The following is a 252,747-nucleotide window of genomic DNA, read 5'->3' on the forward strand; positions in this document are numbered from 1 at the left end:
TCCTGATGATTAAAACCACAACCCTCGGGTGATTTATAAACTTGTTCCTGATTGATTCAGGATCTCATCAATGAATCACTAATACAATAGCAAAATACTGCAGATGCTGGAAATCTGAAATAACAACAGAAAATGCTGGAAACACTCAGCAGGCCAGGCAGCATCCGTGGAGAGAGAAACAGAGTTAACGTTTCAGGTCTGGGACCCTTCATCAGAACTGGAAAAAGCTGGAGATGTAACAGATATTAAGCAGGTGCAGAGATAGGGAGGTGGGGGTGGGAGGGGAGGAAGGAATTGAAGGGACATACTGTGCTGAGATAAGAGGCAGGAAAGATAAAATGTTGCAAAGGGGGTGGCAAAATCATACAGCATGAAAAATGGGGTTATAGTCTGAAATTGTTGAACTTAATGTTGAGTCCAGAAGGCTGTAAAGTGCTGTTCCTCGAGCTTAAGTTGAGCTTCATTGCATTGTTCCAATGAAGCTCAACGTAAGCTCAAGGAACAGCACCTCATCTTTCGATTAGGCACTTCACAGCCTTCTGGACTGAACATTGAGTTCAACAATTTCAAACTATAACCCCTGCTCCGATTTTTCATGCTGTATGATTTTGCCACCCCCTTTGCAATATTTTATCTTTCCTGCCTCTTACCTCAGCACAGTATGTTCCTTCAATTCCTTCCTCCCCTCCCGCAACACCCCTCCCTGTCTCTGCACCTGCTTAATATCTGTTACATCTCCAGCTTTTTCCAGTTCTGATGAAGGGTCATAGACCTGAAACGTTAACTCTGTTTCTCTCTCCACGGATGCTGCCTGGCCTGCTGAGTGCTTCCAGCATTTTCTGTTGTTATTTCTCATCAATGAATCTTTTCCAAATTTTAAGTCCACAATCTGAAAATGGTATGCCCAAGTCTTTTAGTTATTAATCCAGGGACCTAGCATTCCAACTTATTCCTGTAATCAGGAACTAAAATTGGATTCCAATTTTCAGAGAATGGTCATTTAATTTGGAAGTGTGGCCTGCTTTTGAACAGCCCCCTAAGGTTAGCCGCATTATATCCATCCAGATAGACAGTTGTCTACCCAATAATAGTTCAACAGGCATGCATTTGTTAGTACTGTGTGCCGTGTTTGAAAAGATATAACGGAGAACATCTTTAGAGTAATTGTGTCTGACTCTGATTGTCTCATTTGAAAGATCTAACAAAGTTTTCTGTCTCCCCCCCCCCCCCCCATTCCAACTGGAATGGTAAGATGTGCTGCATCCCATTACGCCAAACAAATTCGGCATATTTTTGGGGTGTAAACCAAAGACCATTGTTAAAATGAGTTCTCCTGGTAAACAATGAGATGAAAAAACAATTCTCAGCGCATTCATAGTAGCACTGATAGTTTTGGATGGTGTACTTGTGTTCCACGGATCAACCTAAACACCACAACCAAATCCCAGGCTACTTAAATCAGTGCTACTGGAGATTTGGTGGTAATACAATTCCAATTCATGAATGGAATAACAATCAATATTAACCCATTTATATGGTCTTGAAAGCAAAACCAGCGACTAGCACAGTTTGATTGTCTTGTCAAAATGGACAATCACATAGCATTTGGTCACAGTCAGAATCCAAACATGCATCTTGGTGAGGGCTTTCATGTGTACAATACCAATATGGTTTTCATTAGAATCATGCAATACTTGATCTTGACACTTAACTGCTAATTAACTGCAATACTTCATAACAAATAGCCTTCTTCCAGAGTTAATTTAATTATTTTTCCTGTAATAGTTCCATCCCTACTGTCAGATCATTCTCACCTGTCGAGCTTTGTAGTGTGAAATGCAAGCTTTGTGATAAATGTATTTCTTTCTTTTAGATGTAGATTCACAGATTTGTACTTGGTGTTACTGGAAGGATTTATAACTGGGTAATATTTTAACACTGCCTTTGCATGTCAAAAGGACAGTAAAGCCTTGTGATACTGCTCTCAAATTTTGTACCCTTCAGGTATAAACCATCAGCATTTTGCTTGCTAGACTTACACTTGATATCACAATAATAAGCTGACAACAGCCCACTTTGCAGTCTCGAAGCAGCTAGACTGGAATCCCTCATTTTGGCTCCAGTACAGGTATATACATATGTGGCCTATAGTTACTTGCTTTCTGCTGTACAGATATTGGTAAAATTTATTTAGATCAATTATTATAGCTGGTGCTGCCTTTTCTATTTCCGCGCAGAGGTCAATGACCAACATACATATATGCCAGTAGTCTTTTGGCAGCCCCTTTAAAAATGTGCAAAATGATAGTATATCCATAAGATGAGACCATCTACCACCAGAATGATCATTTTGGTAGAATCATAATTAACATAAGAAATAGGAACATGAGTAGGCCATACAGCTCCTCGAGCCTGCTCCACCATTCAATCAGATAATGGCTGATCTTCCATCTCAAGTCCACTTTTCCACCCTATCTGCCTATCCCCTGATTCCCCTAGAGTCCAAAAATCTATCTATCTTTGCCTTGAATATACCCAACGACTGAGCATCCACAGCCCTCTGGGGCGGAGAATTCCAAAGATTCACAACCCTCTGGAAAAAATTCCTCCTCATCTCAGTCTTAAATGGCCTACCCCTTATCCTGAGACTATGCCCCTAGTTCTAGACTCTCCAGCCAGGGGAAACAATCTCTTAGTATCTATCTTGTCAATACCCCTCAGAATCTTATACGTTTCAATGAGATCACCTCTCATTCTTCTAAACTCCAGACAGTATAGGTCCAATCTACTCAAATTGCTCCTCATAGGACAACCCTCTCATCCCAGGAATCAATCTAGTGAACCTTTGTTGCACCGCCTCTATGGCAAGTATATCGTTCCTTAGATAAGGAGACCAAAAGTGTGCACAGTACTCCAGGTGTGGTCTCACCAAAGCCCTGTACAATTGTAGCAAGACTTCCTTAGTCTTCCAACCCCCTTGCAATAAAGGCCACTGTACCTTCCTAATTGCTTTCTGTACCTACATGCTAACTCTCTGTGTTTCCTGTACAAGGACATCTAAATCTCTCGGAACACCAACATTTAATAGTTTCTTACCATTTAAAAAAGTCTGTTTTCCTACTCTTCCTACAAAAATGAATAACCTCACATTTCCCCTCATACTCCCATATTCCACCTCACTGCCCACTCACTTAACCTGTCTATATCCCTTTGCAGGCTCTTCATGTCCTTCTCACAACTTACTTTCCCACCTAACTTTGTATCATCAGCAAACTTGGAAAAAATACACTCGGTCCCTTCATCTAAGTTATTAATACAGATTATAAATAGCTGAGGCCCAAGCACTGATCCTTGCGGCATCCCACTAGTTACAGCCTGCCAACCTGAAAATGACCTATCCCTACTCTTTGTTTTCTGTCCGTTAACCAATTCTCTATCCATGCTAATATATTACCCCAAACCCCATGAGCCCTCATCTTGCACAACAACCTTTGTTGAGACACCTTATCAAAAGCCTTTTTGGAAATCCAAATATACTACATCCCTTTATCTACCCTGCTAGTTACATCCTCAAAAACTAATAAATTTGTCAAACACGATTTCCCGTTCATAAAACCATGTTGACTCTGCCTAATAGTATGATTTTCTAAGTGCTCTGTTACCACTTCCTTAATAATGGATTCCAGCATTTTCCCATTTTCTCGAATAGCGGGGTTACGTTTGCTACCTGCCAATCCGTTGGGACCTTCCAGAATCTAGGGAATTTTGGAAGATCATAACCAATGCATCCACCATCTCTGCAGCGACCTATTTTAGAACCATAGGATGTAGGCCATCAGGTCCAGGGGATTTGTCAGCTTTTAGTCCCATTAGTTTCTCAAGTACTTTCTCTCTACTGATAATAATTACTTTAAGTTCCTCACTCTCATTTGCCCCTTGGATCCCCACTATTTTTGGTATGCTTTTTGTGTCTTCTACTGTGAAGACAGATACAAAATATTTGTTTAAAGTTGCTACCATTTCCTTGTTCCCCAATATAATTTCTCCTGTCTCAGCCTCTAAGGGACTAATGCTTACTTTTGCTCCTCTCTTCCTTTTTACATACTTGTAGACGCTCTTACAATCTGTTTTTATATTTCTTGCTAGTTTGCCCTCATATTTTATCCCTTCTTTTGGTCGTGAATCAAAACATTAGCTGTTATAACTACGGAAACACTGCCTTACACTCAGCAGTTTAATTCCATAGCATTTATTTCCAAAGAAAGTTGTTTAAAAGACGAGTTATACTTAATAAGTTCAAAATGAACTTTCACCTCTAAATTTAATAGCCCAAGGAAAGCCTGATCATATTTTCATGTGGAGATGCTTCCAAGATAGCACTGACTTTATAGAAACATAGAAGATAGGAGCAGGAGTAGGCCATTCGGCCCCTCGAGCCTGCTCCGCCATTCAATGCAATCATGGCTGATCATCCGAATTCAGTACCCTGCTTTCTCCCCATACCCCTTGATCCCTTTAGCCTTAAGAAATATATCCAACTCCTTCTTGAATATATTTAATGAATTGGCCTCTACTGCCTTCTGTGGTAGAGAATTCCACAGGTTCACCACTCTCTGGGTGAAGAAATTCCTCCTCATTTCTGTCCTAAATGGCCTACCCCTTATCCTTAGACTGTGACCCCTGGTTCTGGACTCCCCGACCATCGGGAACATCCTTCCTGCATCTAGTCTGTCCAGTCCTGTCAGAATTTTATAAGTTTCAATGAGATCCCCTCTCATTCTTCTAAACTCCAGCAAATACAAGCCCAATCGACCCAATCTCTCCTCATACATCATTTCTGCCATCCCAGGTATCAGTCTGGTGAATCTTCGCTGAACTCCTTCCATGGCAAGAACATCCTTCCTCAGATAAGGTGACCAAAACTGCACACAATACTCAAGATGTGGTCTCACCAAGGCCCTGTATAACTGCAGCAAGACATCCTTGTTCCTGTACTCAAACCCTCTTGCTACGAAGGTCAACATGCCATTTGCCTTCTTAACCGCCTGCTGCACCTGCATGCTTACCTTCAGCGACTGGTGCACAAGGACACCCAGGTCTCGTTGCACTTCCCCAATCTATTGCCATTCAGATAATAATCTGCCTTCCTGTTTTTGCCACCAAAGTGGATAACCTCACATTTATCCACGTTATATTGCATCTGCCATGCTTTTGCCCAATCACCCAACCTGTCCAAATCATCCTGGAGTTTCTCGGCATCCTCCTCACAGCACACACGCCCACCCAGCTTTGTGTCGTCTGCAAATTTGGAGATATTACATCTAGTTCCCTTGTCTAGATCATTAATATATATTGTGAATAGCTGGGGTCCAAGGACCGATCCCTGCGGTACCCCACTAGTCACTGCCTGCCACTCGGAAAAAGACCCGTTTATTCCAACTCTTTGCTTTCTGTCTGCCAACCAGTTCTCTATCCAAATCAATACCTTGCCCCCAATCCCATGTGCCTTAACTTTACACGCTAATCTCTTATGCGGGACCTTATGGAAAGCCTTTTGAAAGTCCAAATACACCACATCCACTGGTTCTCCCTTATCTATTTTACCAGTTACATCCTCAAAAAATTCCAGTAGATTAGTCAAGCACGATTTACCTTTTGTAAATCCATGTTGACTTTGTCCGATCCTGTCACTGTTTTCCAAGTGCTCTGCTATTACATCTTTTATAATGGACTCTAGCATTTTCCCCACTACCGATGTCAGGCTTACCGGTCTGTAATTCCCCGTTTTCTCTCCACCACCTTTTTTGAATAGTGGGGTAACATTAGCTACCCTCCAATCCATGGGTACTGTTCCAGATTCCATCGAATGCTGGAAGATGATCAGCAATGCAGCTACTATTTCTAGGGCCACTTCCTTAAGTACCCTAGGATGTAGATTATCAGGCCCTGGGGATTTATCGGCCTTCAATCCCATCAATTTCCCTAACACCATTTCCCTACAAATACTGATTTCTTTCAGTTCCTCCCTTTCATCAGACCTTATGTTCCCCGGCATCTCTGGGAGATTATTTGTGTCCTCCTTTGTGAAGACAGAACCAAAATATGTATCTAATTGGTCTGCCATTTCTTTGTTCCCCATTATAAATTCCCCTGATTCTGACTGCAATGGACCTACGCTTGACTTCACCAATCTTTTTCTCTTCACATATCTATAAAAGCTTTTACGGTCAGTTTTTATGTTCCCTGAAAGCTTACTCTCATATTCTATTTTCCCTTTCTTAATTAATCCCTTTGTCCTCCTTTGTTGAATCCTAAACTGCTCCCAATCCTCAGGTTTACTGTTTTTTCTGGCCAATTTATATGTCCTCTCCTTGGATCTTATGCTATCCCTAATTTCCCTTGTTAGCCACGGTTGAGTCACCTTTTTTGTTTTATTTTTATGCCAAACTGGGATGAACAAATTCTGTAGTTCATCCATGCGGTCTTTGAATGTTTGCCATTGCCTATCCACTGTCAACCCTTTGAGTGACATTCCCCAATCAATCCTACCCAACTCGCGCCTCAGACCATCGTAGTTTCCTTTATTTAAATTTAGGACCCTAGTCTCTGAGTCGACTACTTCATTCTCCATCTTAATGAAGAATTCGATCATATTATGCAACATGATTGAGATCTTCAGAATCAGCAGTAAATCTCAAGACACAGAAGAAAGGGTTGCATGAAATAAAACTTTGGCCTATTATATGCCATAGTATAATAGCTGAATAACAATTTTAAGTTCTGTAGATGTTCTGAATCATCTGTCATAATCCAATCATCCAGATAACATCCTTGTACGTAGTAATCATTGTAAATTATCTATAGTCTTTTGGAATATAGGAGGAGCCGATAAGAATACCAAAAGACCTTTTTTTTTACAATCTACTCAATTTAAAATTGCTTAATTTGAATTACCAGATCTATTTTTTAATTAGCTGATAATTTCTTTTGATTGTACCAAACTTCTACTCCAACTTTATTGATATGCTTTCAAATGATAATCATTTTTTAATGCAAAACAAACTTCAAATTATCAGGAGTAAACTACTGGTGCCAACCTTGCTGATGAGCCTTAAGAAGGCATAACTTATAAGATACAATAGCAAAATACTGCGGATGCTGGAAATCTGAAATAACAACAGAAAGTGCCTGACCTGCTGAGTGTTTCCGTAACTTATAAGATGTCTGTCTTCCATGGCTCTTCAGGTTTGGGCATTAGATATTGAAGGACATCTAAATCATGACATGATTACTGTATAGTCATATACTTCCAGCTGGTTTTAGCCCTTAAACAATGGGCTCAGCCCATTCTGAGTATGCTACCTTTTTGATTATTCTATTTGTTTTCTCAGTTCATCAAAAAAAAAATTTTAAGCATATATGAAACAGATTTTGAGTTAAAGAATTTTAGTGTTTGGTAGTGTATTATCAAACAAATTATACTTACATAATAGCTCTGTGATCCTAGTGTCCAATTTCAGACCATTAGGAGTAGAAATTTAATTGCATTTCACCTAGTTTTCAGGCACTAAATTGGCGTTCCATGTATAAAATTTGTGGTGGGATGTCCCGTGCCAGAAGTGTGCATGGAATGCGGTTGTCACCATGTTCATTTTATTCGTTCTTGGAATGTGGGCATTACTGGCAAGGCCAGCATTTATTGCCCATCCCTAGTTGCCCTGAACTGACCACTTCAAAGGTCAGTTAAGAGTCAACTACATTAGTGTGGGACTGGAGTCACAAAATGGCCAGACCAGGTAAGGACAGCAGGTTTCCTTTCCTAAAGGACAATAGTGAACCAATTTTTTTTTTCATGACAATCCAACAGTATCATGGTCACTTTTATTGATAGAAGCTTTTAATTTCCAGATTTTTTAAACTGAATTCAAATTTTCAAACTGCCATGGTGAGAGATTTGAACTCACGTTCTATGGATTATTTATGAACTACACTACACTACTGTACCCCTCCATATTGGTTAAGGCGCTCCTTAGGCATCCCTGGTGACTATCTGCAAGAACGCTGGGCTCATTAAACTAATTAAATAGGAGTTCTGTGCTTGTATTAGGACCCTTTTCAGAAATTGGTGCAGGGAAGCATTTGATTCAATCATTCTTAAGGCCACCAAGAAAAACGTGGCGCAGACACTCAGGAAGCAGACTAAAGAAGAGATCCCTATCTCCATTAAGGTAAGTCTCTGGATAGTCGTTATTGGCTGCTGGGGGTTTTAACGCTATGCTTTGGCTGAGTTATAAAAGTCTTTAATAATGAATAGCTTTGGAGAGCAGACTTTTGGCTGCAGCTATAATCTGTCACTTCACTGGCTTCAGGAGTACTGGGATAGATGAGAATGTTGCTGGGATTGCCACTGAGGCTGCCACACCAGAGGGAACAACAGCACGAGCAAGTGCGGCAGCACAATCCTGCAGAGGCTTAAAGAAGAGGGTGAAGGACACATCTCACATGAATTCTTACATAGCTATCACCCTGCTCTGGCTAACTTGCATTAGTTCCCTGTCCTTCAGATATCCTCACTCGCATTTTCAAATTTCATCATAGTTTCACCTCTGCCCTACCTTCCTTTCTTCTAACCCTGGTCTACTGTATGTTAGCCCCCATTCCACCATCAGCAGCAGAACCTTCAGGCACCTGCACTCTGGAACACTCCGCCTTTCTACCTCTCTATCCTCCTTGAAAAGCCTCCTCAAACCTTACCTCTTCAACTGTCCTTTTGGTCACCTTGCCTAACTACCGTCATAATTTTGCTTAGTGTTCATAGCTCCTATATATGAAAATGACAGGCAGGAAAAGACCAGCTGGTCCATCAAGCCTGCCCCACACATGATGGCTGAAGCATCATGACTAAGCACTTTCTTCCCGCCCACACACACACCTCACAGTATACTATATGAATGTAAGTTGTAGTTAATACGATTCTGAATTTCAGCAAAGCAATCACTGTCCATGATCTTCCTTCCCCCAACCAGTTTTAATTTTAGCAAAAATATACTCTACAGAAGAGGTGGTAGACCGGTCAAGTAATCATTTTCAGGGGTTTGCTGAAATTTTATAAAACATTGGTTAGGCCCCAGCTGCAGTATTGTGTCCAATACTGGGGACCACACTTTAGGAAGGATGTCAAGGCCTTAGTGAGGGGACAGAGGAGATTTACTAGAATGATACCAGGGATGAAAGATTTCAGTTACATGAAGAGACTAGAGAAACTGGGGTTGTTCTCCTTAGAGCAGAGAAGGTTAAGAGAAGATTTTTATAGAGCGGTTCAAAATCATGAATGGTTTTGATAGAGTAAATAAGGAGAAATATGGCAGAAGGGTCAGTAACCAGAGACACAGATTTAAGGTAATTGGCAAAGGAACCAGAGGTGACATTAGGGAAAATATTTTAGGTAGTGAGTTGTTATGATTCCTACATTACAACAGCGACTACAATTCAAAAAGTATTTCATTGGTTGTAAAGCGCTTTGGGACATCCGGTGGTCATGAAAGTCGCTATAAACATGCAAGTCTTTTTTAAAATCTGGAATGCACTGCCTGAAAGGGTGGTGGAAGCAGATTCAATATTAACTTTCAAAAGTGAATTGGATATACACTTAAAGTGGAAAAAAATTGCAGGGCTATGGGGAAAGAGCAGGGGAGTGGGACTATTTAGATAGTGTGATGAAATAATTGTGTTCTGATATTTGTACTTGCACTTGTAATGTCTGGAATGTTCCACTAGGGGGAACCACTAATGCTCCTCCCTGGCCCCGCCCCTCTTCTGGTATGTTCTACCAAGGGCTCGGTCGATGATGGACTCTGTTAACTCTGCCATGATTCTTATTTAATAAAAGGCTTCAGTCTTAAGCTTTAACTTCGGATTCGGGCAGTTATTTGGCACATCAATTTTATTAAATAAGAATCATGGCAGAGTTAACAGAGTCCATCATCGACTGAGCCCTTGGTAGAACATACCAGAAGAGGGGCGGGGCCAGGGAGGAGCATTAGTGGTTCCCCCTAGTGGAACATTCCAGACATTACAAGTGCAAGTACAAATATCAGAACACAGTTATTTCATCACATTCACCCCCTGCTATAGATTCAGTCTGTCAGGTGGTCTACAATTAGGAGCAAGGTTCGCAAACAAAGAAGGCGGGCTTACGTTTAAAGTAGAAAGGCCGCAGACTGTGAGCGGAGGCTGGGATCCACCATACTTAAGGGTAACGCTCTCATGCTGACACTGGAAGTCCAAGCCTAATATTAAGTTCACACACAACTGAGGTAATATGAGGAGTTTAAAATCCTTATACTCCGTATCCTTAATGGTCAATGTGACTTTACAATATCCAGTTACCTCCGAAGTAAGGGATTTGGACGCCATCACAATTTCACTTCGAGTAGGATACACCTTCAATGAACAGGAGTTAACAAGGTTGGGGTGTATAAAACTTTCAGTACTGCCACAGTCTATCAAACACCCAGTAGGACGAACATTAATCTTAATGTCCATCATAGATTTTGACAAGGAACACGGTATGGTCTGGTCAACCGTAGCCGAGGCTAGAGTAAAACGATAGGCGGCAGCAGAGAAGACATCGGGTACAGGATTACCCTTACACACTTGATGCGCTATCAATTACTCAAAAGACTGAGGTTAAGCGAGTAACTAACAGGCTTTTATTAACAAGAGAATGAAGGTGTGCCTCGAGTGGTCGACCAGTCCAGAATACAGAGGGACTGTGGAGCAGTCACCTTTATACCTGGACTCGTGGGAGGAGTCAGCCGAGGCATGTACAGACATGTACCCAGTGGAATACAAACACCCACACAGGCAGGTATAACAGTGGTTTACCACATTCACCCCTTGTTTAAAAGTGAGTCCGGCAGGGTGAAGTGTATTAAAAGTTTGTGTATTGGAGTCTCTCCGGAGGTCTTGTCTGCCGCTGTGATCGACGTGGCGACGGCAGGGGTAGTGAAGCTTCCGGCGTCAAGTCCCGCGTAGGCTGGGGCACTGGTGTGTAGTCCTCGTGGGTGTCTAGCGGGTCGCGGGGCCCAGGCGTGCCGTCTGCTGGGGTTGGATATTGGATCGTGGGGGGGGGGGTAGTGGGTAGTGGGTTACTGGGGCCCCCGAGGGTGCGAGGTCTCGTATGGAGACTGTGTCCTTCCGCCCGTCCGGATACGCAATGTAAGCATACTGGGGGTTGGCGTGGAGGAGTTCGACCCTCTCGACCAGGGGGTCCGTTTTATGGGACCTCACGTGTCTTCTCAATAGGACCGGCCCTGGGGACGTCAGCCATGGCGGTAGCGATGTCCCCGATGTGGACTTCCTTGGGAAGACAAACATTTTCTCATGAGGGGTGGCATTAGTGGCAGTGCAGAGCAGTGACCGAATAGAGTGGAGCGCATCGGGGAGCACATCCTGCCAGCGGGAGGTCGGAAGGCCCCTAGACTTTAAGGCTAGCAGGGCGGCCTTCCAAACTGTCGCATTCTCTCTTTCCACCTGTCCGTTCCCCCGGGGGTTGTAACTGGTGGTCCTGCTTGTGGCAATACCCCTAGCGAGCAGGTACTGGCGGAGTTCGTCGCTCATAAACGATGAGCCCCGGTCGCTATGGATATAGCTGGGGAAACCGAACAGGGTGAAGAGGTCGTTCAGACATTTAATGACCGTGGCACTGGTCATGTCCGGGCAGGGGATGGCGAACGGGAAACGGGAGTACTCATCAATAATGTTGAGGAAGTACACATTGCGGTCGGAGGAGGGGCGAGGCCCTTTAAAATCAACGCTCAGGCGCTTGAAGGGGCGAGTGGCTTTTATCAGGTGAGCCCTGTCTGGTCTATAAAAGTGCGGTTTGCACTCAGCACAGACTTGGCAGTTCCTGGTCATGGTCCTGACCTCCTCAATGGAGTAAGGCAGGTTGCGGGCCTTGATGAAGTGGAAGAACCTGGTGACCCCCGGGTGGCAGAGGTCATTGTGGAGGGCCCGCAGTCTATCGATCTGCGCGCTGGCGCAGGTGCCACGCGATAGAGCATCCGGGGGTTCATTGAGCTTCCCGGGCCGGTACAAGATCTCGTAATTGTAGGTGGAAAGTTCGATTCTCCACCTCAAGATCTTGTCGTTTTTGATTTTGCCCCTCTGCTTGTTGTTAAACATAAAAGCAACTGAACGCTGGTCAGTGAGCAGGGTAAATCGTTTTCCGGCCAGGTAGTGCCTCCAATGACGCACAGCCTCCACAATAGCCTGGGCCTCCTTCTCAACAGCGGAGTGCCTGGTCTCCGGGCCTTGGAGGGTTCGTGAAAAGAAGGCCACGGGTCTCCCCGCCTGATTAAGGGTAGCAGCCAGGGCAAAGTCGGACACGTCGCTTTCCACCTGGAAGGGGATGGATTCGTCCACTGCGTGCATGGTGGCTTTGGCAATGTCTTCCTTGATACGGTGGAAGGCTAAGCGGGCCTCTGCCATCAAGGGAAAAGAGGTGGACTTGATCAGCGGACGGGCCTTGTCCGCATAGTAGGGGACCCACTGGGCGTAATAGGAGAAAAACCCTAGGCACCTCTTCAGGGCCTTGAGGCAGTGGGGCAGTGGGAGTTCCATAAGGGGACGCATCCGGTCGGGGTCGGGACCGATGACTCCGTGTTCCACAACACAACCAAGGATGGCGAGGCGGGTTGTGCGGAATATGCACTTCTCAGAGTCATAGAGTTTTACAGCACAGAAAGAGGCCCTTCGGCCCATCGTGTCTGCGCCGCCCATCCATCCCTGTCCAGTCTAATCCCATTTTCCAGCATTTGGTCCATAGCCTTGTATGCAATGGCATTTCAAGTGCTCATCCAAATGCTTCTTGAATGTTGTGAGGGTTCCTGCCTCCACCACCCTTTCAGGCATTGAGTTCCACATTCCAACCACCCTCTGGGTGAAAAAGTTCCTCCTCAAATCCCCTCTAAATCTCCTGCCCCTTGCCCTGAATCTATGCCCCCTTGTTATTGACCCCCCCACTAAGGGGAAAAGTTCCTCTTTATCTACCCTATCTATGCCCCTCATTATTTTGTACACCTCAATCAGGTCCCCCCTCAGCCTTCTCTGCTCCAAGGAAAACAACTCCAGCCTGTCCAGCCTCTCTTCATAGCTGAGGCGCTCCATCCCAGGTAACATCCTGGTGAATCTTCTCTGCACCCTCTCCAAAGCAATCACATCCTTCCTATAGTGAGGCGACCAGAACTGCACACAGTACTCCAGCTGTGGCCTCACCAGCGTTTTGTACAGCTCCATCATAACCTCCCTGCTCTTATATTCTATGCCTCGGCTAATGAAGGCAAGTATCCCATATGCCTTTTTAACCACCTTATCTACCTGCTCCGCTGCCTTCAGGGATCTATGTACATGTACACCAAGGTCCCTCTGACCCTCTGTACTTCCTAGGGTCCTACCACTCATTGTGTATTCCCTTGCCTTATTTGTCCGTCCAAAATGCATCACCTCGCACTTTTCAGGGTTAAATTCCATTTGCCACTTTTCCGCCCATCTGACCAACCCGTTTATATCGTCCTGTAGCCGGAGGCTTTCCTCCTCGCAATTTACCACCCCACCAATTTTCGTGTCATCTGCGAACTTACTGATCATACCTTTTACATTTTCATCCAAATCATTTATGTAGATCACAAACAATAAGGGACCCAGCACCGATCCCTGAGGTACCCCACTGGACACAGGCTTCCAGTCACAAAAGCAACCTTCGACCATCACCCTCTGCCTCCTGCCACTCAGCCAGTTTAGGATCCAACGCGCCAAGGCACCCTGGATCCCATGGGCTCTTACCTTCTTGACCAGTCTCCTATGCGGGGCTTTGTCAAAAGCTTTACTGAAGTCCATGTACACCACATCCACAGCATTTCCCTCATCCACCCCACTAGTCACCCCCTCGAAAAATTCGATCAGATTTGTTAGACATGATTTACCCTTGACAAAGCCATGCTGACTATCCCCGATTAATCCTTGCCTCTCCAAGTGGAGATTAATTTTGTCCCTCAGAATTTTTTCCAATAATTTCCCCACCACAGATGTTAGACTCACTGGCCTGTAATTCCCTGGTTTATCCCTGCTACCCTTCTTGAATAATGGTACTACGTTAGCTGTTCTCCAGTCCTCTGGTACATCCCCTGTGGCCAGAGAGGTTCTGAAAATTAGTGTCAGAGCCCCTGCAATCTCCTCCCTTGCCTCCCACAGCAGCCTGGGATACATCTCGTCCGGGCCTGGGGATTTATCCACTTTTTGGCCCGCTAAAACCGCTAGCACCTCCTCCCTCTCGATGCTAATATGTTCAAGTATGTCACAGTCCCCTTGCCCGATTTCTATGTCTGCATCGTCTTTCTCCATAGTGAACACAGATGCAAAAAATTCATTTAAAACCCCGCCTACATCCTCTGGCTCTACACACAGATTGCCACTTTGGTCCCTAATGGGCCCTACCCTTTCCCTGGTTATCCTCTTGCCCTTAATATACTTATAAAACATCTTAGGATTTTCCTTTATTTTGCTCGCCAGTGTTATTTCATGGCCCCTCCTCGCCCTCCTAATTTCTTTTTTAAGTATGCCCCTGCACTTTTTATACTCCTCTAGGGCTTCTTCTGTCTTTATACTTATACTTCTCCTTGTTATACGTCAGGTTCAGGAGTTGGGCGGTGCAGAGGAATTTTTCGAGGTTTGCGTCATGGTCCTGCAAGTCATGGCCGCAGATGGTCACATTGTCCAGATATGGGAAAGTGGCCTGCAACGCATTTTGATCGACCATCCGGTCCATCTCCCATTGGAAGACGGAGACCCCGTTGGTGACGCCAAAGGGAACCCTAAGGAAGTGATAGAGGCGGCCGTTTGCCTCAAAGGCAGTATACTGGCGGTCCTCAGGGCCGATAGGGAGCTGGTGGTACGCTGATTTCAGGTCAATGGTCGAGAAGACGCGGTACTGCGCGATCTGGTTGACCATATCAGCTATGCGGGGGAGTGGGTAAGCGTCCAGCAGGGTGTAGCGATTTATTGTCTGGCTGTAGTCGATGACCAGGCGCTGCTTCTCGCCGGTCTTAACGACCACAACCTGGGCTCGCCAGGGGCTGGTGCTGCCCTCAATAATCCCCTCCTTCAGGAGCCGCTCCACTTCGGTTTTAATGAAAACCCTGTCCCCGGCACTGTATCGCCTGCTCTTTGTGGCGATGGGCTTACAGTCGGGGGTGAGGTTAGCAAACAGTGGGGGGGGGGGGTGACTCTGAGTGTGAAGAGGTTGCACCTGGTGCGCGGCGGGCAATTTGGAAGCTGCTGGCTGCGGACTGTGAGTGGGGGATGGGGGTCCACCGTACGCCATCGTAACACTTTTAAGGTGGCACTGAAAATCTAACCCCAGTAGAACGGCAGCGCAGAGGTGGGGCAGGACCAGAAGTTTAAAATTATCGTACACAGTCCCGTCTACTAAGAGTGTCACCACGCAGTAGCCGCCAATGTCCACCGACTGGGACTCGGAGGCCATAGAAATCCGCTGGTGCACAGGCAGGACTGGGAGAGAGCAACGCCGCACCATGTCGGGGTGGATGAAGCTCTCCGTGCTCCCAGAGTCAAAAAGGCAGGTTGTTTCGTGACCATTTACCTTAATGTCCATTGTGGACCGGGCCAGTTGGTGCGGTCTCGCTTGGTCCAGCGTAATGGAGGCCAGCGTAGGGGTCGGTGTGTCGCTGCGGGTATCAGATGAGGCGGTATTGGGGGCCTGCTGCGTCCCGGCTGGCGTCCAAGATGGCGGCGTCCATGATCCCCATGTGGCTGGAGGCGTCCAAAAATGGCTGCTGTTCCGGTGGTTCGCACATGGCTGGGGAGGCCCAAGATGGCGGCCCGCACGGCCCACACGCGCCGCTGCTGGGGTTCGGGGTGGCTTTGGCCCTGCAGACGCTGGCGTAGTGTCCCTACTTCCCGCAGCCCGAGCAGATCGCATTTTTCGCCGGGCAGCACGCTCTGGGGTGTTTGGCCTGGCCACAGAAGTAGCATTTCTGGCCTTGGGACACTGCTGCGGTAGTTGGGCCGTTGCTGGGATGTGGCTGGGGTGGCACGGCGCTATGAGACGGTCCTACCGTGTCCCAGGCTGTCATTCCCCGCGGCGTCCACGGTGCAGAGGAGTAGGCATCCATGCCCCGGTAGGCTGCGTCCAATGATAGTGCGAGTTCAGAGGCCTTGTTGAGGTCGAGGTCACTCTGCTCCAACAGTCGCTGTCGGGTGTAATTGGACCTGTGGCCCGCTACAAAAGCGTCCCGGATAAGTTCCTCTGTGTACACGGCGGCCTTTACATCCATACAACCACAGGCCCGGCCGAGCACAGACAGTGCCTGAAGGTATTCCTCAGTCGATTCCCCAGGTTGTTGTTTACGACTCCCCAGGAGGTGCCTGGCGTACACCTCGTTCACTGGGCGCGTGTACTGGTCCTTGAGGAGCTTGAGAGCAGCCGTGTACGAGGTCGCGTCCTGGATGACCGAGTACGCTCGGTGGTTCACTTTGGAGGTCAGGACATCCAGTTTGTCCTCATCCGATTTGACCATTGCAGCGGAGGCGATCAGGAATCTTTCAAAGCACCTAAGCCAGTGAGCAAACTTGGTGGATGCGTCCGCCTCCCGATGGTCTAAGTCCAGGCATGCTGGTGTGAGGATCTTCTCCATTATAAAAAAATCTTGTTAATAAAATTGATGCGCTATCAATTACTCAAAAGACTGAGGTTAAGCGAGTAACTAACAGGCTTTTATTAACAAGAGAATGAAGGTGTGCCTCGAGTGGTCGACCAGTCCAGAATACAGAGGGACTGTGGAGCAGTCACCTTTATACCTGGACTCGTGGGAGGAGTCAGCCGAGGCATGTACAGACATGTACCCAGTGGAATACAAACACCCACACAGGCAGGTATAACAGTGGTTTATCACAACACTTTACTAAAATGTCCCCGTTTCTTACATTTAAAACAGATAGCCTCTCTGGCTGGGCAACTTTGCCTGGGGTGTTTAGATTGGCCAGAAAAATAACACTTAGACCCATGGGGCACAGCCGCAACAATAGGATTAAGTGGGGGCTCCATTGGTGTTATGGATGCCTCCATACTCGGAACACACGAGGCTGAGAGAGATGCATGGGCTGATGCATACACTTCTGAATTCTGGGCTACATCTAACGATCGAGCAGCAGCAACAACCGTTTTTAAAACTAACGAGTCGTTCTCGAGGAGTCTCTGTCTAATATAATTAGATCGGAGGCCAGATATGAAAGAATTGCAGATGGCTTCTTCCTGATACACTATGGCAGAGACAGCCTTGTAGTTGCAACCCTTAGCCAAAGCCTTAAGGTCCTGCAGGAAATCGTCCAGAGATTCCTCGGGTAATTGCCTGCGAGTAGACAGGAGATACCTGGTGTATACTTCGTTAACCGACTTAAGGTACTGGGCTTTAATAGCTGCGAGGGCCTCTTCATATGTAGTAATATCTTCAATTATAGAGTAAGTTTGATGACTTACCAAGTTGGTTAGAAGACCCAACTTGTTAACCGTCGGATCGGTCGATGATGCGATGAAGTGTTCAAAACATCGGAGCCAATGCGTAAATTTCTTCGACGCATCTGCCGAATGGGGATCGATATCCAGACGCTCTGGTTTCAAAAATCGATCCATCTTCCAAAAGTTGTTATTTAATAAAATTATAGTTCTGAAGATAAAACATTTATAAAAGAGGAAGTGGAAAGGCTTCAACGGGAGGGAATTATCGAACACAGTGGTAGCCCGTGGCGTGCCCAGGTGGTGGTGGTTAAAACTAATGAGAAGAAAAGACTTGTGGTCGATTATAGCCAGACTATAAACTTGTATACCCAATTAGACGCCTATCCTTTGCCTCGTATTTCTGAGATGGTGAACCAGATAGCTCAGTACCGCGTGTTCTCCACCATTGATTTAAAGTCTGCCTACCATCAACTCCCCATCAAAATAGAAGACCAACCTTATACGGCCTTCGAAGCTAATGGGCGCCTGTTCCAATTCCTTCGGGTGCCCTTTGGAGTGACGAATGGGGTATCCGTCTTCCAACGGGAGATGGATCGTATGGTGGATGAATACGCGTTGGAAGCAACATTCCCGTACCTGGACAATGTTACCATCTGTGGGCGTGACCAACGGGAGCATGATCAAAATCTCGCGAAGTTCCTAGAGACTGCAAAGAGGTTAAACCTGACCTACAACGAAAACAAGTGTACCTTCAATACTACACGTTTGTGTATTCTTGGTTGCGTTGTGGAGAATGGGGTAATCGGGCCAGACCCTGAAAGATTACGCCCACTTAAGGAATTACCTTTACCTCACACTGTAAAAGCCTTAAGAAGGTGTCTGGGATTCTTCTCGTACTATGCCCAGTGGGTGGCTAGCTACTCAGATAAAGTCCGACCTCTTATTAAGTCGGCGTCTTTTCCGCTATCGGCGGAAGCTCAGGAGGCTTTCCTTAATATCAAACGGGACATTGAGAAGGCAGTGGTATGTGCCGTGGATGAGAAGGTCCCATTTCAAGTGGAAAGTGATGCATCTGATTTTGCGTTGGCAGCAACTCTTAACCAAGCTGGTAGACCAGTAGCCTTCTTCTCTCGTACATTGCAAGGACCAGAAGTTCGACATTCTTCAGTGGAAAAGGAGGCACAGGCAATTATCGAAGCAGTCAGGTATTGGAGACATTATCTCGCTGGCCAACGTTTTACGCTCATTACTGACCAGCGATCTGTGGCCTTTATGTTCAACACTAAGCAGAGAGGCAAGATCAAAAATGATAAGATTTTAAGATGGCGAATAGAACTGTCAACATATGACTATGATATTCAGTACAGGCCTGGAGTATTTAATGAGCCATCGGATGCTTTGTCACGAGGAGTATGTGCTAGTCTAGGTACAGATAAGCTTCAAAGTCTCCACGACGCACTCTGCCACCCTGGGGTTACCAGAATGAACCACTTCATTAAGTCCCACAACCTACCCTACTCTATTGAGGAGGTCCGGACAATGACCAGAACCTGTCATGTTTGTGCTGAATGCAAACCTCGCTTCTATAAGCCGTCCGAGCCAGCTCATCTTATTAAAGCAACTCGACCATTTGAGCGTTTGAGTCTCGATTTTAAAGGTCCCCTTCCATCGAGCGACCGTAATGTCTATTTTCTTAATATTATAGACGAGTACTCTCGGTTCCCTTTTGTTACCCCTGTCCGGATGTGACTAGTGCTGTTGTAATTAAATGCCTCTGCCAACTGTTTTCCTTGTTCGGCATGCCTAACTATATACATAGTGATAGGGGTTCTTCCTTTATGAGCGAAGAATTACGACAGTTTTTGCTATCGAAGGGGATTGCAACGAGTAGAACTACCAGCTATAACCCTCGTGGTAATGGGCAGGTCGAGAAAGAAAATGCAACAGTGTGGAAGGCTATCGTACTGTCTCTGAAGTCACGAGGCCTGCCGACCTCTCGCTGGCAGGATGTCCTGCCAGATGTGCTGCATTCCATAAGGTCTCTTTTGTGTACAGCGACGAATGCCACCCCTCATGAAAGGATGTTTAGTTTTCCAAGAAAAGCTACTAATGGAGTATCGTTACCCACATGGTTGACGACCACGGGCCCTGTGTTGTTGCGCAGACATGTGAGAGGCCACAAGACTGATCCACTGGTGGAGGAAGTACAACTCCTCCATGCTAATCCCCAGTATGCGTATATTCAATATTCGGATGGGCGAGAGGATACGGTCTCTATTAAAGATCTTGCACCTGCTGGAGCTCGAAAAGAGTTCGACTCTGAGAGTAGAGTTTTCAATCGTGGTATTGGACCTTCAGAGACACAAACCCTCAGCGTGGAAAATACTGATGATTCTGGGAATACGAATGAACCGGAGTTAGTACTCCGGGAGGAGCCTCAGCAAGAGTTACGTCGTTCCCAGAGGATTATCAGACCACCTGACAGACTGAATCTATAGCAGGGGGTGAATGTGATGAAATAACTGTGTTCTGATATTTGTACTTGCACTTGTAATGTCTGGAATGTTCCACTAGGGGGAACCACTAATGCTCCTCCCTGGCCCCGCCCCTCTTCTGGTATGTTCTACCAAGGGCTCAGTCGATGATGGACTCTGTTAACTCTGCCATGATTCTTATTTAATAAAAGGCTTCAGTCTTAAGCTTTAACTTCGGATTTGGGCAGTTATTTGGCACATCAGATAGCTCTTTCAAAGAACTGGCACAGGCACAATGGGCCGAATGGCCTCCTTTTGTGCTATATTATTCTATGATTCTGTATTGAAATTATAGCATCACTGTATTGTAAATAAAACACTGAAATGAGCACACCTGTCGTAAATGCGTTCGTTTTCATGACCTGTGGACACCGCAGGGTATGGAATTTGTTCTGGACATTCATTGATATTATAATTTAATTGTTATTTGTATTCTGTTGCTCCATTTGGGCATGTCTATTATTTTGAACTAACTGTTTGGTTATTGTACTAGTGGTGCCCAAGGGCACTTGTTAGAATAATTTTAGTTTGGTGGCACTGGGGCAACTTAGTGTCACCCCTACAGGGCAAATTAAAAAAAAGGCTTATCAAATGTCACAGTTGCTCAGATGAGGAGCCACATGACAGCCCAGGATCTGCAGAGCAGCATCTATCTCCCAAGGAACCACGCTGCCACCCAATCAGAATGACCGATACAAGAAGGCACGAACCCGCAATCGGACCAATAATTGGCTCGTTATTAAGCGACCGGTGAGAAAAGGTTCAAGATGGCGCTGGTGAGCGAGAGCGAGAACAGAGAGAAGTTAATGGAAGAAATCCCGGAATATGACCGGCGGAAAGAGAAAATGGTGGAGATCCTGCAGCGCCGGGACCAGGAGAGGCAACAAGGGGTGGAGAGGAGGAAACTGGCGAAAGATGTGATCAGCGTGAAGGAGGAAAAGTCCAACTTCTTCACCTCGGCCTTTTCAGACGAGAAGGCGGAGATCGAGGCGCTGCTGGAAGGCTGCGAGGGCACCGACAGGAGTGCCCTCGCCGCCCGCTTCGAGGAGATCTCCCTCAAGATGCAGCGGCTGCAGAAGTTCGTGAACGACAGCATGCTATTCTTGTCGGCCTACGACCTGCGCCAGGCCCAGTTCGCCGTGCAGAAGCTGCAAGGGGCGGTGGTGGAGAGGAGGGAGGAGTGCCTGCCCAAGAAGAAATTCGCTTTCAAGTCCCGCAAGAAAGAAGGCGCCGGTCCCAAAGAAACCAAATCCGCCGATTCCCCTTCCGATAAGAAAGCCAGCGACCCCATCGTGAACGAGGAAAACCTCTGCGGCTTTTCGGACACCGACTCTCAGGTGCTAATCCGGCGGGCGGACGAGATCAGCGGGAAGGACGTGCTATTGACCAGGTTGTCCAACTGCGTGGTGAAGCTGCTGGGCTCGCCCAACACACTCCACGTCAAGAATGTCACCAATTCCAAGGTGCTGTGTGGACCTGTCTCGACCTCGGTGTTTATTGACCAGTCCGTCGGTTGCACTTTCGCTTTCGCTTGTCAGCAACTGCGAACCCATAATACGAAGGATGCAAATATATATTTGCATGTGACCAGCAGAGCCATCGTAGAAGATTGCACCGGAGTTTCCTTTGCTCCGTTTAACTGGAAGTACGAAGGCATTGAGAAGGACTTTGAACTGGCAGGTTTGGACAAGGCGAAGAACAATTGGAACATTATTGACGATTTCAACTGGCTCGCGTCTGATCATTCCCCTAACTGGAGTATTCTGGCTGAAGAGTCTCGAATAACTGATTGGGACGAAATCTTATCGCCATAAATGTGTCCCATGTGCCTAACGTCTTGCGACTTGATTGCAACTCGTCGTATACTTGAATATAAGCAAAATAAGCCTATATTGGACAGAAAGGAAGTCAACTTATTTAATTTTTGGTCATGCTTATTTGTAGGGCAGTAATTGGTATGTGTTGAGGCTCAACTTACAGTTTGCATGTTCTATTGTAAGGTACCTTCTGTATGAAATAACGTTACATGCAATGTATCCTTGTCGAAATTTTGTTCAGTGTTTGAATTTATATTGGAAAATGTTCATTATCATACTGTTGGAATATAGTTCCTAAAGAAGAGTTGAAACTAATTTTAGAATGCAGAAGAGTAATGGATGAAATAAAGAAATTCTTCCTGCCTTTGGTGTTTTTGACCATCTTTAACCGGCTTGCTTTTGATTCTATATAAGGGCAATATTTACTTAAATCTGAAACCATCCCTTGCAGACTCAAATCCTATAGGGACCGACCCCGACCGCAATACCCCCCGCAGCACCCCCCCTGGGACCTACCTCGGCGTCAGCGTCCCGGACCCGATCGGGACCGCCACCCCCGGTACCGGCTGCGACATCGGACCCCCGCGATCAGGCCGCCGGCTGCTTCTTCTGCGGCCAGGCGAAACACCCGAGGGCGCGCTGCCCAGCCAGAAACGCGACCTGCTCGAGCTGCCTGAACAAAGGCCACTTTGCAAAGGCCTGCAGAGGGAGATCAACAGAGGCCAGCAGTGCCTCATGCGAGCTGTGGGGGCGGCCATCTTCCATCAAGGCCACAGAGGCCAGCATCCCCACATGTGAGTCATGGGGCGGCCATCTTTGATCCAGGCAACCGACACCAGCAGTGCCTCATGTGAGTTGTGGGGGCAGACATCTTCTCCGCCATTTTGTCCAACCTCGTGGGCGCTGCCATTTTACCCACCACGCTCGACCGCCACCGTGCCTCCAGACCCGACCACCGCCTCACCCGCAGACGACAGCAACTCGCTCAGCTATACACTAGCCTCCGTCACACTGGACCAAGCCCGCCCGCACCACCTGTCCAAGTCCATGATGGACATCAAAGTAAACGGCCACGCCACGACCTGCCTGTTCGACAGCGGAAGCACGGAGAGTTTCATCCACCCAGACACGGTGAGCCACTACTCCCTCACGGTCCGGCCAACGCGCAACCGGATCTCGATGGCATCGAGGTCCCACGCCACAGACATCAGCGGCTACTGTGTTGTGACCCTGTCGGTTAAGGGCACGGAGTATAAAAATGTTAAACTCCTCGTCCTGCCCCAGCTATGCGCTGCCGTCCTACTAGGTCTAGACTTCCAATCCCACCTCCAAAGCGTCACGCTAGCATACGGCGGACCCCTCCCCCCCACTCACAGTCGACAACCAACAGATTTTAAACCGCCCACCGCGTAACACCTGCGGCCTATCCACCCTCAAGGTCCCGCCACCTTCCCTGTTCGCCAACCTCACCCCCGACTGCAAACCCGTCGCTACCAAGAGCAGGCGGTACAGCGCCGGGGACAGAGCTTTCATTAGCTCCGAGGTGCAGCGTCTCCTGAAGGAGGGCATCATCGAGGGGAGCACCAGCCCCTGGCGTGCCCAGGTCGTGGTCGTTAAGACCGGCAATAAAAACCGCCTGGTCATCGACTACAGCCAGACCATAAACAGGTACACCCAGCTGGACGCATACCCCCTTCCCCGCATATCTGATACGGTCAATCAGATCGCACAATACCGAGTATTCTCGACCATCGACCTTAAGTCGGCCTACCACCAACTCCCTATCCGCCCTGAGGACCGCCAGTATACCGCCTTCGAGGCGAATGGCCGCCTCTACCACTTCCTTAGGGTCCCCTTCGGCGTCACCAACGGGGTTTCGGTCTTCCAAAGGGAGATGGACCGGATGGTTGACCAGAACGGGCTGCACGCCACGTTCCCCTACCTAGATAACGTCACCATCTGCGGCCGCGACCGGCAGGACCATGATGTTAATCTGGAGAGATTCCTCCGTACGGCCCAACGGCTGAACCTCACCTACAATAAGGAGAAATGTGTGTTTAACACCTCGCCTTGCCATCCTCGGCTGTGTTGTAGAGAACGGAGTCATCGGCCCCGACCCCGAAAGAATGCGCCCCCTCATGGAGCTACCCCTCCCCCACTGTCCAAAGGCACTAAAGAGAACCCTGGGGCTCTTCGCCTACTATGCCCAATGGGTGCCCAATTATGCGGACAAAGCCAGACCCCTCATGAAGTCCACATCCTTCCCCCTTACGGAGGAAGCGTGCGCAGCCTTCTCCCTCATTAAGGGAGACATTGCCAAGGCCACAATGCACGCAGTGGATGAGTCCATCCCCTTCCAAGTGGAGAGCGATGCATCCGACTTCGCCCTAGCCGCTACCCTTAACCAGGAGGGGAGACCGGTGGCCTTCTTCTCAAGGACCCTCCAGGGCCCTGAGATCCGACACTCGTCGGTCGAGAAGGAGGCCCAGGCGATTGTGGAGGCGGTACGACGCTGGAGGCATTACCTGGCAGGCAAACGATTTACCCTCCTCACCGACCAGCGTTCGGTCGCTTTTATGTTTAATAACAAGCTGAGGGGCAAAATCAAGAATGACAAGATCTTGAGGTGGAGAATCGAGCTCTCCACCTATGATTATGATATCTTGTACCGGCCAGGTAAGCTGAACGAACCCCCTGATGCTCTTTCACGAATTACATGCGCCAGCGCGCAAATTGATAGACTTCAGACCCTCCACAACAACCTCTGCCACCCCGGAGTCACCAGACTTTACCACTTCATTAAGGCCCGCAACCTGCCCTACTCCATCGAGGAGGTCAGGACCATGACCAGGAACTGCCAGACCTGTGCCGAGTGCAAACCGCACTTCTTTAGGCTGGACAGAGCAAGCCTGATCAAGGCCACCCGCCCCTTCGAGCGCCTGAGCATCGACTTTGCGGTCAGAGGACGGGAGGGGCCCCTTAATGTGTACTTCCTCAACATTGTTGATGAGTACTCCCGTTTCCCCTTTGCCTTCCCCTGCCCAGACATGACCAGTACCACGGTCATTAAATGCCTGAACGACCTCTTCGCCTTGTTCGGGTTCCCAAACTATATACATAGTGACCGGGGCTCCTCCTTCATGAGCGAGGAACTCCGTCAGTTCCTACTAGCGAGAGGTATTGCTGCAAGCAGGACCACCAGCTACAACCCCCGAGGGAACGGGCAGGTGGAAAGAGAGAACGCGACGGTATGGAAGGCCGTCCTCTTAGCCTTAAAGTCTAAGGGCCTCCCAACTTCCCGCTGGCAGGAAGTCCTCCCGGCAGCGCTGCATTCCATCCGGTCACTACTGTGCACTGCCATTAACGCCACCCCCCCCATGAACGAATGTTTGTTTTCCCCAGGAAGTCGACTACAGGAACCACGCTACCAACCTGGCTGACCTCTCCGGGGCCCGTCCTGCTGCGAAAGCACGTGAGGGCCCATAAAACGGACTCCCTGGTCGAGAGGGTGAACCTCCTGCACACCAACCCCCAGTACGCCTATGTGGCATACCCAGACGGGCGGGAGGACACAGTCTCCTTACGAGACCTCGCACCCTCGGGCACTCCTGAGACACCACCGTTACCCCCCCCCCCCACTGCCACCCGAGGTAGACGGCATGCCGGAACCCCACGAGCCTTCGCCGACCACGCAGACACCAGCATTAACACCGGATAATGCAACACCGCCGCTGCGACGATCAGGAAGGCTTACGAGGCCTCCGGACAGACTGACATACCAGAACTGGTAGTACACTTCACCCCGCCGGACTCAAATCTAAACAAGGGGTGAATGTGGTAAACCACTTTTATCGTTCACTATCGTTACACTATAGTTATCACTGTTATATCGTTACTCTATGGTTATCACTGTTCACACTGTTGTATCACTATACGAGGTCGCCTCTCGTCACGCTGTTATACCTGGGCTGACCACTGCTGACTCCGCCCACGGCTCCACCTACCTGCCCAGGTATAAAGGTGGTCGACTGGCTGGTATTCCTCCTTGTTGGATCCGATCACCCACGAGGGTGGGCTCTGTTATTTAGCCAATAAAAACCTATAGTTACTTTCTTAACTCGTCGCTTTTCATTGGATAAATTGATAGGTATATCATACTGTGAAGGAGGAATTCCTAGAGGTGTATACGGGATGGTTTCCTGGACCAATATGTCGAGGAACCAACTAGAGATCAGGCCATCTTAGACTGGGTATTATGTAATGAGAATGGATTAATTAGCAATCTTGTGTGAGGCCCCTTGGGGAGAAGCGATCATAATATGATAGAATTCTTCATTAAGATGGAGAGTGAAGTAGTTGACTCAGAGATTAGGGTCCAGAATTTAAATAAAGGGAACTACGATGGTGAGGCACGAGTTGGTTAGGATAGATTGGGGAACATTACTTAAAGGGTTGACGGTGGATAGGCAATGGCAAACATTTAAAGATCGCATGGATGAACTACAGAATTTGTTCATCCCTGTCTGGCATAAAAATAAAACAAAAAAGGTGGCGCAACCGTGGCTAACAAGGGAAATTAGGGATAGCATAAGATCCAAGGAGAGGACATAAAAATTGGCCAGAAAAAGCAGCAAACCTGGGGAGCAGTTTAGGATTCAGCAAAGGAGGACAAAAGGATTAATTAAGAGGGGGATAATAGAATATGAGAGTAAGCTTTCAGGGAACATAAAAACTGACTGTAAAAGCTTCTATAGATATGTGAAGTAAAAAGATTGGTGAAGTCAAGTGTAGGTCCCTTGCAGTCAGAATCAGGGGAATTTATAATGGGGAACAAAGAAATACATACTTTGGTTCTGTCTTCACAAAGGAGGACACAAATAACCTCCCAGAGATGTCAGGGATTATAAGGTCTAATGAGAGGGAGGAACTGAATGAAATCAGTATTTGTCGGGAAATGGTGTTAGGGAAATTGATGGGATTGAAGGCCGATAAATCCCCAGGGCCTGATAATCTACACCCTAGGGTACTTAAGGAAGTGGCCCTAGAAATAGTAGATGCATTGCTGGTCATCTTCCAAAATTCTGTAGACTCTGGCACAGTTTCCATGGATTGGAGGGTAGCTAATGTAACCCCACTATTTAAAAAAGGTGGTAGAGACAAAACGGGGAATTATAGCCTGACATCGGTAGTGGGGAAAATGCTAGAGTCCATTATAAAAGATGTAATAGCAGAGCACTTGGAAAACAGTGACAGGATCAGACAAAGTCAACATGGATTTACAAAAGTGCTTGACTAATCTGGAATTTTTTGATGTAACTGGTAGAATAGATAAGGGAGAACCAGTGGATGTGGTGTATTTGGACTTTCAGAAGGCTTTCGATAAGGTCCCGCATAAGAGATTAGCGTGTAAAGTTAAAGCACATGGGATTGGGGATAAGGTACTGACTTGGATAGAGAACTGGTTGGCAGACAGGAAGCAAAGAGTTGGAATAAACGGGTCCTTTTCCGAATGGCAGGCAGTGACTAGTGGGGTACCGCAGGGATCGGTGCTAGGACCCCAGCTATTCACAATATATATTAATGATCTAGACGAGGGAACTAGATGTAATATCTCCAAGTTTGCAGACGACACAAAGCTGGGTGGACGTGTGCGGTGAGGAGGATGCCGAGAAACTTCAGTATGATTTGGACAGGTTGGGTGATATGGCAGATGCAGTATAATGATGATAAATGCGAGGTTATCCACTTTGGTGGCAAAAACAGGAAGGCAGATTATTATCTGAACGTCAATAGATTGGGAGAAGGGGAAGTGCAATGAGACCTGGGTGTCCTTGTGCACCAGTCGCTGAAGGTAAGCATGCAGGTGCAGCAGGCGGTTAGGAAGGCAAATGGTATGTTGGCCTTCATAGCGAGAGGATTCGAGTGCAGGAGCAAGGATGTCTTGCTGCAGATGTACAGGACCTTGGTGAGACCACACCTTGAGTATTGTGTGCAGTTTTGGTCGCCTTATCTGCGGAAGGATGTTCTTACCATGGAGGGGGTGCAGCGAAGATTCACCAGACTGCTACCTGGGATGGCAGGAATGACGTATGAGGAGAGATTGGATCGATTGGGCTTATATTCGCTGGAGTTTAGAAGAATGAGAGGGGATCTCATTGAAACTTATAAAATTCTAACAGGACTAGACAGACTAGATGCAGGAAGGATGTTCCTGATGGCGGGGGTGTCCAAAACCAGGGGTCACAGTCTAAAGATAAAGGATAAGCCATGTAGGACAGAGATGAGGAGGAATTTCTTCACCCAGAGAGTGGTGAATCTGTGGAATTCTCTACCACAAAAGGCAATTGAGGCCAATTCATTAAATATATTCAAGAAGGAGTTAGATATATTTCTTAAGGCTAAAGGGATCAAAGGATATGGGGAGAAAGGAGGGACAGGGTACTGAATTTGGATGATCAGCCATGATCTCATTAAATGGCAGAGCAGGCTTGAGGGGCCGAATGGCCTACTCCTGCTCCTATCTTCTATGTTTCTATGTTACTATTGAAATATCTTGAGCAAGATGTTCCCACTTATGGGTGTTGTATCCGTGTGTTAATAGAGACACGGAAGGCAGGAGTAGGTTTCACAGGTGTTTACTGAACAAAGTCTGGAGGTGAACTAACTGATACAACACAATATACAGGCTTATATAGCCCGAGTGGCCATTACCGGCATTACAGTACACAGGGGCTCTTAAAGGCACATACACTACAATTCCTCCCCTTTTAGCCAACCAGTACATAATATTTTAAGTAATCATTAATTACATGTTACAAGAACAATAATCTACACATTGCTGCAGTTAATCAATTATAAGTCAGTCTCTCTGGAGGCTTCCTGACTCGGTCCGGATAACACCTCGGTGGTGTAGTAGTTTCTGGTGGTGTAGTAGGTTCTTTTGGCAAGGCTGATTCGGCTTGAATGCCAGTGTCGGGTTCATCTGGTTCCAGTATCACCGGATCGGAGGTAGATACTATGGGTATCTCTACTTCATCATTAGGCGTATAGAGTTGTGGTGTAGGTTGTCCCTTTTCGGATGACTCTATGATCTGGTCAGCATGGCGCCTTATTATGCTTTCTCCAATGTCCACGGTATACATCAGCGGTCCTAGTCGTGTGTGTAATGATATCAGCAAATAGTGATGATATTTATCTGTGTTTGATTACTTATGCCTTACAGCATATTTGTCTGTGTTTTTGATTACTTGTGCCTGACCAGCAGAGGTCATGTGAGAGACAAGCAGTCCAGAGGAGTTTTACTTTCAGTTTCATTCTAGATGCATCACAGCATAGTGTGTTCTGTAAAAAGCTGTAGAAAGTCTTGAACAAGACTTTAGATTAAACAACATTCTCTTTCAGAAATGAGTCTTTATTGAACCCAAAAAGAAAACAAAACATGGTGTCAGAAGTGGCTGAAAGAGAAAAAATCTGAAGTTAGCAACTTGATGGGACAGTGAAAGCAGTTGTGGCAAGTAAGCGAAATCAGCTCTCCACATATTAGCAAGCCAGAAGAGAACATCGTTGCTTACCATTAGAGAATAGCTAACGAAGTGAAAAAATGGAAGGTTTACTCCCACCGGCGACGCTTCAATTGACAGGTAATGTGGCTGAAAATTGGAGAAGGTTCAAACAACGTTTAGAGTTGTATTTAGCGGCAATCGGAGCTGACGAGAAAAGTGATAAACAAAAATCGTCCGTGTTCTTACATGGCGTGGGTGATGCAGCGCTGGAGGTATATAATAATTTCATATTTGCTGTTGATGGAGACAAAATGAAGCTAGATAAAATAATGGAACAGTTTGAGGCCTACTGCATACCTAAACGCAACGTGACCTTTGAGAGGCACAAATTTTTCACGTGTACAGAAAATCGGCGAGACTATTGATCAGTATGTGACTGAACTGAGAAACCGGAGCAAATCGTGTGAATTTGGGGGACTCACAGACTCGCTGATAAAAGACAGACTGGTGTGTGGTATTCCAGATAATGGTCTAAGGGAAAGGCTGCTAAGAGAGCAAGATCTAGACCTGGGAAAAGCCATAGCATTGTGTAGGGCTACAGAGACTGTGAAGTTGCAGGCAAAGGAGCTGTTCAGTGACAGTAGCTGCAACGTGGATGCAGTGAGAAAGAACGGATACAAACCGTTTAACAAAGAGAGCGCCAATGTGAAAAAAGAGACGTGGCCAGCAAACGAAAATGAAAGAGACAATCGGAAGTTATGTAGTCGATGCGGTACACAGCATCCACCAAGAAAGTGTCCAGCATATGGTAAAACATGCAATAGATGCAACAAAAACAACCATTATGCCCGTTGCTGTAAGAACCAAGCGCAACAAAACAAGGTCCATACAGTAGATGAAAGCGAGATAGAGGAATTCAATGTAGATGTTGTGTCTGAAAACAAAAAAGAGACTGGATGTTGACACTAAAAATGAATGACATACACATTCCATTTAAATTGGATACTGGAGCACAAGTTAATGTGATATCAGCGACCGATTTTAAGAGAATTAGACCCAGACCAAAGTTACATGGAATACAAGTGAAAGTGACCGGATACTCAGGTACTGATATACCAGTGAAAGGAAAATGCATTGTCAAAGTAACACACAAGGACAGAGAGCACACGCTAGCATTAATCGTGGTGCCAAAGGATGTGCAAGCCATACTAGGGTTAAAAGCCTGTGAGAGACTGAACCTGGTAAAGAGAGTCCTCGTTGTGGAAAGCGAAGGAGAGACAGTCTATGATGAACTCATGAAAGAGTACAAAGACCTATTTAAGGGTCGAGGCTGCATTCCAGGAGAACACACGATCAGAGTAGATAAAAGTATGACACCGGTCATACATCCATGCAGAAAAGTTCCGTTTGCTCTTCAAAAGCAACTGAAGGCAGAGTTGGACAGGATGGAAAGCCTGAACGTGATTCAGAAGATAGATGAGCCAACTGAGTGGGTGAGTTCCCTCGTCGTAGTGGACAAAAAGAATGGAAAGCTCAGAATTTGCCTGGATCCAAGAGATCTAAACAGAGCAATAAAGAGAGAGCACTTCAAGCTTCCTACACGTGAGGAAATCATGGCACAGTTTGCAAATGCAAAATATTTCAGCAAGTTAGATGTGTCCTCAGGATTTTGGCAGATGAAGCTGGACGAAGCAAGTTCAAGACTGTGCACGTTCAACACTCCATTTGGCAGATACAGATTCCAAAGGTTACCATTTGGCATTGCCTCAGCTCCTGAAGTGTATCACAAGACTATCCATATGATCTATGAGCACCTGGAGGGAGTTGATACATCAATGGATGACATCATAGTATGGGGAACCACGAGAACTGAGCATGACGAGAGACTGAAAAAAGTGCTGGAAGCAACAAGGAAAACAAACCTGAAGCTGAATAGAGAGAAATGCCAGCTCGGGGTGACAGAACTGACATTCGTGGGAGATATCCTTAGCAGTGAGGGCATCAGACCAGATCCCAGAAAGGTGTCCGCCATTGAGAATATGCCAAGGCCACAATGCAAAAAGGACGTGCAGAGGTTTAATGGAATGATCAACTACATGGGTAAATTCATATCCAACCTCTCAGAAAAAATAGCGCCACTGAGACGACTAACTGAAAAGAACATAGAATGGGAATGGAATCATGAGCATGAGAAGTCATGGAGCGATCTAAAGAAACTGCTCACAGAGGAACCAGTTCTGAGGTTTTATGACCCAGCGAGACCCATCAAGATATCATCAGATGCATCAGAGTGGGCTCGGTGCCGTTCTTCTGCAACAATATGACTACTGGCAACCTATTGCATATGCATCGCGCTCAATGACAGACGCGGAGACGCGATATGCTCAAATAGAAAAGGAGCTGCTCAGCATCACATACGCCTGTGAAAGATTTCACCAGTTTGTGGCAGGACAAGCAATCAGTGTAGAGACTGACCATAAGCCCTTGATTGCATTGTTCCAAAAGCCACTGAATAGCTGTCCGCTTAGAATACAAAGAATGATGATCAGGCTGCAACGCTATACACTGAATGTTGCGTACACACCGGGTAAGCTGATGTATACAGCAGACATGTTGTCCAGAGCTGTTGACCCAAGTGAGCCCGCAAACACCACAATGGATGAAAAAGTGAACGCCTACGTGGACATGATCACAAGTGCACTGCCCATAGCAGATGCAAAAATGGAGCTCATAAAGACTGAGACAAACAAAGATGAAACAATGAGACGACTGAGAAAAAGCATCTTGGATGGATGGCCCAACATGAAGCAAGACTGCTCACCTGATATAGCAGAGTACTGGAACTGCAGGGCGGAACTATCAGTGGTCGAAGACATCATCTACAAAGGAAGTAAAATAGTTATCCCAAAGAGTCTGAGAAGAGAGATGCTAAAAAAGATCCATGGAGGACATCTGGGAATCGAAAAGTGTAAGAAAAGAGCATGAGAGGTGATGTACTGGCCATGAATCAACCAAGATGTGACAAATGAGGTGTCAAACTGCACAATATGCCTGAAATATCGAGCAAGCAATCCGGTAGAACCACTAAAGCCACACCCAGCACCAGACAGACCTTACCAGAAGGTAGGCGCTGACCTATTCGTATGTCAAGGGAAGGACTATCTTGTCGTCACAGACTATTACTCCCTGTATCCAGAGGTTTGTAGACTGTACACCACCACTGCAGAAGCTGTGATAAGAAGTATGAAAGCCATATTCTCCAGACATGGCGTGGCAAGCGAGGTCTTCACAGACAACGGACCCCAGTTTAACAATGCAAATTTCCGACACTTTGCCAAAGAGTGGGACTTTGTCCACACAACGTCAAGTCCTCACTATCCACAGTCCAATGGACTAGTGGAAAAATCGGTCCAGACAGTGAAAAGACTGATGTACAAGGCAAAAGACAGTGGAACTGACTTCTACCAAAGCATGCTTGTATACCGCACAACGCCGCTCGAGTGTGGTATGTCACCAGCCCAACTCCTGATGGGACGTCGGCTAAGGTCAAACCTACCCATCCCGGAGAACCTCCTGAAAACAAAAGAGGGGGAGAAAGTGAGGAAGTTCAAAGAGCAACAGAAAGAAAAGCAAAAGTACTACTATGACAGAGGAACACAAAACCTACCTGAACTCCACACTGGTGACCAAGTAAGGTTGAAAGACAAAACAAACACATGGACTCAGAAGGGAACTGTCCTGAGTGAAGTTCAACCAAGATCATACACCATTCAGACAGATGAGGGTGCTGTTCTGAGAAGAAATCGTCGAGATCTTCTCATGGGACCAGCCACAGCAGGTCAAGAGACTGATACTGGTGAACAACCTGATCACACAGCTGAGAACCAATCATCTGAGGCAACAACTCAGATTCAAGGACAATCAATCCTCAAGACACGTGAAGCCTCCTGAGAGACTCATTGAGCAAATTTAAGGACTATTGTTAAAGAAGGAAGTAATGTTATCTTATTCTTTCTTCAAGTTCTAGTGTATTGACATATTTCATGTGAACACACAAAGCAAGGGTAAAAAACCTTGATCATGATAATGATAATGTAAGTTCATTAAATGTTGTTAGTTAAAAGTAAAATACTTTTGTTTTAAGAAAGGGAGATGTAATGATATCAGCAAATAGTGATGATATTTGTCTGTGTTTGATTACTTATGCCTTACAGCGTATTTGTCTGTGTTTTTGATTACTTGTGCCTGACCAGCAGAGGTCATGTGAGAGACAAGCAGTCCAGAAGGAGTTTTACTTTCAGTTTCATTCTAGATGCATCACAGCATAGTGTGTTCTGTAAAAAGCTGTAGAAAGTCTTGAACAAGACTTTAGATTAAACAGCATTCTCTTTCAGAAATGAGTCTTTATTGAACCCAAAAAGAAAACAAAACAGTGTGCAAATAGTTCCAGGCTGCCATTTCTCGGTACGGTGGTCCCGGGCCAAAACTTGTTGACCTATCTGGAAGGTTCTAGTTGGCCTTTCATTCATGCCTTGAAATTGCCGGTTCTCCATGTCCCTTCTGATGTTTGGCTTGATCAAATCCAGCTGGCATCTTAGGCTTCTATTGAAGAACATCATGGCGGGAGTTTGGTTTGTAACCATATGTGTTGCATTCCTGTATGCAAACAAGAAGTTATCTACCTTATGCTGAAGTTTTATGTCTTCATTACCCATGGCCTTTATGGCCTTCTTGAAGATCTGGACAAACCTTTCAGCCAATCCATTGGTGGCGGGATGGTATGGGGCGGACGTGTAGTGCTTAACCCCATTGTTTTTTTAAGAACTTCCTGAATTCTTCGGACACAAATTGCGGTCCATTATCAGAACAGATCTGTTCAGGCAGCCCATTCCTGGCGAATATGGTCCTTAATACTGTGATGGTTTTTTCCGTGGTGGTGAAGGACATCTTTATTACCTCCGGCCACTTGGAGTGTGCATCAACCGCGATTAAGAACATGGAGTCCATAAATGGACCAGCAAAGTCGATGTGTACCCTTTGCCATGGAGATGAGGGCCACTCCCATGGATGTAGAGGGGCTTGTGGTGGAGCGTTTTGGACCTTCTGGCATCCTAGACAGCCCTTGGTCATTTCTTCGATGTCTCCATCGATACCTGGCCACCATACAATCGCCCTGGCTACGTTCTTCATTTTCACTCCACCCAGATGCCCCTCGTGAAGCTCCTTTAGCACTTTATCCTGGAGTTTGGGTGGAATCACCACTCTGGATCCACACATCAAGGTTCCTCGGCACACTGACAGCTGTTCTCTTCTTTGCGAGAATGCTGGCAACAGTGGTTCGCCATGTGCTGGCCATCCATTCACTGTTAAATCGTAGACTCGTGAGAGAGTCGGGTCATTTCTCGTTTCCCTTTCAATGGCAGAATTTGTTACTGGTAGACATTCCACTATGGTTGAGTGGAACATCTCCACTGGGTCTATTGTAGGTGCCTCTTCTACCGTTGGCAACGGTAGGCGCGATAAACCGTCAGCATTCCCATGCTGTTTTGATCCTTTGTATTCTATGTCATATTGGTGTGCCCCTAGGAAAAGGGACCACCTCTGTAGCCTTTGCGCTGTCATAATGGGAACACCCTTTTTAGGGTTGAATATGGAGACGAGGGGTTGATGGTCAGTCAACAAGGTAAATTTTAGTCTGTGTAGGTAATGGTTGAATTTCTTCACTCCCCATACCAGGCTGAGTGCTTCCCTGTCGATCTGGGCATAGTTACGCTCAGCTGAGTTCAATGAGCGTGACGCAAAAGCTATCGGCCGTTCTGAGCCATCAGGGAATCTATGTGATAATACCGCTCCTACGCCGTAAGGGGATGCATCGCACGCCAGTCTGATTGGCAGTGATGGGTTGTAATGAGCCAAAACTTCCTTGGACATGATCAAGCCTTTACATTTGTGGAAGGCACGTTTACAGTCCTCGCTCCATTCCCAAATTACTCCCGTTTGTAGCAGTTCGTTAAGAGGGTGCAGAACAGTTGACAAGTTCAGTAAAAATTTATGGTAGTAATTTATCAATCCCAGGAACGACCTTAATTGTGAGACATTTTCAGGTGCTGGTGCTTTTATGACTGCTTCAATTTTCTCAGGGGACTTATGCAACCCTTCTTCATTAATTATGTGGCCACAATATGATATTTGTTTCTGGAAAAATTCGCACTTGAGGCGGTTTGCTCGTAGGCCCCGTTCTCTCAGCCTAGTGAGTACCTTCTCCAAATTGGCAAGGTGTTCGTTGTCGTTTTCTCCTGTTACAAGGATGTCGTCTAGGTAGCATGGAGTCCCAGGAATCCCTTGCAGGACTTGTTCCATAGCTCTTTGCCAGATAGCTGGAGCTGATGCTATTCTGAAAACCAGTCAATTGTACTGGTACAGGCCTTTGTGTGTGTTTATTGTGAGATACTTTTTAGAGGCCTCCTCAACCTCCATCTGTAGATATGCCTGTGCCAAGTCAATTTTGGTGAAACGTTTCCCTCCGGATAGTGAGGCGAAAATATCTTCTATCCTCGGAAGAGGATGCTGTACCGTGTGAAGGACTGGGTTTACAGTCACCTTGAAGTCCCCACAGATGCGAATTTTTCTCTGTTCTTCAGATTTATCATTATTCAACGTTTTCTTCATGACTGGGACGATGGGTGTTGCCCACTCGCTCCAATCTATCTTGGATAACACGCCTGTCTTTTCCAAATTCTCCAGCTCTGCCTTGACTGCTGGACGAATTGCGTATGGCACCGGCCTTGCCTTAAAAAACTTGGGAATTGCCGCATCTTCCACCTTTATTGAGGTGGTGACGCCTTTCAAGGTTCCTAGTTCCTGTTGGAACACTTCTTTGGCGTTGGCCAAGATGTCTTTTAATCGTTCAGGTATGATGTCATCATCATTTTTTTTCTTACTGGTCACCGTCAGTGCCTGAATGGAGTGCCAGTCCAAATGTATCTTTCTGATCCATTCATGTCCCAACAGCGGTGGACCACCATCTTGCAGAACGTATAAATACAACTTCTGTATTTCCTTGCCATTGTATACAACAGGCACCTTTATTTTCCCTTTGGGGTATACTTTCTGCCCCGTATATGTTTTCAAGATAATGGATGTGTCTTTCAAAGGTATATGCGGAAATAGCCGCTCGTAATCCCGTCTACTTATGACGGTCAGAGCTGATCCTGTATCTAGCTCCATTTTAACTGGGGACCCCGCTATCGTGAGGGTAACCCAAATGGTCTGGTAATCTTCTTTGGCAATTACATTATGTAATTTGAGAGAGCTTAGTCTCTTTTTTCCGGAGTCGCTATCGCTCTTCTGGTCTTCGGAGCTACTGTCCGTCATCATTTGTACCTTTCTGTACTTTTCTTTATTGATTTTTTTTCTGTCAGTGGATTTTTTGTTTCCAGATCGGCATACACGTGTAATGTGTCCCATCTTTCCGCATTGCCTGCATGCTTTGTCCTTGAACCAGCAGCCCCTCTCGTCATGGGTGGATCTGCCGCAGCGATAACATCTCTCTCAACCCCGTGTCATTTCATGGGTGCCGAAGTCCTGTGGCTTTTGCTGTATCTTTGCAGCTCCTCTTGCTGCTGCTTCGTATGATACAGCCACACTGAAAGCCTTGTCCAGTGTCAAATCTTTCTCAGAAAGTAGCTTTTTTTGTGTTCCTTCACTTAGGAGACCGCAGACGAATTTGTCTCGTAGAGAATCTGCCAGTCCTGTCCCGAATTGGCAGTGTAGGGTATCAACAATCTCCTTAAAATTCTTGTCCATCGGTTTGGCTGGAGTGATTAAGTTTCGTAACAGCCCGTATGTCCTTGCGCCCATTAGATTTAGAAGTACCGATGCCTTTTTATCATCTTTTATTTCATTCGCTGTGCAATATTTCTCCACTCTTTCCACATATGTGGTCCAATTCTCTATATTGTTATCGAAAGCATTAATATTGCCAGCCTTAGGCATCTTGGGGGGGAAAATGGCGCCTCCCGCGCTTTCCCGCCGCTGCTGCTGCTGACAACGCTGTTTTCCGCGGTTTTTATTTACAGGTGGAGACTCGTTCCCGCCGGACTCTCTGGGACTTTTCCCTCCGGACTCTCTGGGACTTTTCCCTCCCTCTGCTTGTCCGAACGCCGACCTGCTTTGCAGCGCCGGCCGTTTCCCGAGTGCTCCCCCCCTCTGTCTGTGTTTGCCTTCGCTGCTCGGCCCCGCTGCAGAGCCAGCCGATGGAGCCCCAGCCCGCCGCCCAGGAAGGATTATTGCAGTACCTGCCACCAGCTCGGCTAGCTGGTGAAACCACAGTTTTTTTTTTGTTTTTTTTCTTGCTTTTCTTTGACTTTCGTCTGAGGAATCGATCTTCTTGAGATGCTGCCGAATTGCAGCGAAGTCCGTTTCCACTTCGTCGCCACTGTTGTATCCGTGTGTTAATAGAGACACGGAAGGCAGGAGTAGGTTTCACAGGTGTTTACTGAACAAAGTCTGGAGGGGAACTAACTGATACAACACAATATACAGGCTTATATAGCCCGAGTGGCCATTACCGGCATTACAGTACACAGGGGCTCTTAAAGGCACATACAGTACAATTGGCATCTATTTGGCATTGTTTCAGAGTAGCTTTTAAGCAGTCCTTCAATCTCCTCTGCTGATCACTGTGAAAATAGACATTCATAATGGGAACAACTTGTTCAAGATAAAGCATAGTGAAAAACCATCCATGAAGACAGTTCCTACTATGAGGCCTGTCGCATTACTGATGGTGAATGTAAACACCAGCTGAAGAAGTCTGATTTGAAAAACCAAGATTCCCAACATGGTGTCACTCATTCCAAGCAAAAATAGGTTTCATCGATCATCAAAGAACTCACTGCAAAAAAATGAGATGATAATTCTGGCTGTCTTCTTCGATGTCGAAGGATGAACGATGATTGAAATAGGGCAATTTTAACAATAGTACAAAACGATTAAGTGCTTTAATTCTCAGTTCATTGTACTTTTTTACATCACTGATTTTGCTATCAAACCTGTGGAGATTTTAACTGTTCCAGATTGCATTTGGGAGCCATATTATCATCATCATCTTAGGCGGTTCCTTGGAGCCGAGGATGACTTGCTTCCCCATTAAAAATGAGTTCTCAGGTGACTGATGAGTCCAATGCGCACCTACAGTCTCTGTCACAGGTGGGACAGATGGTGGTTGAAGGGGCAGGTGGGTGGGGTGCTTGGGTTGACGTGCGCTGCTTGCACTTGGCTTCCGCTTGCTCCCGGCGAAGAGACTCGAGGTGTTCGGCGCCTTCCCGGATGCTTCTCCTCCACTTTGTGCGGTCGTGGGCCAGGGATTCCCAGGTGTTGGTGGGGATGTTACACTTTTTCACGGAGGCTTTGAGGGTGTCCATGAAGTGTTTCCTCTGCTCACCTGGGGTTCTCTTGCCGTGTCGGAGCTCCGAGTAGAGCGCTTGTTTTGGGAGTCTCGTATCGGGCATGCGGACGATGTGACCAGTCCATCGGAGCTGATCGAGCGTGGCCAAAGCTTCGATGCTGGGGATGTTGGTCTGAGCGAGAACACTGATGTTGGTGCGCTTATCCTGCCAATGGATTTGCAGGATCTTGCGGAGGCAGCGTTGGTGGTACCTCTCCAGTGCTTTGAGGTGCCTGCTGTACATGGTCCATGTCTCTGAGGCATACAGGAGGGCAGGTATCACTACTGCTCTGTAGACCATGAGCTTGGTGCCAGGTTTGAGGTCCTGGTTTTCAAACACTCTCTTCCTCAGGTGACCGAAGGCTGCACTGGCACACTGAAGGCGGTGTTGGACTTCGTCATCAACGTCTGCCCTTGTTGACAGTAGGCTCCCGAGGTATGGAAAGTGGTCCACGTTATCCAAGGCCTTGTTGTGGATTTTGATAACGGGGAGGGCAGGTTGGTAGAGGACCTTTGTCTTACGGATGTTTAGTGTAAGGCCCATGCTCTCGTACGCTTCGGTGAAGGTGTTGACAATGGTTTGGAGTTCGACCGAGTGTGCGCAGACGCAAGCGTCGTCTGCATAGTGTAATTTGTCAACAGAGGATGGGAAAACCTTGGATCTGGACTGGAGGCGATGGAGGTTGAACAGTTTCCTGTTAGTTCTGTAAATTAGCTCCACTCCAGCGGGGAGCTTACTGAGGGTGAGATGGAGCATTGCAGCAAGGAAGATCGAGAAGAGCGTTGGTACGATGACACAGCCTTGCTTGATCCCGGTCCGTATGTGAATCGGATCTGTGGTGAAACCGTTGCTCAGGATCACGGTTTGCATGTCATCGTGAAGCAGGCAGAGGATGGTAACAAACTTTTGAGGGCAGTCGAATTTGAGGAGGACACTCCATAATCCCTCACGGTTGACAGTGTCAAAGGCCTTTGTGAGGTCAAAGGCGGCGGTTGGTGCTGTTCCCTGCATTTCTCTTGTAATTGACGCGCAGTGAAGATCATGTCCATTGTGCCCCTTCGTGGGCGGAATCCGCATTGTGACTCTGGGAGGAGCTCTTCAGCCACTGGAAGGCGGCGATTGAGGAGGGTTCTTGCGATGATGACAAAATATTCAAATACATTTGTGTAAATCAAACTTAAAGATTAAATTGTTTGGAGAGAAATGATCTGTGCATATTCAGTTAATCAGGCATTGTGCACATAGGAAATAATGGAAAAACAATTGCAATTTCAAATTCTTATGGAAATAAGTAGGAGTTACCATACTTTAGATTACCATTGATCCACATCTAAATGTTATACTCCTACCTCTGATGATTCACCTCCTCCATGAAAACTGAGACAAAATCATTATTTAGTCTTTTTGCCATACTCTCACTCTCCACTACAAGTTTGCCTCCGTCAACTCTCAGTAGCCCTATCTCAACTATCCTCATTACTAAAGCAAGCTTTTTTATTGGATTTAATTTACATTTGTCCTGGCTTTTTTGCTACCTTTTAAGTTCTAAATACTTTTTTAATCGTTATTTCAAATCTGATCTCATCTCCCTATTCATTTATTGGACCTCATGGTTCGACACACCCTTTTTCCTTACTAGAATATACTTGATTTGTAACCTTTTCATCTTCTGTTTAAATATTTCCCATTAATGATCAAAGTTTCTATCTGACAACTTTCCCTTCCATATAATCTGGATGAGGTGCCTTTTTTATTCTCACTATAATTCCTGCCCCCAATAAACTACACTTGTCCTCAACATTTTTGTAATCTCTTCTGTTCATACTCTGAACATAATTATACTGTGATCACTGACTCCCCAACAACCCCCTACATTTAGTTTGTCTACTTGCTCACCCTCATTATCCAGAACCAGATGAAGTAGTGGTTCCTATCTTTGTGGGAGTAGCAACATATTGACTGAAAAAATAGTCCTGAACACTTCAAAAAACATCCTTTGCTCACCACCATCATTTTCCACATCCCAGTCTACTTTTGGATAATTAAAATCTGCTACAGTTATAACTACTGTTAATACATAACTCTCAAATTTCTTCCTCAATTTCCTTTCCACTATTTGACAGTCTATAATATACTCCGGGTAAGATGACCAACAGCTTGCTACTCACTAGCTCACTCCCAAGGGATTCTGTTTGGACACTTTCAAATTTAAATCCTTACATCTAATGATTTGATATTGTCTTGAATTAATACCATTCCTCCCCTTCTTCCTTCCATATCCCTTTTGATGTTTTATATCCATGAATATTTAATTGTCAATCTTGATGCAGTTGCAACTATGTTCCAGCTACTTTAATTATGTTATGGTTTTCTATTTTAATAAATGATTCTAGTTCCCCAATGTTGTTTCTTATACGCTGTGCCTTGATATACATACATTTTAGTTTGAAATCCCATAGTTTGGGAATTTTTTCCTATCCCGCATCCTATTTTTTTTCTCATTGTATTGTCTGGTCTGTTTAAACTCTTTGAACCTTTCTACATTATTAACTATATACCTGGAGCTTCCTTTCTATTCCATCCTGCCTACTCCCTTACTTTTCCGCTCCCCCACAGCTCTGCAAGAGCAATACTAGTCCCCGCTCTGTTTGGATGTATGCTGCTCCATTGGTACACCTCACTCCTGCCCAGAACTGGTCCCAATGTCCAGCAATTTGAACCCTTCAATCAGACTCCAAATCTGTAGCCATGCATTTACCTTCCCTAATCTGGTCATTCTGTACAGTACATTCGGCACTGGTAAAATTTGATTTCACTCCTTTGAGGTTCTTCTTAATCTACTTCCTAACTCATGGAACTCATTTAGCAAGACCTGAATCCTATTCTTTAAATTGTTGGTTCTGACATGAACCACAATTTCTTGCTGAAGCCTCTCTTTCTCCAAGAGCTTCTGCACCAACTCTATTATGTTCCTTACCCTGGCACCAGGGAGCCAATTCACCATTTGGGCAAGATAGTAAAAGGCTGCTAGCTGGGGCATTACCTCACCTGTCAAAGGTATGGGCAAGTTATATCTGTCCTTCACTCCCAGAGACCTGGCTCGGCACTACATGGAACGCCCGAGACCTGCAGCCTCGGCTCCAATCTCAGCCCAAGGCCAGGGGCAGATTAATGCACGGGCCTATGGGACCCGTGCCTAGGGGTTTCAGCTAAATCTGGGGCCCCACCAAGGGGAAGATTTACTTAAGTATATTATTACTTATGCAGTGTGTAAACATTCTATCGGCCTATTTCTACACCTTTGTGTGTTAATGGATGGGGGAGGGGAGGGGAGGCGTGCAGTGGGTGCGGAGGGGCCCCACATGTTTTTGGTGCCCGTAACCTCAAGAATTCTTGAACTGACTGCCCAAGACTTGTTCTTTGGAAATAGGGGCTTTGTTGAGGGCTTGGGTAGAGGCAAAATGAATCCTGAGACAGGTAATGTGTCATGTACATTACAGTATTATATCTGCTTCTTAGGCAGTCCCTCGGAACCGAGGATGACTTGCTTCCACATTAAAAATGAGTTCTCAGGTGACTGATGAGTCCAATGCAGGACCTACAGTCTCTGTCACAGGTGGGACAGACGGTGGTTGAAGGGGCGGGTGGGTGGGGTGCTTGGGTTGACGTGCGCTCCTTGCGCTTGGCTTCCACTTGCTCCCGCCGAAGAGACTCGAGCTGCTCGGCGCCTTCCCGGATGCTTCTCCTCCACTTTGTGCAGTCTTGGGCCAGGGATTCCCAGGTGTCAGTGGGGATGTTGCACTTTTTCAAGGAGGCTTTCTTTGAGGGTGTCCTTGAAGCGTTTCCTCTGCCCACCTGGGGCTCTCTTGCTGCGTCGGAGCTCCGAGTAGAGCGCTTGTTTTGGGAGCCAAAACAAGTATTATATACTGTATTGAGCGAAAGAGAGACAAGACCATATAAAAATTGAGTGCTCCCCTGTCAACCCTGCAGAATTATATCCCACTGTACCTAGGGATGTTTTACTATGTTAGAGGTGTTATAAATGTAAGTTGTTGTGCATCAGTCTTTGAGAGAGGAGCGGAAACTGAAAATAAAAATCTGAGGTACAAGGTCTGAGAAATGAACATCTGCTGAATGTTTAGCCCAATATAAAACTCCTCTAAATATAACGTTTCGTGGAGAACACAGCTTTAAAAGCACGCCACTGGTGTAGATCTATTTATGTTTGATCCCAATGTTCATTTGCAGGTGATTGGCCTATATTTAAGCTTACTTAGCTTATTAAGTTGAACCTTTTTTTGCGGTCATTATATTTTACACGAGTAAACATGATGCACATAAAGAGTGTACGACATAGCACGATATTATTTCAATATAAATTTAGTAATAATTCGAAAACAAATTTGAAATGCACCCTGACCCGACTTTTCAAATGCAATGAAACTTTCTCGGTGAAGGTACAATCGCTGACAACTCGAGGGCAAAGCAATTACATGGTTAAAAAAAGGCGGATTAATTTCAATCGCTCATCTGGCGCAGAGCTTTCTCTAAATGATTAGAGATAAAACCTATTACTGGTATTAAGGTGACGTCTTGCAGTCTCGGATTTTCTCCAGTGGATTCTGAAAGAGCCAGCTCCCTTGCTGGGGAAAGGACCGCCAACGTTAGCTTTAAACACGGACTATTTTTTCTAATTTTTCCCTCTGGCTTGGCAGATTGGAGAGCACAGAGTTTCCATAGGGTCCCTGTGTCAGTTGTAGATTTGCCTTTAGGGTGGTCAGTATGGAGGGACACAAGGTTGAGTTAATCTCAGGCGGACTGTCTCCTGCCCTTTCTGCGCCCATGCACAAATCTTTCTGATTTAACCAAAACCAATCTTCAAATTCGACGGATTCGACTTTAGAGTCACAGAAAATGACCATTCTGAAAGTCAAATTCAACCTACAGAAACGGGTCAAGTTAGCGCAGGGGCTATGGCTCCTTAACTGGTTCTGTGTATTGGCAGGAATCATTATCTTTGGAATGGGTTTGTTCCTTAAGATCGAGCTCAGGAAACGAAGCGAGGTGATGGACAATGAAGAGAGCCACCTGGTGCCCAATTCCCTGATCCTGGTGGGTATCCTAGCCTGCGCCATCAACTGCTTTGGAGGCAAGTTTTGCTATGACTCCCTCGATCCGGCTAAATACGCCCGATGGAAATCTTTCCTCAAGTTGTACCTGGCCGCCTGTTTGTTTTTCACTTTCCTGACCTTCATCACCGTGGTGTTGTGTTTTCTGATGAAGTTTTATCTGGACGACACTCTGGCCAAAGGGCTGAAGAACGGCATGAAATACTACCGAGACACCGACACTCCAGGCAGGTGCTTCATGAAGAAAACCATCGACCAGCTTCAGATCGACTTTCACTGCTGTGGAAACAACAACTTCCGCGACTGGTTTGAAATCCAGTGGATCAGCAACAGATACCTGGACTTCAGCTCCAAGGAGGTGAAAGAGTAAGTAGAGCAGGAAAACCACGGGGGGAATTAAGATGAGTGTTATTGAACGGTGCGGGTAGGAGATGTCTTACTCTCAGCCTTAACTCGTGAATTTTTTGGGGGGAGTTTTATCACTAAGAAATGGGGATATAAAACGCATTGGCCACTGTCTTTCCGCGCTAGTTGAATTTTGAGCCCGAAACACTCAGCGGCCTACCTTCTCTTCCCTACAGCCGCGTTAAGAGCAATGTTGATGGCAAGTACCTGGTGGACGGGGTCCCATTCAGTTGCTGCAATCCGGGTTCCCCTCGACCCTGCATCCAGCAGCAGATCACCAACAATTCAGCTCATTACAGCTACGAATTCCAGACCGAAGAGCTGAACCTGTGGACAGGGGGTTGCAAGCAAGCACTACTCAACTATTACGCGAACATGATGCAGTCTATGGGAGCCCTGGTCTTATTCGATTGGGTACTAGAGGTAAGAGGGCCAATAATTAACACAAGCTAAAAAAAATACTAGAAACGGGTTGTAAACCTTACAAGAAAGAATGTTCTTGTCAAATGACTCTTGTATTAAACGGTAAAAGTTTTTACTTAGCTGCTAAGGTGTCTACCAGGCAACAAATAGGGCATAGTTATTGTATATCTTTGATTAGAAGGGCATAGTTATTGTATATCTTTGATTAATAATGTTAACACCCGATGATATATCCGGGAAATTCTTGTACTTTTTGAGGCTGCCCTCGATGTAATGCACAGGCTTTGTTGGAGAGTGTTTGCAAGGGCACTGGAGGCAGGATTGTGTGTACTTTAACAGCAGGCAGAAGTGCAATCTTCTGTGAGGAGGAGCCTTTCTAAAAGGTAGAAAAATCAAGATGAGTGAATGGATCTTGATATTTTGGATTCTGCCTTTCCATTCTGCAGAGTAACCAATGACTTCAGCTCCTCCTCTGTATATGGCTCTCTGATCAGAACATCGAAAAAAAAATCAGAGTTCCTCAGATTCAGCACAGATTTTAAACACATATTTCCAGTTTAAGAACAAAAACAAGCTTCTTGTTCTGCTGAGTATGTAGGCAGTCTCCAAGTTTGATCAGTTTAGAACTTACAACGTTTTACATGTTGATTTAATAGTTTAAACAAGAATTACTTACTTGTTACATTCATTGTATACAATCGCACTGTATCCACAGGATTATATTTACTGTAATGCAGACGACAGCACTAAGAGTTGTGCATTACCTATGCAGCAACAAGTCCAGAGTCACACTTTGAAGCTTAGTTGGTGTTGTTTCTCTGTGGCTATGTTAATGAATTGTTGATAGTTTTGTTTTAGTTCTCTATTTTTGCACTAAAGTGAGTTTGCACCGTAAAGGGCAAACATGTTTGAAGTTAAACATGTGTTTGCTGAAACAGTGGTGTCAAGTGGAGTTATCTGTGGAGTATATGCAGTATTTATGCTCAGCTGTCTCCGTACTGTGACAGTGTAGTGGATTGCTGACGCAATGTAATTTTGGGACAGAGTGAATTCCAGATCCGAAAGTCCCTAAACATCCTATATATTAATCAGTATTTTAACAAACTACTTCATTAATGTAATCAGGTAAATTATTAGATTTTCTGTGTAGTTGTGCTTGGGGGGAGTGATTTTATTATTTAGATTACAAAAAAGGAGTTATATATACATATCTTCTACCATTTGAAAACAACAGGTATAGGAATATGTTTATAAAAATAATCTAAAACAGAACAAGTTGGGTTTATCCTGCCTTGTCACTACAAGCAAGCGCTGAGATGTAGTATTAAAATAAGTCTTGACCCAGTATTCTTCAGACAATTTGTCTTTAATTGTCATTATAGGTTCAAGCTTTTGTAACCTTTAAGGGGGGGGTTAGCCTTGGCTCAGCAGCAGCTCTTGCCTCGGAGTCAAAAGATCATGGGTTCAATTTCCACTCCGGAGACTTGAGCACCTAATCTAGCCGGATACTTCAGTGCAGCACCGAGGAAGTGCGGCACTGTCAAAGGTGCCATCTTTCAGATGAGACGTTAAACCAAGGTCTGCATCCAAAGGTGGACATAAAAGATCCTGTGCCAATGCCAATGCTGATAGAAGAGCAGAGGAGCTTTCCTGACCAATCCCTCAACCAACATTAAAACAGATTATCTGGTAATTTCTCATTTAGTGTTTGTGGGACCTTGCTGTGTGCAAATTAGCCGCCATGTTTCCCTACATTACTACAAACAGTGACTACAATTCAAATTTAAAAATTCCTTTATTGGCTGTAAAGTGCTTTTGGGACATTCACTGGTCAGGAAAAGGTGCTATATAAATGCAAATCTTTCTTTTCCATTACATTGGCTGTAAAGTGGATATCTGAGGTTGTAAAAAGTGCAATATAAATGCATAGAAACATAGAAGATAGGAGCAGGAGTAGGCCATTCGGCCCCTCGAGCCTGCTCCACCATTTAATGAGATCATGGCTGATCATCCAAATTCAGTACCCTGTCCCTGCTTTCTCCCCATATCCCTTGATTCCTTTAGCCTTAAAAAATATATCTAACTCCTTCTTGAATATATTTAATGAATTGGCCTCAACTGCCTTCTGTGATAGAGAATTCCACAGGTTCACCACTCTCTGGGTGAAGAAATTCCTCCTCATTTCTGTCCTAAATGGCTTACCCCTTATCCTTAGACTGTGACCCCTGGTTCTGTTCACCCCCACCATCGGGAACATCCTTCCTGCATCTAGTCTGTCTAGTCTTGTTAGAATTTTATAAGTTTCAATGAGACCCCCTCATTCTTCTAAACTCCAGCGAGTATGAGCCTAATCGACCCAATCTCTCTTCATACATCATTCCTGCCATCCCAGGTATCAGTCTGGTGAATCTTCACTGCATTCCCTTCATGGCAAGAACATCTTTCCTCAGATAAGGCAAACAAAACTGCACACAATACTCAAGGTGTGGTCCCACCAAGGCCCTGTACAACTGCAGCAAGACATCCTTGCTCCTGTACTTGAATCTTCTCGCTATGAAGGCCAACATACCATTTGCCTTCTTAACCACCTGCTGCACTTGCATGCTTACCTTCAGCGACTGGTGCACAAGGACACCCAGGACTCGTTGCACTTCCCCTTTTCCCAATCTATTGCCGTTCAGATAATAATCTGTCTTCCTGTTTTTGCCACCGAAGTGGATAACCTCGCATTTCTCCACATTATACTGCATCTGCCCAATCACCCAACCTGTCCAAATCATCGAGTTTCTCTGCATCCTCCTCACAGCACACACGCCCACCCAGCTTTGTGTCATCTGCAAACCTGGAGATATTACATCTAGTTCCCTCATCTAGATCATTTATATATATTGTGAATAGCTGGGGTCCTAGCACCCATCCCTGCGGTACCCAACTAGTCACTGCCTACCACTCGGAAAAAGACCCGTTTATTCCAACTCTTTGCTTCCTGTCTGCCAACCACTTCTCTATCCAAGTCAGTACCTTACCCCCAGTCCCATGTGCTTTAACTTTACACGCTAATCTCTTATGCGGGACCTTATCGAAAGACTTCTGAAAGCCCAAATACACCACATCCACTGGTTCTCCCTTATCTATTCTACCAGTTACATCCTCAAAAAATTCCAGTAGATTAGTCAAGCACGATTTACCTTTTGTAAATCCATGTTGACTTTGTCCGATCCCGTCACTGTTTTCCAAGTGCTCCATTACATCTTTTATAATGGACTCTAGCATTTTCCCCACTACCGGTCAGGCTTACCGGTCTATAATTCCGTGTTTTCTCTCTACCACCTTTTTAAAATAGTGAGGTTACATTAGCTACCCTCCAATCCATGGGAACTGTTCCAGAGTCTATAGAATTTTGGAAGATGACCAGCAATGCATCTACTATTTCTAGGGCCACTTCCTTAAGTACCCTAGGATGTAGATTATCAGACCCTGGGGATTTATCAGCCTTCAATCCCATCAATTTCCCTAACACCATTTCCCTACAAATACTGATTTCATTCAGTTCCTACCTCTTATCTCTGTTCCCCGACATCTCGGGGAGGTTATTTGCGTTCTTTGTGAAGACAGAACCAAAGTATGTATTTAAGTGGTCTGCCATTTCTTTGTTCCCCATTATAAATGCAAGTCTTTCTTTTATTATATCCTGTGTTTATTCTCCCTTGAAGGATTCAGCATGTGTTCAGTGAGAATCCACATCTACAAACTCAGTTCCCAATGTGTGTGTGTGGGGAGAGAGGAGGGAGAATCATGTTTAAATGAGACTCGAGAGGCCTCACTGTTGAACATCTAGTTTATAAAATTGATTTTGTAGATACTGGGACCAGCTCTCCATAAAGACCTTGCACTAAATGAACTAACTCTAACTAATAGGTAGAGTTCCGTTCAGTAGATCAACCTGGCGAAATGGCAAGGAGGAGGAAACACAGACAGAATAATCATACATGAACTCTGGATGGAACTGGTTTGATGGGCCAAATGGTCTTTTCTCGCTTGAGACTTATGAATATCAGACAATTTAAACAAAACAAACTGTTTTCACAATTACAAGCAGTGAGATATATTTACATTGTGTGCGTACATTTTTGGCTTGTTTTCTCATTCCACACACTATAGCATTGCCCTGAGATCCAGCTCATCCTCAATTTAAAAAATCCAGTCTAGAGATAACTTTCTTACCTTACCTTCTCACCCCAGATCAGATGATACCATGACTGCCAGTGTTCACACTCCAGGAGAATCCCAAAATCAAATCCAAGTCAAAATTCTCCAACCAAAAAGGTCAACCAGTTTTTTAAATTCATTCAGCAGATATGGGCATCATTAGCAAGGCCATCATTGATTGCCCATCCCTAATTGCTCTCGAGAAGGTGGTGGTGAGCTACCTTCTTGAACCACTGCAGTCATTGTGGTGAAGGTACTCCCATGGTGCTGTTAAGAAGGGAGTTCCAGGAGTTTGACCCAGCGACGATGAAGGAACGGCAATATATTCCATGTCAGGATGGTGTGTGACTTGGAGGGGATGGTGTTCCCATGCGCCTGCTGCCATTGTCCTTCTAGGTGGTAAAAGTCACGCATTTGAAAGGATCTTGGTGAGTTGCAGCAGTGCATCTTGTAAATGGTACATACTGCAGTTAAGCAATATATTCTCGTGAGTTGCCCTATAATCCTAAATGTTATACAAGAGATACTTATCATGGTCACTTAGTCTTTGTTACATGTGTCAGCCGTGGTAACACTCTCATCTGAGTCAGAATGTTGTGGGGTCAAGTGCCACTCCACAGACTTAAGCATAAATGTTGGCCGACACTCCCGTGCACTACTGAGAAAGTGCTGCACTTTCGGAGGTGCCAACTTTCAGATAAGCTGTTAAACTGAAGCTCCATCTGCCTCCTCAGGTGGACATAAAAGATCCCATAGTACTATATCGAAGAAGAGCATGGTAGTTCTCCCTGATGCCCTGGACAACATCTAGCCCTTAACTAGAACCACTAAAACAGATTTTCTGGTCTTTATCTCATTGTTGTTTATGGGACCTCACGGTGTGCAAAGTGTCTGTCGCGTTTCCTACATTACAACAGTGACTACACTTCTAAAAGTACTTAATTAGCTGTAAAGCACTTTGGGACATCCTGAGGTCATAAAAGACACTATATAAATGCAAGTCTTTCTCTGCTTTGTGCTTCAGAACTGCTAATTAGGAACAGCCTCGGATTAAGTATTTTGTACATAATTTTTGCCTTACATAACATCATGAATAGGAACAATGGTAACCTGAGAGTGTCATGATGTCTTAATGGAACTTGAAGGGTTGGGGTGGGGGGGGGGGGGGGGGGGGGGGGGGTAGAAAACGGTGGTGTGTAGTAGGAGGAAGGAAAAATTCTTAACCAAAACGTCAGTGCCAAGACTGACTCTAACCAATCATTCAATCCAGTTATAATGGATAAATTAAGTACATTAGTAAGTGTACAAATATTAACTCTTATAATATTAAACGATTATGGAACAATTTACTAGAATACACTTATCCTTCAAAAGGCCTGGACATGAATTCTACGCTTCAGTCGTACAAAGTTTCTTTAACTGAATGTCCAGGTGGTGAAATGATGGGTTGCACATACAGTATATTCTTTACCTATTTCAGAGCTTGAATATTTCTCCTTGGGGAGACCATGGTGGGTCAGGAGTTTAATCTAGAATTTGAAAAACTCTGGAGTTACAGCTGCGTTGAGATGCATTATAAATGGGGTTCAGATAATGTCATAAACTAAGACAGAAACAGAAACTACTGGGTTCAGGGAGGTTGGCACCAAAGCAACCTAAATTCATGTAGTTATACTGTTGCCTTGTTCCAGTGTCCGTGTTGGCCTTTTGGAGGCTGGTTCGGGGGCAGACCTGCAAAATCACATTGAGACATAAATGTATGTGGTGGAGGGGTCAGGAAATTTTACGCTTATCCAGTTGAATCCATTAGTGCGATTGTTCCAAAACAACGACACTGGCACTCTGAACAGCCTCTATGTGTTTTGCCAACCAGTGGAAGAGATAATTGTTCCAACAGGTCGGGTAACCCATTAAAAAAAAAAGGCTCAAGACCCACGTGCCAGCAATCAGTGGTGCAAGACAAAAAGATGAAACTTCAATTGGTTAATAAAATTGGGCCTGTTTTTTGGTCAGCTGGGATTCCAACAAGCATGGAAACCCATCACCATGCTTAGGCATCTGCAACCAAGTTACTGACCAACTCACAATGGCAGAGTTTTTTTTGCACAATATGGAATGCACACTCACCAGACCGCCTTCAGCTAAATCCAGAGAACGTAGGAAAAGATTAGTAAGAGTCAAAAACTTAAGGACCCCCAAATGTGCTCAGGGGTACTGCTAGTGTTGATCTCTCTTAAAACATTCAGCATGCCAAAGAGTATTTGGAAGTTTCCTGCTGCATGCCCAGCCAGGACTACCCCGTTAGAGCATTGACTTGCAGGATTACCCAGAGCCAGGTGAGAATTCCAACGCTCTGACAGGTCTTCCCCACCAGGCTGCCCCGTCAATCATCAACAGTGCCCAGAATTACTAGGGACTTGCTTGGCTCAGGTATCAGAATACAGAATTCCACTCTGCCACCAGCAGGCATGTCAGCTTGGAACTAACAAAACCGCAGAGCAGAGCTTACCCAAGGAGGATAGTCACTCGTTGGCCATTAGACAAATGACAATGAGGTGACGATGCGAGTTAATTAATTTCAAAAGCGAAACCGGTTTTCAATTTGCAACAATTATAATTTGCAATGTGCATTGGCAGAGTACTTTCTATTAATAAACTGATTTGTATACTTGAATAATGTCTTTCCTGTGTGTGGATACTAGTCGTTTGAGTTTATTTACCGGTAAACTGGCTCTATATTCTTCACCTATACTTCAGGTGGCTGTGATGGCTGGGATACAATATTTGCACACGGCCCTGGAAAGCATTGCAAACCCTGAGGATCCCGAGTGCGAGAGCGAGGGTTGGTTAATGGAGAAAGGCCTGAAGGAAACATTTAAATCTATGCTGGAAAGCATTAAAGAGCTGGGTAAGTTCAATCAGGTAGCTACAGCTGAAGAGGGGAAAAAGGAAGAGGGCACGACTGTCGCCACAGTCAGCTGAAGAGATTGAGAAACAACTCGGGACGGGGAAAAAACAATTTGGACTCAGAAGGAAATGAAAATTGAATAAATGTACAATACAAAGCCAGATAAATAATTCCCTTCCTTGTATAATATATAAAGCACGTACGCTAACAAGGACTTTATTCTCCTGTATTTTGTATTCAAATGTAACACCTGGATTGTCAACTTAAAATTATGTTAAACTCATTCTGACAATTTATGCACTATGCGGTCAACAGCAGTCTTCTTCCATGCTTTGTACTATATAAAAAGTGGTAAATATAACCATTGTATTGCGTTTGAATCTGGAAATGAGGATTTGTGACAAAGGTACTTATTTAAAATACTCCTGCCATCATTAATGTAGCTCAAATGCTATGTGAAGTTATATAGTATATATGCTGTTACAAAATAGGGCTCAATATTAAAAGCATCTTCGAAGAAAAAAGGACATTTTTCCATTAAATGAAGATTGTCCATTAATATTTTATGTACTTCATCAACTTTACCGTAGAAATCCAAAACAAAATCAAGTAAATGTGAAAAATCAACTTAGAACTAGAATGTTCTCTATTCAAAGCAGGGCTGCCATTAAAACAAAACAACATGGATGGGAAATCTATGAAGGTTGGCTCAGATTTCAGAAAACATACAACTTAAGCAGAGTCAATACTTTTCTGAAATCTGCTCCCACATGAATATGAGGAAATCCCTGCCTGACCTGTAGGCAAGTTTATCAACATTTTTTTTTTCAGCTGTTCAGTTGATAGGAGATGCCGTTAATATATAACAAATTGACTACATCACAAATACTCACGTGTACAAGCAAAGTAATTTTTCATGATTTTGTACGGCAAATATCTGTATTCACATCCAATGGAAACTAAACCGTGGTACGGTTTGTTAATTAAATGTGATTTTTTTTTATAAATAGCTTTGCTGTTGCTGCCAACATTTGAGTTGTATTTAGGATAGACTCTAAATGTATTTAAATTGCCTACAAGATAGTAGCTGAAAAATTTCTGTGTAGTATTTCGATTCAGGCAGTCTGAAATCTTTTTGAAGATGTAATGGAATTTCGAACGGTTTCAAAGGAAGTCTCATAAACCAAAGTCTTTCACAATTACTTGAAATGTTTCTCTGTTAGCAGTTTGAGATGCAACGGACCACAGCAGCTTCAAGGATAAAAGTCCTAAGTATGTTTAATACCAGTTTATAGGATTAACTTTTGTAATTCTTTTCAAAGGAAAAACAAACTAATTCATCATGACATCTAAATTGACACAAAAATGTGATAAACATAAAAAGAGAGGATAAACATTGTCCCATATGCTGTCACATACAATTCTCTCAAATAAAATATTCTGTAGAAAGTGGACATAGATAGGAGTATTAAAACCTATTCTTCCCTTTACCATTTCCCACAACTCCATCCTATACTAGCTACAACTACTTGCACTTGAAGTATCTTGAAGATAATAAAACATCTCAAGACACTTCACAATGAAACAAATGGAACAGTGATGGAAGAATCAATCAGCAGTGAAAAGGATACATTCTGAGCAGACTTTCAAAGGCAAAGAGCGAAACAGTAAAGCAAAGAGGTTTAGTGAGGAAGTTCCAGTTGGGCACCTAGATGTCTGAAAGCTCTGCCAACAAGTGAGGGCTGTTAGGAGGGGGGTGGGGATACACAGCAGGCCAGAGGACTGCAGAGCACAGGCTGTAAGAAGTTGTAGTAGTAGTGTGGGGCAAGGCCACGGAGGGATTGGTAAAAGCGCACTAGGATTTTGAATTCAGTGAAACAGGAAGCCATTGGAAGTGGACAGGACAGCAGTGATAGTCGAGCAGAACTTATTGTGGGCAGCAGAATTCTGTACAGGTTGGAGTTTGTGTAGCAATGAGCTTTGGATGCTGGGAAAGAAGGTTGAGTCTTGAGGTAACAAAAGTGTGGATAAGGGTTTCAGTAGGGGAAAGTCTTAAAGATGGATGGATATATCCTCAATTAGAAGGTTGGGACAGTCCAGGCCACGAATATCTTTATAATTACAATTGATGTTGCCCCTCAATCAACTCAGCAACAGGCATGGATTGACCACTGTGAATGCTCCTCCTCGCATCTTCAGATGTTCCTTCCAATAGCAGAGAACTCATCCTTATGGTGAGGCCCCAGTGCAAAGGTCAACTGATACCAGCTACAAAGATTTATCTTGATTTCCAGGACATGAGTCAAGCATTTTAGTATTGCTTCTACACTTTTCCCAATTTCTGTTTCATGATGTTGAATGCTTGACTGGATATTCACAATAATGAACAGGGAGTTGTATTTTATTGAAATAGTAATTCGCAGTGACATATTTTAAGAGGGTTTGAAAAGCTAAGTGTTAAAACACAATCCTTCTTCAATAAAAAACATACACCAAATTATTACAATAGCTCTTGATTTGGGAACTTACTTCCCTAACATTTATTGATGTCTGCACATGACTATAAATTCACTTCTAGTGAAAGTCTTGCACTCAAGATCCATAAACAGGGGCTGTTCTAATAAGTCAGATGAAATTAAGCTTTCAGAGAGGCTTGTTCCTAACCCTTCAGCACTTTTCTTTTAAAGTAAATGGCTAATTCTCATTACATTTGTGTTGCAGAAGTGTTTTCTCATGACATTACATGAGAGGTCAGTATGCGCTACTAATTTTACAGCACAGAAAAGGTAGACATCATTGAATAAGTGAGTGTGAATGGAGGACAAGACAGCTACAAACTTGTATTTGAACACTGGCTCCTAATTTGAAGATAAAGAAAGACATCTATTAATGTAGCATTTGATCACGTTGTCAAAACATCTCAATTTTAAATGCAGTGATGGTTAGTGCATGGGCAAACTTGGCCTACATACCAAGAGTGTAGTAAATAAACTTTAGATTAAATAGCTAGAGTGGGTTAAATGTTGAGAGGGCCTGACCATGAATATTAAATAGGCAGCTAGCTCCAGCAGAGATTTAAGAGGTAATGATATTTCATGGGCTCTCTCTGTTTGGCCCAGACTGAAGATCAACTCCCACCGAGAACTGTGGCATAATTCCTGCTCTAAAATGGAGACAAAACTAAAAGAACAATATACCAAGAACAAAGAACAAATTAATTTATTCTAACTCTAGATTTTGCATATGTAATTCACAACAAATCATTTAAAAAATGCAACTGAAAGTAATGCATATATTTTGCAAGCTGCAAACACTCACAGTATTTGAACAATCATTTCTTTCCATTGGTGAGAATAATCTGCACTTAACAGCTGTTATAGTTCATTGTGAAATCAACTTTTCTAAATAGCATTGTGTCATCAGAAAATAGATGCTTTTTGTGGTGTTAACAGCTCTTTAAAAAAAATTTTTTAACATTTATCCTGGCCCCAAATTCATAATAAAATATTTCTATATTACTTGTAGAGCAGTGACGTATCATTAAACACCAACAAAAAAAAGGGTTGGGGGGGGGGGGGGGGGGGAGAAACACCAGAGAATACTGTAAACAGAAGACTGTTTTTTACTTCTATCTGGAAATCCAGTAATAACTCATGAAGAGTTTATGTGGCTGGGCGTATTCATGGCAATACAAAGGCAACACACTCTCAACAGGTTTCCATTAATTGTTGGGGGGGGGAAATGAACTTAGCCTGTCGTGCTTTCAATGGGAGAACAAAGCATCAATGTGATCTGCCTCTGCAACTTTCACCCAATAAATTGAGAGTTCCATGATCTATTTTTTCTTGTAAGATAAAGGAACAATTCTAACATTTACTGAAATAACATTTTTCATCATTGTGTATACCATAGCCTGAGACAGAGTTGTGCAGGCTTTGCAAGATTACAAAGGACCTCTCCAGTTGGTCCTTTTGTCCAGGATCAATCCTCTTAATCAATAACTGGTTAATAGAACACTGATATCCATTCAGTATCTTTCATGTATCTGCTTAACTCAACAAAAAGCCACTAATCTTTAAACAACAGCTTTCTTTTCCACTTTTCTGTATTTCTGTTGTGAAAATACTAGCCAGAGAATGCTGTATAGAAGTACTGTACTATGAGTGAATAGAAGATATATGAATTTAACAAAAACTACTGTGGTTATTTCATCTCACCAAAGGAACACACATGAAAACAAAAAGACTGAACAGGGAAGCTATGCAAGTCCCTAAAGCTTTTCTCCTCTAAATAGCTTTAAAAAAAAAAATGCCGTTTCAAATTTCCCTCAAGAGAGTTCATGCTCAGGAACTCCATGGGAGTGATGGCCCTGCTATACTTTGTCTGAATGGCCTTTTTTTTTTGTCTGAACCTGATCCTGAGTGTTACAGTAGATTATTCAATCATTGGCACAATCACAGCCAAACCTTACCCTATCCCCATGGGCATCCACATGTACCTCTGCCGAGGTTAATAGATGAAGATCATGTGAGAACACCCTGATCCGTTTTCCCTTCTGTAGCCCAAGAAATTGAGGTCAATTGCAGCTCTTGTCCTGCTCCAGTTGAGATTAGCTAACTCAGCACAGCCCAGGAATCAAAACTCAAACCGTTTTAGCATGAATGACTCAGTGCCACACACCGTGTATTTTACACATTGGAAGGATTGTTCAAAATCACATTTGATCAGATAAATCAAACTGTATTTGCACTAAACGCCAAAGTGGCTAAATTTTTAGTGCCTCTTACCTGTCAATAGTGCAAGTTTATGTATCCAATTGAGAAAAATATTTGGAAAGGGCAAGGTCAATACCTCCAAATACTCAAAACATGGATCTTATAATGTAGATCATTAAATATCAGTGAAAGTTAATACAAAGGATGGATGAAGTGGTGAATTGATTTTTTTTTAAACTAGCTGATAACATTTCTTTCTACACAAGATGTTTTATTAATGACAAAATACAAACTATGCTTATTACAAACTGTAATTAGAAAAATACATGTCGGGTATTTTATTAATGCCACAGAATTTTCATTTACTTTCTGTACCCTTTCTGTAATGTCCTCAAATGTTACTCCAAGGTGGAGTAAATAGGATTAAAGGCTAATAAGATAATCATCTTAAATTTCAGGACATCATTAAAAACTGCAGCTGCAAGCTATGCGGGAATTATAGAAATACAATAGCTCACTGTTTGACAGATCTGGGCCACTAAGTATGAAGGACTTCATTTATGTGGCGCAACTTGAGAAGCTGAGGTTCTTCTCTTAAGAGCCAGGAAGGTTAAGGGGAGATCTAATAGAGGTGTTCAAAATTATGTGAGGTTTTGATAGAGTAAATAAGGAGAAACTGTTTCTACTGGCAGGAGGGATGGTAGCTGGAGGACACAGATTTAAGATAATTAGCAAAAGACCCAAAGAGATGGAGTTTTTTTTTAAATAAACGCAGCGAGTTATGATCTGGAATACACTGCCCAAGAGGGTGGTGGAAGCAGATTCAACAGTAACTTTCAAAAGGGAATTGGATATATACTTCAAAAGGAAAAACTTGCAGCGCAACGGGTAAAGAACGGGGCAGTGGGACTAATTGGATAGCGCAAAGATGTCACAGGTATGATGGGCCAAATGGCCTCTTTCTGTGCTGTGAATAAAGCTTGAAATAATGTAAATATTTTTGCAAGGTCATAGAAATGTCTTGGCACCACTATAGCTCTTTTAAAAAAAAGTTAATTATAATTTGCTCTAAAATTAATTTAAAAATTGTTGCTCTGATTAATAGCTACTTTAAAAAGTATTAAAAACAATTTTGGGGAGCTGCTTTGGAGGATAAATCCAAGGTTCTCTGTGGCCACCGTGTGGTATTGAGCCAAGCCCATCAGAAAAGTCCTCAAGTTTGGTCCCTGTTCTGTGCTGAATTACCTTTGCAAATGTACATACTCCCTCTATTTGGCTTCAGTGACCCTGTGATGGAAAGAGGGAAATGGGAGCCAATGTTCCAGCTCTTCGTAGCTATCCAGTGTGGCTGTCATCGGAGGACATGCTCGGACTCCGTTCCTATGCCTCCCAAAGTCAACACTGACGCGCAATCAATGGAAATGTGCCTCAGTATGAGTTACCACCTTCAGATGAATACAGAGGAATATAAAATAATGGGTGGGGTGGGGGGAAATTTTTAAAAAGTAGTTACAGGTTTCGTTTCAATGAACTGTAGATCACGTATACATTTTTGTCGACTGAGATGAAGTGATATGTGAAACTTATTTAAAAGTTCCTTTAAATTGAACACTTCAAACCATTTAGGAAGTTGAGTAAACTACCCATTCTCATGAAAAATACTGAGTGGTATCACAATTTAGAGATTCTAATCACAAAATATATTTGAAGCGATAGTTACTCAAGAGCATACATAGAATACGTTGCAGAAGATTTGCCATTTTGGTGGCAATTTTAGGCTCTCCTTCATTTCAATGAATCCAACAGTTTACTTTAACAGTAGGTTTTACAATAAAATTACTTGGGGATTCATTTTAGTGTTAATGGGTCAATCATTTCAAAAGAGCTAAACTATTTCCCTCGAGCAACTCTGGGCTATTGACTACATCCATTCAGTTCCCTCAGGTGTTGAGCTCTAGAATCTCCAATCAAGTTTCTAATGTTGCCTCGCCATTAAACAAATGTACTTAAATTCTTTTCCTCCTTATGGAAAAACAAATACCATTAATTATAACTCACTCCCCCAGCTCTACTTTTGATGGTTAACCACAGTAAAATCTTTACGTTCTTCCATCCTGGTTGTTCCCCAGTATGTCCCATATTGTTGCTCCCCCAAGCCCAAGGGCATATACTAGAGCCTACGTGATGCACAACTGATTTAGCCATCCATCACCAGATCTGGCAGATTACATCAAGCACTATCAGGCCCCACTCCACTCTGCGAAAACTGTCCACTTCTCCAGGATTATCCTGGAAAGCAAAGATAATTCACAACTACTTTTCTCCACTACCGTCTCCTTAACCCCTCTCCTCTGCTCCTTCCACCCTCACCTCCAACAAGTGTGATGAGCTCATGGATTTCTTAATCACCAAGATTAAGACAACTGCTGTGTCTGCTGCTTCCCCCCTTGCTCACCAAACAAAATCTGTCCCCAGACTAATCCTACCTTAGACGTGATCCCGCATCCTTCCCTTGCTTTCCTCTCATCTCCCCTCATGGCTTCTCTAAATTAATTGTCCTAGAGACCCAGCGCCTGCAACGTTGCCACATTCCCACTAAATTGCTGACAACCCAACTTCCTTTCTTGACCTTATGCTAGCTGACATTGTAAATGACTCCCAATCCTTAGGAACTATCCCATCCCATCCCTTCCCAAACCACCATCAGCAGCCACCTCCTCAAAAAACACACCTTTGGCTCATGGTCCTCGCAAACTATCCCCACCCTCCAACTCCTCTCCAAAGTTCTTGAACGTGTCATTGTTTCCCAAAACGATACCCATCTTTCCTGCAACTCCATGTTTAAATCTCTCCAATCAGGTTTGCGCCCCTGCCACAGCACTGAAATGACCCTAATCAAAGACAAACAACATTTTCCCTCAACTTCTCTGCAGCCTTTGACACATTTGACCACACCACCCTCCTTCAATGCTTCTGCTGTTGTCCAGCTCAGTGGGATTGTCTTTCCTTGGTTCCACTCTGACATCAAGGCAGCATTTGACCGAGTGTGGCATCAAGGAGCCCTAAAGCTGAAGTCAACGGGAATTGGGGGGGAAACTCTCCACTGGCTAGAGTCATACCTAGCACAAAGGAAGATGGTTGTGGTGGTTGATGGTTAATCATCACAGCCCTAGGACATCGCTGCAGGAGTTCCTCAGGGCAGTGTCCTAGGCCCAACCATCTTCAGCTGCTTCATCAATGACCTTTCCTCCAATATAAGGTCAGAAATGGGGATGTTCGCTGATGACTACAGTGGTCAGCACTATTCACAACTCCTCAGATAATAAAGCAGTCCATGCCCACATGCAACAAGACCTGGATGACGTTCAGGCTTGGGTTTATAAGTGGCAGGTAACATTCACGCCACAGAAGTGCCAGGCAATGACCATCTCCAACAAGCGAGAGTCTAACCATCGCCCCTTGACATTCAATGGCATTACCATCACCGAATCCCTCACCATCAACATCCTGGGGGGTCACCACTGACCAGAAACTTCACTAGATCAGCCACATACTGTGGCAATAAGAGCACGTCATAGGCTAGGTATTCTGCTGCGAGTGTCTCACCTCCCAACTCCCCAAAGCCTTTCCACGATCTACAAGGCACAAGGAGTGTGATGGAATACTCTCCACTTGCCTGGATGAGTGCAGCTCCAACAACACAAGAAGCTCAACACCATCCAGGACAAAGCAGCCCACTTGATTGGCATCCCATCCACCACTTTAAACATTCACTCCCTCCACCACTGGCGTAGCGTGGCTGCAGTGTGTACCATGCACAAGATGCACTGCGCAACTCGCCAAGGCTTCTTCGGCAGCACCTCCCAAACCCACGAACTCTTCCACCTAGAAGGACAAAGGCAGCAGGTGCATGGGAACACCACCACCTCCAAGTTCCCCTCCAAGTCACACACCATCCTGACTTGGAAGTATATCATCGATCCTTCATCGTCGCTGGGTCAAAATCCTGGAATTCCCTCCCTAACAGCACTGTGGGAGTACCTTCACCACACGGACTGCAGCGGTTCAAGAAGGCAGCTCACCACTACCTTCTCAAGGGCAATTAAGGATGGGCAATAAATGCTGGCTTTGCCAGCGATGCCCACATTCCATAAACAAATTAAAAAAAAAGGTAATGTTGAATTGTAACAGCACATTTCCAGAAATGGCTACTCATCCCACCCCTGCAACATTACCTCTCAAGCGTGAGGATCTATCCTTGGCCTTCCTCATCTACATGCTGCCCCTTAGTGACATCCAAAGGGATGGGGTGAGCTTCCACATGTATGTTGGCAACATCCAGCTCTACCTTTCCACCACCACTGTTGACCCCCTCCACTGTATCAGTGTTGTCACATTGCTTGCCCAGTCTTGGATGAGCCACAATTTCCTCCAGTGAAATATTGGGAAGACCAAAGCCATTCCTCTGATTTTATCATCCTCCTCAGCCAGAGTCACAGGTTGAAGCAGACGGTTCAGAACCTCGGCATACTATTCGACCCCAAGCTGAGCTTCCAACTCCATATGCTCATCATAAAGAATGCCTACTTTCTCAACATGACTCGCATGTTGCTGAAACTGTCTCCCATGCCTTTATTATCTCGACTCAACTATTCTAATGCTTTCCTTGCCAGCGCCCCAGCCTCCACACTTTGTAAACTTCACCTCATCCAAAACTCTGCTGCCCATATCATATCCCACTGACCAATCACTCCTGCCCTTGCTGACCTACATTGGCTGAGGTTGCCAATCTTCTATGATTGTCCAGGAATCTCCTGGAATTGAGGATTGATCTCCCAGGCACTGCTGAGCAAATTTGTAGGCTCGCCTGGTGACCCCTGCTGGTGTATCTAAAATGGCAGTTTGTTCTTTCCTGACTCTAGCTGCTGCCACATCCAGCCCCCTGGGGTGCGTCTGTGCAAGTGCGGCCACTCTGCTCAGACAATGGAGCGATTCCAGCGGTGCAGGGCATCAAGCAGCACCACTGCAGCCTGGCTGTTCTAGTGACAGGGAGAGAACTTGGTTGGATGTGGGAAGAACCACTATCTACAGTTAAAACACGATCGAACGTCTCTGCCTGAAAACCAGGGAGTGACATTACCTCCAACACCTTCCTTGCCCAACGACCAACTCAATGTTCCAAAATACAAACTACTACTCTCACATCAATCATGAAGCTGCCCCCCACCCACCTTAACTCAGTATCTGTTCATACCAAACAATTCTTAACACCCCCCCCAACACTAACAATGCCAACACCTCTGACACACACCTAGATTGGCTCCAACTAAAAGGTCTTAGTCTCACCTCTGCCCTCCCATTCTCCACTACATCCTCTCCTGTCTTCCAATTACATCAATACTGTTATGGTCATGTCAACTTTCTTATGCCTTCTGGTTCTCATTCTCGAGTGGCACTTCTGGAGTACTGCATTCAGCTTTGGGTACCAAACTTCTGGAAAGATATGTTGGCCTTGGAGAGGACACAGCAGATTCATCAGATACCAGGGCTAAAAGGATTAAATTATGAGGTCATGTTGCATAAACCTGGCTTGCAGTCCCTTGAGTTTAGAAAGTTGAGGGTGAACTCATCGAAGAGTTAAAATGATTAAAGGATTTGATAGGGTAGAGAGAAACTATTTCCTTTGATGAGGGAATCCGGAACATGGAGGCATAATCTTAAAATTAGAGCTCGGCCATTTAGGAGTGAAATTAGGAAGCATTTTTTTCCTCCACAGAAATGCTCATGGAAATCTGGAATTCACTCCACCAAAAAAGGCTGTGGATGCTGGGTTAACTGAAATGTTTAAGATGGAGATCAATAGATTTTTGTTGGGTAAGAGTATCAAGGGATATGGAACGAAGGCAGGTAAATGGAGTTGAGATCCAGATCCAGCCATGATCTAATTGAACGATAGCAAAATACTGCAGTAGCTGGAAATCCAAAATAACAACAGAAAATGCTGGAAAAACTCAGCAGGCCAGGAAACATCCATGGAGAGAAAATAGAGTCAACATTTCAGGTCAAAACCCTTTGTCAGGATCTAATTGAACGTTGGAACAGGCTCAAGGTACTGAATGGCCTCCTCCTGGTCCTACAACAGCTGGTACAAAACCACAAGCACACAACTACAGGAGACACAAGTTTTACAATAACATTTGCAAACTGTGGGCAAGTGTCACATGGTCAGACAGCACATTAAATGTCACGATTAAATCTCCAGGAATATGTACAAGAGTTGGCAACCCTATTGTCAGGTGAGAGGAAAAAACCTGGATGACCTGCCTTCTGGTTTTCTAAATGTCCGTGGCAAACTGTCACTCCTCAGCAATTCCCCTGAAAAAATTGCCAAGATAGAAACAGCAGGTATTAACCAGCACCCTAACACAAAAGCAATTCCTTCAGTCCCTGGTTTCAATTGCCATGGCCAACTACTTGACCATGGAGTGTCATAATCAAGACTAATTCTCACCCAATTTCCACACATGCATACTTCAAACAGGATTCATTGGGTAATGATCAGGAGTGGGATCCCTGGCCTGATGTTTTTCACCACCTAGCCTAAAAAAAACATGAACCTTACCTGAATAATCTTCAAAAAGTCTCTACTGTATAGGTTTAAATGATCTCTGGAAAGATCAAAAATGTTTTGGCATGACGTGCCTTATGAAGGAGGAACAAAGACATTTCAACACCTAAAGCATTTATTTTGAATCTTGAGCTTTTTACATATAGTACATAGTACCAATTATACATGAATTCAACATATATTAACAGCCCATTTATTACAGGTATTCTCCCAAATACCAAAAGTATTCCTGTTTTTATAAACATTTCTACAGTGAATGTAAATACATGCTAAATGTTTTCATGAGAGGAAATTGCACAATACAAGAGAATGTGGTCAATTTAAGATATTATCAGGACAAGTAAAAGGAAAAGAAGTGGGTGTGCTTTCTGTTTCAGCAATATGTATATTAGTTTAAAACTAAAGATTATGAATTCACTCAGCTGTGTGAGGCTTTTCATCTATATCCACAACAGGGTCAGCCAACAATGGGAAAACAGAACAGCCTCATTTTCACAATAAACTGAAAACAAAATTATCTGGAAGACCAAGCGTATCCTAATGTTATATCCAAATTGCAGCACCTGTGAATTTTCATGTTTATTCAGGCATTAAAAAAAAAATCTTCCTTCCTTGACACTGTTCAAAATAGAAAAACACCTTCAAAAATGAATCTTCCATTTTGAAAAAGTGCAATATTGCACATGGAATTGCATCTACTACTTTGTACCAACACTCAAATGCAGTTTGTATACGTCATCTACCAGTGACATGGGTTCTGTTAAACACAATTAGTTTGTAGCCTGCTATTGTTTACATGGAAATAATATTAAGCTTTTTTGCTAATCTCAATACATTAGCAAAGCAAAGATGGGGTACAAACAGCATGAAAAAAAACTTTTTCAACAAGAGAATATATTGTAAGTAAGTAATTAATAAGATTTAGGTGTGGGTGAAACAGTAATGTTGCTAAAGAATGAAAAGGCAAAATTATCCTCTAAAAACTTCAACCTAATTAAGTAAAACTTCAAAGGTGTGCTAAATGGTACTACTTTTCAAGCTAAGAGTTTAACATTTTAATACACTGCTTGATGTCAAGCATTGTAAAATACTCCAATTTAGTCAACGTATGCATAAAAATTGACTGATAAAGTAATGCGCATTTTAACTAGTTATTATGCATAATAGCAGGAGAAAAATGGTTACTTTCTAAAATTGTTGTAGAACAAGCCAAGAAGTTGCAGTGTTACTTGCAATTTAAAAAAAATTACTGGAAGATCCAGGGTTGATTCTCATTCTCACCAGCATAAAGGCTATTAAAGTGAGCGAGAGATTCCCTGTACTCATTGCTAGCCATCCAGAGATTTCAAGCCTGGAGGCAATGCAGAGAAAAAAGCCACTAGAATGCTCTTTAGTATCAGCAGACTGAGTTATGAGCAAAGATTAGAGAAACTTGAGCTTTTCAAGCTCGGAAAAAGTTAATTTAGAGGGGAAATTAGATAATTGGTATAGAAAAGATAAATCCAGAACTCTATTTCAAACTAAACCACTTAGGGGCACATGCTCAAACTAATGAGAAGCAAATTTGATGTCAGGAAGTCCACACAACTGACATAATTGAATGTATTTCTGGTTAGGGTAGAGGATACAAAAATACTAAACTCATTTGAGACACAATTGGATGCTGTAATGTTAGATCAGTAGGATCTTTCTGGATGGATGAGGTGAATGTCTTTCCTCATCTATAGCTAGCTTCTGAAATGAACATCAGGATTGGAAAGAAGAACTGGGTCCAGTATTGTATCTACAAAATCAAGGTATCAGCACTGAATTTAACCAACAATATTAAATAAATAAAAATTTCCCCGACGGCCATGTTGGAAAACTCTTTCTAAATTTTGGCAAATTTATTACATTATGCTCAGTATTTCAAGTCCAGAATTGTCTTTCCTCTCCCCCCTTCCTTATTTTGATTTTGGATGGTTCTAAATAGTACAGTTGAAAATCATTCACAATTAGCTACATGTTTTGTGCTGAAAAATTTCATCACACCATGAAGATCAGCAGTTCCCTTTTAAATGCAGTATTACTTTTTCCTTTTTAAAACATTTTTATTTATTTATTTATTTATTTATTATTATTTTTTTTAAGTTCACTGCATCTCAGATTTTTACGCTGAAGTGAAAATCCTAAGAAAAAATATTGTAGCACAAGTCAAGCAATCCCACATAATGGTGTTCTGTATTCATCCTGGGCCAGAAGAATGTTTGTCAGAATCCTCACCTCCCCCACACAATCCAAAGTAGTGATACACATGAAGGTCCTCCTATTTCTGATCATTTTGCTTACCTTTTAAGCATCAAACGTTACAAATAAAAACTTTGTTGAAAGTGGTACATAGCGTATTTGTATGTTAAAACTCTTTACCGCAACTGCTAACAGGACAAAAAGATCCCACTGAAGTTCAGCAAGGGTAGCCACAAAATGTGTTGCTGCTGTTCGTACACAAAATTAATTTTAATCAGGCGAGTCTGTCCACTGAAATTAATCTACCTTAGTACTACGTAGGCATTCACAACATACAGGCATGAAGAAGGAAAAACTCAGCAGGCCAGGCAACATCCGTGGAGAGAAATTAGAGCTGACGTTTCGGGTTGAAACCCTTTTTCAAAACAGGCATGAAGATCTGAATCAAACCCACATTCGGCCACATTCTGTGAAGACTAAATATAATTGTTAAAGGTATTAACACACTGAATTAGCTTATTATACCAAACCCGCAACAGAAAAAAAATACCTTGTATTATTGATGGCGATGGGGCAAAATGCTCAAGGGTATTCTGCAGACTATTTTCCGTAAAACAATATGAATTCAATTATACTACCCATTTTCATATTGTTTGAGATTTTTCTTTACTAGCTTCTACAAAACAGTGTCTGAAATAATCCATGATCAACTCCAGCCAAAGAACAGTAGAATCATTGAGTTTTGCATGGTAGATGTTAGCAAGCAGTTTATACAATTGGCTCTGACTAGCAAGCCAGTTCAGACTCAATCAATCCCTCAAGTGAATACTTGATAACGGAATGTTTCAGATAAGCGAAGATAAAAAAAAAAAAACTAGAATTAATTCCTCTTCGCCTACCGTCATTCCTATTAACGTATATTTCAAGAAACTTCTTGTCAATTCATACCGCTAAAAAAAAATCACCAAGTTAACTGCCCTGATTACAGCCACCTTTTGCATCATGTGGCTGCTTTTTTAAAATAACTTTAATAAATTGCAAGTTATAAAATAGCTTTATATATCCTTTAAATGCATTTTACAATATATTTTCTTATAAAGCACAAATACTAAGAGTTTTAACACAAATAAAACAGTGACAAATTGCTTTTTCAGTTGAGGGAATTTTTTTTTGTACGAGTGACCACTGTACTCAAATTTCAGATTAGTTGACTGAAACCAGATGCACACCTTAAGAATGCACATTCACAAATCAGTGCAAACTGAGTTAACCTACTAAAGGAAGCAAGACAGAAAGAGAAAGAAAGCAAGAATTAAAAAAAAAGTTTCCAACTGAAGTCCAGCAATCTTTTTCTCATTTGACCCAAAATTGTTCATTAGACATCACTAACTATAGAGCACAGAAACACACTTTGGATGTCCATATTGTATTAGTCCAAAACCTGATAAATAATTCAGATTCAAAAAAAAATCAACTACTTCGAAGATGTGGGCTTTATTACCCCAAAATATTCCATCTCTGTGGAGAAGATTTCAAGTGCAAATAAAGCGATTGACATCTCTTTAAAATATGCACTTCACATGCATTCCACATTTTCTTAATGACAGGTGAACAGTTATGTAACATTTTTTTTTTTTAAGTTACTGTAATTCAAGAGCAAGTGTTCCAAAAATGGGTAGCCTGAGGTGTATTTCATTTAACCTGATCCTCGGACTTCCCTCAAGAGGGTTTTTTTTGCTTCAGGATGTGCCGAATGTCTACAGTTCTACTGAAAACTAATCACAAGTGCTGCCAGTCGATGCCAACTAGCGTCTGATTTGCTTCTTGTGCGTGGCCAATCTCCTCTGTGATGCTATGTTGCTGCCACAGTTTCTGCAGCTTCCGGTATCGTTCTTTGCAGAGATGAAGGGGGTTCCCTCGTCTGAAAAATGCAATTCAAATAAGATCATCATTGTCAAGTATTTATCTTTATACATCAACCCTCTCTCCCACAAGAAGAACAAATATACAACACAGTGTCCAAGGGATGAGCAGCTGTAATCAACAGCAACCGGGGTTCCGGGAAAATATTAGCAAATTCATTCACGTTGGAGCTGGTGTGGAAAAAATCCATAAATTAATAAACTGTTCTACAAAATGGTATTCCAGCACTGTTAAATATTACTGAAACTAACTTCTCAGAATGGGCAAGAACTTCCACTAACCAACACAGGTACATCTGATGACTTGCAAGATCACAGCAATTGATACAAACAAGATGGAAAATAATTTTTCTGGCATGATGATCAGAAAAACAGGTAGCCAAAACAAAATAAATCACTGAATTAACATTTATACAAGCAAAGCAAAAGAGTCACAACAGAAATGTCTGCAGGGAACCTATGTCACTGACAGATTTAATTTTAAAAATCTCAACTTGTGTAAGCTCTTTCATTGAAATGCATTGTCCATATTTATAATACAAAATTTTATAACTTTTTACCTCAGTCCCTGATCTGTCTCTCCATAATCATCAAGGTAGGGTGGTGGATAAAAGCATCCTTTTGTCTTTCCAGCCAGGAACAGCACCTGACTTTCTCGAACTCTGAAAATACACAAGAACTATAGCAGTGTTCTGGATAAACTGTACTAATTTACATTCCCTTATTTTACAAAGCACTGAATTAAGGGATCGCTCTCCTCTCCCGTTTGAGAAAATCAAATCATTAAATGAGGATGGACATATGAGGAGAGGTTGAGTAGATTGGGACTCTACTCATTGGAGTTCAGAAGAATGAGAGGCGATCTTATTGAAACATATAAGATTGTGAAGGGGTTGGATTGGGTGGATGCGGGGAGGATGTTCCAGATGATGGGTGAAACTAGAACTAGGGGGCATAGTCTTAGAATAAGGGGCTGCTCTTTCAAAACTGAGATGAGGAGGAACTACTTCACTCAGAGGGTGGTAGGTCCATGGAATATGCTGCCCCAAAAAGCTGTAGAAGCTACATCATTACATAAATTTAAAACAGATATAGACAGTTTCCTAGAAGTAAAGGGAATTAAGGGTTACGGGGAGCAGGCAGGAATTTGGACATGAGTCTAGGTTCGGATCGGTCATGGCCCTGTGGGTAGCGGAGCGGGCCCAGGGGCCGTGTAGCCTGATCCTGCTCCTATTTCGTGTGTCTAATTCTGTTAGATTCAGGAGATGGTTCAGTGATAGTAGATTGGCAGTTAGGATCAGATCAGCCATGATCTTATTGAATGGCGGAGCAGGCTCGAGGGGCCGATTGGCCTACTCCTGCTCCTATTTCTTATGTTATGTTCTTAAATGACCGTTATAATTTAGCTCAATAGCAAAATACTGCGGATGCTGGAAATCTGAAACAACAACAGATAACGCTGGAAAAACTCAGCAGGCCAGGCAGCATCCGTGGAGAGAGAAACAGTGTTAACGTTTCAGGTCTGGGACCCTTCATCAGGGTTAGTGTTCGGGTCTTAACATATCTTAACATAATGGTCATTTGCAGACCTAGCTTAGATGGAAGTGGCTCTAAAGGGTTACAGCAATAACATTTCAAGGTTTTAACTCACCGCAGGAAAATTCCAACTCCACACCCGCAAGTATAGGTATGAGCAGTGCAAGCCCCAACATCATCTCCTTCCAGCTCTGTTTGACAGCAGTAGCTCTGAGAACACAGCATACCCCCACACACCAAGCAGAGAGTTGGTGCTCGACTTTTATCCCCACCCGATTTTGGACATCTATTTTATATTATAACAGAAAAAGAATGGTGAACTTTGCACCTCAAGTTAATCACAAGCATAAACAAATGAAATTCACAAAACATTGCAAATTTTACCAGGAGAGTAAAATGTTATTTGCCCCTTGTGAAGGGAATTGTCTGCAGTTTGTGTCATTTTACGATTCCTTGATATGGTGTCAAACTTTTTTTTTTTAATGTATTCATTTATGGGATGTGGGTGTCACTGGCAAGGCCAGCATTTATTGCCCATCACCAATTGCCCTCGAGAAATTGGTGGTGAGCCGCCTTCTTGAACCGCTGCAGTCCATATGGTGAAGATACTCCCACAGTGCTGTTAGGGAGAGAGTTCCAGTATTTTGACCCAGTGACGATGAAGGAACGACGATATACGAGGTGCTGCCGAAGAAGCCTTGGCGAGTTGCTGAAGTGCATCTTGTAGATGGTAAACACTGCAGCCATGGTACGCCAGTGGTGGAGGGAGTGAATGTTTAAGGTGGTGGATGGGGTGCCAATCAAGCGGGCTGCTTTGTCCTGGATGGTGTTGAGCTTCGAGTGTTGTTGGAGCTGCACTCATCCAGGCAAGTGGAGAATATTCCATCTCAGTCCTAACTTGTGCCTTGTAGATGGTGGAAAGGCTTTGGGGAGTCAGGAGGTGAGACACTTGCCGCAGAATACCCAGCCTCTGACCTGCTCTTGTTGCCACAGTATGTGTGTGGCTGGCCCAGTTAAGTTTCTGGTCAATGGTGACCCCCCAGGATGTTGATGGTGGGGGATTTGGCGATGGTAATGCCGTTGAATGTCAAGGGGTGGTGGTTAGACACTCGCTAGTTAGAGATAGTCATTGCCTGGCACTTGTGTGGCGCAAATGTTATCTGCCACTCCTCAGCCCAAGCCTGAACGTCATCCAGGTCTTGTTGCATGCGAGCATGGACTGCTTCATTATTGGAGTTGCGAATAGAAACATAGAAGCAGGAGTAGGCCATTCGGCCCTTCGAGCCTGCTCCACCATTCAATATCATGGCTGATCCTCTATCTCAAAACCATATTCCCGCTCTCTCCCCATACCCCTTGATACCTTGTGTCTAGAAATCTATCTTTATCTTAAATATATTTAGTGACTTGGCCTCCACAGCCTTCTGTGGTAGAGAATTCCACAGGTTCACCACCTCTCATCTCATCTCAGTCCTAAATGTCTACTCTGTATCCTGAGACTGTGACCCCTCATTCTCGACCTCCCAGCCAGGGGAAACATCCTCCCTACATCCAGTCTATCTAGCCCTGTCAGAATGGCACTGAACACTGCAGTCATCAGCGAACATCCCCATTTCTGACCTTATGTCGGAGGGAAGGAAATTGATGAAGCACCTGAAGATGGTTTGGCCTAGGACGCTGCCCTGAGGAACTCCTGCAGCGATGTCCTGGGGCTGTGATGATTAACCTCCAACCACCACAACCATCTTTGTGCTAGGTGTGACTCCAGCCAGTGCAGAGTTTTCCCCGCCACCCCGATTTCATAGACTTCAGTTTTACTAGGGCTCCTTGATGCCACACTTGGTCAAATGCTGCCTTGATGTCAAGGGCAGTCACTCTCACCTCACCTCTGGAATTCAGCTGCTTTGTCCATGTTTGGACCAAGGCTGTAATGAGGTCGGGAGCCGAATGGTCTTGGCGGAACCCAAACTGGGCATCAGTGAGCAGGTTATTGGTGAGTAAGTGCCACTTGATAGCACTGTCGACGACGACATCTTCCATCACTTTGCTGATGATTGAGAGTAGACTGATGGGGTAGTTCTTGGCTAGTTCTGGAGCACAAGTCTTCAGCACGACAGCCAGGATGTTGTCTGGGCCCCACAGCCTTTGCTGTATGCAGTGCGTTCAGCTGTTTCTTGATATCACGTGGAGTGAATCGAATTGGCTGAAGACTGGCTTCTGTGGTGGTGGGTCCTCAGGAGGATCACAGAAATCACAGAATCACAGAAACCCCACAGTGTAGATAGAGGCCATTTCGGCCCATCGAGCCTGCACCGACACATATCCCACCCGATCCCCGTAACCCCTACACCAACACATATCCCACCCTATCCCCGTAACCCCACGTATTTAATCCCCCTAACACTAAGGGTCAATTTATCATAGCCAATCAACCTAACCCGCACATCTTTGGACTGTGGGAGGAAACCGGAGCACCCGGAGGAAACCCACGCAAACACGGGGAGAATGTGCAAACTCCACACAGTCACCCGAGGGCGGATTCGAACCCGGGTCCCTGGCGCGGAGGCAACAGTGCTAACCACTATGCCACCGTGCTGCCGTTATGGATCATCCACTCGGCACTTCTGGCTGAAGATGGTTGCAAACGCTTCAGCCTTGTTTTTTGCACTCACGTGCTGGGCTCCACCATCATTGAGGATGGGGATATTCATGGAGCGTCCTTCTCCAGTTAGTTGTTTAATGGTCCACCACCATTCACAACTGGATGGGGCCAGACTGCAGAGCTTTGATCTGATCTGTTGATTGTGGGATCGCTTAGCCCTGTCTATAGCATGCTGCTTCTGCTTTATACATGTATGTAGACCTGTGTTTCAGCTTCCCCAGGTTGGCACCACATTTTTAGGTATGCCTGGTGCTGCTCCTGGCATGCTCTTCTGCACTCCTTATTGTCCCCTGGCTTGGTGGTAATGGTAGAGTGAGGGAGATGCCGAGCCATGAGGTTGCAAATTGTGGTAGAATACAGTTCTGCTGCTGCTGATGGCCCACAGCGCCTCATGGATGCCCAGTTTTGAGCTGCTAGATCAGTTCTGAATCTATCCCATTTAGCACAGTGGTAGTGCCACACATGATGGAGGGTGTCCTCAGTGTGAAGACGGGATTTCGTCTCCACAATGACTGCGCGGTGGTGTAAGAAAAAAAAAAATGTATGTTTTGTCAAAATGATGATGTGTGATGGACACGAGAGTATTAATAAGATGTATGTAATAATGATGAATTTAATTTGTATGCATCTCCCCTGGGTGGGCAGAGCTCAAGGCAACAGTGCAAAACTTAAAAGAAACCTGCATAAAAAGGTAACCCCCCCAGAGACAACATGACTTTCAGGGTAACCAAACCCATCGAAAATCAGTCATTTTGTTAATACTTTTTAATGGCTAAGAAATGGCACCAGCCTTTGCAGACAGATACATGAGTAAGGAAAGCCAATCAAGAACTGCCAAGAAACTAAGACCCAATCCTGGGGTTTTAGTAATTTATTCTAGACAATGGACTTTAAAAGATATAAATGGAACCCAAGAGCTTGACGAGCTCGCTCGCTCTCCCTCCCTCTCTCTTGATGACCACGCCGCAAAGCAGGAAGCCCCCCTCTACAGACCAGACCAAGAAGCAACAAAGATGACCGTACGTTGCCTGACTCAGAGGGAAGTATAAGTCGGTTTAAATCTGTAACCCATTACCTTACCTGTTGTAATGAAGTAGAGTCCATAGGAAACCAGTAGACTGTTGTTTTGTCCAATAGGCTATGTGCATGTGTTTAATAAACTTATTCCAAATTGTTTCAAAAGAATTGGTCTTGCTGTCAATTTAATGCCAGTTGAAATAAAAATCTTAGCGGTCACTGCTACCAATACCGCCATGGACATATGCATCTGCGACAGGTAGATTGGTGAGGACGAGGTCAAGTAGGTTTTCCCCTCGTGTTGGTTCTCACTACCTGTCGAAGGCCCAGACTGGCAGTTACAGGAAACTCTTGATTTACCGGCACCTAATAACCGGAAATCTCTGTTAACTGGCAAAATTCAGGAGTAGGTTCAGGTAAGTTTTACTTCATATTAGTGGCCGTTCCTGGATCTGTGGCTGTGTAACCGGGGTTCCTGCACCTGTTGCTAAGCAACAGGGGGGACACCTGGATCTTGTGGCCGGGATTCCTGCACCTGTTGCTAAGCAACAGGGAAGCCTGGATTTGTTGCTGTGTATGGAGCTCTCGTACCTTTTACTATACCGCTCTGTAATCCGGACTTTTTGATAAACCGGCACCACGCCGGTCCTGGATAAAAAAAGTTTCCTGTATGTCCTTCAGAACTCGGCTATGATCATTGCATATTCTTGGCATATTATATATTTCAGGGGCATTTCTATATCCACTTCATAGTTTAGAGATTAAAGCTAATCTAAAATAGAACAAAATCTGTACAGCATCTAATATCGAATACATGTACAGCTTGTAACCAAGTCACTACCAGCTAGATGTGAACTTCAGTTTACAAAAAAAACCACAACACTGTCTGATGATATAAGCCGAAGCAAAAAGCAACTTTTTTCAGATGTATCCCATCAGTCCAGGAGAAATCGGTTGAACAGATCTATTATTTGGGAAACCCCAATTTCAGTGACAAAAAGGTTGCTTATCACACCTGTACAGACTGCACCTGTAATTCGTGGTTTCACAACCTGACAATTTTTTTCTTTTCTATCTCTTGCTGGAAACAAAATACCCAAACAACATCACTTCAAAATCTCACATCACTGGTATTACACACGATTCAGATCCATAACAAGAAATTGAGAGATGGTTAGTACCATCAAAGAGATGAACAAATTAAGGCTCAAAATAGGCTTGAGATGGTGTCTGCAGTTAAAAGCAAGCGTCCCTGAGTTTGGTGTACATTCCCCTGATTTTGTGGCTCAGAAGTTGAAATGTATACATTAGTGTCCTTTAACTTTGTTCACAAGCATCCTTAAAATAAAGCTGCATGATTTTAAGTTTAATAAAATTAAGTTCAGCAATTCATGATTCAGTTTATAACAGATCACTGTTAGATGTAAATAGATGAAATTTGAAAGATGTTTTGTACTCACGTAAAACAAGATGCCCTGTTTATGAGGCAACTGTAATCATCAGGAAGATCTATCAATTTGTTTGACTCCCTAGGATAGCTAGAACAGGGGGGTGGGGAGGTGAAGGGAAGAGAAACTTAAATCTTCAGCAAACTGGAACTTACCAGAAGATCAGATATAATCAACATGGCAAATAAATCACTAAATCACAAGGTATAAGCTTACCTAATAGCTGTTCTTTCCCCCTTCACAAAGCTCTGCACTTCTGTAACTCCACACCATCTACAATTTCAAGTTTTTGTTCAGGTTTGTTAGCTTGCAACATCACAGTATTAATATATATGCACAGAATCACTGTGACTGCATAACAGCAGATTACTTTTACAGCTAAATGTCATCATTTTTTGATGCTTAAAAATCACTTCAAAATAAAAAAGCAGATAATCTTTTTGAACGAAGAATTTTTCAGGGTGTTACTTAGAAATAGCATATTTAAGTAAGTTTGCAAATAAATTAAAGTTTCAGAATGGTGAATGGCCTTTCCTTAACTAAAACACAATCATGCAACATTTCTTCAGCACCAAGAACCATTTTGTTTATGCACTGTACATCTGCACAAGAAAGAAAACACAGCATTCTGAATTTTACCTTTGTATTAATGGCTCAATTGTATCACTGTTAGTTTGGAAAAGACTCATTAGGTTTGTTGGTAGGGAAAGATAGCGGCACAACAGTTCAAAGTGCTGTGGCCCATTCTCTGAAAATGAATAGAAACAGCATCACTGTTTAAGTCCTCTCAGCATACATATCTCTCAACATTGTACAAATATTTCAGAATATATGCTCCACTGGCATCAGGGTATCATAAAAGTTTCACTTACTCTACAAAAAGCTACACAGTTTTAGTCAAGTGTTTGGAATAGAACAGATCATGCAACATACAGACACGGTTCCCAACTTTGCACAAATAAACAATCTGTATAAATTACAACCAAGGATTGAAGTTCTTCTGTCTGTGATTCAGCAGTATGCCCACCTTTCGCAGCACAAAACCAAAAGCTTTGAGAAAATGGTTGTAGTGCATATTTTGGGTTTTATTTGTAAAATACATTTGCAGTGTTTATCTTAGAAAAGCTAGAAAACATGTTCTAATGTGGATGAAAAGCTAGGTGTCAAAGTTCAAAAGTTGAAGCATCAAACTACCAAGATTCAATTTTGTATTAAAAAATAAATTACCTTGCAGTTCAATCGGTACTGGGACACTATTAAGATAGTGAAAGAACAAAGCAGAACATCGTAGATAGGGCATTATTCCAATCTTGATATATTGCCACAGGTGCCAACCTGAGGACATTAAATTCAAGGCACTACAGGATAAAATATAGAAGCATTAATTCTTTATGAACGACAAGAAATGCACTTCGATCAATGAGTAATTTAGTAATATGCAGCACTTCATAACGAGCCAACATCGCACATTGTACTCTAATCTTAATTCAGGGTTAGTCTGACAACCATTTCTGTTGCAACGCCCCAATCTCGTTTCAATTCAACAGAGTGGCTTTTCTTTGGCTAAATTATATTGAAATCTGTTTAAGAACACCTGCCTCCCCTAATGTTATAAAAATCAACTCTGGCTCAAACGAGCAATAGCAGATTACTGTTTGTAAACCATTTGATGCGAATTCAAATGGCTGACATAACCAAGATTTCTCCATTAATTGGCAGGGCTCCACTATAATGTTTTCTTCCATTTCTTTCATGTTCCACAGGCAATGTAGCTCCTCCAATAGCTCGTCCAAATGATCATTCATCAAAACACAAATGCTCTATCTGGGTAGTGAGTGATGGCAGAATATTGTGACGGTGCCCGAGGAGGGTAGGCCATCACGATGGGACCACACATATGCACTTCCACAAGGGGTCACTTGACAATGACCAGATGCAAGAACCCAGGGTGATTTCCCTCTCCTGAGCCCAGGAAAACCAAGGCCAACTGCAGCACTTCCATCATCATCTTGGCTAAGTTCAGTTAACTCAGCACTCATACCATTGAGCTATCATGAGCATTCCCTTAAATTATTTTATTCGTCATTAAATAAGTAAAGGGTGAACGTTGACCGGCCATCAGCCATGCTAAATTATAGGACAAATGCACATGGTGAACTATACGACAATAAATCTCCACCAAATCATACCCTGTTAAGTTGAAACACAAGAAATGTTATAGTTTTATGTTCTTCAAATACATTATTTTAAAACACCACATTTCAAATTTTGCAGACCTAAAGTAGAAGGTCTGCCTCCCAACCAGGAGTCAGTGCCAGGGATTGCCTTCACTCATGCCGCCCAGTAAAGTGAATTTTACTTGGTTTCTTTTCTAAGCCACTAGATGGAGCACTTCACTGGGCCAGAAAGTTCCACACCTGTGTCAACAAGCCATAAGCAACCATACCTCCTGATTCAAAGGGCTGAATCTTAATTCCCAAAAATGGGTGGGTGGGGTCATGTCAGGAGTTAAAATGCAAAAAATCTATAACAGGAACCAAAGCTGCCCACTTCCAGTTTTAACAGAGGCGGGTCGAGGGGTGGGCGACCAATCGGCTTGCAGGAAGTGGATTGGTCATTTAAATGAGGCCGCCTGACTTCATTTTAACAGCTTTTCTATTTTTAACCACAGGCGGTCAGGTTTCCCAGGCCTCGGGAAACTCAGTAGCTGAAAGGCGGCGAGAAGTGCTGAATCCATGAGGCAAATGCCTTTACAGCACTGCTCGTCAGCTGTGGCTCAGTGGGTAGCACTCTTGCCTGAGTCAGAAGGATGTGGGTTCAAGTCCCACCCCAAAGACTTCAGCACAAAAATCTAGACTGACACTCCAGTGCACTACTGAGGGAGTGCTGCACTGTCGGAGGTGCCATCTTTCGGATGAGACATTAAACCGAGGCCCCGTCTGCTCTCGCAGGTGGACATAAAAGATCCGATGGCACTATTTTGAAGAGCATGGGAGTTAGCCCCGGTGTCCTGGCCAATAGTTAACCCTTAATCAACATCACAAACAGATTATCTGGTCATCACCACATTGCTCTTTGAGAGAGCTGGCTGTGCACAAATTGGCTGCCGCGTTTCCTATATTACAACAGTGACTACACTTCAAAAAGTACTTCATTGGCTGTAAAGCACTTTGGGACGTCCAGTGGTCGTAAAAGGCGCTATATAAATGCAAGTCTTTTCTTTTTGTGGGCCAGGAGGAGGAGTGCTTCCTCCAGGCCCAGCAAGGTATCCAGTAACCCCCATCCCTCCCCGCGATCGGTCTGCTCCTCCCGACCACCATCGGATCCCCTCCCACCCCACTATTTCTCTCACTCCCCCAATACACCTAACTGCTCACGTAGGTGTGGCCTTGTGATGCAGGCTGCCCACCCGAAAGGCCTCCAGCCTGTCAAATCAGATTGCCTGTGGGCAGGAACCCCACAAAAAAAATTAAAATGAGCCCTCCAGTTAAATTCTGCATGACATTCAGGAAACCCGTTCTTTCGGGCTTCCCAATCCCCCACATAACTCACCTCCAGGCTAAATTTTGTTTAATAATGTCAGTTCTACCACATGGAAGAGTGCACATACCAAAAAACTGCTTGTATAAAATGAGGGAAAGAGGAAGTGAGATGAAAAAGTGCAATTAGGAACTCTCTAGAAAATTTTAAAAACTAGACTTTGGGCTCATTAATTGCTGTAAATTTGCTTTTACATAATGTAGTGCAGTTGGTTTGAAAAACATAAATTAGAGTTCTGCTACTGGTCAAAGAAAGCAAAGTAGTTACATGCTCTATAGTATAGATGCATTTAAGAGGCAGTTAGATAAGCATGTGAGTGAGAAGGGAATAGAGGGTTACGCTGATATAATTATATGAGAAAAGACAGGAGGAGGCTCAAGTGGAGCATAAACCCCGGCATGGACTGGTTGGGCCGAATGCTGCAGAACAGCCCCATTTCTGAGCTTGTGATGTAGGGAAGGTCATTGATAATGCAGCTAAAAAGATAGTTGGGCCTTAGACGCTGTCCTGAGGAACTCCTGCAGCGATGTCCTGGGGCAGAGATGATTAGCCTCCAACGACCACAACCATCTTCCTTTGTGTTAGGTATAATTCCAGCCACTGGAGAGGTTCCCCCCTAATCACCATTGACTAGCTTCACTAGGACTCCTTGGTGCCACTCTCGGTCAAATGCTGCCTTGATATTAAGCTTGTTAAACTTGAGGTCATCCAAAATTCTGCTGCCCGTGTCCAAGTCCCGTTCGCCCATCACCTCTGTGTTCGCTGACCTACATTGGCTCCCAGTTAAGCAACGCCTTGATATTAAAATTCTCATCCCGGTTTTCAAATCCGTGACCTCGCCCCTCCCTATCTCTGTAATCTCCTCCAGCCTTACAGCCCTCTGAGGTATCTGCGCTCCTCAAACTCTGCCCTCTTAAACATCCCCGATTTTAAGCACTCCACCATTGGCAGCCGTGCCTTCAGTTGCCAAGGCCCTAAGCTCTGGAATTCACTCCCTTGACCTCCGCCTGTCTGCCTCTTTCCTCCTTCAAGACGCTCCTTAAAACCTACCTCTCTGACCAAGCTTTTGATGATCTGCCCTAATATCTCTCTATCTGGCTCGGGGGTCAAATTTTGTTTAATAACGCTCCTGTGAAACGCCTTGGGATGTTTTACTATATTGAAGGCACAATATAAATACAAGTTGTTGTTGTTGTAGTAAAGGCAGACACACTCGCCTCACCTCTAGAATTCAGCTAGTGTCCATTTTTGGACCAGGGTTGTAATGAGGTCTGGAGCCAAGTGGTTCTGGCGGAACCCAAAACTGAGCATCGATGAGCAGGTTATTGGTGAGTAAGTGCCGCTTGATAGCACTGTTGACAACACTTTCCATGACTGCTGATGATTGGGAGTAGACAGATAGGGCAGTAATTGGCCGGGTTAGATTTGTTCTGCTGTGGATAGAACATACTTGGGCAAATTTTCCAGATGCCAGTGTTGCAGCTGTACTGGAACAGCTTAACTAAAGGCACAGCTAGTTTTGGAGCACAGATCTTCACCACTACAGCCAAGTTATTGGCGGGACCCGTAGCCTTTGCTGTGTCCAATGCACTCGGCCGTTTCTTGATGTCACATGGAGTGAAGCGAATTGGCTGAAGACTGGTATCTGCGATGGTAGGGTTCTCAGGAGGAGGCTGACAAGGGTCATCTACTCGGCACTTCTGGCTGAAGATGGTTGTGAACATTTCAGCCTCCACTTTTACTCTCATATGCTGGGCTCCACCATCAGTAAGGATGGGGATGTTCATGGAGTCTCCTCCACCAATTAGGTGCTTAATTGTCCATCACCATTCATGACTCGATGTGGCATGACTCGAGGTTTGACCTGATCCGTTGGGTTGTGGAGTCGCTGAGCTCTGACTGTATCATGCTGCTTTCGCTGTTTAGCATGCACGTAGTCCTGTGTTGTAGCTTTACCAAGTTGCCACCTCATTTTTAAGTATGTTTGGTGCTGCTCCTGGCATGCTCTTCTACACTCTTCATTGAACCAGGGTTGGTCATTGGCTGGTTGGTGATGGAGGAGCGAGGGATATGCTGGGCCATGAGGTTTCAGATTGTAGTGGTATACAATTCTTCCACATCGTCCGCATGCCCGATACGAGACTCCCAAAACAAGCGCTCCACTCGGAGCTCCGACATGGCAAGAGAGCCCCAGGTGGGCAGAGGAAACGCTTCAAGAACACCCTCAAAGCCTCCTTGAAAAAGTGCAACATCCCCACTGACACCTGGGAATCCCTGGCCCAAGACCGCACAAAGTGGAGGAGAAGCATCCGGGAAGGCTCCGAACACAGAGTCTCTTCGCCGGGAGCAAGCAGAAGCCAAGCGCAAATAGCGGAAGGAGCACACATCAACCCAAGCACCCACCCACCCGCCCCACCTGTGACAGAGACTGTAGGTCCCACATTGGACTCATTAGTCACCCGAGAACTCATTTTTAATGTGGAAGCAAGTCATCCTCGGTCCCGAGGGACTACCTAACAGAGAGTGAGAGTGAGAGAATTCAGTCCAGTTTTGTTCCTTTCTAGCAGTTTGATAGAATGGAGTGGCTTGCTAGGCAGTTAAAAGTCAACCATGTTGGTATGGGACTGGTGTCAAATATAGGCCAGACCTGGTAAGGATGGCAGCTTTCCTTCCTTAAAAGGACATTAATAAACCAATTGGACTCTTGCAACAGTCCAACAGCTTCACGATCACTTTTACTGCTACCAGCCTTTTATTTTTGTGTTTTTAAAATTGAATTCAAATCCTCAAATTGCCATGGTGGGATTTGAACTCCTATTCTCTGGATTATCAGCTACCCAAGAAACTTTTATCAGTGACAGCAAAGTTCCAGAAACAAAAATGAATATACATAGGGTTATTCCGTAAGACAAAGATCCTTGGTGAAGGTCCTGCCCAAAACATTTGTTCTCTTTCCGGTCTAATCTGCAGTGCATTTCCAGGTTCTTTGCCCCATTTCAAATTTCAGAATTCCTGTTTTTCTCTAAACCTGTAAAATCCACTGATGACTTGAATTGCATCTTACCTTCCCGAGTATTGCCTGAGCTTGTCGTACACTGCTAAGGCAGCAGCCTCTTCATCGCCATCAGCACTTTCCTGGTCCATAGTATTTTCCTCTAGAAGCAGTAAACCACTCGAGTCAAAACACTAATTTTAAACATACAAAAGTGATGTTTCTCTAGTGTATCTAATATAATTTCAACGCTAATCATTTTATTAAAATAGATTTATCTTGCTCCCCCAAAAAAATACTACAGATATGGCAATCTCTAGATAGTATCGGTCACATGGTTAGATTTAGCCATCGTACAGATTTTCCCAATGCTATTTGGTTTTTTAAAACCCCAAATCAGGTTTTGCTCTTTTTAAAGTTAGAATGTTTCATAAATTACCTGTTGAAGATGTAAGCAGAATCTGTACAATGTGCGCCATGGTAACCAGATGAAAGAGGTGAAGGTGACCAACAGCTAAGCTGACTCCTGTGAAGTCGTGACAATGCAGAGCTGGGAAAGAAAGCACCAGGCTCACCTGGAGGGAGAATAACAGGCCTATCACACTGCACTGGCCAGTTACAAAAACTACGATGGAAATACTTTATTTGATATGCAAAGATGGAAAAGTGAGGAGATAGAATTTTAAACAATAAAGTTTAACATTAATATTGTACACAAATATCTGGAGGCAGTTGTCTGAACAATGGAAAGTCACCAAAGAATAAACAGGACTCCAACACCTGGCTCTAACATACCAGTAAGAATCCAATGGCTCGAGCAGCAGATCATAAAAAATGAATCAATACCAGCCAATTCAAGCACTTCAATAGAAACCTTTAAGTCAATTACTTAAGTGCACAATTCTCTCACGTTTATTGCCAAAATTATGTTGTTCTCTCACTTTAAAAAGGTACTTGTGGATAACATGGGCCAAATAGACAATACAAGCAGCATGACCAATTCAACTCAAGATCTGTCAGTAGAATAAGGTTGTGAGGAAAAAGGGGGAAAAGCAACACGACTGTAAACCTTTGAGATTATAAATTTTGTTAAGGGAACTGTACTTGTCGGAATATAAAAGGTCTGCCTCTAATAATTTAGGATACAATTTTACTTGAACTTGTATTCTAACACTATGGTGATATTCTATGAAACCCTTAATATTCTCCTGACTTCACATTATAGAAAAACCTTGTTTTCTTTTCTGAGATGGATGTTACGAACTAAAAAGATTGAAGTTTTGATACTAAAAGTCCCTTGAAATTTGATAGTCACTTTCAATTTACAGTTCATTAACTTTTAAAGAAATAATAAACTCCCTTTGAGAACACGAAAGAGAGTATAAAGTGCCACTTGTGCACGCTTTTACAGCACATCCGAGAAGCTAACCCAAAATTGTTCACTTATCACGCCTTCTCTTACTGAACAAGCTGAAACAGTCATCACAAAAATGAGAGAACGTTGGAAGAGCAAGATAGATTGATCACTTACCAATAAATGGAACATGTCAACATCAAGAATGGATGGAGGAATTGGAGACTCCTCATCAGGTACCAGAACTGAGAAAGGAAAAAAAATAAATTGTAAAATGTGACACAGGTATTATGTCATATGAATTTTTGTTAGAGGAAGGCGAGGAGATGGGAGGGGGTCCTACTGATAAAATTCTCTGATGGGTCATCAACATACTGACTTTATAGGTGCCAGTATCTTTCATCATGAGACAGTCAGGTTCTGGGGGACAGTGTCAAAAGTGCAATCTCTTACAATAAATGAAGTTGCTCCAGTGCACAAGCAGTTCTGAAGGGGGCTCAAAATGCACAGGAAATTTGATGATTATTGGATGATTTTTTTGACATTGTAGACACAAGCATAGACATCGAGGGAGTACTTGGAATGTAAAGTATTGCTTCTAGACCTTCATTTCCCTTTGTTTTTTTTTGAAAGCACAGAATAATTTATATTCAATTGTGTTCCATTCTATAAGGCCAAATACTGCTCAACAATTTATTAAAACCACCATTTTTGGCTATGTTCATTTAATATCAAACCTGGCAAACTGACTTTTAAAAGAGACCTTTACAGTTATAATTATAGTTGTATGAAATTATAATCAAGTACTCAAACTACACAATGCACAAACCTGCTAATAATCGAGTATAATGCTTCTGAACCACAGAGAGAGAACTCACAGTCCAGTGTGATGCAGCAAATCGGGTTAATGCCTTCAGACAGTCATCCTACAAGACACAATTATAGCTAGTAAAACAACTGAAAGAATAAAGGCACTATGTAAATTCAAATCCGTTCATTCTTTCTTTATAAGAAAGAAAGGATTTGAATTTACATAGTGCCTTTCATGGCCTCAGGACATCCTAAAACACTTCACAGCCAATAAATGACAGCAGTGGCAGCAATATTAGAATTATAGCAGTAACATGCATAATTCCTGGAACATATCAACTTGTATTAGTTAAATTTTGCAACGATTAAATGTCTTAATTCTTTACACCAACCAGAATGACAAATAGCAATTGAAAAAAAAAAACAAGTAATTTAGTGGCCGAGACTAAGCTGCATACACATTCTGTACAATAAGGGGTTGGGGGTAATATAGTAGAATGGATTGAGGATTTGTTAACGGACAAAAAAGAGAGTTGGGATAAATGGATCTTTTTCAGGTTGGCAGGCTGTAACTATTAGGGTGCCGCAAGGATCAGTGTTGGGGCCTCAGCTGTTTACAATCTATATTAATGACCTAGATGAAGGGACTGAGTGCAATGTATCCAAGTTTGCTGATGACACAAAGCTAGGTGGGACAGTAAGCTGCGAGGAGAACAGAGTTTTCAAAGGGATATAGATAGACTAAGTGAGTGGGCAGTAAGGTGGCAGATGGAGTATAATGTAGGGAAATGTGAGGTTATTCACTTTGGTAGGAAGAATAGAAAAACAGAATATTTTTTAAATGGTGAGAAACTTTCAAATGTTGGTGTTCAGAGAGATTTAGATGTCCTCGTGCAAGAAACACAGAAAGTTAACATGCAGGTACAGCAATCAATAAGGAAGGCAAATGGCATGTTGGCCTTTATTGCAAGGGGGTTGGCGTATAAGAGTAAGGAAGTCTTGCTACAATTGTACAGAGCCTTGGTGAGACCACACCTGGAGTACTGTGCACAGTTTTGGTCTCCTTATCTAAGGAAGGATATACTTGCCTTGGAGGCGGTGCAACAAAGGTTAACTAGATTCCTGGGATGAGAGGGCTGTCCTATGATGAGAGATTGTGTAGAATGGGCCTATACTCTCCGGAGTTTAGAAGAATGAGAGGTGATCTCATTGAAACATACAAGATTCTGAAGGGGATTGACAGGGTAGATGCTGAGAGGTTGTTTCCTCTGGCTGGAGTGTCTAGAGCTAGGGGGCATAGTCTCAGGATAAGGGGTAGGCCATTTAAGACTAAGATAAGGAGGAATTTCTTCACTCAGGGTTCTGAATCTTTGGAATTCTCCACCCCAGAGGGCGGTGAATGCTGAGTCTTTGAGTATATTCAAGGCTGAGATAGATAGATTTTTTGGGTCATGGGGATTCAAGGGATATGGAGATCAGGCAGGAAAGTGGAGTTGAGGTCGATGATCAGCCATGATCTTATTGAATGGTGGAGCAGACTCGAGGGGCCGTATGACCTACTCCTGCTCTTATTTCTTATGTTCTTATGTAATAAGTTTCTCCAGTAGAGTAGTCGACAAATTAGTCTTCACTGCTTTTTAAGATCATTCTTCCAGAACATATTTCAATAGCTGTAGAAATTTGCCATTGTAATCCCATTATTCCATTTTCAGATCTTGATTTTGCAACAGTCTTTTATAATAATATGCAGAGTTTGTACATTTTAATAATTCCTACCTGCCTGCATGGCAGATGACCAAACAGCGGCTTTTCTTCATCTGCCAGGAAACGCTCTGGAAAAGTAAATATAAAACAGTTCCAAAAGTCTTGCTCAACATAGATAAATTTCAAATGTTTATATAAAATGGTGCACCATTTGGTCACACCACAATGCAAAACTCTGAATTTCTGTTAATTTTGCAGAATTAATTCAACTAGGTTTTTAAGACTACCACTCAGACAATGGTTCAGTTAGCAAACAAATCTGCTTTTCAAAAATCATATTACTTAGTTTTGTTTATATGTCATTTAAGTAAATATCCTGAAAGTATATTCAGCACTGCATGCACCGTGACTCACCTATTGCTTGTATAGTGTATGCACAGCTCCCCCAGCACATTATAGGCACCCGTGGGTCCTGCTCATTAGGATGAACCTTGAGCCCCACTTTGTATGATGCTGTAGCCAAGGTTGTAAGCATCTCCTTGATGCTCTCGGAGTAAGGAGTCCTGACAAAAGAAATAAAGCATCACTGCAACAAACATCGAAGCAACAAATACCTGTCTCAACCAACCAACAGCACAAATAACAGACAATATAAAGAAAGGAAATGGTTCTTCGGAACAATTGGCAAGGATACAAATCTGGCCAAGTGAACTTTAACCAGCACGGAGCTTAATAATTAGCGTGGCACCAAATGGGAGAATTAAACAGAGCTACTGTATCCATCATAGAATGAATATGTTTACTCAGCAAGCAACTGTCCAGTGTCGTCTTCATTATGTCAGAGATACCCCAAGAAGTATCTGTTGCTGGAAAGGATACCAATAGGTGGGATTTCTGAAAGAATAGCTCACCGATGGCCTTAGAGCTGACATCAGCTGAAAATGATCTTAAAGAAACACCTTCCCACATAACAATTAAAGGGACAAGTCAAACTTTGTGCACTGCAAACACGATCCAATAGCGTTTGCCAAAGACAAAAGGACCATTCCCAAGGAATGCTGTGCAATAATTTTTAATTCACATTTTCTTTCTCCAAAACAGAATACGGTTGTTAGAATGATAAATGGAGCTTTTTTAAAAAGGCTATTTTACAACAAATGGCAAAGGCAAAGAAAAATAAAACTACAGGACACTTTGGTTTATCCGGAGGTTGTATGTCCGGAAACCTCGATCTAACGACAGAAATCAGCAGCCGTTTTGTTAGGTTTTTTTCTTCTCCTAGCAATTTTTTTTTTTGTATAAAAACAGTCAGTCTCTGGAAAGCCTCTCTGAAGCTGTTGCTAAGCTACAGAGACACTTCCAAGGTACGGGCCGACTGTTTACAAGCTGTTGCTAAGCAAGAGTGTTTGTTGTCAGATACGGAGATGAAAACTTCCGTATCCTTCAACATTAGCGCTGGTCTGTCCGGAAGTTTTCATAGATCGGCATCACGCCGGTCCCGGATATCGCGAAGTTTCCTGTACATTGAAACATTTTAGAATTGTTTACTGATCTCTCCTATTTCTCATCTATATGCTGCCCCTTGGCGACATCATCCGAAAACACAGCATCAGTTTTCACATGTATGCTGATGACACCCAGCTCTACCTCACCACCACTTCTCTCGATCCCACCACGGTCTCTAAATTGACACTGCTTGTCCGACATCCAGCACTGGATGAGCAGAAATTTTCTCCAATTAAATATTGGGGAAGACCAAAGCCATCGTCTTCAGGCCCCGCCACATACTCTGTTCCCTAGCCACTGACTCCATCCCTCTCCCTAGCATCTGTGAGGCTGAACCACACTGTTCGCATCCTTGGTGTCATATTTGACCCTGAAATGAGCTTCTGACCACATATCCGTGGCAGAACTAAGACCGCCTAGTTCCACCTCCATAACATTGCCTATCTCCACCCCTGCCTCAGCTCATCTGCTGCTGAAACCCTTATCCATGCCTTTGTTACCTCTAGACTTAGCTGGCGTCCTGCATACCCGATGTAAACTTGGTCGTCCAAAACTCGGCTGCCCGTGTCCTAACTCGCACCAAGTCCCATTCACCCATCACCCCTGCGCTTACTGACCTGCATTGGCTCCCGGTTAAGCAGCAGCTTGATTTCAAAATCCCTCCATGGCCTCGCCCCCTCCCCATCTATGTAATCTCCTTCAGCCCCACAACCCCCGCCCCCACCCAGAGATAACTGCATTGCTCAAATTCTGCCCTCTTGAGCATCCTTGATTATCACTCAACCATTGGTGGCCGTGCCTTCAGCTGCCTCGGCCCCAAGCTCTGGAACTCCCGCCCTAAACCTCTCTGCCTTTCTAGCTCTCTTTCCTCCTTTAAGACACCACTTAAAACCAACTCAGTGTCAATATTTTTGTCTTATAACACTCCTGTGATGCACCTTAGGATATTTTACTACATTAAAGGCTATATAAATACAAGTTGTTGTTGATGATCAGAACACATACTTTGGTTTTGTATCCAGTCGAAATCCCTCAGGGACTTCCATTCCTTCTGGATTAGAATTAGAGAGGCTATCTGCAAAACCAGAATATGGATATACTGTGACTAATGCTGATCTTTAAAATGTTTAAAAAGGCCTTATTTTAAACATAAAAGTAGCCATGAATGAAAGCATGTATAGAAAATCACCAGCATTGTATATATAAAATGCCACTTGAATAGAAATTTGGAGTACAATTGGGAGTAAGAATGAAGAAAATCACTTTTACAATGACTCTTCACTTGTTTTTACAGAATGCCTATCTTAAAATTAATGTCTTCACATTTATTTCTCAAGTGAAACAGGATTTGTTAAGCACTTGTACTGATGGGACACATTAGCTTCAGCATTTAGGCATTGCCAATCATCCAAAGATTTGAGAATTGGAGTCCAACATTTACCATTAAAGCCACCAATGTTTCATATCGAGGAGCACAGGATTTTAACAATAGACACACTGTTCAACTTAAAACAGTTCAATGTATGGGTGAGAGTTAAACTAGTTGCTAGCTTAGCTGATTTAACTCGCTTGACTGTATTTTTTTTCTCCCAATAAAAAAAGGTGTAGTTTAGCTTGAAATGGCACCCTATCAAAGAGATCAGGAGCATTTGGTGAGCATCCCATACTATGGCGTATAACCCAGCATTAAAAGGATAAATTGTTAGCCCTAAGGTAGGCTATATTGCATTCACACACAAGATTAAGTTGTGGTTCGTAAGAAGCGTAAGCCTGCTTATAAAAGCTGTCTTTTGTGATGAGCATGAGGAAAGAATTCGGAGACATCCTGAAGTTTCCTTTACTTATACTCTACTTCGCCAATAAGAATTTCATATTGAAAGGGCTATAGAAATAGTAGTATGTATGGATTGGTGACCATTTTCTCAATAAATATTCAACAACCTTGACTCTGCTCAATACAGTATCACAGAGTTATAAATCATTCACTATGAAAGATTTTTCTAATAATCATAGCAATGCAGCATTCTGAACCAAGGCATTTTTCATTTCTATTGCCATTACAGGAAACTCTCTTAACCGGCAAAATTCAGGAGTAGGTTCAGGTAAGTTTTACTATATATTCGTGGCCGTGTAACCGGGGTTCCTGCACCTGTGGCCGTGTAAGCAGGGTTCCTACACAAGTGCCGTGTAACCGGGGCTCCTGCACCTGTGGCCGTGTACGGGGCTCTCGTACCTTGGTAAGTATACCCCTCTGTAATCCGGACTTTTTGATCAACCGGCACCACGCCAGTCCCGTCAGTGCCAGATTTAAAAAAAGTTTCTTGTATATTGTACGCATAACAAAGGTCTGCTAACAAAAATAATCGAAGTATAAAACCAAATTTCTTTTTTCTAGTACTTACCAGGTAGTGTCTGTTTTTCGTGGATTTTCTTCAGGACATTCAACTGTTGTAATGTACATTTTAGCCACTGGGATAAAATAGGAATGCCTGAAAAGTTTCTTGAATTGTCACTAAAAATAAAAACACAGGTCAACATGTTTAATGAAAATGGTACAGAACCCTTCCTTGCATTTCCTCTTCAAAAATACTACTGATGTTCTTAGAATTATAGAATGGTGATAGCACAGGCGGCCATTCGGCCCGTCGAGCCCATGCCGGTTCTCTGCAAGAGCACTTCAGCTAGTCCCACTTCCCCATAGCGCTCAAAACATTTTCCTTCAGGTACTTATCCAATTCCCTTTTGAAGGCCACGATTAAATCTGCCTCCATCACCCTCTCAGGCAGTACATTCCAGATCCTAACCACTCACTCCATTATAGGCAGCTAGAGTGATAGACAAATAGAACAGTGCAAAACAGGATATTGCCTGCAAAGCTTTGGGCCAGTTAGAGTTTATGGATAGCAGAATGAGCCATTAAACTGATGCGCTCTAGATGTATCAATTTTATTGAATTAAATTAGAAAAAGACAAAAAGATAGATGGTAGACATCTCACTTGGAGAAGGTTAAACAAAATCTCTAACTTGCAGATGATGACAAAGGAGGAGGAAAAGCAAATAATGAGGAACAATGCAGCAAAATTCAGAAGGAATGTGGTTTATTTAATTGGTCGAATCATTAGAGAATAGATATAATTTAATATGGATGTGTAAAGTAATTAGTTTATGACCAAAGCACCACAGTATGTGAATGAAGCAGTGGTACAATGTGCTAATCTAGGGATTCTGGTGGATAAATATACCAAACCAGCAGCCAGGTCTCGGCTGCAGTTAAAAAAAAATCAAAAACTTCGGGACTGCATTTACAGATAGATAAGAGTAAAAAAAAAAATGAGGTTATCCTGTATGAAGAGTTGGTTAAATCCCTTTTGGTCCAATGTACAGCTCACCATCTAATCAGATTACCATCCTTAAATGGATGAGAAATTAAGGTAATTCCAAGTATCAGAAAGGATCAAGGACATTGGGCTTATTTTCTTTGGAAAAGATGACTTTGGGCGACTTTAATTAAGATATCAATATTATAAAGGGAATTTGACAACGTTGATCCAAACTGATCCGGATAAACCAAAGTTTCCTGTAAGTTGTATGTCCGGAAACCTCGATCTAACGGCAGAAATCAGCAGCCGTTTTGTTAGGTTTTTCTTCTTTTTTTTTCTTCTCCTAGCATTTTTTTTTTAGTCAGTCAGTCTCTGGAAAGCCTCTCTGAAGCTGTTGCTAGGCTACAGAGACGCTTCCAAGGTACGGGCCGACTGTTTACAAGCTGTTGCTAAGCAAGAGTGTTTGTTGTCAGATACGGAGATGAAAACCTCCGTATCCTTCAACATTAGCGCTGGTCTGTCCGGAAGTTTTCATAGATCGGCATCACGCCGGTCCCGTCGGTGCCGGATATCGCGAAGTTTCCTGTAATTATGAAGAATTAAAATATAAATGGGTGCAAAAGGCAATTAAATGCATTTCCAGAGAGAAGTAAGTTTTTGATCCAGAAATGTTACGTAGGCTTAATTATGACCCTTAAGAATATTGGCTCAGATATTCCGATCCCTACGGGTGGGTACGCACTGTGTACCCACCCGTAAGGACGTCGGAAATGTCGGTTTCAGGCATGCACAGCGCATGCGCTGAAAACCAGCATTTCCGATCGGTCAAGAATGGTCTTGACAGATCCTCCAACTGCCCTGGAGAAGGGCCTCTGCGGGCAGAGTGTTCCGCTTTTTGGGAGACCCCCCCCCACCCCGCCCGCAGAAAACCCTTACAATTCTTATGCCTGATAAAAGCAGGTGTAAGGCCCGCTTTTACCAGGATGAGTGTGCAAAAAGGTAAAAAAAAATTTTTTTTTAATTTTCACTGATTCATCATTTAAAAATACTTTAAAAAGGTAAGTTTATTTTTAGCCCCGTAAAAAACTCTTTCAAAAAATAAATTGTTTAGAATACTTAATTTATTGTAATTTCAAGTTATTTTAAAAATGTGATAAAAAAAAAAATATTTAAAGTTTTACTATATTTTTGGGGCGATCTCCATTCATATATTTGACAGGTCTTCCTGTCAAGTGTATGAAGGGAGATTCCCTTCTGTGATTGGCTCCCCATGGCCCATGTGATCCCACGGACGCTGCGAACTACATGCGCCTCTGGGATACGTGGGTCTGGCACACTTGAAGTTTGGAGAGGCCCAGGAGCAGAAGCGTGCGCGTCCCGGGAGCCCTCAGGTAAGGGTGTAGATTTTTCCAGATTGCAGGACTCCGCCCGCGGGAGGCCTGCGATCGGAAAATATGGGTCATTGAAGAAAATCCAACAAAAATTAAAAAATGGTTTTGAAGTTAAAAAATGTGGTCAGTGTGAAACAATATTCTAATATATGCCGTGTCACCATGTGCCAATATTCTGAAAATACTGTGGAGCTCCTTTTTGCAGATGAGTGTGCTGCTGGAAGATTCACCTCAGGATCTTCTGCACTCTACTCACCATCTTGAACAATGGGCTAACTAGTGGGATATGGTGATTGATGCCCACAAGTGCGATATTAAATGGTCTTGCACAGCTCGAGGGTATCTGGAAAGCCTTGGATACACAAATGTATTCTTTCATACTCAACCTCCAGATAACTTCTAATGGCTGTCGTCCCAAGTCTACGTTTTCTCATTAGCTATATTATCAACGTATGCCTTCAGTATGGTGGAAAGAGCTACTCGGACCAGCTTGTGTGTCATGCTGGACACTTTCGTTCGCTTGACTCGTCCATCCTATGCAACTACCACCCATCTCTAACCTTGCTTACTCTCCAAGATCATTGAACGTGTCACCACCTACCAGCTCTGTTCGCACCTCTCCCGTAAGTCCTTGTACAAATCCCTTCAATATAGTTTCGGCCCTGTTTACATCAGTGTGGCTGCCTTGGTTGGAGTTTCCAACTGTTTCCTCCATGACTGCTACCACAGTGCATTACCTTTACTTGTTCTCCTTGCTCACTCAGCACCCACCAACACAGTTGACATTACCATTATCCTGCTCCATGGTTCCACTGTCCCAACACAGCCAGCACCATTCCAGCAATGATTTCTCCTCCCACCCAACATGGTCACCTTGGGTATCCCCAACAATCCTCCTTGATCTTTTCTCTATGTATATTGTTAAGACCCAGCTCTATCTACCGCCTCCCTCTGCTCCAAGACTACCTGTCTAGCATTAAGCCATTAATAAGAGAAAAGTTTCTCTAATTGAACATTCAGTCTGAGTCAAGGAAATCAGAGAATGACATCTGTGACTGGTTAGAGCTGTTTCGATGCTTTGGAAGCGGCAGAATCCTAAATGGAGGGATTTAAATGGAATTGCAGGAGAGATGGGCACAGATTTGGGAGGCAGCACATTAGGACGACTTTGGAAAGTAAAGGGAAATTGGAGATGGGATGAGAGTTGGAAAACGGTGCGCAAAATTGGGTAATTGTTTTGAGGAGAGGGATGATGGCAATTTTGAAAGGCAGGGGGAATAGTGCCTGAGGAGAGGAAATCATTTATGACATCAGCTAGTATGGGGGCCAGGAATGGAATTTGGGTGGTCAGGAGGCTAAAGGGAATAGGTTCGTGGGCAGTGGGGGTAGGTTTCTGAGAGGAGCATGAGGGAGTGATGGAAGAGAAACTAGAGTAACAGTTGGGGTTCAGTGCAAGAACAGTGGGAAAGATTTGGTGGACAAGGGGAATAAGGGAAAGCAGCATAAATATCTGAATGGATGGTCTCTATCTTGGTGCCAAAGAAATGCATGAGTTTCTTACACAGAGGTGAGGGGTAGAGAGAGCTGAGGAGAGGAGTTTAAGACAACGGTTGGTAATGGAGAAAAGGAACTTGGGAGTTTTTTTGCCCTCCAGGATAATCCCAGTGTAGTGGGTAGTTTAATGTGGGACAAAATGGATGCAGCAGAATTAGCCAAATTAACTGGAGTCTGAATTAGTAGAGAGAATTGAGAGAAAAAATTTGGTCAAGCACTAACATGGCCTGTATTGTCTTAGATAATACAGTAATCTAACCTGTTCAGTGGGCTTCTAGGTGAAGGAAGTAAAGGAATAACAGTATTGCTCAAACATTCGCACAGAGGACAAAGAAATTCTCCATTCTCCACATCATAGCTTGTGTGAACTCTTAATCTCTGCTGTCTCCGCTGCTCTTTTGCTTGAACTGCATCAAAGTAGCTGCAAGAGAAGAACAACGTTTAATTTGACAATTCTTCATATAACATTCTTCATGTAACATGCTCTACATACAATAGAGGTTTGAAAAATTAGGCTGTCTCTTGAATTTGAGCTCTGAACATGAACATTTTGCTTACTGCTTGCGCGAAAAATAAACTTTCAGGAGTATAAGGAATAAACTGAATGAACTGCAGCCGCAAATTCAATTTGGAGGGTATGACATGGTAGCCAATACTGAGACATGGCTGCAAGACAGTCAGGACTGGGAACTAAATATACCAGGTTATAAGGTCTACAGGAAAGAGTGAAAATGGTAGAGGGGGAGGAGTAGCCTTAGTGATTAAGGATGAAATGAATTCAATGCTAAGAGATGATATAACGTGAGGTAGGCAGGCAGTGGCGATTTTATGGGTAAAATTAAGAAATAGGAAAGGATTTAAGACTGTAGTGGGAGTTGTGTATAGGCCCCCTGGTAGCAGCTGTTAAGTGCTAGATTGTATAAATGCAGAGATTTGACAAGCGTGTAGCAAAGACAAGAGTGGTTTTAATGGGGGATTTTAACTTTCATATTAATTGGGATAAGCAGACTAGCACCGGCCAGAAAAAGATAGTGAATTTCTTGTGCGTGCCCAGGATAGTTTTCTACAACAATATGTCCGAGAACCAACAAGGGGGCATGCCATATTTGATTCAGTAATGAGCCAGATTTAGTTAACAGCCTAACTGTGCATGAACGTTTATCTAATTGCGATCATAACATGATCGAGTTCAATATAGTACTTGAAAGGGCAAAACACGAAACAGCTACTATGATTCTAGATTTAGGTAAGGCTGGCTTCAACAGGATGAGACAGAGACTGTCCACAGTAAACTGGGCAAATGTGGGTAAATCAGTGGGAGGTGTTCAAAAAAAGAATTTAAGGTGATACAGAACCAGTTTATACCAGAGGGGCAAGAGCGCTACTTGCCAAAATAAAAGCAGTGGACGACTAAAGAGGTAAAAAGAAAAGAAAAGGCATACAAAAATGCAAAAAATAGCACAGATCCTAGTGAATGGGAAAGATACAAAGAACAGCAAAGGGTGACAAAACAGAGTAAGATCTACAAAAAGGGAGTATGAAAAGAAACTTGCAAGTAATATCAAAATCAACGAAGAATTTTTACAATGATTAGGAAAAAGAGGGTAGTCAGGAGCAACGTTGGCCCCTTGAAAACTGAAAGCAGTGATACTGTCAATGATAATAAGGAAATGGCAGACATGGTGAATAATTAATTTGCATCAGCGTTTACAGTAGAGAGGATAGCATGCCGGAAATCCCAAGGAAACAAATATTGAATCGGGGACAGGGACTCAATAAAATGAAAGTAAGCAAAATGGCAGTAATGAAGAAAATAATGCGACTACAGAGTGACAAACCCCCAGGACCGGATCGTTTCCATCCCAGGGTTTTAAAGGAAGTAAGTGAGCACATTGCAGATACCTTAACTATAATCTTCTAAAATTCTATCGATTCAGGAACCGTCCCTTTAGATTGGAAAATTGCACATGTCACTCCGCTATTTAAGAGAGGGGAAAACCAGGGAATTATAGACCAGTTAGCCCAACATCTGTTGTCGGGAAATTTCTCGAGTCTATAATTAAGGATTGGGTGACTGAACACCTTGAAAAGTTTCAGCTGATCAGAGAGAGCCAGCATGAATGTGAAAGGTAGGTCATGCCTGACAAACCTGATTGAATTTTTGAAGAGGTGACTAAAGTAGTGGACAGGGGAATGTCTATGGGTGTTATTTATATGGACTTCCAGAAGGCATTTGATAAAGTCCCACGTAAGAGACTGTTAACTAAGGTAGAAGCCCATGGAATTGAAGGCAAACTAGTGACCTGGTTAGAAAATTGGCTGAGCGGCAGGAGACAGAGTAGGGATAATGGACAGGTAGCGACTAGTGGTGTCCCGCAGGGATGTGTGTTGGGGCTGCAACTATTCACAGTATTTATTAACGACTTAGATGATGGCATAGAGAGCCACATATCCATATGTGCCGATGACACAAAGATAGGCAGCAGATGAAAGCATAAAATTACAACGGGATATTGTTAGATTAAGTGAATGGGCAAAACTGTGGCAAATGGAGTTCAATGTAGGCGAATGCAAGGTGATCCACTTTGGACTTAAAAAGGATAGAGCATTTCTAAATGGTGAAAAGCTAAAAACAGTGGAAGTCCAGGTACACAGATCATTAAAATGTCATGAACAGGTACAGAAAATAATCAAAAAGGCTAATGGAATGCTGGCCTTTATATCTGAGGAGGATTACAATACAAGAGGGTAGAAGTTATGCTGCAGCTATACAAAGCCCTGGTTAGGTCACACTTGGAGTACAGTGAGCAGTTCTGGGCACCACACCGTAGGAAGGATATATTGGTCTTGGAGGGAGTGCAGTGTCGGTTTACCAGAATAATACCTGGACTCCAAGGGTTAAATTACAAGCAGAGATTACACAAATTAGAGTTGTATTCCCTAGAATTTAGAAGGTTAAGGGGTGAATTGGTCAAAGTTTTCAAGATATTAAGAGGAACAGATAGGGTAGATAGAAACTATTTTTGCTGGTTGGGGAGTCTAGGACTAGGGGGCATCATCTAAAAATTAGAGCCAGACCTTTCAGGAGTAAAATTAGGAAACACTTCTACACACAAAGGGTGGTAGAAGTTTGGAACACTCTTCTGCAAACAGCAATTGATGCTAGATCAGTTGTTAACTTTAAATCCGAGATTGACAGATTTTGTTTACCAATGCTATTAAGGAATATGCGCCAAAGGCGGGTATGTGGAGTTAGGTCACAGATCAGCCATGATCTCATTGAATGGCGGAACAGGCTCGAGGGGCTGAATGGCCGACTCCTGTTCCTATATTCTTATGTTCCTATGTTCAGTGCTTAAAGTGCCACATGTCCACAATCCCGAGAATATCAGTATAATGTCAGACAGAGCTGTGGAAAATTAGCAAACTGTACTTGCTTTTGCATCTGAAAGCCGACATGGCACAAGCAAGGGCAGAAACCTGGCACTGCAGCAGGATGCTACTAAATATAACCATACATTCTGCCTTGTGCTCTGAATATTTAAACTGAATAAGAGCAACAGTTGAATAGGTGTTCCCAACTGGTAATATGGTTTATAATTGCTCAAGAACTCAGACTAAGCCAGAGTTAGAGGACAAGGCATAACATTTTTTATTGTGCGGTGTTGCACAGCCAATTACATGGCATCAGCAGGTTATGTGTAGTATGTTTAAACAATAGCTTAATAGATTAATTACCTTGCTGCCCAGGAATAATAATCCTTATAAAGCAGCAACAATAAATAGTCAATTAAAGATTCCAGTGTGGTGGCCGACTGCTCAAATCTTGTAATTTGCTCCCACATCATTTACAGAAATATAACTGTAGAACAGACAATATATTAGCAGCTTATGTATTAGTAAAGCAAACTATATTTATTAAGATTTGGTACTCACCTCTGCCAACAGTGGGCATGCATGATGTGTCCACAGCTACCTATATGGGTGCCACAGGCCAAATCTGGCTGCATGAACAATGGGTCATAGTTTTCTGATGAGAAGTAAAAACCACACTGAATATAAAAAACTAAACAATTTAAGCATTTATTCAATTCCGAAAGTTGATCAAGCATATTTTCCAGTATATATGATTTCTAAACATTACTGCCCAGCCCCACCTAAAAAGAGAACGCCTGTTTGTAAGCCCTTTAGGCAACAGGCTGTACTATGCCAGTACTGAAATATACATTCACAGAGCAAGACGAATGGCAGTTTGGTATAAAATATTTTTTGAGCCAAGACTGTCCCAACAATGCTAAAATCTGCCAATTTTTCCAGCCTTCTGCAGTGAGGAAAAATATAACAAAATCATTGAGATCCCATTACATAGCAATTGTAAAATGTGATTTAATGAATTTACAGTACTTAAGAATATTTATTTTCTACAATGAAAACTACCAGTATCAGACACACCAATGTGAAAATTCACCTGGATCTTGAATGGTTCTTGTTCTGTTTTTGGACAAGACTGTTGACCTCTGAACAAAGGATGCCAAGACCATTGCTTTGTTGTTCATTTTAATCTCTTGTTCCTCCTGGCACAAAATGCATGTAACAACTTGCTTCTTCTCAAAAATTCTTGTTTGCCTGGGACCTAAAGCAGTCAATGCTGCATCAGGAACTATAGGGCTAGAGATAAAACAAGACAAGACAAAATTAACACATTAAAAAACATGTTGTAGAATACAGAGCGGTGAGTCGTAGTCATCTTGGAAAAATACCATAGGTGAAGCAATTGAATATAACTTAAAAATTAGACACATCTGTCTGAAACATAACAAATCTTTATCCCTTGTTCTAGCATGACATACTTTCAATCTGTGAACATTTAATTACCAAGGAACCCTAGCTTTGAGAACAATCACGATGGAATATACCAAAGAGCTTGATCTTCAATTTAGTACCTTCAGCTGGTCAAGGAAGCCATTCTCTGTCTGGAATCAGGCTCCTAAAAATTCAGATCCTCACAAAGCTGCAACTGAGACCTGCAAGGTCACTGGAGGATTTAACTCTAAAGTACCACATCAGACCCCAAAATCATCTCTCAAGTCAACTTGAAGCAGAGTTGCTCCAGTGATCACAGCTTGGGTTACACATAAAAGCACCTGATATGCAGATAACCAGCGAATGGCACTTGAAAAAACAATCAAAACTCCGAAAACCAAACCATCAAGTAATGAGAGAAAGGAAATCATGCATATCTTCCGCTTATTTTTTCAAGGACTCATCAAAGTCACAAATGACATCCTTTGTGATTGTGACAAAGGTAAACTATCCCTCCTTGATTTGTCTGCAGCCTTTGACACGGTTGACTACTCCACCCTTCTCCCAACGCCTCTCCACCGTTGTTCAGCTGGGTGAGACTGCACTCGCCTGGTTCCATTCTTATCTATCTAATCGTAGCCAGAGAATCACCTGCAATGGCTTCTCTTCCCACTCCCGCATCGTTACCTCTGGTGTCCCCCAAGGATCTATCCTTGGCCCCCTCCTATTTCTCATCTACATGTTGGCCCTTGGCGACATCATCCGAAAACACGACGTCAGTTTCCACATGAACGCTGACGACACCCAACTCTACCGCTCTACCATTCCTCTCGACCCCTCCACGGTATCTAAATTGTCACAATGCTTGTCCGACATACAGTTCTGGATGAGCAGAAATTTTCTCCAATTAAATATTGGGAAGACCGAAGCCATTGTGTTCGGTCCCCGCCACAAACTCCGTTCCCTAGCCAGTGACTCCATCCCTCTCCCTAACATCTGTCTGAGGCTGAACTGTTCGCAACCTTGGTGCCATATTTGACCCTGAAATGAGCTTCCAACCACATATCCGCAGCATAACTCAGAACGCCTATTTCCACCACCGTAACATCGCCCTTCTCCGCCCTTGCCTCAGCTCAACAGCTGCTGAAACCCTCATCCATGCCTTTGTTACCTCTAGACTTGACTATTCCAACGCATTCCTGGCTGGCCTCCCACATTCTATCCTCCGTAAACTTGGTCATCCAAAACTCGGCTGCCCGTGTCCAAACTCGCACCAAGTCCCGTTCATCCATTACCCGTGCTCACTGACCTACATTAGCTCGTGGTTAAGCAACGCCCTCGATTTCAAAATTCTTATCCTTGTTTTCAAATCCCTCCATGGCCTCACCCCTCCCCATCTTTGCAATCTCCTTCAGCCCCACAAACCCCCGCCCCACTCCACGATATCTGCACTCCTCAAATTCTGCCCTCGAGTATCCCCGATTATAATCGCTCAACCATTGGTAGCCGTGCCTTCTGCTGCCTAGGCCCAAAGCTCTGGAATTCCCTGCCTAAACCTCTGTCTCTCTTTCCTCCTTTAAGTCGCTCCTTAAAACCTACCTCTTTGACCAAGCTTTTGGTCACCTGCCTTAATTTCTCCTTATGTGGCTAGGTGTCAAATTTTGTGTCTTATAATACTCCCGTGAAGCACCTTGGGACGTTTTACGACATTAAAGGCGCTATATAAATACAAGTAGTTGTTGTTGTTGTCGCTCAACACAAGTAATTCATGAAATGCACTGCCATTACACTTCATCCTGCCATGTGGCAGTCTCAGCCGTCTTGTGCTGCTTTAGCAGTTTGCAGCTTGATCGCAGGGGAATTGTTTTTCATTGCTCTCCAGTGTTGTCACATCCACTGACTTGACTAGTCAGTCTCAAGAGTCACACCTTGATCATCAACTGGTCATCAGATGTTACAAATACCTCAAAATCCACTTCAGCAGGTACATTAAGCAACCCACTAAAGCACAAAGAGGTGTTCAAGATTGGTAACACCAGCAGCCGATTCCTCTGGCTCCATATTGATGTTCAACTCATGGTTATCTTTGCTGATGGTCACATTGCATCAGCAGCTGGTTGTGGTCTGTGGAATGACCTCAGGTTAAGCAGCAAACAGATCAATAGCATCCCGAAGTCCAACTGCAACTCTCAAGTTGCACCGTAAACTATCATGTAGCACTTGAGATAGACGAGATACTTAAACTGAAACTTATTGAACTTGTCCAGATCATATAGCTGCAGTTTTGACATAGGGTTGGGTGGCAAAAAAGGTAGATGCCTGCTGCCTGGATCAAAAATTTCATCAAGATGAGCAGTCCAATTATCAAACAGGAGAAGAATTCAATGCTCTTCTGCATTCATTATTCCCACATGCATCATCCAGGCCACAGTGATCTTCTTGTTCCCATCATAACACATAGGAAACTGTTTCACAGAATGGAAACACTGACTACCCAATCATAAAAGGGCGTCAACCTTTCATTGCCATCCACATTCACACACAGAGCAAATCATTCTTTCCATCATATCGTGTCATTTGTATATGCCGCTCTAGAAAAGTACAAGATCATCGGGCGGCATATGCCAGCAGTAAGTGTCCTACAGCTCATATTGGCCCAGAAATTCGGGTCGGGGGGCTTCCCGCGGGTGCAAGCCCCCGGCCTGCACTTACCTAGCGCGCCTGCCGTTGAGCTGTAGGGCCCCGTGGAATTCCGATCCGATCCGGGGCCTGGTCCAGCTGCTGGCGCGCAGTGCTTGCGTATCCCAGGGGCGCAGTTAGTTCGATGCATCCCCTGGGATCACGTGGGCCATGGGGAGCCAATCGGAGCAGGGAATGCTCCATTCATAAGATTGACAGGAAGAGCTGTCAAGACTTATAAATACTACGGCCCCAAAACAACACTAAATCTTCAAATACATTTTTAAAAAATCACATTTTAAAAATAAACTATAAATTACATTTTAAGGTGCACCAAACACCACAAATAAAACTGTTCTACAAATAAATAGTCTTGCTTTATTGGATTTGATTAAATGAGTTAAAGTACCACAGAAATGTTACATTATCTACCACAGGCATGGTCTACCTTATTCTTTCAACCTTTATATAAAAATGGATAGATCATAATTAACAAAGGAGCGGGAGAGAACAAGAGAACTCATTCGCCATTTACCATGTGCTAGCCTCATTCTGGTAGTGTACAACAGTTCTTATGGAAGTAACCAGAGCAGACATGATACAAGGAAGTTAAGCAACAGGAAGTATATAGCAGAGTTGTACTTCTGGTTTCTTGCAGATAGCTGTTCACGCCTCAGCAAGAAATGGGTCTTGTAAAATGAGGGCTGCTGCGGCAAGAGGTTACACACAGCACTGAACGAGTGAAATTCCAAATCCCATCAAGTTGACATCAAATCTCTGTAGAATTAGCTCACTCTCCCTCAATGGTCTATTGCTCTCATCATCCCTTGCCCCATTAATGGCTGCTTATTCAGTCACTGCATTGCCCTCTAACTCCCTCCACCTTGCTAGTTTTCTTGAAAATTACATTCTGCAACTCTGTTCATTTGCAATTAGGGTCATTGGTTGCACTGACTGAACAAATCAAATTCTATTTTTAACTGGTATTTTGGGGATCCAGTTCTGCAGTTCCAGCTATTTTCCCTATGGACAATTTGCTATATGTTGTTTCCACACAATCTTCTGAAAGAGGCACCCAAAATGAGGCTCAATTTAATTTTGTCCCCAATGTCGAATGGATACGAAACCAACCTACCCTATTCAATTATGAAGACTTGCATTCTACAGATGGCACATCGATGATCCCAGCAGCACATGAAACATTGTTTTTCAAATACTATTTGGTCATCGAGTGTATCCTTACCTTCTTCATCCCAGTCAATTCCACATTTAGCTAGATATCTATTCCACTAATATTGCTCGATAAACAAACTGTTAACTGTCTTTGCTAATCTATTCCACCAATCTACAAATATAGTCAAAAACAGTCTCACTTGAACCTCATTAATGTTATACTTATACTAACTCTGGGGTGGAAGTATAAAATTGCACAACTTTTTCTAAGACCTGTCCTAGGTCGTCTTCAATTAATCTTACTTTCCCACCCAAAGAAAAGTTCAGTTCTACACACCTCTTCACAACACTGAGACCCAAGTACCAGAATCATCGTCTTTACACTGGACTTAAGTCTATGCAGCTTCATCAGTGATGGCAAAGACAAGCCAATAGTCTAAACAAGGGCAGACATGAAAGTTCTGAAAACTGAATATTCTGGATGCTGTGATGAGGCCCACTAAGAGAAATTTGCATCAATATTCAATCCTTCTGCATTAAACTTCAGATACGTTCCACAGAACTGCATCTCCATGCAGAAATGCACAGATCTATTCCACTAGTTATTTTGGATGAAGCAGCTAATTCAGTTCCATTAACCTTACATCTTCCCTTTGGAATTAAAGGAGATCAAGGAATCAGTAGAACCCACCTATTCTCTTCGGGTTCTATACTTGCTATGCTGTCGTCTCAGAGATGGTCTAGCCTTTGGTCTGGAAAAGGAAAAGCCACTGCATCTCCAAAGTCAAGATTTCTTTGGGGCTTCTAGCTGCTCCACAAGTCACTCTTGAAGCATGGGGAGTATTCCTGTATACTGCAGAGTAATACTCAACTGGCCATACCAACAAATTTGAGACAGGCTATGAATTTCAGGAAATTGTGGGACATCAGAAGACAATGCCAAAAACGAGTCTTGTGGTTAGACATGACAAAGGATCTACGAGAAGATCTTCCTGAAACCGGGCATCAGGAACTGAAGACAAAAATTAGTCAGAGTAGCCAATAAACAAAATAGCACGTGTCTCCAACTTCTAATTTAGAATAAAAACACTTAACATGGACTGGGGACTGATAAATTAACACTGATGACTTTGCAAAGCTGCAAAATCCACCAAGTCTTCAACTTGCAAGCTAATCTTAAACAAGACTTAATGCCAACATAGAAACAACAATAAGCATTTATATAGCACCTTTAACATAGTAAAACAGCCCAAAGCACTTCACAAGAGCATTATCAAAATAAAATTGACACTGAGCCAAATATTGAGAAAAGGTTATACTAGGACAGGTGACCAAAAGCTTGGTCAAAGAGGTAAGTTTTAAGGAGCCACTTAAAAGAGGAGGTAGACAGGCGGAGCGGCTAAGAGAGCGAATTCCAGAGCTTAGGGCCCAGGAAGCTGAAGGCATGGCCACCAATGGTGGCGTGATTAAAATCAGGAATGAGCAAGAGGCCAGATTTGGAGGAGCGCAAAATCGCAGAGGGTTTTAGGGCTGAAGGAGGTTACAGAGATAGAGAGGGGGGAGGCCATGGAGGGATTTGAAAATATGAAAATTTTAAATTAGAGACGTTGCCGGACCAGAAGCCAATGTAGGTCAGTGAACACAGGGGTGATGGGTGAACGGGACTTGGTGCGAGTTAGGATACAGGCAGCAGAGATTTCGATGAGTTCAAGATTATGGAGGGTGGAAAATGAGAGGCTGGACAGGCGAGCATCAGAATAGTCAAGTCTAGAGGTAAGAAAGGCATGGATGAGGATTTCTGCAGCATATAAACAACTAGGGTTAAAATTAAGACTATGCGATAAGTTACAGTAAAGACCTAAAGCATATAACTAAATTAAATAAATTAAACAAGGTTATCTAGATTAAAAACTATTATTAGACAACTGAGTATTTCAAAACTTGAAAATCTAATTAGTTAAATAAAATATAAGAGATATGGCAAGGCAGGTGATGTGTTGCAGCTGCAGCACCCCAGTGTGATCCACAGTAACCACACCTGCACTAAGTGTGCGCAGCTCGAGGAACTTCGGACACTGCGATACATCAGGGAGTGAGAAAGTTACCTAAACACTTTGTTCCAGGAGGCAGTCACACCCCTTGGTCAGGGACAGGAGGGTGTGACTACGAGTAAGGCAGGTATGGGGAATCCAGAAGGTAGGATTAGAGAAGTCTCAGCCCTTGCACTTGTCCAACAGGTATGAGGTTCTTGCAGCCTGTGTGGATGAGAGCAGGGACTGCAGGGAGGATGAGCAAACTGACCACAGCACCGTGTTAGAGGGGGCCATTCAAGTTAGGGAACTAAAAAGGAATGCAGTGAATCACAGGAGGCCGCCATTCGGCCCATCTTGTCCGTGCCGGTCGACAAAGAGCTATCCGGCCTAATCCCACTTTCCAGCACTTGGTCCGTATCCTTGTAGGTTACGGCACCTCAAGTGCATATCCAAGTACTTTTTAAATGTGATGAGAGTTTCTGCCTCTACCATCCTTTCAGGCAGTGAGTTCCAGAACCCCCACCGCCCTCGGTGAAAACAATTTCTCCTCAAATCCCCTCTAAACCTCCTACCAATTACTTTAAGTCTATGCTCCCTGGTTATTGACCCCCCTGCTAAGGGAAACAGGTCCTTCCTATCCACTCTATCTAGGCCCCTCACAATTTTATACACCTCAAATAGGTCTCCCCTAAGCCTCCTCTGTTCCAAAGAAAACAACCCCAGCTTATCCAATCTTTCCTCAGCTAAAATTCCCCAGCCCAGGTAACATCCTCGTAAATCTCCTCTGCACCCTCTCCAGTGCAATCACATCCTTCCTGTCATGTGGTGACCAGAACTGCACGCAGTATTCTAGCTGCGGCCTAACTAGTGTTTTATACAGTTCAAGCATAACCTCCCCGCTCTTATATTCTATGCCTCAGCGAATAAAGGCAAGTACCCAGTATGCTTTCTTAACCACCTTATCTACCTGTCCTGCTACCTTCAGGGATCTGTGGACATGCACTCCAAGGTCCCTCTGATCCTCTGCACTTCAGTGTCCTACCATTTATTGTGTATTCCCTTGCCTTGTTAGCCCTCCCCAAATGTATTATCTCACACTTCTCCAGATTGAATTCCATTTGCCACTGTTGTGTCCACCTGACCAGTCCATTACTGGTTAAAGAAGGGATTAACACAATTGTAATGAAGGATATTAGCTCTGATGATGTGGAATCTGTATGGGTAGAATTGAGAAATACTAAGGGGAAGAAAACGTTAGTGGGAGTGGTATATAGACCTCCAAACAGTAAGGCGGAGGTTGGGGATGGCATTAAAAAGGAAATTTAAAAAGCGTGCAATAAGGGCACAGCAGTCATCCTGGGTGACTTTAATCGACATATAGATTGGGCTAACCAAATTAGTAATAATACGGTGGAGGAGGAATTCCTGGAGTGTTTAGGGGATGGTTTCCTGGACCAATATGTCGAGGAACCAACCAGAGATCAGGCCATCTTAGACTGGGTATTATGTAACGAGAAAGGATTAATTAGCAATCTTGTTGTACGAGGCCCCTTGGGTCAGAGCAATCATAATATGATCGAATTCTTCATTAAGATGGAGAATGAAGTAGTTGACTCAGAGACAAGGGTCCTCAATTTAAATAAAGGAAACTACGATGGTCTGAGGAGCGAGTTGGGTAGGATTGATTGGGGAATGGCACTCAAAGGGTTGACGGTGGATAGGCAATGGCAAACATTCAAAGACCGAATGGATGAGCTACAGAATTTGTTCATCCCAGTTTGGCATAAAAATAAAACAAAAAAGGTGACTCAACCGTGGCTAACAAGGGAAATTAGGGATAGCATAAGATCCAAGGAGGACGACATATAAATTGGCCACAAAAAGCAATAATCCTGAGGATTGGGAGCAGTTTAGGATTCAAAGGAGGACAAAGGGATTAATTAAGAAAGGGAAAATAGATTATGAGAGTAAGCTTTCAGGGAACATAAAAACTGACTGTAAAAGCTTTTATAGATATGTGAAGAGAAAAAGATTGGTGAAGTTAAGCGTAGGTCCCTTGCAGTCAGAATCAGGGGAACTTATAATGGGGAACAAAAATGGCAGACCAACTAAATACATATTTTGGTTCTGTCTTCACAAAGGAGAACACAAATAACCTCCCAGAGATGCTGGGGAACATAGGGTCTGATGAAAGGGTGGAACTGAAAGAAATCAGTATTTGTAGGGAAATGGTGTTAGAAAAATTGATGGGACTAAAGGCCGATAAATCCCCAGGGCCTGATAATCTACATCCTAGGGTACATAAGGAAGTGGCCCTAGAGATAGTAGATGCATTGCTGGTCATCTTCCAGAACTCGATAGACTCTGGAACAGTACCCATGGATTGGAGGGTAGCTAATGTTACCCCACTATTCAAAAAAGGTGGTCGAGAAAAAGCAGGAAATTATAGACCGGTAAGCCTGACATCGGTAGTGGGGAAAATGCTAGAGTCCATTATAAAAGATGTAATAGCAGAGCACTTGGAAAGCAGTGACAGGATCGGACAAAGTCAACATGGATTTACAAAAGGTAAATCATGCTCGACTAATCTACTGGAATTTTTTGATGATGTAACTGGTAAAATAGATAAGGGAGAACCAGTGGATGTGGTGTATTTGGACTTTCAGAAGGCTTTCGATAAGGTCCTGCATAGAGATTAGCATGCAAAATTAAGGCACATGGGATTGGGGGCAAGGTGTTGACTTGGATGGAGAACTGGTTGGCAGACAAAAAGCAAAGAGTTGGAATAAACGGGTCGTTTTCCGAGTGGCAGGCAGTGACTAGTGGGGTACCGCAAGGATCGGTCCTAGGACCCCAGCTGTTCACAATATATATTAATGATCTGGACGAGGGAATTGGATGTAATATCTCCAAATTTGCAGACGACACAAAGCTGGGTGGGAGAGTAAGCTGTGAGGAGGATGTTGTGAAACTCCAGTACGATTTGGACAGGTTGGGTGATTGGGCAGAAACATGGCAAATGCACTATAATGTGGATAAATGTGAGGTTATCCACTTTGGTGGCAAAAACAGGAAGGCAGGTTATTTTTTGAATGGCAATAGATTGGGAGAAGGGGAAGTGCAGAGAGACCTGGGTGTTCTTATGCAGCAGTCGCTGAAGGTAAGCATGCAGGTGCAGCAGGCGGTTAAGAAGGCAAATGGTATGTTGGCCTTCATAGCGAGAGGGTTCGAGTACAGGAACAAGTATGTCTTGCTGCAGTTGTACAGGGCCTTGGTGAGACCACATCTTGAGTATTGTGTGCAGTTTTGGTCGCCTTATCTGAGGAAGGATGTTCTTGCCATGGAAGGAGTTCAGCGAAGATTCACCAGGCTGATTCCTGGGATGGCAGGAATGACGTATGAGGAGAGATTGGGTCGATTGGGCTTGTACTCGCTGGAGTTTAGACGAATGAGAGGGGATCTCATCAAAACTTATAAAATTATAACAGGAGCAGACAGACTAGATGCTGGAAGGATGTTCCCGATGGTCGGGGATTCCAGAACCAGGGGTCACAGTCTAAGGATAAGGGGTAGGCCATTTAGGACAGAAATGAGGAGGAATTTCTTCACCCAGAGAGTGATGAACCTGTGGAATTCTCTACCACAGAAGGCAGCAGAGGCCAATTCATTAAATATATTCAAGGAGTTGGATATATTTCTTAAGGCTAAAGGGATCAAGGGATATGGGGAGAAGGCAGGGACAGGGTACTGAATTTGGATGATCAGCCATGATCTCATTGAATGGCAGAGCAAGCTCGAAGGGCCGAATGGCCTACTCCTGCTCCTATCTTCTATGTTTCTAGATCTTCCTGCAGTCTACAGCTTTCTTCTTCATTATCAACCACACGGCCAATTTTTATATCATCTGCAAACTTCTTAATCATACTTCCTACATTCAAGTCCAAATCATTGATATATACCACAAAAAGCAAAGGGCCCAGAACTGTGCCCTGCAGAACCCCACTGGAAACAGCCTTCCAGTCACAAAAGCACTTAGTGGTAGAAGACAGTATAGTTAGGGGGATAGATACAGTTCTCTGCAGCCAAGAGTGCGAGTCCCAAAGGCTGTGTTGCTTGCCCGGTGCCAGAGTTAAGGACATCTCCTTGGGGCTGGAGTGGAACTTGGAGTGAAAGGGGAAGGATCCATGTAGGTACCAACGACATAGGTAGGACTAAGAAAGAGGTTCTGCTGAAGGAGTATGAGCAGCTAGGGGCTAAATTAAAAAGCAGAACCACAAAGGTAATAATCTCTGGATTGCTACCTGAGCCACAAACAAATTGGCATAGGGTCAATAAGATTCGAGAGTTGAATGCGTGGCTCAAGGATTGGTGTGGGAGAAATGGGTTTCGATTCATGGGGCACTGGCACCAGTACTGGGGAAAGAGGAAGCTGTTCCGTTGGGACGGGCTTCACTTGAACCATCCTGGGACCACTGTTCTGGTGAATCGAATAACTAGGGCTATAGATAGGGCTTTAAACTAAATATTTGGGGGGGGGGGGGGGGCAGGGGGTTCAGGTAAGGAGGATCTTAGAAAGTTAAAGAGAAAGGACAAAGCAATAATGCAGGGTAGCAATATGGGTAATGATAACCAGAGTGTGTGACAGGAAGGGACAGAGCATACAAGTGTAAGAGTGTACCAGCAAATAGGGCCAGAGTAGGGAAATATGGTAGAGACACAAAATTAAAGGCTCTTTATCTGAATGCACGCAGCATTCGTAACAAGATAGATGAATTGATGGCACAATAGAAATAATTGGGTATGATCCGATAGCCATTAGAGAGACGTGGTTGCAAGGTGACCAGGGCTGGGAACTGAATATTCCAAGGTATTTGACAATTCGGAAGGATAGACAGAAAGGAAAGGGAGGTGGGGTGGCTTTGTTGGTAAAGGATGGGATCAGTGTTGTGGTGAGAACGGATATTGGCTCAGAAGATCAAGATGTAGAATCGGTTTGGGTGGAGATAAAAAATTGGCAAAAAATATTAAAACAGAAAAAAAGAACTTCTACAGGTATATAAAAAGGAAGTGAGTAGCTAAAGTAAGCGTTGGTCCCTTTGAGGATGAGAATGCAGAATTAATAATGGGGAATGGGTAAATGGCAGAGACTCTTAACAAAAATTTTGTATCTGCCTTCACAGTAGAAGACAATAACATCCCAATAATGGATTATCAAGGGGCCACAGGGAGACGGGGAACAAAAGACAATCACTATCACTAAGGAAAAAGTACTTGGTAAAATAATGGGACTAATAGATGACAAGTCCCCTGGACAGATGGCCTGCATCCCAGGGTCTTAAAAGAAGTGGCTGCAGAGATAGTGGATGCATTCGTTGCAATATACCAAAAATCCCTGGACTCTGGAGAGGTCCCAGCAGATTGGAAAACCGCAAATGTAACACCCCTATTTAAGAAAGGAGCGAGACAGAAAGCAGGAAACTATAGACCAGTTAGCCTAACATCTGTCGTTGGGAAAATGCTGGAGTCCTTCATTAAGGAAGCAGTAGCAGGGCATTTGGAAAATCAATGCAGTCAAGCAGTCAGCATGGTTTTGTGACAGGGAAATCATGTTTAACAAATTTGCTGGAGTTCTTTGAGGATGTAACGAGCAGGGTGGATAAGGATGAGCCAGTGGCTGTGGTATATTTGGATTTCCAGAAAACATTCGATAAGGTGCCACATAAAAGGTTACTGCATAAGATAAAAGCTCACGGAATTGAGGGTAATATATTAACATGGATAGAGAATTGGCTAACTAACAGAAAGTCGGGATAAATGGGTCATTTTCCAGTTGGCAAACGGTAACTAGTGGGGTGCCACAGGGATCGGTGCTGGGGCCTCAATTATTTACAATCTACAGTACATTAATGACTTGGATGAAGGGACCAAGTGTAATGTAGCCAAGTTTGCGGATGATACAAAGATGAGTGGGAAAGCAATTTGTGCAGAGGACTCAAAGAACCTGCAAAGGGATATAGACAGGTTAAGTGAGTGGGCAAACATTTGGCAGATGGAGTATAATGTGGGAAAGTGCGAGGTTATCCACTTTGGCAGGAAAAATAAAAAAGCAAATTATTATTTAAATGGAGAGAGATTACAAAATGCTACAGTTCAGAGGGACCCGAGGGTCCTCGTGCATGAAACACAAAGTTAGCATGCAGGTGCAGCAAGTAATCAAAAAGGTAAATGGAATGCTGGCCTTTATTGCAAGGGGGTTGGAGTATAAAAGTAGGGAAGTCCTACCACAACTGTACAGGGTATTGGTGAGACCACACCTGGAGTACTGCGTACAGTTTGGTCTCCTTATTTAAGGAAGGATATACTTGCATTGGAGGCAGTTCAGAGACGATTCACACAGTTGATTCCCGAGATGAGGGGGTTGACTTATGAAGAAAGGTTGAGCAGGTTGGGCCTATATTCATTGGAATTTAGAAGAATGAGAGGTGATCTTATTGAAACATATGATACTGAGGGGTCTCGACAAGGTAGATGCAGAGAGAATGCTTCGCCTCGTGTGGGAATCCAGAACTAGGGGGCATGGTTTCAGAATAAGGGGTCGCCCATTTAAAACGGAGATGAGGAGAAATTTCTTCTGAGGGTTGTGAATCTTTGGAATTCTCTGCCCCAGAGAGCTGTGGAGGCTGAGTCATTGAATATATTTAAGGTTGAGATGGACAGATTTTTGAACTACAGGCGAGTCAAGGGTTATGGGGAACAGGCAGCTAAGTGGAGTTGAGGCCAAGATCAGATATGATCTTATTGAATGGCAGAGCAGGCTCAAGGGGCTGAATGGCCTACTCCTGCTCCTATTTATGTTCTTATGAATGGAGGTGGGGCAGAGATAGGCAATGTGATGCAGGTGGAAATAGACAGACTTGGCAATGGAGCGGATGTGGGTGGGAGCTCCTATTAAGGTCAAATAGGACGTCAAGGTTGCAAATAGTCTGGTTCAGCCTCAGACAATGATCAGGGAGAGAGATGGAGTCAGTGGCTAGGGAACTAAGTTTGTGATCAGCTATGATCTCATTGAATGGTGAAACAGGCTCAAGGAGCTGAATGGCCTACTCCTGTTCCTATGTAGCAGGGGTCGAAGACAATGGCTTCAGTCGTCCCAATATTTAGTTGGAGGAAATTACTGCTCATCTAGGAATGGATGTTGGATAAACAGCATGACAAATCAGAGACAGTGGAGTGGCGAGGTAAAGCTGGGTGTGGTCAGCGTACATGTGGAACCCGACGTGTTTTCGGATCATGTCGCCGAGAGGCAGCATGTAGATAAGAAAGGACCAAGAATTGATCTGTGGCGGACTCAAGGTAACTGTGCAGGAATGGGAAAAGAAGCCATTGCAATTCTATGGCTACAACTCGATAGACAAAATGGAACCAGGCAAGGGCAGTCCCAACCAGTTGGACAACGGAGGAGAGGCGTTGGGAGGAGGATGGTGTGGTCAACTGTGTCAAAGACTGCAGACAGGTCGAGAAGGATGAGGAGAGATAGTTTATCACGGTCAGACTCACATAGGATGTAATTTGTAACTTTGAGGAGGGTCGTTTTAGTGCTGTGTCAGGGGCGGAATCCGATTGCAGGGGTTCAAATATGGAGCTGCGGCAAAGATGGGCACAGATTTGGGAGGCAACAACAGGTTCAAGGAGTTTGGAGAGAAAGGGAGGTTGGAGATAGGGCGGTAATTTGCAAAGACAGGGGTCAAGAGTGCGGGTTTTTTTTTTTTTTTTTTTTTTGGAGAGGGGGATGATGAAGGCAGATTTGAAGGGGACAGTACCGGAGGAGAGGGAACCATTAACAATATCAGCTAACATAGGGGCCAGGAAAGGAAGTTGGGTGGGAATAGGCTCGAGGGAGCAGGAGGTGGGTCTCAAAATGAGCTCGGAGCAGGCATGAGACAAGATAGGAGAGAAACTTGAGAAAAATGGGCTAGGGCAGGGAGAACCTTTAGGTGAAGTTTGGCTTGGTGGGCTAGGGGACGAGAGGGAGGCAGCAGATGCAGCTGACCAGATGGTCTCAATCTTAGGTGACAAAGAAGTCCATGAGCTCCTGACACTTGTTTGAGCGGAGGGTGAAGGAGCCGGGGAGAGGGGCTAAAAAAGATGGTTTGTAGTGAAGAGAAGCTGGGGTTATCTTTGCATTCCAGTATGATCCAGAATAGTGAGCAGTTTTGGCAGAGGAGAGCAGGATCCAATAGTGCTTTATGTGGTCCAGCCAGATCTGGTGATGAAAGGCTAAACCAGTTTTCCTCCATAAACATTCAAGTCTGTGTCTCTTGGGCTTAAAGGAGCAGAGAGGAGGACCGTACCGGGGGAACGGACAGGATCAATGTTCCCTCTAAATTTTTTCTTTTGTGCGCGGTATCTTTATCGGGAACAGCTTGTGAGCAGCCTTCCAGATTGCTGCATGAGGGAACATTGAACAGGGTGACCAAGAGTAATGGTTTTAGTGGGGACAAGGGCATCAAAAGGTGGAGGTGAAGGAGTGATTGAGCTGCAGAAATGTCATTGTGAATTAAAAAGAGTAAAATGTTGTTTAGTGTGCTGACATCAGAAGAAAAGCAACTATGTTACACTGTACGAATAATGTTTACATTGGGGAAAACTAATATAGCTCATGTACGGCAATGTCTATTTCCCCGTGTTATTTGCCTCAGTATAATAGCACGTTTCAGTTGCATGTCAAGGTTAGACAAATTAAAAATGGCTATATTTCAGACGTTTATTCACTTTTTTTCTCCAAGTAGTCTTCGTTTTAATTTATGATACACCGCTTCCCGGTAGAGGATAGCAGGCAACTAACTCACAGGTCTCGGTCAATGGCACTCTGAAAATGCCACTTGGAGATGCACAAGAGTGCCCCAAAGTGACAGTATCTTATTTTCCTTACCTCTTTTCCCGGTCTCATAATTTGTCTGATGAAACTTGAGAGATTTGGAACTCTTTTAGGTTGCCTTCACAAAATCATTAAAAATAATTCAACAGAATATAGGCAAAAATACAATTTTCCTTTTAAAGTTAACACTTATGTAGTAATAGGTACATGTCTGACATATAACAACAGTACATGCTAAAGACCCTCTCCCTTTACCTGTTGTCAGGTGCTGTGGAAGATGAAGCTTCTAGTTCTTCTAATGTCTGTTGAAACAATTCCCTATTTTCATCTATAAAATGCCTCTGCATTTCTGACATCTGGGCCATTATCTTCTCTCTACGCAGCCGGGCAATTTCAGCTTTCCGCTTCCGATCTGCTTTGTCTTTATCTCGTAAACACTACAAAAAGGACAGTAAACAGTCGGACTTAACACAAAACCCGCACCATATTTTATAATTTAATTATTTAAATCTCCAAGGAAAATGGGGGGAGCGAGAAGAGAAAGGCTCACACAGCAAGCATGTGAAACATTCTTACATATTTTTTTAATGGTTTGGTTAGATAGTAAAACAGTTAGTATTATAACTTTATTTCCAAGCCAATTATTTCAATGCCTTTTCACTGTTAGCATATTTAATATTTTTTTTTTTTTTAATAAAGTACACAAATTACAATTTAAACCAATTTAAAAGCAATTGTATGGAACACATTTAAAAATGTTCATCAATAATACAAATTCCAATAAACTTGCATTGAAGCAATATTAACTAATACTTCATCACACTCCATCAATGGTTCAGTCAGCTTATCTCGGAAATGAGTCAGCTATGAATAGCAGGAATGTCCCTAAATCATTCAGGGCTTTTGCTCAAGTAGCTGATGTCAGTAGTAGGATGTTACTACTGGCTTCACAGCCTTGGGTTACAGAGGAGAAAATATCAGGGGTCCTGCTCCTGACTGCTGTCCAGTGAATGCTGCCATGGGCACTTGAGTGGATGTCAGGTGAGGCTGTGATAACTCCTGCAAATTAACATCTTGCTGCCGCAGCTCATGATCAAAGCTTACACACAAATAAATGGATACTTAGGTGAACTGGTGCCGGGGGTTGGGGGGGCGCGATGTCAGTGGTAGTGCAACTGCACCACAACAAGGAGCCAATGCCTTCAGCAGAGTAGAAGAGGGGAGCAGAAGGAAGAGAAAAATCAGAAAAACTTAAAGCACTTAAAACAAAAATGAAAAACCCAAATGTAATATTTGACAGGAAAGCACAACTTAAAAGGGAAAACTAAAACCAGATATTATTATTCACAAAAATATACTACAAATTTCCAAAATTTTGTATCGGGCTACCTTAAATCTCAACTATTTTTAACCCAATACTTTTAAAAGCACTGCAATATCCTTGTACTATGCACAATTGGAAAATATCCTTCTGCACTCTTAAAATTTAAATATACGGCTGTATGAAGCCATGCTTTCTTTACCAGGAACAGCAAATGTTTTAAATGGTCTGACATTCATTCTATTATCTTACCTCCTCCACACGGTGCCCTTCTGACTCTACAATAGGAGCCGAATTACTCCGTTCTCTCATCTTTTTAATAACTCCAAAAAGCTTTAAAACAAAAATCAGTCTTTGAAGAACTGAATATAAATTAACAATCCATTTTTATTATTTTGTTACATTAACACATCAATTATTTCCTTATAGGTTTCATAAAATTATGCAAATTACAGATAATGAATATTGGTGTTCATGGTTAGGAGGCACTCAGTTGAACAGGTCACTTATTTGTTCAGTTAAAAACAAATTGAAATTAGTTTTCCAAAATACATTCGACCCCTTTCAGAATTAAATCTCACCTTTTCACACCAATGTCATGAGTAGGCCAGTGAAAGTGGTACATAAAAGTACATTCAAGTGTGAGACAGCTATTAAAAAGAGCAGCTAAAGAAAAAAACTGTCTGCTACTAAAGGATGCTTAGGCGGGTACAATTGTTAATTAGTTTTAATTCTCCCTCATGAGTTTTTGTACTCACTGAAATAAGGGTCTCTCGAGAAGAGAACAATTCTTGCCTTACTTTTGTCATCCACCATCAGCACCAAGTGATTCCAGCTAAACCAAAGTTCTGTACCCTAAAATACCTTCGACAATGCCCAAGAGCATCCCTACTGTCAATTTTTTTTATTAACAGCCTCTGCAAAGCATTCCAATTTACTAACAATTTTTACTGTTGCCCCACGCATTCATTTAGAGTGCGTGGCCCTTACAGAAGAGCAGGGATGGTTTTCACAATCAGTATGAGTGTTGCTATTTAAACCCCTGCACCACAAATTAAAATAGTGTTCCAATCCACTACACCGCTCAATATACACACTTTGATCCTCTTGCAAAGATTACACAGCATCAGTAAAGAGCAGTGTGTGGGACACACTTGATAGCCATTTTCTGGATTATTTGTTAAAATTAATTAAGATTTTCACTTCCAATGTTTAATAAACCTATATTTTTTTTATATAATGAGTTATTCCATTTTTATACAGGAATTGAAAGACTGGGATTAATCTCAGTGCAAAATGGAACATCTTTCCCCAAAAGTTTGCAAGTGGTCTTTGAATACATTAAATGGGAAACATACTTAAATTTGCCAGTGTTTCCTTCATTAAACACACAGATTTCTTAGTTTATACAACACCCACAAAAGTCACTACTATTCAGTAGCTTCAGGTTTTTGTGCAAATTGCCATCATCAATAAAAAGAATCAGCTAGCAGTTTTTACTTTTAATATATTTCTTAGCTCTGAACTCTGCATTACTTTTCCTACATGGTGAGGATAGTCAGGCTCTGGCCCTAAAGTTAGCAAGTGTTCTTCATGGCTAGATTTATACCATACAACCAGTCTGAGCCCAATTTTGTAGAGCATGAAGCACAGCCACCAAAACCAGTTATTTTGTGGACTGAAAATTACAATGTGCCTGGCAAATGTCTACTTATCCACTTGTTGACAGTCTTTTTTTTTTTCTTTTTAGAAAAATTTTGCACTCAAAAGGTGGCAGAGGTTAGTGCCGGAGAATGGAATTCTTCCCAGTAAAGGCACCCAGTTTTCTTCTAGTTTCTCAACTGTCCTGAGAAGGTGGTGGTGGGCTTGCTCCTTGAACCTCTGCAGTCCTTGTGCTAATGGTGATCATCCCATAATGATGTTAATGGTGATCATCCCATAATGATGTTAATGGTGATCATCCCATAATGATGATAGGTAGCAACAATGAGGAAACAGCAGTATATGTCCATCAGGATGGTTTGTGACTTAGAGGGGAACTTGCAGGTGATAATGTTCCCTTAACATTGCTGCTGTTAGCAGTGTCAGCATCAAGCAATCCAGGTAAGGTGTACAGCCAGACAGATTAAAGCTCCCTCAACTTTGCCCCAACAATGCATCTCAGCCTAAAGCAGAGTAACATTTTTTCTATTCCCCACACAGGCCATCTAGTTTGTTCTAGGGGACCACCCAGACGAGGAACTGGGCTGAACTCAGACCCCAAAGGTGAATGACCACTGTCTAATCCACTGGCAGTTATATTTGAAATACCACATCACATTGGGCTGGTGTTATATCAAACATGGTACCAAGCCCAAGCAATGAAAGATTGCACCAGGAAATGAGCTCACATTGCTTGACTTAACAGCATTCCAATCAGAGTGGGACCCAATCTGGATGTTAAGTTGCCAATTTTGCATCAGTGTGCACCTAAAAAAAACTCTCTTCGGTGTAGAAGAGGCTGTATAACTACAGTCAATGACTGCACAATAGAAGGTGCAATTTCTCTCGCACACACAGATAGAGGAGACAAGAGCAGAAAGAGAGAAAAGAAAGGACTGCATATTGGGAAATAGGAATCTTTATTTAAAGGTCTATGCTTCCTTCTCCAAGATATACCTACTTCTGTGAAAATCTGTATTCTAATAACTTCGAACAAGACCAACTGAAACGAAGAAATTTAACTGATTCGCACCACTAGAACAAACCTTAAGTATCCATTTGATCATGTCCTTATAAACCTCTAAATGGGGAGCATTTTGCAAGGTTTCCAGCATTGCCAAAATACTAGCTGAGTTTTCTGGAGCCTCGCCAGGACCTGCGAAATAGTTCCAAAGTAAGTATTATGACAATATGCATCTAACAAACATTTGCATAACTAACTGCTACAGTACATCTTAATAAAACTATTTAAATTATTCTGATAATAAAGCTTGCAGACCATTTCTTTTGGGCTCACAAGAAAAAGACTGCCTGCCACGTGAGAAACATTCCGCAAATCTTGGTTAGATAAACACTTCTCTAGCTTCTGCAGACCACACAGACCAATTCTTAAAAAGTAACATAAAAGGAGTGGAAAGCAAAGGGGGAGGGAGAAATCAGCATTTTAAGGTCTCGCAATTCAAGGCTGAAATGGAGGCTAAAGGAGGCAAATGTATTTTCATTACAGGTTGGAAAGAATATGATCCAAGCTTCTAAAATAATAAATTGATACAAGCAGATGCAGAGAAGTACCATGTGCAAAACCAAAACAGAAGAAACACATGATCAATTGACGATGTCACAATGTAAACTTAGCATAACTAAAGAATAACACTTTCATCCTTCGACTAATCAGCTTACAAAAATGAATACTGATTCAGCAGCAGGATTGAATAAAAATTTGTATTCATTTTCATCAGCAGGGAGTGGAGGGATCTGAATCTGGGGTAGGAAAGAGAAAAGAACCTGAACGACAGGACAAGTTGAATGAACGGCACCTTTCCCACTTCTACATAAATCTTTACTTGCCAATCTACAGAATTTCTCACAGAACTGATACGTACGTGAAACTTTTGATGTGAAATTAAAAGTAAAATCACCGTCTTCGCTCGAATTTTCTAATTGTTGTTTCTCTTCAAGTAAAGCCATTCCAATCAAGTGCAAAACCTACATGAACAGGATTATGATATAATAAAAAACATCTATATAAAAGACAACCAAAATAAAATAAATTGGGCTTGAACATTTATGAAGGAAACAGTTGTTCGGTGGCATAGCGTAATGTACCCATGTGCCAGTGTGGTCTCATGCAAATGATTCTCCACAGATTTCGCAATCTCAGTGGTGCCATCATAAAAGGTACCAAGCAAAGACCAAGCACTTTTCTACAAGGACAAAAGAAGAAAGCAATGCACTTCAGGCTACCTTCAAACAGCTCTTAGCTGATGGCGTTGACAGAACTTCATATGAAGTTGTATGACCTGCGAATTTATGTAACTAAGTGAACGATAAAACTGGCTTCCGACTGTAATTATATCAAACAAGTTTTTTTTTTTAAAATATAAAAAACTAGTGAACTTGACACCAGTGTACATTCCATGAAGGTTATTCCCAACAAAAGATTCACCGGCTTAAGTCTAATGTGATTTTCTTAAAGCGGGATTTTCACACTGAATTTAAATTAGAACTAATGTGTATATGGCACAGAAGTATTGGTAGAAACAAAGAAACCAGAAGCAGGCTATTCAGTCCCCCTCAAACTTGTTCTGTCATTCCATTCAATCATGGCTCAACTCCATTTACCTGCCTTTTCTATTGATCTCAGTCTTGAAAATTTCAATTAACTCAGCATCCACCGTGTTTTGTGGGAAAGCATTGCAGATTTACACTACCCTTGGTGAAAAATGCTTAATTTCATTCTTAACTGGTCTAGCTCAAATTCTAAGACTGTGCCCCCACTCCAATTTGGCTGGTCCATTTCCAGCGAAATCAAGCTTGTGACCGGACTCGGACATAGTGTTCAGCTGATTTGGTCCCTCTGACACCAATGCATGTCATAACATGACCATACAACATCAATCTATGTACTTAACAGCCTAACTCCACTTCCACTCACAATTTAAGCATGCGTGGGCAAAAATGGGACACATACACCATACATTTTCTCCAAAAACTGGGACTCCACTAAATAGGTTTTGGAGGAAACAGGAGCACCAAGTACAACATGCTTCCCACCCCCCCGTTAATGTTTTTTAAGGTAGCGTTTTTCCCAAGATTTACAGCAAATTTAATTATAACTGTGGAAGAAATAACTGAACCAGGCCAGTGAATTTCAGTACCAGTGCAACAATGTCAAGCTATTAACAGCATAACACTGCTGGTTTTCCAACCGTCACCACCATGGAGTGGTGGAATATGCATTTAAACCCCACATCACTGAATTCCCCTTCTCAGCTAAATACAAGCACAGTCATGCAAATAGAAACATAAACCTCGAAGTATCAACACACTCCTCCTCCCACAAGCACCATGCAATTAAAGTGTACAATGATTTTATGAAATATGTGAAGCTAATAAAAAAGTTTAATAAAAGAAATTATTAAGGCAAGCACCAAAAACCAGTAGCTTACTCACCAAAGAAAATTAATAGGATAGTTGTGTGCGTGTTGCTCATGTGTGCCAATTAGTGACCAGCTTCGAGCAGGGGAGTTATCCCCGGTGTCGTGGCCAATATTTATCCCTCAATCAACATTAAAAAATGGATTATCCGGTCATGATCATATTGCTGTTTGTGGGAGCTTGCTGTGTGCAAATTGGCTGCCGCATTTCCCACATTACAACAGTGGCTCCACTTGAAAAAGTACTTCATTGGCTGTAAAGCGCTTCGAGACGTCCGGTGGTCGTGAAAGGCGATATATAAAAGAAAGTCTTTCTTTTCACTGCCTTCATGGCCAGATTGTGAAAAGAAACTAATGTGCAGGCGGGGGGGGGGGGGGGGGGGGGGGGGGAACGCGGAGAAATAAAGGATCTGAAATCGTCAAGAAAATATTTATAGCTGTCAAGGTAAAGCAGTTCAACTATTTGTTGAAGTGTCATGAGCTCCATAAGTGCATAATTAATTAAAATGTATAAATTTAAATGATTAGTTAGTGGAGACAAGAGAGGTCCTGTTCTACAAAAATTAAATTAAGGCAGGTAGGGGTCCAACAAACACAGATTCTCTTTTGGGTGCTTGTAATTGCTTCAACAAGGACCACAGATACATCAATTGCCTGAATCCTGAAGTGTTCACTTTTTCTTCTTATGAAATGAAAGCATCTTGTAAGCCAGGTTTGACACTATACTGGATTTACACACCTTATGTTGTCAAACCAAAACAGTGAGAGATTATCCTCTCCAAATAGTTTCATGCCAACTCGCTCTGGAGTCAAATTGAGCCTCGACTCCACCTTTACAGTCAATTTTCTGTTGGGGCAAACTGGAAATGACTTTGCACCAATATTGAACTGGCAGTGCAAATGCACCCTGGAAAAGTTGAGACGGTGGCAAGAAAAACAGATATTTATCTTCTTATAGCTCTTATGCTTAATGATAACGATAGTAAACATCAGGGATGCCAGATTAATAACAACTTCCATTTTGGATGTCAGGGCAACAAATTCCAACAGATGAGAAGGAAGTGCTAAAGTCAGAGTTACTAACATGAAAAACTTTCTAAAGCTGATTTTTCATGGTGACTGTTTTTAAAAAAAATCCTAACTCTTCCCTCCATTCTGATCATGTTGTTCAGCTCTTTCAGCTGTGTATTTGTGCCTGCTCCAACATCATTTCTGATGTGTTAATGAAGACTAAACATTTAAGCAGGGAGCAGTAATCAAGGTCAAATGGTTAACGTCCATTTTCTAACCTCAAAATAGAAAGTCCAACTAAATAAGAGCTTATTTTTAGCTGCGTTGAACACATATGACTTCAGAACTTAGAGATTGGCAAAGCTTACCCTCTGTAACATGCTCTCAGTCCAAGCATGTCCATTTGGCTCCACAACCCACAGCAACACTGTTCTCAGGATATACAAGTAAACATCTGACTGAAGGATGTTTACCAGACTGGCAAACAGGGGGCAAAAATGAGGAAGGGCAGGAGGTGGAAGAGCTAAAATAAAGAATAATTTCATGAATGTCATAATTTCATCAAGAATCAACTGTGTGGTGTGTACTGGTTACATTTAACATATAAAAGTCATCAAACTTAATTATCCATTTTTGGACACGATTCACAACCTCAGCATCCATGTTGCAAAGGTTGTCAGCTCAAACTGGAGGCTATCAGGAGGGCTGTGTGTTTCTCAGTTTGCACAGGAGGAACACATCCTGAATACAGCATCCCAAGAATTTACAACATAAATACTTGTTCAGGAAGCTCTACTTCTTTTGTCAAATATGATTGTAAATGGAGTATTTCTCTGTGTCCTGCCCCGAAACAAACATCACCAGCTAACCTAGCCTCCGCAATCAAAAAAGCTCCCCCAACACTGTACAGAGCCAAGGGAACGTGAATGTCTGGAGGCACAATTCAGCAAACCTGTGCTGCATAGAGTATCCCAATTCATACAACTGTGGTATAACAAGCTGTTTTTCCTACATCTTTCCTCCCAACTGACCATATCGTAGCCAGAAAGCACTTATTAAAGTTACTTCAATGTTTTGACTGAAGTGAGTAACAATACTGGTGCAAATAAGTGTCTGTACACAACTGAAAATTGTTACACTCTGCAGGCTATACCTGTAACTCAAATTGCTATTGCATAACTAGCAAAATGATAAATTAAATCCAAGTATGCCAGTCTACATCTCTCTTAATCCTAATCTGATCTATTGTCAAGAATGTGGAATATTCAATTTGGCAGTACATCCAATGATCCTACATATTGACAAGTGTTCACAATTCCTAATTGCCCAACATGATAAATAGTAAAAGGAGGTTAGGCACAACCAAAGAAAAACAAAAATAAGGGACTCATGGAGCCAGATTAACTTCAGCACCAACAATGACATGAGAACAAACCATCTCCAAATTGGAAATAAAATAAAATGAGTTTCAAAATAGGACAAATAAAAACCTCAATCTGAAGGAGAAGTGAAGAACTTCTAACATACCAGTGTCTTCTCCTTTCTGCTTCCTTAACTTTCTTTGAGCTTCTTCAGCCTAAAGAAAGTTAAAACACATTATCAAACAGAGGAATCGGTTTTTAGTTATCAATCTGTTTGTTAAGAAACATAATAGTTCAAAAAGCTTTCTTTGAAGCCTCATGGAATATATCCTTATAACTTTAAAGAAAAGACGAAACCTTGAAAAAAGGAATGCAGTAAATGTACTGTGTATTGATTTCCTGAAGTTGTTTGGTAAGGTATCGCAGAAGTAGCTTTGAGACACAAATTCAGCAATATTAGTCAAACTGCCATGGCACTGCACATAAGGAGTCAACAAGTTCATTATTCAGGTCATTTGGTCTCCTTATCTGAGAAAGGTCATACATGCCTTAGAGGCGATGCAACAAAGGTTCACTAGATTGATCCATGGGATGAGAGGGTTGTCCTAGAAAGGGAGATTGAATAGATTGGGTCTATACTCTCTGGAGTTTAGAAGAATGAGAGAAGATCTCATTGAAACATACAAGATTCTGAGGGAAATTGACAGGGTAGATCCTGAGAGGTTGTTTCCCCTGGCTGGAGAGTCTAAAACTAGGGGGCGTAGTCTCAGGATAAGGGGTCAGCCATTTAGAACTGAGATGAGGAGCAATTTCTTCACGCAGAGGGTTGTCAATCTTTGGAATGCTCTACCCCAAAGGGTTTTGTATGCGGAGTCATTGAGGATATTCAAGGCCGAGAGATAGATTTTTGGACTCTAGGGGAATCAAGGGATATGGGGATCGGGCGGGAAAGTGGAGCCGCGGTCAAAGATCAGCCATGATCTTACTGAATGGCGGAGCAGGCTCGAAGGGCCGAATAGCCTACTCCTGCTCCTAATTCTTATGTTCTTATGGATTTACAAAAGGTAAATCGCGCTCGACTAATCTACTGGAATTTTTTGAGGATGTAACTAGTAAAATAGATAAGGGAGAACCAGTGGATGTGGTGTATTTGGACTTTCAGAAGGCTTTCGATAAGGTCCCGCATAAGAGATTAGCGTGTAAAGTTAAGGCACATGGGATTGGGGGCAAGGTATTGACTTGGATAGAGAACTGGTTGGCAGACAGAAAGCAAAGAGTTGGAATAAACGGGTCTTTTTCCAAATGGCAGGTAGTGACTAGTGGGGTACCGCAGGGATCGGTCCTTCGACCCCAGCTATTCACAATATATATCAATGATCTAGACAAGGGAACTAGATATAATACCTCCAAATTTGCAGACGACACAAAGCTGAGTGGGCGTGTGTGCTGTGAGGAGGATGCAGAGAAACTACAGGATGATTTGGACAGGTTGGGTGATTGGGCAGAAGCATGATAGATGCAATATAACGTGGATAAATGTGAGGTTATTCACTTTGGTGGCAAAAACAGGAAGGCAGATTATTATTTGAATGGCAATAGATTGGGAGAAGGGGAAGTGCAATGAGACCTGGGTGTCCTTGTGCACCAGTCGCTGAAGGTAAGCATGCAGGTGCAGCAGGCGGTTAAGAAGGCAAATGGCTTGTTGGCCTTCATAGCGAGAGGATTCGAGTACAGGAACAAGTATGTCTTGCTGCAGTTGTACAGGGCCTTGGTGAGACCACACCTTGAGTATTGTGTGCAGTTTTGGTCGCCTTATCTGAGGAAGGATGTTCTTGCCATGGAAGGAGTTCAGCGAAGATTCACCAGGTTGATACCTGGGATGACAGGAATGACGTATGAGGAGAGATTGGGACGATTGGGCTTGTACTCACTGGAGTTTAGAAGATTGAGAGGGGATCTCATTGAAACTTATAAAATTCTGACAGGACTGGACAGACTAGATGCAGGAAGGATGTTCCCGATGGTCGGGGAGTCCAGAACCAGGGGTCACAGTCTAAGGATAAGGGCAAATGTAAGAAGTCACACAACACCAGGTTATAGTCCAACAGCTTTATTTGAAATCACAAGCTTTCGGAGCGCTGCTCCTTCTTCAGGTGAAGTGGAGAAATGCATAAAGACACAGCTTATATAGTCAGAGAATCATGTCAGATGTTTACAGGTAACCTTTCCAACTGCCATTTATCACACCGGGCCACAGCGAAAAATCGCATAGACCTCCTCAGAAGACAAACACGGGACACAACCAACAGAGTACCCTTCGTCGTCCAGTACTTCCCCGGAGCGGAGAAACTACGCCATGTTCTTCGCAGCCTTCAACATGTCATCGATGATGACGAACACCTCGCTAAGGCCATCCCCACGCCTCCACTACTCGCTTTCAAACAGCCGCCTAACCTCAAACAGACCATCGTTCGCAGCAAATTACCCAGCTTTCAGGAGAACAGCGACCACGACACCACACAACCCTGCCACAGCAACCTCTGCAAGACATGCCAGATCATCAACACAGATACCATCATCACACGTGAGGACACCACCCACCAGGTACATGGTACATACTCATGTGACTCGGCCAACGTTGTCTACCTCATATGTTGCAGGAAAGGATGCCCCGGAGCATGGTACATCGGCGAGACCATGCAGACACTGCGACAACGGATGAACGGACACCGCGCAACAATCACCAGGCAGGAGTGTTCCCTCCCAGTCGGGGAACACTTCAGCAGTCAAGGACATTCAGCCTCCGATCTTCGGGTAAGCATTCTCCAAGGCGGCCTTCGAGACACACGACAACGCAAAATCGTCGAGCAGAAACTGATAGCCAAGTTCCGCACTCATGAGGACGGCCTCAACCGAGATCTTGGGTTCATGTCACGCTACATGTAACCCCACCTGATGCAGGGTCATCCAGACTCGAGTCGACATTGGCTTGTTCTCTCTACACAGATGCGGCCGGACCTGCTGTGATTTCCAGCCAAAAAAAATGTTTCTTGTCTGTTTTTTTGTTTTTCATACAGACCCTAGCATCTGCAATATTTGACCCCTTGTGACCCCATCTCATTGTTCTTTGATGTAATGTTTCCCTGACTGACCTGTTTGGACACCATTCACACCTTTGACTGCTGTGATTATCTCTCTGCCGAGGTGTGATAAATGGCAGTTGGAAAGGTTACCTGTAAACATCTGACATGATTCTCTGACTATATAAGCTGTGTCTTTATGCATTTCTCCACTTCACCTGAAGGAGCAGCGCTCCGAAAGCTTGTGATTTCAAATAAAGCTGTTGGACTATAACCTGGTGTTGTGTGACTTCTTGCATTTGTCCACCCCAGTCCAACTCCGGCATCTCCACACTAAGGATAAGGGGGTAAGCCATTTAGGACAGAGACGAGGAGGAATTTCTTCACCGAGAGTGGTGAACCTGTGGAATTCTCTACCACAGAAGGCAGTAGAGGCCAATTCATTAAATATATTCAAGGAGTTGGATATATTTCTTAAGGCTAAAGGGATCAAGGGGTATGGGGAGAAAGCAGGGACCAGGTACTGAATTTGGATGATCAGCCATGATCGCATTGAATGGCGGAGCAGGCTCAAGGGGCCGAATGGCCTACTCCTGCTCCTATCTTCTATGTTTCTATGTCATGCAGGTTAGAAAGCGGTGGGATAACTGGACACAGGGAAGGAGTGGGAAAGAGTGGAGCAAACGGAGAAAGAAAGGGCAGCGAAGAGAGAAGTTACATGGGATGAAACAGGAAAAGAAGCTTTTCATGTTAAGCACCTTCTGCCAATTTTTCTTGACACTATGGGGGAAAAGTTTGGTTGCTTTGCACCTCCCGTTGGCGCCTTAAGAGGGCGCAAAGCAACTAGCGCCAGGGTGAAATTAACCAGACATTTTGCAGCGGCGCTAAACATTACCGCTACGATCTCCTGCGCCCACAGATCGTGACGTCAATCGAGCATGCAACGCCCCGGACCGGATATTGAGTGGCACCTCCTGCCTTACCGCTAGCGACGAAAGGTTGAGGGGAGCGTTTTGCAGTCAGGAAGGGACTGGGGGAGCGCTATTTAAAGGTGACCACTTCCTGCCTTTTTTTGTCAGTGACATTTTTGCACCATGCATTGAGAGAGAGAGAGAGAGAGAGAGAGAGAGAGAGGAGAGAGAGAGACACACTTCTGGAGAGATTCAACGCTGTGTGAAGGAGATTTAATAGAGACTACGGGGTCTGCACTCTGAGCTCTTTCCCTGGGCCTCTCCATTGTTCTTTCCAGCAGATTTGATGTACAGGTCTCTCCAGGCTGACATTCAAGGCTGCAATGAGCAGGGTGTGGATGGAGAGCACGATCGACCATCCCCTTTAAGAGCTGGCCGGCGCCAGTGTGTCTGTGTCCCATTGCTGAATGACATTACATGAGCTTTGCCAGCTTTCTGAGGTTGCACCTCGCTCCTCGGCATTAGCGCCTTGAGAGGTGTGCAGCATCTGATTTAGCGCTCCAATCACCTCCAGAGACAATACAAGCCAAGTTTGCGCCCGGCCAATAATTGCGCCCCAAACAGGGCGATACCCAATTTCTCCCCCTACAGATTTTTAAATTTATGGCTATTTTTTCTTAGTCCCCAACGGTCTCCATACAACTAGTCAGCTGAAGTATGCTACAGCAAATGCCAGCGAACAGTTCCAAATTTATATCCTTTTGCTTCCCGAGACATTTGAGACAAAGAACTTCAGGTCGCAGCTGCTTCAAGACCAGAAAAGATGCTCGTTTGTAATTGACCAGCTGTGGCTCGCCATTGATGGGACCAAAATGGGTTTTCAGAGGAAGAATCACCTTAACAGAAGTTACAAAAGCTTAAAAATTCCCAAAAAAACTTTTTTTTTAAAAATTTTGGGAGGAGCGGAGGATGGGGTGCAGAAGTAGAAGAGGGGAATACCTCATATTGAGAACAATAGTTTTTGATGTTTCATGTATTTTCCCCTCTACCAATCCAAAGCAGGAATGCAACCAAAGCAGGAATGCAACATTTAAGACATTGTTTACCCTACACAACTTAATACTGTCAATTGATGTATAATAGTTGAAATTTAGATACAGGAAACTTTGGTTTATCCGGAGCCACCGGCAAAAATCAGAAGCCGTTTCGTTAGGGTTTTTTTTCTTTTCGTTGCTTTTTTTTCCCCCCACCAGTCAGGCTCTGCAAGGTCTCGCTGAAGCTGTTGCTAAGCTATAGAGGCGCTTGCAAGGTACGGCCAACTGTTTAGAAGCAGGGTTTGTTGCCAGATACGGAGCTCAAAATCTCCGTATGTTTCAACATTAGCGCTGGTTTGTCCGGCAGTTTTGATGGGACGGCAACAGCTCGGTCCCGTCGGTGCCGGATAGCACAAAGTTTCCTGTACAAGTATGCTCTATCTACAATCTTAATTTTTGGTTAAAATATGGTTTACCTTAGATTGATCAGCCCTAGAATAATGGTAGAAGAAAAGATTAAATTCCTTGGTGCATTCACGTTTTAGTTCATAAAGCCCTCTTCCTGTTAAACCCGGCTTCCTATAATGAAAAAAAAAGAATGAACATGCTAGCAGACTTGCAAGATCTATCCAACTAATTCAATATTTCAAATTGAGTTCTGTACTTACTTGAAAGAAGCTACAGATTCAATAACCCTTTCCATTCCCGTTTCTTTGTTCTCCTAAGAGGAAAAAGAAACAACAGAATATGTACCATTTGTAAAATTGATCATGCCATTAGGAAATAAACAAAAACAGGAGGAATAGGTAAATATGTTTTAAATGTTGAATCTGCATAGCTTCATTTTTAGTACCATAAAAACGACTAAGTTCATGCCTCAAATGCTCTTACCTTGGGTTGCCAATATATATTTTTAAAGATTTCTATAATAGTATGCTAAGTGCACAGCCCATAGAACAAATGGTGTGCATGATGATAGTGAAATCTACAAAGGCTCAGTGCTCAATCCAAAACTAGTCAATTTCAGCCAGAGTAGTGGTGGGATGAAACACCTGGCATCAGTGTCTTCTGGCTCGGAACAGGAGCAATAGACCTGGGCTCCCATCCCTGAATGGTATAAAGACCCTGCTGAATGCGTCTATGTGCAGAATATCAGCTAACAACAGGATCTGGCTGAGTTGCTGCAGCCTTTACAGTTGAGTATGCAGAATTTTACCCTAGAACAGTTGACAACTTCAGGAAAGGCAGCAAAAGGGGAGAATTGAGAAGGTAGAAAAAAGCAAATCAAAAAACAAAGACAGGAGATCTTCATGGGATTTCACTAGTGGCATTGCTGGGCATCAAGATAATGGAATGTTTTTTCACTCTTCTCAATGTCACTCCAGAACCACCACCACCAACAACTTGTATTTATATAGTGCCGTAACGTAGTAAAACATCGCAAGGCGCTGCACAGGAGTATTTTAAGACAAAAAAAATGACACCGATCCACATAAGGATAAATTAGGGCAGGTGACCAAAAGTTTGGCCAAAGAGGTAGGTTTTAAGGAGCGTCTTAAAGGAGGAAAGAGAGGTAGCTACGCAGACAGGTTTAGGCATGGAATTCCAGAGCTTCGGGCCTAGGCAACAGAAGGCACAGCCACCAAAGGTTGAGCGATTATAATCAGGGATGCTCAAGAGGGCAGAATTAGAGGAGCGCAGATATCTCGGGGGGTTGTCGGGCTGAAGGAGATTACAGAGATAGGAAGGGGCGAGGCCATGGAGGGATTTGAAAACAAGGATGGGAATTTTGAAATCGAGGTGCTGCTTAACTGGGAGCCAATGTAGGTCAGCGAGCACAGGGGTGATGGGCGAACAGGACTTGGTGCGAGTTAGGACACGGGCAGCCGAGTTTTGAATGACCTCAAGTTTACGTAGGGTGGAATGTGGGAGGCTAGCCAGGCAAGAATGTTTGGTAGAGAAACATGTATATGGACATCAACTACTGTACAAATAATATACTCACATCTTCAGGCAATGCTTTGACCAGCTCACTGTGTGCCATTGGTCTTATACATAGTTGATGAACAATTTCACGTTTGATTTCATCTTCTGCAGACACCTGTCCCACTCCAGCAGTATATCGCTCTCCTGAGGCCCAACCATAAAACAATGCAAGTTAAAAAGGCCAATAGTGCGATGAGAAAAACACACTTCAATTCCATGTTTTTAACTAATTCTCTTTCACCACCCCAACCCTCTTTACCCATTTCACACCAAATACTATTCCATAATAGAGATGGCATGTAGGCATTCTGCATCCGGGAAGGCACCGAACACCTCGAGTCTCTTCACCGGGAGCAAGCGGAAGCCAAGCGCACGTCAACCCAAGCACCCCACCCACCCGCCCCTTCAACCACCGTCTGCCCCACCTGAGAGAGAGACTGTAGGTCCCGCATAGGTCACCTGAGAACTCATTGTTAGTGTGGAAGCAAGTCATCCTCGGTTCCAAGGGACTGCCTGAGAGAGAGATTGAGATTCTGCTCTACCTCTAACAGAAGATGTGCAGGTGCAGCCTGTGGTCATCTCAGATTACCCCTCATTGATAATGTACAATTGATTAATTGTTGACAAGTGATACCAAATTTGAGAAACTACCTAGAGCAGTAAACCAAAAATATGTGACAGTGCCTTACCAACTACCATCATGATCAGGTGAAGCATTTCCTCTATTAGAGTGTTGTTTTGTTGTAGAACATCCTGGAAATGTAAAGTTTATAGTGAATACAGAACAATTAATAGCCTAATTTATAAACTTCCATTATAACATTGTAAAATCCTTGTGGGAAACAGTCTCATTTCTACTTTTACACTTTGAACAATTTAAAAAGACAAAAGAGAAAAGGTCATTACACTGATTACACCATTCTTGGAAACCAAGCATTTCCTACTTCACCTTGTTGGTGTGTTCAGAACTAAACCTCTTGCCATAGTCGGGACTGTTAAATATCTGGTAGAGCTCAAATCGACAAAGCATAATCATGAGAAAATGGTTTGGATCCATCATAGATGCTCCTGCCTGAAAAACACAATATGCATCATAGCATTTTTAGCAGTTTTATAAAAAACATTAATTTTGTTCTCAAACCTCAATTATTCATCTACAGTGAAAATCAAATGTATTAATATGCAACAGTACCACAGAATAAATGGGAACTTATGCGGCATTTAGACTGTTGATTTGCTATCAAACGCAGCTCGTGTTGGCAATAAAGCATAACCATTTGAAACCTCATTCCCTGGTCATCTTTGTACAATGAATATAGAAAGTTCAGCTGACATGAAGACTCTTACCTGGAGCATTACTAAGTCTTTATCATACATTTCAACTCTGCATTTCACATTGTGATAATAGTAGATCTGGAGAAGAGTAAAAAAAAGTCAAAATATTTTGCAGTTCTCGGCCAACATCAGTATTTTTATATCTATACCAAAATTAAAAACATTTGGTTCTTTATTTAGGAAATGAACTATTTCTCTCACTCATATCTACAAAATATTGGCAATCTTTCATCTACACACACTAAACTTTTTCCATTATATATATCCATGTCCATATTTATAATGGAAACTGCCTAGTAAACTTGTCAGTGTAATTACACCATCCTGCCAGGGGTGATGCTGCAGCTCTGAATATATACACATTCGCACCTCCTACTTGAAAAGGAAAAAAAAAATCAGACGAAGAAAAGCGAGAGGTCAAAGGAAGAAGCAAAAAAGAGCCAAGGAAAGAGAAGCAGAAAAGAAAGAAACAGAGGTAATGAGAGAAACAGGACAAAGGCGAGACATTCTCCTGACTATATATAATCCAGGCTTTTGGGAGAGGCAGAGGCCTTAAAGTGAAACTTCAATTAAGGCATAAAAAGACAAGACAATTCAATGCATAAATTTAACCATGTTATTCTGAAATATAGAATTGATTTCTTTTAATGATTAAACCCTCACTTTAACACGAGAAATGTGTTGGAAGAAAAAATGACCTCTTAAACAGAAAGCATCGAGAATTGTGGGCAGAATAGGTTATCTGGGGCTAGATTGCAGAGCATCAAGTTTCTATAAGTGAGGTGCATTATAAATATGGACATTGGAAGCTATAGAAGAAAGTTGATAGTGTGACAAAATTTGACAACAGAAAGTCAAGTGGCACAGACAGGAAGTGCATGTGATATCCCATGAAGTTGCACACAGGTTGTCAAATCCAAATGCAGTCTTCCACTGAAGCAAGGTTAATTCTTTCAGAGCATGCAAATGCAAATCATCACCCACTTTAGACTCACATTCTGTCCTTATTTGTATATATCCATTTTAAATTCCAATGTCTACATTTACAATAACAGCTACTTATATAAAATTGTGAAGCTGTAATTAAACCCTCGACCAATGTTGGTGCTGCAGTGTCGTCACTGGTTGGGGGGTGGGGAGAGGATGTAATTACAGTGACACAACTTTCCATTACAAATATGGACACAGAATTTGTTAATGGAAAAAGTTGCCATGGTAAGAACTATGCTTCGACCCATATATTATACATAAATGAGAGAGCAACACAAGTGAGCACATATATAGACAGATATTTATCTTGAGCATAATCACCATCAGAGATTACAAAGGGTTTTAAGATGTCTTTCTGTACATGAGGAACACCATATAAATGAAAGTAGTTATAAATATCAGCCTTTTCATTAATGCCATTTGTAAGTTCTCAGAACTCAAAAGAACAGTGGATTAGCTTGCCTCAATCCTTGAGAATTGCTGTATTGGAATTCCTACAAATCTAATTAAATGATCTAACAGTACTACTGTCTCATGCTGTAGTGTAGTAATTGTTCACTTAGTACTACAATTAGTTCAAATGACTGGATACAGAGAGTCTAAGTTTATAAAGAACATCTCCAAAAAAGCAGCTTCAGATCATGATCTCTGGTGCCCAAATCAATAAACAAAGTACCATTTTGATTGAGCCCACAATTTTGTGTACAACCATGAGCAATAAGGGCTGGTCAGTTTATTTGTGTTATAATTTCACATTATTAACATGAAATTTGAATTTATTCACTTCAATCCATTGCAAAAAAATATAGGTTCAGATAGAAAGAGATGGCCAATATGAGAACCTCTTGAATACTCCATATTTTTAGAATCCCCCTCAAGAAGTAAGTAGTGAGCTACCAAATTATGAAATACTAGCTGGGGGGGCCCGGTGTTGCCAGGGCTTTTTTGGGCCGCGCCGTTTACAGCTGGGCGCTGGTGCTCCCGCGCTGTCACTCTTTCCCTCCCTGACCCTCTCTCTGTCCCTCCCCCTCTCTCTCCCTGCCCCTGTATGTCCCCTCTCTCTCGCTCTACCTCTCCCCCTCTCATCTCCCTCCCTCCCTCCCCCTCTTTTGGCACCCGGGGAAGGGCGTTGAAAATTGAGGCCGGCCGCTGTGGCCGTGCGGGGCCTAGCGGTTCAGGCCCAGCCGGGCTGTCAGGCCGAGACGGACCCCAACGGAGCTCCCGGTGCAGCAGGGCGCCGCGCCGTAGGTGGCACGGTTTACAGCCGGCCGCTGATGCTCCCCCGCCCGTTCTGTGTCTCGGGCCGAGCGGTTGAGAGGCCCGGCCCGAGTGATTCCAACTCACCTCCCACTCCCGGAGCCGCAATGTGGGGGTTTGTTTGGCTGGTGCTGTCGCTGTGGGGATGAAAAAAAATGGCGACGAAGTTTCGGGAGACTGCAGGATTAGGTCCCGCCTGTGACATACCGATTGGTGAACCATCAGGTCACTGAACTGTAGGATTGGTCCACCATCACGTCACTCAACGCTAATGAGCGGTAGGATTGGTCAACCGCTAATGAGCGGATTTTTGAACGTTTTTTGTCTACTGTCGGAACAATTTTTGTCTGACCAAAAAGTAAATACGCCTATTAGACTCCCCTGATCATAACCTTTCTTTTGATATAACATACGTGTAGGTACGCTCTATAACTTTTGAGTGTATAGCGGACAGACAGACAAACCAACCGATATATATATATTATTATATAGTTTTGGGCCAGGCGGTTTAAATCGAGTGCCAGGCTTTGGGGCCTCTCTGTGTCCCTCTGTGAATCTGGTGCCAGGCAACATTTTAAATCGAGTCCCAGGCTTTTGGGCCCTGTGTCCCTTTGTGAATCTGCTGCCGGGCAACATTTCTACCTTTTAATACCTTGAAAGATGAAAGTGAAAGTACTTATAAAACGTTTTTGGTAAATCTTGTTATTTTTAAAAGAGATACTAACTTTTTCAAAGCTGGATGATCAAAGTAGTTTGAGCTGGAAGCTGAAGTAATGGCAGTGAAACAATGGCTGCCACACCCCTGAGATGAAAACGATTAGTCCCGCCCACACACACCGATTGGCCAACCATCAGGGGACTGTACTGTAGGATTGGTCAATCGTGACGGCACAGGATTGGTCGAACCTTGACGTCAGTCAATCAATGCTAAGTAGCAGATAATGAGTTTAATTTTGAAGGTTTTTTGCATAAGGCGCGAACAATTTTCGTCCGACCAAAAAGTAAATACGCTTACGACCGTCCCAGAAGCGTAAGCTTTCTTTGGAGGTAACACGCGCGTAGGTACGCTCTATAACTTGCGGGCAGGCAGGCAGACGTATCAGTTTATTTATTTATTTATTTATTTATTTATATATATATATATATATATATATATATATATATATATATATATAAAAGAATAGATAGAAGATGGATGAAACAGAATGCAATTGTGGTGGAAATCGATCACCATTAAACATGTCATATTATAATACAATTGTTGTTTCAATGCCATAGGAGAAAGGTTATCACAGGAATTCTACTACCTACAAGCAAACTTAGCTCCTTAGAAATAAATTACCTGTAGATTCATTTATAGACAACACAATATATAACACATGCAAGGCAGCAAATATCTTGGCTTACAAAAACCTTACAAAAAGTTGCCCACTTTCTATTCCATAATGTAATGGCGTTACAAGCCAACTATCATTGCTATACCCTTGGCTTGTAGCTTGCAATAAAATAAAACCTGATAACACAAGTTCAAATCAGTGTTTCATTTTCCGCAGTCAGACACAGCAAGAGTTCCAAAAATATTTGCATGTGAGATTTTATCAAAAATAATGACCCCAAATAGTGAAGAAACATAAAACTCTACAGCTATAAATATTCTAAACAACCATGTTATTTGAACCCTCAAAACATTACTGCTGTGCAACACACTCCAAACTATTAGCCTTCATAGGCGCTGGGTCGAAGTCGTGAAACTCCCTATCTAATAGCATTGTGGAAGCACCTTCACCACATGGACTGCAACAGTTCAAGAAGGTCTGCCACCACCTTCTCAAGGGCAACTAGGGTGAGGCAACAAAATGCCAGCGTTGCCAGCGACCCCATATCCCGCGATTTAAAAAACACCTGATCATTCCATGGGCAGGGAAGACTTATTAAATTATCTGTGACAAAGTGACAAGCCAGTTTTGAACAGTCTCACTCAAATTAACTTGCAAATTATTATTTCTACAAAATATACAAATTTAGATGCACTTGTGCTACATCTCATAAGTTTGTGGCAATAATGCATCAATGCAGGCTGCCGAGGTGCTTTCAGTTTTGAAATTTACAGGGAGAACAAATTCAGGATCGATATTATATAATCGTGTACTATGATGCAGGATATGCTGCCAAATGTGGTGTTAAAAAAAGATTAGGTAACATATAACCACTATTATTATATTTTATAAAAAAGTCTCATTTCTCAAGTAAGAGCATCCCTTCGTTCAGAAATCTAAGGAAAATGTGTTACTGTATCAATCCTGGAAATCATCCAAGACTTAAAAAAAGTTATCATGCATAGTGTCATACAGCAAGTGTATTTGTGGCCATAGTACAACTGTATTTATCAAATCAGCTTGTGCAACTGAAATACAAGTACTCGTTACAGTCTGACTGCAAAATATTCTATATATTTTATTACCAAATACAACCTAAATGTTTTATGATCGAGACTTACCTGATTAACTAGGGAAAATCCATTTCTCCTCCACATTCCAGCATGTACTTGAGCACACAGCACCATGCAGTGAAGGGGATGCTCGATTAACAATGGTGGACTCAGCTCACTCTGTCGACAATTGGTTTAAAAAAAAGTCAGATACTGAAGTACGAACAACTGATCAAGTATTAACTGACAGCTGAAGAATAAGACTACGCAGATTTCTGCTGACTGAAGTGAAGTAAAACAAAAAGATTAGGAGAGAAGTCAAAAAAGCAATTAGGGAGGCAAAGCAAAACTAAAATTAAATCATCAAGGAACATAAAACAAAATAGCAAAATATTTTATAGGCACATCAATAAAAAAGGTTGGGATGGGAATATGGCCATTAGGGGATAGTCAGGATAATACCACAGGTAACAATACAGAAATATTAAATAATTATTTTGCTTCAGTATACCAGGGAGATAGTACAGATGGACATGACAATGGATGTTGAGATTAGCAATGAGATAAGTGCATTTAAATTTTTTAAAAAGGGGATATTTTTAATAAATTAATCAAACTCAGGATAAAACCCCTGCCTGGATGGATTGCATCCAAGCATTTTAAAAGAATCTAGGGAAGAGATAGCAGAGGCATTACTACACATATTTAATAATTCATTAGAAAAGGGTATAGTGCCAGAGGACTGGCAGACAGCCAACGTAATACCAATATTTAAGAAGGGGGATAGGACATGTCCAGGGAATTATAGACCAGTCAGCTTAACATCGGTGGTAGGAAAAATAATGGAATCCCTATTAAAGGAGAAAATAGAAGAACATCTAGAAACCAAAAAATATAATGAATATTCAACATGGATTTCAAAAGGGAAAGTCTTGCTTGACCAACCTTATTGAATTTTTTGAAGCGGTAACAGAGAGAGTAGACAAGGGTAATGCAGTAGATGTAATTTATCTGGATTTTCAAAAGGCCTTCGATAAGGTACCCCCATAATAGACTGATGAAAAAAGTCAGAATGCGGAGTCAGGGGACAAGTAGCAGAATGGATTGCTGGCTGGCTTCAGGACAGAAAGCAGAGAGCAGGAGTAAAGGGCAGCTATTCAGTGGCAGAAGGTAGGTAGTGGTGTTCCACAAGGATCAGTGCTGGGACCACTGCCATTCACAATTACGATTTAGACTTTGGAATGAAAAACACAATTTCTAAATTTGCAGATGACACCAAATTGGGGTGGGGGGAGAGAGTCAATACTGAGAAGGACTGCAACAGGTTACAAGAGGACATTAATAAACTTGCAGAATGGGCATATAATTGGCAAATGAAGTTCAACACAGATAAATGTGAGGTATTACATTTTGGTAGGAAGAATAGGGAGGTCACTTATCACTTGGAAGGTGCGAGTCTAGGTGCAGTAGAGGAACAAAGGGATCTCGGAGTACAAATACACAAATCACTAAGATTTACAAGGATGATACCAGAAATGCAAGGGTATATATATCAGGAAAGGATGAACAGGCTGGGTCTCTTTCCTCTTGAAAAAAGGCTGAGGGGTGACCGAATTGAGGTCTTTAAAATTATGAAAGGGTTTGATAGAGCGGAGAGAGAGAGAGAGAGAAAATGTTTCCACTTGTGGGGAAGAGCATAACTAGAGGCCATTTATATAAGATAGTCACCAAGAAATCCAATAGGGAATTCAGAAGAAACTTCTTTACCCAAAGAGTGGTGAGGATGTGGAACTTGCTACCACGGAGTGGTTGAAGCGAATAGTATAGATACATTTAAGGGGAGGCTAGATAAGCATGAGGGAGAAAGGAATACAGGGTTATGCTGATAGATTTAGATGAGGAAAGACGGGAGGACGCTCGTGTGGAGCATAAACGCCGACATGGACTGGTTGGGCCGAATGGCCTCTTTCTGTGCCATATATTGTATGTAAAATGCATTGCACTAGGCATTATCAGTTAGAGGGGTAGAGGATCCCAGGGTGCAGTGCTACAGGAGCCTCGGCCTTTGCCAATTTCCAACAGGTGCGAGGTTCTTGCTGGAGAAGAACACGGAGTGGGAGGGGGAGGATACAGTTGTCTTGGTCCACGTCAGAACCAACGACATAGGTAGAACTAAGAATGAGGTTCTGCTGGGATAGTTTGAGGAGCTAGGTTCCAAATTAAAACAAGGAACCTGACAGGTAATAATCTCTCGATTGTTACCGGAGCACGTGCAAATTGGCATAGGGACATACAGGTTAGAAGGTTAAATGCGTGGTTGAAGGAGTGGTGTGGGAGGTATGGGTTTTGATTCAACAGGGGCACTGGCACCTGTTATGTGGAAAAGAGGGAGCTGTTCCATTGGGACAGGCTCCACTTAAACCAGGCTGGGACCAGTGACTTGGCGAATCGAATAACTAAGGCGGTAGATAGGGCTTTAAACTAATGAAGGGGGAGTGGGAAGATTCAGGAAAGGGTATATTCTGAAGCACTAAGAGAAAAGTCAAGGCTGTAGAGCACAGTAGTGATTTGGGTAAAAATAAGCAGAGTGGGCCAGGAAGGGACAGAGAGTTTAACAAAGGTAATAGGGCATTAGTAACTAAGGTGACATCGGGGAAAATTAGAAAAGGTTAAAGCTAAAGGCACTACTGCATATCTAAAAGCACAAAGCATTTGCAATAAAATAGATGAATTAATAGCAGATAGAAATAAATGGGTTTCATCCAATAGCCATTACTGAGACATGGTTGTAGAGTGACCAAGACTGGGAATGAAATATTCCAAGATTCTTGTCTTTTAGAAGAGATAGGCAAAATGGAAAAAAAGGCAGGGGTAGCCCTGATAATAAAGGATGGGATAAAAACAGTAGAGGGAAAGGATTTTGGCTTGAAAAAAATCAAGATGTAAAATTAGTTTGGATAGAGCTAAAAAAACAAGGGGCAGAAAACACTGGTGGGAGTGGTTTACAGCCCCCCTAACAGTAGTTGCAGTCTTGGGCAGAGTATAAATTAGGAAATTAGAGGTGCATGTAACAAAGGCAATACAATAATCATGGGGGACTTCAAACATCATAGACTGGACAAACAAAATTTGCAGTAATTGTGTGGAGGACAAGTTCATGGAAGGTATTCAAGATAGTTTTCTAGATCAGTATGTCGAGGAACCAACTAGGGAACAGGCTACTTTAGATCTAGTACTGTGCAATGAGACAGGGTTAATTAATAACCTTGTAGTAAAGGAGCCTCTGGGGAAGAGTGATCATAGTATTATAGAATTTTATATTGAGTTAGAGTGATATCTTTAAGTCTAAAACTAGTGTCTTAAATCTGAACAAAGCAAACTACATAGGTATGAAGGGCGAGTTGGGGAAGGTAGATTAGGGAACTAGATTAAAAGATGACAGTAGATAAGCAATGGCAAACATTTAAAGAAATAATTCATAATTCACAACAAATATTCATTCCCTTAAGGAATAAAAACCCCATGGGAAAAGCGGTCAAACCGTGGCTAACGAGAAATTAAAGCTAGTATTAAGAGGCTTATAATGTTGCCAAAAAGAGTAGCAAGACTGAGAATTGAGGATTTTAGAATTCAGCAAAAGATGACCAAGAAATTGATAGAGAAAATAGAATGAGGGTAAACTACCAAGAGACAAAAATAGATTGTAAAAGCTTCTTTTGATATGTAAAAAGGAAGAGGTTAGCAAAAGTAAATGTGTGTCCCTTCGAGAAATTATAATGGGAATAAGGAAATGACAGAGACATTAAACAAATACTTGGTATTTGTCTTCATGGTAGAAGACACAAAAAACATTTTGGAAATAGTGGGGATTCTAAGGGAAATCTAAGGGATGTGGGGTTAGTGTAGGAAGGTGGATCTATGGTAGATCAGCCATGATTTTCAAACTTCGATGTTGAACCTGTCCTGGGGCAAAACTTAAAGCATCACAAAAACTAAACTCTTCCTGCATTATTCAAGATCCCTTTCTAGCCTCAAGTGTAATTCTTTACTTCACCTGTACTGAGACCTGTAACACAGAGTGAATTCAACTCATGTTTATAGAGAAAATTTGTACACAAAATCCAAGGATATTTCTAAGAACTACAGGTAAAAATCTTCCACATTTTAGTGTTAAGTCTCATTAAAAGACACAAAAAGGAAAAGGTCATAATTCTTCATCCGTTTGTACAGAGACGCATTTTGTTTGTTAGGTTTCTTCATAGCTGCTTCTCACCATCACACTCGCACCATTTTCTGGGAAAGTGGGATGATTTGACAAGAGGGCTCATGACTGGCTACCTTCAATAGTGTTGCTAAGATGGCGAACAGGACAAGGATACCTGCAGGACAGTATAGCTCACAGATTTCCCCCCCACCCCCACGGTAGAATACATTTTACCAAGCAGCTTATAGCCCATTACGGACAGCAAAGCTCAAATATTAGTTGGAGTCCCGTACGTACTGCAGTAGCTGTCATACTGTTGGATGCTTAGACACTTCAGTCTAAAATCAATAGACAGTTACTAAACAGTCAAAATGCATTGCAAACTAGAATTACAACCGTGAAAGTTTGCCATTGCCATTTTTGTGCAGCTGACTCGACACAAAATTCTGTCATTGTATATATGAAAATAATAGCTAAAACAATCTAGACAACTCCCCCACAACTTAAGTGGTTGCATCCACGAGTAGCTAATGAATACAGGCCAAGAAGGTTCATGATTCAATACCCAGTTTGTACTAAAATAGCTCATCTCAGCTGCAACAGCAGCATGACATTACAATTGGCCTTAGCACCCTTGTGTTTGAGGTGGAGGCAGAGGGGGAAAGGAAAATAAGTTATGACAAGGGCTCCTGCTCCTGATTGCTCGCCAATGACTCCCCCAGTGAGTACCCAAGTGTAGGGCTCATCAGCAAAGCATGGACTGAACATCCATCATTCCTTCATTTTTAAACACTATCACTCTCTAGAAACAATTACTTCAATATATAAAATTAAAAGATCCAGATAGGCAACATAGTTGTTTATGAATTGAAATCTAAATGATCAAAAGTGCACACTTATTTTTAAAGCTAAAGAATCTTGAAATACTACAGTAAGTATTTATTTTAATTTAACTCCCAGAAAATTTTTAAACAAATGTGGGATCCTGCTACTTGAAGCAATCAGTTTAAAAAGATTAAAAAGATCAAGTTGCAAATGCTGGAAACAGACAGCAGGTACAAATACATCTGAAATGATTGATTAATGCTTCGGGTGCAGACTGGATTTTAATGGAGTCTATACCCAGCTACTTTAAAAATGATCATATTTACTCTAACAAATATCAAAATAAATACACATCATACTCACAAGGGGCAGTAACTCTGGAAATCTGTAAGCCACTTCAGTTTTGCTTAAAAGCACATGTAGACCTGAATAGGAAAAAGATGAAACAATCCTGGATTACTGTTCTTCAGGAACATGTATCTCTCTGAATGTTTAGCTTTACTTGGAATGAAACCAAGTGATTCAAGATTCATTAAATGTTTAGTATACCAAAATTGTTTTGCAATAGAAATTCCTTCTCGCAGATATTCTAACTCCAGAACTGCCACAGTATGATCGGGTCACAAAAAATCTCCAATTTGCTGCACTGCAGGGTTTGTATCAGAAATAAATTAAAATAGAACAAAAGAGGTGCTCCTACATGTGACAAATAACCAAAAACAATCAAATTAGTAAGTGACTAAACCTGTTGACAAGGGTGACGCTGTTGTTTGGCAAACCAACCTCTGCCTTGCAAAGACTGAACGCAACTCCTCCTACCTCACCTTGGACCATGATCCAAACACCGATCATCAAGCCATTGTTTCCCAAACTGTCGCTGACCTCATCTCCTCTGGCGATTTTCCTTCCACACCCTCAACCCGCTTCTACCTCCTTGCCAAGATCCACAAACAGGACTGCCCAAGCTAGACCCAGCATTTCAGCTTGTTCTTGACCCACGCAACTTATTTCATCCTATAATTTACTAGCCTTGTCCAGTCTCTTCCCACCTACATCCACAACTCTTGCGATGTCCTCCACGACCAACAGTTTCCTGGCCCTAATCGTCTCCTTTTCACCATGAACGTCCAGTCCCTCTACATCTCCATCTCCCACCAGGATAGGCTAAGGGCCCTATGCTTCTTCCTTGAACCGAGGCCCAGCCAGTCCCAATCCACAACTACCCTCCTCCGCCTGGCTAAATTTGTTGTTACATTGAAAACTTCTCCATTGACTCCACTCACTTTCTTCAAATAAAAGGTGTTACTATAGGAACCCATATGGGTTCTAGCTATGCCAGCCTTTTCATGGGATATGTGGAACATTCTTTGTTCCAATCCTGCTCAGGTCCCCTCCCTCATCTTTTTCCCGGAACATTTCCCACACTTCTGCTCTGATCCGTTCCCCTCCCTCCCAGAACTATTATAGGGTTCCCCTTATCCTCACCTTCCACCCCCACCAGCCTCCACATTCAATGGATCATCCTCCCAACATTTCCCCCACCTCCAGCGTGATGCCACCACCAAAGAAATCTTCCTGTCCCCTCCCGTCCCCTTTCAGCATCCCAAAGGGACCAGACGCTCCGTAACACCCTGGTCCACTCTTCAATCACCCCCAACACCCCCTTACGCATCCCACAGCATCTTCCCGTACAAGCGCAGGAGATGCAACACCTGCCCTTTTAGCTCCTCCCTTTCCTCCGTCCAGTGCCCCAAACACTCCTTCCAGGTGAAACAGCGATTTACTTGTACTTTTCAATTTAGTATACTGTACTCATTACTCACGATGCGGTCTCCTCTACATTGGGGAGATCAAACGCAGATTGAGTGATTGCTTTGCGAAACACCTCCCTTCAGTCCGCAAGCATGACCCTGAGCTTCCAGTCACTTGTCATTTTAATTCTCCGCCCCACTCCCACCTCTGCCTCCTACACTGTTCTAATGAAGCTCAACGGAAGCTCGAGGAACAGCACCTCATCTTTCGATTGGGCACTTTACAGCCTTCCACACTCAAGTGAGTTAAACAATTTCAGATCATAACCACTGCTCCCAATTTTCCAGACAGCAGTTGCTGGTAATAATTCGGTGTGTCATTTTCAGCTCCTCTAGAACCATCTTTTGGTTCTTTTATTGTCCCATTAGCACCCATGGTGTTGGGGGTAATATTAGATTGGAGAGGGGATTGGCTAACTAACAGAAAACAGAGTTGGGATAAATGGGTCATTTTCAGGATAGCAATCTATAACTAGTGGGGTGCCACAAGGATCAGTGCTGGGGCCTCAACTATTTTCAATCTATATTAATGACTTGGATGAAGGAAGCGAGTGTATTGTAGCCAAATTTGCAGACGATACAAAGATAGGTGGGAAAGCAAGTTGTGAGAAGGACATAGAGTCTGCAATGGGATATAGATAGGTTGAGTGCATGGGAAAGAATTTGGCAGATGGCGTATAATGTGGGAAAGTGAAGTTATCCACTTTGGTAGGAAGAATAGAAAAGACAAATATTTAAATGGAGAATGACTACAGAATGCGGCAGTAGAGGAATTTGGGTGTCCTCATACATGAAACACAAAGTTAACATGCAGGTGCAGCAAGTAATTAGGAAAGCAAATGGAATGTTGGTCTTTATTTCAAGGGGGTAGAGTATAAAAGTTGGGAAGTCTTGCTACAACTGTACACCACACCTAGAGTACGGTATACAGTTTTGGTCTCTATTTAAGGAGGGATATATTTACATTGGAGGCAGTTCAGAGAAGGTGCACTCGGTTTATTCCTGGGATGGAAGGGTTGTCTTATGAGGAAAGGTTGGGCCTGGAGTTTAGAAGAATGAGAGGGGATCTTATTGAAACATACAAGATTCTGAGGGGGTTGGACAGGGTAGATACTGAGAGGATGTTTTCCCCTCGTGGGGAATCTAGAACGAGGGGGCATAGTCTCAGAATAAGGGGGTCACCCATTTAAGACGGAGATGAGGAGGAATTTCTTCTCTCAGAGGGTCGTGAATCTTTGGAATTCTTTACCCAAAGAGCTGTGGAAGCTGAGTCATTGAATATATTCAAGGCTGAGACACAGATTTTTGAGCAACAGGGGAGTCAAGGGTTGTGGGGAATGGGCAGGAAAGTGGAGTTGAGGCCAAAATCGGATCAGCCATGATCTCATTAAATGGCGGAGCAGGCTTGAGGGGCCAAATGGCCTGCTCCTATTTCTTATGTTCACCCCTTTTGCCTTGCACCATCATCCCTTTTGCCATTTAATCACTCCCACCTTCCACCCTTTCGCAGACCTTCCCTCCCGCCTTTTCCTGTCTGCTTGCTTAAAACTTGTTACAGTTCTAACTTTTTCCAGCTCTGATGAAAGATCATCGACCTAAAACGTTAACTCTGTTTCTCTCTCCACAGATGCTGCCTGTCCTGCTGAGTATTTCATGTTTATTTTAGTAAGTGACTAAAATGGACAACAATTTGTTGGAGATGATGATCACTGAAACAAATCATGGATTCTTTTGTGGGTTACTGCACGATTCATAAAGGAAGTGAAACAGTGTCTTAAGTGTTTGGAACCGTTTCAAGTGAAATGCCCTTAGCCTCCCCATTATTTTTTTTAATTGTTGGATTTGCACATTAATTGTCTATTAAACTTGTTGCAGAAAGTTAGGGCTCAACAGCACAAGTACCTTTTTCACAACATGTTTGTTAATGCAATGCCAATCAATCTCTCTGGCCCAGAAAGGGAACAAGTTAAACTGTTCAATCTCATTCCTGTATAGGAACAGGAGTAAGCCATTAAGCCCCTCGAGCCTATTCTGCCATTCAATGAGATTATGGCTGAGTTGTGATCTAACTCCATATACCCGCCTTCGCCTCATATCCCTTAATATCTTCAGTTAACAAAAAATCTGTCAATCTCAGATTTAAAATTAATTGACCTAGCACCAACTGCTGTTTGCAAAAGAGAGTTCCAAACTTCTACCACCCTTTGCGTGTAGAAGTTTTTCCTAATTTCACTCCTGAAAGGTCTGGCTCCAAGTTTTAGGCTATGTCCCTTGTCCTAGACGCCCCAACCAGCGGAAATAGTTTCTCCCGATCTATCCCATCAGTTCCCCTTAATATCTTGAAAACTGCGATCAAACCATCCCTCAACTTTCTAAATTTCAGGGAATACAACCCCAATTTGTGTAATCTCTACTGGTAATTTTTTTTTTATTTTTTTTTTTTTTAAATTCGTTCATGGGATGTTGGCATCACTGGCAATGCCAGCATTTATTGCCCATCCCTAGTTGCCCTTGAGAAGGCGGTGGTGAGCCGCCTTCTTGAACCGCTGCAGTCCGTGTGGTGAAGGTACTCCCACAGTGCTGTTAGAGAGGGAGTTCCAGGATTTTGACCCAGCGACGATGCAGGAACGGAAATATACTTCCAAGTCAGGATGGTGTGTGACTTGGAAGTGGTGGTGTTCCCATGCACCTGCTGCCCTTGTCCTTCTAGGTGGTAGAGGTCACGGGTTTGGAAGGTGCTGCCGAAGGAGCCTTGGCGAGTTCCTGCAGCGCATCTTGCAGATGGTGCACACTGCAGCCACGGTACATCGGTGGTGGAGAGAGTGAATGTTTAAAATGGTGGGGTGTGGAGAGTATTCCATCACACTCCTGACTTGTGCCGAGAGAATTTAACCCTTGGAGTCCATGTATCATTCTGGTAAATCTATGTTGCACTCGCTTCTAGGGCAATATATCCTTCCTACGATGTGGTGCCCAGAACTGAACACAGTTCTCCAGGTGTGGTCTAACCAGGGCTTTGTAGAGCTGTAGCATAACATCTACCTCCTTGTATTCTACTCTTCAAGATAAAAAGGCTAGCGTTCCATTCGCCTTTTTGATTATTTTCTGTACCTGTCCATGACATTTTAACGATCTATGTACATGGACCCCTAAGACTCTTCGGACCTCCACTGTTTCGAGCTTTTCAACATTTAGAAAGTAATCTGATCTATCCTTTTTAGGTCCAAAGTGGATGACCTCACACTTGCATATAGTGAAATACATTTGCCACAGTTTTGCCCATTCTCTAGAATAGTAAGATTCACCTAATTCTGCAAATACATTGCCCCCTCTCTCTTGGGAGAACATTAAAACCCGGAATGTTTAGTTCCGAGTTATGCCGTGGATGAAGCCAAGTTTCAGTTAAAACAACAATGTAATTTTTCTACTGCAATTATTGCTTCCAGTTTCCCAATTCTATCCTTCTGCGTCTTGAATTCATCTATCTACATTCGAATATAATAGCAAAATACTGCGGATGCTGGAAATCTGAAACAGAAAATGCTGGAAATACTCAGCAGGCCAGGCAGCATCTGTGGAGAGAGAAACAGAGTTAACATTTCAGGTCTGGGACCCTCCACGGATGCTGCCTGGCCTGCTGAATATTTCCAGCATTTTCTGTTACCTACATTCCAAGTTCTTTTTCCTTGTTGCTATTAATCTTTACTCCTTCACTAAGTGAACCCCAAGAAATAACCATGAAACAAGTAAAATGGCCTTCAACCTGAGCTCTCGAAGTTTACCCACTAAGTGGTATAAGGGAGAATTAACTCCATTAGCCATTGCACAATATGCTGCTTTGCCACCAAGTTGCCCAAGACCTTCTTTTGTAACACCACAAATATTTGCTGGGATTTCCTTGATCCGGAGTTCAACAAACATAAAATAAAACACTCTGCGCACATCCACACAATAATCCAATCGATGAGGATTAAAAATACATGAAGCATCAATCCCCTGACTAAAACACAACAGCAAGACCACCTTCGGGGAAAACAGTAAGTTCAAGAACAACATAATCCTCATCTCAAATAAATCGAGATGACCTACAACCAAAATCTGTAAATCATTGGCACTGCAACTCAAATCCTACAGGCCGAAACTGACACTACTAATAGTGTCCCCTGCCAGCTAAAAAATTTCAAATGGCATAATTCATAAGGTTTTAACAATGTGTGGTAAACCACTTATATCGTTCACTATCGTTACACTATGGTTATCACTGTTTACACTGTTGTATCACTACACGAGGTCGCCTCTTGTCACGCTGTTATACCTGGGCTGACCACTGCTGACTCCGCCCATGGCTCCACCTACTTGCCCAGGTATAAAGGTGGTCGACTGGCTGGTATTCCTCCTTGTTGGATCCGATCACCCACGAGGGTGGGCTCTGTTATTTAGCCAATAAAAACCTATAGTTATTGTCTTAACTCGTCGCTTTTCATTGGATGAATTGATAGGTATATCAATTTTATTGGCTAAATTTTGAAATGTCTTTAACGGAGCAGCCAAACGACCAGTCAGACGCCCAGCTACAACAGCCGGCCTGGCTGCGAGCCCTCCGACCGCCGTACCTGGATCTAAACCCACAGGCAGCAAACTCAGCCCTCGACTTCAAACACTGGCTGAGCTGTTTCGAATCCTACCTGGGAGAATCCGGCGTGCCTCAGAGATCCAAACTAAGAGTTCTGACCGCCCAAGTGAGCCCTAAAGTATTTGCACTCATCCAGGACCTTACTACATACGAGGCCGCCCTCAACCTGCTGAAAGAGCAGTACCGGAGCCCGGTAAATTCTATGTATGCCAGACATCTCCTAAGATCCCGCCCGCAACAGCCAGGAGAGTCTGTAGATTAATTTTTACGGGCGCTACAAACACTCGGCAGGGACTGTGACTTTAAAGCTGTAACGGCTGCAGAAAATACTGAAGAGAATATCCGCGATGCCTTTGTGAAAGGCCTTCGGTCCGACTACTCACGGCAAAGACTGCTCGAATCAAAGGACCTCGACCTGAACACAGCTGCAGCCCTCGCTCGCTCTCTGGAAGTAGCCCATCGGGACCTCGAGGCGTATTCCAGGTACTGTGCTGCGCGACCCTGGGACTCGGGCCCGACCCCGACCGCAATACCCCTCGCACCGCCGCCTCTGGGACCTACCTCGGCGTCCCGGACCCGATCGGGACCGCCACCCCCGGTACCGGCTGCGACATCGGAGCCCCGCGATCGGGCCGCCGGCTGCTTTTTCTGTGGCCAGGCGAAACACCCGAGGGCGCGCTGCCCTGCAAGAAACGCGACCTGCTCCGACTGCCACAAGAAAGGCCACTTCGCGAAGGCCTGCAGGGGGAAAGCCACAGACGCCAGCAGTGCCTCATGCGAGTCGTGGGGGCGGCCATCTTTCATCAAGGCCACCGACACCGGCAGTGCCTCATGTGAGTTGTGGGGGCGGCCATCTTCTCCGCCATTTTATGCAACGTCGTGGGCACCGCCATTTTGTTCACCACACTCGACCGCCACCTTGTCTCCAGACCCGACCACAGCCTCACCCACAGACTACAGCAGCTCGCTCAGCCATACACTAGCCTCCGTCACACTGGACCAAGCTTGCCCGCATCACCTGTCCAAGTCCACGATGGACATCAAAGTAAACGGCCACGCCACGACCTGCCTGTTCGACAGCGGAAGCACGGAGAGTTTCATCCATCCAGACACGGTGAGCCACTACTCCCTCACTGTCCAGCCAACGCGCAACCGGATCTCGATGGCGTCGAGGTCCCATTCAACAGACATCAGCGGATACTGTGTTGTGACCCTGTCGGTTAGGGGCACGGAGTATAAAAATTTTAAACTTCTCGTCCTGCCCCAACTCTGCGCTGCCGTCCTACTAGGGCTGGATTTCCAATCCCACCTTCAAAGTGTCACTTTGGCATACGGTGGACCCCTCCCCCCACTCACAGTCGACAACCAACAGCCTTTAAACTGCCCACTGCGTACCACCTGCGGCCTATCCACCCTCAGGGTTCCGCCCCCTCCCTGTTCGCCAACCTCACCCGCGACTGTAAACCCGTCGCTACCAAGAGCAGGCGGTACAGCGCCGGGGACAGAGCTTTTATTAGCTCGGAGGTGCAGCGTCTCCTGAAAGAGGGCATCATCGAGAGGAGCAACAGCCCCTGGCGTGCCCAGGTCGTAGTCGTTAAGACCGGCGATAAAAACCGCCTCGTCATCGACTACAGCCAAACCATAAACCGGTACACCCAGCTGGACGCATACCCTCTTCCCCGCATATCTGATATGGTCAATCAGATTGCACAGTACCGAGTCTTCTCTACCATCGACCTTAAGTCGGCCTACCACCAACTCCCTATCCGCCCTGAGGACCGCCAGTATACCGCCTTCGAGGCGAATGGCCGCCTCTACCACTTCCTTAGGGTTCCCTTCGGCGTCACCAACGGGGTTTCGGTCTTCCAAAGGGAGATGGACCGGATGGTTGACTAGAACGGGCTGCAAGCCACGTTCCCCTATCTAGATAACGTCACCATCTGCGGCCGCGACCGGCAGGACCATGATGTTAATCTGGAGAGATTCCTCCGTACGGCCCAACGGCTGAACCTCACCTACAATAAGGAGAAATGTGTGTTTAACACCTCGCGCCTTGCCATCCTCGGCTGTGTAGTAGAGAACGGAGTCATCGGCCCCGACCCCGAAAGAATGCGCCCCCTCATGGAGCTTCCCCTCCCCCACTGTCCAAAGGCGCTGAAGAGGACCCTGGGGCTCTTCGCCTACTATGCCCAATGGGTGCCGAATTATGCGGACAAAGCCAGACCCCTCATGAAGTCCGCCTCCTTCCCCCTGACGGCAGAAGCGTGCGCAGCCTTCTCCCTCATTAAGGGAGACATTGCTAAGGCCACAATGCACGCGGTGGATGAGTCTATCCCTTTCCAAGTGGAGAGCGATGCATCCGACTTCGCCCTAGCCGCAACCCTTAACCAGGAGGGGAGACCGGTGGCCTTCTTCTCAAGGACCCTGAGATCCGACACTCCTCGGTCGAGAAGGAGGCCCAGGCGATCGTGGAGGCTGTACGACGCTGGAGGCATTACCTGGCAGGCAAACGATTTACCCTCCTCACCGACCAGCGTTCGGTCGCTTTTATGTTTAATAACAAGCTGAGGGGCAAAATCAAGAACGACAAGATCTTGAGGTGGAGAATCGAGCTCTCCACCTATGATTATGAGATCTTGTACCGGCCTGGTAAACTGAACGAACCCCCAGATGCTCTATCACGAAGTACATGCGCCAACGCGCAAATTGATAGACTGCAGACCCTCCACAACGACCTCTGCCACCCCGGAGTCACCGGACTTTACCACTTCATTAAGGCCCGCAACCTGCCCTACTCCATCGAGGAGGTCAGGACCATGACCAGGAACTGCCAAACCTGTGCCGAATGCAAACCGCATTTCTTTAGGCCGGACAGAGCAAGCCTGATCAAGGCCACCCGCCCCTTCGAGCGCTTGAGCATCGATTTTAAGGGGCCCCTCCCGTCCTCTGACCGTAATGTGTACTTCCTCAACATCATTGACGAGTACTCCAGTTTCCCCTTTGCCTTCCCCTGCCCAGACATGACCAGTACCACGGTCATCAAATGCCTGAACGACCTCTTCGCCGTGTTCGGGTTCCCGAACTATATACATAGCGACCGGGGCTCCTCCTTCATGAGCGAGGAACTTCGCCAGTTCCTACTAGCGAGAGGTATTGCTGCAAGCAGGACCACCAGCTACAACCCCCGAGGGAACGGCCAGGTGGAAAGATAGAATGCGACTGTCTGGAAGGCCGTTCTCTTAGCCTTAAAATCTAAGGGCCTCCCAACCTCTCGCTGGCAGGAAGTCCTCCCGGCAGCGCTGCATTCCATCCGGTCACTGCTTTGCACTGCCATTAACGCCACCCCCCATGAACGAATGTTTGTTTTCCCCAGGAAGTCGACTACAGGAACCACGCTACCAACTTGGCTGACCTCTCTGGGGCCCGTCTTGCTGCGAAAGCACGCGAGGGCCCATAAAACGGACCCCCTGGTCGAGAGGGTGGACCGCCTGCACGCCAACCCCCAGTACGCCTATGTGGCATACCCAGACGGGCGGGAGGACACAGTCTCCTTACGAGACCTCGCACCCTCGGGCATCCCTGAGACACCACCGTTACCCCCCCCCACCACCCCCCCAAATCCAGCCCAGGTAGACGGCATGTCGGAACCCCACGAGCCTTCGCCGACCACGCAGACACCAGCATTAACATCGGATACTGCATCACCGCCGCCGCGACGATCGGAAAGGCTTACGAGGCCTCCGGACAGACCGACATACCCGAACTGGTAGTACACTTCACCCCGCCGGACTCAAATCTAAACAAGGGGTGAATGTGGTAAACCACTTTTATCGTTCACTATCGTTACACTATGGTTATCACTGTTATATCGTTACAACAGTGTAAACAGTGATAACCATAGTGTATCACTACACGAGGTCGCCTCTTGTCACGCTGTTATACCTGGGCTGACCACTGCTGACTCCGCCCATGGCTCCACCTACTTGCCCAGGTATAAAAGGTGGTCGACTGGCTGGTATTCCTCCTTGTTGGAGCCGATCACCCACGAGGGTGGGCTCTGTTATTTAGCCAATAAAAACCTATAGCTATTGTCTTAACTCGTCGCTTTTCATTGGATGAATTGATAGGTGTATCACAATGTATCCATAACTTGAAGGACTACACCGCACAGTTCTTGTGAAGAGACAGTCTCATCTTCCGTGTGGATATCCGCCATCAGATAGTCTTGCACTACCACCATGCTAACTGACACAGATGAAGGACTGGGAATTAGTGAGGCACTGCGGACCATCAGTAGTAGAATTTTGTACCACCACAATCTGTAACCTGGTGCAGCCCTCCATCTACGATCATCAGGTCAGGAGATCAACTCTAATTCAAAGCAGCGTTTCGAAGGGTATGCCAGGAGCAGCACCACGCATACCATAGAATGATATACCAATCTAGTGAAGCACATAAACAGGGCTACCTACACGCTAAACATCAAAAGCAGCACACTATAGACAGAACCAAGCGGTCCCACAACCAATGGATCACAGCAAAGCTCTATAGCCACATCACATCAATTGAGAATGGTGGTGGAGAACCAGGCAACTAACAGGAGAAGGAAGTTCCATCAATATCTCCATCCTCAATCATGGGCACTGCAAATAGTTCAAGAGATGGTTGAAGTGTTTGCAGGTGTCTTCAGCCACAAGTGCTGAGTGAATGATTCTACTCAGCCTTCGAGGTCCCAACCATCATAGATACTGGTGTCCAGTCAACTCATTTCATTCCACATGACATTGAAGAGCGGTTGAATTCACTGGACACAGCAAAAGCAATAGGCCCTGACATGTGCCAAGTGCAATAATTAGTGAAGACCTGTGCAGCAAAACTAGCCGCTTCCCCACTAAGCTGTTCCAGCACAGCTATGACACTGGCATTCAACCAATAACGTGGAAGATTGCCAAGCTAGGTCCTATCCACAAAAAACAAGTTCAACTTAAGTCAGTCAACTACCAGCCTGTCAGCCTCCTCCCAATCATCAGTAAACTGATGGAAGGAGTCATCAATAGTGCCATCAAGCAACGCCGACATACCAATAAGCTACTCAGTGATGCTCAGTTCGGGTTCCACCAGAACCAATTGGCTACAGATATTACAACCTTGATGCAGACATGGACGCAAGAGCTGAATGCCAGAGGAGAAGCAACAGTCATTGCCTTTGGTATCAAGGCAGCATTTGACACCAAAGAGCCTGAGCAAAAGTGAAGTCATCAGGAGTCAAAGGGAAAATGCTCCAATGCTGAAGTCATACCTGACACCAAAAAAGATGGTTATGATCGTCAGAGGCCAGTCCTTACAGCCGCAAGCCATCAATGCAAGAGCACCTCAAGGAAGAAGCCTCGACCCAATCACATTCAGCTGCTTTGGCAATAACATATGGTAGGTAACATTCGCGCCATATTAACTCATGCCACATAATGACCATCTTGATCAAGAGAAAGCTCAGCCACCTTCCCTTTACCTTCATTGACAGCAGCATTGCCAAATGCACCACCACCAACATCCTGGAGGTTACAACTGACACAGTCAGATCAACATTGTGACTACAAGAGCAGGATGGAAGCTGGGTACTCTGCGACGAGTGCCTCAGCTTCTGACCACTTAAAGCCTATCCATTATCTACAAGGCTGTGCCAAGTGTAATAGAGTCAATAGAATATTCCGCAGGGAGAACAAACTCCTGCCACGACAAAAGAAATGGATAAGGATCCACTGTGCTGAGGATGTCCCAGTATGGCCCTGGACTACTGAGAAACTCTGCATGAACAAGTTAGGCTACGTTAAAGGGGCTGAGCTAACTTGTTGTATGCAATCCATAGGGACCCATGCTTACAGGGGAGCATTTTGTTTATATATTCCCTAACTAAGAGGATAAAAAGGGCCAACAGCAGAAAGGCCATCTATTGGCTGAACTACAAATAATTCTGGCGGCTGTACAGATGACCCATTCTTTAAGACCACTACCCCTACTAATACCAGAGACTGAAAACCGATGTCCTCCATGTTCAGGTGCTTCCAATGAGAATTAGCCAAATTGAGCAAATAAGGCCTGGAATAATCTGGATACTGAATGATACGAGATACAGGGTACTGGTGAACAACAGGTCTTGAGCTCAATGTCCTAGTCTGCAGTTCCCGAGATTAATCAGAAAAACAATCCAAAAGCCTCTTGATGCAAGGGATTTACACGCACCTGCCAAGATCTCAGCTGCTCCCCTGGCGGGGGGGGGGGGAAGGTTGGCTGGCTCTCTACGCCAAATAGCTCAAGTAGATTTTTAAAAACATTTCTTGGAACTTCGACTGCCTTGGGTCCACCATTTTGTTAATGCTAAGCTATTAATCTGACCAAATACAAACTTGGCAATTAGAGATGCAATTTGGACATTCTCCTGCCCATGCTAAAAACTGATAATCTATCCATTCCCTGTTTAACACCATTCTAATCACCGCTTCCTGACTTACATCATGAATAAGCATTCCTGTAAAGGAACAGACCAAAAATCTTCAGTTCATCTGTTTCTAAATATTGATTAATTCCTAGTCCGATCAGTCTCTGCCATTTATTTATTTAATTTCATCAACCATCTAGTAACTGGAACTTTGCTGAATGAAATACATTATACACCCTCCTGAAACTGGCAGACTAGAAACAGGCTATAAAATTCGTTAACTGCCGGGTCTGGACAATGAAAGAAGGCCTCACACCGAGGCCCTACCTTGTTCAACTGTTAGGCAGAATGAAAGGACGTCGCCCTGAAATGTTAACTTTGTTTCTCTCTCCACAGATGCTGCTTGACCTACTGAATATTTCCAGCATTTTCTGCTTTTATTTCAGTTTGATCATCTTTTTTTTTTTTTTATAAAAAGTGCATGCATAATTACCTGAAAACAAACGTGAAACTGGCAAATGGATGCTGACTTGATGCTGTGATACACGATACTGTATACTATCCAATGAATGTCCACACATACTCAAAGTGATCGGCTGTTCACCATCACAAGGTCCACTCTGACACTGTAATAAAACAATCAAACACTTCCTGTAGGCTTCAATAAGAACCCTTTCCTGGAATAGAAAGGAAATGAAAAAGATTAGTTGTACTGGAATATTAAACATAGATCGCAATATATCGATGAACTGAACTGTGAAGACTTCAGTTTCATTTAAACAGTATCTAAGTCTCAGAAGCAGGGTTTGTAAGAGGAGTTTGGCAAGGATTACAAAAGTGCTCAAAAATTAATTTCAGCAGTGATTAGAAAAGTTATCAGAGAATTGGCTGATGAATAGTCTTGAACCTGCAACCAAGAAACACCAAGAAGTTGTCCTATACATCAGTGTTGAGAAAATGCTAGCAATATTTTATATGTTGCGACTTCTGCAGTTATTCCCACATTCTATATTTAACCTTATGGGGATTAAGTGTATTTGCTAATGCTAACAATTGTTTTCTCCAGCACTTCCTTTCTGCAAAACAAAATCATTATAATTTTTGGAGTATATGTTTCAGTGGAAACATCCTATTGTAATCATTGTGAAGGTTGACACCCAACTGGCCAACAGCAATTGACCTACATAAAAATGAAAAATTAAATGATTCAAGATACAATCTTGAGACCCTGTGCGTTAGGTCTCAAAAATGTATATCCTCAATATAAATTGCACAAATCCATACGTATTTATTCCAAACTTCTCAATAGAATTACAACTCCATTATATCCAAGCTTGAAGTACTCAACACTGAAAATGGTTAGTGAGAACAGAAAGAAATGTTCTATTTGTCAAGGCCATGGCAACTGGATGAGCACAACCAAAAACAATAATTGGAAGAATACAGAAAAGAAAAGGACCTTGCACAGAAGAATTCAGATACATTTGCTACAACTTGGGAGGGTTAAGGTATTGGACACATTTCACAGTACTGTCATATAGGCAGACCTAGTTTTGTGCATAAATATAAATTAAATTTGCTTTGTATAAATACAAGGCTAAAGCAGGAAGTGCAGCAAGAGGGTTATAAGAATATCACATCCAGTACTGAAGGCTGTGTTTCTAGTGATTGAGGGGTCTAGAATGAGGAGGCATAGGTACAAGATTAAATGCAAGAGATTTAGGACAGAGAGCGGCAAAAATGTTTACACAGAGGGTTGTGGCGCTATGGAATGCACTAATGATTGAAGCAAAGACCATGTCAACATTCAAGAATAGGTTAGATATGTGAATGAAGGAAAAAGGGATACGGAAACAGGACAGGCACAAGGGATTCAGATGACAGCTCGTGTGGAGGATAGACACCAACACAGACTTGTTGGGCCAAATGGCCTGTTTCCAGGCTGTAATTTCTAAGCAATTTAGCAGCATTAAGCATCCGTTAGTGTACTTCAAACCACGTAGTATGCTTCGGTCTTCAATCAAGTAATCCATATATATATTTAAAAAATCTCAATGTTGCTATAGCTAAAACAATACTGTGTAACTTGAAGGGTTAGACATTCAGGACAAAATTCAAGTAACATTTCACTTCTGTTCATTTTGCAAAATTTGCACAGTACAGATTAAGGCTAAAATTTGACATGGAAATCTAAACTGATGAGATTAAATTGTGTATTTGAGCAAGCTAGCTACCCTTCAGAAATACACAAAGCAGAAGTTTGATTTCAAAGAGTCTATCCAATGTAGCCTGTTGCATAAACAATGCTTCAAACCTATTTTTTTTTTTTAATTTTTTAATAAAAGATATAGAACTGCCTGAATGTAGGGTTCCAGCTTGATTTGTCCCAACAATGTGCTACCAGCCATGTTGGCAGCAACTAATCAGATCATAGAATTACATCCCTAAACACAGCAGCCAGCTATCGTAACACTGCACCAACTGAAAGTTTAACCAAGTTGAAATAATTATTTAAAAGTTGTAATTGAAAGTTCAACTAAGTTATTGTAAACACTCAAAGAATTAACTGAATTTTTTCACTAAGTTGAATGCCTGGGTCAGATAATGCCCTGGGCTCCTGAATTAGCAAGGAACTCAAATTTATCACTAATAGACATCAGCCACTGAGACCTACTGAAGCCAAGATTTTTTTTTTTTTTTTTTTTTTTTTATAAATAAAAGTTGTCCATGAGCAAAACTACAGAAGATGAAATATGATTTGGAATTGAGACTTACATCTGAGGCACACCATTCCTGCATCATAGAAATTATGTGTGTGAGCTTCATCTGTAAGGTAAATGCTGCCTCCCACTCTGGTTCCATTTCTATGTGTTGACCTACTTGTCTTGTTACCGGATCCATTCCCTGCAAAGAACAACATGAGGAAATTTATACAGGCAACACGTTAATGTGAACAGGTCTGGTTAAAAATTAGAACAAAATGATTCAGTGTAAAAAGGCAGCTAGTGATTTGAAGAAATAGTTATGCGAAATGGATCACAAATTAGACACATCAGATAGGGCAACAATTTAAAGAGTTCAGATACCATTTTGAAGTAAACGGAGGCTTTTCCTAGAATCTTAAATATAAAACAAATCAGCTTTTCATTTTTTTTTACTGCTGTGAATACAAAATCATAATTAGACGCATCGGGGTTAGATACATTCGGGGGTACGGTAGCATACTGGTTATGTTACTCAACCAGTAATCCAGAGGTCTGGACTAATAATCTAGAGAAGTCAGTTCAAATCCCACCACTGGGGGAATTAAATAAATCTGGAATTAAAAAGCTAATATCAGTAATGATGACCATCAAACTACCGGATTGTTGTAAAACCCAACTGGCTCACAGGTTTCTGTCCCTAAAGGACATTAGCCATCCTTACCATGTCAGGCCGATGTGTGACTCCAGACCCACAGCAATGTGGTTGACTCTCAACTGCCCGAAAACCACTCCAAAAAAGTCACAAGAACTGCAGCGGCTCACCACCACCTTCTCAAGGGCAAATAGGGATGGGCAATAAATGCCAGTCTTGCCAGCGACGCCCACATGCAGTGAACAAATAAAATCGAGCACCCAGAAACAGCCAAGAAATATAGTTCAGCTACGTGACTTAACTGACATAAGGACTCAGGCTTTTACCGGGGAAATGTAACTACTTCTGGCCGGAGAGGCATACAACAAAAGCCACACAATGCTAAAGTTAAAAAATTATATTTTGTCAGATCAGTCTACATTGTGTTGTAATATTTCATAAGCTTTGGCTTGAAATAAAGTACTGCAAGTATTCACAGCACTCCTTCACCTCTCTCTACGGGACAGTTCAAAAAAACAATTTAAAGGAATAGCTGCTAGGAGCACGTCACCTCGCCAACTATTTATCAGCAATAGAATGTTTTTTGTAGTGTCAAAAAAACGATCTTAAGTTTGAAAATATACTACTCTGCTGAAACAAGCCAGTAAGGTCTTCTTCATTCTTCCAACAGAAACATCCTCTACACAGCACTAGAATAGACCAATGCAACCAACAAGAAAGTCACAACAGAAACATCCCTTTAAGAAGTGTTTTTTTGACATCAGTGGAAAACGGGAGCCTCTCCCGGGCATCAACCATTATATGCAGAAACATAATAATTGCTCACAAAACTATTGTTTCAAAAGGGATAGAATGCAGCCAGTTAGACAGATGCATGTTATGTAAAGGATGTTTCTATTCAAAAACATGAACCTAACAAAGTAGGTAATTCTAGCTGCCTTCTTCATTGCAACATAATCGATAAACGATGAGGATTTTTATGCAGTAATACCCCCCCCCCCTCCCAAGAGTGTGGTTGTCCTTTTCAATGAGGAGACAATCACATTCAGAAACTGACCAAAAACCAAGCAAATCCTAATGAGAAACATCAAACGTGTTTTTTGTCGTCATTACCTGATGCCAAGTTCTCAAAGTGCAAATTTGTTCCATTTATATCGTAGAGACCTTTGTGTAGAACATGCACTACTTAAACTGTAATACTTTATCATAAAAACCTGTCTCGTTCAATAGCCAGGCATTCAGATGATAACTGACTGCAGCAAGGTGGTAAAATTGTCATTCCAACCAAGAAAAGCAGGTCCAGTGTGGATCTGAATTTGACTCAGTGGCATACATCTACTTAATCTGCTATTTGATAGCATTCTTGCCTTGGAGACAGAAGGTTGTGGGTTCAAGCCCCACTCCAGACACTTGAGCACAAAATCTAGACTGACACTCCAGTGCAGTGTACTGAGGGAGTGTCAGAGTGCCGTCTTTCGGATGATACGCTAAAACGAGGACCCATCTGCTCGCTCAGGTGGACGTAAACGATTCTATGGCACTATTTCGAAGAAGAGCAGGAGAGTTCTCCTTGGTGTCCTGGCTAATATTTATCCTTTAACCAACATCAGTAAAACAGATTACCTGGGTTATCACATTGCTGTCTGTGGGGGCCTTGCTGTGTACAATTAGCTGTTGCGTTTCCTGCATTACGACAGCGACTACACTTCAAAAAGTGCTTAAATGGTTGTGAAGTGCTTTTGGACCTCTCGAGGCCATGAAAGACGCTACCGTATATAAATGCAGGTCCTTCTTTCATTATATAATCTCACAGAATAATGAGTTTCTTGCCCACTGATCATCTGTGCTCCCGCTAATCATAATTTCTACAGAATTCTGGATACAGGAACTATTGTCGAAGAGATTGATGATGCAGACAACTGCTGTGCTGCCCAACCATTAGCTAACGTGTCAGTTCCAATCTAGTTCCAGAAGAGCCAAGAAAGCCACCCTCAATTCCAGATGGTTGATCTTAGGAAATACCTCGAAAGTTCACTTGCCATGAAAGTGAGCTCGTCATCTCGAACAAAATGTGTTCCTATTGGGATTTAACATGGGCACTTCAACCTAAGTAAGAACAATTATTTCTTAGAAAGTGTGACTCTGCCAAATAACTGGGAGATAATTGGGAAAGGAGATTCAGTTGGGAGACTCAAAGCATCGTCCAACAAGGACCTTCAAACTCAGCTGATTTAATGACCTTATACAGAGCACCTGAAAGCTCACCCTCCTTCCCACCCAAGTCATCTCAGCAGGACGTGCTAAGCTCCATTCTGTACAACTCCAAGATGGATTGAAAAAAGCCATTTATATTATATGTAGTTAGCTCATATTCAGAATGTCCCAGTTCTGAATACTCCAAACACCAAGGAGGATGAGGAAAGCTGACTGAAAAATCCCTTTTTTCAGAAGTTGTCTCATAAACTGAGCAATGCAGCTCACGGTATAAAAACATTCTCTTCAACACATTTCTCGAGGACTTTTTGGCAGCATTTTTAAAATTGGATTTTAAACCAACATACAAGTTGTACATATTTGAAGAGGGAAATATTTATCAACATCATAAATGTATCTTAAAGCTACAGGATGTACAGTCCTATGTTTATATTCCTTCCTATTAAACAGAAATTTAATTGAAAACCAAATTCAAATACAAATAAATCTCAACTCAACAGATAATTGAATTAGCGATCAACTATACTTTCTTAGAGGTTCCCACTCTTAAACCTGTTAAAAGTACCTCACACACCTGTAGGACAGACATTCCAAATTATTGTCCTTATTGCACATGCCTTCCAAATTAGGACCTTCAATTTTAATGCCAGCCAGCCACACCCGCACCCCCCACCCCACCCCCTTTAGACCCTTGGATAGTATCTGCTTTTTTTTTTAATGTATACAATTTGGCATTTTCGTCTGAGCTTGGCAATTAAAACATACTGGTTTGACGTTTACTGTGGTCAACTTCCGAAAGGAACTCAACCAAAGCCCAAAGATCAAGATAGACCTGAAAAGTTATTTTGTGGTCTTGTTCAGCTGCATTTACTTAAGCTATGCAAGCCAAGGAAAAACACAAAAATATTTTCATGCTGATGTCTTTGCATTGTTCTGAAAAATTAAGTAAACGTGACAAGGAAATGTAATGCTAATAGCAAACTTCACCTATTTATCTCAAATGAAATTGTTTCCATTTGGAACTAATCACCTGTTTGTTAATGTCCTGACATTTTATTGTTGGAAGTAAACATTCTGAACCAACCTGCATGCGTTTTAATAGCTGCAAGAAGACCTCAAAACCTTCCAGAAATTTCTCCCTTAGTTTGTCTGTCCACTCTGTGGGTTTGCTAACCAATACGTACCTGTGAAGAAAAGAGCACTACATGTTAGAAACAATTTGTACATTCGGACTTCTGAGAACTTTTTTGAAAATTATATAAAAGAACATGTACCATAAGCGAGGATACCACTCAGGCTAAATATAATAAAGATGAGGTAAACTGACATGGAGATTAATTGATGCAAAGCTTGGGTTTTAATAGCACTAAAATTGTGTAATTGCACAAGTCAGGTAAATTGACAAAACTTGTGAACCAGAAAGAAAGCAGAGGCAACTAAAAGCAGTACCTTTCTGTGAGAAATAGTTGTCATGAATGCTCCAAACATCAACATATTGACTTCACTGTAGACTTCGTATTATGAATAGTACCAGTTATATAATTGGCACGTCTTAACATAACTATATTACTAAAATGCGGATTAAAGGAAGTTATAACTAGTCAGATTACTACCAAAAATGTTTCATTTAATTATGAGTCACCAGATTTGTACCAAGTAACTCAAAAAGATCAAACAGCTCTCTCATTAAACGTACATTTCATCATGTCATTGCAACAATTCACCACCAGACACCTTTGTTGAGCTATCGAGAGCTACCAGTCCTACAATACCTTAAAAATTGATTTACAGTAATTTTACTGCCAAACTGAACAATCAAAATGAATATATTATTTTTCATTATACTAGTTGCTTTCTTGGGAATTTTTTTTTTTTTTTTTTTACATTCACTGCAAATTCAGTGATCAACAGATAGATGGAGGCATTCACCAGATGCTCTTGCAGACATCTTTACAAAAGAACTTTAAAAAATGTTTAAAAGGCTACATTTTCACTTACTTTAGATCGCCAATGAGACTTTGCACCCTCCTAAATTTGAAAGCCTGTATGGCCGTATACCGCTCAAACTGAAACCTGCCATGAGAATCACGCTGTCTCAGCAGATGATCCATGAAGGTTTGAATTATAGTTGTCATGAGGTTTTCTTCAGTTATCAGCATGCGAGCCTGTAATGCATCAGTCCCATTAATTGAAACACTGCAGTGATGTTTCCTTATGTAGTTATGAGTTGAGGAAGCAACACTAACCCTCACCCCCTCCCCCAAAACAAAATAAACTCGACATAATAGCAATGTAAAATGAGGGAAACTATAAGCCAAAACGAGATGAGAAACTGAACATGGATATAGCAATGTTGTGCTGAACAACATTGTTAACTTTTGCTTCCTTCAATGCAACATTTGTGGCACAAAGATATAAACATCACACCCCTCAATAAAAGATGTAAATGCAGGGGGAAAATACAATATCTACGGCCCGATGAGGTAGTACATTTGTAATGCACCATTACAGATTGTTGGGATTTGGCAGATACTCCCAATTACACAAACACGTTTTTCAAACTCATGGAGGAAGCAACATCGAGCGGCAAGACCCCACACATATAGGTGGAAAATCCAAGGGCAGGCCATCCTTCACTGCTTTTGCATATTTCTTAGTTGCCAGCTCAACACTCACTTATGCCACAACAGTGGAGCAGATTCCGAATTGTTCATTCAGTTGGGAGGCTAGACCTGACATAATACACAACTTTATTAAGAAAATACACATGAGTAAAACATGCTTTGGTAGCATAGAAGAAGCCACTGTTTTTCGTTACCATATGGTGATGAAAATGCAAACATAGAAATGTTGTAATAAATAGAAAATCAAGCTTTACTTGTTTGCCCAGTGCAGCTATTTTATAGAAATCAATTGGATAAAAAAAGTCACGTCACACATATGCAAAAATAAAAAGCTTCCAATTAATAAATCAGCAGACAGTTCTCATTTTCATTCGATAGACCAAAGGATTTTACCACACCCACTTTCTATAAAGCACCGCAAGAAGAAATTGCTTATTAAATTTTGGTGAAAACTCAGCATTTCAACCCCTTTCAATGCTACAAATGTACTCTGAACACCTTTAAATCATATTTATTTGTATTTCATTAGTACCTGACACAATAACAAAGGAACAGTTTGAGCATGCCCATTCCCAGATAGCTATTACTCAAATCAGAAAGGCAGTTACTATTTGATGAAACCAAAAACATTTTTGAGAATACAATTAGCTTCAATTTCAAACGCAAGATATGATTTGTTTTATTAGCAGAAATGGGAATGTGCACAAAAGTATTGGTGCCAAGAAATGTGCAGGGTGATGGGCAGAGAGCAGGGAAAAGGGATTTATTTTTCAAAGAACTGACACGGTTAGAAGGCTGATGCAATGACCTGGCCTATTTATAATTTTGTGTATATGGTTGGAAACAGGAGAAAGAAAAATAAGATAATTGTTCACTAAAATAGCATTGAGGGGGGCCGGGGGGGGGAGAAATTCTTATTTAATCCAGCTCAGTGACGCAAAGTCTCCTGGCCGATTAGTAGCACAATAGGCATCGTCCAGTATGGAATTGTACATATAGAATTTACAGCATAGGAACAGGCCATTCGGCCCAACAGGTCCATACTGGTGTTTATGCTCTGCACAAGCCTCTTCCAACTTAACTTCACCCCATCGTGTACATGGGGATAGAAAATGATTTATTTTGTATTGGAAACATTGGCGGACTTTTAATTTGCACTCCAGATGAGTACAATAACGTGAATAACTTAGCATAATATTTTTTAGATTCTTTTCTGCAAGCTTCCATTTGAACTGCAATTAACTAATTTTACCAAGTACTATACAAAGCATTTAAATTCCATAGACTGATTATCTTCAAAAAGTTCAATTGAGGTCCATTTATTTTGCTTCCAATACTGTTAGCTATCAATTTTTCAAGTTAATTTGCCAAACAGCCAGAGTGATGTGATATACAATACCACTAAAATTCTGGACTATGCACAAGTTATATACAGTACAATATATCCATTACAGTCCCCCACAGGACCTGCTGACTGGCTGCAATAACCAGGTGGCCACTCTATCCAGGAGCATCTCGCCAGATTCAACCCTGCTCTAGTGTTCTTCAGGTGATTCGGATCATTATATACACAAGGGAATAACACAAGCACTACATACAGTCCTGCCACATCCAGTCATGAATGGTGGTGGACCATTAAACAACTACCGAGAGGAGGAGGCTCCATGAATATCCCCATCCTCAATGATAGTGGAGCCCAGCATGTGAGTGCAAAAGACAAGGCTGAAGCGTTTGCAACCATCTTCAGCCAGAAGTGCCACGTGGATGATCCATATCGACCTCCTCCAGAGGTCCCCACCACCACAGAAGCAAGTCTTCAGCCAATTCGATTCACTCCATGTGATATCAAGAAAAACAGCTGAGCGTACTGGATACAGCAAAGCCCATGGGCCCCGACAACATCCCAGCTGTCATGCTGAAGACTGGTGCTCCAGAACTAGCCGCACCTCTAGCCAAGCTGTAGCTAAAACACTGGCATCTATCCGACAATGTGGAATACTGCCCAGGTATGTCCTGTCCACAAAAAGCAGGATAAATCCAATCCGGCCAATGACCGCCCCATCAGTCTACTCTCAATCATCAAAGTGATGGAAGGTGTCGTTGACAGTGCTTTCAAGCGGCACTTACTCAGCAATAACCTGCTCACTGATGCCCAGTTTGGGTTCCGCCAGGACCACTCGGTTCCAGACCTCATTACAGCCTTGGCCCAAACCTGGACAAAAGAGCTGAATTCCAGAGGTGAGGCGAGAGTAACTGCCTTTGACATCAAGGCAGCATTTGACCGAGTGTGGCATCAAGGAGCCCTAGTAAAACTGAAGTCAATGGGAATTGGGGGGGAGAACTCTCCACTGGCTGGAGTCATACCGAACACAAAAGAAGATGGTTGTGGTGGTTGGAGGTCACTCATCACAGCCCCAGGACATCGCTGCAGGGGTTCCTCAAGGCAATGTCCTAGGCCCAACCATCTTCAGCAGCTTCATCAATGACCATCCCTCCATCATAAGGTCAGAAGTGGGAATGTTCACTGGTGATTGCACAGTATTCAGTGCCATTCGCAACTCCTCAGATAATGAAGCAGTCCATGCCCGCATTCAGCAAGACCTGGACAACATTCAGATTTGGGCTGATAAGTGGCAGGTAACATTCGTGCCACACAAGTGCCATCTCCAACAAGCGAGCGTGTAACCACAGCCCTTTGACATTCAACGGCATTACCATCGCCGAATACCCCACCATCAATATCCTGGGGGGGTCACCATTGACCAGAAACTTAACTGGACCAGCCACATAAATACTGTGGCAAAGAGCAGGTCAGAGGCTGGGTATTCTGTGGCGAGTGTCTCACCTCCTGACTCCCCAAACTCTTTCCACCATCTACAAGGCACAAGTCTAGAGTGTTATGGAACTCTCCACTGGCCTGGACGAGTGCAGCTCCAACATGAATACTCAAGCTCAACACCATCCAAGACAAAGCAGCCTACTTGATGGGCACCCCATCCACCACCTTAAACATTCACTCCCTCCGCCACCAGTGTACCGTGGCTGCAGTGTGCATCATTTACAAGATGCACTGCAGCAACTCGCCAAGGCTTCTTCGGCAGCACCTCCCAAACCCGCCACCTCTACCACCTAGGACAAAGGCAACAGGCGCATGGGAACACCACCACCTCCAAGTCACACACTATACTGGCTTGGAAGTATATTGCCATTCCTTCATCATCGCTGTGTCAAAATCCTGTCACTCCCTCCCTAACAGCACTGTGGGAGTACCTTCACCACACGGACTGCAGCGGTTCAAGGCAGTGGCTCACCACCACCTTCTCAAGGGCAACGAGGGATGGGCAATAAATGCTGGCCTTGCCAGCGACACCCACATCCCATGAACGAATAAAAAAAAATATTGGCCGAATTAAGTGGCTGTAATATAAAATATACTTTTTTTTTAACATATATAATGGCCCAGAAATTCAGGTCCCCACGCACAAGTACGCACTGGGTACTCACGCATAGGCCCAACGAAAGTGCCGGTTTTGTGCATGCACTGCGCATGCGCAGGAAACCGGAACTTCCGTTCCCTTGAAAGAAGGGGTTGACAGATGGAACGTGTGCGAAGCAGCGCATGCGCATCGAACTTACGTTTTTTTTTGCAGGTTTCTCCGGGAGGGCAAGTCTCCAGCAGTTACACTTTTAAAAAGCAGGCGCAGGGCCTGCTTTTAACAAGGTAAGTTGTGAATTGATTAAAATTAAAACATTTTTTCCACAGGTTTATTATTTTTAAATACTTTAAAAGGTAAGTTTATTTTTAGCCCCATTAGAAAATGTAATTAATTTTTTCAAAATGTTAAATTGTTTAAAATAGCTATTTCATGTAATTTATAGTTATTTTAAAAATGTGATTTTTTAAAAATTTATTTGTAGTTTTAGTTATGTTTTGGGGCTTATAGTATTTATCGGTTTGACAGCTCTTCCTGTCAAATTCATGAATGAAGCATTCCCTGCTACCATTGGCTCTCCATGGCCCATGTGATCCCAGGGGACGCTTCGAACCAACTCCGCCCCTGGGATACGCAAGCACTGTGCGCCGGCAGTTGGAGGAGGCCCAGGATCGGAATACCACGCGGGCCCACAGCTCAACGGCCGGCGCGGTAGTTAAGTGCAGGTCGGAGGCTTGCACCCGCGGGAAGCTTCCGACCCGAATTTCTGGGCCATAATTTTCCATTTAATTCCACAAGAAGTTATTCGGGACTGTTAAAAGTGGCTGCAACAGATGACTGCCCTATAAAGGCAACAGGGTTATACAATATACGGAACCAGGTGCAAATACTAGCAATGGGGAATGGCACATTTTTATACCCAGTTTTGTAATCAGATATTCACAGGTGAAGTTTAGCACAAACAAATCTACCATGTTCCTGCAATATGCCGTAATTCCAATCTCAAGAGCATCCTCGATCACATCATTGTGCATTCTTCCATTTCCCACACCAGGTATCCCTATGCAAGTATGATCAGTAATTAGTCCCAAAAATGTGCAATTTTGTGCGGTGGGCTGATGTCCATTTAAAGATTGTCAAACTTATATTCACAAAGCACTCACAAGCAATAGAAAGAGATTGTCATCCCGTTGATTTGCCTGGTTTCAAACCTATATTCCAGTGTACGAAGGACAAGTAACCCACCACCACAACTTCCAGTGGAGAAAGGCCAAGTAATCCACCTGGTGCACCATTCAGACTTCCTACATCATCTTCAACAATTTTGCATCAGTGAGGCTCACAATTTTCAAAGCTTCTGTGGATCTACAAAAAAAATGCATTTTCTCCTCCCGCCACACGCAAAATAATGATGTACATTCTGCATTATTTATCCAAGAGTTGCACAATCATCTTTGATGAATGTGACGAGAAGAAACTTAACACAAACATCCTCAAGGAAGCAGAAGGGTTGAGAAGCATAGTCTGTTGAAGAGCTTCTGTGCACCAATGGACCTTTCTCATTCTGTGCTTTCTTATGGTTACTTTTGTAATTGAGCTGGACATTACAGTGGACCAACAGTTAAGAGGAGACATTCTAAAGCATAGGAATTTAGGAACAGGGCTAGTCCATTCAGCCCCCTCGAGTCTGTTCCAAATTAATACCAACGTGCTATTCATTAAGCTAAGGGATGCAGGACTTGATTTGTTTTACCATTCCGGAGACAGATCAATCAAAACACCACATGCTGGGATAGTTTTACAGTCCTTAGAGGACTGACGCATTGCACCAAGTTCACAAACAGCAGCAAATACAGCAATAAATTGCATTGATACAAGAACATAAGTTGCAAGAGCAGGAGTAGGCTATACAGCTCCTCGGGCCTGCTCCACCATTCAATATGATCATGGCCGATCATCGACCTCAACTCCACTTTCCTGCCCGATCTCCATATCCCTTGATTCCCCTGGAGTCCAAAAATCTCGCTCTCAGCCTTGAATATACTCAAAGACTCAGCATTCACAGCCCTGTGGGGGCCGAGAATTCCAAAGATTCACAACCTCGGTGAAGAAATTCCTCCACTTCTCAGTCTTAAATGTCCTACCCCTTATCCTGAGACTATGCCCCCTAGTTCTAGACACTCCAGCCAGGGGAAACAACCTCTCAGCATCTACCCTGTCAATCCCCTTCAGAATGTTGTATGTTTCAATGATATCACCTCTCATTCTTCTAAACTCCAGAGAGTATAGGCCCATTCTACACAATCTATCATAGGACAGCCCTCTCAGCCCAGGAATCAATCTAGTGAACTTTCATTGCACGCTCCTCCAAGGCAAGTACATCCTTCCTTAGATGAGACGACCAGAACGGTGCATGGTACTCCAGGTGTGGTCTCACCAAGGCCCTGTACAATTGCAGCATGACTTCCTTACTCTTATACTCCAACCCCCTTACAATAAAGGCCAACGTGCCATTTGCCTTCCTTATTGCTTGCTGTACCTGCATGCTAGCTTTCTGTGTTTCTTACACGAGGACACCCAAATCTCTCTGAAAACCAACATTTGGAAGTTTCTCACCATTTAAAAAAATATTGTTTTTCTATTCTTCCTACCAAAGTGAATAACTTCACATTTCCCTACATTATACTCCATCTACCACCTTAATGCCCACTCACTTAGTCTATCTATATCCCTTTGCAGACTCTGTGTTCTCCTCACAGCTTACTGTCCCACCTAGCTTTGTATCATCAGCAAACTTGGATACATTACACTCGGTCCCTTCATCTAGGTCATGAATATAGATTGTAAATAGCTGAGGCCCCAACACTGATCCTTGTGGCACCCCACTAGTTACAGCCTGCCAACCTGAAAAAGATCTGTTTATCCCTGCTCTGTTTTCTGTCCATTAACCAATCCTCTATCCAGGCTACTAATTTACCCCCAACCCCATGAGCCCTAATCTTGCGTAATAATCTTTTATGTGGCACCTTTTGTAATGCCTTTTGGAAATCCAAATATACTACATCCACTGGTTCCCCTTTATCTACCCTGCTAGTTACATCCTCAAAAAACTAAAATTTGTCAAACATGATTTCCCTTTCATAAAACCATGTTGACTCTGCCTAATCAGGTTATGATTTTCTAAGTGACTTGATACCACTTCCTTAACAATGGATTCCAGCATTTACCCAACAACTGATGTCAGGCTAACTGGCCTGTAGTTCCCTGTTTTTTCTCGCCCTCCTTTCTTGAATAGCGGTTACATTTGTGTCCTTCCAATTCACTGGGACCTCTCCAGAATCTGGGGAATTTTGGAAGATCAAAACCAATGCATCCACTGTCTCTTCAGCCACCTCTTTCAGAACCCTAGGATGTAGGCAGTCAGGTCCAGGGGATGTCGTCAGCTTTTAGTCCCATAAGTTTCTCTAGTAATTTTTCTCTACTTATATTAATTATGTTAAGTTCCTCACTCTCATTAGATCCTTGGTTCCCCACCATTTTCGCTATGCTTTAGGTCTTCTCCTATGAAGACACATACAAAATATTGTTTAACGTTTCTGCCATTTCCTTATTCCCCATAATAATTTCTCCTGTCTCAGCCTCTAAGGGACCAACGTTTACTTTTGCTACTCTTTTCCTTTCTACATACTTGTCGAAACTCTTACAACAATCTGTTTTTAGATTTTTTGCTAGTTTTCTCTCATTCTATTTTTTCCCCTTTTGATTAATTTTTTGGTCAACCTTTGCTGGTTTCTGAAACTCTATCCTCAGGCTTACGATTATTCTTTGCAACATAATAAGCCTCTTCTTTCAATCTAATGCTATCCTTAACTTCTTTAGTTAGCCACAGTTGGATCACTTTTCCCGTGAACTTTTGTTTCTCAATGGAATGTATTTTTGTTGAGAATTATGTAATATTTCTTTAAATGCTAGCCACTGCTCATCTACCACACCTTTTAATCTATTTTTCCAATCTACCTTAGCCAACTCGCCCCTCATACCCATGTAATTGGTTTTATTTAAGTTTAAGACTTATAGTGCGATCAATGAAGAAAAACTGTCCCAATGTGCTTCAGAGAGAAAGAAAAGATTAGGTACCAAGCCTTCCCAGGAGGTTTAGGAGAGATAACTAACAGTTGGTTAAACAGATGTATTTTAAAAAGGTTTTTAAAAAGAGGTCAGGAGGAAATGCTTACCAATGGAACATAGGTGACTAGATTCGGTTTATAATCAGAGCGCCAACTTGTTTTTCTCCCTCTTCTCTAGGTTTTAAATTATTACAGTACACTTCCATGAGCACACAGCACCCTCCCGTACCTTGTCGAAGTGGGTATTCTTCAGCTGTGAGCCCAATGACCATTGACAGACTGGGGATACGAGAAATGACACTGATTCTATCCTTACCCAATGTCTCCACACACAGGGGGCCATTAAGTAACAATCAGGACTGGGAATCCTAGCCACCTTTCCCCCCCCTAATTACTGAGTCCGGAGTCTAATCTGCCACCCCAGCTGAGAGCTGCTCCAACAGTACTGACTGACTACAAACCTGGAGCCTTCTGGATCTCTGTGGCTCAGAACTCTCCCTAACCTACTGATCCACAGCTATACCACAGAAAACCAATTTTCACATAGTAATGCCACCAACACATCTTGCTGTGCTCGGTCAAATTGGAATTACTACTCACCAAGGAAGGTACCGTGAAAATTTGCACTGAAAGATCGGTAACCGAGAACTCTCTGTCGTGGTCATCATTCACATAGTCAGTCTGCAACCTCTCATAGTTCTAATGAAAAGGCAGAGAAGAGGCAAGGAGGGGGACAAATGAGTTGAATGAAAACACATTGTACTCACCAAAGTCGGGACAGTGAAGAGCTGGACAGATAGAGCGGTCACTGACACTACCCGCTCGTGATCATCCTCCATAAAATCTCTCTGCAACTGCTGGTAATTCTAAACAACAAGATAAATTCACCTCCAGGTCATGTCTAGACGGTCCTCAGAATTAAATGCCGAGTTTAATTCTAACTATTAAGCTTCACATGCCAAAAAGGGTGGAGGACAAACATACTTTTGTACAGATTTCGTAAGAAGTGAGCAAACGCTCATCCACGCTCACTTAAAAACAGATTTACTGAGTCAAACCTCATGATATTTAAGGAAATGCATCACTTGCTTTATTTCCACATAGTGCTTCATTCCATTTCCCACCACTTTCCATAGGTCTCAATTTCAAACTTAGTAAGACTTACTAATTTAACAAATATGTATCCCTCCAGAGTACATGTTTTTTGGATGGGTATGGTTGCCTTTTGCACATGCAAGGTTTATCTGGGAATTTCACTGGTGGGAAACTATACATTTCATTAACTGTTGTCACCCAGAGTCAGCATCAAGCAGTCACAAGTCAGGTTATGCAAGCCTAGGTGCAGCATAAAACAGAACAGCACCTTTAAGATTCTTTCCTCCTGACCCCACTGTATTTCCCCACACCAATCATTCTTGCGACCTCAGTGAGACTGCCAATCTGGTCTAGAATAGTCAGGAGCTTTGTGCTGTACCCATGAAGAACTGGATTGATCAGACTCATCCCCTACAGGACTGCAACAACCAGCAGAGAGAGGGTTCTTTCATTCCATCAATCTGGCTGGATTCAAACTCAGGTCCCAGAGATGAAAGGACAGGGCATTGAAACAGTGCCACACCTAGTCTCCCTACACACTTAAATTTCAGAGTAGCTATTTTTAACTGGAAGAGAAATTTCAGTCCTTCGTGAATAAGGCCATAAATTTTCAAACCGAAATCTATTAAAGAAGAATATAATAAATGGGACAATGCTACCACAATTAATAAACTGCAAGCACAAAACATAATTAACTGTAACCTGATTGGGCCAGTTGATGTACAAGTACATTAGTCATAGATAAATCAAGTGGTAAACACATCAGTTTGTGTGTGTTTTTATCCTGAAACTACAAAATTATAGCTTAGATGCATCTGAAAAAGTTACCATATACAGGAAGGCAACAGGAAGCAAAAAATCTATTTATTACCACCAAAAAAGATATAGCTTATTTTTCTTGCTACATTTTCTTGAAGTGAATGTTATTTCAGAAGCAAAAAAACCTCATGTTACATCAAAATTGTTAATTCCAGAAATTAACAGAACAAAATATTGCACAAAACCAGATACACAATAAGACGACAAATAATTAAATAGGTTTCTCAGTGAATGGATTAAAGCTGTCTTTATACAAATCATTAATATACAACGTAATTCAATACTTCACTTACTTTTGCAAATCGAACTGCAAATAGCTTTTTGTTTTTCAGATCCATCAGGAGGCTGCTCATAAACAACTGATGATAGATATTTCGTGCTCCTATTGAATAAAGATATATAATCATTCTTCAGGGAGCAGGAAGGGAGAAAAACAAGAAACATAATGTTACTGTCATAATGGGAAATCTATTTATCCAGATTACCAGACACATGGCAAACTCTTGTGTTACAAGTGATTTTGACCATACCAACTCTAATTATTTTAACTAGACACATTTATCCTCTGCCAGCCTAGTCCATCTGCTGTAGAATGCAGGAATCCAATAAGTTGGCAAGTCAGGAGTCAAACCTTTGCTGGGACACGATTCCAAGGGCATCAGTGACCCACTGTACTTCACCCAAATGGCTATCATTCACATATGAAATTTGTCATGGAGTGCTTGCAGATGCCTTAACTGCAGAGGAATCAGAGCGGAGCCTGATCTTGTCTTCATTTTGCCTGCACACACTTCCAGTTGGGCTCATAGATAACAGTTCACCGTATGATGATCAGGACTATAAATACTGCCCGACTTTCCTCCAAGGAACTTATAGGCAGTGAAGCCAATTTTGCTCCCCTATCTTTGCCAGAGTTGAGATCGGTCAAATCAGCACAGATTGCGAATCAAATCCAGAACCTGTCTGATCCGAATGGCTCAAGTTACCCAATAGATATCACTGAATATAGCAGAACTTTAAAAAAAAAAAGGCTACAATTTCTGGAAAGTTTCAGCTTAAGGGCAGCATTGTGCTGGTTGTTTCCAAGAAAATGTGCACGTAACTCAATCATGCCTGTTTTACGCTGAAACATTACTAAAGGAAGTTGGAAAGGGAGAAGCAGTTGTTGTGATAAGTCAGAATCAATGACGCCACGAAGACCAGGGAGGAAATCCTAAGGAAGCATCAGGAGCTAGGTGCTAAATTAAAAAGCAGATGGTAAACTCCAGATGACTATATGAGCCACGTGCGAATTAGCATAGAAATAAACATGTCAGGAAAAGTAAATGCGTAGCTGAAAGACTGGTATGGCAAAGAGGGGTTCCACTTCATGGGACACTGGCACCAGCACAGGAAGGAGCTGTACCGCTAGACGGGCTGCACCTGAACTGAACTGGAACCAAGGTCGTAACAGAAAGGATAAAGAGGACTGTAGAAAGGATTTTAAACCATTAAAGCAAGAGGAGGTGGAAATAATAGCAACCTAAAGATAAAGCAAAGAGGGGTAAGAGCAAAAGTCAGAGTACATAAAATGATAAATACAAATACTCCAGGAACAGAAAAGGTTATAGGAATATATAATAAAATACCTGTAATAAATAAATGAGTGCTGAAAAATAAGATGTTAAATTGCCTGTATAGCAATGAACAGATTATCAGCAAAAAAAAAAATCTTAAGTCAAGTCAAAAAGTGAGATAAAAACACCATCAGGGCATATAGGCAAGGTTACCCAAATAAGAATTCTGTACACAAAAGCATGTAGTATAAGAAATAAAAGGTGAGTTAGAAGCACTAATGGAGCTTAAAGGGCATAATGTAGTAGTCATCACAGAGACCTGGCTATAAACTGAGCATGACTGGGAGCTAAATATTCCAAGCTATAGGATCTTTAGAAAGGGCAGGGAAATTGGGAAAGGAGAAGTAGAAATATTGGTAGCAGACACAATTCCAGCAGCAGAACTAAGGATTTCAGGAAGGGTGATCAGGCAGTCGAAACACAATAGGCTGAACTAAGGAACAGCAAAGAATGCAAGACTCTGGTGGGAGTTGCCTACAGACCTCCTAACGGTAGTGATGCAGTGGTGAAATGTATAAATATTGAGATCAGGGAAGCATGCAGCAGAAACAACAGTTATAATGGGAGATTTCAATTTCACATTCACGGAGAAGCAGAACAGCTCAAGTTGTAAAGGCAATGAATTTCTAGAAAGTATTCAGAAATTTTCTGAAACAATGGGGGAAAAATTCGGTTGATTAGCGCCTCCCCTTAGCACCCTAAGAGGGCACAAATCAACTAGCGCCTGAGCGCGGCGATGTTTGCGCCGCTCGCCAAATTGACCAGTTTGCAGCGGCGTTAAACACTACCACCACGATCTCCTGCACCCGCAGATCGTGACATCAGTCGAGCGTGCAACGCCCCAGACCGGATAATGAGTCGCGCCCCCTGCCTTTCCGCCTGCCGCTAGCGACGACAGGTAGAGGGGAACGTTTTGCAGTCGGGAAACGGCTGGGGGAGCCCTATTTAAAGGCAGCCGCTTCCTCCCTTGTCGGCAAAATTTTTGGTACACGCAGGTTGAGAGGGAGAGACACGTCTGGAAAGATTTAACACTGTCCTAAGGAGTTTTGGCCCTCAGCACCACTTTTCAGGTTCTTAAGCACCGAGCTCTTTCCCTGGGCCGATCCATTAGTGCATCCAACACAATTGCTTTAGAGGTCTCTCCAGGCAGAGGTTCAAGGCTGTAATGAGCAGGGTGTGGTTGGCCAGAAAGATGGCCCCTCCCCTTTAAGAACTGGAAGGTGCCAGTCTGTCTGTGTTCCATTACTAACTGACATCACCTGAGCTTCGCCAGCGCTGAGGTAGCGCCTCGCTCCTCATCGTTAGCGCCTTAAGACAGTTGTGTAGTGCCTGATTTAGCACTCAAATCACCTCCAGGGGCGATAGAGGCCAAGTTTGCCATCGGAGGCGATAATGAGCGCCGGGCACTAAAAACTGCGCCCGGCCGATAATAGTGCCCCAAACAGGGATACACCAAATTTCTCCCCCAATGTTTTAGAACCAACAAGAGAACAGGCCCCCCATATTAGATTTATTGATGAGTAACCAACACAAATTAGTTAACAATCTGACAGTAAGGGAACATCTAGTAAATTGTGACCATATTATGAATGAATTTGATATTAGGTTTGAGAAGGGAGTCACAAATCAAGGTTTTAAATTTAAGTAAGACAAACTTCAAAGGGATAAGAAATAATGTATGAAATATTGCGCATCCAGTAGGTTTCAAACTAACAATTTATACATTACTAACGTTTACAAAATAAAATATTACCTTTCCATAGTTTTGAGTCGCAGAGCATCAATTTATCAACGAGAGAAGAATTGTCTTCATCTGGTCTTTGTTGTAATCCTACTTGACACAATATTCGCCTCAATCCACCTTTGTTAAGCAAAAAAAAAAAAAATTCTAGCTGTTTATCTGAACACAAGATGAACAGGTCACGGTGCTGTCTGATGTGGTGGTGCCCAATACACAGCCCACCAGTCACATTGTACCAGCTGCCTTGAAAGTACTTCCCCAGGGAGAATTTTTCCCTTTCAAGTACAAGGTACAAGTTTTAATATAATGAGTTTAAATTCAAGACGGTCACATATTTTCTAAACTAATTTTATATTTCACTAACACCATAAAAAGTGCTGCTTTCAAGTAAAGCCTAAATGAAAATTGGTAAATACATGTCAGTAGAATGATTGTTTGAGAACTGTACTGAACCAAAAATATTTTTCAAGCAGAAAACAACTTAAATTGGGTTTTTCATACATATGCCAACAATTTAACTTGGTCGCAGTAGGCATACCCACTTATCAAATGGTTTAGATCTGCATATCCAGTCCAGCAGAATTTTAAATCCTACTTATCTCATTAAATGCTTGGAACCTCCAAGGATTTTTTTTTTTTTTTAAATTCTTGAGATGAGGACATCACTGGCAAAGCCAGCATTGATTGCCCATTCTTAGTTACCCTAATGAAAGGTGGTGGTGAGCCACCTTCTTGAACCACTACAATCCGTGTGGTAAAGGTGCTCCCACAATGCTGTTAGGTTGTGGGAATATTTTGACACAGCAACCATGATTTTTTTTTTATATACTCAAGTTAAGCTGATGCAGTAATTCTCTCCTTAACTATTAATATACAGTAAACTCTTCCGTATCCGGCACCTACGGGACTGGGATGGTGCCGGTTAATTAAAAATTTTGGATAACGGAGAGGTATACCTACCAAGGCAATTTATATATCGGCCAACCTCAGACCAGAAGAAGGGACATGGAGTGACCATGGCCAAAGGTAAGAGAGCCCCGTTACACAGCCACTTGTGCTGGAGCCCTGGTTACACAGCCACAGGTCCAGCAGTCCCTGTTACACAGCCACAGGTACAGGAGCCACGGTTACACGGCCACTTGTGCAGGAGCCTTGGTTACACAGCCACAAGTACAGGAGCCACGGTTACACGGCCACTTGTGCAGGAGCCTTGGTTACACGGCCACAGGTACAGGAGCCACGGTTACACGGCCACATGTGCAGGAGCCCCCGGTTACACGGCCACTTGTGCAGGAGCCTTGGTTACACAGCCACAGAGCCAGGAGTCCCTGTTACACAGCCACAGGTACAGGAGCCCCAGTTACACGGCCACAGATCCAGCAGCCCCAGTTACACGGCCGCTTGTGCAGGAGCCTTGGTTACACAGCCACAGGTACAGGAGCCCCAGTTACACGGCCACAGATCCAGCAGCCCCGGTTACATGGCCACTTGTGCAGGAGCCTTGGTTATACGGCCACATGTGCAGGAGCCCCGGTTACACGGCAAAAGGTACGAGAACCCCAGTTACACAGCCACAAATATACAGTAAAACTTACTTTTGGGTTCCTGAACCTACTCCTGAATTTTACCAGTTATTAGAGAATTCCGGATAATTAGGTGCTATTTAAATGAGAGTTTACTGTAGCTTGCAAGTACACAAGAAAGACAGCACCAAAAAGAAAAGTGCCATTATATTCAGTTGAAGCTATCCAGCATTCACTGATAGGAGGTCACTTTCAAGTGCTTCAATGAACCTATTTTCTTCCCTTGGTCAATTTATTTCCCTTTCTCTCCTGGAGGTGTGGACTCATGCCCGAATACAGTTTCACAAGTACCAACATCTCTCCGATTGCTCACCAGAGTGGCCAGATCTTGAATGAGCCAAGACACTGAGCATCGGCAGGCTATTTCACTGTGGAGATCAACACAGCCAACCCCAATCTCATCTTCCTCCAAAGTCTAACCATGTGTATTTTCCATCAGGTGATGGCTTCATATTACACTATGCAGTATATGTTGTATCCGTGTGTTAAGAGAGACATGGAAGGCAGGAATAGGTTTCACAGGTGTTTACTGGACAAAGACTGGAGGTGAACTAACAGATACAAGACAATATACAGGCTTATATAGCCCGAGTGGCCATTACAGTACACAGGGGCTCTTAAAGGCACATACACTACAATTCCTCCCCTTTTAGCCAACCAGTACATAATATTTTAAGTAATCATTAATTACATGTTACAAGAACAATAATCTACACATTGCTTCAGTTAATCAATGATAAGTCAGTCTTTCTGGAGGCTTCCTGACTCGGTCCGGATAACGCCTCGGTGGTGTAGCAGTTTCTGGTGGTGTAGTAGGTTCTTTTGGCAAGGCTGATTCGGCTTGAATGCCAGTGTCGGGTTCATCTGGTTCCAGTATCACCGGATCGGAGGTAGATACTATGGGTATCTCTGCTTCATCATTAGGCGTATAGAGTTGTGGTGTAGGTTGTCCCTTTTCGGATGACTATGATCTGGTCAACATGGCGCCTTATGCTTTCTCCAATGTCCACGGTATACATCAGCGGTCCTAGTCGTGTGCAAATAGTTCCAGGCTGCCATTTCTCGGTACGGTAGTCCCGGGCCAAAACTTGTTGACCTATCTGGAAGGTTCTAGTTGGCCTTTCATTCATGCCTTGAAATTGCCGGTTCTCCACGTCCCTTCTGATGTTTGGCTTGATCAAATCCAGCCGGCATCTTAGGCTTCTATTGAAGAACATCATGGCGGGAGTTTGGTTTGTAACCATGTGTGTTGCATTCCTGTATGCAAACAAGAAGTTATCTACCTTATGCTGACGTTTTATGTCTTCATTACCCATGGCCTTTATGGCCTTCTTGAAGGTCTGGACAAACCTTTCAGCCAATCCATTGGTGGCGGGATGGTATGGGGCGGACGTGTAGTGCTTAACCCCATTGTTTTTTTAAGAACTTCCTGAATTCTTCGGACACAAATTGCGGTCCATTATCAGAACAGATCTGTTCAGGCAGCCCATTCCTGGCAAATATGGTCCTTAATGCTGTGATGGTTTTTTCCGTGGTGGTGGAGGACATCTTTATTACCTCCGGCCACTTGGAGTGTGCATCAACCGTGATTAAGAACATCGAGTCCATAAATGGACCAGCAAAGTCGATGTGTACCCTTTGCCAGGGAGATGAGGGCCACTCCCATGGATGTAGAGGGGCTTGTGGTGGAGCGTTTTGGACCTTCTGGCATCCTAGGCAGCTCTTGGTCATTTCTTCGATGTCTCCATCGATACCTGGCCACCATACAAACGCCCTGGCTAGGTTCTTCATTTTCACTCCACCCAGATGCCCCTCGTGAAGCTCCTTTAGCACTTTATCCTGGAGTTTGGGTGGAATCACCACTCTGGATCCACACATCAAGGTTCCGCGGCACACTGACAGCTGTTCTCTTCTTTGCGAGAATGCTGGCAACAGTGGTTCGCCATGTGCTGGCCATCCCTTCACCGTTAAATCGTAGACTCGAGAGAGAGTCGGGTCATTTCTAGTTTCCTTTTCAATGGCAGAATTTGTTACTGGTAGACATTCCACTATGGTTGAGTGGAACATCTCCACTGGGTCTACTGTAGGTGCCTCTTCTACCGTTGGCAACGGTAGGCGCGATAAACCGTCAGCATTCCCATGCTGTTTTGATCCTTTGTATTCTATGTCATATTGGTGTGCCCCTAGGAAAAGGGACCACCTCTGTAGCCTTTGCGCTGTCATAATGGGAACGCCCTTTTTAGGGTTGAATATGGAGACGAGGGGTTGATGGTCAGTCAACAAGGTAAATTTTAGTCTGTGTAGGTAATGGTTGAATTTCTTCACTCCCCATACCAGGCTGAGTGCTTCCCTGTCGATCTGGGCATAGTTACGCTCAGCTGAGTTCAATGAGCGTGACGCAAAAGCTATCGGCCGCTCCGAGCCATCAGGGAATCTGTGATAATACCGCTCCTACGCCGTAAGGGGATGCATCGCACGCCAGTCTGATTGGCAGTGATGGGTTGTAATGAGCCAAAACTTTCTTGGACGTGATCAAGCCTTTACATTTATGGAAGGCACGTTTACAGTCCTCGCTCCATTCCCAAATTACTCCCGTTTGTAGCAGTTCGTTAAGAGGGTGCAGAACAGTTGACAAGTTCGGTAAAAATTTATGTTAGTAATTTATCAATCCCAGGAACGACCTTAATTGAGAGACATTTTCAGGTGCTGGTGCTTTTATGACCGCTTCAATTTTCTCAGGGGACTTATGCAACCCTTCTTCATTCATTATGTGGCCACAATATGATATTTGTTTCTGGAAAAATTCGCACTTGGGGCGGTTTGCTCGTAGGCCCTGTTCGCTCAGCCTAGTGAGTACGTTCTCCAAATTGGCATGGTGTTCGTTGTCGTTTTCTCCCGTTACAAAGGATGTCGTCCACGTAGCATTGAGTCCCAGGAATTCCTTGCAGGACTTGTTCCATAGCTCTTTGCCAGATAGCTGGAGCTGATGCTATTCCGAAAACCAGTCAATTGTACTGGTACAGGCCTTTGTGTGTGTTTATTGTGAGATACTTTTTAGAGGCCTCCTCAACCTCCATCTGTAGATATGCCTGTGCTAAGTCAATTTTGGTGAAACGTTTCCCTCCGGATAGTGAGGCAAAAATATCTTCTATCCTCGGAAGAGGATGCTGTACCGTGTGAAGGACTGGGTTTACAGTCACCTTGAAGTCCCCACAGATGCGAATTTTTCTCTGTTCTTCAGATTTATCATTATTCAACGTTTTCTTCATGACTGGGATGATGGGTGTTGCCCACTCGCTCCAATCTATCTTGGATAACACGCCTGTCTTTTCCAAATTCTCCAGCTCTGCCTCGACTGCTGGACGAATTGCGTATGGCACCGGTCTTGCCTTAAAAAACTTGGGAATTGCCGCATCTTCCACCTTTATTGAGGCGGTGACGCCTTTCAAGGTTCCTAGTTCCTGTTGGAACACTTGTTTGGCGTTGGCCAAGATGTCTTTTAATCGTTCAGGTATGATGTCATCATCGTTTTTTTTCTTACTGGTCACCGTCAGTGCCTGAATGGAGTGCCAGTCCAAACGTATCTTCCTGATCCATTCACGTCCAAACAGCGGTGGACCACCATCTTGCAGAACGTATAAATACAACTTCTGTATTTCCTTGCCGTTGTATACAACAGGCACCTTCATTTTTCCTTTGGGGTATACTTTCTGCCCCGTATATGTTTTCAAGATAATGGATGTGTCTTTCAAAAGGTATATGCGGAAATAGCCGCTCGTAATCCCATCTACTTATGACGGTCAGAGCTGATCCTGTATCTAGCTCCATTTTGACTAGTGACCCCGCTATCGTGAGGGTAACCCAAATGGTCTGGTAATCTTCTTTGGCAATTACATTATGTAATTTGAGACAGTTTAGTCTCTTGTTTCCGGAGTCGCTATCGCTCTTCTGGTCTTCGGAGCTACTGTCCGTCATCATTTGTACCTTTCTGTACTTTCCTTTATTGATTCTTTTTCTGTCAGTGGATTTTTTGTTTCCAGATCGGCATACACGTGTAATGTGTCCCATCTTTCCGCATTGCCTGCATGCTTTGTCCTTGAACCAGCAGTCCCGCTGGTCATGGGTGGATCTGCCGCAGCGATAACATCTCTCGAAACCCCGTGTCATTTCATGGGTGCCGAAGTCCTGTGGCTTTTGCTGTATCTTTGCAGCTCCTCTTGCTGCTGCTTCGTGTGATACAGCCACACTGAAAGCCTTGTCCAGTGTCAAATCTTTCTCAGAAAGTAGTTTTTTTGTGTTCCTTCACTCAGGAGACCGCAGACGAATTTGTCTCGTAGAGAATCTGCCAGTCCTGTCCATAATTGGCAGTGTAGGGTATCAACAATCTCCTTAAAATTCTTGTCCATCGGTTTGGCTGGAGCGATTAAGTTTCGTAACAGCCCGTATGTCCTTGCGCCCATTAGATTTAGAAGTACCGATGCCTTTTTATCATCTTTTATTTCATTCGCTGTGCAATATTTCTCCACTCTTTCCACATATGTGGTCCAATTCTCTATATTGTTATCGAAAGCATTAATATTGCCAGCCTTAGGCATCTTGGGGGGAAAAAAATGGCACCTCCCGCGCTTGCCCGCCGCTGCTGCTGCTGCCAATGCTGTTTTCCGCGGTTTTTATTTACAGGTGGAGACTCGTTCCCGCCGGACTCTCTGGGACTTTTCCCTCCCTCTGCTTGTCCGAACGCCGACCTGCTTTGCAGTGCCGGCCGTCTCCCGAGTGCTCCCCCCCTCTGTCTGTGTTTGCCTCCGCCTTCGCTGCTCGGCCCCGCTGCAGAGCCAGCCGATGGAGCCCCAGCCCGCCGCCCAGGAAGGATTATTGCAGTACCTGCCACCAGCTCGGCTAGCTGGTGAAACCAGAGTTTTTTTTTTGGTTTTTTTTCTTGCTTTTCTTTGACTTTCGTCTGAGGAATCGATCTTCTTCAGGTGCTGCCGAATTGCAGGTAAGTCCGTTTCCACTTCGTCGCCACGGTTGTATCCGTGTGTTAATAGAGACACGGAAGGCAGGAGTAGGTTTCACAGGTGTTTACTGAACAAAGTCTGGAGGTGAACTAACAGATACAAGACAATATACAGGCTTATATAGCCCGAGTGGCCATTACAATACACAGGGGGCTCTTAAAGGCACATACACCACAGTGTATTTACCCAATAAGCCATCTGGGGAATTCTGCTTTACTCAAGCTACCAGAAATTAGTAAATCAGTGGCTGTGGGCGACTCACAATACGCACAATTTTTAGTTGATTTTTTTTCCAAAGGATGAGAATAAGTCCTTGTGGGTTTTGGTTATACATGGAAAACTACTACCAGCGCTCCAATTATCGACACCTTTGAATGCCTGCCAAAACTTTTGAGAGTTTGCTTCACTACATACAGTAGTTTGTTAACACCAAGCTCCTATGGGCATACTGGAAATAATCAGCAGGCCAGGCAGCATCCGTGGAGAAACAGAGTTAACGTTTCAGGTCTGGGATCCTGTTCTGATGAAACGTTAACTCTGTTTCTCTCTCCACGGATGCTGCCTGGCCTGCTGAGTATTTCCAGCATTTTCTGTTATTTCAGATCTGCAGTATTTTGCTTTTGTCCTATGGGCATAGATCAACTTCATGCCCCCAAAAATATTACAATATAAATAACATGAATTGAATAGACTTTTCTTCATTCCTGTGACTGCAGTATTAGTGCACCATACTTTCAGCACCCAAATTTGGCTATTCTTTGATTATCTTGCCATTTCCATTATCTACCTGGGATGAGGGATAAAATGAGGAACCCTCCATTACAGCAGATAATGGAGGTCCCACCTTTAAGAAATTTAGCATGAAGAATCAAGATTTCCCATATGACAACTAACAGACAAGGTCTTGCCAGTCCCAAAGTTAAACAAAACAAGCTTGCATCATAATCCAGTTTGTGCACTGGATTTTTTTTTCCCAATTGCCCACGAATACACCAAGTTGTTCTCTCTCTCCCTCCTCAGTGAAAGAATTAAGAAGCTAGGTTTAGAAAAGTGACAAAGTTTGAAGGAGAAAGTCACTGTCCATCTATTTCCATGTTCTACTTTAAAAAGATATATCTTTTACTTCCGGATACCTAGTTACAGTATGACTGTGTGTAATTCAGAAGATTAGCATTTAATCTGTGAAAAGGGAAGCAAATGCATTCCAGTGCCAAACAGGGGAACAGCCACGACACCGATATCCAGACCAATGCTTGGATCCTTCAGACAAGGTCAATGAAGCATATCTGCTTCACTTCTTCAGCAAAGAGATAGCACAGCCTGTGGTGAGGAGCGCATCAGTAACCAATTGCTCAAAAAAGGAATCTCTCTCTCGAACATAGGATTCACATTCCATTATTTAAAAAAACTATCCATAACACAAACCTACCTTCAATTTTCAAGACAAAACAGTATCATTAATGGTCATTTTCAAGATAGGAAATGGAGAATTAAAAAAAAAAATCAAGCCATCATTTTTTTTTGAACTAAACCAATTGCATTGCTTTTTAAGTATGCCCAATGCTATACATCACAAGGTTAACTGGGATTTATTTTCTGACAACGCTTACCTGAGTAGCCAATCACCTGGCTCAGCCAAATTAAGAGTTTTAGGGCAAAACCCTGATGTGCAACAACAGATGAATGCATTACTTGCACCTTTAGCGGCTTTGTTTGTCGACTGGTATTCCTCTAGAGCAAATCAAACATTGAAAAAAAAAATCAGTTGTCAAGCTGTTGAAGGTCAGAAGAATATATACACACACACACACCAACCTCTAATTGTTTTTATGAACACAGGTACATTTTGTTTAATGTTCAGAGGAAAATTCTTACCACTATTACTGTTTTTGCCTGCTCACAAAACTGGAAGTCGCCATATCGAACTGATCTACGGCCCTGAAAATATCAGAAAAATAAAAATATTTTACAAATGAAACCTTTTACAACCTGAACTCCAACAAAAACTCTTAAGTCAAGAGAAGTCATCAGTATAATAAACCAAGATGTATACAAGATACACCGAAAAGAATTCTAAGTCGTCAAATATTCCACAAGAGACAGAAGTGGAGTCTCTTGAAAGAGATTTTTTAGATCCTGTAGCATTGCATATGAAGGTGTGGTGGTGCACTGCTTTTTAATGTTTGGATACAGGTTTGCACCTGTAACTCTCCATATGGTGAGTTGCTAACTTCAGCTGTGCGACTCGAAGATGCTGCTGGAGGGTGGGGGGGGGGGGGCGGGGAGAGATAGAATCACACCTTGGGCTCTTTCAAGTACTTTATGGTGGATTGCTATTTTCAGAAACTGGCAACAGCCAGTGAGTAGGTTGACTTGCTGAGCAGGGAGAAAAGGTGACAGAAAGAAAAAGAAAGTAGAGAAAATACGTTTAAGTGGAGTTCATCACCCCCTCTAAATATAGGTCCTTCCATTCGTGAATCGAGATTATCAGCTAAATTAATTAAGAATGAAAAGTAGAGATTTTTTTTGTACTTATGCTGTCAAACTGTGGAAACATTGCGAGTTATGCCTCCAATAGATACATCATGGGCAATATAAACATACACATAGTACAAGGCAGAACTTGCATGCATAAATTCTGTACACAATATGGAAATTAGAAGCCACAGGATTATCCAGTTATGACAGTTTTTCTCACTTCTATGTAACTGAATTACATTTGCAGAATTGAAGTTCAGCAATTTTACCACTTTACTGTAAAAATAAAAAAATCTTTCCAAGCTGCAACTGCTTTTGGTGAACTTAGTGTACTTATTACAAGTGGAAAATATTCCAAAAATAAAAACTCACATCTCTATCCACAGTGGTTGCAAAGCTGACAGCTTCCTTCTGTGTACAGTTCACAGCCTTCTGCAAGGTGTAAATCACTTGCTCATAAGTATGGACTTCGTCATTAAATAACATACAAAAGTAAGTATCTTCCTTTTCCCTAAAGAAAAAGTAATCACATAAGCATTTAACATTTCCCTCATGGCCTTTGTTAATCAAAAAACAAGTATTCCAAAGTGAAAGCCGCATCTCCAGGTTTAGAAGGATAACCAAAATACCGAAGTGGTTTCAATAACAACAGAACACGAAACTGGTCTTCTATACCTACACCACAGAGCAAAACACTCACTCAAAAGTAATTTTTGATCAAGAAAACAGTTACTAGCTGCGATATATGAATTTCATACTATCCATGATGGTGGAGCAGGGTTTTGGTGTTCCAATACATTTTCTATGGGGCCTCTGATTCTGTATCGTAATTTCCAATCTCAACTGGGTCACACTAGGGAGAGGAACAGAGCAGAGGCCAAAAAGAAAAATGGGGATCCTTCTTGGGTGTTTAATTATAAAAACTCAATCAGGGTTTCACTTCCTGACTGCCATCCAGAAAACCTCTGCTGGAATTCAGTCACCTGTGGAGAGATTCAGGCTCAGCTGCCATGAGCCCGACAGTAGAAGAGCCCGTAAACATTTACTGATCAGGCACAGAAGTAAAGACAGACTACTCTGAGGAGTTACCAGATAGCTGCTGATGATGCCCTTGGGGCCATACCGCCAGATGATTCAATAGCTTGAGGAAGCAGTTGCAATGAAATCAGAGGAAGGAAAAGTACTACACATTGGTCTAGGCTGGGGTGGGGGGTGGTGGTTTGCAGGCAGAGGCAAAACTCTGCTGATGTTCCCAATTCCCACTGTTATTCAGTGATCCTTGCTGAAAAAATCCTACGGGTAACTATTAAGTGTGGAAATAATTAGGCTAGCCTGCGATACTGTCCACAGTGGAACAGCACACCAAAGCTAGATCAGCTGACATATGGAGGGGTATTTGGGGGAGGTGCTGGTTGCAATAAGAGAACCACACCTTGGAATTGTCATCATCAGTGTCTTTATTAAAAGTGGGTTAAAGAAAAAACCGAAAAGAAGGAGGTGCAATGCATTCTGTATTTATTCCGCTAGCGTACAGGACTCCCAAAATTAGACCCTGCACCTCAAACTAACGAAAATGTCAATTATTTTAAACTGCAACATTGGAAGCCCCGTGCAAGTTGAAATTCAATTTTAAACAGCCGTTCACAGAGACACAAAATATAATTCGTCTCAGCCTGGTTGTCTTGCAGGAAAAGAACAAGTGGAGCAGGGTGGGGGGCAGCAGCAATGTCCTCTTCTAGCATTGTTCAAGGATGTTTCAACCAGCAGTGAGAGGGGAAATAGCAGAGGCTCTGACCATCATTTTCCAATCCTCTCTAGCTACAGGTATGGTGGCAGAGGACTGCTAACATGGTACCGTTGTTTAAAAAGGGAGAAAAGGATAGACCGAGTAATTACAGGCCAGTCAGCCTAACCTCAGTGGTGGGAAAATTAGTGGAAAAAATTCTGAGGGACAGATTAAATCTTCACTTTGAGGAGGGTAGTGCATTTGATGTAGTCTATATGGATTTTAGCAAGGCTTTTGAGAAGGTCCCACATGGCAGACTGGTCACGAAAGTAAAAGCCCATGGGGCCCAAGGCAAAGTGGCAAGTTGGATCCGAAATTGGCTCAGAGGCAAGAAACAATGGTCAAAGGGCGTTTGCGTGACTGGAAGGCTGTTTCCAGTGGGGTTCCGCAGGGCTCAGTACTAGGACCTTTGCTTTTTTGTGGTATATATCAATGATTTGGACTTGAATGTAGGAAGTATGATTAAGAAGTTTACAGATGACACAAAAATTGGCCGTGTGGTTGATAATGAAGAAGAAAGCTGTAGACTGCAGGAAGATATCAATGGACTGGTCTGGTGGGCAGAACAGTGGCAAATGGAATTCAATCCAGAGAAGTGTGAGGTAATGCATTAGGGGAGGGCTAACAGGCAAGGGAATACACCATAAACGGTAGGACACTGAGAAGAGAAGATCAGAGGGACCTTGCAGTGCATGTCCACAGATCCCTGAAGGTAGCAAGACAGGTAAATAAGGTGGTTAAGGAAGCATACGGGATACTTGCCTTTATTAGCTGTGGCATAGAATATAAGAACAGGGAGGTTATGCTTGAACTGTATAAAACACTAGTTAGGCCACAGCTAGAATGCTGCTTGCAGTTCTGGTCACATTACAGGAAGGATGTGATTGCACTAGAGGGGGTGCAGAGGAGGTTTACGAGGATGTTCCCTGGGCTGGGGAAGTTTAGCTATGAGGAAAGATTGGATATGCTGGGGCTGGTTTTTTTTGGAACAGAGGAGGCTGAGGGGAGACCTAATTGAAGTGTATAAAATTATGAGGGGCCTAGATAGAGTGGATAGGAAGGGCCTATTTCCCTTAGCAGAGGGGTCGATAACCAGGGGGCATAGATTTAAAGTAATTGGCAAGAGGTTTACAGGGATTCGACGGTGGTGGGGGTCTGGAACTCACTGCCTGATAAGGGTTTCTGACTCTACTACCCTATCACATTTAAAAAGTACTTGGATATGCACTTGAGGTGCCGTAGCCTACAAGGATACGGACCAAATGCTGGAATGTGGGATTAGGCCGGATAGCTCTTTGTCGGCCGGCACGGACACGATGGGCCGAATGGTCTCCTTCTGTGCTGTAAATTTCTATGATTCTATGGTGGGACCAGGGGAGGAAAAGAGCAGAAGGAGGGACACAAAAAAATAAACGTGCAAAAATTTTCAACTGAGTTTTTTTGGGAAATCTGCATCAAACAACAGGCATTTGCATACATAATTATAAAAACATGGTAAGGTCGACACCGAGAGCTCGTTTCCCCTGGCTGGAGAGTCTAGGACTAGGGGGCAGTGTCTTAGGATAAGGAGTCGGCCATTTAAGACCGAGACTCAGTAGGTTGTGAATCTTTGGAATTCTCTACCCCAAAGGGCTGTGGATGCGGTGTCATTGAGTACATTCAAGGCGGAGAGAGATAGATTTTTGAACTACAGGGGAAATCAAGGGATATGGAGATCGGGCAGGAAAGTGGAGTGGAGGTCAAAGATCAGCCATGAGCTTATTGAATGGTGGAGCAGGCTCGAGGGGCCGTACGGCCTATCCCTGCTCTTAATTCTTATTTTCTTATGTTCAATGTCAACATTCATACTTACGGAGGCTCTAAACCAGAAGGTAGTCGATCTTCCTCCACCCACGTCAGCATATCTACAGCATATTTGAATGCAATTGCAAAAATATTGTAGGCACGTCCAATCATGTCCTCAGATAAATGTGCCAGTGGATCCTATGAAAATAAGTGTGAATTATAGCTCAACTCAATCAGAATGCAACAGCAAAAAGCCCAATGACTAGCAATCCAAACAAAAATTAATCATGATAACATGGAGAATTCTAATGCAGCGGTAAAAACAATTTATTCGCAACTGATGTGTCGCCGAAGTGGCCACTTCAATCTATCACATACATGACAAAGGTGGTCAATTTCAAACCAGGCCATAAGGTGGAATTCCTCCCAACAGCAGAGCAGTCCAATAACCTCCTCGCAGGGTAGAGGAAAAACTACCTCAGCTGCTTCATAAATGACCTTCCCTACATCATAAAGTCAGGAGTGATGCTACTCGCTAATTACTCTACAATTTCATATTCATAGAAACATAGAAGATCGGAGCAGGAGCAGGCCATTCGGCCCCTCGAGCCTGTTCCGCCATTTAATGAGATCATGGCTGATCATCCAAATTCAGTACCGTCCCTGCTTTCTCCCCATATCCCTTTAGCCTTAAGAAATATATCGAACTCCTTCTTAAATATATTTAATAAGTTGGCCTCAACTGCCTTGTGTGGTAGAGAATTCCACAGGTTCACCACTCTCTGGGTGAAGAAATTCCTCCTCATCTCTGTCCTAAATGGCTTACCCCTTATCCTTAGACTGTGACCCCTGGTTCTGGACTCCCCGACCATCGGGAACATCGATCCTGTCTAGTCCTGTTAGAATTTTATAAGTTTCAATGAGATCCCATCTCATTCTTCTAAACTCAAGTGAATATAAGCCTAATCAACCCAATCTCTCTTCATCCGTCATTCCTGCCATCCCAGGTATCAGTCTGCCGAATCTTCGCTGCACTCTCTCCATGGCAAGAACATCCTTCCTCAGATAAGGCGACCAAAACTGCACACAATACTCAAGATGTGGTCTCACCAAGGCCCTGTACAACTGCAGCAAGACATCCTTGCTCCTGTACTCGAATCCTCTCGCTATGAAGGCCAACATACCATTTGCCTTCTTAACCGCCTGCTGCACCTAGGGTTGCAAAGGGGTGGAAAGTTTCCGGTAAATTTCTGGAAATTTTCCACGGGAAGTTTAGCTTGGGAATTTAGCCCAAAAAAGCACATGCTAGCATAATATTGTTTTTTTTGTATTTCTTTCTTTTTCCCCCCCCCCACCCCCCCCCAAACAGGTCCTCTCTTAAAATTAACAGAGATGGAATCTTAATTATTAAGGAATTTCTTAATCAATATATGTTTATCTTCTTACTTGGCTTGTTTTAATAATTACAAGTTTTGTGTGTGACTGTGAACAAATGTGTCCTGATTGGTTGGATGAGCGATTAGCTCCCTCTCTAATATTTGCATATCGAATTGTGATTGGCCTGCAGGCATCTGTAAGACTGCTATAGTTTTTTTTAAGATCCAGGTTAGGGGTCCTGACGGAAGTCATTTTGTTTTCTGCTGATGTTGTGATGATGCAGTAAGTAAATCAGACTTTATGCCAAATAAACCAGTTATTTTTTGAACTCTGTTGTCCTTCAATTTAAAATAAACAAAATAATACACTGTTGGTGATGTAGCGTCGTGTGTGTACAGGTCATGCTTCCATCACATGGAGCATCAGCAAAAATGTACTCACCCTGTTGCAATCGTGCTGATCGACCGCAGTTCGACACAGAGATGAATGCCCTTTATTTCTCTGCATGGAACAATGCCACGTTTACCATCGGATGTGTGGAAGCATTTTACCCCAGGCATTAAAGATGGAAAGACTGTGTACATGTGCAAACACTGTAGAAAGCCATATGTAAAGAATGCCACAAAGATGCAGCAGCATTTATCCAAATGCAACAACTTCACTCAAAGCTCACAGCAGTCAGCCCAGAGTTCCTCTGCTTCCATTCAAGATGATGATGGTTCTCATTCAGCATCAGGCTCCTCATCATCAGCAACTCCTGGCCCACTTGGAAGGTTCTTTGATACAATGGATAACCATAGCCAGAAGAATGCAGATGAGTGCCTTGCTCGAGCTGTATATGCAACAGGCTCACCCCTCATGCTCACAGCCAATGTGTACTGGAAGAGATTTTTCAATGTTATTCGCCCTGCATACTGTCCTCCCACCAGACATCCTTTGTCTACTTATTTGCTGGAGGCTGAGTATAACAGAGTCCAAGGAAAGCTCAAAGAAACGATAGCGATGGCAGACTGTGGTGCAGTTATCTCAGATGGGTGGTCAAATGTACGAGGGGAGGGCATCATAAACTACATCGTCTCCACTCCTCTCCCAGTGTTCTTCAAGAGCACAGACACGAAGGACAACAGACACACAGGCACATACATTGCTGATGAGCTGAAAGCGGTCATCAACGATCTTGGATCACAAAATGTCTTTGCAGTAGTTACTGACAATGCTGCGAATATGCAGGCTGCTTGGGCTCAAGTGGAGGAGGCCTACCCTCATATTACGTCTATTGGGTGCGCAGCTCATGGGCTTAACCTGCTCCTCAAGGACATCATGGGTTTGAGAACCATGGAAGCACTGTACAAGAGAGCCAAGCAAGTTGTTAAGTATGTCAGGGGAAAACAGGTATTTGCAGCAACCTACAACTCCAAGCAAATGACAAAGAACAAGAACACCACACTGAAGCTGCCCAACAACACTAGATGGGGTGGTGTTGTCATAATGTACAACAGCCTTCTGGAGGGTAAGGAGTCGCTGCAAGAAATGGCAATATCCCAGTCTGGGGATATGGAAACCACCATCAAGAAAATACTGCTGGATGATGTGTTTTGGGACAGAGTGGTTAGCAGCCTTAAACTACTCTCACCAGTAGCACCTGCAATTGCTCAGATTGAAGGAGATGACGCTGTCTTGTCGGATGTTCTCAGGCTTTTTACTGATTTAAAAGAACAAATCAGCATTGCCCCATCCACATCCCTGCTGCTCAAAGCAGAGAAGGCAATTGTTCAATTCATACAGACGCGTCAAGAATTTTGTGTCAAGCCGATTCATGCTGCAGCATACATGCTGGACCCAAAGCATGTTGGGAGACCAATATTTTCTGGAGAACAGATCAACAGCGCTTAGTGTGATTTCTACCCTCTCACACCATCTCAATCTGGATGTGGGCAAAGTTCTGGGAAGTCTGGCAAAGTTCTCTACCAAGCAAGGCCTTTGGAATGGGGATGGGAATCATGCAAGCATATCAGTGCACATAGCTGGTGGAAGGGACTTTGTGCATCTGAGGCCCTGTCACCTATTGCATCGGTGATACTCCAAATCCCACCTTCATCAGCAGCCTCTGAACGAAACTGGTCACTTTTTGGGAATACGCATACAAAGGTGCGCAACAGGCTGACTAACAAGAGTGTGGAGAAACTGGTGGCTATCCGGGCGAACCTACAACTTATTGAGCCAGATACAGAAGTGTCCACCACACAGCTAGACACTGACACAGAGGAGGAAATGGACACGTCAGAGCCAGAGTCAGAGAATCAGGAGGAGCAATGAGGAGTAGAAGACTCAAAGGGACAAAATAAGGACAAATTACAGGCTAAATAAGCTGACGCTCTTTTTATTTTATTTTAGATGGGTCTTTTTTGTGGGGGTTCAATAAAGTTCAAAATTATAACCTAAATAAAGTTTTGAAAGCCTGTTTTTATTTGTATGGAACAGTATGTCTATTTTGACGACAAAGATAATATAAGGGTCAGAGACAAAAACTATCAGTGCGCAAAAAAACTCAAAATTCCCATAAATTCTCAAATTCCCAAAAATTCCCATGGAAAGTTTCCTCTTTTAAAAATTCCCAGAATTTTGCAACCCTAGCTGCACCTGCATGCTTACTTCAGCGGCTGGTGCACAAGGACACCCAGGTCTCTCTGTACTTCCCCTTTTCCCCAATCTATTGCCGTTCAGATAATCATCTGTCTTCCTGTTTTTGCCACCGAAGTGGATAGCCTCACATTTATCCACATTATACTGCATTTGCCATGCTTCTGCCCAGTCACCCAACTTGTCCAAATCATACTGGAGTTTCTCTGCATCCTCCTCACAGCACACACGCCCACCCAGCTTTCTGTCATCTGCAACTTGGAGATATTACATCTAGTTCCCTCGTCTAGATCATTTATATATACTGTGAATAGCTGGGGTCCTAGCACCGATCCCTGCGGTACCCCACTAGGCACTGCCTGCCACTCGGAAAAAACCCAGTTTATTCCAACTCTTAGCTTCCTGTCTGCCAACCAGTTCTCTATCCAAGACAGTACCTTACCACCAATCCCATGTGCTTTAACTTTGCATGCTAATCTCTTACGCGGGACCTTATCAAAAGCCTTCTGAAAGTCCAAATACACCACATCCACTGGTTCTCCATTATCTATTCTACCAGTTACATCCTCAAAAAATTCCAGTAGATTAATCAAGCACGATTTACCTTTTGTAAATCCATGTTGACTTTGTCCGATCCCGTCACTGTTTTCCAAGTGCTCTGCTATTACATCTTCTATAATGGACTCTAGCATTTTCCCCACTACCAATGTCAGGCTTACCAGTCTATAATTCCCCGTTTTCTCTCTACTACTTTTTTTTTTTTTTTTTTATAAAAACAGTGGGGTAACATTAGCTACCCTCCGATCCATGGGAACTGTTCCAGAGTCTATAGAATTTTGGAAGATGACCAGCAATGCATCTACTATTTCTAGGGCCAGTTCCTTAAGTACCCTAGGATGTAGATTATCAGACCATGGGGATTTATCGGCCTTCAATCCCGTCAATTTCCCTAACACCATTTCCCTACAAATACTGATTTCATTCAATTCCTCCCTCTCATTAGACCCTATGTTCCCCGCCATCTCTGGGAGGTTATTTGTGTCCTCCTTTGTGAAGGCAGAACCAAAGTATGTATTTAATTGGTTTGCCATTTCTTTGTTCCCAATTATAAATTCCCCTGATTCTGACTGCAAGGGACCTACGCTTCACTTCACCAATCTTTTTCTCTTCACATACCTATAGAAGCTTTTACAGTCAGTTTTTATGTTCCCTGCAAGCTTACTCTCATACTCTATTTTCCCCCTCTTAATTAATCCCTTTGTCCTCCTTTGCTGAATCCTAAGCTGCTCCCAATCCTCAGGTTTGCTGCTTTTTCTGGCCAAATTATATGCCCTCTCCTTGGATCTTATGCTATCCCTAATTTCCCTCGTTAACGATGGTTGAGTCACCTTTTTTGTTTTATTTTTATGCCAAACAGGGATGAACAAATTCTGTAGTTCATCCATGCGGTCTTTAAATGTTTGCCGTTGCCTATCCACCATCAACCCTTTAAGTAATGTTCCCCAATCCATCCTAGCCAACTCATGCCTCATACCATCGTAGTTTCCTTTATTTAAATTCAGGACCCTAGTTTCTGAGTCGACTACTTCATTCTCCATCTTAATGAAGAATTCTATCATATTATGATCGCTCCTCCCCAAGGGGCCTCGCACAACAAGATTGCTAATTAATCCTTTCCCATTACATAATACCCAGTCTAAGATGGCCTGATCTCTGGTTGGTTCCTTGACATATTGCTCCAGGAAACCATCCCGTATACACTCTCGGAATTCCTCCTCCACAGTATTGTTACTAATTTGGTTAGCCCAATCTATATGTAGATTAAAGTCACCCATGATAATTACTGTGCCTTTATTGCACGCATCTCTAATTTCACGTTTAATGCCATCCCCAACCTCAGCATTACTGTTTGGGGGTCTGTATACAACTCCCATTAACGTTTTCTGCCCCTTGGTATTTCTCAGCTCTGCCCATACAGATTCCACATCAGAGCTAATATCCTTCCTTACTATTGGGTTAATCTCCTCTTTAACCAGCAATGCTACTCCACCTCCTTTTCCTTTTTTGAATACCCCTGGATGTTGAATTCCCAGTCTTGGTCACCCTGGAGCCATGTCTCCGCAATCCCAATTATATCATATCCGTTTACATCTATTTGCGCAGCTAATTCATCCACCTTATTACGAATGCTCCTCGCATTACGACACAAAGCCTTCAGGCTTGATTTTTTTTTTTTTTTTTAATAAACACTGTCCTTTTAGAATTATTCTTTACTGTTTGATTTAAACCCTTGATTTCTCTGCCTTCCACTTTTGCTTTTCTCCTTCCTGTCTTTTGTTTCTATCCTTGCTTCCCTTTCCTCTGTCTCCCCGTACAGGTTCCCAACCCCCTGCCATTTTAGTTTAAACCCTCCCCAACAGCACTAGCAAACACGCCCCCTAGGACATCAGTTCCGGACCCGCCCAGGTGCAAACCGTCCAGTTTGAACTGGTCCCTCTTCCCCCAGAACTGGTTGCAACGTCCCAGGAATTTGAATCCCTCCTCCTTGCACCATTCCTCTAGCCACATATTCATCTGAAATATCCTTCTATTTCAACTCTGACTAGCATTCATAAGTACTTCAATAAAGAATCCATGCCACCTGTAGCAAGACAAGTGTTGGGTTGACAAGAAGCTGATAACATTTACACCAAAGTACTGGCCAATAACAATCTCCAACATGAAAAGTCTTTCCCCTGAACTTCAATGGCAATGAATTTCCAAGTATCTCACCGTCAACACTGTTTAGAAATTGAACAGAACCATAAGAACATAAGAAATAGGAGCAGGCCAATCGGCCCCTCGAGCCTGCTCCGCCATTCAATAAGATCATGGCTGATCTGATCCTAACCGCCAATCTACTATCACAGAACCATCTCCTGAATCTAACAGAATTAGACACACAAAATAGGAGCAGGATCAGGCTACACGGCCCCTGGGCCCGCTCCGCTACCCACAGGGCCATGTCCGATCCGAACCTAGACTCATGTCCAAATTCCTGCCCGCTCCCCGTAACCCTTAATTCCCTTTACTTCTAGGAAACTGTCTATTTCTGTTTTAAATTTATGTAATGATGTAGCTTCTACAGCTTTTTGGGACAGCATATTCCATGAACCTACCACCCTCTGAGTGAAGTAGATAACATAACTCAAGGGGAGAGCAGAAGCTAGATCTGCTGTGACAAGTGGCTCACTTCACAAACCCTCAGAGCTTCTCAGCCATCTACAAAGTTTAAATTAATTACAACAATGTGATGGAATACTCTCCACTTGCCTACCTAAACCATCATGGGAACACCTGCTGCACAAGAACCACAACAGTTCCAGGAGCAAGGACTAAAGGTTGTGGGGGGGGGTGCGGGCGGTGCGGGGCAGGGGGAGATGGGGGAGAAATCACCAGGCCCAGAAGTTACAAAACACTGAACAAGTATAGGAAACAGATAGTCAAGTCAATAACCACATCAGTTTGGAAATTGTGTCACACAGTGGCAAACTTTATACCCCTGTTCAAGCACTGGAAGGTGGTATACCAGGAAATTTTAGGCCAATTAGTCTCACCGCAGTTGTGAGTAGATTTCGAGAGTCTGTAATAAGAGATGAAATTCACGAAGAATCGGAAAGGCATGGGCTAATCGGGCGCAGTCAGCAAGGATTAGTAACGGGAAGGTCATGTTTGACTAATTGATTTTTTTGATAAAAATCACAGCATCTAAATAAAGGGAAATCATTGGATGCTGGAAACATTTGATAAGGTGCCAAACAAGATTCTGGTTACAAATATTAAGGTATATGGTATGAGAATGAAACTATATGGTTAAAGAGATGGCTAGGGGAAAGCGAACCGAGAGTCGTGATAAATGGATCTTGAGCGCAGAGAAGGGATGTGGGTTATTCAGTGCCCCAAGGATCAGAGTTGGAACCTCTCTTTCTATTTACATAAATAATTTAGATGTCAGCACAAGAAATACCAACATTTGTTCACGATACCAAAATAGGCCAATCTGCAAGAAGATAGCAAAAGACTGCAGAAGGACATAAATAGGTTAATGAGTGGGCAGGTAGGTGCCAGATGCAGTTCAATGCAGAGAAATGTGAAGTGGTACTTTTTTTTGGAAAATCAGTGAAAGGAAGTAAAGTCTAATTCTGAAGAGTGCAGGAACAGATACATAGATCTTTCAAGGTGAGTGTGCAGGTAGTAAAAGACAAATAGAATTCTGGGTGTTATACAAAAAAGCAACAAAACTCTGTTGAATTTGTGCAAGACATTGGTTCGGCCACAATTTGGAGTAGTGTGTGCAGTTCTGGTGACCCCGTTGTAGGAACGATATTAGCGACATGGAAAACAAACAGCCAACATTCAAGAATAATACCAGGAATGAAAGGATTGAAAAATTGGTGCTTTTTCACTAGAACCGAGAAAATTAAGGAGGTTGTCAAAATTATTGAAGATTTTGAGAGAGCAAGCAGTACAATATTGTTTCCACTGATGCTTGAATCAATAACATGGAGATACAGACTCAGAATTACTAAAAGGGGAAGACAGAAGAAATGTTTTCACAGGGGGTGATTAGAACACAAGTGGCTATTGAGACAGAGTGTAACATAATTTAAAAGGGAATTGGATAAATATTTGAAATAAAAGGATATGGGGACACTCCAAAGAACTAAGATTAGGTAGCTATAAGTGAAGAACTAACACCTGTGCAAGTCCATGGGGCTGATTACTAAACTGCATAATCTTCCAAATAATAAATGGATTACACATTTGTCTATGATATACTGTATTTTCATCTTAAGGATGTAAAAGCAAGATCTTTTTTGAAAATGTGTTTTTTTCTTATTTCCAATAGTTATATTGCTTTACCTGATCAAAGCATATTGCAACACTAGAGATTACAGTAACAAACTGTGGGCAGTGAAACATCAAAGTACATTTCACAGGCAAAATCATGTGGCATAATTTAATTCCAAAGGACATTCTGGAACACACGAGGAAATACTATGATACTAGCAGTTACGGTAGTGTGGTGATTATGTAATTGAACTAGTAATCCAGAGGACTGAACTCATAGTCCAGTACAAATGTCAAGTCAAATCTCACTGGCAGTTTGAAAATTTGAATTCAGTTTAAAAATCTGAAAATAAGAAGCTGCCATTAATAAAAGTGACCATGAAGCTGTTGGATTGTCATAAAAACCCAACTGGTTCATTAATGCCCTTTAAGAAAGGAAACCTGCTGTCCTTACCCGTGCTGGCCTATGTGACTTCACTCTCACACCAACATGGTTGACTCTAAGCTGCCCTCTGAAATGGCCCAGCAAGCCACTGGTTTAAAGGCAATAAATACCAGCCTTGTCAGCGACACCCACATCCCAAGAAAGAATACAAAAAAAAGACAATAGATAAAATAAGCAATATCACTTGAAATAACTGATCAAAAAACTATGATATTATACCTCCTCCATAGCTCCTGAGGCAGTAGGTTCATGTTTCAGACAATATGGGCCTTGTTTCCAGGCTTCAGTGTCTCCACAGTCACAGAAACCCCCTCCACCTGACGTAGTCATCTAGATCAAAAAACAAGCATGGTCATATATTAAAGTTCATATCCTCATTATTCCTTTGAATTGTTTTCCTAATCTGGAAGAGAAAAAAGTTGTACCTGAAGAATGGAAGAAAAGGGACAGTGAATACGAAATTGGCTAAGTGACAGGAAACAGAGTTGTTTTTCGGACTGGAGGAAGGTATACAGTGGTGTTCCCCAAGGGTTGGTACTAGGACCACTGCTTTTCTTGATATGTATTAATGACTTAAACTTGGGTGTGCAGGGCACAATTTCAAAATTTGCAGATGATGCAAAACTTGGAAGTATAGTGAAGAGTAAGGAGGATAGTGACAGACTTCAAGACGACAGACAGGCTGGTGAAATGGGCGGACACGTGACAGATGAAATTTAACAGAGAAAAGTGCAAAGTGATTGAAATAAAGAGTAGATTGCCTTTCAAAAGCTAGGCTTTATTAACCTTAAAAAACCAGCAAGTACACGTTGAGCACCCAGTCTCAACCAAACTGTAGAAAACTGAATTTAAGATGGCCACCACAGGTCACATGGAATCAACTAACCAATAAGTTTACAGCATATATCTCAAGGCAGGAAAACAGGCAACCAATTACAATGCCTCTTATAAAACAAGAATAATCACCACAGTGATACATTTTGGTAGGAAAAACGAGGGAGGCAATATAAACAGAAGGGTACAATCCTAAAGTAGGTGCATGAACAGAGAGACCTGGGGGGTATATGTGCACAAATTGTTGAAGGTGGCAGGGTAGGTTGAGAAAACGGTTAAAAAAGCATACGGGATCCTGGGCTTCATAAATAGTGGTATAGAGTACAAAAGCAAGGAAGGTATGATAAACCTTTACAAAACACTGGTTCAGCCTCAACTGGAGTACTGCGTCTAATTCTGGGCACCACACTTTAGGAAGGATGTGAAGGCCTTAGAGAGGGTGGCAGAAGGGTCGAGAACCAGACGTCAAAGATTTAAAGGTGATTGGCAAAAGAACCAAAGCCAACAGGAGGAAAAGCTTTTTTACACAGTGAGTGGTTAGGATCTGGAATGCACTGCCTGAAAGGGTGGTGGAGGCAGATGCAATCGTGGCTTTCAAAAGGGAATTGGATAAGTACCTGAAGGAAAAACATTTGCAGGGCTACAGGGAAAAGGCGGGGGAGTGGGACTAGCTGAAGCGCTCTTGCAGAGATCCGGCACAGGCTCGATGGGTCAAATGACCTCCTTCTATGATTCTATAATGCCATTATACAATTACAGGAAAAGTTCTGATATCCGGCACCGACTGGACTGGCGTGATGCCGATCTATCAAAAGTTCGAGTGGTGAGCGGATTATCTACCCAGGCTGTTTTTAACTAAGAAAAATTTAAAAAACAAGAAATGTGCAATATACAGTAATTGGGTACTCACCTACAGAATGTTGTGTTAAATGGATGGTGAAAGATGCTTGATTAAGTACAGTACTGCCAGTTGATGGTAATCCATAACTCTTTAATTACTTAACAGTAAAACAAAACTTGTAAATGACATAACAGTACTGTAAAACAAAACTTAAACGACTGTACAGTACAGTATAAAGTACTGTACGGTGGTTGACTGTACACTTATTCCAAGCCAACTGGTTCATCAGGATCATGCACTTCAACAGATTCTTCAGGCACTTCCACTGCTCCAACTCTTTTGGAAGCTTTCTTAAACATGTCCCGGATGTCTGCTTGCTTCGTGGACTCTTGCCTTCTTTGCAGAAAGGTAGACTGCAGAATATGGAGCTGCATAACTTCTTGGGCAGAATAGCAAGAACGGCTTTCAGCAAATTTGATGAATGAAGCAAGATCTGCTGCAGCTTTAGCCCAAGAAATCTTGTTCACTTCAGAAATCTCATCGTCTTCATTTTCCATCGCACTTTCCTTTTCTTTCCTTGGATTCAAAACATTCTCCATTATTTCATCATCACTTAGCAAATGCACAACAGCAACTTCTCTATCAGCATCAACCCACTGCTCAATGTCACTTTCACCGAGGTGATGTAGAGGGTTTGCTGGGCCTACATCTTTCACCATGTCAGCCATTTCCATTACTGCAGTCTTCATTGACAAACATTGAACCCACGAAATTCCTCCTCTGAAGAAGAACCTTCAGCAAACATTACACAAGGCCACAATTTGCACCAGGCTTGTCTCAAAGTTTGACCTTTCACCAATTTCCAGGAACATGCAACTTTAAAGATGGCATCTTTAAGATTGTATTCCTTCTGAAATGCCTGAATACCTGTCTTGTCATCTTGGCTTATCAGTCTACGTAGGAAGTCTTTCTTGTAACGACACTTGAGATTTTGGATAACGCCCTGGTCCATGGGTTGTATGAGAGAAGTTACATTTGGTGGCAAATAAATGGTGAAAATATTTCCAGAAACCAACTCGGATTCATGTGGATGGGCTCTACAATTATCCAGCAATAAAATGCATTTGCCATCTTCAGGTTTCCTTATTCTACGGAAATGTTCCCTCACAGATGGAGCAAAAGTATGATGGAACCAATTTGAAAAGATTTCCTTATCCATCCAAGCATTTGCTTGAGCTTTGTACTCAACAGGTAAGTGCCTCACATTTTTAAATGCATGGAGATTTTTATACTTCCCAATGACGAGAAGTTTAACCCGGTGTGATCCAGCAGCGTTCGCACGTTAGCACGGTTACACGATCTTTATTTTTCTTGTAACCTGAAGCATTAGCCTCACTAGCCCCAGCAAGTGTTGATTCTGGCAAACACCTCCAAAATAAGCCCGTTTCATCGGCATTGTATAGCTGTGCTGGCGACAAATCATGTTGCTGCACAATTCGATTGAAATAATCGCAGTATTCTTCTGCGGCGTCGTGATCAGCTGATTTCTTCTCCCCGCAAACATTGAGTCGTCGTATCCCATGCCGTGCCTTGAAGCACGATAACCATCCATCAGAGAAAACACACTTGTCAGTGAGCTCCATCTTTGCATAAAAATCCTTCGCTTTTGATATTAGCATGGGTCCGGAAATCGGAACACCCTCTGAACGCTTCAGAGCAAACCACTCAAAGCACGGTATCCAGCTCTTCAAGCTTAGGCTTACGAAGCGTGCGCCGTTTCTCTGCACTCAGATGTCTCCGAGCTTGCATAAAACTTGAGCAGCGTGGGAGGGTGAGACTCCTGATGCAGGGTTTCTGAGGTGTTCCGAGTTCCGCTGGCGCCAAGAGGCCAAGTAGTGGCAGTTTGTAGAACTACCCCCACTGACGAACTCGGCAGCCGTTGGAGACTCTGAACCGGCAACATTGCCGATGACTCAGGCGCTGTTTTCGGGGGGTGAATTCTGCCGGTAGAGCGAGGTTTCCGGACATACAACCTCCGGTTAAACCAAAGTTTCCTGTACAAACATGCTGAAGTTCCGACAGTCATTCCCACCAAGAACTTGAAGAATCATGATCACATAATTTGTACTTAGTTATTAATAACATTCAAAAATTTGGATCATTTCACATTTTAAAACGCGATTAGTTTTGTTCACTTATCAAATAAGCATGCCTGTCCTGCCAATTGTAAAAAAGTCTGATTTTACATGGAGTACTATTACAACAAATATTTATATAGCAAACTAAAATTTCTCAAATCACTTCACAGTTGAGAGTCATACTCCCCATTAGGAGTTGGAGGGGATTAGAGGAAGTGGCACAAGGTGCTATTGAAGAATTAGGTTTGAAGGAGGCTTTTGAAGGTGGAGAAAAAAGTAGCAAGGCTTTCGGGGGACAGCAAGAGAGGGGAAAGATGGCTGAAAGTTCTACCACTGGTGGTAGAGCCGGGTGAAGGAAAGTCCAAGTAAACCAGAGCTAGAAGAGCAAAGGAAGCAAGCCGAGATGTAGAGCAGCAAGGCCATGGAAGAATCTGCAGATGAGAATAAAGATTTTGAAATTGATGTGCTGAGGGATGGGCAGCCAAGAGAGGTTGGCAAGAGCAGAGGCAATACATGAGTAGAACTTTGTGGGGATAGGAGGCGGATTGCAGAGTTCTGTATTTGCTGGAAATTGAGAGTGCAGCTTGTGAGGTAAGCAAAAAGTGCACTGAAAAAGTCGAGACCAGAGGTAAGAAAGGGTTTCAGCAGCAGTGGAGGTGATGTACAGATGGGTATGCAGAGACAGTAAGTGGCAAGACACCACACTTTGTAATCTATCAAGAAAACACGATTATATTTCATTTTTACATGTTACATTTCACTTATTTTCATCTATCAGGCAATAGTAATATAGCAAAAGGAGTAGTATTTTAAAAGCATTTGGCCAGGTAATCGTGATCATTTTTTTCCTTTCTTTCTTGTTTGAAAGCAGATTAATGCTGAAGGACATCGGCACCCTTCCAGTACTTAGTGCCAAAAGGCCATTCTTGGCGCGTCTCCAAGTTACTCAACTGTACAATCCATGGTTAGCAATGAAGAGCAGAAAGCCTGGCGTCTTCCTCCCTCCTCCAGTCCAAGAATATACAAGCCAATTATAGTGTCCATATCACCAGAGCTAAGATTAGGCAGTTCAGTACAAATTAGCAAATGTGCAGTACTGATGGCTTTGTAATCATCCATATGATGCATTAAGTTAATACGCCACCAAGGAACTTACATTTCTATTTATACAGTAAACTCTTTCTTATCCGGCACCTATGGGACCAGGATGGTGCCGGTTGATGCAAAATTCTGGATAACAGAGGTATATACCTACCAAGGCAATTTTTAACAAACAAAAATAAAAAAATCAAGAAATGTACTGTATAAATGTATGGTAGAAGATGCCAGTTATTAAAGTAGTCCGGATGATAAAGTGCCGTTTAAACAAGAGCTTACTGTAATAGTAATGAATGATTTTCAGATACAATAAAGGGTTTCTGCTCAATGTCTATTTGTTGTCAAGTGGCTGCTTGAAGTATGCAGCTGAAATTTCACTGCATTGCTTCAGATAGGATGCAAACATTACCCAAAACAAATAAAAGTGTGACATTGAAAGAGTGGGAGCAGTTAAACAACCTACCCTGTATCGATGTTCTCTGTGCACGCTGGCCAAGAAGCATTCCATGCATAGCACACAGGTTGGATCGACTGCACAATCTCTAATAAAAGGAACAAAAAGTTCATGTTAGGCTTGGGTATCATGTGCTTTTTATATAAAAAGAGCTTTTTTTCCCCCCAGAACGAGTCTCAGCTGAGCAATCCAGGACAGTAAGAGAATTGTTAACACGTCACATTATTTAAACATAACTTCTGGAAATTCATTCACAGACTACACAGGAATGAGCGTTCCAGTCTCGCAGCTAAGGAGGAAGTGGAAGGCAGCAATAATTGGGGAATTTCGTTTTCCTTAAAAAGTAAAGTAAGGTGCCATTATGCAACAAGATGAAGAATGCTTTTTCTGCACTACTACCAGATAGACATTCCAAGTATCATTTTCTGCTAATATTTTCTACTCTTCCTCTGGAAAGCACCAACTCCTTCCTGGAGTACAGTTCCATGGACACTGGTCACCGCGTGGTACTTTGCCCAAGTGATTACTGTTTACATAATGAGGCTCGACTGTGTCCATTTCACTCATTTATATTTATATACTAGCTGGGGGGCCCCGTGTTGCCAGGGCTGTTTTGGGCCGGGCGGTTTAAATCGAGTCCCAGGCTTTCGGGCCTGTCTCTGTGTCCCTCTGTGAATCTGCTGCCGGGCAACATTTCTACCTTTTAATACCCTGAAAGATGAAAGTGAAAGTACTTTTAAAAATAACATAAGATTTACCAAAAACGTTTTATAAGAGATACTAACTTTTTCGAAGCTGTATTAGCAGATTTTGAGCTGGAAGTAGTTAAAGCAATGGCTGCCCGATGCCGGAGATGAAAACGATTAGTCCCGCCCACACACACACCGATTGGCCAACCATCAGGTGACTGAACTGTAGGATTGGTCAGTCATGACGGCACAGGATTGGTCAACCTTGTCAGTCAATCAATGCTAATTAGCAGATAATGAGTTTAATTTTGAAGGTTTTTTGCATAACGCGCGAACAATTTTTGTCCGACCGAAAAGCAAATACGCTTACGACCGTCCTGGAATGGTCAGCTTTCTTTGGACGTAACGCACGCGTAGGTACGCTCTATAACTTTCAAGTGTATAGCCAGACCGACAGACTGACAAATCATTTTATATATAGATTTAATACTAATCCACATTAAATTTAATTTACCATTCTTCTGCTCGCGTACATATTTTGTCCCACTCATTTCGTTATTTCTGAGCTGCATCCTCTGATCCCACTGTTCTCCGAGTTTGATAGATTCCAACTAGGGGGCCAATTTGATTATGCTTCTGAATCTAAGTTGCTGATTTAAATTCAAAACAGTAGTGGTCCCAAGAGTGATCCCTGGGGCACCTCACTCAATCTCCCCATTCCTCCAACCAGGTTATTTTTGTTCAAACATTGCTCAGGTTTCCTCCTGATAATTATTCCATTTTTTTTTTTTTTTTTTTAAAACACAGAATTGGTTAGACAAATAGCTCTGCAATTGTTGGTGTCTTTTTTATTAGCCTTTTTGAATATAGGCATATTAGACTTATTCCAAATTACCAGTACCTTTCCAATGTTGAATGACTCCATCAATAATCTTCAGTTCCTAACAAATCTCCATTATCTCATTCAGCACTCTTGTTTAAGTTAATAATAACTGGCTTAGCAAGTTTATTCAGTGTATAGCTAAGCTGTACAGACCAAGAGGGTTCCAAATTGTATCACCAGTTTGTGTTGAGTTAGATGATGTAGCAGGGGCGCCACGTGGGAGCGTCAATTGACAAACATCTGTGCATTAGAGGGGAAAATTCAGCTGGTTTCCACTACAGATAGCTATCCAGCAGTCACTGCAGGAAGTGTGGGTGCATGGGAGCATTTGATGAAAACAAGATCATATTGGCTTTGGTGCCCTTGGGGTCCAATAGTCCACCATCATTCATCATCAATGCTCATACAGGAAACTTTCGTTTAACCGGACGTTAAAAGTCCAGAAAGCTCTATCTACCGGCAATATTCAGGAGCTGTTTTCTATAAGTTTTTTTACTTCTCGTTGCTTTTTTTCTCCCCCCCCAGTCAGGCTCTGCAAGGTCTGTAGCTAAGCAACAGCTTCAGCTAGAGACGCTTGCAGCTGCAGCCGACTGTTTTGAAGCTGTTGCTAAGCAACAGGGTTTGTTGATTCTCACGGAGCTGAAAAGCTCTGTGTTTTAACATTAGCACTGGTTTATACGGCAGTTTTGATCTAACGGCACCAGCTCGGTCCCGTCAGTGCTGGATACCAGAAAGTTTCCTGTATACAGAATCATAGAAATGACATTACAGAAAACTATTCAGCCCAGAGCACCTGTAGCAGTTCTAAACTGGACCTACTCTTTTCCTATTTCTTTGCCCCTTCACCATATCCTTTTGCACTCTAACTTTTCAAATACCTCACCAATTTCTTTTTAAATCATGTTTATAGTCTCTGCCTCAATAGCTACTTGTGGGAAAGCATTCCATTTTCTAATATCCCTCTGAAGAAATTGCCTCTGACCTCCTCCTTCCCATGATAATCCCAAGTCTATGCCCCCTTGTTACCAATTCACCAATTGAGGAATCAATCATTCACTGCTTATCCTATCAAAACCTTTATAAACTTGAAAGCCAGAGTAAGAGCTCCTGTAACTTTGTTAGTGAATAAAGTCCCACTTTTTAATCTTTCTTCCGTTATAATCTTTAATTTCCTGGTATAATTCTGGTAAATATTTGCTGTACTCCTTCTGTGGTTCTAATACCCTTGCTACAGTGGGGGCCCAGAACTCCACACAATACTCCAACTGTGACCTAACCAATGTTGTACAAATTCAACATCCTTCCTTGCTTTTACATTGTGCTCTTGCATATCAAATGCAGAATTCCATTTGCCTTCTTATGCCTTTTTCTACCTGCATTCCCACCTTTAAAGATCTGTGTATTTGTACCTAGGGATCTCCCACTACTCTTAAGAATTTTAATGTTTAGGGTGTACTTCCTTTTCCCAAAATCTATTATTTCATATTTCTCTGCCATGAACTGCACATGCCACCTATCCGTCTATTAACCTATACACCCCTGCAGTTTTCCTCCCAGCTCATCATAACCATAATCTCTCTTGGGAACCATGTCCAAATCATTTAAAATGAGTGGAAAAAAAAGTCCCACACCCTGCCTAACCAAAAAACACCCATTTACGCTACTCTTTCTTTACTGTCCTCGGCCATTCTTGTAGCCAATAGATTATGCTCCCTTTATAATACTATGTGCATCAAACCTGATCTGTGGCACCTTATCAAATGGCTTTTGAAAATTCATATGCACACCATTCACTGCATTCTCCTTATCTAGTGATTTTTTAATTATTTGTTTTTGGGATGTGAGCAACACTGGCAACGCCATATTTATTGACAATCCCTAGATGCCCCAAGTAGGTCTTCTAAGGAGAAGGTGGCCATGGGCCAACTGGTTTGTAGCGATTGCTTGTACGATTAAGTGGCTTGCTAGGCCACTTCAGACGGCATTAAGAGTCAACCATGTATTGTGGATCTGCAGTCACATATTGGTTGCACTAGGTTTAGACAACGGGCTCCCTTACTGAAGAACATTAGTCAACCAGCTGAGTTTTTATTTTAAAACAATCCAGCAGCTTTTGGTTATTTTCCATGCTGCAGATCCATTACCAAATGTGTTGAATTCAATTTCACCTGGTAGGATTTGAACACTCAATCTCTGGGCTGCTAGTTCAGTACTATTACCACCACACTAGAATACTCTTGTGTATTATACAGCATGGATTAGCCCACACCTTTCCAAGTGTTCACTAGCCTCATTATGTAAAGATGCTGGAAGTTTACCCATAACTGAAAGACAACTAATTGGACTATAATTTCTGCCTTATCCCTTTCCAATTTCTTTAACAAGGATGGAACATTTTACACTTTCCAGTCCTTTGGGCTAAGAATGATGCCCAATTGAGCAAAGCAGAGGAGGGCAACAAGCACCTGTTTAAGCATATTCCTGCAAGGATCTTTGAGAACAAAAGAGGACAAAAAACCAGCAACATTAATATAAAATAACCTTAGCACTACCTACATTCTCCATCTTCAGGTTTGTTCCCCCACAAAGCTACTGAGTCATGCTATTCTATGGTTCCATAGCTGCCAGCAGCCAGCACTTCACATAAATGGCCATTCTTTACATACAAATCTAGACAGGGGCAGCGGGTCATCACAATTAAGCCCAAACATTTTCCCATCCTATATCCCCACATGCAGTACTTCCAAAAAGGAGCTACCGGACAGCAAGTAGAGAGAATCCTGGCTTACATTCTCTCCTCTCCAACTGTGCTGCCAAGATAGACTGGTAATCAAACCTGGGACCTTTAGGTCCATATGGCTCAGTTCTACACTCGTTAATGTCATTGTGCTACAGAAGGAGCCCTGCACACTGAAAAACAGAGCAGACAGGACAACAGCCACATTGCAGGAGCTAAATATTCATCTTATGATCATCATCCACACAAATGAAAGAACGTTCAGAAGGCATCAAAAATGCATTCTATTTATTTCTCACAGTAGGTTAGCTTTTAAACACATTTGCAAAAATGTTCCACAGTGGGAAGTGTTAAGTGATAATTAAATGCAGTTAACTATCAATCAGGAATGTGAAAATAGTTGCACACACACCTATATTATCATTTCATGTCAAAGTCTCACACACAAACATTGCATTTTAACAATTAAACACAAACAATATCTTGTCCCTAAGTTGTGTTATGATAACCTCATCTACTGCTTCATAATTTCTTTTCATTTGTCTTTTTAGGTTTCTTGCAGCACACAATTCCCCAAACCACGTGAGCAACAATCTGTTCTTGGGCTTCTGAGAACATGATGAGTTGCACAGGTTAACCTGCCTGCCAAATTTCCCTTCCTGCCTCCAAGCAAAAAAGAGACTTGCAATTATGTAACACTTCATCACATCTTTCTAGAAATGTTTCAAAGCACCTCATCTACAATAAATATTTTTGAAGTGCAGTGCCGGTTACATAGGGAAGCATAGTGAGATTCTGACAAACAGAAATGAGACAAATGTGGTTATTCTGTTTTGGGTGGTGTTTTGAGAGGAAGGAATGTTACCCAGGATACCAGGAGAACTCCCTGTTTTTCACATAGTGCAATGGAATCTGTAACATCTACTTAAATTGCTGGAACAAGCCCTACGTTTCACATCTCATCAGGTGGACAACTCCTCTTCGAATGCAGTATTCACACAGAACCGAACTAGAGCGAGTCATCCGAAACTCCTGGTGTGGGACTCAAACCCAGAACCTCTGATCCAAAGGTGGAAGTGCTGCCAACTGTGGCAAGATGACACTTAAGTTTTACTTTCAATGTTACTGGAATCATCTGTGAAGTGGGGACTATAAGACTAGCTACTAAACATAGACACTTCAGCCTCAACAACAACTTGTATTTATATAGCGCCTTTAATGTAGTAAAACGTCCCAAGGCACTTCACAGGAGTATTAAAAGACAAAAAATTTGACACCAAGCCACATAAGGAGAAATTAGGGCAGGTGACCAAAAGCTTGGTCAAAGAGGTAGGTTTTAAGGAGGGTCTTAAAGGAGGAAAGAGAGGTAGCGAGGCGGAGAGGTTTAGGCAGGGAATTCCAGAGCTTAGGGCCTAGGCAACAGAAGGCACGGCCGCCGATGGTCGAGAGATTATAATCAGGGATACTCCAGAGGGCAGAATTAGAGGAGCACAAATATCTCTTGGGGGGGGGGGGGGGGGGGGGGGGGTTGTGGGGCTGAAGGAGATTAGAGATAGGGAGGGGCGAGGCCACAGAGGGATTTGAAAACAAGGATGAGAATTTTGAACTTGAGGCATTGCTTAACCGGGAGCCAATGTAGGTCAGCGAGCACAGGGGCGATGGGTAAACGGGACTTGGTGCGAGTTTTGGATTACCTCAAGTTTACATAGGGTAGAACGTGGGAGGCCAACCAGGAGTGCGTTGGAAATGAAAGACATAGCGCCTCTCTCGACCAGCGGACGTCTCATAGCACTTTACAGCCAATGAAGTACAGGAAACTTTCATTTATCCGGAGGTTAAATGCCCGGAAAGCTCTATCCACCAGCAAAATTCAGGAGTCGGTTCAGATAAGTTTTTTTTCTTTTCGTTGCTTTTTTTCTGCAGTCGTGGCTCTGCAAGGTCTAGCTGAAGCTGTTGCTTAGCTACAGAGACGCTTGCAAGCTACGCCGACTGTTTTGAAGCTGTTAAGCAACAGGGTTTGTTGCTTCACACGGAGCTCAGAAGCTCCGTATGTTTTAACATTAGCGCTGGTTTCTACGGCAGTTTTGATGGGACAGCACCAGCTCGGTCCAGTCAGTGCCGGATACCAGAAAGTTTCCTGTACTTTTGGAGTGCAGTCACTGTTGCAATGTGGGAAATGCGGCAGCCAATTTGCGCACAGCAAGCTCCCACAAATAGCAATGTGATAATGACCAGATAATCTGTTTTTGTTATGTTGGTTGAGGGATAAATATTGGCCAGGACACCAGGGATAACTTCCCCTGCTCTTATTCAAAATAGTGCCATGGGATCTTTTATGTCCACCTGAGAAAGAAGACAGGGCCTCGGTTTAACGTCTCATCCTAAAGACGGCACCTCAGACAGTGCAGCACTCCCTCAACACTACACTAGTGTCAGCCTAGCTTTAGTGCTCATGTCCCTGGAGTGGGACTTGAACCCACAACCCACAATAGTCAAGTCTAGAGGTAAGAAAGACATGGATGAGGGTTTCAGCAGCAGATGAGCGGAGGCAAGAGCACAGACAGGCAATGCTATGGAGGTGGAAATAGGCGGTCTTAGTTATGCTGTGGTCAGAAGCTCATTTCAGGGTCAAATATGACACCAAAGTTGCGAACAGTGTGGTTCAGCCTCAGACAGATGTTAGGGAGAGGGATGGAGTCAGTGGCTAGGAATCGGAGTTTGTGGCGGGAACAAAAAACAATGGCTTCGGTCTTCTCAATATTTAATTGGAGAAAATTTCTGCTCATCCAGAACTGGATGTCGGACAAGCAGTCTGACAATTTAGAGACCATGGAAGGGTCGAGAGAGGGTAGAGCTGGGTGTCGTCAGTGTACATGTGGAAACGGATGCTGTGTTTTCAGATGATGTCACCGAGGGGCAACATGTAGATGAGAAATAGGAGGGGGCCAAGGGACCAGAGGAAACGATGCGGGAGCATGAAGAGAAGCCGTTGCAGGTGATTCTCTGGTTATGATTAGATAGATAAGAATGGAACTAGGTGAGTGCAGTCCCACCCAGCTGGACAACGGAGGAGAGGCGTTGGAGAAGGATGGAGTGGTCAACCATGTCAAAGGCTGCAGACATGTCAATGAGGATGAGGAGGGATAGTTTACCTTTGTCACAATCACAAATGATGTCATTTGTGACTTTGACGAGAGCCGTTTCGGTACTGCAGCAAGGGCGGAAACCTGATTGGAGGAATTCAAACATGGAATTGCAGGAAAGGTGGGCACAGATTTGGGAGACTTCAACACATTCAAGGACTTGAGAGGAAAGGGAGGTTGGAGATGGGGGCGGTAGTTTGCAAGGACGGAGGGGTCAACGGTTGTTTTTTTCTGTTTTTTTTAAATAAAAAGAGTGGTGATGACAGCAGATTTGAGGGAGAGGAGGACATTACCTGAGGAGAACCATTAACAATGTCAACTAACATGGGAGCCAGAAAAGGAAGTTGGGTGGTCAGCAGTTTGGTGGGAATAGGGTCGAGGGAGCAGGAAGTGGGTCTCACGGACAAGATGAGCGCGGAGAGGTCATGAGGGGAGATTGGAGCGAAACTGGAGAAAGATGTGAGTTCAGGGCTAGGGCACAGGGGAATCTTAGAGGAAGTTTGGCCTTGTGGGCTAGGGGAAGGAAGGGATGTGGCAGAGCCAGCTGAACGGATGATCTCAATCTTAGAGACAAAGAAGTCCATGAGCTCCTCGCACTTGTTGTCAGAGGTGAGGGTGGACGAGACAGGGGAGAGGGGTTTAAGAAGACAGTTAACAGTAGAGAATAGCAGCCAGGGTTTATCTTTGCATTTCAGAATGATTCTGGAATAGTGAGCAATTTTGGCAGACAAGAGAAGGACCCGACAATGCTTTGTGGTCCAGCCAGATCTGGCGGTGAATGGCTAAGCCAGTTGTCCGCCATATACGTTCAAGTCTGCATATCTTGGACTTAAGGGATCGAAGATGAGGGCTGTACCACGGGTTGCGACCAGGGTGAGAGAAAGTAGTTATTTTAATAGGGACGAGGGCATCAAAGGTGGTGGTGAGGGTGTGGCTGAGTAGATCGGTAGCTGCAGAAATGTCATGGTGAATGGAGGGCCAAAGGCGGGACAGTTGGGATTTCATAAGTGCAGTTTTAAGAGATGGGAGAGTTTTTTTTCCCCCAATCACAAAAAAAATTGGATTGATAGCTCAGCAATTGATATATTCATCTATTCTTTTTTTTTTTTTAAAACCGTGAGCAGTCACAAGATTGAAAAGGACTTGCACTGTAGGAGGAGCTGTAAACTTAATGTTACACAACCAATTTCAGTGGCATTGGACCTAATGTCACAAGATAGCCACCAACCCAACACACAGGAATCACAACCTGTCCGAGGTGAAAGGAAGATCCTGGATCACAAGTGCCCACTGCAAATTATATTTGTGCAAGTCACTCTGGAAAACAATATCATATGATATTGAGCTCGGCCAAGATTCTGTATTAATTAACAATATTTAATTACAGAAGCTCAAGACGTAGGACACAAGCAACAGCATAAGCTTACATACAGCAAGAGCAGCAAAAAGCATGATTTTCTTCAAGCTACGCACTGCTCCTCACCGCAGGGAAGGTAGTGAGAGCCTCTTTACCAATGTCTGGTTCCGTGTCACTCAGATCCACCCTGGTTCCTACGCTACAAACACAAAAAATTACAGACAAAGATCTTATGCTCGCTCTCTTGCTCTGTATCACAATACAGGAAACTCTCGATTTACCGGCACCTAAATAACCGGAAATCTCTGTTAACCAGCAAAATTCAGGAGTAGGTTCAGGTAAGTTTTACTTCATATTAGTGGCCGTGTAATCGGGGTTCCTGCACTTGTTGCTAAACAGGGACGCTTGGTCTGTGGCCGGGGTTCTTGCACCTGTTGCTAAGCAACAGGGAAGCCTGGATTGTTGCTGTGTACGGCGCTCTCGTACCTTTTAACTATACCTCTCTGTAATCCGGACTTTGATAAACCGGCACCACGCCGGTCCCGGATAAAAAAGAGTTTCCTGTACATACACTCCCCACCCAGAGCCATGTAATCTTCTGAGAGGCGAAAAGTCAGATTTAAAAAAAAAAAAAGGTCTACTAAAGTGGGAAAAAAAAAAATCTAGAACATTTCGATCGGTCTCTTTCCTCCCTCTCTCATACCTCGCCCACCCTCCGTCTGTCTGTCGTGCGCATCCTCCTCTTTATTCACTTTCTGCAGTTTATGGAATACAAAACAACGGCTATAACTGCCTTTCTATTTTAGAGTAAAACACTACAAATTTCCCTCAGTAAAATTTTCCACATTTGTCCGCTTGCTCTTTTTCCCCAAAAAATTAATAAAAGATTGTGCATAAACTGAAAGAAAAGAAATCTCAGTATAGCTTACTGGTACTGATGCACCTTGGGAATTAGTTGCAGTGCACATGCTCAAACTCCACATTCTAAATTCAGCTCAGAGCATCACATCTCAGGACAAAAATATCAATTTCAAGAGAGAATGAAAAAACAAGTGCAGCAGGACTGTTGCCAGAAAGAAAAGCTCATTAAAATACCCTAACATTATATCGCACTAGTAGCAGTCAATTTTGAGAAACGTCTGTATTGTCGCAATCACCTATGCCTTCAATAAGAAGGAAGCACAAGCTGCTCACTTTTGACTGGAGGAATGCATTTAAATGCTGGGATTTCTGCCCACAGGGCAAACGACTTGGAATATTTCTTCAGCGGCTCAGTGGGACGAATGAGGAGCAACTTTGGTTTACAAATGCTCATTTCTATGATCATAGGGATAAATCTGGCCATCTATTTGTATATATAGGCACTGGGGAAACAGTAGCACAGTTGGGCCTCCCAGTAATGCAATCTGGGAATGGCCACATTGTTAATACAGGTAGACTATCCTTTATCCGCACTTCTGAAAACCGAAAACCTCAAGTTTTTTTGTGGAGCGTAAGTCGTGCGCACAGCATAACCCGAGTGGCGCCAAACATGACCCGACGCGGCCGATGCTTTTCTGACCTGATTTGCGGGCCAGCTTAGTGTAGGAGTCAGCCGATATCCGGCTTTCCCACAACTGGCGGCGGCAGTCGAGCCCCAGACCCCCGCTAAGTCAAGGAATTCAGATACGGAGCAGGGGGAGCTGTCAACAGACTGGGAGCGGCAGCACAGAGAAGCAGGAAGGGGAATGAGACACGGAACAGTCGCAAAAGGTAGCCTGAACTTTTAAAATTTGTATTAAATACAAATACTAATTACCAAATTAATTTAATGTTCAGAGTTTCCCAGTCTGAAATAATACCTTCTGAAATCCGAAAATTTCCGAAAACCGAAACACAGCTGGTCCCAAGGTTTTCGGATAAGGGATAGTCAACCTGTATCTGTAACGAGTTGCACGGAGTTTATTTTCTTTTGTTCTGGAATCTACAAGTCAGAAACTGTAGATACCAGAACAAATGCAATTCGGGACTACCTGCGCACACTCCGTCGGATGTTCCAAGTTGAACTGAACTGCATGGCTTTGGATGTGTACATTACCAACGTGGTCACTAGCCTCATTTAAACTAATATTCTTGAAAGTTGCACAACTGTAATTTGTCATCTCAAATTGCTTCCATCACTATAAACAATGACGGACCTAGAAGCACCTAAACTTTACCAAAGTGTTACCTCGTTGCCTCTAGAGAGCAATTTAAGATACGTTTGGAAGCACTAAACTCAAAACTGGGTGGCTATTTTTTTTTTTTTTTTTTTTTAAAACATGAGAACACAGTAAAAAATAAAACCACATTTACCAATACACTTCACTGTAATCTCATTGCAGAAAACAATATTCCTGCAGTACAACTGCATGAAAATTTCATATACAATTGATACACTGGCCTGGATTAAGCGTTGAGTGTAACAGTGAGGACAACAGCGCTCACCATTATTGAGTAAATCGGACAGCAACTTCCAGAGTACGCACATGCACTGTTAAAACGCGGAAATCAGGAATTTGCAGTCCAAATTGCCCCGCTCCTCCACAAGCTGCGCTTTAACAGTACCTCGCCGATAGACTCTGCATTGAAATCAATGTAAGGGTGTGAAGTTGCAGTACTTACCCACTAGTTACCCACTAAACAGCAGAAAAAGTTAGGGCTGGTGCATTCAGGTGTAATTGAATTTTAAAGACATGATCAGTCATAATTACTGCCAAACAACTTCTCTGGCCATGAAAATTTAATATTACAAGTGTGGAGTCTCATTCCTTCAGAATGTAATTAGTGTTGGAGTTTTTTTTTTAATTAAATCATTTTTTAAAACCTTGTTCTCTCTTAATCCCATCTTTCTTTCCCAATCTTTATTTTGCTTTCTGTACATGATTTAAATCTAATTTACACTTCCTGGTTTAGACTCTGCATGTCTCAGTGAGGGTTCTTCAATCTGATTAGTTGAAGAGCCTCACTGTTTCTTTCCCTGCTCACACACGCCAGATTCCCTGTAGAGGGCACCACGCTGGATCAAACGCCCAATGACGGCCAAGTCTCCGCCCAAAAGCATATGAATACTCTGTGGGCAGCTGACAGCACAGTGAACGGCAAGCGCCGTTCCTTCGCCACTGACCGCAAAATCCGGGCCAATATTAAAATGACACTGATATTGTGGTTTGATTCCTGTTCAAAAACTTGTGTCATTATCCACACCAGCCATACTACCAAATGTACACAGGTGGAATTCATGAGAATGCAACTTGCTATGATTTCTGTACCTGCAAGAGTAGGTAGGCTCTCCAATTTTGAAAACACGACCACAGAGCTGTGATGACTTGTTCGCCTTTTCAAGTTTTGTCATTCCCACAGCAGGATCCTCTCCACACAAGTACCATTCCATTGGCCCCAACAGAATATGCTGAGCTAACATTTCTTCATTAAGTGGATTAGGGTTAGAGCCTCTGCAGTAAATCTTTGGTACATAATAGGCAAGGTGCTGGTACACATCCCTGGTCAAATCTGTTGCTTGAAGCCAGTTCTAAGAAGACAATGTCACATAAATATTTGATTCTTGTAATAGATATTTAAAACATATACTCACATTCAAAATAAACCAAATTTGTGATATTTAATCTTAGCAATTTCATTAAAAATGTACAAAAGGTAGCAGTATCAGTAGTGAAGGGACAAATATTTGTGAAGTTTATGAGTTACATTTTTCCAAGCAAATCAATCAATTTTCATTACAAGTTCAGTGAATTTGAGATCAGCTCCGGTGGACAGCTGAAGGAAACCAACAGCAACGTGCATGGCCGCAGTAAGAAACAATGACCAGATCTTAGAATGTATTTGCCTCATTACGCCTCGGTGAAGCCCAGTGGGACCTTTTTCTAAGTTGACAGCACTATATAAATCATAGAATAGTACAGCACCGAAGGAGGCCATTCGGTCCAGCGAGTCTGCTTTCGAAGTGCAATCCAGTTAGTCCCACTCTTTCCCTGTATCGCTCCAACTTTTTCTCCTTCAAGTATTTACCCAATTACTTTTTAAAGACTGCTATTGAATCTGTATGCACCACCCTAACAGGCAGTGCATTTCAAATCCTAACCACTCGTTGCGTAAAAAAACTTTTTCCTCACGTCGCCTCTGGCTCTTTTGCCAATCACCTTAAATCTGGGCACTCTGGTTATCGGCCCTTCAGCCATTGGAAACAGTTTATCTTTATTCACTCTTATTATCTAAACCCTTAATGAATTTAAACACCTCTATCAAATCTCCTCCAAGGAGAACAACCCAAGCTTCTCCAGTCTATTCATGGAACTGTAATCCCTCATCGCTGGAACCATTCTAGTAAATCTCTTCTGTACCCAAAACAAGCTACTTCGGACCACTCAATCACCCCAATACAAACTGTTGTTCTTGAACAAGTAGAGGGAGAGCGCACAAGTCCAAAGAGATGATAACAAGTCTACAAAGAACAAAGTTATTATATAGCGCCTTTCTTGAACGCATGACATCAAGAAATGTCACTGTTACAAAGCCAATTTGAAAACAGCAATTTCCCACAAACAGCAAAACAATTCATCTGCTTTAGTGATAATGATTGAGAGGTAAACGTTGGCCAGCATGTGCAGTGAACTCCCAAATCTTCTCAAATAGTGTTGTGGGATATTTTAGGTCATCTTAATATTCAGATGGAACCTTGGTTTCATGTTTCATCTGAAAGGCATACCAACAATGCAGCACTTCCTCAGCACTACACTCAAGTGTCAGTTTAGATTATGTGCTCAAGTTCCAGGAGTGGGGTTTGAACACACAACCTTTAATTCAGACACAAGAGTCTGCCACTGACCCATGCTGACACAAGGCACTGGTATGACCACAGCTGCAGTACTACATACAGAAGTCTGGTTTTATATTATAGCAAAGATGTCCAGCCACTGGAGGAAGTGAAACGCTCAAGCTTAGAAGAGGAAAATTGCGAAGAGCTTTACACAATGATGAACGTGCGGAATAGATTAGCCAGAGGTACAAGAGGCAAACAGTATGGAAAACTTTACGGGAGAATTGGATAAATATTGATGGGATGGGGGGGCAGTTGAGAGTTATTGATTTCTGGGACCTGCCAGACAGACTGGATCATCTTGTCCAGTATGATCCTATTATTCTGATTAGTAAACAGAAGTTGGCTTAAATTTTTCTATAATAGATTGATAATTTTTTTTGTTCAGCAAATTATAAACATGTCCCAAGACATATCAACTTCACAGCATTCTTGAGGTTTGCAGATGAAGAGTCTTCGACAAGGGACCATATGGGAGAAGATTAAGTGAAAACCGAGTTAGAGCTAAGGGCAGTTTTTCCAGGCTGCTGTAAGTGGACAGTGGTGTCCCACATGTCTCAGTTGTCAGGCCACTTCTGTTCACTGTGTAGATCAATGATATGGAAATAGGGCTAGAGGGAGTGCTGTTGAAATTTGCAGATGACACTAAAACAGGAAGTATAGTTAATTCTTTGAAAAACCAAAGGAAGCTGCAAATGGAAACTGATAAGATGAGGGAATGAGCCAAAAAAAGTGACAGATGGAATTCCATGTCACTGAGTGAGGTGATGCATTTTAGAACAAACAGCAATTCTAAATAGAAGTAGGCTCAAAGCTGTTGTAGCGCTGAGGAATTTGGGGTTCACAGGACATGAAAGGAAGCAGCTCAGGTTCGTAAATCTGTAAAAAAAAAAATTGCAGATTTCATCATGGGGTTTAAAATATGAAAGCTGAGAGTTAATGAACCTAAATAAAAGCTTAATGAGACCTCAATTAGGGTGCAATGCTTTTGAAAGGTATGCCACTTTTGACAAGTGCCACAGCAACCATGTCCAAGCTTTCTGCTGTCACAGGCCACACGGATGCATACTATGGAGCTCGGTGGAGGGCACATAGTGTTCATCCATGTTCTCATTAATTTGCCTATATCTCAAACTGCTGATATTATGTTAAGATTCAGGATATATCCTATGGGGCAACATCCCTAAGAACAGCCCTTTCATAGTCTCCCAACCCTCAATATTCAAGTATTTCAATATTTTATGACTGCATTGTCAGTATCAGACCATTTTATAGTTTGCTGTAACCTGAAAGTCTGCCTGAAACTCATCAACTAGAATGTACTTAAAATTCTGGAGTACTGAAGTACAAATTATTATTTATGGTTCTTCCTAAGGCGGCACCAGCAAATTTAATCAAGTACTAGTCAACCTTTCATGACGTTCCTTAAGGACTCAAGAAAATGAGACCTGACCACTCCCTGCTCCGGTGCTTACCATATCCTTAACCAAATTGGAACTGTGGTTTAGAATCATAGAATGCTTACAGCACAGAAGGAGACCATCCAGCCTGTCAAGCCAGTGCCAGCTCTCTGTAAGAGCACTTCAGCTAGTCCTACTCCCCCGCCCTTTCCCCGTAGCCCTGCAAATTTTTTCCCCTCAGGTACTTATCCAATTCCCTTTTGAAAGCCACGATTGAGTCTGCCTCCACCACCCTTTCAGACAGTGCATTCCAGATCATAACCAATCGATGCGTAAAAAAGTTTTTCCTCATGTCACCTCTGGTTCTTTTGCCAATTACCCTGAATCGGTGTCCTCTGGTTCTCGACCTTTCCACCAATGGGAACAGTTTCTTTCTATCTACTCTGTCTAGACCCCTCATGATTTTGAACACCTCTATCAAATCTCCTCTCAACCTTCTCTGCTCTGAGAACAAGCCCAGCTTCTCCAGTCTATCCACGTAACTGAAGTCCCTCATCCCTGGAATCATTCTCAAATCTTTTCTGCACCCAAATTAACAGATTTTTTTTTTGTTTTTTTGTTATAAACTGGCCAGTAACGTGGTGCAATTTTGTTTTGAATCTTAACTTCCATCAAAATTGTCAATTACCATAAGCAGATTTCAGGACCTGCAGATTAGTCACTTTTTTTAAATTAAAAGATATGTAATACATTTTGCTACTGGGAAACCTTAAGAGCTGGAGCTCGTGAAGCAACACAAGGCTAAGGTCCAGGGAGAGAAGACACACAAGATCCAAGCAAAACACAACCACCAAAAAAAAAGTAAATTAAAATAGAGGCACAAGCACCATGGGTCAGCACGTCTGTGGATCTCAGTCACTTACACAACGTACAAACCTTCAGATAATAGAAAGAATCAATCAGCTCTGGATACAGTAGATGCTGATCATAAATTCAATAAATGTGGTCATTTGTTTGGGACGGTACCAGAATAACAACCATAAAAACTGTTGCGTCATAAAAGCACAACTGGCTCACTAATTCCCTTCATGGAAAGGAGCCTGCCAGCACTACCTGGTCTGGCCTACATGTGACTCTAGTCCCATACTTTGATTGTTTTTATACCCATCTAGGTTACTGATTGGCTTAAATATCCCACTGACTAAATGCAAAGCATTCTGTATGTTAAGTCAACAAACGGTGATTATTTGCACTAACTTTTTTTGCTGCATGTTCACATTGCGGTGGTGCACATCATGAAAATGATGTGACATTAGAATAAATAGTACAAATGAATGAAAATGGCAGCAGAGGAAAATGAAAATTGAGACTGGGTTACAAACAGTAACATCTTTGAGGAGTTTAAGATGATGAACACAAGAATTATTTGCAGTCTTACAAATCTCTGTAGTATGTTAAAAGATTAGACCATACTCTGAAGATACAATACTGCAAACTTCTGTCATCCTAGTTACTCAATTTGTTTGTGCCTCTGCTTAACAAAAAAGCATGGTGATGATAGACTTGGGCCCAGAAATTCGGGTCCCAACGCGTGAGTACGGACAGAGTACCCACGCGTGGACCCGATGGAAGTGCCGGTTTCTTGCATGCGCGGGAAACCGGCATTTCCGATCCTCTGGGAAGAATTAAGGATTTATTTTGTGCTTTTTACCTTCTCAGGACCTCTCCAAGCCAATGAGGTACTTGGTGTAGGCATTGTTGTTTTGCAGGCAAATACAGCATCCAGTTTACACACAGCAAGATCCCATAAACAATAAGACACATGACCAGTTAATCTCTTCTGGTGGTGTTGATTGAGGGAATATTGGCATGGGCATCAGAAAAACTCCCTGCACTTGTTTGAATTTTTCTATGGGATCTTTTACATCCACCTGAACTGATAAACAGGGTGGCAGTTTAATGTCTCATCAGAGGAACACAAACTGTCAATAATTCTTCCTGACCACCAAACATAAATGGAGAAACACAGAAAAATCAGTGCAACAGTGCAGTATACAGGATTTAACCTTCTCTATTGGTCTTCTACACACATCCCCATCACTCCAACCACAAAGTGTTCACCTTGATCTATACTTCATCCCCTGTAACCTCAAAGGCTATTAACACCCGATCCAGTATTTCTTTGAAGTTTTCTCTCTTTTCACCCCCTCAAGGAATTTATAATGACACTGGCAGCCCTGGAGTACATCTTCATATGAGCCTGGACAGGGAGTGCCAGTGGACTATTTGACAATGTTGGCATAACATTTAAATCAGAGTGTCCTTAGCAGGTGGAAACACACTTTCCAGCAGGGATCACTTGACAGCAATCAGCAGCAAGAATCTCGGTGCTTTGGGGGAATCCCGCTCTGTCCCGATATTGTCTTTCTGCCTCTTATACATTTAAATCGATAATTTAGAGTAGAGTTCAGTAAACCTGAATATGATCCCAATATTTAACTTACAGCCCTATTACCCAATACAAGTTTAAAAATATATACAGCTTTATTATCTGACAGTTTTTTGGCTCAAATTTTGTACTGTATGGGCACCAACTAGTAGTTTAATCCAGCATAATTTACATCTACTCCGGATAATTCAGTCAATTTTTGCACTTAAATTTATATTAATCCATTTCAATCTATTATTTGTTAATAATGGTGAATAGCTGCAGCATTCCAATGGCATTGTGCCTGTACATAGAGATAGATGTGAGGATCGCGATATGTGGCCCATTAAGTACTGTGTGACTCAACTAACATTAACTTACCCTGGACACGAGTGCAGCGCCAACAACACACAAGCAGCTCGACACCATTCAGGACAAAGCAGCCCGCTTGATTGGCATCCCATCCACCACCTTAAATATTCACTCCCTCCACCACCGGCGTACCGTGGCTGCAGTGTGTACCATCTATAAGATGCACTGCAGCAACTCGCCAAGGCTTCTCCGGCAACACCTCCCAAACCCGCGACCTCTTCCACCTAGAAGGACAAGGGCAGCAGGTGCATGGGAACACCACCACCTCCAAATTCCTCTCCAAGTCACACACCATCCTGACTTGGAAGTATATCGCCGATCCTTCATCGTCGCTGGGTCAAAATCCTGGAACTCCCTACCTAACAGCGCTGTTGAAGTACATCACCACACGGACTGCAGCGGTTCAAGACCACCACCTTCTCAAGGGCAACTAAGGATGGGCAATAAACGCTGGCCTTACCAGCGACGCCTACATCCCATAAACAAATTTTAAAAAACACTGCCATTCTTCAACATAAAATCAGATTTAGGCCTATCAAGCTAACTTTAAAATTCCCCACTTGCCGAGTGGGTGTGCACTGATCCTCCTCTACTAATTTTAAATCGATGATCTTAATAATCCAGAGTGCAACATTCAGCATTTGGCTCCTCAATTACAAGGACAGCGTGATTCCAACCAATCCCAAGCTGACTATCTCTCTGCAAAAAAATGAACAGGCCAGTTATTTTCAAAAACGTTAGAATGCCAACCTGGCCCTGCAAAATTAGTTTTTTGGTCAACCCCCCACTGAGCAAAATGTGCTGCTGCCCAGATGCATCCTACCATACTGCCCCTCTAAACTAGGCCAACATTTGTTCCACAGTCTAAACAAGCACAACTTACTTCACCTTGTTCTGATCTGATGCTTAGAGGCATGAGCAGAGACCTTCCCCAGGCTTCATGACTTTGATGTAACCCAATCCATCCCAGAGGAGTTTTCCCTACTTCAAGAAAATCGAACTCATCACCAACCCTCCCCCAGCCATGAATATTTGCCTGAGAATGGGAAATTGGACCCAAACAATGGTGTTCATCATTACTGCCTTAGTAATGCCAGCCATTCTATACTTTAGAATGAACCTCACCCAGAATCATGCACCCACCCCCACACCTCTTGCCGAGACTGATTGTTTTAACACCCAGAAAAATGCCACCACTCCTCCTCCTCGCCACCCTACCCCCTGCTACTGTGATCGTTGGGCAGTCAGGAGAATGCAAGGCAGCTGCCACCCTTCCCCATGACTAGCTCTCCCATCTTCCCTCCCACTCTCCAACTTCTTTTCTCCCCCTCCCCTGTCCCCTTTTTCCCTGCTTTTTCCACCTACCTCCAAATACTTCTTTCTCCTGTTCACCTCCTACCCCTATCCTCTCCCGTCCCTTCTGCCTCATTCCCCATCCAGAGCAAGGCTCAATACCAAGTGGATTTATACATTTTGTATTTATACAGCACTTAGAAAGACATTTATATGTTATCTGCATTCAAATTATTTTGCAATATATGCCTCTTTGCTGTGTCACTTACGTTGCTTAATTCAAATTACAGGTCAAGCAATGTGTTTAATGAGAGGAAGCCGAAGGAGGTCAGCAAGGACAGGAATAATGAGCGTGCGGGACAGGTTTTCAGGCAATGAGCTGAAGCTGGTGTAGCATGAAGCTCAGAAAGACAGTGGCAGATGCTGCAGAAGTGCAGTCTTGAGGTAAATACAGTGTGGATATTTGTCTCAGTGGTAGTGGGGTGAGGTGAAGGGTGCAAACATCTGATGTCAAAGAGGTGAAAGTAGGCAGCCCTGGTGTTTGCAGATCAGCTCAGGGCTGATTAGGACACCTAGGTTGCAAACTTTCTGGTTCAACCTGAGCGAGCAGCCAGGGTGCGAAACAGAGTCATGAGCACAGTTAGGAACTTTTTGGTGCATCCAAATCGACAGCTTTGGTCTGCCTGAAGTTCAAGTTGACAAATTTCTGGCTTTTGATTTTGATTTCAGAAAAACAACCCGACAGTGTAAAGATGGTTGTGAAGAGGTAAACCCGTGTATTGTCAGCCTACAGTTGGAAACTGACCCTATGCGATGGACAATGTCACAAAGGAGTCACGTGCAAGTGAGGAAAATAAAAGAACTAAGGATTGAATATTGGTGTACGCCAGTTGTGAGGTAACTGTGCAGAGGCAGAAAGAGAAGCCACTGCTTAAAGTGTGGGAGTCAAACTAATCAAAGGGAATTCTGCTTAAGCAAACCACATTACAAAGGTAAGAGAGGATGCTATGGTCAACTGTGTCAACGCCTTTGACAGGTCAAGGAGGACAAGGGGAAAGAACACGTCACGGTCACATCACAGAGGATGTCGTTGTTGAGTTGACTCAGTGCCGTGGGCAGAGTGAAAGCCTGGAAGAATTCAAACGGGAAAAAAAAAGCATGACAATGGGTGACATCAACTCTTTGATGACCTTGAGAGGTTTGATAACAGGCACAAAGTTCAGAGATTTTCCCTTCACACTCAACTTTGTTCTGGAGTCAGGTCAAGCTCCGACTCAAGATTTACACTAGAACTTCGAAGCATCGGTCCAAAGCAATTTATAGCATAAATGTCAGCTTGGCTCAAAGGAAGTACTGAGTCAGAAGATTACAGATCTGAGCTCTTCTCCACAATTTGAATACATAATCTAGGCCAGGAATGACAAACTTATTTTACATGGTGGGCCATATCTGACATCCTGACACTTAGCGTGGGCCACATTAGACACACTAGGGTAGAAATTAGTATGTGTTTTGCTCACTTAAGTGTAAAACTAGCGCAACATACACTAATCTCTGGGCTCATGGTCCTGCCGCCTTATTGGCCCTCACTGTTTGTAGCAACCCTGGCGGCAATGTTCCCTTTAAGCTGCATGACTACGCAGTGCTCTGCAGCTCCCGCGCAGCGAGCTAACCGGCTTTTAAATAGGAAAAACTATGCATGCACGGTATTTTGAATGGGCCGGGCAGCCCCGCACCCAAAAAAAGTTAAAGGGAACACTGCCTGATGGCCTCCCGAAATCAGCATTGGATCAATTTAAATATGCAAGAAAGGGTCTGACGTCTGTTTCAGGACCCTTCTGCAAAATTCTTGAAAAACTAGATGCAGCATGAACCGTGCAAGCTCCGATTCGTTTTTCCACTTCTACAGCAGCCCAAGCACAGACCTTAAAGGGATCATGGGAGGCCGCCAAACAAATTGTAGGAAAGGTGACTATGGCACTGGTTTCTGGCATGCAATTTAATTTCCACCCCACCATCTTTGCAGGTTTTAGCCTGCAGATCTTCAAACATACTTCCCTTAGAAAATGGTTATGATTACCAATGAGCCTCCTAATTTTTTTTTGGGCCACACATCCCCTTTAACGGGTTATGCAGCCCATTCAAACTTCCGCGTATCCATGGTTTTTTTGCATTGTGAAGCCGGCTGCGCGGGACCTCGAGACAGCTGCGCAGCCGTGCAGCTTAAAGGGAACGTTGATGGTGACAGTTATTTCATGGGCAATCACATAGCGTGCTTTAACAGCGGTACTTACATGGCGACTATGAGCAACCACTGCTACTCTTTAAAAATGGTGCCAATTCAGAAAATATCTTTATGTAACTTTCCTGCGCGCTTAGCATATTTCTCACCATGGTTTGCTTCATAATGTCTGAGAATTTTATATCCTTTCACCACGGCTACCTGTTACCTCTAGACTTGATTATTCCAAAGCACTCCTGGCTGGCCTCCCACATTCTACCCTATGTAAACTTGAAGTCATCAAAAACTCGGCTGCCCGTGTCCTAACTCGCGCCAATTTAAAAAAATTTTTTTTATTCATTTATGGGATGAGGGCGTCGCTGGCTGGCTAGGCCTGCATTTAGTGCCCACCCCTAATTGCCCTTGAGAAGATGGTGGTGAGCCGCCTTCTTGAACCGCTGCAGTCCATATGGTGTATGTACACCCACAATGCTGTTAGGGAGTTCCAGGATTTTGGCCCAGCGACAGTGAAGGAACGGCGATACAGGTCCAAGTCAGGATGGTGTGTGGCTTGGAGGGGAACTTGTAGGTGGTGATGTTCCCATGCGTCTGCTGCCCTTGTCCTTCTAAGTGGTAGAGGTCGCAGGTTTGGAAGGTGCTGTTGAAGGAGCTTTGGCGAGTTGCTGCAGTGCATCTTGTAGATGGTACACACTGCAGCCACAGTGCGCCGGTGGTGGAGGGAGTGAATGTTGAAGGTGGATGGAGTGCCAATCAAGTGGGCTGCTTTATCCTGAATGGTGTCGAGCTTCTTGAGTGTTGTTGGAGCTGCACTCATCCAGGCAAGTGGAGAGTATTCCATCACACTCCTGATTTGTGCCTTGTAGATGGTGGAAAGGCTTTGGGGAGTCAGGAGGTGAGACACTCGCCGCAGAATTCCCAGCCTCTGGCCTGCTCTTGTAGCCACAGTATTTATATGGCTGGTCCAGTTCAGTTTCTGATCAATGGTAACCCCCAGGATGTTGATAGTGGGGGATTCAGCGATGGTAATGCCATTGAATGTCAAGGGGAGATAGTTAGAGGGAATTCCGTTCACCCATCACCCTTGTGCTCGCTGACCTACATTGGATCCCGGTTAAGCAACGCCTCAATTTCAAAATTCTCATCCTTGTTTTCAAATCCCTCCATGGCCTTGCCCCTCCCTATCTCTAATCTCCTTCAGCCCCACACCACCACCCACCCCCCGCCAAGATATCTGCGCTCCTCTAATTCTGCCCTCTGGAGTATCCCTGATTATAAATCACTCCACCATTGGTGGCCGTGCCTTCTGTTGCCTAGGCCCGAAGCTCTGGAATTCTCTGCCTAAACTTCTCCGCCTCTCTTTCCTCCTTTAAGATGCTCCTTAAAACCTACCTCCTTGACCAAGCTTTTGATCACCTGCCTTAATTTCTCCTTATGTGGCTCAATGTCAATTTGTTTGTCTTATAATACTCCTGTGCAGTGCCTTGGGACATTTGAGTACGTTAAAGGCGCTATATAAATACAAGTTGTTGTTGCTTGCAAAATCAAGCACAATGGCTTTTCATTCACAAAGAAATATGAAATTCATTTCATAATGTACATGAATGTTCTGGAAATTTACCTAATTGGCACCAAATGCATTCTGAGTTACAAACTGCAGAGTTTGTGGGGCTGGGGGGGGGGGGGGGGGGGGGTACAAAAATTACAATGAAGACTATTGTCAGAACTTAAAAGCTTTTCCTTACCTTACTCCTCCAAAATCAAACAAAAAAGGGTAGTGCCTAGATGTGTAGTGTGCTGCAACTCTGAAATACTGTACAATACAAATGCCACTTTACTGTAGTGATTTTTATCACCCACTTCAAAAATACTTGACACTTGGACTGAACAAGACAACAACCCAGAACCAAAGCTTATCTGACTTTCTAAGTAGGCTATGCAGAATTAACATTCGCAAGGGATTTAAAAATCCTAAATCCATTCGCATTACATAATTGAAAAAAGATATTCAATCCATCTCGCTATCGTTCCAGTTAAAAACAAAAGAATACATGGAGGAACTTGATGCTCTTAAAACTATTATAAATGTTACATCAAAAATAATTTAGAAAAATAATCCTCGCAGCAGGACAGCCAGTCTCCCTCAAATCTCATTCTTCAGCTACTTATTGAAGCTCAGACTTGGGCTGCAAACTGCAAGATCCTGAGCGAGGAACCGATGGGAAAGATGGGGGAAGTCAGGTCCAGAGTTTGTTGCCGAGAAAGGAGCTGAAGGAGGGGGCTGAGGCTGCTCCCCTCCTCTTCCAACCCAGCGGCGGCAGTTGGAGCTTGCAATGTGAAATAGGGGCGTACAGCATTTCCCACCCCATCTCACTGCCCAAGCCCTACAAAACCCCCCTTCCGGGAGTCTCAAGCTCCCGAACGTCCCCACACTACTCCCATCCCATCCATGGAGTCCCAATTTCCCCCTCTCCGAGTCCCAATACCCCAAACAACCACGTGTCCCCCATCTCCAAAACGCATCCCCACCTCCCCTGACCGGGAGACCCAGACTATTCGTAGCAGTGCCCGGGAGATTCATGTCCCATTCCGTAAGACTCAGCAACCCTAAACACAGCACACCACAGGCCGTGGACGGTACGTTTGACAGCCTTGATCTAGGATGACACTTCAGTGTTGTACTGAGGGAGTGCTGCTGATTGTCAGAAAATCTGTCTTTCGGATGAGAAGTTAAACTTACGCCATCTATTACTACAATGACAATTTATATACCGCCTTTAAGGTAGTAAAACGTCCCAAGGCACTTCACAGGAGCACGAGCAAACAAATTTTGACACTGAGCCACATAAGGAGATATTGGGGCAGATGACCAAAAGCTTGGTCAAAGATGGATTTTAAGGAGTGTCTTAAAGGAGGACAGAGAGGTCGAGAGCAGTGGTCCCTGTAAAGCGCACTGCTCCAGGGAACCTGCGCAGCCGGCTTTTCAATGTAAAAACCATGCAGGCGCGATATTTTGAAGAGGACGCACAGGGCCAAAAAAATTACAGGAACATAGGCGGAGATGTTTAGGGAGGGCATTCTAGAGCATAGGGCCTTGGCAACTGAAGGCACGGCCGCCAATCTACCTCAGCTCAGTGGCAGTACTCTCATCTCCAAGTCAGAAGGTTGCAGGTTCAAGTCCCACTCCAGAGACTTGAGCACTTCAGTACTGAATGAGCAATACACTGTCGGAGGTTCTGTCTTTCAGATGAGACCTTAAATCAGGTGGTTGTAAAAGATCCTAAGGCACTATTCAAAGAAAGGTTGAGATCTCCCCAGTATCCTGGCCAATATTAATCCCTCAACCAATATCATGGAAACATATTATCTGATTATGTATTTCAGTGCTGTGCGCAAACTGACTGCCACATTTCCCTACATTACAAATTACACTTCAAAAGTCCTTCATTAGCTATAAAGCGCTTTCTGAAATCCTGGGGTATATAAATGCTATTTGTTTTCTTTTAGGTGACAGTGGCACTTTCTGTAAAGCAGGGGAGTTAACCCCATTTCCTGGCCAACATTTATCATTCAGTCAACCCCGTCAAATTGGCTGCCATTTTTATCTACCTTACAGTGTCTAAACTTCAAAAATAACTATGTGGGGCACTTAGAGCAACCTGAGGACTTGAAGCTTTCCATTTATATAACACTTCTCATTTTTTTGTTTAGTTTGGGGAAAATGACAGCCTGTGAAACATCTTTTAAGTAATATAGACACCAGACCAAATTACATAACAGGCTTGCCAAGGTTTTAAACCTATTCAAATGTTTATAAAATTTACCTAAAAAACTAAACTCTACTTAACAATGAAGTGCATATTTACTAGAACAGAGAAGAGATTCAACTTGTACACTACTAAACTGCTATAACTTTAAGGCATTTGGAGTGTGGCCAACTATCAAAATATAACAGCTGGTATTTCTTGATAAATATTTTAACTCCTAACGCTCATTTTTCAGAAAACAACCTGCTCCTCGCAAGTTACATATAATTAGACTGGATGGCAAAGAATTTGCTCCTGATGAGGTTGCAACTTCACGTCAACAGCAGGAAGTGCCGAGTCCGGCAAGTTAACAACACGAATAGACCTTCAGATGTAAAAGTCATTGAAAAAAAACACGATCATCCTTAGGTTTCATGCAGATCCACACAAGAGCTGAAGCGCTGCTCGTGTTCTCACCACCCTTTTTACCTGACCCGCGGACACCATGTCTCAGCAAATCCGAGGACAACGCCGCAGGCCTGAGATAGGTCTTTACTTAGCAACCTTCCCCCTGTCTGAGAAACACAAACTGCTGATTGGGATTAAAAAACACACACAAAGTGAACACTGGTTTCCCACGCATCAGTTAGAGGGAAATAAACACAAGGTGTATTACAGTCCGTACCAAGGCGATGTCCTTCGCCGAACAGTCCATTAAAAACTTAGGGATGGACGGAACCTCTTCCGACTCAGTGGCCGCCATCTTGGATTTCTAGGCCTAACTCCGGGATCCGATCGCAGCGCCGGAAATGATCGTCACCAAGTCCAAACATCCGCTGTACTTGGGCATGGTGCCTCAGCCAATGATACTGTTCTACTAGCTGCACCAATCATACTCATACTATCAGGAGGTTCACTTAAAATAAAACTATTTATTTTCTTTGCTACTTACGTGTTTTTTTCTAACTTTTTACTTCCAAAATAATTCACTTGTTGACCTTTTTATATCAAATTTATCCCAAAAAATTAATTATCTTTATCAGACTGTTTTTCCAATTGTTCACACCTTTCTTAATCGGTCTATGTTTATATTTGTTGCTTTTCCTGCGTAAGCTTTGCCAATTATTGCGTGGACTATCCAAAAAATGTCTAAACATAAACCAAATCCTCAATACCCACTGATCTTAACCTCAGTATTCTTGGGTTAGGGTAGCAAAAAAGTGGGCAATACTCCTCTTCCTGATCAATACCCAGCAATCCCTCCTGGGAGTGCAGTGTGTGAGTCAGGTGAGGGCAGAACCAGCCTCAATAGTGCGACCCTCTGTTGTTGAATAAACTGCAAACCAGAGGCAGCTCATCAAGTGAGGCACTGCCTCACTTAGACTTCCAGTGCTGAAGTTGCAGTTGTGCCTCAGACTCGGAGCGGCTTTTAATGGTCAGGTAGTTCCCGGATCAGTCGATTTTTTTTTGCTGTTTCATTGCAAAAGCTACCTGAAAATGGCAGGCAGAATACTTGTGTCCTGGACTGTGGAACAGGGTATAATCACGTGCGTGAAAGGCCAGTTGACATGGGAACAAGCTGCATTGGGTAGACATGTATAGCATATGCCTCACCTGTCTGAAAGATCACCAGCAGCCACTGCAGCAAACACAGTGTTAAAGTTTTCATATTAATAATGGCCACTTGAGCAAGGTACCTGATGGCATCCCACGACTGTGGAATTACAGCATCGCAAGGAGTCAATGTCTTCCAGTCAACAGCAACTTGCATTTATATAGTGCCTGTAACATAAAGAAACATCCCAAGGCGTTGCACAAATAAGCATAAGAAAAATTAATACCAAGCTGGAAGGGAGAGATTAGGAGTAATCACTGATAGCTTAGTCAAAGAGGAGGAACATTTGAAGTGTCAACACTGTTGTTATGTGGACAAACGGCACCCAAATTGCGCACAGCAAGGACCCATAAATGACAATAAGATAAACAACTATATAATCTGTTTTGGTGATGTTAGTTGAGAGTTAAATGTTAGCGAGGACACCAGGAGAACTCCCGTCTGTAGTGTATGTACTTTGCAGAAGGAACTATATTCTGCAGCCCCTGTATACTGCAGTACCAGTAGTGACCACCCCTGTATATAAGCCTGTGTAGTAACATTTGCATAGTAGTTCCAGGTTGCCTCCATTCAGTAAAGACCTGTTATAACCAACTCCTGCAGTCCGTGTCTCAATTATACATGGGCATAATACTGGCGACGAGCAGATGCGAACTTACCTACAGTCTGCACCACCTCATGGGGATCCATCCCTGAAGCGAAGGTATCAGAGGTCGAGGCCAGAAGGAAGAAAGAAACAGAAGAAACGGGCGTCGACCGTGGGCATCCGCCTCTGAGTCAACGGAGTTGAAGAATTGCAGGAGAGGCTGTCGAGAGCGGGGCTTGGTTATCCTGTCGATGGTGCTTCAGCTAATCGGGCTGGTGGCAGGTAGTACACTGATCCTTCCTGGGCTGCGGCGGTCTAGAGCTCGAGCAGGTGGCTTTGCAACGGGGCCGAGCAGCGTTGTCGGGAAGAGGAGAGAGAGAGAGAGGGAGTGGAGCACACAGGGCGCGGCCGGTGCTACGAAGCTGGGCAGCGCACAGACCCGAGAAGAGGGAGGCAAGAGTCTGCAGGGTTGTTCCGACGACGGGGAAATAATAAAAATTAAACGTGCAGAAAGCCGCGAGGAGCTGCAGTTTGCCACGGGAACCGCGGAGAGCGGCGTTAGCAGCAGCGCGGGGGGAAGTGCGCGAAGACCATAGGGCGTCGCCATCAAGGCATAAAATGCCAGCAACAGCACTAGCAACAGCGGAGAAGACAGCGCGGGAGGCGCCATCTTAATCCAGCGGGTAAGAAGGCAAAGCGCGGGAGGCGCCATTTTGTTAAATCGGGGAAGAAGGTTCGCATCTGTGGGGACTTCAAGGTGACGGTGAACCCAGTCCTTCACACAGTACAATATCCTCTTCCAAGGATAGAAGATATCTTCGCCTCACTATCTGGAGGGAAGCGTTTTACAAAAATTGACCGAGCACAAGCATATTTGCAGATGGAGGTTGAAGAATCCTCGAGGAAGTATCTCACGATAAACACTCACAAAGGTCTTTACCAGTATAATCGACTGGTATTCGGAGTAGCATCAGCTCCGGCGATATGGCAAAGAGCGATGGAACAAGTCCTGCAAGGAATTCCGGGGACTCAGTGTTACTTGGACGACATCCTAGTGACAGGTGAAGATGACAGTGAACACCTTGCCAACCTAGAGCAGGTGCTCACTAGACTACGTGAACATGGGCTACGGGCCAATCGCCCCAAGTGCGAGTTTTTTAAGAAACAGATATCGTATTGTGGCCACGTGATTGATGAAGAGGGGTTACATAAGTCCCCTGACAAAATTGAAGCGGAAGTTAAGGCTCCAGCACCTGAAAATGTGTCGCAACTGAGGTCATACCTCGGATTGGTGAATTACTACCATAAGTTTTTGCCGAATTTGTCCACAATTCTGCACCCACTGAACGCCCTACTACAAACGGGAGTAGCATGGAAATGGAGCGATGAATGTAAGCGGGCCTTTCAGAAGAGTAAGGACCTAATCACTTCAAGAGAAGTATTGGCTCACTACAACCCATCACTACTGATAAGACTGGCGTGTGATGCGTCTCCCTACGGCATTGGGGCGGTACTGTCACATAAATTCCTTGATGGTTCAGAGAGGCCGATAGCTTTTGCGTCACGCTCGTTAACTTCAGCCGAGCGTAACTACGCCCAGATTGACAGAGAGGCCCTCAGCCTGGTGTGGGGGGTGAAGAAGTTCAATCACTACCTGCACGGTCAGAAATTTACTCTACTTACTGATCATCAACCTCTTGTCTCCATTTTCAACCCTCAGAAGGGCGTACCGATAATGACAGCACAACGGCTACAGAGGTGGTCCCTTTTCCTAGGGGCACACCAATATGACATCGAGTACAAAGGAACTAAACAGCATAGGAATGCTGATGGATTGTCGCGCCTACCGTTGCCGACGGTGGAAGAAGAACTTGCAGTGGATCCAGTGGAGATATTCCACTCGACCATAGTCGAATGTCTCCCTGTGACGAATGCAAACATAGAAAAGGAAACACGAAATGACCCGACACTCTCCTGGGTCTATGATTTAACGGTGAAGGGATGGCCAGCACATGGCGAACCACTGCTGCCAGCATTCTCGCCGAGAAGAGAACAGCTGTCAGTGTGCAGAGGAACCTTGATGTGTGGATCCAGCGTAGTAATTCCACCCAAATTGAAGGATAGAGTGCTCAATGAGCTTCATGAGGGTCATCTGGGAGGGGTAAAAATGAAGAACTTAGCCAGAGCGTTTGTGTGGTGGCCGGGAATCGATAGAGAAATCGAAGAGATGACCAAGAGCTGTACAGGATGCCAGAAGGTCCAAAACGCCCCACCACAAGCCCCTCTACATCCATGGGAGTGGCCCTCATCTCCATGGCAAAGGGTGCACATTGATTTTGCTGGTCCATTTATGCACTCGATGTTTTTAATTGCGGTGGATACACATTCAAAGTGGCCAGAGGTAATAAAAATGTCCTCAACCACCACAGAAAAAACTATCACAGTCTTACGAACCATATTCGCCAGGAATGGGCTGCCTGAACAGATTTGCTCCGACAATGGACCACAGTTTGTGTCTGAAGAGTTCCGGAGGTTCTTAAAGAACAATGGTGTTAAGCATTACACATCCGCCCCATATCATCCGGCCACGAATGGATTGGCCGAGAGGTTCGTTCAAACATTCAAGAAGGCTATCAAGGCAATGTGTAATGAAGATATACCCCTACAGCACAAGGTGGATAACTTCTTGTTTGCCTACCGGAATGCGACACATGCGGTTACCAACCAAACTCCAGCCATGATGTTCTTCAATCGAAGACTACGATGCCGCTTGGATTTGGTTAAGCCAAACGTCAGAAGAGATGTGGAGAACAGGCAGTTTCAGAATATGAATGAAAGGCCGACCAGGAGTTTTAAGATAGGTCAACCAGTTTTGGCCCGGGACTACCGCACAGAGAAATGGCAGCCAGGAACGATCTGTACACGGCAAGGACCTCTAATGTATACCGTGGACGTTGGAGAGAGCATTGTAAGACGCCATGCTGACCAGATTCTAGAGTCACTGGGAAACATCAACTCCACATCACGATCTGATACACCTGGCGATGAAACCGAAGTACCAATTGCATCGACCTCAGAATCGGTGATATTGGAAGCAGACAAACCAAACAACGACGTTGATCCCGACTCAACGTTGCCAGAAGAACCTGATACCCCAAAGAGGCGTTATCCAGACAGAATCAGGAAGCCTCCTCAAAGACTGAACTTATAATTGCTTAACTCCAACTAATGTATCTAGCAACTGTAATTGTAAATATGTTATTTCATTGTTAATTGAATGTTATGTACTGTTTAGCTAAAAGGGGAGGAATTGTTGTGTATGTACTTTGCAGAAGGAACTATATTCTGCAGCCCCTGTATACTGCAGTACCAGTAGTGACCACCCCTGTATATAAGCCTGTGTGGTAACATTTGCATAGTAGTTCCAGGTTGCCTCCATTCAGTAAAGACCTGTTATAACCAACTCCTGCAGTCCGTGTCTCAATTATACACGGACATAATACCGTCCTCTTCTTTGAATAGTTGTGGTAAACCACTGTTTGTATTCCACTGTGTACATGCCTGGACATGCCTCGGCTGACTCCTCCCACAAGTCCTAGTATAAAGGTGACTGCTCCCCAGCCCTTTGTATTTCTGGACCGGTCGACCACTCGAGGCAGACCTTCATTCTTTTGTTAATAAAAGCCTTTAGTTACTCTCTTAACTCTCAGTCTTTTATGAGTAATTGATAGCGCATCAATTTTATTAACAAAATTTTTATAATGGAGAAGATCCTCACACCAGCATGCCTGGACTTAGATCATCGGGAGGCGGACTCATCCAACAAGTTTACTCACTGGCTTAAGTGTTTCGAAAAATTCCTGACCGCCTCCGCAGCAATCAAATCGGACGAGGACAAACTGGATGTCCTGACCTCCAAAGTGAACCACCGAGTGTACTCGGTCATCCAAGACGCGACCTCGTACGCGGACGCTATCAAGCTCCTCAAGGACCAGTACACGCGCCCAGTGAACGAAGTGTATGCCAGGCACCTTCTGGGGAGTCGTAAACAACAACCTGGGGAATCGACCGTGGAATACCTTCAGGCACTGTCTGTGCTTGGCCGGGCCTGTGGTTGTAAGGATGTAAAGGCCGCCGTGTACACAGAGGAACTTATCCGGGACGCTTTTGTAGCGGGCCACAGATCCAATTACACCCGACAGCGACTGTTGGAGCAGAGTGACCTCGACCTCAACAAGGCCTCTGAACTCGCACTATCATTGGATGCAGCCTACCGGGGCATGGATGCCTACTCCTCTGCACCGTGGACGCCGCGGGGAATGACAGCCTGGGACACGGTAGGACCGCCTCATAGCGTCGTGCCACCCCAGCCACACCCCAGCAACGGCCCAACTACCGCAGCAGTGTCCCAAGGCCAGACAGCAGTGCCCCAAGGCCAGAAATGCTACTTCTGTGGCCAGGCAAAACACCCCAGAGCGCGCTGCCCGGCGAAAAATGCGATCTGCTCGGGCTGCGGGCAGAAGGGACACTACGCTAACGTCTGCAGGGCCAAAGCCACCCCGAACCCCAGCAGCGCCGCGTGTGGGCCATGCGGGCCGCCATCTTGGACCTCCCCGGCCATGTGTGAACCACCGGTACAGCAGCCATTTTGGATGCCTCCAGCCACATGGGGATCATGGACGCCGCCATCTTGGACGACAGCCGGAACGCAGCAGGCCCCCAACACCGCCTCATCTGATACCCGCAGCGACACACCGACCCCTACGCTGGCATCCGTTACACTGGACCAAGCGAGACCACACCAGCTGGCCAGTTCCACAATGGACATTAAGGTAAATGGCCACGATACAATCTGCCTTTTTGACTCTGGGAGCACGGAGAGCTTCATCCACCCCGACACGGTGCGGCGTTGCTCTCTCCCAGTCCTGCCTGCGCACCAGCGGATTTCTATGGCCTCCGAGTCCCAGTCGGCGGACATCGGCGGCTACTGCGTAGTGACACTCGTAGTAGACGGGACCGTGTACGATCATTTTAAACTTCTGGTCCTGCCCGACCTCTGCGCTGCCGTCCTGCTGGGGTTAGATTTTCAGTGCCACCTTAAAAGTGTTACGATGGCGTACGGTGGACCCCTACCCCCACTCACAGTCCGCAGCCAGCAGCTCCCAAATTGCCCGCCGCGCACCAGGTGCAACCTCTCCACACTCAGAGTCACCCCCCCCCCACTGTTTGCTAACCTCACCCCCGACTGTAAGCCCATCGCCACAAAGAGCAGGCGATACAGTGCCGGGGACAGGGTTTTCATTAAAACCGAAGTGGAGCGGCTCCTGAAGGAAGGGATTATTGAGGGCAGCACCAGCCCCTGGCGAGCCCAGGTTGTGGTCGTTAAGACCGGCGAGAAGCAGCGCCTGGTCATCGACTACAGCCAGACAATAAATCGCTACACCCTGCTGGACGCCTACCCACTCCCCCGCATAGCAGATATGGTCAACCAGATCGCGCAGTACCGCGTCTTCTCGACCATTGACCTGAAATCAGCGTACCACCAGCTCCCTATCCGCCCTGAGGACCGCCAGTATACTGTCTTTGAGGCAAACGGCCGCCTCTACCACTTCCTTAGGGTTCCCTTTGGCATCACCAACGGGGTCTCCGTCTTCCAAAGGGAGATGGACCGGATGGTAGATCAAAATGCGTTGCAGGCCACTTTCCCATATCTGGACAATGTGACCATCTGCGGCCGTGACTTGCAGGACCATGACGCAAACCTCGAAAAATTCCTCCGCACCGCCCAACTCCTGAACCTGACATATAACAAGGAGAAGTGCATATTCCGCACAAACCGCCTCGCCATCCTTGGCTGTGTTGTGGAACACGGAGTCATCGGCCCCGACCCCGACCAGATGCGTCCCCTTATGGAACTCCCACTGCCCCTCTGCCTCAAGGCCCTGAAGAGGTGCCTAGGGTTTTTCTCCTATTATGCCCAGTGGGTCCCCTACTATGCGGACAAGGCCCATCCGCTGATCAAGTCCACCTCTTTTCCCTTGATGGCAGAGGCCCGCTTAGCCTTCCACCGTATCAAGGAAGACATTGCCAAAGCCACCATGCACGCAGTGGACGAATCCATCCCCTTCCAGGTGGAAAGCGACGCGTCCGACTTTGCCCTGGCCGCTACCCTCAATCAGGCGGGGAGACCCGTGGCATTCTTTTCACGAACCCTCCAAGGCCCGGAGACCAGACACTCCGCTGTTGAGAAGGAGGCCCAGGCGATTGTGGAGGCTGTGCGTCATTGGAGGCACTACCTGGCCGGAAAACGATTTACCCTGCTCACTGACCAGCGTTCAGTTGCTTTCATGTTTAACAACAAGCAGAGGGGCAAAATCAAAAATGACAAGATCTTGAGGTGGAGAATCGAACTTTCCACCTACAATTACGAGATCTTGTACCGGCCCGGGAAGCTCAATGAACCCCCGGATGCGCTATCGCGTGGCACCTGCGCCAGCGCGCAGATCGATAGACTGCGGGCCCTCCACAATGACCTCTGCCACCCGGGGGTCACCAGGTTCTTCCACTTCATCAAGGCCCGCAACCTGCCTTACTCTATTGAGGAGGTCAGGACCATGACCAGGAACTGCCAAGTCTGTGCTGAGTGCAAACCGCACTTTTATAGACCAGACAGGGCCCACCTGATAAAAGCCACTCGCCCCTTCGAGCGCCTGAGCGTTGATTTTAAAGGGCCTCTCCCCTCCTCCGACCGCAATGTGTACTTCCTCAATATTATTGATGAGTACTCCCGTTTCCCGTTCGCCATCCCCTGCCCGGACATGACCAGTGCCACGGTCATTAAATGTCTGAACGAGCTCTTCACCCTGTTCGGTTTCCCCAGCTATATCCATAGCAACCGGGGCTCATCGTTTATGAGCGACGAACTCCGTCAGTACTTGCTAACTAGGGGTATTGCCACAAGCAGGACCACCAGTTACAACCCCCGGGGGAACGGACAGGTGGAAAGAGAAAATGCGACAGTTTGGAAGGCCGCCCTGCTAGCCTTAAAGTCTAGAGGCCTTCCAACCTCCCGCTGGCAGGATGTGCTCCCCGATGCGCTCCACTCCATTCGGTCACTGCTCTGCACTGCCACTAACGCCACCCCTCATGAGAAAATGTTTGTCTTCCCAAGGAAGTCCACATCGGGGACATCGCTACCGCCATGGCTGACGTTCCCAGGGCCGGTCCTACTGAGAAGGCACGTGAGGACCCATAAAACGGACCCCCTGGTCGAGAGGGTCGACCTCCTCCACGCCAACCCCCAGTATGCTTACATTGCATACCCGGACGGGCGGGAGGACACAGTTTCCATAAGAGACCTTGCACCCTCGGGGGCCGCAGTAACCCACTACTCACTACCACCCCCCACCACGATCCGATATCCAGCCCCAGCAGACGGCAGGCCTGGGCCCCGCGACCCGCTCGACATCTACGAGGACGACACGCCTGTGCCACAGCCCACGCAGGACTCGACGCCGGAAGCTCCACTACCCCTGCCGTCGCCACACCGATCACAGCGGCAGACAAGACCTCCGGAGAGACTCCAATACACTAACTTTTAATACACTTCACCCCGCCGGACTCAATTTTAAACAAGGGGTGAATGTGGTAAACCACTGTTTGTATTCCACTGTGTACATGCCTGGACATGCCTCGGCTGACTCCTCCCACAAGTCCTAGTATAAAGGTGACTGCTCCCCAGCCCTTTGTATTTCTGGACCGGTCGACCACTCGAGGCAGACCTTCATTCTTTTGTTAATAAAAGCCTTTAGTTACTCTCTTAACTCTCAGTCTTTTATGAGTAATTGATAGCGCATCAATAGTACCATGGGATCTTTTACACTTACCCGAACAGACAGCTTCGGTCTTGTTTTAATGTCTCATCCAAACGACAGTACCTTTGACAATGCAGCAACCCCACAATAGTGCACAGATATGGCAACAGTGATCATGTGCTCAGGTCCTCGAGCAAGGGTTGAACCCATCATCATCTGAACCAGATGCAAGACTGACATTTAAAGTTATGGTTGGTCATGGAAAAAAAGGAACCTGGAATTGTTCTTGCCCTCCAAGATAATCTTGGAGCAATGGACAGGAGAGGGGTGGGAAAGGAAAGAAAATTGGCAAGATAAAAGGGAAGAAATTGCTCTTTGCTAACTATAAAAAATAGAGAAGTTATTTTCATTTCACAGACCATTACACAAACAAAAATTTTCACGTTAAAGCCAAGACAGTGTTTGCTGACAGGCTATTTTACATGAGAGAGGGCATCACTGTTAAGTAAATCCTCTCCTCTCTGGACAAACACATATGTGGAGTTCCCAGCAGGGCTCATTAGATAGGAATCATCAGTGGAACCCTGGCATTTATTTCATGCTCCCTAGCCCAGGAACACTGGAATTAATTGTAGTGTCCCTACTGCCTTTCCAGCTGAAGTTGTCTGACTCTGGGAACTGTTGGGTCAATACGGAATTGTCCAGGAAGAATTCCATACACTTAAGCCAGTGTCCGAAGCGTGCCGATGCGTCCGAAGCATGCTGGTCCAAATCCAAACGTTCGGGTTTCAAGAGTTGATCCATTGCGTTGAAAATTTAGTTAATAAAATTGAAGTGCCTCAATGAATCCGAGACTCGACGTTAACGGAGCAAAGCAAGGCTTTTATTAACTAAGAAAGTAATACACAGTGGAGAAGTGTCTCCCATCCAAAGATCTGCTGCACTGTCTGTGAGACAGTGCAGCCTGCTTAAGTAGTGGCCAGGTATGGGCGGAGCCCTACACACAATACAGTATTGGAGGGGAAACGAAACTGAAACTAAACTAAACACAGAGAATACAGTGCCTGAGAACACAGAGAATACAGTGCCTGATGAACGGCATATTTCATCACAATGTGTGCACAAATTGTTGAAGGTGGCAGGGCAGGTTGAGAAAGCAGTTAAAAAGGCTTACGGGATCCTGGGCTTCATGAATAGAGGTATAGAGTACAAAAGCATGGAAATTATTTTGAAGCTGTATAAAACACTGGTTCAGCCCCAACTGGAGTACTGTGTCAAATTCTGGGCACGACACTTTAGGAAACATAGAAACATAGAAGATAGGAGCAGGAGTAGGCCATTCGGCCCCTTGAGCCTGCTCTGCCATTCAATGAGATCATGGCTCATCATCCAAATTCAGTACCCTGTCCCTGCCTTCTCCCCATATCCCTTGATCCCTTTAGCCTTAAGAAATATATCTAACTCCTTCTTGGATATATTTAATGAATTGGCCTCCACTGTCTTCTGTGGTAGAGAATTCCACAGGTTCACCACTCTCTGGGTGAAGAAATTGTTGAGTCTGTGATTACAAATGCAGTTATACTGAATAACAGGACATAGACTACAGAAGTAAGTAAACAAGTCTTAAGTGATTGAGGGTCCTCTTTTTGTTTGAACCCAAAAAACCCAATTGGACTGTAAATAAACAAAAGTTCAACTAAATCTAAACAAATCAAATTAAAATTTGGTTTTCCGAGTTGATGATGCACTCCAGTCCCCGCGGCGCCCACCGGTCGCGGAAATACTCAAGCGCACCGGCGGACACCGCGTGCTCCATCTCCAGGGCCACCCGGGCGCGAACATGGCCGCGGAAGAGAGGCAGTCAATTCGGCTGGACGACCCCCTCGACCGCCCGCTGCCTGGACCAATTGATTGCTCTTTTAGCCAGGCCCAGGAGCAGGCCCACAAGGAGGTCCTCCAGCCTGTCCGCTCCCCTCCGCACCGGGTGACCGTAGATCAAGAGCGTGGGACTGAAGTGCAACCAAGAATCGAGGAGCAGCCCCTTCAAGTCGTGAAAGAGGGGCTGCAACCTCTCACACTCCATATAAACGTGAAACACGGACTCCTCCAGGCCGCAAAAAATGCAGGCGGCCTGGGAGTCCGTGAACCTACTTAAAACCTTATTGCACGGGACCGCTCCGTGCAACACCCTCCAGGCCAAGTCCCCGATGGAACAAGGGAGGACTCCCGCGTAGAGAGCCCTCCATTGGGGACCTCCGCCACCGCCAGTCGGCAAGACGCCACGCCAAGGCGTGTCCGGACGGTAGACGAAGATGGCAAAGTGGAGAGTGTGCAGGAGCAGCCCGTACAGGAAACCCCTCCGCGCGGAATGAAGAGGCATGGAGGGTATTTCCTCGAGACGGCTCAAGTTGTGAGGCGTCGGCTCCCGAGGGGAGTTTCGGGGCCAGGCGCCAATGAGGAATTCCGTCCGGACGGGGGTAAGCTCGGACGGGATCGCCCCACGTGCTTGAGCCGCCTCGATACACCTAGTGGAGTCAGGGCCCAGTGCCGCTTTCACCGATTCGATGGCTTCGGCCGCGAGCCGGACGTTGGCCCAGGACAGGTGCCATGCCAGCTCCTCCGGCGCCATCCAGCCCGCTCCTCCGCCATCGAGCAGGTCCCCGACTCTGGTCACCCTGCCAGGCACAGCCCTGCCCTCCGCCAGCCGCCCAAACCCGCGCTCGTGGAGGTGCGGATTCCTGAGCAGCGGCTCCCGAAGGAGAGGCGCCGCTCCTGACGGGGGAGAGCTCCGCCTGGAAGCGACGTAGTTCCAAACCCATAGTAGTTCCTGGTAGAAGACAGGCAGCTCCCGCAGGTCAGCACGCCTGCCGCCCACTTTCACAAACAGGAGCTGCGTGTCGTAATTGAGGCCGTGCAGCTGGCGGAAGAAAAACGTCGCCAGCGCACACCATCTCGGAGGATTCTCGACGTACAGGTATCTCTGCAGCATCTGAAGACGGAAAGTCGCAGCCTGGGTGCGAAGGCACACCAGCGCCTGACCGCCCTCCCTAAGCGGGAGACTCAGAACCGCGGCAGAGACCCAGTGCTTCCTTTTGTCCCAGAAGAAGTCGATGAGCTTCTTCTGCATCTTGGCGACAAACGCAGGGGGAGGGATCAAAGTGACCAACCGGTACCACAACATGGCGGCCACCAGCTGGTTTATGACCAGCGCTCGACCCCTGTAGGACAACACTCGGAGCAGTCCTGTCCAGCGTCCTAGGCGAGCGGTGACTTTGGCCTCCAGCTCTTGCCAGTTCGCCGGCCAGGCGTCCTCGGCAGGGCTAAGGTAGACTCCCAAATAGAGGAGGTGCGTGGTGCTCCAGGCGAAAAGCCTGAACTCCTCCGGCAGGGAGTCCACCCGCCACTGACCCACCAGGAGTCCGGAACATTTCTCCCAGTTGATCTTGGCGGAGGATGCGTCCGAGTAAATCTGCTGGCATTCCCGCATCCTCCGCAAGTCAGCGGGATCCGTGACCGTGAGGAGCACGTCATCGGCGTAAGCCGAGAGGACCACCTCCACGCCCGGCCCTTGCAGAGCCAGTCCCGTCAACCTCTTCCGCAAGAGGCGCAGGAATGGCTCCACGCAAATGGCGTATAACTGACCGGACATGGGGCATCCCTGACGCACCCCCCCCCGAAGCGAAGGGGCGCCGTCAAGGACCCGTTAACTTTAATCAGACACTCTGCGGCGGCGTACAGAAGTCGGATCCGGGCGACGAAATGCATCCCGAACCCGAATGCGCGCAGAGTCCCGAAGAGATACTCGTGATCCACCCTGTCGAACGCCTTCTCCTGATCCAGGGAGAGGAAGGCGACCGACAGACCAGCCCTCTGGGAGTGGTGGACCAAGTCCCGGACCAGATGGATGTTATCGTGGATGGTCCGGCCCGGGACCGTGTAGGACTGGTCGGGGTGGATCATGTGGGCCAGCACGGTGCCAAGGCGAGCAGACATGGCCCTGGCAAAGATTTTATAGTCCGTGCTGAGGAGGGAGACCGGGCGCCAGTTCTTAAGGAGGCGGAGATCGCCCTTCTTAGCCAGCAGGACAAGAGAGGGGCATCTCCCCGGTCGCCAAACTTTCCCCCAGGACCCGCGCGTAGTCGCCCCCCAAGACGTCCCAGAACGTCCTGTGGAACTGCACGGTCAGCCCGTCCAGCCCCGGGGACTTTCCCCTAGAGAGCTGGCGGAGGGCGCCGGTCAGCTCCGCCAGGCTTAGCGGAGCGTCCAATTTTTCGGCGCCCTCCGGACTGACCTTCGGCAGGTCCTCCCACAAAACTCTGCGCGCATCCTCGCTGGACGGATCCGGAGAGAACAGAGCCCCATAGTGGGCGCGGGTCTCCGCGCTGATTCCCTCCGGATCCGAGACCAGAGATCTGTCGTCGGCCAGCAGCCCCAAGAGCTGCTTACGGACCCCCCGTCTTTTTTCCAGCGAGTAGAAGAAGGGGGAGACGTGGTCCAGGTCCCGCAGGAGCTGGATCCGCGACCTCACGTACGTGCCTCGGGACCCGACGAGCTGCAGGTCCTTCAGCGCGCCCTTCTTCTCTTCATACACCTTCCGCAGGGCCGAGTCCCTGACGACTTGACCGAGACGGGACTTCAGGTCGAGCACCTCCTTCTCCAACCGCCCGACCCGGGCCTCCCGCCTCTTGGTCGACCCCTTCGCGTACTCCTGACAGAAGAGACGGACGTGAGCCTTGCCCACGTCCCACCACAGCCTCAAGGAGGGGAAGCCCCCCTGCTTCCTTCTCCAGTCGGCCCAGAACCGACGAAATGAATCCTGGAACCGTGCGTCCTCCAGCAGCAGGTTGTTAAAGTGCCAGTACGCGGAACCCCCCCGCGTGCGCAGCGGAACGAGCTCCGCCCACACCAGGTGGTGGTCCGTGCACGGCACCGGCCGCATGGAAGCCGCCGGAACACAGGAGACGTACGCCCGGGAAATGTAGAGGCGGTCGATTCTGGACCCTCCTCCTCCAGACCTCACGCTAGTGAAGGCGCTGGAGTCGGGATGAAGATTTTGCCAGACGTCCACCAAGTCGAAGGACCCGACCAGGTCCCTCAACTTCTCCATCGCCGCCGGGCATCGCGGGGGACCCGAACGGTCCCTCGCCTCGAGGGTGCAGTTAAAATCGCCCCCCCGAGGATGATGCACTCGCCCATGTCGATGGAGCCCAGAAGAGCGGACACTTCTTGAAAGAAGCGCACTTGCTGCGCACCGGCCTGAGGGGCATACACGTTCACTAGATGGAGCGGCACGCCCCCCAGGCGAACAGTGACCTGGAGCAAGCGGCCCGGCACGTGCTCCTTGACCCCCAAGATCTCCGGCTGAAAATGCGGGGTCAGCAAGATAGCCACCCCGCTGGAATTGTTGGAGAGGTGACTCATGCTGACCCCTCCTTGCCACTCCAGGAGCCACGTGGCTTCGTCTCCCGGAACGGTGTGGGTTTCTTGCAGGAAGCACACCGCATACTTCCCGTCCCGAAGGACCGAGAAGTTATTGAATCTGCGGCGCGCCTCCCTGCTGCCGTTGATGTTGAGGCTGTCTATGGTTATCTTCATGTCAGAAGCATAGTGCAACCTCTACCTGCACCTAACGGGGGGAGGAAGCGCAGCCGCTGGTCGGCCGCCACTTCCTCAGCAGCCCAGTGAGAAACGTTCTGAACCGATGCAGCTCGAGCGGGTTCACACCCTCGTCCGCGCCCATGATCTTAACGGCAGCGCAGACGGATACGATGAGCAGCGCCAGCTCTGACCACCTGTCGAGGGCCAGCCGGACCTTATTGCGCCGACCCAGGCACGTGGCCATAAAATCCCGGAGTTCCCTTATGGGAATGAGGGGAGACTCGGCAAGGGGCACGAGGTCATCCATCGCCTCGTCGGCACTGGAGTCCGAATCGTCCTCCGTGCCCATCACCGAGTCCCCATCCTCCTCCAGGGGGTCGTCACCAGCGGCCGACCCATCCGCCGCGCAGTGCACAGCGAACGGCTCGGCCGCACCAGCCAGCCCCGCCTCCGCCCGGATCCCACCCCCAGGATCGGCGGCAGAGGATTCCTCCCTGGGCTCCTCTAGGGGTGCTGGGCCAGAAGACGGCGGCGGTTCAGAGCTCCCCTCCGCCCCAGACCGGAGAAACTGGGGAGAGAACAATTCCCAGCTCCTCCAGTACGTCCGGCACCAGAGACGCAGCCAGGGGGCCATCCTCCTCCCCGCCACCAACCTCCGACCCAGCGGATGGGGTGTTTTGAAAAAACCTCTACCAGGTCGAGCAGCCCCTGGGAGATGTCCGGGTCGCATTGGGCGAGCTCATTATCCCCGAGCTCGCCCGACCCAGACCCCAGGCCGCCCGACCCAGCGAGGGGTAACGGCACCGATAGAATGTCAATTTCATTTTCCGCCGCGGGTTGTTCCGCGACCCCCCCCACGGGCAGGGTCTCATCCCCATCCCCGGGAGGCACGCGCCGGACAGACACATCTGCCTCAGCCTCCCGAGGGACAGGCGACCCCTGCTGGTGATGACGACAGCGGGGGGGGGGCGCAGTACCCGTGGCGGGCAACGACTCCCCCTGCTCGGAGGGACCTTCCTCCTCCCGGTCCTCCTCCTCTTCCAGGGAGTCGCGCCTTCTTTTTAGCACGGAGGGAGCGAGGGAGACCTCCATGTCTGCAAAGGCCTCCTCCTCAGCTCCCTCCGGCGGAGAAGGTTTGTCGGGTTCCTCGGGCCCGAGCCCGGCCGCAGGTATTGGCGTTACCGCTGCGGCGGTTGCGGCCACAGGCTCGGGCATGAGGCCCCTCCCGCTCGCGTCTGCCCCGATTAACTCCGCGAGGAGCGCGGGTGTAAGGGGCTCAAGGGGCAAGGGCTGGCCATCCACGGGGGGACCTGCCCTAAGGTGTTTATTTTTTCCCCGCGCCTTCTTTCTGGCCGGACACGCTCCCTCCCCCCCGCCGGAGGCCTTGGTGGCATCGGCCCCTGACGTCAACCGCGCATCAGACGTTCTCGACGCGCGGGCAGATCCGGGGGGAGGAGCGGTGGCGGCGCTAGCCTCGGCTGCACGAGATGATCCGGCGGCCTTGGAGGCGGGGCAGTTTTTCCTGATGTGCCCCACCTCCTTTCAGGCATGGCACCGCACACCGTCCGACGTCCAAAAGACGCGATAAGCGGTCCCCTTGTGGAGGACGACGAACGCCCCATCAGTGTCCTCCTCCCGCGCCAGCTGGATAAACAGCTGGCGCCGGAAGGAGAAGACGTGGTGAAGGCTGGCCTCCCGGAAGCCGAGCGGGATGGGTGTGATCCCCGACCTCACCTCCCCAAGTTGACGTAAATGGGGAAGGAGGAGCTCACCAGGAACATAGGGCGGGATGTTGGAAATGACGATCCTCTGCGCGGTGGCCTCGAGAGGATCCACCGGCAGGAAGGTCCCGCCCACGGTGAGCCCCTTGGCGACGGTCAGGGACACCGCCCGCTCCGACCCCAGGAAGAACACAGCCTTCCCATACATTTTTGAGGCCGCGACGATGGCTGAGGGGCCGACAACCCCAGCCATGGCTTTAACGCAGGCCTCAATGGTCATAGTGGGGTGAGTGTAGCTCTTCACCCCAAGCTTTTTTGTTATTAATCTGAAAGGTGACGGGGCAGCAGAAGCAGCGGGAGCAGCTGTGGCTGTGGCTGCCACTCCCGCATAAGTCCTGGCTTGCCCCGCCACCGGCGAAGATGCAGTCGCCATTCTGGGGTGCTTTTATAAGGGCTACACTCACCCCAAGTCACAGGCCTGAAGGTTTTAATGGCCTCAGGTATTTTTTTGGTCCTCTATTGAGCAGAGGGAGCTGTTTAAATTGAAGGCACACCTCTCCCCCTTATTGGTTGAAATTGGGAGAGGGGCCTTCTCCCCTCTGCTCAATAGGCAATTAATAAAAAGAGATGAAAAATGAGGTGCCTCAGAGAAATAGGCAGAGAGAGACAAAGAGAGAGAGACGGGGGGGTGGGAAGGAGGGAGGCCGCAAGGGCAGTGTTGCCACTCAGGATGGTGGGTGGGTGTTGGCAGATGTTAAGTCTGTGGGTTGTATTATAAATAATCACAGACTCCACTGTTAACAAAATAAAACACGTCTTTACTATTCAGAGGCTCGGGCGATTCTGCCCTAGTTAACGTATCACAACCCTTATATACTGGTGTGGTCACTATCGGTATTACAGTATACATGAGCCAATAGATAGTGCCACCCTAAAGTAGTGCTCTTAAAGGCGAACGGTTACATTCGATAGTTCCCTTAAAGGTAAACGGTTACATACACAACACTCCTCCCTTCCTAGCTTATTACTTACAGAATCCCGTTAAACATACAATCTTCAACTTTATATAAACAGTTTGCAGATATACTCTCGATGGAGTCAACGTCATATAACAATTTACAGATATACTCTCAATGGAGTCAACGTCATATAACAGTTTACAAACATACTCTCAGTGGAATCAGTTTATAGGTTCAGTCTCTGTGGGAACAGTTCATAAATTCAGTCTCTGGTATTAATTCGTTCCAGACAGCATCCTCCATAGCCTTTTTTTTTTTTTTTAACAGCTTGTACTTTCGTCCTGTTGAACCAGCAGTGCGGACTTTTACAACCCACTGGCTGTCTTGATAATGTCCCTGGATTTTTTTTACAAATTTAGCACCTTTCGTAGTGTTCGGACTGAGGTAGTAGAAGTAATAATATTTTAAACAGTTATTATTTTCTGCTTCTTCTTTTTCTTTTCTGCCTTTTTGAAACTCTCCGAGCTCTTTTCCCGGCTGCCATCTGTAGCGCCACCAACTCTCTATGTTCCTTAGACCTTAAGTGCTTCCTCAGGATTTCAGCACTTTGGGAGTTCCCATCACAATTTGGGCAGACCACATCCTCATAACATTCGGTGTCACTCAACAGGTCAAAACCCTTCTTCAAGCAATCATATTCATCCTGCTCTTCCTCGGATGTCTGCCCTTCCTTCCCTCCTGGCCTCATTTGTGCGTTCAATCCTTTCCCTTCCTTCAGGGATTTCGTTATCAGGCTATTTAATCCTTCTACTGAAGTAGCTGTTTCCCCATTCTCCTGTTCCCCTGGACGTAATTCAGCGTACTCCTCCATTTCATCCATCATTTTCTCCAATGCTTTCATCTTCTCTTCCTCTTGTACTTTGGCTTCCAGTGCTTGGAGAAGTTGCGCCTCGATGCTCTCTAGCTCATGTTCAGGGCCCATTCCCAGTTGAAACTGTTCTTCAAGTCGGTCAACCTCGGTAATTGCCGCCTCATATTTGTCTTGGGCTTCCTTCCATATTTTTATGAGTTCTGCCATGTCTTTCACCTCTACATCCTCATCTATGTATGGAACTTCTACCGATGAGTCTGTCTTGGCCCTGAGCTCCTCAAGAATTTCCTGCAGACTTCTTGCTCATGTTCAACCTTTAGTTGCTCATATACTTCCAACGAAACTAGCTTTTCGGAGGTTGCTGAGTTAACCCCCTCCAGAATTGTAGTCTGGGCCTGTTCATACTGTTTTTTCAACTTCTCGCACTCTGCTTGTAAGGAGTCGTAGAGAAGAACTGGAATAAAATCCTGGCTTCCTGAAGATTCCTCTTCATTTGTTTCTTTCGCAATTTCCTGTTGGAGTTCAGCCAAGGCTGCTATGCTATCTGCCTCTCGAAGTCTCACTGCCATCAACTCTTCTTTATTCTTGCAGTCCATCTCAGCCATTTCCCGTTTACTTTCATTTAACTGAGTGAGTAGTCCCTTATTTTGGGCTGAGAGATATTGCACCTTCTCATGTAGACCCTTGCACTCCTTCTCTGCTTGACATAGCTGATTACCGCTGATTTGGTTCTGCGTTTCAAGTTCCAACATCCTTTGCTTAGCTTCTTTCAGTTTCGCCCCTATAAGCTCCTCTTGCAACATGGCCACATTATTCTCATCAGGTAAAGAAGCGTTTCTCTTTTCCATGTCCAAGATTTGTTTCTGCATCTCCTTAAGAGCACCCTGTGATTCAACTTCTCTTAACTTTGCCTGCACTAGCTCCGTCTCTAATTGCAGAACAAAATCCTCAGTGCAGCGTGATTTGCCCTTCTGCTGTATCTCTAGATCATGCAAATATTCTAACCCCTGAACATCATCAGGGAGATGTGATCGGTAATTGGTCACGATGGCTCTATGGTCGCTCTCTGCTTGAGCCAGTAGGTTCTGTTGTCTTTCCAGACTCTCCCATTCGGTGTCATAGAACTTTTTCATTGTTTTCATCTCTTGTACGAGGCGGTAACTTAATTGTTCTAATTGTTGTTGTACTTTGAAATAGCGTTGAGTTCGAGCCCGGTGTTCCTCCGTAATGCATATGTCTGTAGCTTGAACAGACTCAGAATTCTCTGTCTTTATGCACGCCATCGATTTTCCAACCTTAGTCCGTGAGTTAATGTTAACCTTGTTTTTCATACATAAGCTGGACTTATCGTCTTCCGGCTCAGAGTCTGAGCTGCTTGTCTGCACCGAGTCCTCACTCGTCATTGCTTGTCGGTAGTGCCATTCCATGTCTATTTTCTTGATCCACTCCCGTCCTAGAAGTGGTGGTCCTCCCTCAGGTAGTACGTACAAATTCATTCTTGGGTGTACTTTACCCCTATCTCTCACCTTGACTCTTATTTTCCCCATGGGGTATACGCGATGCCCCGTGTATGTCTGTAATACGAACTTGGTATTTCTTAAGGGTATGTGAGAGAATAGTCGGTGGTAGTCCTTTTGGTTGATGACTGATACAGCTGATCCCGTGTCCAGCTCCATTCGTACTTGGACTCCAGCTATTTTTAGTGTGACCCAGATCGTCTGTAGATCAGTTACTTTACCCACATTGTGGATTCTCAGACTATCCAACTCCTGGCTGTTTGGGTCTGAGTCTGAATTTTGTTCGTCTGAACTCTTTTCAGCCACCTGATGCATCTTGTTGTACTTTTCTTGTGGTGGTGGCTTCCTTTGTTTGTTGGTCTTACGAGGGTATGAGACGGGAATTGGGTAAGATTGATTGGGTGGTGTTTCTGGGGGGATTGACAGTGGATAGACAATGGCAAGCATTCAAAGATAGAATGGAAGAATTCCAGAACATGTTTATACCGGTTTGGCATAAAAATAAACCTAAAAAGGTGGCTCAACCGTGGATAACGAGGGAAATTAGGGACAGCATAAAATAAAAAAAAAGGGCATATCAACTGGCAAAAAAAAGCACCAGACCGGAAGATTGGGGGCAGTACAGGATACAGCAAAAGAGGACAAAGGGATTAATCAGGAAGGGGAAAATAGAATACGAAAGTAAACTTGCAGCAAACATAAAGACAGACTGCAAAAGCTTTTATCGGTATATCAGGAGGAAAAGACTGGTAAAATCCCAAGTCGGTCCCTTGCAGTCCGATTCGGGAGAATATATAATGGAGAATAAGGAAATGGCAGACCAATTAAACTCATACTTTGGTTCTGTATTCACAAAGGAGGACACAAATAACCTCCCAGGAATATCGGCAAACATAGGGACTAATGAGAGGGAGGAGCTGACAGAAATTAGTATCTCTAGGGATATGGTGTTGGGTAAGTTGAGGGGACTGAAGGCCGACAAATCCCCGGGGCCTGATAAACTACATCCTAGGGTACTTAAGGAGGTGGCCCTGGAGATAGCAGATGCTCTAAGGATCATCTTCCGGAACTCCATTGACTCGGGAACAGTACCCGTGGATTGGAGGGTAGCTAATGTTACCCCAATATTTAAAAAGGGGGGTAGAGAGAAAGCAGGGAATTATAGACCAGTAAGCCTTACATCGGTTGTGGGCAAAATGCTAGAGTCCATTATTAAGGATAAAATAGCGGAGCACTTGACAAATGGGGAAAGGATCGGACAGAGTCAACATGGATTTACAAAGGGTAAATCGTGTTTGACTAATCTGCTGGAATTTTTTGAGGAAGTAACTGGTAAAATAGATGGGGGAGAGCCAGTGGATGTGGTGTACCTTGACTTCCAGAAAGCCTTCGATAAGGTTCCACACAAAAGATTATCATGCAAAATTAAGGCTCATGGGATTGGGGGCAAAGTATTAACGTGGATAGAGAACTGGCTGGCGGATAGAAAACAGAGAGTTGGAATAAACGGCTCGTTTTCGGAGTGGCAGGCAGTGACCAGCGGGGTGCCGCAAGGATCTGTCCTGGGACCCCAGCTGTTCACAATATATATAAATGATCTGGATCAGGGAATTGGATGCAATATTTCCAAATTCGCTGACGACACTAAACTAGGAGGAGGGGTGGGCTCTGATGAGGATGTCAGGAGGCTACAGTGCGATTTGGACAGGTTGGGGGAATGGGCGGATACGTGGCAGATGCACTATAATGTGGATAAATGCGAGGTTATCCACTTTGGGGGTAAAAACAGGAGGGTAGATTATTATCTAAATGGCAATAGATTGGGAGATGGGGAAGTGCAGAGGGACCTGGGTGTTCTTGTGCACCAGTCACTGAAGGAGAGCATGCAGGTGCAACAGGCGATTAAGAAGGCAAATGGTACGTTGGCCTTCATATCAAGGGGGTTCGAGTATAGGAATAGGGATACCTTACTACAGCTGTACAAGGTGCTGGTGAGACCGCATCTGGAGTATTGTGTACAGTTTTGGTCGCCCCATCTGCGGAAGGATGTTCTTGCCATGGAAAGAGTGCAGCGGCGATTCACCAGGCTGATACCTGGAATGGCGGGAATGACCTACGAGGAGAGATTGAATAGTTTGGGCTTGTACTCACTGGAGTTTAGAAGATTGAGAGGGGATCTCATCGAAACATATAAAATTATGGCAGGCCTGGACAGGCTGAATTCAGAGAGAATGTTTCCAATGGCAGGGGAGCACAGAACCAGGGGCCACAGTCTAAAAATAGCGGGCAAATCATTTAAAACAGAGATGAGGAAGAATTTCTTCACTCAAAGAGTGGTGAGCCTGTGGAATTCCCTGCCACAGAGGGCTGTGAAGGCTAATTCAATAAATATTTTCAAGAGAGAATTGGATATATTTCTGAAGGCTAAGGGGATTAAGGGTTACGGAGAAAAGGCGGGGACGGGGTACTGAACTGGTAAGATCAGCTAAGATCTCAGACGAAGATCAGCCATGATCTCATTGAATGGCGGAGCAGGCTCGAAGGGCCGAATGGCCTACTCCTGTTCCTATCTCTATGTTTCTATGTTTCTTTCTGGACCTGCATACCTTCGCGATGTGACCCAGTTTGCCACATTTCCTGCACTCTTGATTCTTAAACCAGCACTGATTCTGGTCGTGCGTTGTCTTTCCACAACGGTAGCATTTGGAAATGCTTGCAGTAATTTGATCCTTCAGCACTGCTACGATCTCTTCGAAGGTCTGGTCCACTGGTTTAACTGGTGCTATTAGATGTTTCAAGAGCCCGTATGTTTTTGCTCCCATCGAATTTAACAAAGTTATTGCCTTGGCGTATATGGCTACGCAATATATTCCTATGCGTTCCCCATACGTGGCCCTGTCTTCTATTTCAGCATTAAAATCATTAATATTTCCTCGCTTAGGCATCTTCTTCTCTTTCCGAGAACAGCACAAGTATTTCTTTACTTATTTCTTGTTTCTGAAAATTCTAATTAATTTTCTTCTCTCTTCTTGAGAACACCACAAGTATTGCTTTACTTATTTCTTGTTTCTGAAAATTCTAATTAATTTTCTTCTCTCTTCTTGAGAACACCACAAGTATTGCTGTACTTATACTTATTTTCCCTCTCTTCTTGAGAACACACCAGCCTTTCTGAAAAATCTTATTACTTTCCTGAAATTCTTAATAATTTCCAAGATGGCGGTTTCCCGCTTCTTCCTTCTTCTTCAGCGGTTTCCCCGCGAAAAATGGCGGCTTTCCCGCGCTTCTCGCTCTCCCCGCCCACTTCGATGGCGGTTTTCCCGCGCTTCTCGGCGCTCTCCGCCCACTTCAATGGCGGTTATCACCCGTTCCCCGACGCTGACTTTCAGGCCGAGTGCGGGCCTTATCAGCGGATGCGATCGATGGCCCGGCTGCGCCTCGCACTTGAAAGCGGCCCCCGGCCTCTGGCTCACCCGCTCGCGCGGCTCTTGCTCGCTCCCTCCCGGGCTCTGGCTTACCCGCTCGCGCGTTTCACCGCGGCTCTTATCAGGGATTGCGATCGCCCTGTCTTTGCAGCCAACGCTGCGGCTTACCCACGAGGTTATGGAGGCTTCAGGGTCCTAATGCCTGTCGCTTCCAGCCTGTCGGTTCCAGACTGGTGAGGATTGAAACCTCTCTTCAACGTCCTGTCTTCGGATGAAGCCGCCGTGGAACAACTGCCGCAGGGTTCGAATCCCATCCTCGTCGCCAATGTTAAGTCTGTGGGTTGTATTATAAATAATCACAGACTCCACTGTTAACAAAATAAAACACGTCTTTACTATTCAGAGGCTCGGGCGATTCTGCCCTAGTTAACGTATCACAACCCTTATATACTGGTGTGGTCACTATCGGTATTACAGTATACATGAGCCAATAGATAGTGCCACCCTAAAGTAGTGCTCTTAAAGGCGAACGGTTACATTCTATAGTTCCCTTAAAGGTAAACGGTTACATACACAACAGCAGGGGTGCACTCTCCGATGGGATTTAAAAGTCTTTGGTGGTGGTGGTCTTCTGGCAGGGGGAGAAGATGTCTTCACCTGGGAAAGCTGGAGATGCCCAGGCTCAGTCCTGCAGCAGGTCTTAACGATGCAATTAATGGAATTAAAGACTTCACCTAGGCAGCTCCAGCTCTCCCAGGCCAGGCAATAGAAGGGGTGCTTATTAGTGGTGTGCGTGGCCTAGCTTTTAACAAGAGCCACACACACACACACTACACCCCTTGATGATCCGGCCTTGTTTCTTCTTTTCTCCCCCCACCTAAAATACAAAGTCTTTGGGAGAGTGCCCCAAAAAGCACCCACCTGTAGATGTTCAGAAGAGATGATTTTGTTCTTCCCTCCTTCCAAACAGTTGGTGGTTGTTGGTTGTTTCTCTCCCCTCTCTCCCTCTCCTGAAGTGGAGACCAATTTGGGGAGGCAGTAATGGAAAGGCCTCTCCCCTGGTTGGTGTTGTTGCTGGCCTCCTTTCTCCTTCTCCTCCTCTGTCCTATCTCTCCAGGCACCTCAGTTGCTGTGATGATGGCGGAGGAGGTGGAGGTGGTGGTCTATCGTTCTCCTCCTCTTCCTGGTCAGGAGACCACCACTTTCCACTCTCCACTCTCTTGGTTTGGCTGCTCCTTCTCCTCCTGCTGATTGAGGCAGCTGCACAGCCAGAAATGCTGGAACAGAGGGTCACTGAAGACTCTTGGTGATTGAGGGTCCGGGCTGAACGGAGGTACACTTTGCTCCGCAGGGTTTATATACCGGTGTGGTCACCACCGGTGCTACAATGTACAGGAGCCATCAAAAAGTAGTCCATCACCTTAAGGTATCCTCTTAAGGTAGTACAGGTTACATACACTACAATTCCTCCCCTTTTAGCTTAACAGTGGACACCCCAAATTAATACACTACATGGATAACATATATACAATTTACACACAAGAACTGTTCAAAGATTCAGTCTCTGAGGAGGCCTCCTGATCCGGCCCGGATAACGCCTTTCAGGGATCTCTGGTTCCCGTTGCTGGGGTGACTCATCCACTTGATCTCCTATGGATTTAACATCATCCAATACGTTCGAGTCTGAGGTAGATGCTATAGGCTCTATAAGTTCTTCAACTGGTGTCTCTGCCGTAGACATGGGGTCGACCCTTGTTCTCGATTCCACAAGTTGGTCAGCATGACGTCGTATTACGTTCTCTCCAACGTCTACCGTGTACATCAAGGGTCCTTGTCGTGCACGAATTGTCCCAGGCTGCCATTTATCATCCCTATAGTCCCTGGCCAACACTGGTTGTCCTATTTCAAAACTACGAGTGGCTTTTTTATTTACATGTTGGAATTGCTTGTTTTCGACTTCCCGTCGCACATTGGGTTTTAACAAATCCAACCGGGACCGCAACCTTCTGTTGTAGAACATTATGGCAGGGCTTTGATTTGTCACTGCATGCGTGGCGTTTCGATACGCCATTAGGAAATTGTCCACCTTGTGTTGTAGTGGAATATGATCTTCACTCATGGCCTTTATCGCCTTTTTGAACGTTTGTACAAATCTCTCGGCCAACCCATTTGTAGCCGGATGATATGGGGCAGATGTATAGTGTTTCACCCCATTCTTTTTCATGAATTTCTAGAATTCTTCTGACACGAACTGTGGTCCGTTGTCTGAACATATTTGCTCCGGCAATCCATTCCTTGCAAATATGGTTCTTAGAACTGCAATCGTCTTCTCAGAGGTAGTGGTCGACATCTTAATCACTTCTGGCCATTTAGAATGTGCGTCTACTGCTATCAAAAACATGGAATCCATGAATGGACCTGCAAAGTCGATATGCACACGTTGCCATGGGGTTGAAGGCCATTCCCACGGATGCAGCGGTGCAATTGGAGGTGCGTTCTGAACTTTTTGGCACCCTGAGCAGCTTTTAGTCAGATCCTCGATTTGTTTGTCGATACCTGGCCACCACACATAAGCCCTAGCAAGGCTTTTCATCTTGACTCCCCCCAGATGACCTTCGTGCAATTCTTTTAGAGCTCTCTCCCTTAATTTAGGAGGAATAATCACCCTTGTTCCATACATCAATGTTCCTTGACATACGGACAGCTGTTCTCGTCTGGCTGAGAATGCTGGTAACAGTGGTTCGCCATGTGCTGGCCATCCCTTCACTGTCAAGTCGTAGACCCGAGACAGTGTCGGGTCATTTCGGGTCTCTCTCTCAATACCCGCATTGGTGACTGGTAAGCATTCGATGATGGTCGAGTGAAATATCTCGACAGGGTCAACTGCCGGTGCCTCTTCCGCTGTAGGTAGTGGCAGGCGCGACAGCCCATCAGCATTACCATGTTGCTTTGTACCTTTGAATTCAATATCATATTGATGTGCCCCTAGAAAAAGGGACCATCTCTGAAGCCTCTGCGCCATCATTACCGGAACACCCTTCTTAGGGTTGAAAATGGAAACCAATGGCTGGTGATCTGTCAGCAGCGTAAACTTTTGGCCTTGCAGGTAATGGTTAAATTTCTTAACTCCCCACACGAGGCTGAGAGCCTCCCTATCTATCTGAGCATAGTTGCGCTCAGCGGAGGTCAATGATCTGGATGCGAAAGCGACTGGCCTTTCCGAGCCATCTGGAAACTTATGTGAGAGCACTGCCCCGATACCATATGGAGAAGCATCACAAGCTAAGCGAATAGGCAGCGTTGGGTTAAAGTGAGCCAACACTTCCTTAGAGGTGATCAGTGCCTTGCTCTTTTGAAAAGCCCGCTTACAATCATCGCTCCACTTCCATGGTATTCCCATTTGCAAAAGAGTGTTTAGCGGGTGCAACACCATAGATAAATTTGGAAGAAACTTGTGGTAATAGTTAACCAACCCGAGGAACGACCTCAACTGGGATACATTTTCCGGTGCTGGAGCTTTGACAACAGCTTCGATTTTGTCAGGTGACTTATGGAGCCCCTCCTGGTCAATGACATGGCCGCAGTACGAGATTCGCTTTTGAA

The 252,747-nt window shown here is 44.0% G+C and overlaps 3 protein-coding genes across 6 annotated transcripts; 2 read left to right on the top strand and 1 right to left on the bottom strand.

The window, feature by feature from the left end:
• Positions 1-20,720: 20,720 nt before the first annotated feature.
• tbcc (tubulin folding cofactor C) lies at positions 20,721-22,251 on the top strand. The gene has a single exon (XM_085980792.1). The coding sequence runs from the start codon at positions 20,838-20,840 to the stop codon at positions 21,882-21,884; it is 1,047 nt and encodes a 348-aa protein (XP_085836918.1). The 5' UTR covers positions 20,721-20,837; the 3' UTR covers positions 21,885-22,251.
• Positions 22,252-43,151: 20,900 nt separating this feature from the next.
• prph2a (peripherin 2a (retinal degeneration, slow)) lies at positions 43,152-57,073 on the top strand. The gene is made up of 3 exons (XM_085980800.1): positions 43,152-44,333; positions 44,549-44,795; positions 51,762-57,073. Exons 1-3 carry the CDS (start codon positions 43,753-43,755, stop codon positions 51,984-51,986), a joined length of 1,053 nt encoding a protein of 350 aa, XP_085836926.1. The 5' UTR covers positions 43,152-43,752; the 3' UTR covers positions 51,987-57,073.
• Positions 57,074-63,352: 6,279 nt separating this feature from the next.
• On the bottom strand, positions 63,353-225,864 carry ubr2 (ubiquitin protein ligase E3 component n-recognin 2). 4 transcript variants are annotated; one of them, XM_085980818.1, is made up of 47 exons: positions 225,724-225,864; positions 211,996-212,255; positions 199,906-199,984; positions 194,751-194,861; positions 185,307-185,437; positions 182,041-182,179; positions 181,066-181,128; positions 180,801-180,921; positions 172,605-172,712; positions 169,529-169,617; positions 167,922-168,020; positions 159,135-159,301; positions 158,221-158,320; positions 154,341-154,469; positions 152,059-152,242; positions 139,049-139,110; positions 133,726-133,836; positions 128,994-129,059; positions 128,596-128,718; positions 128,336-128,399; positions 127,666-127,790; positions 126,329-126,381; positions 126,137-126,239; positions 120,802-120,850; positions 119,643-119,797; positions 116,710-116,812; positions 115,873-115,982; positions 113,378-113,458; positions 112,060-112,241; positions 96,707-96,906; positions 96,175-96,268; positions 92,498-92,659; positions 88,371-88,484; positions 86,978-87,043; positions 84,881-85,029; positions 84,539-84,594; positions 82,782-82,878; positions 82,130-82,197; positions 81,038-81,173; positions 80,671-80,761; positions 75,294-75,424; positions 74,706-74,814; positions 74,283-74,339; positions 74,079-74,156; positions 69,055-69,225; positions 67,964-68,065; positions 63,353-67,402 (listed from the first exon to the last, which is right to left on the bottom strand). In XM_085980818.1, the coding sequence occupies exons 1-47, from the start codon at positions 225,799-225,801 to the stop codon at positions 67,261-67,263; spliced, it is 5,268 nt and encodes a 1,755-aa protein (XP_085836944.1). In that variant the 5' UTR covers positions 225,802-225,864; the 3' UTR covers positions 63,353-67,260. The 4 variants fall into 4 exon arrangements, with proteins under 4 accessions (XP_085836944.1, XP_085836941.1, XP_085836935.1 ...); XM_085980815.1 differs by lacking the exon at positions 167,922-168,020 and adding an exon at positions 168,089-168,187; XM_085980809.1 differs by having other exon boundaries at positions 86,978-87,047; positions 88,375-88,484; positions 225,724-225,863.
• Positions 225,865-252,747: the final 26,883 nt, after the last annotated feature.

This window comes from Somniosus microcephalus, chromosome 3 (genome assembly GCF_052327205.1).
Source record: "Somniosus microcephalus isolate GS21.2 chromosome 3, FLI_Smic_1.0, whole genome shotgun sequence".
NCBI classification, from domain to species: Eukaryota; Metazoa; Chordata; class Chondrichthyes; order Squaliformes; family Somniosidae; genus Somniosus; species Somniosus microcephalus.

Excerpts from the sequence above, each read along its gene's own strand:
- tbcc (XM_085980792.1), top strand. The coding sequence starts at position 20,838 with ATGGCGCTGGTGAGCGAGAGCGAGAACAGAGAGAAGTTAATGGAAGAA.
- prph2a (XM_085980800.1), top strand. The coding sequence starts at position 43,753 with ATGACCATTCTGAAAGTCAAATTCAACCTACAGAAACGGGTCAAGTTA. Across the intron at positions 44,334-44,548 it reads AGCTCCAAGGAGGTGAAAGA|CCGCGTTAAGAGCAATGTTG; the intron begins GTAAGTAGAGCA and ends TCTTCCCTACAG. Across the intron at positions 44,796-51,761 it reads TATTCGATTGGGTACTAGAG|GTGGCTGTGATGGCTGGGAT; the intron begins GTAAGAGGGCCA and ends CCTATACTTCAG.
- ubr2 (XM_085980818.1), bottom strand. The coding sequence starts at position 225,801 with ATGGCGGCCACTGAGTCGGAAGAGGTTCCGTCCATCCCTAAGTTTTTA. Across the intron at positions 119,798-120,801 it reads GCAGAAAGGAGAAGACACTG|CTCTTCCACCTCCTGCCCTT; the intron begins GTATGTTAGAAG and ends TCTTTATTTTAG. Across the intron at positions 113,459-115,872 it reads TGATCAAATGGATACTTAAG|CTTTTTGGAGTTATTAAAAA; the intron begins GTTTGTTCTAGT and ends TTTGTTTTAAAG.